Source organism: Neodiprion virginianus, chromosome 2 (assembly GCF_021901495.1).
Source record: "Neodiprion virginianus isolate iyNeoVirg1 chromosome 2, iyNeoVirg1.1, whole genome shotgun sequence".
Classification (NCBI taxonomy): Eukaryota; Metazoa; Arthropoda; class Insecta; order Hymenoptera; family Diprionidae; genus Neodiprion; species Neodiprion virginianus.
The window spans coordinates 18451184-18739541 of record NC_060878.1 but is presented as its reverse complement, the minus strand read 5'-3'; the positions used below and the strand labels follow the sequence as shown (position 1 = coordinate 18739541).

Genomic DNA, 288358 nt, shown 5'->3' with positions numbered 1-288358 from the left:
ATGATTTTTTATTCAATGCCTTGAAACGCTGCCTCAGTAATTCCGTTGCCAAAGAGTACAGTATGGATGGCAAAAAAAAAAAAGAAACCGCTGAGACCGACATATTTTTTGAGAACCATCCTCAGTGAGAATTTGCGCTATATGTTGGAATAATATAATTGTTTCAAAAAAATACAGCTCTTAAGTGAAAATTATTATTTTCTCCAGAAGCTGCAAAGATGCTGTAAGATCTCCTATTTCGAACCGTTGTAAATACAAGTATCAGTGATCCCCTCATTTTGGGAGGGATCACGGTTGACACCCATTTTGAAAATGGAGTGGGGAAGCCGGCGCCCCACTCCAAAATCAAAATCGAGATCCAGTGGTGGAGAATTCAACCCGATCTCGCTCTCTTAACCCCGGGACGTCAACGCAACCGGTTCAAGGCACATCTCCGCGACAACGTCCTCCAAGGGAAAAACTGGCCAGCCCAAAACGAGACGATCGTCGACTCTGCGGAATCCCGTCATCACTAGAAACCTCCGGTCCCGGGGAGAAAGCCACCGAGGGACCGAAAATTAATACGATAAGTGAAATCTGCTCCAAAAATAGTTGAATTGTTAACGTCTATGTGACGTCTCGTCAAAGACGAGAAAAATCGACCGCCAATTATTTACAATAAGTTTTTAGATGATACTAATGGATGGAATGTGCGTGTGTATGTGTGAGATTTATTGTCAATGAATAAGAAAGAAAGAAAGTGAAATTTTACAAATTGGGATTTATTGTCAATAAATAAGAAAGAAAGAAAGTAAAATCTTACAAATGGCGCCCAACAAAGAGGCCTGAATTCCATATTTATTACAGAATGACGGTTAACAACTATTCAGGAAATTGAATCAATAATTTATATTGTCGTATATTGAGAATCGGTGATGGTTATGTGGTTTGAATAAGTTATATTTGACGAGTGACGATAAACTTGCGAAATTTATTGAAATTGTCACAACTGACTAGTAGAACTCTCTAGGAAATATTTTAGTTAATGGGAGATAAAAACGATCAAACGTACGTTACGAAATCGGGTCGTCCTGTAAAACAGAAATTTGAAAGTTTAAATTTTACAGTAAATAAAAAGATGGTGCTCACTCGAGAGGACGAACGTGAGAAAGAGAGCAATACGTCGCGAGCGAGTCAAATAGAGGCAGAGTGGCAGAGATTAAACCAAGAGAGAATAAGACTGGAACAACTAAAAGCGAGTCTCGAAGCCCAGGAAAAACGATTACAACCATCGACACGTGTTGTAAATGAAAATGCAGACCTGGAAAATGCACGGAACATCATGGAGGGCCTCACCGCGATTGTGAGTAACGTGAATGGTATTAAATTTGACATATCGATTCCAAAATTTAGCAATGAGGTTGAAACTCATCCCATTAAATTCGTGGATGAGGTGGAAAAGTTTTTTAAGATTAAGAATGTCCCGGAAGAGAAAAAATTAATAGTAATCGAACACGCTCTCGAAGGGAAGGCGAATTCATGGTTTAAATTAAGAGGAAATATAGAAAATTTTCAACAATTCAAGAATCAGTTTGTAGAGGAATTTTATTCAATACCCATTCGCGTTCGATATAAAAAGAATTGGGCAAAAAAGCGATGTGAGAGCGGCGTAAAATCACTGCAAGCTTATTTTTATGAGCAACTGGCCGAAGCTCGTTATTTTATACCCAAACTCTCGGAATTCGAAATTAATTACAACATCATTCAACAATATTCTCCGTGGGTAAAAGAAACTCTTTCAACGCTAAACTTTGCGGATACAGATCTAATCGTACAAACATTGGGAAACCTTGACGTTATTAGACTAGAGCGCGAGAGACAAAATAAAAAATCAGGCAATAGTTATTATCCCAGAAATAACGGAGTCAAAGTAAATAGTATGAGTTCAAATCATCACTCTAACGGGTTACCAGAGAGGAAAACAAAGCAAGAAAGGCTTAATCGTCGAGGCCGTAAACAGACAAGTTATCATAACAATACGGGGAGATCAGGCTAGCAATATCATAGCGGACACAGGTTCGCGATGCCTGACACTCGCTTTCCCCCACCGTCACAAGATGTAAATAATCAACCTTGGGAAACTGCTAATTCAAATAATTCAAATCATTTAAACTGAACATGGGCGCGTTGTATTCCGGTCCGACATCGTGCCAACAACATTATGATTTTATAGAAGAATTAGATGATGGAATCGAGAAAGGAATAGAACATGCGTGTAGAAAAAGAACTCGTATCGCCAAAAGCCCACATGCCCGTACGAAAATATTAGAAATGGATGTGATTGTTATGTTTGATACAGGGAGCCAAATTTCCGCGATTTCCAAACGGTTGTACAATCGATTAATAAAAAAACATAAAGTTGAAGAATTGCCTGTTTCAAATATTGTAGTGTCCACGGCGATTCGGAAAAAGGCGACAGTCATACAGCGACAAATTTTCGTTCCAATAAAAATAGAGAATATAGTAATTGAAACGCTGCTTTTGGTAATCCCCTTTTTAACCTCAGACGTTATACTCGGTCATGATTGGATGTCGCGGAACGGAACCGTTATCAATTACAGAACGATAGAAATCGAGGTTCAAGGAATTTGCCTGTCGGAATCAACTGCGATATTTGACAGGGGGGCGCCAGAGGCCTTAGTGTGTTCGCGAGAAAAGGAAAGAACGCATATTTATATAATTAGCGTCGAAGAATCGAGTTATAATGAAAATTCTTTAACGATTAAAAGTGCCCAAGCAAATAATCCAGAAAAAATGTACGAACGCAGCGTCTTTCCCGTGAACATCCCCGATGCTTCTGTCACCCCCCTCTCATTCGCGTGTAAACTTTTATCGCTAGGGGATAGTGATAGGCGGAATCTCGCGAATCTTTTACAGAGATATAACTTATTATTTTCGGACAAACCGGGTTGTGCTCGTGGGTATGAGCATGAAATTCGATTAAACTGCGAGAACCCGAAAATTCGCTTCACGTATCCAATTCCTCATCAATTACGTCCTGCGGTAGCTCAAGAAATCGAACAAATGTTGAAAAATAATGTGATTGAAAGGACCGTTAGTAAATTTTGTAATCCGCTTAGAATAGTAAGAAAAGAAAATGGCTCCGTAAGATTGTGTCTAGACGCGAGACATTTGAACCAAGTCATTGACGATGATCAAGAGTCTCCACCTCTTGTGTCAGATTTACTCCAAAAGTTTCATGGAGCCAAATACTTCTCGAAAATTGATTTAACACACGGGCATTGGCAAGTACCCTTGCGCAAAGAATCTCGCCCGTACACTGCATTTTTATTTGATTCAAATTTGTACCAATTTCGTCGTATTCCTTTCGGCTTGAAGACCGCGGGTAGCGGCTTTATTAGGTCATTAAGTTTCGCCATAGGGAAGGATTTGGACAAATTCATCTCGTGCTATATAGATGACATATTAATCGGAACAAAAAATACAGAGGAACATATTTATGTATTGGGAGAAATTTTTCGACGTCTCTTGCAATTCAATTTTACCTTAAAAATATCAAAATGTTTGTTCTTTCAAGAGTCGATTCCCTTCTTAGGGTTTATGCTATCTGAGCGTGGAGCGGTGCCTGACCCAGCGCGCTTGTCAGTTATTATTCAGTTTTCGGAGCCGAACGATAAGCGTCAATTGCAACAATTCTTAGGCGTATGCAACTATTATCGACAGTTTAATCCTCGCCATAGCGAATCCTTGGCCCCGTTGAGGAAACTGTTGAGAAAGGATGCAGTTTGGGAATGGACTCCCGTACACGCGAGAGCGTTCGCGAATTTGAAACAAGATTTCGTAAAATGTATTTCTTTGAAACACATCATTCCTAATGCGCCTTATCGAGTACAGACCGATGTAAGCGATCGAGGAATAAGCGGTATTCTTTATCAAATGACGGAGACGGGAGACCATAACGTTGTGGGTGTGGTTTCACGTTGCTTAACCAAATGCGAGGTGAACTACACTACAACAGAGAAGGAACTCCTGGCCATCGTCTATTCGGTGAAAAAATTCCGTGTTTATCTCGTAGGAACGCATTTTGAAATAATCACCGATCATAAATGTTTAACTTTCTTGAATTCAATTTCTTTCGGTAATTCTCGCATAGCTCGGTGGTGTCTCTTTCTTCAACAGTTCTCCTTTTCTGTTTCTCATTGTCGCGGCGCAGATAATTTAGTTGCCGATTTTTTTAGCTGAAACCCGGATAATCGTTTTCACGAGGATGATGAACGGCGGTTAATGGTTGCAACGCTGTCTCAAAATCTATTGCCAGAGAAGAGCAAAGAGCTCCCATCGTTAATTACAGTCGCCATGCTTGATTACGATGCGAGCCTCCTTCGTATCTTTAAGAAGATGGGCGAATGGCAGGTCCAGGACCAAGCCCTTGCAAAGATTATTGAGAATTGTTCTTCAACCAATCCTCCTAATGATTTTTTCATGCATAATCAGGTTCTTTTTCATCGTGAAAAGGCTTCGTTGTCATGGAAAGTCGTGATTCCCAAAGAGGTGCAACGTCCCCTTATCGAAGACATTCATGTTGAATTAGGACATCCTGGGGTTTTTAAGACGGTATCATATCTAAAGCAATTTTACTACTGGAAAAAGATGGGCGTTCAGGTAAAGAAATTTGTTCTTGAATGCGATATTTGTCAGCGTGTAAAATACCTAACTTTTTCCATGGAAGGAGCGCATAAACCCGTAACCTCGAAGGGTGTGCTCGAGTTGATTAGCGTGGATCTTTATGGCCCCCTTCCAACTGGACGAGGGGGTTTACAATATATTTTTGTGGCTCTTGACGTTTTCTCCAAATATGTCCGACTTTACCCCATCGGAAAGGCAACTGCGGGAGCCTGTGTTAACAAGATTCTCAAGGACTTCGTCCCAAGTCTCGGTACTCCGAAACGCATTTTAGCAGATCATGGGACACAATTTACGTCGGAAATTTGGCGGAGAGAACTTGAACAAGCAGGAATTCAGACTTTATACAGTTCGATACGTCATCCCCAGTCTAACCCCACTGAGAGAGTGATGAGGGAGTTAGGCAGGCTATTTCGCACTTGGTGCTCGGACCGGCACACAAAGTGGGTTCAAGTTATCCCGAAAATGGAGGAAATTCTTAATATAACGGTTCATCAAAGTACGGGAGTTTCTCCTCACGAATTGCATTTTGGTAAATCGATTCAGGATAAGATTTTGAAAGTCCTGAATTTTCCGGAACCTCAAGGGCGCTCTCACGATTACCTAATTACGCTCGCCCGTGAGAATATGACACGGTCGTTTAAGAATAGACTTAAACAACAGGGCCAAGTTTCGGTCATAAAACTTGACATCGGAGATCTTGTTTTGCTCCGAGTTCGACATCTGTCTAACGCATTGGATAGAGTAACGAAAAAATTTTTCCACCTCTACGAGGGTCCCTACAAAATAGTCCGTAAGATTGGCGACAACGCCTTCATTTTGGCCGATCCAAACAGGAATTATGACGAAGTAGGGACTTATAATCCATGGAATTTACGAAAGTACCATGAACGTTCCTCATAGTTTCCGGTGACGGAAATCAAACTCGTGAATATATGTGCTTGTTATGAAATGTAATAATCTTTATGTATTTTCTTTTGTTACATGTCTTATTCTGCCTTGGTAAATTGTTTATCGAGAAGGGCCTTGGTGTCCATTGTTGAAAATATTGTATATGCATCTAAGCAAAACTGATGATTGTCTGATGCGTGTTCTGAAGGAATAGAACGAAGAATCACCCTTTGAAATTTGCTGATTCTGTGTACAAATATGTTTTTATACGTCGAGAATGTTTTATATGAATCTACATTTGATTCGCCATGTTGTGCTTAATATATTGTTCTTCAATATGTTGGAAAATGTCCTTGCGAATGAATTTGAGTGAATTGTATGATAGTGTGTGTATGGATGTATCAAAGAACCACGAGAGGCAATGGCCGATTTAAAAAGAATTGTGATGTTTGGAGTTTTAATGCATCGAGTTTTACCGATCGTTGAGTAGTACAGCAAGGCCGGTTCTGCGTCCAAACACCTTCTTTACCGACCGAGCCGCTCCGCGCAGCCCAGACTCAAACCCTTTGACGTGTAACATCAACCACCTCACATTCCTTTCCCACGGTAGGACTGCTGACGTGTAACGTCAACCACCTCACATTCCTTTCCCACCTTATCAACCACGTGACATTCCAAAATTAATGGTTTCGAGAATTGTTTGTCTCAACGTCGCACCGAAATCCTTTGACCGCATACCGCTCGCCGTCGAAACTTGTCGAACGCATTGTTTTGTCTAACCACCTTATCAACCACGTGACATTCCAAAATTAATGGTTCCGAGAATTTGCTGATGTGTAACATGAACCACCCTACATTCCTTTCCCACGGTAGGACTGCTGACGTGTGACGTCAACCACCTCACATTCCTTTCCCACCTTATCAACCACGTGACATTCCAAAATTAATGGTTCCGAGAATTGTTTGTCTCAACGTCGCACCGAAATCCTTTGACCGCATACCGCTCGCCGTCGAAACTTGTCGAACGCATTGTTTTGTCTAACCACCTTATCAACCACGTGACATTCCAAAATTAATGGTTCCGAGAATTTGCTGATGTGTAACATGAACCACTCCGAATTCCTTTCCCACGGTAGGACTGCTGACGTGTGACGTCAACCACCTCACATTCCTTTCCCACCTTATCAACCACGTGACATTCCAAAATTAATGGTTCCGAGAATTGTTTGTCTCAACGTCGCACCGAAATCCTTTGACCGCATACCGCTCGCCGTCGAAACTTGTCGAACGCATTGTTTTGTCTAACCACCTTATCAACCACGTGACATTTCAAAATTAATGGTTCTGAGAATTTGCTGATGTGTAACATGAACCACCTCACATTCCTTTCCCACGTTATCAACCACGTGACATTCCAAAATTAATAGTTCCGAGAATCGTGTTTCACTTACTCGGTTTAATATCCAAGGTCGACCGATAGTCGCGGTACAGAGCCTGCGGTGTCGGGTTACTATCGCTCTTGGAATGCCAAAAGGTGCGCGCGCATCCGTACAGCTGCCCTATAAAAAGACGTCTATCGTGATCGTCACTCTGTTCTCATCGTATTCTCATTGTGAACTGTTCTCACTCGTGAAATAACCTCGAAACGCGATGGATCTAGCAAAAGTTAACCACGTCAGCCGCCTGGAGAATCTGCCAACCAAGAAGATGTCGGAACTCGAAATTGGGGGAGTGTATGACGTCAACGGGTTACGACTGGTCAAAACAAAATTCGGGGTACGTGTTCTGGCGACAATCGATGGAGAATACAACGTCTTCTTACCACCGAGAATCGCAAGAGTTCTACAAGAAGATTCCAGTCAGCTGACTGAAATGTGTAGCATGGCCGGGGAAAATCGTCTGCAAATGAAATACCTTGGTGGAGAATTCAACAAGTTCGAATTTTCATGCAGTTATGCGCCTTAAATGAACTATGCGATCCCCCTCTACTTCCACAAAATTCATCCACGGTTCAAACAATGTTCTGTGTGTAAGTCTTACGTATAATAAACAAAAAAGATTGAAATTATGAATATTTTTTCATTTATCCATCCTGTATACCTTTAATCCTACGTACGTTTTGTATCTAGAATTAAGTCTCAAAATCTAAGAAAATGTCCGAACACCACTAAGCAAAGACGGAGGGTTTCGAGCTGCAACTCTACGATGAGTATTTGGACGGGTTCAGACCGGAGTGCAAGGTCGGCCGATAGCGGCGGTCAGAGCCTGCGGTGTTGGGTTACTATCGCTCTAGGAATGCAAAACTCGGTTTGAGTACAGCTCGGTCAAGGATGGAGAGCAAGGTCGAATCTTACATAAGCTTCTGAAAAAAATTCTCTCTCTTAAGAGCTAAGGTGAAGGTATAAAATTATTTCATGAATATTCTTTAAAAGTTTTATTGAGTACAATTTTTAGAGTACGGTTGACAATTACTTCACAAAAATTCTATTCAACAGTGTCATGACCAGGGTGATATATTCGCCAGGAATGCGGGACCGTTCTTGTAGACGCTTCTGCGCAGTAACACAAATCGTACAGCCTCGCCATCCGGACAGTACGATGATTTTGTAGCCAATTCTGGAGTATGCAAACGTTTCGTGCTGCACAGATTGCGTTGTGTATTGTGTGAAGGTCGCATCTCAGAGCTGAAGATTTTTGCAGGGTTTCAAGCGACGGGCAGTCAAAGTCCAACATATCGATGATTTCAACTTTCGGAACGATTTTGAGCAACCAATCTCGTTTTTCTTCTCCTTTTACGTACACGGTTTGAGCTTTGCACAGCCTGTCTTGAATGGTCCGCTCAACTTCCTCAAAAGGTACGGTTCCACAGCTCCAACGTAAGCCGTGAAAATCGCGTTCTAACCAAGAATTTTGGCTTTCATATTTGACGTCCAGTAAATTCCATTTGTAAGGTGGTTTGAAGAAAAACACTGAAGGAGATGCTTCCGAGTAGATTGAAATTACAGCCAATTCTTTTAACGTGAAGGTGTTGTTGAGAGGTCTACGAAAGCCTTGTATGTCAACGATGAGCTCCATCTTTGAACTGTGCGAGATGGTGGAAACGGGTCAGCTTTTATACCAACTTTTTCACCCCACCACTGAGCGGGTTGTATTCGACAATACGATCGTGAACGATCAAGCAGTACGCCGATGTTTCAGCGGGAAAGTTGGCTTTAGCTTCAAATTCAAGACGGATGTCGACAGGTCCGTACTTCAAAGATTCGTTTTGTTTCGAACAGTCGATAACGAATAAGGGGACGTCTCGAAGGAATTCACTCTTTGTCAGCAACGGCTCGGGGTTCTTGTCGTAGTAGGTAGCTTGGAAGTTTGCGTACATCTCGTACAGGAGCGCGTAGAGATTACGACTCATGTTGAGGTTCAGGTTACCGTACGGATAAGATTGAGAGTTTAAGAATAGCTTGACGTCCGTGATATTGCAATGATCGAAATGACTTGCGTTCTTGCCGGTCTTGTTCTTTCTACTTGTTTGGAAACTCAAAATGACGTACCGAGGTTTTTCAAGCTGAGTGGAAGTTTTCACAGTCCATACGTGTTTCGATGTCGTGGGAAGTAAGGGATATTCGTACAATTCCCAACTGCGGAAGCTCATCGAAACAGGCGGATCTCTCTGAATGAAATTTAGTAGGTCAACTTTTTTCTGATCCGCGAGTTTCAAATACGGTATTAGCCATTCCACTGCATTGATCGTGATTTTGAATTCCTCCTCCTGAGTCTGCATGATTGCGTTGACGTCAGTTTTTGATCTCGTCAAAATTAACTCATGTTTAGCGTTGACAACGATCTTGCGGTAGTCTTCGGCGAAACCCAATATCATGCTGAGCGGTATCAGTACGTCAAAGTTACCATCGGCATCGGTTAATTTTTTCTTCTCTTCTACATCGAGCCATCCAGCGTTCTCCATCAGCCAAGTCTGACCAGGGTGCAGGGAAGCGTAACCCTTCATGAGACTTGTCAAGCCAACGTTCTTGCTTCTATCAACCTCAACTGCGTTAATTTCGTAGCGAATTTCTTCAAACAGATGACAGATGGCGTTGTTTACGAGCTGTGTGTTCACAGTAGCTGTACCATCAGGTTTGAGGAGTCGTCCGTGGATATGTACCGAACTTTTGCTGGGTAATATGCATAAATCCTGATGCTGAACGGTGATTCGAATTTCACCGCTGTTGTTGAAAGTTGACGAGGCGTAAGGTTTGTGAGCGTGAATCTCGTAATGCGCAACGGATTCGTCAAAGACGACTGGTGTTTGAATGCTCAAGATTTCCTCCTCCATGGCACGTAGCAGATGATAAAAAAGCAAAATCGGATTTTTATTTGTCGGAAATTCCTCTTCCAAAAGGTGTCAGTTTCAGACCCAGAGCTATCAGGAACTCCACGTTTCGAGGTGTTAGCGGTTCGGGAATCGAACGACGACTGACTTGATCGGGGCATGTCGACTTACTGATATACCTACTCTTTGACAGTCTGTTATATACGATTCCCATCGTTTATTGCGATTTGATGTGTAGTCTCACAGTGATAACTTCTCCACGAAAATTAACCAGGTCTCCGTCTTGATCCACTAACCGGAGCTGAACGTGATCTATGGTCTTGACGGTGATCGGAAGGTAAATGACGTGCGACGGTACTTCCACGATCTTATATCCTGGTGGGACGGTCGGGAAAAACTCGTGAATAGTGTGTACTTTGTGTCCATTGACGTAGGCGCCCGTTGTAATGCTACACTCGACTCGCAACGCGTTGACCTTGAGTATAGTTACAGGCACGTCCGATTCGTGAGTTTTGTCAACCTCCAGTACACGTGGTGTAAATCCCAAAAGTTGAGCAATGGAATCATTCGGCTCAAAGTTAATCGTGTGGTTGCATGTGATTTCGCTGCGTAATGTATTATTGTTGGGTTTGATGGCGAGCCTGATGTCTGTATTTCTTAGCACGTTTTGAAGATACTTCTCTATGTCCTCGATCTCGTAGCTGCCGGTAGGTATGGTGATCACTTTGTCAGCTACGTAAATTTTATTGTGACCGACATCAACGTTGGGAATCGAATTAAAGGTTAACAGCTCTACCAAGCCAAGAGCATAACTTTTATCACGAGCAAGTTCGATCGGTGGGAAATATTGTGCCTCGAGTATCGAAGAGGTTCCCGAAATCGTTAACGTTAACGAATCATCCATGACTGCGAGTGGTAGACTGACTTTGACGAATCACGCACCATGTTTATATAGCTCTCCACTCAGAAATTTCAGACACAAGTGTCCGCATTCAAATGTATCGTAATCCTGGTACCTCTCATGATTGTATTTGACGCTACCAACGCCGAGGTATTTTATGAGGTCCGAGGGTGGTTGAAGCTTGCCGAAACTGTCAAAGTAATCGATATTATTGTCGCGTTTCTTGTACGCAACCCAGTGTGTTCCCGGACCGTCTTTGTCGTCAAGGTTGATTATAGCTGACTCGTTTTTTCGTGGACCGTTTTCGGGCATTTCGTTTCGCATGAAAACACCGCGGAAATGCGGAACCCTCAAGATTTTTGCATATTTCAACAAGTCCCAATCAGTCAACGCTCGACGTGGTAGCATCGCATCTAGTTTTTTGAAAGATGGAGACCAAGACCTGTTTTGTACGGTTTCATGTGAAGCCCTTTGCCCAACGCGATAGCTTCCATAGTTTTGTTGTGTCGTTTGCTTTCCTCCAATTCTCGTTTAGCCGCGCTCGCATCGTTCACAGCTTTTGCTATACCGGCCGCACCACCGGCTAACGCACCCGTAGCGCTGAGACCGGCAAAAATAGGAATCAGAAACGGTAGAAAACCACCGACTTTCGAAGGTACCGGTAGGACGCGAGGTGTTCGCACTTTACATTTACCACCCGCTTTTTTAACGGCGTTCTCAGCTCCCTTCAGCGCAGATTCGATAGCTACTTTTGCATCGTTGCTTGGAACCATAGAACGTTTTGCAGCATTTACAATTTTTCTCAAGGTCACTTTTTTTTTTGACTTTCGCATTCCCATTCCGAGTTTTGATTTTACTTTCATTGTATTAGCTACTGCCCAAGCGGCTGCCTTCTCACCCAAATTTGCGTCCTTTGCGAGAACCCGTTTCCAAGCTTTCTCAGCCAACACCCTATCAGCCTCGTTTCTAACCTCAAGGTTCTCACGATTTTTCGAATACGCTATATCGTGTTCCTTACACGCTGCATCGGGAGGGTTGATACCGGAATCGCCTCTCGCGAGTCTTTTCGTCAACTTCGTACCGGGACCGCAGTATTGGTAACCGGGAACATGCAACTCGATCGGAAGTTTGTTGATGATTCTATTCACCAGACCCTTGCCACGATGTTGTCGCCTGCTGCTGCTTCGTTTACCTCTGTACGCGATCATGTTCGTGCGTTGACTGAAGGAAAGTGCTTTAAAACGGGGTATTTATAGCAAATCCGATCAGTCATGTCCGAGATGCGATTTGAGAAACAACCTACCAAGCTTCCCGTGATGAATTTTGACAAACTTTCGGAGCAAAATGTCAAAAAGCACAAACGGCACGGTGAATTACTCCCGAACAGTGTACGTGCGATATTCTGTGGACCGTCGAATTGTGGTAAAACTAATGCGTTGCTCACACTTATAACCCATCCCAACGGACTCAGATTTGAAAATATCTACATCTACTCGAAATCTCTCAACCAACCTAAATACCGATTGTTGAAGCAATTGCTGGACCATGTTGAGAGTACGGAGTATTTTGCGTTTACCGAGCGTGAGCAAGTGATTCCACCGGAAGAAGCACGGCCCAACTCAATAATCATATTCGACAATGTAGCGTGCGAGAAGCAGGACAATATTAGAGCCTACTTTTGCATGGGTAGACATCACGACGTTGACTGTTTCTATCTCTGTCAGACGTACGCGCGTATTCCCAAACATCTCGTGCGCGACAACGTAAACTTACTCGTGTTATTCAAACAAGACGATATGAACCTGAGACACGTATACAACGACCATGTGAACACCGATATGTCTTACACAGAGTTTAAAAGTGTGTGCTCTGCATGCTGGAACGGTGAGAAGTACGGGTTTCTGGTGATCGACAAAGACAGTGAGCTCAACGAAGGACGATACAGGAGGGGATTCGATTCTTTTGTTAGCCTGGAAAAGGAATAAAATTTACCGTTTTCGAGCGAGAGACGCAGTAGCGCTGCAGACTCAGTTGCGTCAACATGCAGAGCTCTGAAATTTCCAAGCAAAAAGATGTCCTACATCAGATCGCTCAAGCAAGTGCTGCTATCCGTCGAAAACACAGATTGCTCAAGTCGGGCAGGGAATCTACGACTCAGAAATTGAGTGACGTTTTCAAACCAGTAGTGACTCCGTTGCAAGAACTGGTGAATGTTACAAAAGACACCAAACCTGTCAAACAAGAGGTGGAAGAAATTAAAGAAGAAATAAAGGAGATGAAAAATGAAACGAAAAATGAAACTGTCTCGGAAATGGACGATTCCTTTGCTTCGGCGGGGGATGAAACAGTCGTAGAAACACCGGTCGAGGACGAGTATTTTGCACTGATGAGAGATGCGAAGACAAAAGGCGAATTGGACAACGTGTACGGTGTACGCAACCTCTCAAACGGACCGATGATCGGTGATTCGTTGATATCTTTTGAGAGTGACTACGTTCGTATTGGCGACACGCGTTACCCGAAAACGAAGGGTTTGCTGGAACTTTTGTTCAAAAAGAAGCCCGACGGTTCTTCTGTGAGCGCCGGAGATCGGGAAAATTTTAAAAACATAATCCTCGCAACGAACGCGCATAAGAAGTATTACTCATCCGACGGGGCTGTTCGAAACGATAACAGTTACAAGTTTAGAAATGTCATTGCCGAATTGATGGATTATTCTCCGTCACCTCGTCGAAAGGGTAAAGGTCTACTTCCGCAAGCTATGATCACTCGACAAGGTGTTGAAACGGAATACGTCTTCTGGGATGATCCAAACGAGTTGGTGGAGCGTCTTCGTTTACTTCTGGCATCTCAGGCAGCGGGAAATCCGAGTCACAATAACGAAATAATCTCCATTATCGAAGAGCTACGCGAAGCAGGAATCATTTATTAAGCAGCTCCCGTCATTTTTGCATTCATTACCGAGATGAGCGTCGACGTGTTTGGACGTCAGCTGAATAAAAACACGACCGCGAACACTCGCGGTCCTCCGGGTGTCGGGTTTCAAATAACAGCGGACGGGCATTACGATATACGGAACAAGAGACTGTGCAACGTCGCGGATCCCGCAGAGCCGAACAATGCAGTAACTTTAAAAACCTTGAGACGAAAATTCAGCGTGCTGCAAAAACGAATCGACAACCTCGATCAAATGATCAAAGCTTTGGAGATCACCACGGAGAAAGCCTTGGATACCTTCTACACAGACTTCAAAACAGGCAGAGACTTGTCGATTCGAAACGCGGAAATCATTTCCAAATTGGACACCAGACTAATAGCGTTGGAATATGAACGAGGAAAAGCAAGCACTGGTGACGGAACTGCATAATCCTGCACGCCGGAATTACCCGCGTCGACGTGTAGACGTGCGCGGCATCGACGAGACCTGGCAGGCGGATCTTGTTGATATGACGTCGTACGCTGGACAAAACAAAGGCTACAAGTACATGCTCACAGTCATTGATATCTTTTCAAAGTATGCGTGGGCTGTACCGATAAAGAGCAAGTCTGAAGATGATGTTACGAAGGCAATGGAATCTGTGCTTGTCCAAGGACGGGTACCGAAAAATTTACACGTCGACAGAGGAACGGAATTTTACAACTCGAAATTCGAATCGCTTATGACACGCTACGGAATCAAACTTTTCTCCACGTACAGTAATTTGAAGGCTTCGATCTGTGAACGTTTCAATCGCACGCTGAAAGGTAAAATGTGGACACGGTTCAGCATGCAAGGAAGCTACAAGTGGCTCGATATCTTATCCGATTTGGTTTCGGCTTACAACAACGTCAAACACCGAACCATAAGAATGAAACCGTCGGATGTCACCGTTGCAAACGAGAGGCTGTTGTTACGTCAGGCGTACGGAGGGCTTCGAGCGATACCTACCGTATCGGCAAAGTTCAAATCCGGCGACAAAGTTCGAATCAGCAAATTCAAAAATGTCTTCGAGAAAGGTTACACTCCCAATTGGACGACTGAAATATTCACGATAAGTCGAGTGGAAAATACTCATCCTGTGACGTACAAGCTCAAAGACTACCGAGATCAACCCATCGCTGGTGGTTTCTACGAACAAGAGCTCCTCAAGGTTAAGCATCCGGATATCTATCTGGTGGAGAAGGTGCTCAAGAAGCGTGGAAGAAAAATATACGTTAAATGGTTAGGTTTTGACAATACACACAACAGTTGGATAAACGAATAAATGAATTTTTTGTAAAAACGTATGTCCCTCTTTATTTTATATCCGATACACAACAAGTATGCGTCTTTTTTTTAGACAATCGACAGACATGGTACAGTTATAAATTACAAAGCTTAGGCTTGTAGCCCCACGGAAGCGTGTCGGTTGTATTTTGAAACACGATCCGCTTGTCGTCATTCCAGCTCAGTGCTACTTTCTGCTGTTCTACGGTGTATACCTCGTGCTTTCGACTCATGATCAAATGCTGATTTGAGGATAGATTTTCACGTTTCAACGCACAGTCCAAATAATCGTTAAAGGTTATTTTTCTTAACGCTGATCCTCTGACTCCTTTGGCACGTTTAGTGTCTGTCTCATCTCCCATGACTCGGAATGCGTACAGTTTAGCTCGTAACCCTACAAATTCGAGCATGATTTTGCCGTTGTTCTCGTCTTTCATCAAACCGAGAACTTTTTTGTTCGCTAGAAGCATTCCATAAGCGTTGTCAAGCGGATAATCAGACGTGTCAAATTTATGCAAGTCCTCCTTCATATGTTCGTATATATCGGGGACGGTGAAATTGTAAATCAAGCTATCGGTATCCGTGTACATTAATTTTGCTCGGTTGCCAAATTTCTGTTTAATGTAATTGTAATGAAAATCGTAGATCTACGTTTTAGCCAGATCCATAATGGAGAAACCTGCGTACAATGGTTTATTCAATATAACTTTCGTCTTATTCATTTCGACGATAACCATCTCTTTGTCGAACACGGTGCAGCTGTGAAAATTGGGTTTGGCTATGATAGCTCTCGCACCGTACCGTCCGTCCCATTTCGTGATCAGTCTGACATCTCTGTACTTTCGCACGTTTTCCATAGTTTTGCCAAAAACTGCGTTGTTCATTAGCTTGTAAAAATTTTTCTCAAATTCGTTGTCAGATTTTTTTCGCAAATCAGTATTTAAATCTATATATTTTTTCAGCCACGGAGTTTGCTTGAATTTGAGAACTCTATGAATTTTGAGTAATTTTAAACCCAATTGTAAACATTGTTTCAAAACGCGGTAGTGAACAACGTAGTTTTTCTTGGAAAATAGCGTGGGCGTCAATTTTGGCTGTTTATTGGTCGAAATCGGAGGTACATAGTGCTCCGGACACAATGGTAAATCCTTATGAGTTTCATGCAGTTCCGCAGGATATTCCAAATCTACCTCCAGCACGTAACCAAACTCTGCATCGTCCGAGATGGTAAGAACGTCGCATTGTCTGAAGTCTGATACCCATTCGAAGGAACCGTATGGCAGAGCAAAGCTCATAGCTGCACCGTACAAATTAATAACGTCAAAGTACATGAGATAAGATTCTTCGATCTCAGGATCGAATTCCTCTCCCATATATCTATTGTTGGCCTTTGCGTATCTGTTCGAACACTGTGACACACCACCACGAATACCCTTTTCGATAAACATAACCATGTCTATGTCGGTGAGAAGCTCGAGTTCGATGTCTGTACATTTTAACATTGCATCAAACGACAGACCGGGCGCTGTGTAGTAATGTAACGGGTCCAGTTTGTACGTCGTCCAACAGCTCTGTCGAAAATTTTGAAAAACGTCGGCCAGTAAAAACACGTCCGTCTGTAAATACAAGTCCGAATACTCTCCCAAAGTTTGGACGTTAAAAGTTTGCCATACGTCGCACGCATGCGCGTAATCGTCGTCTGATATATTCCGGTCGTTCAATTTTGAATAAAACTGTTCTTTGGCTGGTAAATGTTTCTCCTCGAGCTTCTCCCAACTGTCTATGTATTCGTACGGGAAGACACCTTTCCTAGTCAATAACCGAAATTTGTTCAAGCTACTGCAGAATTTACGTGTTATTGTTTTTCGGCAATCGTCCAGATACGATGATAATTTATCGAGACTACTGGGCATGAAACGGTACGAATCTACGAATCTAAACTTTATATCTGTCCCCTTAACGAATTTAGTGAAGGAAATGTACTTTTCTTTGTTTACGGATAGAAGCTCAGTTGTGCCCTCGAACGATGTAGCCAGTGCTTTGATCAGGAAATGGGAATCGTAACCCGACAGATTGTGGAATATCACTGGGATGGTGTGCGAATTTTGGTAATTTAGATTACAGCTGCGGTGAGCAGCACCACGGTACTTTCCTGTGAAATGACAGTGATCTCGATGTTTCACGTCTGTGAGCGTAAACGGTTTTTCACAAATATGACAGACCGCCGACAAATCAAATTCGTTGATCTGATTGAAATTTAGTGGTTCCATCGGTACAACAGTCTTGTAATATGCCTCTAACGAAAGTGCCAATTCCTTTAACTCGTTCACAAACCATTGGATGCAAGTTTCTCCACGATTAATTTTGAATTTTGAAAGCGAATCGTCAAACGCGCAATGTAGATAGTAAGCTATACTATACGGAAGATGCTTCTGATGAATTGTTCTATTTTCCCCAAAACTTTCATGTGTGGGTTGCAGTAAACATTCGAGATCCGCGTAAACGCAGAATGGAACGGTTTCTTTGTGCTTGAAATTTTTGAATTTCAGTATTTTTTCCTCATCTGTAGGTAGAATAACTTTGGTTTTGTTTAAATTCATGCAATCAGCTCGGTGCTTCAACAAACATCTTTCGAAATTGAAATGAGACAGACACCTATCGCACAACCACGTCTGATGTGCGCGTTTGGAAATTTGAGAACTTGTCAATCGAGACAGATTTCGAATACAAGTGAAATGAAAGATTCTATTTTTTTCATAATTTACCATTTCATCATCATCGTCATCGTCAGTGGTTTCAGTTTCTATCGCCAAAAGATGAATTACAGGTTTATCAGACTCGTTCTGACTCAGGTGAATCGGTACTATTTCACTTTTTTTCCGATCACCTTGGTCTATACCATAAACGTTAATTGAAAGACCGTTAAGCTTCTCAAATTTTGAAATGGTGTTTTTGTCTAGAGACATAGGAAACGTTATACCATCATACCGTAGCACTGAGCTGAAATGTGGATACGAAGTAATTTTATTGGGATTTTTGTTGTTGGCTGGGAACAGAGCTGCGGTGACCGACCAGAGAAAGCAATACGCGTCTCTGTTACGGATGTTGACGACAGCCTTCTTATCTTGAATATCTTTGGGTAGTGGTGTGTATGTGAAGACACCGCCTCGTAGTGGCACGTACTTGTTGATATTCACAGTCAAATTGATTATTTCGGTCAGCGACCAGCCTGAATCCTTTTCCTGGAAATCTTCCACCTTTTTCAACAAACGCTCCGTCGCGTTTTCGATGAACCATTCGCTGATATCCGTTGTCTGGAGGATGATTTCATTTCTCGTATTAAAAAATTTGATCTCTTCCACCGTACGATCAACTTTTCTGAGTTCAAATTTACAAGCCAGGATAACGTTGGCTTTCAAGCTCCCGTCTTTCTTCAGAGCGTTTTTCAGTCTCGTCACAGCTAGTACCTTTGCGTCTTCTAGAAATCTCTCCACATCTTTATGCTTCAAATTGACGATGGATCCAGTTCGAATTCTCCTCTCGAAAGCTGATTCCAAATCTTCCCACCGTACTCGATCGCTTCTTCGTCGGCTTCGTAATCCGTCACCCACTTTCTGCAATTGTTGAAATTTGACTGTCAACGATTTCAGAATTCCGATTGTAGTCAAAATTCTTGTCTTCTCCCCGATCGTTGAGGCGTTGTTGCGTAAGATTCTATTCAAAAGCCTGATATTTTGGGTTCCGAGTCGAATCCATTTTGCAATTTCTGTCGGCGACGATTTTTCCGATAAAATCTTGAACGCCGATTCCATAATATCGATCAATCTCAAACACTTCGCGGATTCCATCTTGAGCTCTTTCCTCACGTATGCTTGACAGGTTGTGACGTAATGATCGTTTGCAGTGATGAGCGTCCTTTTTGTAGGGCAGCTGTACGGATGCGCGCGCACCTTTTGGCATTCCAAGAGCGATAGTAACCCGACACCGCAGGCTCTGTACCGCGACTAATTCTCGGAACCATCAATTTTGGAATGTCACGTGGTTGATAAGGTGGGAAAGGAATGTGAGGTGGTTGATATCAAACCGACATCCGAATAAGTGAAACACGATTCTCGGAACCATTAATTTTGGAATGTCACGTGGTTGATAAGGTGGTTAGCCAAAACAATGCGTTCGACAAGTTTCGACGGCGAGCGGCACGCGGTCAAAGGATTCCGGTGCGACGTTGGGACAAACAATTCTCGGAACTATTAATTTTGGAATGTCACGGGGCTGATAAGGTGGGAAAGGAATGTGAGGTGGTTGATAAGGTGGGAAAGGAATGTGAGGTGGTTGATGTTACACGTCAAAGGGTTTGAGTCTGGGCTGCGCGGAGCGGCTCGGTCGGTAAAGAAGGTGTTTGGACGCAGAACCGGCCTTGCTGTACTACTTCGTTGATCTCTCTCACTCTCGGGAAAAGGGGGGAAATTGTAAGATCTCCTATTTCGAACCGTTGTAAATACAAGTATCAGTGATCCCCTCATTTTGGGAGGGATCACGGTTGACACCCATTTTGAAAATGGAGTGGGGAAGCCGGCGCCCCACTCCAAAATCAAAATCGAGATCCAGTGGTGGAGAATTCAACCCGATCTCGCTCTCTTAACCCCGGGACGTCAACGCAACCGGTTCAAGGCACATCTCCGCGACAACGTCCTCCAAGGGAAAAACTGGCCAGCCCAAAACGAGACGATCGTCGACTCTGCGGAATCCCGTCATCACTAGAAACCTCCGGTCCCGGGGAGAGAGCCACCGAGGGACCGAAAATTAATACGATAAGTGAAATCTGCTCCAAAAATAGTTGAATTGTTAACGTCTATGTGACGTCTCGTCAAAGACGAGAAAAATCGACCGCCAATTATTTACAATAAGTTTTTAGATGATACTAATGGATGGAATGTGCGTGTGTATGTGTGAGATTCATTGTCAATGAATAAGAAAGAAAAAAAGTAAAATTTTACAAATTGGGATTTATTGTCAATAAATAAGAAAGAAAGAAAGTAAAATCTTACAATGCATAGGGCTGAATCTGATGAAGATCTCGCCATAAGAATTATAAGCTCCTGGCTCGCTGGAGCCAAATTGAGATTCGACAGAGAAACGTACGACAAATAAAAAATCTTCTTTACTGTGAACGACTACCTAAGCATATGTTGAAGGGTATAATTCAAACCTGGGATTTTTTTGTTTGCACAGCGCCAAACTGGGAGTGATTGAACCAGAACAAGAACAACGTGCGGATTGAGAGTATATGACAAAACGTAACATTTCTTCGTAAATATGGTGTATAGCAAAATACTGCCCTGTATCAGCTTAATTATTATAACCTATATTTTCATATGCATTATTGATTTAAAAATAATTTAATTATTATAATATTATAATAATAAGTTTAAATCGAGAAAAAACTATACTTATTTTCATGTATATTTTAAAAAAAGCGTTCGGTTCACGACTTTACATTTCGTACTATACGTGCTTAACGTATATTCTTCTAAAATAATTAAGCTGATACAGGGCAGTCTTTTGCTATACACCATATTTACTAGTATAGTAGTAACTATACGTAGTAACATTTACTACGTGTATTACGTAACATTTCTTCGTAAATATTGTGTAGAGCAAAAGACTGCCCTATATCAGCTTAATTATTATAGCCTATATTTTCATATGCATTATTGTTTCCAAAATAATATAAATATAATAATATAATAATAAGTTTATATTGAGAAAAAGACTATACTTACTTTCACGTATATTTCGAAAGAAGTCTTTGGTTCACGACTTTACATTTCGTACTACGCACTAGTATAGGATGTGTAGTAACATTTACTACGTGTGTTACGTAACATTTCTTTGTAAATATTGTGTAAAGCAAAAAACTGCCCTATATCAGCTTAATTATTGAAACCTATATTTCCATATGCATTATTGTTCCCAAAATAATATAATTATAATAATATAACGAGAAGTTTATATTGAGAAAAAGACTATACTTACTTTCATGTATATTTCAAAAGAAGCCTTCGATTCACGACTTAATATGGACATGAGTCTGTACGATTTTATAATGTATTTGAAAATAAATAACTTTGTAAGATACCTATATAATTAATCATTTTACTCAGATTCAGGACTTTCTTTATTACCTGAAAGATTTTTGAAATGTATTGTGGAATATATCAGAAATATTTTCACTATATCTTTCGGAAATGTTTCAGCAATATATCAGTCACCATTTTCAGATATATCGCTGAAAAATTTCTGAAATGTATCGCGGAAATATTTCTTACATATGACCGAAATGTTTCTGACATATTTCTGACGTATGTCAGCTATAAAACGTTAGTTATATATGCGGACATGGATATATTTGTGAAATGTTGCAATGGAATATAACATGTTTCTGATAAGACATTTCTGAAATATTTCTGAAACATATTGTGCTGTGTGGGTTGGCAAATTGGATTCAATGTTGACCAACCAAAAATCTTGTACAAATCGATCAACTGCTATATCTGCCCCTCCTGCTCTATTGTCATTAGCTACTACAGGTACATTATTAGTTCTAAATCTATTCATTTCTGCCTTTTGCTGTTCCAACTCTAGTCTCATTCTTTGTAATTCTATTAACTACATCGGCATTAGCTTGATTGTTTTGTATAATTTCATTATTTTGAGATAACAGTCTCTCATTTTCCCTTCGCAATCTTTCAATTTCTTCTTCCATGACTAACCTTTGTTCAATGTTTTGTTTACTTGAGAGACTAATCTCTTTACGTCTTGAAATAACACCCGCCTTATTAACTGATCTGTTTCTCTTTTCTTCAGGCGTAAGTTGGTATGGACTATTTGCAGTACGGGACCTTGTATTTATAGGAGTACGTGGTGTCTTTCCCATTTATAATGTAAACATGACTTCACAAGACAATACAATATAAATTAATACGTACCCAAATAAATGAATAAAAATAATAAATGAAAATGATTTGAATATTAAACTTGATAATTGAAATTTCTAACAAATATCAAGTCGCTGTTCGGGCGCCAAATGTGATGAATTTTAGTTTATTGATTATAAGTCAAATATAAAAGAAAGGGAAATAAATAGACAATTACGAGAAATAGTTATTGACGATCAAAGAGAAAATTATGCATTCATTCGGGTCATTTTGGTTGAAAAAGTCAACTATAATTTAATAGTACACAATATCCAATTTATAGTCCCTGCACGTCGCAACCCAACAAACTTGGTTTAATAGTTTAAAAAATATAAGTGGACGGCACAGGTGCATAAGTTAAAAGATACAAGAGACAATAGTCGAGTAAGAATAAAACAAAATAGTAACAATAACATAAAAACGGACGGTAAAAGTGTATATAGTGTGACGTGGATTTTTCCCGCTCCTCGGTCACTCGGAGAAGATGACCGAGAACTTACCGCGTGCACAATAAATCGGCGTCCACGATGTACCCTGAACCTGAAACACTACCGCGAAATTTGTTGGGCGCCTGGCGTGATCAACACGCCTCGAAATCGGTAATACGATACACCGCGACCATATACTCGGTAACTCAGTAGCGCGGAGGGGTAATTTTTGGGTAGAGAGAGATACGTCGCACGTACGCCAACAAGTTATTTCACAAAGCAATAATAAAATTTGACAATATATTTCCAAATAGCGATAATACAGAAAAAAAAAATAAAAATAATAACAATACTGCGAAAGTTTGTCCTCGCGATTCCAAACGCAAACGCTTATCTTTAGAGAACAAAAAAACGAAAGAGCAAACAAAATAATAAATAAAAAAAAATGAATGGATCCAGAAGACCTCTACGGCCTACGTGCGCTAGTCGCTGTACTAATCATAACCGCTAATTTACACAAGAGAAAACCAAAAACAAAATAGGACCCGACGCGCCGCCCGCGATCGTCCTCTACAGAATGGCGCTAATCGCCAACTTAATACTAAACCCCTTGACGGAAACGGAACCGAATTCTCGGCCGACGCTGTCCGCGATCGGCAATAAATCAAACAAAAGAAAAAGAAATAAAATTGCTTATGCCTACGGGCGCTGATCGCCAACTTATTACTAACGGATTATACCAAAAGCCAAACGGAAACGAGGCTCGTCGCGTCACCTACGACTATCCTCTACAGAAAAATATTCTTGTTAGCAAGCACCCGAGCTCAACTTTCTCCGCGACGGCGGGACGCGTTCGCGAATTCGAATGCTCCTCGTTAGACTGCTCGCGACCTATACGAGAAATGAGGCTGTATCGGACTAAGTTGAAGTGACCCTGTGTAACGGAATTCGGTTACACTCAAACTCGAGACAATAATGTCTCGGCTCAACCCGTGACTCGACTCGACCTCCTCGATCATCCGAAATTAACGCTACTTCCTTACGCGCAACTCAGGTTACGGTCACCAAGCAGAGGTATCGGCTAAAGAATCTCGAGTACTGTCGTTAACGCCAATCTTCACTGGCTATCCGTTCCTCGGCAAACCTTTATTAATTATCCCTCGAGATTCTCTCGCAAGAAGGTTAGCAGCGCTTACCGCTCCACATCCATGCCACGAATTCACCAACTCCCTCGTGAACATGTCCGTCCATCCTTCCTCGCAATCTCTAGCTTCTACAGCGCGACAGAAAAAAAACAAAACTTCACGGACTTTCTCGCGACACACGTGATACCTAGTCGTTCGCCAGAACTCGAGTGATCTCGGATGGCCGCAACGCCGATCTCGTCACGCTAATTCTTCGTGACGTCATCACCCTAAGAATGCGCAACAATCGATCTGTCATCGATTTTGGGGATTGCGCAACTTGCCGCGCACCTGTCGTCGCTACGCGGCGCAGAACTTAAGGCTAGATCGCGATGTCGTCTCCCGCGCAGCTCTACGGAGTCCTGGGGTTGGGCGGGGTGGTGCTCCCTCGTCGCTAGCTGGTCTCTCGCGGTTGCCTTGGTTGGTCGTAGGCGGGGTGAGCGGGGAGGCTGCGGCGCGCCGGCCGCCAGCGGGAATCGCGTCCGCCTTGGATTCCCGCGCTGCAGGGATCTGCGTTGCCTCCCCCTCCGCAGCCTCGGTGTCCTTTCCGCGAGATCTCCGTGGTTTCGCCTTGCCTCGAAAGATCTTCGGCGTCGGAGTTGGTCGCTGGAGGGTAGCCGGTGCACTCAAAAAAAAAATAAAAAAAAACAGAAGCCTGTACTATCTTGTTCGTAATGCGCTATTTCGTCCCTGTCGAAACTCGGGTGCGTGACTCCAGTTCTGGCGCTCTCTAGGATTATTCCGCGACTCGATTTTCGAAACCCTGATTCCTGGATCCCGCCCAGGGTTCAGGGAGTCTCTTGTAACGGGCAGGCCTAACCGAAATGCCACGTTACAATAGATAAAATCGAGCGGAACAATTATTCGAAGAATTTGAAGGGAGAGTGTTTGATGTGTCGTATTTATGATTTTAGAATGGCGTGACTTTCTTTATTGTTTCAGTTCGTCGTTATTTATTGAATTTGTTACCTGATCAGAATTTGAGTTAATTTCACACACTTTATGATTTCCTGACACCTCCATACACAACTCTCTCCTTCTAAAGTCGTAGGCCTACTAATTTGCCGATCTGCTGATCCGCTGATCCGCTAATCCGTCCGAACTTCGGTTCTTACTTTCGTCTATAAAAATATATACATCGTCACAAGGTACAAGCCAAAAACAATGTCACATTGATGATGAAGTACCGACATCTGAGCTGGTAAAAAACAATTCTCAGAACCATTAATTTTTAAATGTCGCGTGATTGATAACGTGGGAAAGAATGTGAGGTGGTCGAGTTTACACATCAGCAATGCTACTGTGGGAAAAGAATGCACGACAGTAACCGACATCCAGGTCTGTGAATGAGTTCACGCCCCCCCCCCCCCCCCCCTGCACGCTCTTCCGTTGGCAGGCGAGCACAACATAGAGACTTTGACCCTCAGTCGGTCAGATTGTCGGTAAAGCAGCACGATTTTGACCTTCGACCGATAAGAATTATCGCTAAAGCAGTGCGATTTTGACCGGCGACCGATAAAATTGTCGGTAAGGTGCGCGTTCTGACCTCAAGTCGGGACGGCAGACTGTGACGTCATCGCGGAGAAGGGGTTGAGTCTGGGGAGGATGTCGGTAAGTGTCGGTAACGAGAATCTGTAAGTAGAATTCTCCTTGTATCGCTACTATCTGTATACAGTCAAAAAATGATACAAACAACCTATCAACGCAAGTTAAAAATTACCAATGAATAATAACGCATCAATTAAAGAGCTTCAAAAAATTTTCCCCTCCAGTCCACGTGGTGCCGAAACTTTGTTTTTCGTTATCTATTTATTAAACACACGAAAAAATCCATATTCGCGTCACTTTACATAGTTTTGTAGTTATTCAATATTTTTCAAGGCGTTCAAGACCATTAACATCTTGGACCTCTAATCGAGAAACTCAGACTTGAAGAACAGTTTTACGAACTTTCATTTTGATTGTATCAAAAGAAAAAAAATGGAAGATATTACCCTGTATTGGGATCCAACATAGGGAGACATGACATCTGGTGGTCGGAAGCGAAAACAGAAAAAGGAGGAATAGTAGTTAGTCAGTTCACGTGTTTTTATGTGGATTTTTATCGATTGCAAAACATTGCAATTGCAATAATGCACCCCGCAAAATATTCGTCACGTGCACCACCAGGGAAAAAAAATTTTCACTGTGTTGTACAAGGGTGTGAAAATTCATCAAAAAAAAACATAGACTTAAGTTTTCACGCCTTTCCAAAAATTGGTGAGCGCTCTCTCTATGTCAAAAATCATTTCGTCACTGTTGAAACGATTGACCGTTTTAAAGCATGGACAAAGGCTTTAAAAATTAAGACAGTGACGGGTCAAATGAGAGTGTGTGCATTACACTTTACAAAGGAGGATTATTTATTGCCTGGTAAGTAAGAAATCTTAGCATAACATAACCTAGAAATTATGAAACTTCAGTGACTGACTTTTTCATGACGCAATTAATTCTTACAGATGTTGCAGCAAAAAAGCGTTTTTTAAGGGAGCTTTCCAGTGTGACAGCCCGAAAAATCGCTAAAAATACTAAACAATTTTTTAAAGATCGATTTATTTATTAATTAATATCTATAAAAATGATGAAACAATTGTTGCAGAAAATGCACTTGGATGTGGTGTCCACGTTGGGGGTCACAATTTTGATCTGAAACAAAAAACACAAAAAGATTATTGATCGGTATATAATTGGCTTTCGTGCTATGGAGGCTTTTTTCTTTTTTTTTTTTTTTTTGCGAAAATGGCGCCGGTTTGAAAAAAAAAGTATCGATTTTAGCATTTTTTTTGGCAGTTTTTTTTACAAAAAAATAGGAAGATGTCAAAAAAAAAAAAAAGCTCCCATAGCACGATAAACAATGACGTTAAGAATATTGTGTAAAAAATTCAACTCGATAGCTTCAAAACTCTGCCCTCCAAGTTGGACACCGTTTTGAAAAATGCTGTTTCGAGAAAAACGCGTTCAAAGTTTCAAGTGAGGAAATTTTAGGTAAATCGTTTACTTACGGTCAATCAGCGATGCCAGGTCCGTACAATATCCCTTCTGCTTCTTCGAAAAGATCGTGCTCAATGGATTGTTCAGTCCGACGAGCTGTTCTCGCCTCTTTGCTATCCAGGGACGCCTGGCGGTTTGCTTGGATGATGCGCGCATTCTTGTACTTAGCGGCGAAATCTGCGGCGCTCGGCCCTATCGTGCATCCCATGGTCTTCAAAATTTTTAAAATTGGGTCGTAACCTTCATTGAAGGTGCACACAGCACACTGCGTAGCGATTTCTACTATCTGCTGGCCGCAGAATACGTGCTTTGGGGCTAGTTGCCACACACAGTGATTGATTGATTTTCAAGAATTTAGCACGCCATCCGCTTTTTTTTTGAAAATTGAGTGCGACAAAAAAATAAGTTGCGTGACTAATTTACGGCTAATTAACGGCAAATTATGCAATAGTCCGAATTCACATTTTCGACAATTGGCGAGCCAAGTTCATGTACGTGCAGGTAGGAACGAGACAATAGAAATAACAGTCGCACGGGCAGACGGCCGACGCGGCAGCTGTAGCGCTCCGTTGCCTTCTTCCAAAAAATGCTTTACAGTAACCGAAATAATCTGAATTTCGGCATGAAAATTTCAGGGAATATTCGGAAGAGTGTATACTATTCGATAAAGCAAAAAAAAAAAATCGATTTTTTGAAAATTTCACACTGGAAAGCTCCCTTAAAGAAAAACGCTATCCCTTCTATTAATTTGCCATCTAGCAGCGGTCTCATGCAATCTGCGAAAAAAAAAAAATTGATCGTCAACGATTTGAGAGACGTTTAAGACGAAATAACGTCGAGAGGCTCGATGCAATTGCACCTCAAGAAGAGACCATTCGACTCGAGAAGTGCGAATCCAGTTTTCACGAAGAGATGGGAGAAGAATTGAAGGTGACAAAGAGTGATGTCTCAGCGCAGCGGTTACCGGCGCTATCCTTTGATGATTCGCTACATCGGTCGCTTGGATACTCAATTCACAATGATATTTCAATTAATGATGTCTTAACGCATTGTAACAAGTCAATTACTCCTGAGTTGACTAAAAATATCGGAGTTCAAGTAAAAACGAGCGATATCATGCCTAATTTTTTGGTTTTGTTCCCCAATGACAGTGCTTTGAGCACTGCCACAGGAATAGAATCATATGCGATATTAGACTGTATTGTTAATCTTGTCGGCATAACGTTGCAAAAACATCGAGATCAATATAATTCAAGAATGAGTTTAAGAAACAAAGTGGTCATGACGTATGTAAAGTTGAAACAAAATATAACATACAGCTTTTTGGCCGGCTTGTTTCAATATTACACAGCACAGCACTGTCAAAGAGTCTTCCTAGAAATGATCCAATTGTTGAGTGAGAGCTTAAAAGTAGCAATAGAGTGGCCTTCAAAAGACGAAATATCGCGAAATTTGCCACAATGTTTTGAGGGATTTGAAAATACTCGAGCAGTTATCGACTGTACTGAAATTTTTATTCAAAGACCGTCAAAGCTCTGCTGTCAAGTGATTTGTTATTCTCATTACAAAAAGTCTGAGACATTTAAAGTTATGACTGCAGTTACACCCGCAGGAAATATTTCGTACATCTCAAACCCTTATGGCGGCAGAGTCTCTGACACCGATATTTTTGAGCAATGCGATTTAAAAGACTTGTTGGAGCCGGGGGATGGCGTTATGGTTGATCGTGGTTTTTTAATTGATAAAATGTGTGCCGAACGTGGTTGGAAGCTGATTAGACCACCGTTTTTAAAGAAAAAAAAAACAATTTTCTAAATCTGAATCTTTACTGACATGCAATATTGCGAAAGCTAGAGTTCATGTTGAAAGATCGAATCAGAGAATAAAAACTTTTAGTATTTTAGGAGATACAATGCCTGTCAGTCTCCTCCCATTCGCTAGAGAAATATTTACAACCATATGTGCCACAATCAATCGCAGTTCTCCTATCTTGGCAAATGATAAATTCATGAAAGATCAATGAAAACACTCATTCAATTACTTGTCAACATATTGATATTGTAAACGTACAAAATGAAATTTTAAATAAAATAAATATTTTGTAAACAGGGAAAAAATCATGTGTGAACAATAAAAGTATTTCAAAACGTAGAAAAATTTATTTTCTTTCTTTGGCTTACAAATAATTTGGTAGTCGTATCACATACAATTAAATTCTTGTATCACAGGAAGCTAACTTTCAGTCATTGCATTATAATTAGACTAATCGCCTAATAGAAGTTACCTACCACTGAAGTTGTTGTTCGTATCAATATTCTCATTATTGATATCGATATCAGCTGACTTCGCACAAATTTTGTGCAACATAATATTATAATAGACTTTTTTCAGCGTTGTCAACATTTTCAACGTAAATATTTTATCAAAATTGACGGTCAAACTGATAAAACTCTTATCGTAATCTGCATAAATAATAAACAGACATTTTTCAATATTCAGCACAGCCATTCCCAATTGTACTTGGCCATAATAACAATGCTTTTTCTTCAAGCTCATTTCTCCTTTGTCATTTCGTGACAGACACTTGCCAAATTGCGATTTCATCGCCTCGTCGATTGGCATCGATTTGCCTGCAAACGGGCATTTAATTTCTACCAATGTATTTGGCTTTCCCCTTTCGAAAATTACACCATCAGGGGAGCATGCTAGCCAAAAATTTTGTTGTGAAACAACGAGCCCAGTTTCCACAACTTTTTGATTCGTCACTTTTTCAAATTGACAACGTGCTTTGGCTTCAGTGACTTCACCATACTCGGTGTATTCGGTTTTGAAATCTTTCGGTTCAAAGAATGTAGAGCACTTTTTATCCCAATTAGGTTGTTTGTTGCTGGAGTAAGTAAACAAACTGTAGCAAGTAGTGCCGGTGATGCGATATTTTCGCTCGTCTAGCCATTTGCCGTACGACAATTTCGTGTCTCTACAGACTTGACGACAATCTGTTTCTAACAACTGCAATGTTTGTTTGAAGCAATCCTTTAACAGCTGTACAGTTGTTTTTTTAATTATTTCCATGAATTCACTTGACTGATTGTCAAAGATTGACTCGATGCTTTTGAGCTCAGTTTCTGTTAAAACTTTGGCATCGTTTGACACCGGAAAAATGGGCTCATGACGGCCTTTCCTGAAAACAATATTTCTTTGGTTACAATTATTGGACCGTACACTCAGTAGAAATTAGTCAAAATTCATAAAGTACTTTTGGTCTTACTTATGTTGCACTTACGCCGAGTTGGGGAGATTTTCCATAATTATTTTTTTGCGGGCGTCATCCAAGCTCTCATTATTCTGGTATTTCTTTTCTGGAGGCTGAAGGCACTGATGTTTGTTTAAAGGAACTGGTTCGTACGATTTCAGTGCAGCATCTTGCAAGTTTCTCCATTTGCACGGTTTGTCGGTGCAAGAGATAGTGCCAATTTTATCTAGGTCATTTCTGAAATCAAATTAGTAAAATTTGAATGGAATTTCTTCTTCAAATTCACTATTTTTTATGCATATTAAACGTATATTTGAGTTGAAGACAAATCTCATGCTGTTGGCGTAAAATTTTTTAAGGCTGTCACATTTTTAGGTTAGCTTATATCTTACCGGTAGCAATAGAGGAGAGTTGCAATGATGTGCTTGCACTTTTCACTTTGCCCTGCTTTGCACGAACACTTCACCGATATTATTTTGCCGTTTTTTTGTACTTTGCCATTTATTTCATGCGGTGGACCACGGATACAACATGTTTGTAAACACAAAGCTGTGAAACATATCTCGTCACTCGATGCACCTTCGTAGCTCAAACCACATTTTAATATGTGATTCGCAGCTAATACCCGTTCTCCTTCTACAAAATTACGTTGAGCAGGATTTGTACCTACCCAATCGCAAATATTTTCTAAATTAAGCAACATTCAGACAACAAAACTCATGCCACACATACCGTCTGTCATGTGACAGCGGAACTTTTCTGCGCCATTTTGGATAGGCCCCGCCCACATGTTGGATCCCAATACAACTTTTGAAATACGGTATTTGAAAAAGATTTATGAAAATAATAAAATTTGGTAAGTACTCTCACATATTCAACAGGTTTTTCTTTCAACTTTCAGAAACTTTTCACACATTTGAAAATCATTAAAAAACTAAGAAGTTAGCAAAATCTATCCAAATTCTTGACATACAGAATTTTTCGAGTGGGGAATCTCTTTGTGCTGAGTACAACCATTCGTTCGGAACGTAGAAAAAAATTTTATGGTGCACGCACGTTATAATAATACATATTGAGGAACACTTTTGCCTTTAATTTTCAAATTTTGTACATCCTATATTTTTGCTAAACAAAATGCTTATTGCAATGGAAGGAAAGACTGAATTGGTCTGTATAATATCAAAATTCGCGGCCGCCAATTGTCGCCAGTTATACAACTTGGTATTGTACATACGGGTTACAGCGAATTGAAGATGGTTGATCGAAAATGAAGCCGGCTGATATCAACTAATTGATTTCAAAACTGAAGACATTCAATGTAACGTGTGCGTAATTGTAGTAATTTTTCTCCTTCATGAAAATAAGACTTATTATCAAATAATTTTTTTTTCAATTATTACTTTTTTCTAGCTTATAAACTTCGTTAGAGTGAAAACTAAGCATCTCGCATGATGGCGTGAATATTCACTCTTTGAGGGGTTACACCACTCGAAGATTTTAGAAATTTCGATTTTTTTCGGCTTAAACAATATTTTCGGGTCATGAAAACAATATCCATCTGGTCCTATAGTGAAAAATTTATTTTAAGAGATTCAATTCTCAATTTTCCCACAGTGTCTCGGAGTAACGCTGCGTACTCGTAAAACTTCAAGCCCCTGTTTCTCGAGACCACTTTTTTTTTAAACTGGGAGGACAGATTACTTGAACACCGTTGCATGGATCGATTTGAAATATTGACAGTAGCTTCACAATTACATTCTCTATGAAAGTACGGAGCCTTTTTTTTATAACCAATTCACTACTTATTTTTGGACCAAAAATCAACTCATTTTTTCAATAGCGCACTATATATACCAAATTATATTTAAAAAAAAAATTCCTCGAACTTACTGTACTACGTATCCATAGGCGATAATATGTTGATTATAAAAATTTTTGGTTTTTTGTGCCAGTTCTTATACTGTACGAGAAATCCGTCCTCCCGTGAAGAAGTTTCAAAAAAAGGCGATTTCAAAGGTTGGCTCTGTCCCCGCCATTTTGCATGAAAATGATATAAATTTTTCTTGTCACACTTCAATATGTATTTTATCAACTCTCTGAAATAAATACTATTCTTTTCTCCATACTCCCAAAATAAATCGTCAATATTGGACCTTTTTCGGCCGTTAGAGTGGTGCAACCCTCAAGACTTAACTTTTCCACTCCAAACGCTTGGAGTGAATAAAATTATTTCAAATTTCACTTGATTGGAGTCAATATTCACTGTATTGGAGTGAAGTATTCACACGATTTGGAGTTGTGCAGTTTTCACTCGGACCTAGTGATTTTTCACTCCATTGGAGTGAAGTCTCACTCCATGATATTATAAGAGAGTGTACATCTGTAAAAATATATATATATGTGACAGAAAATTTGCTGGCTGCCTTCATCATTGTTGATTATAATTATCATGGATTGAACGAATTCCTTCGTCGCAAATTTATCGCAACGAACCTTACACTACACATGAAAAATCTTGATATCGGAATTAGATTATTGAGAACCAGCGTATGTCAAACGATTAAACAAATATAGTAACTAGCGACGATTGGTACAGTTCGTCTATTTGGTTTAGGGGAATCCTTCGCAATGATTCTGCCTAGTGATGCCGTCGAGACGAGACATTTCTCGGCGAGACGAGACGAGATTGAGAAATTTCTTGTCTCGTCTCGAAAAACTCTCGTCTCGAAGTCTCGAGACGAGACGAGAAATTTTTCTCGACTGACGAGATTCTCGATCGAGATTCTCGACATCTCGAGATTTCTCGAATTTCTCGAGATTTCTCGGATTTTTCGAGATTTCTCGGATTTCTCGAGATTTCTCGAGATTTCTCGAGATTTCTTGTCAATTTCGAGATTCCTGGAATCTCTCAGTCTACGTTTGATTTTTGGGGCACCGAATGAGAAAAATGAATAGTAACTAGGCGAGGCCTTGCCTCGTGAGGCCCGCGAGCGTTCTCAATTAATCAGGTTGCAGGGCTTCGCGAGGCTTCGCGAGAACTCGCGAGGCTCCGCGAAGCCGCGAGGTAGCGACAGGGAGCTCGTGAGGACCCCGTAGCGCTTCGCTTCCCCGGCGGACTCGCGAGGCACGCACAGCGTCCCCTAAATTTTCATCGTTTTCGAGGATATTTCTGACGATTTTCGCAATCAAAGTTTTTACGTCGAACTGGCTCCGTGAAGAACGACTCTTGGATGTTTCTGGACCTCGTCGGCACCTTCTTTTCGTGTTGTTGAACACTGAAAAAGCGATCAAGTGAGTCCTTCGTTTTTCACCGGGCGTGCGACGTCATTACCAAGCCAATTATTCCCTTTTCGTCCCAATGATCAAGAAATCCCCGTTTTCTGTCTCTTCTCGAATTAATCATTCGAGAAACAGTTTTTCGTCGGTCAATTCGACGTGACGAGTGTTGAGCCGCGAGTCGTTTCCCCAAAAATCCCTTCGAAGTCATTGAGCTCCTTTTTTTGAGAATTGCCCCCTTGTTTTGGAGCTGATTAGTTATCGAGCCATTAGATCATAGTTTCAACCCCTTTCTTAGTGTTTTTGTTGAGCCCTGTCGTCGATTAACAGCCCTGTGTCTCTTTCCATATCGAAATTGCCCCGGTTTTTGTGTGTTTTACGATGCTGGCGAGCGAGAACTTTGTTTCGTTCGATCAATCGGGTCTCGCCGGGGAAACCCGATTCGAACGTCCGCGTGGTTCGCTCGGCCGCGAGGCTCGCTCACCCAGTGTTCCCTCTTTGTCATCACGAATTAAATTATCGCTGTTAAATTGTTTATTGTTGTTTTCTTTGATCTTTTAAGTACATTTTGAAACGGTTGCTGGACCGTCTGATCGTGGGATTTCTATAATTACTATTTTTTCGATTTTTGAAAATGATTTTTTTTTTCGTAAATCATTATGAATACCCACTTTTGTTACTGTATAGTATTTTTTTGGATACTCAGATTTTATTTTAACACTTTTTGCTTCCTCATAGGGGAAGCTATGTGACGGTGAAAATAGTTTTTTCCAGTTTCCAATGTCAATATGTTTAAAATGTCCTAAAACGTCGAAAAATCATATCTAAAAATATGTCCGGGTGTGTGTGTGTGTGTGTGTGTGTGTGTTTTAAATTATTGATAACAGGTTTTTAAAATTAACGATTATCATTATAGATCTGACTATAAAGTGGTGGACTCTCGTGGAAAATGAAGCGTTCAAACACAGTGGAGATTTGTAGCCACAGCAAAAAGAAAAACAAACGCCAACACGCTTCAATCAGATCCAATGAAAGTGAAGAAGATGATTCGAGGACCGGTGAACTTGAAAAAAATTCTGGCGACGTCGGGCAGCTGGAAATCATAGTCATCACGTCGTCGTCGTCGTCGTCGTCGTCGTCGTCGTCGTCGTCGTCGTCGTCGTCGTCGACGTGTGTTCCGCGTCGTCTCGTTCGTGTCCGCAGTACGTACAGTTGGGCGTCCGTACTGGGTTCAGGTTGTGTAGGTAGCGTCTGAAGTAGCCGTGGCCCGTCAGAAGCTGGGTGACGTAAGAATTCACATCCCCAAACCCCCTCTGGATCCACGGTCTCAGGTCCTTAATAAGTCGTCTCGTCCAGTTTCCCGTTGTTTCTTCCGTCCACCGTTCCTGCCACGTCTGTATCGTCGCGTCTCTTTCCGTCGTTGCCGCGTCCCGTCGGGTCACGTCCGCGTCTCTTCCGTAGACTCTCTTGCGCTTGAACGCGGGAAGGTCTATGGGAATCACGCCTGCCACCACCAGAACGGCCTGTGCTGAGACCGTCCGATAGGAACAAGCGATGCTCAACGCGCTTCGTCTCTGTACCGTCGTCATTGCGTGACAGTATTTCTTAGTCTTCAGGGAGTCTGCCCAGATCTCCGCACTGTAGAGGAGGATCGAGTTCACCGTCGACATCAAAAGTCTCCATTTCCCTGGTCTCGGTCGGTTCGTGTTTGCCATCAGGCGGCTTAGGGATGCTATCCTTTCAGCCGCCTTCTGAGCCGTTCGTCGTATGTGAGGCCAGAAGGTCATCTTCGTATCCAGGGTCACCCCCAGGTACTTGACTTCCCCTCTGGTCTCGATTTCGTCCGTCCCGACCGTCATGCGTAATGTCGTCGGTATTCGTCTCCTGGTGAGAAGCACCAGTTCTGTCTTTTCCGTCGCGAGTTGCAGTCCGTGGTCAGTCATCCACCGTCCGACTCGTCTCATCGTCTGGTTCAGTGCGTATTGTGCCAGATCTGGAGTTCGCTCGACTATCACTGCCGCCACGTCGTCAGCGTAAGCGACCAGGTGAACGCCGAGTGGGAGCTCCAGTCTGAGCAGGCCGTCGTACATCCCGTTCCAAAAGTCGGGTCCTAGTATGGAGCCTTGAGCGACCCCCGCGGTAATCTGTCGCGTCACTTGGCCTTCGGTCGTTTCGTACGTCAGTCGTCTGTTCCGAAGGTAGTCTTCAACAACTCGGAGCAAGTAAGGTGGGACCCCGAAGTCGCCTCTCAGCGACCCTAGGATATCCACCCACCTGGCCGAGTTGAAGGCGTTCTTAACGTCAAGTGTCACCAGCAGCGCGACGGGTCGCGCAGCGTGGCAATGTCTGTCTGTCGACCGGAAGGAGTCAACCACCTCTTGGATCGCTCCAATCGTTGATCGACCCCTCCGGAAGCCGAACTGCTGGTCAGAGAGGCCTCCGCCGTCCCGTATCGCGTCCGTAAGTCGTGGTCGCAGAAGCTGTTCGTACAGTTTCCCTGTCGTGTCCAGTAAGCTCAGCGGCCGGTAGGCCGACGGCGTGCTGGGGTCACCCTTACCCTTTGGGATAAGGACCAACCTCGCAACCTTTCACCGGTTGCTGAATGTCCCTGTCGTAAGGCACGTGTTGTAGAGGTCGAGAAGTATCTCCGGCCTCGGGCTCGCCATCAGCCGAAGAACCTCCGCCGGTACCCCGTCCGGTCCTGGCGCCTTACCCCTCTTCATTGGTTTGGTCGCTCCGACGAGCTCCTCGGCGGTGAAGACGGGGGGCGCCACCGTCTCGTCGTCGTTCGTCGCGTCCGTACGCTTCGGGTGCGTCGGGAACAGTCCGTCGACGATCCGTCTCGCGGCTTCAGCATCCTTGAGTTCTGGCGGGATCCGGGCCCCCAGCCTACCGGTCACAATCTTGTAACCGGCACCCCAGGGGTCGCGGTCCACCTCCTCGCAGAGCTTCTTCCAGCATCGCGTCTCACTGTCTCTGATGGCGGACGTCAGTCGTTTCCGTTCAGTCTTGTACTCGGCCTGAAGGGTTTCTCTCTCGGGTCTCCCTCCAGCCCTCGTAACCCGTCGTCGTTTTGCCAGGCAACTCTTCCGCAGCTCGGCTATCTCTTCCGTCCACCAGTATTGTGGTGGTCCGTTACGTCCGTACCGTCGTTTCGGCATTGTGCTGTCGCATAGCCGCGTCGTCAGTTTGGCCGTCTCGTCCGCCAGTCTTTCCGCCCTTTGCCGGCCAGTCAGCTCTGGGGGGACGTCGGTAGTTGGGGCCGGCGCTGCCGCCAGCTCCGCCGAGAACTTCAGTACGTCGAGTTTGTCTACGTTCCACCGCGGGGGGTGCCGTGTCCTCGTCCGTGTCGTCCTTGTCTCTCCTGCCACTTCGAAGGCGATGTACTGATGATCGCTGGCCGTGTAGCCCTCGAGCACCCGCCACCGCCCTATCCGTGGCAGAGTTCTGTCCGTCGTCATCGTTACGTCCGGGATGGAGTCTCCTAATCCCGGCCGTCTGTACGTTGGTACGTCCCCCGTGTTCGCCACTACTAGGTCCAGCCTTGCGGCCATCTCCAGCAGCAGCCGTCCGCGTCTGTTCGTTGCCGTCATGCCTCACTCGACCGCCCTCGCGTTGAGGTCCCCCGCGACCACGAGGTCCCCGGGCAGGTCCCTGAGTCCGTCCTCGAGGAGCGAAACCTTCGCCCGGAACTCCGCCGCAGCGCAGTTTGGGGTCAGGTAGACGCTGACGTAAGTGACAGCGCCCACCCTAGCCCAGACGTAGTCGTCCCCGACGCCACGAGCGGTTATCCGGGCTCGGGCAGCGCCCCTCACCCAGATAGCCGCTGTCTTGGTCTCGTTCGTAATCCAATCCTGCGTTTGTCGCACCCTGTACGGCTCGCACAGGATCAGAATGTCGGCGTCTTGTTCGTCTGCTATCTGTGGTAGTAGCATGTCTGCTGTCCTACTGCGGTTCAGGTTGCCCTGAACTATCCTGTCCGTCTTCCGGCCCGCTTCTTGCACTCCTTCAGCGCAACCCGGTACACCGCGCACCTCCCGGAGCCCGCGAGATGCGCCGCATCTCCGTGTCCCTCCTCGGCGCACAGTGGGCAGGCCGGTCTGTTCTTACAGTCCGTGGCGTAATGTCCTGTCTCGCCACATTTCCTGCAGCACTTCGTCCGGTCTGTATTTTTACATTTTGCCTTAGTGTGCCCGTATCCCAGGCACTTGTGGCATTTCGTCACCGTCAGTCGTGGTCGGACGCGGCAAGCTACCCATCCAATCCAGATCCGTCCCCGGCCGAGCAGCGCTCTGGCTTTCTGCGACTCTAGGTCGCATACGGCCATAAACTGTTCCGCCCGGTTCGGACCGAAGATATGGACCCCAAAGTCCGCGTCTCGTCCCGTCTCTCGTCGCAGTGCCTGTATGACGTCGTGTCTGGTCGTGACACAGTCAAGATCCGTGATCTCCAGTTGAACCCTGGAGGTCCCGGCCCTGACGTTGCCTGCGTCGCCGACCGCGTCCTGCAGGACGCGTCGGAAGTCGTCTCGTCCGTTGGCGTCTGTCTTTATCTTCAGAAGACACAGACCATTCTTCGTCTTCCTGAGAGTCGTCACTTTAACATGACTCTTCGCAGGGTCGACCGTGGTCCGTATCTTCCTTACGATGTCGGAGTACGTCGTGTCGTTCCCGGGTTTGACGAGCACCGCCGTCCCCCAATGTTTGGGAGCCGCTCCGCGCCCCTCGGCCCCGGCTGTCGTGTCCGTCGTCGCGTTCGTCCCGTCCGTCCGCGTCTTCCGTTTCTTCTTTTCCTTTCTTGTCCTTGTCACTGTCTGCCAGTCAGCGACCGGTTCCGCAACCGTTGCCCTCTTCTGAGAGGTTTCCGGAGTGGTTCCAGTCGCCTCCCGTTTCCGTTTCGTCCGCGGAGTGTTTTGTGTCCGTTGTTCAGTCTCAACGTCCGTCTCCGTCGTCTCGTTGTCCGTCTTGTGGTCCTCCGAGGCTGCTTTAGCGCGCCTGTTAAGCGCAACGTCGGCAGCCTCGAGAATAGTCTTGATGCCCAGTTTAACGGACATACTAATGTTTTTTTGGATGGCCGCTGCCTCGGCCATCCTTGTCGCCGTACTGTGAATCAGTAGCAATACGTCCGTCAGGTACATATCGTCCGTGATTCGTGTCTTTGTGCCGATCGTGGATACAGCGGAAGCGCAACTCGCTCCGCTGCCCGTGCTCGACACGCTGTCCGTCCTGTCTCGTCGTTGGAGTCCCAGTGTCGTCCTGTCCGCTGTTCCAGTTTTCGTGTCCGCTGTCTTTGTTGCCGTCTTTGTCACCTGGTCTTTGCACAATTTGCGGCCCTCAGAATCCATGCCGCTGCCATGAGCCACCGGGGCTTCCACCCGATCGGAACCCAGGGTGGATTTCCCCTGTGCTGGGGCTACCACCTGAGGTATGTCGTTGTTTACCTTGTGCATCTCCATAAAAGTTCCTAAGTGCTACGGGTCTCTCGGGGGCGCGACTCCCCGTACCGCGCCGGAACATAGCACGGCCCCTGAGGTCGCCTCGAGGGCCTTCCGTCGGACTTGTGCCGACTTCCGTCCCCTCCGACTTACTAGAAAACCCCGGGGTCGTCACTTCCCGAGCAGACCAGGTTTTTACGCCCAATCTGCCTCCTGAGGCCGCCTCGGGGGCCATCCGTTGGGCCTGTGCCAACTTCAGTCCCCCTTGACTTACTCGATGTACGCGGGGTCGTCACTTCCCGAACGGGGGATTTAACCCCCCCGCCACCTGCGGCAATTATTTTTTTTTTTTTTTTTTTTTTTTTTTCCGAGGTGTTGCGGAATCCAAGTTACGGATTCACGCCAGTCATACGGGCTAGCGCGGATGTGGGACTCCAGGGTGGCCTACCCACTAAACCGCCACCTCCTGTGCAACGCTCCCAGCCAGGAACTATGGTGATATTACTTCTAGCTGGGAGCTCTGTCGGTGTGTGTCTCGTCAGTCTGTCCGTCCGTCCGTCCCGTGCCGGCAGTCCGTCAGTTGCGTCACGTCAGGCAGCCGTCCGCGTTCTTACGTCGTAGGATTGTCTCTGTGTAGGTTGTTGCCACCTATGCCACCTTGTTGCCACCTTTCTGTACTATGGAGCATCATACCGACAACGTTGTCGGGAGTGATGCCTCCCACGACCGTCTCCAGTCTATGTGTCAGTTCTGTCCAGCGGTCACATTCAAAGAACGTGTGTTCCGCGTCGTCTCGTTCGTGTCCGCAGTACGTACAGTTGGGCGTCCGTACTCGGTTCAAGTTGTATAAGTACCGTCTAAAATAACCGTGGCCCGTCAGAAGCTGGGTGACGTAAAAATTCACATCCCCAAACCCCCTCTGGATCCACGGTCTCAGGTCCTTAATGAGTCGTCTCGTCCAGTTTCCCGTTGTTTCTTCCGTCCACCGTTCCTGCCACGTCTGTATCGTCGCGTCTCTTTCCGTCGTTGCCGCGTCCCGTCGGGTCACGTCCGCGACTCTTCCGTAGACTCTCTTGCGCTCGAACGCGAGAAGGTCTATGGGAATCACGCCTGCCACCACCAGAACGGCCTGTGCTGAGACCGTCCGATAGGAACAAGCGATGCTCAACGCGCTTCGTCTCTGTACCGTCGTCATTGCGTGACAGTGTTTCTTAGTCTTCAGGGAGTCTGCCCAGATCTCCGCACCGTAGAGGAGAATCGAGTTCACCGTCGACATCAAAAGTCTCCGTTTCCCTGGTCTCGGTCCGTTCGTGTTTGCCATCAGGCGGCTTAGGGATGCTATCCTTTCAGCTGCCTTCTGAGCCGTTCGTCGTATGTGAGGCCAGAAGGTCATCTTCGTATCCAGGGTCACCCCCAGGTACTTGACTTCCCCTCTGGTCTCGATTTCGTCCGTCCCGACCGTCATGCGTAATGTCGTCGGTATTCGTCTCCTGGTGAGAAGCACCAGTTCTGTCTTTTCCGTCGCGAGTTGCAGTCCGTGGTCATTATTATTATTATTATCATTATTATTATTTTTGTTATTATCATTATTTTCGTGGTACAGAGTATGGCACATGTGCGTACAAAGGAGATAAAATGTGGAAATATTTGTATATTCAAAATCTTTTATTGTAATTCGGAAAATACATACAAATTATGTTACATGTCTGTTTTATTTTATCCAACTATTGTGCGAATTATCAAAACCTAACCACTTCACATAGAACAGATTCCCCCGTTTGCGTAATACTTTCTCCACAAGGTAGCCGTCGGGATATTTCACTTTGGCGAGCTCTTCCTCGTAGAACCCCCCGTCGATGGGATGATCTTGATAATCGGTAAGCTTGTAGGTGGGTGGATTGGTATTTTTCGCCTCACTCACGGTGAATATTTCTGTCGTCCAATTGGGTGTATAGCCTTTTTCGAATACATTCCTGTACTTGCTGATTCGAACTCGATCGCCCACACTGAATTTCCGCGCTCGATCACTTCGTTTGATTTGACGATGTTTGTACACGCTACGATACAGCTGTTTTTCATTCTCCGTGCTAACATCCTGTAAGTTTTATTCGAATGGTGCGATGCTTGGAGCTATTGCGGGGCTTTATTGAATCAACCCAAAATATTAAACCACTTGTGAAATCCTAGGAGAGTAAACCACATCCACGTTTTATTTTTTCAATTTTCGACTGAAAACGTTCGCATATCGACGCCTTTAAGTTGCTTAGTGTCAAATACATGTTGATATTGTGCTGCATCATGAGGGCTTTCAATTTGCTGTTGTGAAATTCTCTGCATTGATCAACGTATAGATGTGCAGGTATACGGCTCTGGGTCAGTACAGATTTCATGGCAGCAGCCGCATCTTTCCCCCCACCACGGATGAGGATAAAACAAAAATGTGACAACGGTGTTAAAGTGGGTAAGTGTGTCAAGGATGCGAAAACTGCAACGATAAATAACATCACGTTTAATGATTAAAAGAACCGTCTGAGGGGCTTACTAAGAGTTGATGAACCCCACAGTGCTTAATACGTAGTAAAAAAACGCGAGGTTAGCCCCAATGTACTGAAAAATTGATCATGAGTTGACAAGACGGTAATATGTAACCGATACCTGGGCAAACAGGCACCAGAACTTGGAAGGTGTGCTGCAACCCCGCAATAAACTAGCCGTAGGATGGAACTGAGGGCATAGAACCGTTGTAAATATTTGCGTTTGACACCCTGGGCGATACTTCATAAAGCGGAGACGTTTCTCCAGCCATACGATATTGAGCAAATCGGAGTTTTAAAATTCGAATACCATGTAAATTCGTGTATTCATCAATTATTTATATATTTATTATTGATATATTGAACAATTATTCATATTTATTCGTTTACCACGAGAAAAGTTTTCAGAAAATGGAAAAAAGTTTCCAGAAGACGAAAAAAAGTTTTCAGAAAATGGAAAAAAGTTTCCAGAAAACGAAAAAAAGTTTTCAGAAAATGAAAAAAAGTTTCCAGAAAACGAAAAAAAGTTTCCAGAAAACGAAGAAAAATTTCCGAAAATGAAAAAAAGTTCACCAAAAAAATAAAATGAGCATTAATCGTATCGAAAATTTATAGATTATCATTATTATTATCATCATCATTATTATCATTATTCGAAGGCCTTTGATCATGGCAGGCGATGGCGGAGGTGCCCCCTGCCGCCAGGGTCCGGCATTATCGACGTCGAGGCCGCCTGCGGCCCTTCTCAGTCGATCATCAGTACATCGCCTTCGAAGTGGCAGGAGAGACAAGGACGACACGGACGAGGACCCGACACCCCCCGCGGTGGAACGTAGACAAACTCGACATACTGAAGTTCTCGGCGGAGCTGGCGGCAGCGCCGGCCCCAACTACCGACGTCCCCCCAGAGCTGACTGGCCGGCAAAGGGCGGAAAGACTAGCGGACGAGACGGCCAAACTGACGACGCGGCTGTGCGACAGCACAATGCCAAAACGACGGTACGGACGTAACGGACCACCACAATACTGGTGGACGGAAGAGATAGCCGAGCTGCGGAAGAGTTGCCTGGCAAAATGACGACGGGTTACGAGGGCTGGAGGGAGACCCGAAAGGGAAACCCTTCAGGCCGAGTACAAGACTGAACGGAAACGACTGACGTACGCCATCAGAGACAGCAAGACGCGATGCTGGAAGAAGCTCTGCGAGAAGGTGGACCGCGACCCCTTGGGTGCCGGTTACAAGATTGTGACCGGTAGGCTGGGGGCCCGGATCCCGCCAGAACTCAAGGATGCTGAAACCGCACGACGGATCGTCGACGGACTGTTCCCGACGCACCCGACGCGTACGGACGCGACGAACGACGACGAGACGGCGGCGCCCCCCGTCTTCACTGCCGAGGAGCTCGTCGGAGCGACCAAAGCGATGGAGAGGGGTAAGGCCCCAGGACCGGACGGGGTACCGGCGGAGGTTCTTCGGCTGATGGCGAGCCTGAGGCCGGAGATACTTCTCGACCTCTACAATACGTGCCTTACGACAGGGACATTCAGCGACCGGTGGAAGGTGGCGAGGTTGGTCCTTATCCCAAAGGGTAAGGGTGACCCCAGCACGCCGTCGGCCTACCGGCCGCTGAGCTTACTGGACACGACAGGGAAACTGTACGAACAGCTTCTGCGACCACGACTTACGGACGCGATACGGGACGGCGGAGGCCTCTCTGACCAGCAGTTCGGCTTCCGGAGGGGTCGATCAACGATTGGAGCGATCCAAGAGGTGGTTGACTCCTTCCGGTCGACAGACAGACATTGCCACGCTGCGCGACCCGTCGCGCTGCTGGTGACACTTGACGTTAAGAACGCCTTCAACTCGGCCAGGTGGGTGGATATCCTAGGGTCGCTGAGAGGCGACTTCGGGGTCCCGCCTTACTTGCTCCGAGTTGTTGAAGACTACCTTCGGAACAGACGACTGACGTACGAAACGACCGAAGGCCAAGTGACGCGACAGATTACCGCGGGGGTCGCTCAAGGCTCCATACTAGGACCCGACTTTTGGAACGGGATGTACGACGGCCTGCTCAGACTGGAGCTCCCACTCGGCGTTCGCCTGGTCGCTTACGCTGACGACGTGGCGGCAGTGATAGTCGAGCGAACTCCAGATCTGGCACAATACGCACTGAACCAGACGATGAGACGAGTCGAACGGTGGATGACTGACCACGGACTGCAACTCGCGACGGAAAAGACAGAACTGGTGCTTCTCACCAGGAGACGAATACCGACGACATTACGCATGACGGTCGGGACGGACGAGATCGAGACCAGAGGGGAAGTCAAGTACCTGGGGGTGACCCTGGATACGAAGATGACCTTCTGGCCTCACATACGACGAACGGCTCAGAAGGCAGCTGAAAGGATAGCATCCCTAAGCCGCCTGATGGCAAACACGAACGGACCGAGACCAGGGAAACGGAGACTTCTGATGTCGACGGTGAACTCGATCCTCCTCTACGGTGCGGAGATCTGGGCAGACTCCCTGAAGACTAAGAAACACTGTCACGCAATGACGACGATACAGAGACGAAGCGCGTTGAGGATCGCTTGTTCCTATCGGACGGTCTCAGCACAGGCCGTTCTGGTGGTGGCAGGCGTGATTCCCATAGACCTTCTCGCGTTCGAGCGCAAGAGGGTCTACGGAAGAGACGCGGACGTGACCCGACGGGACGCGGCAACGACGGAAAGAGACGCGACGATACAGACGTGGCAGGAACGGTGGACGGAAGAAACAACGGGAAACTGGACGAGACGACTTATTAAGGACCTGAGACCGTGGATCCAGAGGGGGTTTGGGGATGTGAATTCTTACGTCACCCAGCTTCTGACGGGCCACGGCTACTTCAGACGCTACCTACACAACCTGAACCGAGTACGGACGCCCAACTGTACGTACTGCGGACACGAACGAGACGACGCGGAACACACGTTCTTCGAATGTGGCCGCTGGACAGAACTAAGACACAGACTGGAGACGGTCGTGGGAGGCATCACTCCCGACAACGTTGTCGGGGTGATGCTCCATAGTACAGAAAGGTGGCAACTTGTTGCCACCTACACAGAGACAATCCTACGACGTAAGAACGCGGACGGCTGCCTGACGTAACGCAACTGACGGACTGCCGGCACGGGACGGACGGACGGACAGCTGACTGACGAGACACACACCGACAGAGCTTCCAGCTAGAAGTAATATCACCATAGTTCCTGGCTTGGAGCGTTGCACAGGAGGTGGCGGTTCAGTGGGTAGGCCACCCTGGAGTCCCACATCCGCGCTAGCCCGTATGACTGGCGCGAATCCGTAACTTGGATTCCGCAACTCCTCGGAAAAAAAAAAAAAAAAAAATAACGACGACGACGACGACGACGACGACGACGACGGACTAGCCAGCCTCCCACGGACTAGCCAGCATAATACCTCGTTAAAATCCAACCGAGAATTTCTTTTCCGGAAGCTCGTCCGACGCATAGTTTTTGAATTATAAGCGATGGCGCTAGCCCAATCAGAGTGCACCATTTCATCTAGATTTGCCGCCACGGAAATTGCTGTTTTTTTCGTCTGGGTGAATTATTATTATTCGCTTACGAATTAAATATCGGCACCTCCCCTCTCTCGCTGCTGTATCCCTTATTCTTGAGGATGCGCTTCTGTTTACACACACAAGTGTGCGCCCATGGATGTGCGGCCGGCAGCGTGTGCCGCGGCAACAATACCGAGGTCAGCGCCCGAGAAGGGGTACAGCAGCGCGAGAGGGGAGGTGCCGATATTTAATTCGTAAACGAATAATAATAATTCACCCAGACGAACAAAACAGCAATTTCCGTGGCGGCAAATCTAGATGAAATGGTGCACTCTGATTGGCCTAGCGCTATCGCTTATAATTCAAAAACTATGCGTCGGACGAGCTTCCGGAAAAGAAATTCTCGGTTGGATTTTAACGAGGTATCATGCTGGCTAGTCCGTGGGAGGCAATTTAGGGACACCCTGTATATAGGCCGATGGATCGCAAGAATTTGGGGACGGTGCGCACTGCGTTCTGCGCATATCGGAGGGAAAAATGACGTCAGAGATGCGATGCGCACTGCGTTCTGCGCATCTCGGCTTGATCGGCTGGTATCCGTACACACAGTTTTGGGTTTTACGACTCTTTATAGCGAACAAGTCCGAGCCTGCACATCCCCAAATTTTTGGGTTTTATTGCTCGTTTGAAGTGACCCGCTTCCGCAGCTGCATCTTGTCTAAAAGCGTGTTGGAACAGGTTTTCACCCTCTCCCCCGCGAACCCACCACCGCCTACGATGGATGCCCACCTAAGTATAAAAATCTGCGCAAATGCTGTGAGTAAAGTAGCAATGTATAGTTTCCCAAGCATGTATTGGAAATCGGTTAACAAAAAGCAGGCGGTGCAGGTATATAAATTCGGGGCCCCGAATACCTACGTTTATGACGTTCGGCGGAAAACAAGTCTCGACAGGAATTACTTTGTGTGTGTGTGTGTGTGTGTCAAATCCTTTGAGAATAGCCATCTTGCGGCCGCTAAAATGATCAACGGGGGGGGGTGGCGCCGCGGATGGGGGGGGGGGCGCCACGGATTCGCGGGGGGTTGGGCGCGGATTCGCGGGGGGGGGGGGGGCGCCGCGGATTCGGGGGCAGGCACGCCGCGGATTCGCCGGGGGGGTGGAGCGCCGCGGATTCGGGGGGGGTAGCTCCGCGGATTCGCGGGGGGGGGGAGCTCCGCGGATTCACGGGGGGGGGGGGCGCCGCGGATTGGGGGGGGGGCAGCGCCGCGGATTCGCGGGGGGGGGGGGGGGTAGCGCCGCGGATTCGGGGGGGGGGGGGTAGCTCCGCGGATTCGCGGGGGGGGGGGGAGAGCGGTGGGGAGGGGGGAGCGCCGCCATCTTTGATTTAGAACTCTCATATCTATACTACTGACGACTTCATCACCTATAAAGGTGATGAAAAGATCGATATTCAGTAGCAATTGTTTCGTGGAAGCTCGTCGAAGGTTAGGAAATTTTCGCAACTTCGAATCTCATTCATTGAGGAAACATTTCGATCTTCTCATTCGCTCGTCTGAGCTCAGATTGGATTTGAATGTCCATTTGCGAGTTTCCCCAGAAACTTTTTTCACCCGAGTCAGTTCCCGTTCTCGTGAGGAAGAATCAAATATTACTTTAGAGCTACTCAGAACTATTCATGAGATTCGTGAAGATTGGCTAGTAAAACAAACCTTTTCTTCTTTATCGGCTCCTGTTTTGGTTATTAATGCAGAAGCTACCGCTGATCAAGTTTTTAAAGATTTTTGTACTTTCTTGACATGCGAGGGTTAACCTATGCTTGCTTTATTAAAGGATAAACTTAATTAAGTGAAAGATAAAAAAAAAAGAATCAAATAGATTTTCTTTATTGAGAAAACACAAAGATTACGAGAGGTTGTGTTTCAAAATTTGTTTTCTTATAATTAATATTTTTGTGTAGCTGGTCTCCATTTTTTAGGTTCGAGACGGGGTGATGCTTAGACGTAGGCTGGTTTCGGTCGGCTTGATTTTTTGCGTCGTCACAACGTTTACCTCGAGCGTTGCTCTGTAAATAAGAGAGAATGATTTTTAGATGGGTTTGCTCTTTTACGGATCTTTCAAATTAGAATTGAATTATTTCTCATTGATTACCAAATTTTTCAAAGAACTTACCTGCATTGCCATCAAGGCAGAGCGGGATGCGGGCACAGCTCCTCAGATTGAGCCGTGAATACAGAGCTCTGGTCATGTACCTTCTTCGGGCTGCCAGTCGGCTACCGTTTGTAAACAGTAGGGGAGTTATCAGACACTTTGTCGACCAAGTGTCGAGCCAGGGGATCAGGCCGGCGTGTGTGCTGGCCGGAGAATAACTACGAACTGAATTAATGTTTTCAATATTAGAAGTCTTTTGTTTTTCCATGAGTTTTGTTTCTTTCTAGAAACTTCTTCTCTGGAATCAAGTTTTGTGTCGGATAGGCTTTGGTTTCTTTAATAATGCGAATAGAGCCACGATTATTTTTCGAGGTCGATGAACGATTACTTGATTTTCACATTTTATTAACCTCAAGTGTCAGTTTTTGTAAGCACTTTTCAGATTATTTGCCGAACAGTTTTTTCCTTCCGACCTTCGCCGATTCCTACGGATGACTGGTGGCCTTCGTTTTGAAGAATGACACGAAATAAATGAGATAAGATCGATTCTTTTCTTTTCAATAAATATTCAGTTCATCTTATTCGTGCATTTTCCCAAATTCACTTAGTGAATTTGGATTGTTATACCACCACTTACATTTGCCCTCCAAACTCTAGGGTGTGCTGTTTCTGAAGAAGTCTTGGATTCAGTCACCCATTCCTTTGTCCTGTTTCATGTGCCGGTTCTCAGAGGGAATCGACCTTTATCTCGCCTAGGACCCAGAGTTTTCCCGGTTATGGTTTCCCGCCTCGTCGTACTCATCTGTGTTTGATTCACCGGAATATTTTCCCTGAAGAAGAATGGATTTCCTTTTCGACGACGATCCGGATGATTTTGATGTCTTCAAATTCATGAAGATACGTAACACTATACAACACTAACCTTTATGAAAGATGGCACATAAAATTTTGAAATTCAATTTTACCGCTCAACTATTTGCTCAAGGTTTTCTTTCGTTTATCTTGAGACTGTGGGCAAATGCCAGATGATAAGAAAGGGAGTCTTTAAATTTTTAAATCCACAGCTCCAACTCACCTTCGAGCAATGACTGCTAGATCACTTTTACAATTGTTTTATTGTCGGGACGACTCTTTTCCTCAGGGGGGAGTAGTGTTACAAAGGGTGAAATCACCCGTTTTGCCACCTTTTTGATGATCTAGTAGTCATCATAGATAAAAGACGTTTATAAACCTCTTATGTCTTTAAAAAGAATAAAGTTGCTGAGTCAACCAACATTATTGTAAAAACAGTCTTGTTTCAGACTTAAAACCAGAAACACGTACCCTGCAATTAAAGCTTTTTTTCCAACATTTTATTTTCGCCTTTGATTTTGGCTTGATAATTAAACTCACGGATCCATATTTATTTCCGTAACGTCCAAGAACGTTACAATATGTTAAATGGTTAGGTTTTGACAATACACAACAGTTGGATAAACGAATCGGACATGTAACATTTGAATAAATGAATTTTTTGTAAAAACGTATGTGCCTCTTTATTTTATACCCGACACATAACAAGTGTCCAACTTTATTTTTAGACAATCGACAGACATATGCATCATTGTACAATTTTTTATACTTCGGAGCGTTCTTACTCACTATCCTACATAATAATATTTTATACATCATGGTACAGTTATAAATTAGGTCCTACATAGATTACGATACGGTAATTACAAAGCTAAGGTGCAGGCTTGTAACCCCACGGAAGCGTGTCGGTTGTGTTTTGAAACACGATCCGCTTTTCATCATTCCAGCTCAGTGCCACTTTCTGCTGTTCTACAGTGTATACCTCGTGCTTTCGACTTAATATCAAATGCTGATTTGTAAGCAAATTTTCACGTTTCAAAGCACATTCCAAATATTCGTTGGAAGTCATTTTTCTCCACGCTGATCCTTTGACACCTTTGGCACGTTTATTGTCTTTCTCATGTCCCAAGACTCAGAATGCGTACAATTTTGCTCTTAATCCTACAAATTCCAACATTATTTTCCCGTTATTCTCGTCTTTCATCAAGCCGAGAACTTTTTTGTTCGCTCGAGGCATTCCATAAGCGTTGTCAAGCGGATAATCAGACGAATCGAATTTATGCAAGTCCTCCTGCATATGTTCGTCTATGTCCAGGACGGTAAAGTTGTAAATCAAACTGTCGGTATCCGTATACATTAATTTTGCTCGGATGCCAAATTTCCGTTTAATATAATTGTAATGAAAATCGTAGATAAATGTTTTAGACAGATCCAGGATGGAGAAGCCTGCATACAAGGGTTTATTCAACTTGACTTTCGTCTGACTCATTTCGAAGATAATCATCTCTTTGTCGAAAACGGTGCAGCTGTGAAAATTAGGTTCGGCTATCGTAGCTCTAGCACCGTACCGTCCATCCCATTCAATGATCAATCGAACATCTCTGTACTTTGGCACGTTTTCCATTGTTTTGCCAAAAACTGCGTTGTTCATCAGTTTGTAAAAATTTTTCTCGAACTCGTTGAGAGATTTTTTCCGCAAATCGGTATTCAAATCTATGTAGTTTTTGAGCCACGGGGTTTGCCTGAATTTGAGAACTCTGTGAATTTTGAGTAATTTTAAGCCTAATTGTGAGCATTGTTTCAAAACGCTGTAGTGAACAACGTAGTTTTTCTTGCAAAGTAGCGTGGGCATTAATTTCGGCTGTTTATTGTTCAAAATCGGAGGTACATAGTGCTCCGGACACAATGGTAAATCTTTATGAGTTTCATGCACTTCCTCAGGATATTCCAAATCTACCTCCAGCATGTAACCAAACTTCGCATCGTCCGAGATGGCAAGAACGTCGCATTGTCTGAAGTCTGATACCAATTCGAAGGAATTACACGGCAGAGCAAAGCTCATAGCAGCACCGTACAAATTATTAACGTCAAAGTACATGAGATAAGATTCTTCGACCTCAGGATCGAATTCCTCTCCCATATATCTATTGTTGGCCTTTGCGTATCTGTTCGAACACTGTGACACACCACCACGAATACCCTTTTCGATAAACATAACCATGTCTATGTCGGTGAGAAGTTCGAGCTCGATGCCTGTACATTTTAACATTGCATTAAACGACAGACCCGGCGCTGTGTAGTGATGTAATAGGTCCAGTTTGTACGTTGTCCAGCAGTTTCGTCGAAAATTTTGAAAAACGTCGTCTAGTAAAAACACATCCGTCTGTTAATACAAGTCCGAATACTCTCCCAAAGTTTGAACGTTAAAAGTTAGCCATACGTTGCACGCGTGTGCGTAATCGTCGTCTGATATTTTCCGGTCATTCAATTTTGAATCAAACTGTTCTTTGACTGGTAAATGTTGCTCCTCGAGCTTCTGCCAACTGTCTATGTATTCGTACGGGAAGACACCTTTCCTAGTCAATAACCGAAATTTGTTCAAGCTACTGCAGAATTTACGTGTTATTGTTTTTTGACAATCGTCCAGATACGATGATAATTTATCGAGGCTGCTAGGCATGAAACGGTACGACTCTATGAAACGGAACGTTACATCCGTTCCCTTAACTTATTTAGTGAAGGAAATGTACTTTTCTTTATTAACAGGTGATTGTTTAACAGTACCTTCGAATGACGTTGCCAGGGCTTTGATCAGAAAATGCGAATCATAACCCGACAGATTGTGGAATATCACTGGGATAGTGTGCGAATGTTGGTAATTTAGATTACAGCTGCGGTGAGCAGCACCGCGGTACTTTCCCGTGAAATGACAATGATCACGATGTTTCACGTCTGTGGGTGTAAACGGTTTTACACAAATATGACAGACCGTCGATAAATCAAATTCTTTGATCTGATTGAAATTCAGTATTTCCATGGGGATAACAGTCTTGTAATATCCCTCTAGCGAATGTGCCAATTCCTTTAACTCATTCACAAATCATTTGATGCAAGTTTCTCCGCGATTAATTTTGAATTTTAAAAGCGAATCGTCAAACGCACAATGTAGATAGTAGGCTATACTATACGGAAGATGCTTCTGATAAATTGCTCTATTTTCCTCAAAACTTTCATGTGTGGGCTGCAGTAAACATTCTAGATCTGTGTAAACGCAGAACGGAACGGTTTGTTTGTGTTAAAAAATTTTAAATTTGAGAATCTTGTCCTCTTCTGCTGGTAAGATAACTTTGGTTTTGTTCAAATTCGTGCAATCTACATTGTGCTTGAACAAACATCTTTCAGATTGAAAGTGAGTCAAATATCGATCACATAACCATGTACGACATTTATGTTTAAAAATTTGAGAACTTGTCAATCTCGACAAATTTCGAATTTATGCAAAATGATGTGTTACATTCTTTTCAATATTTTCCATACCACCATCATCATCGTCATCGTCGTTTTCAGTCTCTATCACTGAAAGATGGATTGTAGGTTTATCAGACTTGTTTCGGCTTAAATAAATGGGTAAAATTTCACTGTGCTTTTGTTTTTCCGTACTATCTATACCATAAACGTTAATTGAAAGTTTCTTAAGTTTCTAAAATTTTGGAATCTGGTCTAAAAACATTGGAAAATGCAAACCGTCGTATTGTAGCACTGAGCTGAAATGTGGATATGAAGTAATTTCGCTGGCATTGTTGTTGGCTGGAAAGAGGGCTGCGGTGACCGACCATAGAAAGCAATATGAGTCGCTGTTACGGATATTGACGACAGCCTTCTTATCTTGAATATCTTTGGCTAGTGGTGTGTATGTGAACACACCGCCTCTTAGTGGCACGAACTTGTTGATATTAACAGTCAAATTGATTATTTCAGTCAGCGACCAACTAGAGTCTTTCTCTTGAAAATCTTCCACCTTGGTCAACACTTTTTGCTTCACGTTCTCTTCGAACCACCCGTGTATGTGAGCTGGCTGGAAGATGATCTGGTTTCTGGTGTTGAAATATTTCATTTCTTCAACAAGTTCGGCGTTTTTCGTCATATTGAGTTTACAACACAAGACACAGTTTGGTTTCAAACTTCCCATTTTTCGTAGCATTTTCTTCAGTCTTGCAACGATGAAGTGTTTCGCATCTTCCAAAAACCTGTTCAAATCTTTATACCGCAGATTGATAATGGCTCCCGTTCGAATTCGGTTCTCTAAAGCTGTCTCCAAATCTTCCCACCGTACTCGACCGCTTCTTCTTCGGCTTCATAATCCGTCACCCACTTTTTGAAATTGTTGAAATTTGGCTGTCAACGATTTCAGAATTCCAATTGTAGTCAAAATTCTTGTCTTCTCCCCGATCGTTAAGGCGTTGTTGCGTAAGATTTTATCCAAAAGCCTGGTATTTCGAGTTCCGAATCGAATCCATTTTGCAATCTCTGCCGGTGACGATTTTTCAGTTAAAATCTTGAACGCCATTTCCATGATTTGTATTAATTTCAAACACTTTTCGTAATCCATGTTTGTTTCTTCTTCTTTCGATCACGCACTTGGCAAAGATAGAGTTGCAAAGCTTGATCTAGAATGACCGCTCTACGCTGACACGGTTCCTTTTATGGGTAAACAACGACGTGACTCACACATTGTCGAAAATTCGTGAACAGCCGTATGCAATATTATTCAGCGAAAACAATTTCAAAATATTTCTCGAACGAACCTAAAGCGGGGACCATGGCAAGACAGTTCTTAGAACTTGGCGAAGAAGTTCCGCACGCCTCATGTACGAGAGAGAGCTGTGATAGTGAACTAATCGCTAGAGTTATACATGGAACTGTGATAGGCTTAGTAGATATCGTTCGCCGAGAGCGTTACGGGGATGTTTTTACTTTGCCCCACGGTGTCAGTTTCACGATTTCGAGGTCTACGCACTAGTGCAGTAGGACAGAGTGAGAAGGATATATCCTGCAAACGTAACCGACAAGTGTCAACCACTTTATGATTTGGGATTAGTTTAATCGTGAACCTAAAACATATGAAAAAGCTGTACGAAGAGTGGGGTGCTCCGTTCGTCTGATGAATTCATTAGCAGTCGAGCTTGCAAACTGTCAAGGTGGGTGATTGAAATCAGTGCACGTATACAGTTTTTTACCTTGAGTGTACAACAATTTTCGATTTCACTTGAGTGAATAGAAATAAATTAACGTGTATGTGCGTTTTTTCAGATTATTTTTCAAGAAAATAATAAGTTTCGTCGTCACCTCGAGCTTTCATACATCGTGATTTCGATCAGGGAGTTGTACAAGAATATCATTTTTTTCACAACATTATGTGATCAATAATCAAGACTTCAGCCATGTATTAATTTTTTTTCAGAAAATGGAGTACGTATACATTTTATCCAATGTGCGTGTGCCGCAAGAATGGGCCCACTACCTGGCCGAGACTTCTTAGTTAGAGCGGTTCAACTCGCGATCACAGCCTACGGGGATGGGAGTCGGGACGATATTCTCATTTACCAAGCGGGTGTGTCAGCCCGCTTGGTAAGAGAGGAAAACGGCACTTGGTTGTTCCAAAAAATGTAAGATGAAGAGTAATATACAACGAATTTCATGACTTTTATAACAAGTTCGATTGATTGGTTTCTTTACTTATTATTTTTTTTATTTGTTTGCTTTTTTTTGACAACAAAAACCTTGAAACTTTTGTAATACATGAGTGTCTTACGTTTTTAAGATATCATTCCACAACTTTTAGAACAAATTTGATAAATACTTTTGTGTGTGATACATCATATCCTCAATGTCCAAAATTATTGTATGTTTCAGAGAGCTGTCAACAGCATCCAACGTAGTGGCCTGTTAATGTACCGCAGATAAAAAAAATAAAAGCTTTGTGAAAAATTTATACAATTTTCTTAAAGATTATAAAACGTAGAATAATTGGAAACTTTTTCGAAAGTTCTTTTGTTAAGTTTTTGAAAATGGTTCTTGATCACGTTCAGTAGTCGCACGTTCCATGCTGATAAGAAGGAGACATTGCACACGTTGTCCAGGTACGGTGTATAAATTAGGCGAGAGTCGACGCATCTTTGAATTCAATTTGACCGTACTGGCCGCCCAGATACTGCAAGAGCAGCCGCTCCTTCTCTAGCGTCTGCACCAATTTCTGATATTGGGTCTCGTCCTTGTTCAGCAGTCGCACAATCCGTGCCGGTAAGAATACGCTGAATTCGTCGTTCAGATCTGTGACGACACGCTGTCCAAACCTCGTTTGGACTCGTCGAATGTCCGTCAATTTCATCGTCGGTAGAAATTCGTTCATTCTTGCAACTTTGTTCAGTTTTGTGAAATCCATTTTTTTAAATGTTTAGCAATTACGTGTTTCTTGATAAATTTAGATTTGCGAACTTTTTTGTCACTTTGTTGAGTTCTGACTTCTGGTTAATAACGGTTTTCAAATCGCAAATATTTTTTAAGAACAGATCGATTCGCTGTTTTAGTTCTGCTTTGTCTGAAGTTCTCCTCATGAGAGCTGAAGATGCAAGGCTGTCTTTCCGACCTGAAATTCAGACTTTTATAGCCGTATTCCTCCCACCAGGCACACAGAATCCTTGAAAAAGTTCTACAAGCTACCGAATCGATGTGTCTTCGATTGTGTGGGTAACGTTAGATGTGTACGGTTCGGTTTTTTTCTTACTCTTCGTTGATCCGACGATACTGGATCCAATCGGCTTCACGTTCATCGTCATCTGGTTCGATATCCAATAAAATTACAATCACTTCGTTTTGCCATTTCTAAAAAATCAGGATTAACGTTTTGTCCTAAAAATATATCCTGTTTAGTCTGTGCGGTTGCACACGAGCTCTCCGGACACGCTCAACGAGCCACCAAAGATCTTGTAGCGAAAACTGTGACATCGCGTTGCTAAATCCGATAATTATTCCTTTGCCGGTAAATTCGTTATTACGTATCATTACAATTTTAAAGCTTTCGTCTTACAAGAATAGTAGTCTGACTGATGTACAAGTTTCATGTGCTAACTCATTTTATACAGACGGTGGACCTGGTTAGATGCTACAGATTTACGTCAGAACCTTCCAGAATTCGACGTCGCACCTCAATCCGTCGTCGGCAGACCGCTCGCCGTCAAGTTGAAACTCGTCGGACGCATTGTTCGTCGGCCTACGATTCTAAGAATCTTTCAGGGTCAAAGAAGCTCTTTCTCACGGTCCCGGACCGCTCGCTGTCAAGTAGAAACTCGTCGGACGATTCCGAGTATTGTTTTCGTCGGACGATTCCGAGAATTGTCTGTCTGAAACTCGTTCAAGGCCAGAGCGAGTCTTTCAGAATTCAACGTCGCACCGAAATCCTTTGACCGTATGCCGCTCAACGTCGAGTCAAAACACGTCGGACGAATTGTTTGTCAGCCTACATTCGTTCAAGGCCGTGAGAATCTTCTCGAACCGTCTGGAAGCTCTCAAAACCTGACACATGCCAGGATTCTCGGTCGAACGTCAGAGGATCCACGGGGTCCGCTCGAACGCCTGAGGATTCACGGAGTGCGCTCGGTAATGCAGTTATCGATCCCGCTCGATGGCATGATTTTCTTTACCGACAAAGAGCACAATTTATCCCACAAGGGGTTATACGACGGCAATTTGAGGCATTTTTTACCAACGATCATTGTCATTTGGGAGATTTTCTTACGGACGAGCGGTCGGCAGAACACGTTTTATCTTACGAGAGGGGGGATAATCTTCAAGGGTTTGCACCTGGGATGCACGGATAGGCGGCTTGGTCGGCGGATAGGCGGCTTGCTCGGTAAAGAACGTGTTTCTATCCAGAACCCGCCTTGTTATACTACTCTACACATCCAAGCTCCAGTCGTAGTCGCCATTCCCAAAAAGTTCGCAAACCGTCCCGCTATTCCGAGCGTCTACGCACGATGATGCGCGACCTACACGAGAGGTGACACTTTTTACATACGCAGACTCGACGAGACCATGTGCAGCGGAATTTGGCTACACTCAATTTCAAACCGAAAACGACTCAACTCGAAACCGTAACTCGATGCGAGACTTTACAGGAACCAAATTGATTCTACGCGTTATCGTGAAAACTCAGGCTACGGCCATCAACAAGGAGATCGGCAAACAAATTTCGAGTGCGACTCCAACTCAACAAGGAATTGGCCAACCGTTTACCAGTGCGACGATCTAAATTGCACTCGAAATACGTTCGCAAAGAATTAATAGCGCTTACCGCTTCGCAACTACACCAAGAACTCTCCGACACCGGTTTCCGCCGTGTCACACACAACTCTCTAACTTTTCCTTTTAATTTACTCGAACGTGACTACCGCAAAATGTCGCCAGGACTCAAGTGTCGAGCTCCGCAAATCGGAGCCGCAATTCGAACATGCCTCGAACATAGGCGCTATCAGTTATCAAAAATTCTCCCGCTCTAATTGGCGTTCTCGTTACGAAATTCTTACAGCCTAACTTATCGCTATCGTTGACTCCCGCTGTCGCGGGGTGCTGATTGGTGGTCCAGTCTCCGGTATCCCGTAGTTCGACAGTGACGTGCTGACGACTTCGCGAGGTTGCCTGACGTCAATGTGATGAGGAGGGGAGGCTACAGCTCGCCAGTCACCAACGGGAATCTCGTCCGCCTTGGGTTCCCTCGCGGCAGAGCTCTGCGTTGACGCTCTCTCCGTAGCCTCGCGCGAGGCCCTCCTGTCGTCGCGATCCATCGCGACTGTAATTCTGTAATGTTGTTCGAATTTGCCGCCGATCCCGTGTATGATGCTGCATTTACTCGGAACCAAAAAAAAAATAAACAAAAATCCTGAAAAATCGTCCTGCCAAACCGAAGATTGTCCCCGGAGTCTCGGATGCGTGACTTTTGTCTTGGCGCTCTTTTTTTTGGAAATGATTTGCGGTCTGATCCGCGGAAACCCTAATTTCGAGTTCCATCTAGGGTCCGGGGAGCCGTTTGGAACGCGCATCGAAAATGCCACGTGACAATGTGTATATGCGGCGTTCGTGACAGCTGCAGACAATGACTGCAGTTATTGAACTAGCCGCCCGAACTTCCAGCGAGAATTTAAACAGTCGCAAGAGCGGTATGGACGAGCTATTTTAATTTTTTTACCTATAATGTTTTTTACCCGCCAGTCAACCAAAGAAACTGATTTATTTTTATCGTTTGTCTCGCATGATACGTCGCAACAGGCAGATAAAATGAGAACTTCGTTGAAATAAAATGTAATTGTTTTGGTGCTTCTGCGTCACTAGATCACTTTTATTTCTTCAATGGTATACAAGCCGTTCCATGTTAAGTTTCCGATTTCTTCCAATCTTTTGGAAGAAAATAATAAACAAGGTCTTAAATATTTAAAGCATTAGCCATGTTGATTCCAAACTTGTGAGCTCAGAATCGATTCCAGTAACCGCACAAACTAGTAAACTATCGAGCTCCGGAAGATTTCATGATCGTACACAAAACTCTGCCAGAAACCGTTCATCAATTTGTGGGGATGGTTTTAGTTATAAATGCAACCGAAATTTATTGAAACGAAGAAGCTCCTGAATTTTTGTTTAGAAACAGCTTTGTAATGTCAAGTAAGACGAATTAAAGCAAAATAGTGCGATTTTAATGAGAATTCGGCTGCACGATAGTTCGCCCCCCTGAGTGACGTTATTTCGAGAAACGTAAAACACGTATCCCCTACGTTTTTATGCTGTTTTAAATGCAATTAATTTGATTGGAAATCCGAACAATAGTTTTTTAGTTATAAAAATTTTTCAACTTTCAACCCCTATAATTTTCGACTATTCAACCCCGTCGTAACCGGGTAGAATGCATTTTTTATTATTTGTCATAGGAATTATTCTGCAATTGGTTTCATCCAAATATATCAACTGGAAGTATGCCAAACTATACAACAATTACTGAGGATGCCCAACTTTGAGGGTTGATTTCATCCCTTGAAATCGTTTTTCCGCCGATAAAAAAAAATACGTGGCGCTTAGATTTCAATGAAGAATAACATATCCTTAAATGGACGAAATCGGGTGGGAACACCTCAACCAGTTTCCTTGTTATCCTTGTTTCCTCGTTTACCTATTGGAGAAGATGTCAATAGTCTTTTGTCACCTAATCTGAAGAACCATCTCTCTCCTGTTTGAATTTTATGATACTGACCAGTGTTTTATTCTCTTCTTATACAAGGTAAACTTTCTCTTAATTGTTGATATACATTTTTAGTTGTAATAGATATATTGAATGTATTCTCCAATGTACAATAGATAATAATTCTTGATATTATGATATCCATTGATCTTATTGTCTTACTGATGGAATCTATGTTCTTGGCAGTTAAATAAAAAAATTTATCATTCTGCGGAAGGACCCTAGTCGGACCGAAACGTTATTGGAAATTTACGTAACGCATTTACTGACCGCTCACCAAGATTTACCACTACATTATCTACGAGGTCAAGAATTCTAATCCTTCAGTTTCCTTGTTAGTTGCAAGTAAGAAGTTTAGAGCCATATGATAGGCAACCTACGGTACATCTTATAACCCGGGAGATAGGTAAGACTGTAATAGAAAAGATTCATAATCAATATAATGTAGAGTCAATCGTATTGCTGCAATAAACTCTGAAAACTAGGTACTGTGGAATCTCCAGAACCATGAATACAAATTATCCAACATGAATTATAGAATTCTTTACGAAAACGCCGTATTGTAGGCGATGCGCACAATTGTTTGGAAGGGAAAATAGATTTCTAATGTGGAACGCTACAGAATGCCAGGTAGAGAATATATCAGTAACACAATAAAACCACCGAGGGTAAGCCAACTAGCAGGATGATTCTCTAGGGTGAAGCAACCGAATGTCAATCTAGAAACATAATGAGGAATACATTATTATAATAACATTGAACCCTTCAAGCCAATAGCATCCATTCCAGTCGTGGCAATGAAACACAACAATGTACAGACATTAACTCTTTACAAACCCCAGTAATTCTATCAAAGAAGTGACCTAAATTGTATACGTGGCCATGCCGGTTAACAACCGACCGGAAACACAAGAGCAAACTCTAGACACCTTATGCGCTGATCTATCTCGACTAAAAAACACTGCCTGTATAAGAAAATATTACAGAACATGTATGCAAGCATATCCTAAGATAATTAATTATTTGAAATTTCAAGAAACTAATCCCGTGAAGGATAAGCCATACAAATAGTTGGAAGTAATTACAGTTACGCGAACCTAGTTAAACGTATTACAATCATGTTCCATAATTAATTACTATCTGTAATGTATGAGTAGGCAGCGGCAGCACCGGCTGACGTCAAGCGCTGAGCTGCCTGCGCACGGTGCTGGTGAGCGGGATGGCCAGTGAGCCCATAGACTTATAAAGATAGACTGAGCGCTCCTATAAGAGGCACTGACAATTACATATAAAGGATAGAGATATACCGGGAGTACTGCTCTCTCTTTTCAATCGGCGTCATGGTGGGAGACAACAGAGCAGTGGAAGTGGAACAGCTATAGATATAGGCGCATAATTTCGCCTCATTCTCCTCTACCGCCTCAATGCCCGCCACAAATATCGTCAGAGAGAGAAAGGAGTACTCCCGGCATATTTCTGTCCTTTAAATGTTTGCTTCAAGCGGCTCATAAGAGCGCTCGGTCTGTCTTTATAAATCTATGAGTGAGCCACGAGACCACGGTCCTACCATAGACTTATAAAGAGTCTATGGGTCCTACATACAGGTCTTGCAACGAACGTAGTGGGGGGTTGTCAGTTCACGTCCGAAACAAAAGTACAACTTATGGCCACAAGAGTGGCGCTACGAGTTATTAATAAGCTTATTATTATTATTTGGTGGAATCCTGACCAATCTTTTTGATACCCATGCCACGGTATATTTTATCCACTTCCTTCTGATGAATCGCTCCAGAAAATGTGTTTCACAAACAAATTGTGACGACTTTAGGTCAAAAATTCCTGGAATCGCAGCAATCCATTTTTCACGCAGTTCACGATTCGATGGAACTTTGAACGCGGTGCACTTCTCTTTCACTGATTTTCGACCTGTGTTGCAGGTCGGAACCGCACAGGAATTAGTCGTCATTGCATTTATCTCTCGTGTTATTAATTTTAATCACAGCCATATTCTATTCGAATATAACCTCGCGTTGTAATATCACGCATATGTCTATGAATAACTGACAGCGCCGCATAGTGACCAGTAGTGACAAAAAAAAAAAATTGGACAATACGCGGCTACCCCCACCACTCAAATTTCAGTTGCTTGCAAGACCTGTATGTAAGACCGTGCACGAGACATCGGCGTGTGGCATACCCACGGTCTTACATACAGGTCTGGAAACTCCTATGCTGGGAGCCACGATTATTCGCGTCGCTTAAGGGCGTTGCCTATGCCTCGAACAGCGCGCGCAAACAGAGACTCACGATTTTCCTTCTCATTTCCTCATTTTTGAAGATAATTAGGTTCTTAGGGGGTAATTTTGAAGGTAAAGGATAGATCTGTGTCGCCTTTTTTGCCGAATTCTCGATTTCGCTTTCAGATTTGCGTAAAACGTACTTGAAAGTACGTTATGTTTGAAGTGAAACACAGCGGACAGTGAATTTTTTTTCGCAATTCGGCGAAAAAGGCGACATAGATCTATTCTTTATCTTCAAAATGACTCCCTAAGAACCTAAGTATCTTCAAAAATGAGGAAATGAGAAGGAAAATCACGAAGCATAAAACAGCAAATTTTTCGCGCAGAAGGCGGGCGGCTGCTAGCGCCACGACTGCGTTGGCGGGCGACCATGCGAATTACAGGCGAGGAGAGTAGACTCAACACCCCCCACTACAATTCCCCTCCTTCGAATCCTCGTCGCTCAGCACGTGGATAGTGTTCCGCGCTTTTATTTTTGCTTGTGTTTTTCTACAGTGTTTTTTTATTATTTCGAATCAGTATTTATTCCCGCGATGGCTAAGAAGAGAGGGAATGTGTCTTTGAAGAAGAAGAAACGACCCGGCATAAAGATTTTGGCTAAATTTCAGGAAAAAATGAGGTAAATCGAATTATTTATATGATTGATGGTGCACCCTCTCTGACTTCGAGATTCAATCACTTGAGTACGAACAATCGCAGGGCTTTAATTTAAGAAGGTACTTTCAAGAGCCGATAGTGCTGTTCATAATAGCAGTATACATTCATTCTCTAGTTTTTTTATACATACGAAAATATAAACTAGAATGCATTGTGACGTGTGGTACTAGCCCGGTTTGCATTAGTCGCTAAAATATGTCATCAATTTGTTACGTGTTCAGGTTAAATGATCGAAATCGATATTCGGCAATTAGCATGAGTGTTTACACTTTGTCGATCATAAGGAATATTCTTATCACTTATTGTGACTACCTAAGTATCCAAGGTAAAATTACAATGTACCTGGCAGAATTTTCCATACAAAGTAAATACGGCGCGTACGTATTAGGCCACTAAAATACGCGCGTTTTGTTTTTAGAAATAAACTTGACGTAATTCTGGGGTAATCATACATGCACACATTACTTACAAATCAGCCACCTACAAAACTGTCATCAAATCAGATACTACTGCCAAGTATAATTTATTTAGAAACTAATGATGATTTTGATATACTATAACTAATGATGACAAAAAAAAAAAAAATTGTAATCAAAATTGAAATTCTAAAAAAAAAAACATAAATTTTGATAAAAAAAAAAAAAACAATTGGAGTACGTGGTCCTGGCGGGCCCATGCTTATATTGCCATTACAACATTGATATAGCTCGACTTGTATTTTCTTGTGCTTGTTTTGAAAAAGCCCGCCTTTACCACTATCTCCAATTTTTTTTTTTTTCAATAAAAATTATTTTTTTTTTTCAATTTCAATTTTGATTTCAATTTTTTTTTTTTGTCGTTATAGTATATCAAAATCATCATTAGCTTCTAAATAAATTATACTTGGCAGCAGTATCTGATTTGATGACAGTTTTGTAGGTGGCTGTTTTGTGGGTGGCTGTCAAATTAATATACTTGGCGAAAGGTTTTTGCAACAGAGGTGCTTTTTGGGGATATCAGTACTTTTTGTGGGATTTCGCTTGAACATTTAAAAATTTTGATCGCTCGCTGCGCTCGCTCGATAGATTTTTGGGATACAGAATTAATATTTGAGACGAAAATAATCGGTGGAAAAGCCAAGTTAGAGCTTTCTCATAATTACATGTATCAGCTCCAAGGTCTTCTACACATTACGAATAGGAAGTGGTGCTATTTTATAGTTTGGACGTCAAAGGGATTGATTTTTGATAAAATAAAACGTGACGATAAATGCTGGACCGAAAAAATGGAGAATAAATGAGCAGATTTCTTTTACTTTTGTTTGTAACCCGAAATCGTAGATTCTAGACGCGCCCGACAACGCTCAATCCGCGAACCTCCTCAAATCATCGAAGCCCAGATAAGGCCGCGCGTAAGAAACAGTAAATTCACGACCGACAGACGACAAAACACTGTAATCTAAATATATGTACATGTGTACATAAATATAATAGCTTTGTATATAGCTTACGTGCAATATTTCTGTGATTTATGTTTAGTTAGTTATATGTATTATTGTGCTAAAAATTTGCTAGTCATATCGTTATAATTATATATCTGATTATTCATTCCAGGAATACTTTCTACTTTCCGTACTACTTTCCATAGTTTGCGCTTTCTATAGAATTTATTTAGCCATATAATGTATACAATGCTCGATGCTTTGTTATATCAATTTTCTTTATCAAGATTACTGTCATGTTTCACTTATACTGTTTCAATTTAATTTCTATGAGATCCTTCTCATACAGATTTCGTGATTATGTTTATTAAGTTTAAACGAGTTCAATTTTACTTTTACCATTTTATATTATTTTTTATCATTTTGTATTTGTTTGGTGCAAACCCGATCATGGTTGGGAGGTAGGGACGGGTTAGGCGGGTCTCTGTTTGATAGCGACCTCCACGTGGTGAGACCTGGGAGATTGATGATATTTTCGTTGCTATATCATGAACTTGCTCACAGCTATTCGTTGCATTTTCAATTTAAAATGACCTGTGACGACGTCTGGCCGGTATTCGTAAATAGTTACGTATTATTTTTGAGACTGTATTAGGAACAGCTCTCAGCCGATCAAGCTATGCTTTGAGCTGCCTCAAGACAGTCCTGCAAATCGAACCTGACCATGAATACCGGCTATTAGACTATTACCAGTCACGTGATCGCATTGCGTAGAAATACGGACGCCGGTGAATATAATTTTCGTTGAAATATGAAGAATGTATATCTATATCAACATACGTATAAGGAATTCTACGTCACGTCAATCAAAAAATGACCTCGTATTTTTTCAGTCTGTTCATACTTTTTTTCACATGAAATAAAGGTAAAAAGAATCGACACGCATTTTGGTGTTCGTCCGAATTATGTTTGTTTTCGAAAGTTACAAGACAATCATTCAATTTTGATCCAAAAGGAGCTCGGATATATCCGGTTCTATTCGACGTAAAGACATTCGACGTAAAGACACAGTGCATTCGGAAGGTGAACGAATAAGCTTTCATAAAAAAAATGCAATGTTGAACATTATTGAAAATCCCAATTTTTATAAACAATTCAAATATTTGACGATTTTTACCTCATTAATGACAAGTTTTCGAATTATAAAAAAAATAGTTTCGGGTTCCTTATTAAATTCTGTATTACTAGTAAATTTTTCAAGTGGAATCTGAAAGGAGTCTACTTTTTTTTTCTATTATTCATCAGGCGCTGCGTCGTGCCGAGCGCGATACACTGGGCTGTTTAAAAGTATTTGAAACCGAATGCCCGTGAGGGGTGGAAGAGGATAGCCGCGTCACCCGCCCCACTCCGGCGACAGCTCGGCTGCTCCGTCTCACTTGTTTCTTTACCCTCTCTCTCGCCACGGTTAACGCGGGAAGCGGAGTAGCCCGCGCTTTCTAGCTAGGCAACGCCCTTAACAAGGGCAAATTTCGATTCTAGCGGCACCGTCAGTTGTCGCTGTTGTCTAGTTACCAGGATAACAATAACCTCAATAAATACGATAAGTGAGCGTGAGTGAGCGAATACCATGGCTTGTCTGGACCCCCCCGGCCCCGCCACTGCTGTCGAGAAGATCGCAACAAACCTAGTGGCGACTAGTGAACTACCAACATGGCTTCAATAAGCAGCCTTCCCCCTCCAATGAAGTTTCCAGGCCTGTATGTAAGACCGTGGGCATGCCTATGTACTGCATAACCTAATAAAGAATGTATTAAGAATATCCACTCTCTCATCAATCCGTACCACGGTCTTACATACGGGTCCGGAAACTAGCAGGGTGGGGAATGACTCAGATAATGAGGCAAAACCGTGGTTCTCGTCTTCGCCGTCTGCAGCGCTGCCCCCTCGGGGTGAGCCAATCATAATCAGATCCGGACAGCTGATTTTTCGGAATCAACAATCCTGAATAACACTCAAAAATGAAGAAAGATGCGAATAAAAAATGATTGAGATGTTTACTAACATTCCATGGCAGGCGTGGTAATTGTTTTATTTTAACGGAATCCTCAAATGTTTAAGTCAATAAAATCCATAAGCATCAAGCGAGGGCTCACAACTTTTGAGACAGTTTGAGATCTTGTGTAGATGATCCACCGTTTACACACTTTACACTGAGTTATGACCTATCAAAAACTTCGATGAGCAGGTTATCTTATCGGTATATATCTATATCTATCATACCCCGGGCTAATGGCGCCCCTAGCGGATAGATAAGAAACAAGACCGTGTGCCTCACTAACGGTGACACCCCCTACCACTCAAAAGTGCCGGAGTTACCAGACCTGTATGTAAGACCGTGATCCGTACACACCTTTCCACGTGCCTGACGGGATATCAGAACCTAGCACTATCCTACTTTAATAAAACATACAACATATTACTCTATCAAAATAACAACCAAGGGTAACCGCTATTGTATCCCAGTTAACTATTAAGATAAACAATCTAATCCATAGTGCAGTAAAATATTCCAGAACCCAAACTACGCTTATAATATATCGCTCTGTAGCCTCAAGAACGCGGACGCTCTTACGAAATCAGAACCCACATAATGGTATGGGTATAGCTCCGATGTATAACAGTAATTGTAAAGAACAGCGATCTCGAGCATATACTTGTCCTGTGGTTATACAGGCGAAGGCCACCCCTTCTAAAGTCACGTAAGATTCTGAACTCCCGTAGTACTGTTACCAAGGGATTGTGCGCACAGAACACACACACCCACAATAATAGCGCACCTCACCAATACGCGTATACATGAAGCTCATGCCCATAACGCATAATAATTCAATCCCAAAAGATGAACATGGACCTAGTTTTAAATCTTGGAATACGGCGAAGAAGCAAGATGGAATGGAGCAAGAGTTGAAGAAAAGATCCAAAGTCCAACTCTGCACCCGGCACCAACAAATTCCATAGCATAGCATGCTGACTTAGTTGTAACGCTCAGAGTAAGGGGACAAAATATGTCGTTGCGGGGCAATGCTTGAGGTGGAATATTCTCACCTCTACTGTCATAAAGACAAGCACCCAGCGTTAATTCGCTCTCTTGGTTTTAATCTCCAGTTTGCTACTTGTTCTCAGTAGACTCTTGCGATAAAATCCTCTGGCACTTGCATTTCAACGACGTAATACTGCCCGGTTTATTAGTGCATTAATATCATTGTATTAAAATTGTTCATTCCTACTTTGTATTCTTAATCAGAATGTATTCAGCTTAAAACAAATTCTAATTTCAACTCACAATCAGTGTTTCTTTGAAAGAATTCCCTTCCATTGCATCAATCCAACGTTGCCGAGATCCAGTCATCCAATAGGAGGTGACAAAACTCTATTTCAATAAGTTATAATAAACATTCTCTTTTTCCCGGGTTTATCTGAATAGTGCGATAGAACGATCGTTGTCCAGTGTATTTAAATACTTTATCGGTAATTTATGACCCAAACTACTGATGTGAGTCTAATTGTACTTGCCCAATTGATTCTAGTGTCTAGCATTCGGGTATTTTCGTGGAGTGTTGTGCCGACGTCACACGTGAGACGTCACCAAGTGGTGACTTTGGTGAATTAATCAATCAGAGCATGCTGCATCCAGCGTTTGCTGCACGTGCAATTTCAGCCTAATGTGACGTCGGTACGGTACCTCGTAAAAATTTCCAAGTGTTAGACATTGGAATCATCGCACGGTTACAGCTAGACTCACATCAGTAGTTTGGGTCACCAATTACCGATAAAGTATTGAATACCCTGGGCAACGGTTATTCTATCGCTCTAATCAAACAAACTGAGGAAAGAGTAATCGTTAGATAAAAGATTTAAATTGACTTACCTTTGGAAAGTAATCTGGATATGATGAATTGCAGCGCAGATTGGTGAGAGAGTTTGATGGAATGACTGATTTGGATATATTTGGATACTTTGATTAACTTGGATTTATTTTGTAGTTTCAGATTTCTAGTCCCAAACAACGAGGTTCCTAGTGTTAGATTTTAAATTAGTTTAACAAAATGGAGCGGGAAGCTCGCTGGAGTTTAGTCAGAGTAACTTCGTAGAAAAAGTTTGGCGGCAAAAGGCAAAAGGATTTTACCGCGAGATTGTACCGAGGACGAGATACCGAATCTAGTGGTGGAAACCAAGAGGACGATCCGATGATCGGTCGCCGTTCTTATGGGGATCGATTGCTGCGCAAAACGATACCCCGCTTTAATTTTTGGAGTTTACTCCTCAAGAAACGATTTGAGTTATAGGGCCCGGTACGGAAATTATATGAGGAGTCAAATCAAGTGTAACACGAAAACTTGAGGTGTTAAGTAGAAAGAGACAAACATATATATCTGTAGGATTGAACGTACAAAAGAAGATGGAATACATTACACAGCGTATCCTATACTCGGAGCCTCCCTCTTTGTGCGATGCTTCGTAGTCTGACTGTATAGTTCACTACCTCTGGTCTGAGAGTTGAATGTGTGCGTATGTTTGTACGTGTGTGTTGTGTGCCTGCGTATTATAGTAGCATTTATTGTATCGATACAACGTACACAAACAGCAACCTAACCATCAACTTTTAATGTTTTGATTTTAAAGTTTTCTTGTACTTCTATGCATTGATACGTGTATTTTTATGTACTAAGATTTGATTGAAGTAATATAAATAATCCGAATAATTAGAGATATATGTTTGTTTCTCTTATCATTTTGGAAGATGCGTTCATTTACCCTCTTTTTCTATTCGATATATATCATAATTATCGTTCGTAACGAGTAAACTCCAGTCGTGTGTCGGAGCTGACACATACACATTTTTTGTAAAACTACTGCGCACCTTCCCCCTTATTCTAGGTATTAAAACTAGGGCACGATATCCTCGTCGCATGTTCGCCCGTGATCTTTGCTCTTAGCTATTACTGTATTGCGAGCTTTTTATACACGGTATAACACCGTTTTGGTGTGGTAGTGTAGGTGTAGAGTTGTTGCACCATTAGCTTCCTATCCGTGTGAGATTTGGTGCCGGGGGCAGCAGGCCCCCCCTGGCTACAGTGCTTCCTCCCCCCTTTCCGCAGACGTCAAGACCTGGACCAATTGTAACTGCTATTTCCTAATATGGTGATCACAATGCACGTGTGATAGAGGTGACCCATGTTTCGTGATGGTGTCATATGTCGCGGCGAGGTTATGATGCGCTGAGTTCTAGTTGTAGTTTACTTCCTAAATGTTCTTACTATCCTCTTCGTTACAAAGTCTATATATTAAGATTACCATATTGGATACTTATTATTTGGCTAGTTTGACAGCGTGTAAATATATGGAATTGCGTATATGTTATAATTAATTATTATCATTATTCACCTGGAGTACAATAGTAGTTGTTTATGGGACATACTTGCTATTCATTTGGTATTAAAGCTAATACTATGATTGCGCTGCTGCGAATACTCTTAGGAGTTCGTGTTGTAACAATCTTAACAGAATTAGGGTATTTAAGGATGTGATAGTTCGTAGTTTTGGAATAAGTTTACGTATATATTTTTCGTATGATTCCCTTCGGTAATTGTTAATTGTGATATTGATATGGAACGGCTTGAAAGGTATTGGAGCGTTGTTCTTATGTTTGTTGGTTGCCTGTTACTGGGCGTTGCCACGTGTACATCTTTGAGTTTATTCCTTGGTATCGGGCAATACTTGTAAGGAGCTAGGGATATGTTTTCGTACGTTCCAGCTAAGAACTATTATAAGCTTTGTTCATCTTGAAGGATCTATTGTTATTGTATTTATACAATAATTGTAATTCTGTTTGGTTGTTTCGCCTTACAGAATCATCCGGTAAGTTGATTTACCTACAATCGTTTTGTCATTAAGCTTCCTAATATGTTCTCCAGGTAGAGTTCTGTATGGTTCCATATTGAAGATCTACATTACCTCCGAACGCTTGTATGTGTTACCTACAATACGGTGTTACGGAGAAAAGTTTATAATTCATGCTAGATAATTGATTTTTACGATTTTGAAGGTTTCGCAGTCACTGGTTTTATGGATCATTGCAGCAGTGCATATAGCTTTACATTATGTCGGTTCTATATTATATGTATCTATGGTTTTACCATAGACTTATAAAGATAAACTGAGCGCTCTTATGAGCCGCTTGAAGCAAACATTTAAAGGACAGAAATATGTCGGGAGTACTCCTTTCTCTCTCTGACGATATTTGTGGCGGGCATCGAGGCGGTAGAGGAGAATGAGGCGAAATTATGCGCCTATATCTGTTGCTGTTCCACTTCCACTGCTCCATTGTATGCCACCATGACGCCGATTGAAAAGAGAAAGCAGTATTCCCGGTATATCTCTGTCCTTCATATGTAATTGTCAGTGCCTCTTATAGGAGCGCTCAGTCTATCTTTATAAGTCTATAGGTTTTACAGTCCTCTATTCTCCAGGCTATATGGAGCTCTTAGCTCCGAATGCGCGAATGGCATTGTTGAGTGTTATATAATAATTGGATATAATGGTGTCGGTTAATTATGGTGTTAATATAATAATAATATAAAATAGTGTATAATAATATTATAACTTCTTGTAGTCCGAAGATCTCGTAACATGGCTCTAGGCTCTGGTTAGTGAATTTCATAGTTATTTTCATCTAGGGATATTTCAAATAATTAGACAGTTGTTTTGATACCTTCTGGTTACAAGATTCTCGTCCTTCGAGTTCGGTCAGCCCTCTGACACACGCTGCTAAAAGTGGTTCGCAAAATGTCCCGCGATTCTGCCGCTAATCTCCACCACTAGTGGCGCTAGTAGTTGTCTGACAAGCTCGCGCGCGGTCAGCGAGGGCAGCGAGCGTGTCAGAAGTCTACTAGCGCCACGTAGAGGAACTAAAAAACGGGGACAAAACGCGTACAGTTTTTTAGTATACGAGCAGTGGTGAGTTCAGGTGGCTGAGTTCGGTTAGTTGATAAAAGTGACGTATAATAATAATAATAATCGATAAAACATATGTTCCGTTCGGATGTTACAATAAGACCATGATAGAGACTCTAGTAAAGGGTTTGCGAATTTGGCTACTCATCGCAAAATTGGTTATCACGGCTGCTGTTTCGGCGTCAATTTTTTTTTATTTGGCGAGGTGGCGATTTTTGGCTACCTTACTCGTTTTTGTTCTTTTCTTTCTTGTGTTAATGTTACGTTCCGAGAGGAACGTTTCGAGTCGATTCTGATTCGCCGCGTGATTTAAATCGTTCTCCTGACTTACGTAGTTGGTGTATGTAAATCTCGGGAATCCGCTGATCAGCTCCTCAGATCTTCTCGTTCAACTCGCCTACAATTCTGAAAGTTCGTTAGGTAGGGCTCGTGCCAACCATCACTATGCGTGATTGAAATAATTATTTATGACAACACTTGGGTTAATTACACATTTATTAACGGTCTCCTTCCAGTTCTCGATGGTAGGTTTACAATCGTGGTACAGATTGGTGTTAATCACTATCGCAGTGACAAACTGTTACAAGTCTCGAAGATTCTGAATGACTTATAATGATTTTATTCTAGGATTTTGGTAGAGATCTGATCTGTTCTCTATGATGTCTGAAGTTCTTCTGATCTATTCTATTTTCTGGAGAGGTTGAATTAGAGGAAAAGTAGGAGGAGTTCAAAAGGAGTCGCGGTTTCTCGCGGGTCTCGGATGATTGGTTAAGGATGATGAAATAATTGAGGGTAAGATTTCTGATTCGTGCATGAGATCTCGGTGGTGGATTAGCGCGAGGTAGTTGGTTTAGAGAAGCAAGCGGCGAATCGCTGATTGGTCTTGTTATCGTTAAAATAAGGGCGCTATCCTGGATTCTGGGAATAGGGGTTTCTTTATCTGTGAATTATCCGTGATTTCTCTTCCCATGTTTCCGGTGTTTAGTCTACTCGATTATCTTAGTTACTGCAGGTGTTTATTACTTGGGTTGTTACGGTGAGGTCGTAAATCAAAGGTTTTATGTGAAAGCTAATGTTGAAAGGTATAACGGTTAAATGAGAAAAAATATACATACCATGTATGTTATGAATATGACTGATAAAATAACGGTTAATCTAGCGTGTGAGGACTATCGATATAAGAATTTGGACGTTATGATGGTGACTATGTGTGTTAGTATTAATCCACGACTATCGGTAAGAGCACGTAAGGCTCTCTTATGGTAACTGCACGCTGGTCAGGTAGGGCGCAGGGAGGGCGCCGCCGTGGATACCGGCTGGCACGTAACATTAATGATGTTGGTCATTTCGACTAGCAATGCAGTGGTAAAGAGAACTTGCTTAGCACTGACGTTTATTAATACTCGAATTTGCAATAAAATGGAAATTGCCATGCTCGAAGCTCTTCTACGAATACCGCTGCATTTCAGTGTTCGGAAAGTGCTGCAAATCATTCAAGCCAACAACTGCAATGATCAACAGATTCAACTCGTCCTACATGTGTATGCATCCGAAGCTGAAACTTCGATGAATTCGAAAAACAAACATAACGAGACTGACCTCAGCGAAATGTTCGAAATTTTTCGGAAATAATTTGAATTCTTGGAATAGGAAGAAAATGGGATGAGTCGCGTACGTTGTAGACCAAATATACTCATAATGTGATACTAAACGAGCAAGTGTTGAACAATCCAAAGTAATTCTATGACAAACAGCTACTTTATTATCCATACCTTCTAGCTTCCTAATAAATTTATATGGATTACAAGGTATTCGAGACTAGTTAGTCATTTCAAAGTTTTCGATTTTAAAAGATCAGTCAACTCACGCGGAAGTATACTGTTTCTGGCTACATACGAATCTTCCACGGCGACTTTTGGCGCCTTTGAGAAATCTTTGGATTGGCTACTTGCTCGACAGCTTTCGGCGTCTTGAGATATCGAGAGTTTGGCAACCCTGCATTAGTCCGCAGCTGTTCACAGCCGTCAAAACGAAACAGCCACGGGTGCCAGCTGGACATTGGGGTTATATGATACGTAGTAATTATTAGAACGTCCGTAGTCGATTTATTCTTTTGTTTCTAAACAAGCAAATGCTCACACGACATATCACATTCATGCAACAATTTCACCCACCCATACTGTTGTAAACTACGCAGACGAAGAATGGCCAAGTCCATTGAAGAGGTTGAGGATTTATTCAGCACAAGTCATACTAACGAACCAGTCAAAGGTAACAGTGTTATGACTATAACTATTTCTTGGAAAACTCCCCATTATATGAAATAGAATAAATGGTCAAGAAGAAATGTTGTACCTATTCTACTTATGGTTTATTTGTCTGTATTTTCTGTCCCACCCTTTTTTGCGGTTGAATTCTGCAACATGAGCATGAATGTTACTTCTGTCCTTAAAATTTTGCTGTTAATCATATTCAAAAAACAAAAATTGAAAACGAGAAATCAGAAACTGAGTGAAATTCATCAGACAGTCTGATTGAATTTTCTATGCAACATGTCAATGCTACAGAAGATGCATCGCAGCCAGCAAATCCTACAGTATCGTACGACGATATCGCAACCAAGTTACTTAACGAAAGACTATTACTCACCGCATTGGAGATGCACGCTGAATTATGCGAAGCAGGAAGTGAACTGCCTATCCTTAGGGATTATTTTTCAAATCCAGGGAACTTTGAGACTCAAAACATCAAGCCGGAGCCTTACATTGCTTTGCGTGAGTAGACTTTCTTTAAATAATTCTTGCTTGTAAATATTTTACGTGTCACAAGTTTGTCAATCAACTTGTATAATTTCAATGTCATATCCGCTGTACTGCTTTTCAAAACCTTGACTATCTCATAATGCTTCATGGCCATTGTCAGCTGTTTGACCATCTTTTTTCGAATATGAGCCGTACTTCCTCAGCAATTTTCATCACGAGTTGAATCTTTTTTCTTAATTTCCTTGACCAACTGTTTCAGTGAGCACCTCGTATTTATTCATTTAATCCTTAGACATTATTCATAAATCAATCTTACTTCACTAGCTAGGTCACTCAGTCAAGCTACCCTAGACTCGCTCGATATGACAAGATATTCGGAGGACGGTGGCGGAATAGATGAACGTGTCGCTATACTGGAATTTGAACTCAGAAAAGCAAGGGAAAATATTTCGGCACTTAGGGCCAACCTTACCGTCGCCACAGGTGAAGCTGCTCATTGGATATCATGTATTTGTCCTCCTGATAATATGATATCTCATGCTACATTTATTTCTCTTGTTTTAAAGAGTCTGAAGCAATGACGCCAGATACAGGGCTTGACAAACAAATAGTGATTGATTTCCCAATCAAACCTCACGAACAGCGAGCGCTTAATTATCTTGTCAACGAGTACCTCTTAGCTCACTCCTATAAGCTGACGTCTATTACATTCAGTGATGAGAATGAAAACCAAGATTTCGAGGACTGGGATGATGTTGGGTTGAATATTCCAAAACCTGCACAGCTCTTGCAGATATACAGGGAATTCATGAGGGCTAGCGGCCACGACAAACCACACTCAGCAAATGTCAGTGTACAAACAGAATTTGTTCAAGATTTGAATTCGGAAACAGTTGACAAAGATGAAGAGTTGAAAGAAATGGTTAGTACTTCACTATTAGAGTGAAAAAAACGAGGTATGAATAAATATCCTTAATATCTTGTAGTCATTGATTTTTGTGAAACCCAATTTTGTGAAACCTGTCCGCTACACTAAAATAATCATGTAGTTTTAGTTTGAAGAATTTTTCTATAAAATTATGTAGTTATTGCCTTCCAGCACTAGAAAAACGAAGCTTTGTTAATATGGATTAGCGGTGTAACTGGTTCTCTTATGTTTTCTTGTGCAGACTTTTGAAATACAGCAATTGAAAGAACAAAGAGCTGTTTTAGAGCGAGAAAAATCAGAGCTAGAAGGACTTTTAGTTTCGAGTGAAACTGATTTAATACTTGGCGAGACAAAGGTGAGAGCAAATAAATGCTCATTAAAAATATCTTGAAACCTGCTTAATCGAAAATACTGAAACTGAAGATTCAACAAAGTAAGCAAAAAAGTCGAATAATTTTATATATCTAGGATAGCACAGGGACGATACAAACGATAAACTCCAACTCATCAACCCCTGAAAAGTTTGAGATTCTTGATTCGATGCTCCAGGATATTTCTAACATGACTCAAGAATCTTGTGGAGATGATACAACCTCAGTTGTGACTAGCCTGAATGAAACCGATCCGGGAGATCGAGAATGGACAACGCTACAATTGCCTAGACCTGATGTAACGAAACAGCCACGACTGGATTCTTGTGACTCTTCTTTCAGGTGTGATATTTTGAGGAAGATAAGCTGGATCAAAGCAATAGTTGACAAAATTATCCCTAATTTTTCAGAATCTTACCAGCCAATTTTGAGAGAGAAGTAGTAACTCATTGCGTGGTGAACACGTCCAACCCTGCAACAGCATTCATAGAAGATCCACTGAGGAATAGCGTGACTCAGAAAAGTATTATTCACATATTGACGTACTCTTTGCCCAGAATAATACCAAACGTTATACTTAATAAAAGAGAAGAGACAATACCTCTAATTCTTAGCGCAGTACAACTGCACACGAACAGTCGCGAGAGGGAAAAGTTACTGCAGTTACTTTTTAACCTGAAAAAGAGGCCGCAGGAGGAGGAGAGGTTGAAGATATTAGCTGGTAAGCCCTCTAAAATCAAATGCATGTGTGAGGGATCTTGTAAAGTAAACCCGTCACGCTCAAGCCGGGCCAGCTAACAACAAGTAATGTCAGGCATGTAGTCACTTGGGTAGCTTGGAAGGGTCCATTTCACAAAGTTATCTTGGTGTATAAAATTGTGCTGTAAAACAATTATCAACTTATCTTTATCTCATATTTTGTCACTATCACCAGGCTTAGTGGCAATGGCGAAATGTTCGAAGACTTCCATAGAAACTGGTGAAGTTTTGGGCCAGTGTTGGGAACAGAGTCAGCACAAGCATCTGGAACGAAGACTGCTGGCTGCAGAATGCTGCTCAGCCTTGGCTCCACATATTTCAGGCACAACAAGAAATTCTTTAATGCTTTCTATGCTGCAGCAAATGCTTCTAGAAGATACGGAGCCCGTGGTCAGAGCTACTGTTGTCAAGACTCTGGCGCTATTAGTAGCATTAATGGATGATCCGGACAAATATTTCCAGGTGATAAAACTATATGATCATCAGCTTTTCATTTTATAGACTCGTTTGAAAGAATTAATGCAACAGCACCACGATGTAAGATATATAGAATTATTTCTTTCAATTTAATATTCACTTACAATAGCATTTTGTGACAACACATAATTGAATCAATATTAGAGTTCACAAATAGTAACACTACATAAAGCGGTTGTAACTCGTTTTCATCGCATGGAATATGCGGTCCATCTTAGATTGTATGAGTCACTTGCTACTCAATTTTCCAATAAAATACTCTTTTTTTTTTCAATTTATTGAGAGAAACTGGCAGCTAACGACCATGCATTTTGTCTTACTACTCGTTTTTGTAACAATCATTAATATTTCAGTGTGAAGAACTGACTCTTACTGCTCTGGATGATTCCTCATCTACAGTGGTTGAAGCTGCAGCTAAAATTCTTGTACCAGTGATAGCGCAATGGGCGCTTACACTTGGAAGATTTCAGTCCCATCTGCTGCCACGAATACTTAGCAAATTAAGGTGCCAGCTAAAGCCCTCACACCACCAAAATATCCAGAACAAAATTCATTCTGACGGAGATAGAGCTGTTGCATCTATCAATGTGCTGCAGTACCTCCTACCGCATACCGTTGTATGCGTTGCTAACACTGAGAATGTCAAAGCATTTGTTCAAGAATCAAAACCTTCGGACTTACGTAAGTACATATGGCTTTCCATTGTGATCGAGTCATCTTTTCTTCCCCATTCAAATTAATAGACTAGTATCTTGGTCAATACAAAGGAAAAATTGTTTTAAACAGTGTCTCGAGTTATCGAACAATGTGAGATGTCGTAATTAAAATTGTAGAATAATTTTTGACGTAGGAAGCCCCAAACAATAATAAGTTGACTCATTATCTGATCTTACATTAATAATAAAATAATTTTTTTAAGCAGCAGACGAGTTTTCCGCCCTTTGCCAGCTGTCCCTGTTAAATCCGAGAGTATTTTATGAAGGCGATATGGACATTACAGCTGTGCTTCACGCATTCTTCGCAAATACATGGGAAAATGACACTTGGCCAGAATTAGAGTGGCTATCTAATAAATTGTTTGTTCCTCCTATTACTTACTTTATTTTAATAATAACTTTAATTTCTCTGTTTGATTGTACTTGGTTTTTACAGATTACCAGATGTAATTGACGTAGTGAAATCGATTAACGTTACCCAAGAAGCTGTTTTGAATGCTTTCATCACATATATACATTCTCTCTGCTGTGCCTTTGGCAGACACATAACTGTATCAAAGGTCGGTATGAAACAACCATCCTATCCAACGCCTAATAAAAATTGCGAATCAAACCGGTTTATGGAATATTGAAAATAAATCATTTTGTAATGACATTCCATATCGCGCGAAATAGGATGTTGTGTTACTAGCGCGCGAAGTGAGGAATTTCCATTGCGTGTGAAGTTTTCAGCATGAGCCAAGGTGGGCGCTGTAAACACAAGTCAGAGATTGCCCAGCCATATGTGTAACACACACTATTTTTTGCAATACCTGTGAAGGAAAGTTTGATTTGCGAAGCAAACGAGTGTAATAAAAATTTAAAACAAGTCGATCAAAGGAAATCAAGAGGTCCAGAGGCACTGGCCTGACCTGATGAAACCTAACCGAAAGGTGCAAACTTCTGGTTAAATTCAGCACAATGATGTTACGCTAGTGGTGTGAAAAGTCTGTGCGTAAAATTAAGTTATCGGAAAGTGTGCATGAGACGAAAGAAAGCCTTAATGTGTAAAATTCAAAATTTCAGCTAAGCGCATGCGCCAGTGCCTTTTTACTGTACTGTTTAGAAATGGGGTACCTTAGGCACGCTTCATAAGCTTCGAAAATCTTACTTTCCAAATTTGTATTGGACAAAAAATTCATTTGCCTTTATCAGCGTGGTTCGGCTAATTTAATTTGTTCTTTGATCTGCGACTAGTTTCGATATTTTGTTAAAAACTCAAAAGCATGAAGTGAAACATTATGCAGACAAATTAATCGATCTTATTATTTACATACACGATGTTTCTTGGTATCCAAGATCAATAATAAAAAACATCCATAGATGTTTACGATTCAGACCTTTGTATGGGGTTCTTCTCAGAACTGTAACATTTATTACACATACCTAACTTACGTTGTACGTAATTCAATTGACGAAGAACAAAGACACAAGGGAAAAAAGGGAAGAAAATTGGCCATCGAAGAAGTTATTAAAGCAACTGACAAGTGTTAAGAAAAAGATTAAAAAACTAGATAGTATACTTACTTAATTTAACATAGAAAGAATGCTTAAAGTCAATCGCTGAACCAAATCAGGAATTTTAAACAAAAACATCTCTTAACAATCATCTCCGTGTATAAGCTTGGGTCCGTCATCTGTAAAAAGGTTTGAACCATCATCAATCTTACCGTCATCAAGATCCTTTCTCCAAACCATCATCAAAAAACCTTACTACAAGCAAACAGGAGATAATTCACTTATCCAGCTCTTTTGGAAACATTATTTTCCTAATCAATCAACGGAAAATAGTTATGAAGGTGTAAATCAAATTATACCACATGCCCCGGTAAACACGTCAAGAGAGAGCACACAATCACTGTTAATATCAAGAGACAAAGAGTCGCGTTTCATTTTTAAAAAATTAATTTATTAAAGAAGTTTCGCTTTGCAAGAATAACGCTACAAATTTAGTAGATCAGTGTATTGAAACCAGATTAGTAATTCTTAAGAATAGGTGTTTCGGATCAGTAATGAAGTACCTGTATGTGAACGGTTTGTCATAAGCACTCGACAGGGTCCTTAGTAGATTCCAGGTCAGATGTGTTCCGAAAGAAAAATGTTTGAATCTGGTTTACAAAATACTTTGTAATGATTGCAACAAACTTTACATCGGCCAGACTAGTAGATTGCTTAAGACAAGAATTAACGAACATAAACGCAATATTTTTGCTGATTTGGAAAAAGAATTAGTTTTGACAAAACATAGGATAGATTGCGACCATAATTTTAACCTCTTTGATGTCAGTATCCTCTGGGGAAAAGGACTATGGGAAAACGTTGATTTCAGATATGTGTGACATAGTAGGTGATAATAATGTCGTGAATTTGAGATCTGATACTGACAACTTAAATAAGTGGTATTACAACCTGATTTCAAATACATTAGCCTATTCTCAACCGATGATCCAACTTGGAAATTTATATAGTTGGATCTGTTGGCGCCACGATACTTGATGCCGTGTGATCTTTTGTATTTGATTGGGGTCATCGGTCTCTCTTGTTATTGACGTTGATTGTGAGTTCTCTCTTCGGGCGCTTACCAGGGTACCTGGTACAATTCAGCTTACACCGTCATGAGAGTTTTCCATTGATTTATTAAGAAAATAATGTCTCCAAAAGAGAAGGATAAGTGTATTGTCTCATGCTTGCTTACGATAAATCTTTTTCATGATGGTTTAGAGGATGGATATTGATGATTGGGAGATTGATGGGCCTAACCTTCTTACAAATAACGACCTAGGCTTACACACGGAGATGATTGTTAAGAGATGTAGTTTTTGTTTAAAATTCCTGATTTGGTTCAGCGATTGACTTGAAGCGGTCTTTCTTTGTTAAATTAAGTTAATATACCATCTTGTCTTTTAGCATTTTCTTGACACTTGTCGGTTGCTTTGATAACCGTTGTTCTTCGATGGCCAATTTTCGACCCCTTTTTTCCTTGTTTTTTTGTTCATTGTTAATTGAATTATGTATAACGTAAGTAATGTTTAATAAATGTTATAGTTCTGAGGAGGACCTCCACTAAAGGGTTGAAAGTCAAACCTCTATGAATGTTTTTTTTTTATTATTGACCTTGGATATCAAGAACAATCACGTAAGTGAACCTTATTTTCTCAGCCTCTAAAATAAGTCATACTTTGAATAATAATCTGTATTACATATTACTGGTGAATTTTGAAAATTTTTATCTAAACAACTTTTCAGCCACCAATTAAGGTTCGTTTTTACCAATTTTATTTGCACAACGGGTTCTTGCTCAAGTGAACATCAATCATGTCCCGCATCGACATGGCTCGATGATTTCTCATTGTCTATTTGATTTAAAAAATACAATATGACCGGATTCCTCAAATATAATAAAGCGCTTTTTTTTTTCTTTTTTTTTTTTATGTAATGATGTATATTCGAAATTGTCTCGGAATGTCAATTAAATCAGTTGGGCCGTTTTCAAAATATTGTAGTGACTGACTTTGATAACCACGTTTTGAAGAAAACGAGTTCAAAAAATAATGATGTGTAACAAAATGGACAATTTTTTAATTCACCATTACTTATTGTTGGCTATTATTCCAGAGCCATAAAGTAATCCCACAAGTAATTCATGTCCCTCTCATTTGACGATGAGTAGTGATGACCATTTTATCCAACATTATGCCTAAACTTGGAAATACAACATAGCCTCCGAGTCAGATAAACATGCTACAATATTATCATCAATATTGATCATTCCAGTAGAGTGAGAAATATAGTTGAAAACAACAGAAATTTTCAGTCAGGCTCAATCCATTTTATTGATTCCAAAATTACAATCGAAACAACAGCTTGGTTGACCAATTGAATATATTTCTCGACCATTAAGTTGTTAATGGATACTATACATTGGTCAGTATTGTTACGGTTACACCTGTTAGAAGGAAGTAACTATGACTACAGTGTAATTCAATGTATTTACAGACTTGCGTAGTTTCAGCATCTTTTGTTACGGGTTTAACTAGATCTATAGCAATATGAATTATCACAAAAATATTCCAGATGGAAACATGAAAGAAGTTGGTATAAAATTTCCAAACACTTGACACGTTAACTTAAAAGAATTTGGAAGAAAAACCAATCTTCTTGATGTTCTTATTGCACGTACCATTCTAAAAACGCTCACGACTTCATTCAATTTTTTAATATTCATATTCTAAAGCAGCATTTTGCCTAATATTTTCTAACTATCTTAAGCAATTTTATCAAAAAGGCAAAGTTTTTGGAATATATGAAAAGGGGAAGTTTCATTCAATAGTTTGGAGAAAAATAGTTTGTACAAATTTCTTTTTTTCATCTGAAACAAAGTTGAAGCTGATATAACAGGTTGAGAAAAGGTACCGTGTCACCCATGCTAAAGTATATCTTTGTACTTCGTGACCCAGGACTATCAATCCATACGCAACCAGTGTTCCTTGTAATAATCTGCGACTGTAATGTTTTCTCATTATTTATAGGAAATTTGTGGTTTGTGAATTATAGCTGATCAAAATTGGTGAATCAGATCGCAACTGATGACTCAGGATAGCTGATGAGCCCATGACAATCAAAATAGGATTCTCCAGGCTTATTTGGAGCCACGAGATACTACCGGATTAGCCAATTTTGAATGGCTGTATTTCGCAAGTGGCAAATTTTCTATTAGAAACAAAAAACTGTTCGGTCTCGCACTTTTGCGCTGAATACAATGGTATTTTATGGGACGATAGCCTTGAATCACCCTGTATATTGAAAATAGAGAAATTCAATTGCATATGACTTTTGCTATTACTATTTTTAATGGAAATAGAAAATACGACCCAATTATTTTCAAATATTCTACTTGATGTACATATAAAAAGAAGCAATTTTTTTTCCATGAAACATCGCTATGATGTAAATTCAATGAATTTAAAAGCTCAACCTTTAAAATGAATCCTAAAAAGACCTATCAGAAAATAGGCTAACAGAATAAAAACAACAATGCAAAAATCAATTAGTTCCATTCCAATAACGTAATCATTTTTACAGATTCAGCCCATTTTTGCTGCCAAATTGACGGAACTTGAGCAACAACTCATAATGTTGACACCCGACAGAGGAGCTCTGAGCTTAATGTTGATTCCGGCGTACTTGACGATTCTATCGACCCTTGATGTGACTGAAGTAACGAAAGCATTGAATCAATTTATTGTTGCCGTGGCTATAAGCGGCGTCAGCAGTGCAAGTCTACAAATGGCTGTTATCAGACTCTGTAATGAAACTCGACTGCAGGAACACGTTCTTAACGCTCTCTGGGATGGTATATATGAGTGCCTGGAATTTAAACTACTGTAACGATTCAGAAACAATTTCGATAGTCACAATGAATCCTTTTCGTAATCGATATTATGTGATTCTGAATTGTGTTAATGCTTTTGTTTACAGACAACTTTACGCTCCCTTGAACCGCTATAACATAATTAAAGATATAATTCTCTCGTTTTCTGTAACAAGGTTAATTTAAAGTCAGTATCTTGCTAGTTACTAGGAAAAGTTATTAATCCAGTTACTACAAACAGAAATATTTAACTGAACAACCTGATTGAGATAAATCCACCTTCAAAACAAAAATAGCAAATAAATTTAGTCTGAGATTGTTCACTACACCATTCTAAGAAGTGTAAATTTGAACATAATATCTACATGTTAAATATAGGAGTGGTTCATCAAAGATCGACAGTCCGATGTGCGACTGCAGTTTTATTCAGTTCTGTAATATCTCATATTACGGACCATTTAGCCAACACAAGAGTAGCACCAGCCATAGTGACACTGGCCAATGACACTGATTTGTAAGGATGATTTCTATATCAAAGAATTATTTAACAGATCCAAATCTCCAGTAACATTACATTTGTCAACTAATTCAAAAATACCTCATTGCAGAACAGTCAAAGCTGCCGCTATCCCAGCACTAGCTCATCTTGTCACTGAGTGTGGAGCCAAAGAGGCAAGGGATAAAGCGCGGTTGACACTGGAAATGATAGCTCGAGAACCACAGGGCATCCCGTCATCATTGGCAGTTTCTTTGGTCACTGCTCTCTCAAGTATCGCGCCAAACTGTCCCCAAAATTACACAGAAGATGGTAAGTCATTTATCAAACGAAAATTTGACTAACGTTTTTTGCAACACTTCTTTGGAAAGCTCCATGATCCGGTGAATAACTATCCTACCACAGAGAGCCAGCCCTGGGCAATGTTTCCATTAGATTCAGGGTGAAGTGCTAGTCGGTAATGTTCGCAATTTATGAGTATTTTATAGTAAAATAACAAGGTATTAGGTGTTTTGTCAGTAACATTGGGTTTTCTATTTTCCTTTAAAATGACAGGTAAAAATGATATAATGTCTGTATGTCAATTGACCATGCATGCCAGTACATATTACAATACCCATACTTACTGGCTATTTGAACTCTAGCCAACTAACCATTTAATTTTGCTGACATACTGTAGTGTTGCAGGGTGAGGAAGGATCGATCAGGCAACATTAAATAAAAGTAGACCGTTTCACGCTAAACTAAGTATATTATGATGTTACTGATTCGTACACGTGTCACCTTATGAATGAATGCTCATAATTCGGCTGTCTAGCAGTTACCCTGTTCATCGAGCGTCGCGCCCGTCTCGTGCACGCACACATACCTACTTTCATACCCATTCACACAGGCTAACTGCGTGGGTACATTACACATACCAACTCCCATTAAGCTTTAGTGGAATATGATTATTCAATGGATTTTCATACCCCATCAATCGTACATGAAACGCCCCACTTTTGAACACTGCAAAAAAATAACGTTGGCACATGCCTACAATTGAAATTCTTCATTTTCCACGCTAAGGCTTTCTTTGGCACATATGGAATTTCAAATAACTTAACATCTCGCACTGTGTCATTGAGCGCAATGGCGAATCCGATTTACAGAAACAGTGCCCACTTTTTCTGCAAGTCGAATTCGTCATAAGTTAATTAACATGAAATTTATGCGCTGCCAGTAGCAACTCAAATAAAACTTTCCGCACAGAGGTGTTACAAAAACTATGGTGTGTGTGACATGTGCGGATAGGTGATATCTGACTTGTGTGATTACAACATTCCCCTTCTATTCGTGCCACACGCAATAGTCATTCAGATATCGCCTACTTTCGGTTCCCCACATCTTACAAAATATACTAATTGCTGATTTGGTATTATATACAATTTGTACGACCGTCTCTTTAACTTTCAGTGATAGCTACCCAGTTAGCGGGCATAACGGCCTCCGCTCTTCAGCAGGCGCGAAAAATCGAGCTCACAAATTCCCTCGTCGAAGCCTACTCGGTCCTTGTCTACTGTCCACTCAGTAATCAATGCATTACCGGTGTTCTTTTGCCTGGGCTTAGGTACCTTGAAGTGCTCGTCAACCAAACCCAACCTCAGCACATAGAATTAGTGAATTCGTTACTCAAGGAGGCCACGTCCAGGCTGGATTCCGAGAAGCCATTGGAACGGTAAATTGCTTACAATGAAACTGAATTACTGAATTCAAAGCTCACGCCTCCTTTTTGTATCTTACTTTTACTTTCTCATTTGAAAAAAAACCTTCATTATTCTCAATTTAAAATAGAAAACGACTTGAGAATTTCTAATTAGTCACATTTTTTGTAAATGTATCTCAAATAACATTTAATTTTTTTTTTAACATTCTCGCGGGATTACCAATTGAATTTATGTACTTTTTTTCCCCCTGTTTATGTGTATCACAGCTCACGATTCATAGACTTTTCTTGAAAGTCAAATCTTTTTATTAAGAGGATGCTATATCAGTGTTTACCGTCCAAGTGAGGTGTCTCTAATTTTGCCTAGACTCGAAGCCTACACATCATTGATGTCAAAATGCTGCAGTCAGTGCGGATTTACATGCAATTTCAAATAAAACTATCCAAAATCTTTCTTGTTATGTGCGCAAATAACGTGCGGAAATGTATCTGTGCGATAAGTGGTAATTCAATCAGTGGAATTCATTTCTTGGCATTATTGTTATGTAAGATCAAACTTATTTTTCCATATTTGTAGGTAGCATTGCATGTCAAATTGCGCTGACTGCTGTATTTCAACATCATTCATGTGCAGACTTTGATAATAGTCAAAATAAGTGACATTCAATGCGGTCGGTAAAACTTCACGGTTTGAACTTTGTCGATATAGGTCAGAATGAAAGAAAATAATTTTTGACGACGTCAAATTCATGTCCAGCCGAATGGTTGTCACTACATTATTTTCTTTTACTGTGACCTACATCGACGAAGTTCAAATTATTAACTCACCAAGGTCACGAAATCAGCAATCAATCGGTAAAGATTAGAGTATACCATCCTCTTGAACAGAGCACGGGTGCATTTAAGAAAAATGTTTACTTTGAATAAACACATTTGTATGCTTCAAGAATAATCATTAACAGAAGTAGGTAATGTGCGTGATTTTTCAGTGAAATCACTAAAAATGCAATCCAAATTCATCGATGAATCAAGTATACAGATTTCTATTACAGATATTTAGTTGTTGTCATTTTCACAGATCGGCATCATCAAGTTCCGGGCTGTCTCTTGCGATAGCGAACGTGAACGTTGGTCAGGGAGTGGAGGACATGTGTCAGAGGATGAGTAAGATATTTCAACAGAAGTCAAACACGCCTAGTATGGCAAATATATTTCGTAAAAAGTAAACGGTTAATCAGTGAACTGTAATTATTTTTAAAAGAATGTTAGGTCACTTGAGGCACATCAGTTCGACATTGTTTCAGAAGATTGAGTTTTATATCCAAAATAGAAGCCAGTTCGAATTGTTTTTGCGAAAAGATATTCGTATCGTATCTACAAAGTGTGCTATGATTTTAGCAAGATGAAAATTGATTGGGTGTATGTGAGTATATCCATCTGCACCTGTGCAAGGAGAGTTCGATCGGGCTCATATCGGGCTCATGTTTTTGGGGTATCATATTATGCTTTCTCCTAAAACCCTGTCGGACTGATGTACATCCGTAACGTCATTCCTTCCTGCGTCACTTATATTTTATTGTATATAATTAATAATAATAGGAATTGAATTCAATAACAAGGATAGTTTGAAAAAAAAAAAAAATCGAGTCTGAGAGGATAGAATAAATTTTGAATTGATTATTATTTTATATGTTGCAGAGCTCATTTCGTATTTTCTTTTTTATGTAAATGAAGAACGGGAATTGTGGATAAAAGTTTATTCACACATAGCATTATATCACATATACATTAGGGCGGTTCAGGAAAAAAATGTTGTTTTCGCTTTCACCCCCTGAAATGTAGGTGTTTGATAGAAAAAACGGTTGCTGATCCGATTTTTATTTCCATTCATTTAACATGGAAACGTGTCATTTTTCATTGAGACTTAAAATACTCGGAACTATTCAAATTTTTCAAATTCATGCATAGATCTTTCGAGCTGGGTCTTCAAGTTTTTCAAATCTCTATAAGAAAGCATAGTTACAATCAGAAAAGACATTACAGTCATCTGAAAACTACTCATTTATACCGAAACGAAAAAATCGGTAGTGTTCTGATGATGATAATTATGGATTGTTATATAGAGTTGGGAAGCTTGAAGAATCAGCTTCAGGATCTATACATGGATTTGAAAAATACAGAATAGTTTACGAGTATTTTAACTTTGAACGAAAAGTGAAATCTTCCTATGTTAAATAAATGTGAAATCAAAGTCACAAGAGCGACTTCTTAGACTTGAGCTTGAGAGGTTGTTTAAAAAAAATATGTTGGAAAAAAAAAATTCTCGAACCATCCTATTATACATTATACATATTTGTATGTTATTTCGTTATCATTCAGTATACATATACAGGTATGACAGTTTTCTGACCGCACAAAGCATTGAAGAAACGTATCAGTCCAGTCATTGTGTCCGAAAAGAGGCAAAGAAAGAAAAATAAATCGAAAAGTTTCATTTTTAAACATTGTGTGGGCGTGGGGGCTTCGAAAACTCAACCTCAAATTGTCGACCAAGATTCTCTATAAGCCTTCTCCGCCATCTTGAAAAGGGTAATTTTTTTTTCGATAACTCGGCTCTTCGACGTGATACAAAAATTTCGATCATATACTTTATTTTAGCTTTTTTTACGCTCTGCAATTTGAGTTTCATAATTTTTTCACTTATTATTCATAGTTGTTGAAACATCGAACGAAACAGAGAATAATTAAGAGATTGAAACCCAGTTTTTCCATTTTTACAGCAATCCTCTATAGAATTGCTCTAATAAAGTTCTCGACAACTTTTGTACAGAACATTTATTTTTATAATGCAGTTTTTGATTTATAGCACAGCAAACCTTTCCAACCATGGTTATTGCTGAATATACACATAGTTAACGATTGATGAAACTGTAAAATTGGCCAAAATCACATTTGTACAATATAGATTTTATTCCGAACTTTTCTTCCTGTAAAATTGATATCTTAAGAGATATACCTACAGCGTAAACATTGCGTCGCGTGAGTGATCAGTGGAAATGTTAAACGTAACACACGAGTAGAATTTCATAAAATGGCAAAAAGTTTTCAGAACAATGACAATACTGTGTAGTGAATCTGTGAAAATTGTAAATAGTGTCAAAAACTACTAATAATTTATAAATCTTTCTTACCTGCATAGGTAGAACGTCTTATACATCATGAAAAATTTTAAATGCAGTGTGATGCAATTGTTTGTACATCATGTTATTTTATAAAAATGATGATAACGATAGCAATAACAACAACGAGAGTGACAATAATATCAATAATCATGAGAAGTCAAAGACGGGGAAGAGAATAACAGACCTCAATGGATACAAATTAATTAATTGAGGTAAAAAACAGACTGAAAAGTTTATTGTTTTACAAAAAAATGACGTGTCTCATGTATTTCGATGATCTGAAAAGAACGGAATCTCATACAAAATCACCCCAAGAGTTTTGCACTATTTGTAACATGCAGTTCCCAAAAACACTGGGAAAAATTCATTCTGGAGTGCCCGATCTACAACTGCCTTAGGGACCAGTACATACACATATTTCGCATGCACCAGTTGAGTCTCATAGGTGTAATTGAATGCAAGAACACGGCAGCACCCAAAGCACTGTTCTGCTGTATGGTAGGAGTGCTAGCCAGCCCTGCGATCTTATATAGCGAATGAATAGCGAATGCCGGCTTAGACTACTTCAACGTTATCACTATTTTACAAGTGTAATCTATATAGGGGTGAGGGGAGGAAAATAGACCCTAGTGAGCAAAATGGGCTCCCTATATAATCAAATGAGACTTCAAAAAGTGTCGATAAGCTTGAAATATATTTTAAGGCTAAAGAAAAAAAAAAGTGGCGTCAAAATTGGTCTAACGTTATTCCTTTCTTAAGTGACCCATTTTGCCCACCTCTCCCCTAAATCTTGATTATGATTCTACTGTACGATAATATTTCTTTCTTTTATATTTTATGTAGTATTGGGAGTGGGGGGCACGACATTAAATTAGGTATAATTTTGTTTAAAATCATTTTCTGGACAAACAAACGAGAGATTAAAGACAACAGAATTAAATTTCGGTTGGAGTCAGTTTTGTATCGATTCTATCTATATTTATATTCCTGCCAACTGGATCAAAAATTAAATTGTTCTAGTTTTTCAGCTGCAAATTTCGATCACAGTACTACCTCGTTATAAGAGGGCTATTCCGCGTCAACCGGATCAGTCATCTCTCAGATATTTTTTTAATTTGGCATGTGGATTGTGTAGGGGGAGTTAGATTTTTGTGCCAAAGCGCGAATCTCATAATGCAAAATTCGATTTTTTATTAACAATAACAAATTAGACTCCCATTTTTTTCAAAAATTCATAACTTTGGCAAAAAATTAAATACAATATATTTTTTTTTTTCAAATTACGTGGAAAGCTCCATAAAATTAAAAAAAAAATACGAAATGGTAAAAAAAAGTTGTTATCAATTGTTTATTTAACAATTAATTTTTCAAAGATTTTTAAAACAGTGACTGACACGATCAAAAAAATTTTTTAAAATTCTGACATGTTCCTTGAACTTTACTAGAACCTGTGAATTAATTCCAGAGGGGTGTTTTTTTTCGTTTTCGAGTAAAAAATCATTAAAGGTGTCGATGCGCATGAAATTGCGGCGCGCCGAGTCTCTACGTAATGGCGGGCGGCCGGTTGCCGTCCACCGCTACCCCGCGGTGGCGTCGCAGCGTTATTTTAGAGTCATTTTCACAATGTAGGACATGATTGAAGAATCTGAAAAAAATACTGTACCTTCACAAGGCCTGCTCAAAGCGATAAGTGAAGTTTCAGGAATGTGTTTTTATTTCAAAATAAGTAGCAAGTTATGTAATTATTATCATTTATGTGCACTCTCATGGTGTGTAACCGTTATTTTGAATCTCTGTAATAAAAAAACGGTGAAAAACACATTCCTGAAACTTCACTTATCGCTTTGAGCAGGCCTTGTGAAGGTACAGTATTTTTTTCAGATTCTTCAATCATGTCCTACATTGTGAAAATGACTCTAAAATAACGCTGCGACGCCACCGCGGGGTAGCGGTGGACGGCAACCGGCCGCCCGCCATTACGTAGAGACTCGGCGCGCCGCAATTTCATGCGCATCGACACCTTTAATGATTTTTTACTCAAAAACGAAAAAAAACACCCCTCTGGAATTAATTCACAGGTTGTAGTAAAGTTCAAGGAACATGTCAGAATTTTAAAAAAATTTTTTGATCGTGTCAGTCACTGTTTTAAAAATCTTTGAAAAATTAATTGTTAAATAAACAATTGATAACAACTTTTTTTTACCATTTCGTATTTTTTTTTAAATTCTATGGAGCTTTCCGCGTAATTTGAAAAAAAAAAATATATTGTATTTAATTTTTTGCCAAAGTTATGAATTTTTGAAAAAAATGGGAGTCTAATTTGTTATTGTTAATAAAAAATCGAATTTTGCATTATGAGATTCGCGCTTTGGCACAAAAATCTAACTCCCCCTACACAATCCACATGCCAAATTAAAAAAATATCTGAGAGATGACTGATCCGGTTGACGCGGAATAGCCCAAGAGTGTCAGGGCGGTTAGGGGAATAGGATTCTAAGAAATTCGGCGCCTGGACTCGAGAATCGCACACACGTCGATGATCGTCACCACTCCTCGTTATGAGATAATCACAGTTACGTATACGAATGCAGTGCCTTCGTGCATGATTCGACGCAATCGCTCGTTCGCTTATAATGAGGAGTCCTCGCTAAAGTTAGGAGACCTCAGGTAGAAGGATAGAGTGGGGAAAGTTCTAAAACCCGCTCAAGCGGAACGCATGGGAAATCTATACTGCATGTAATATATAAAATTCTTTGTATGTATGTTTGTACGGATTTTACTTAAGGTCTATTTGACGGGTTTTGATGAAACTTTTTTTAAAATGTTCTTCATAATTCCAGAAGTGCTATAAGCTATGTTATATTTAACTTTTTAAATAAAATTTTGAGTTCATAATCAAAGTTTTATGCGTTCTGTACTACTTGAGCTATTGCTGAGACCCACCGTTGCTCCATCACTCCGATCGCCCGTAGTGGGGGTTAAGATTATTGGCCGGGGGAGTATGATTAGAAGTAGGAGACGCAGAGCTAGATCTGTAATGTCGCCGATCTTGCGGGAAAGCTCGCGCGACGGGCGTCCTGTGCAGATCTCTGGAAGCGTCCATAAATTAGGTCACCAGTTTTTTGGGGAGAAGGGGGGTGTCAGATTACGACGAAAAATGACTTGGTGAAGGAGGAGGGTTTAGAAATTATAACGTCCATGCAAAAGGCCAAATTCACAAATAAAAATTTTCGGTCGGTAACAATGAATACTGCGCGTGATGTTTTCTTCCTGGTAACAAGGGGAGTCTAGATTTATTCGCGGGGTGGCGGCAATCTGTGTTATGTCATTTGGAGGGGGGGTCTTTCAATCTGACAGTTGATGACAAAACCGTCCCTCCTCCAGGGAGTCAAAAATATTCAAAATTTGATCACGTAGTTTATGGACGTTCCCTCTTCTGTGAAAGCAATAATTTTTCTTCATGAGAATCTTCCACGAGATCCAATTTTAACGATTAAAGAAAAAACTATCACCCGGGATTCGCTACGCCGGGTATTTCTGTTGAGTTCTCTTATAACGAGGTAGTGCTGTAATTAAATTTCAACAAGAATAAGTTTCTAGCATATCATTCTTCTGGGCGAATTTTATGGTTGTTCGTGGGATATTTTCATAAATCTTATTGTAAAATTATGAATCAGCTCCCCAAATATTTGAGTGCCAAAGTAATCCGCCCTGCTTCCCTATCTGCTGATGTGATCGTACTTAAAGAGGCGATGGGTCTATACCCTCTTTGCTATGGGAAGTCGTAACTCCTGCAGGTAAATAAATCTATTATTATTGTTGTTGTTATTAATATTATTATAATTATTTTTATGATACACCATGATATACAAACAATTGTATCGTGCTGTATTGACAATTTTTGATGAAGTATAAGACGTTCTACCCGTGCAGATAAGAAAGATTATTACTAGTAAGAAATCATTACTAATTATTTACACTATTTATAATTTTTATAGATCTACTACAGAGTATTGTCATTTTTCTGAACACTTTTTACCGTTTTATAAAATTGTCTCCATGTCTCTGTTTAAAATATTGGATGGATGAATCAGATCTTATTGAAACATTATACGGTTTTTGTGTCCGGCCTCTATAATGACTTTATCGTACTATAGAGTTCTTATAGGTGCTTGTAGAGACCGGACACATATTCCATAGTATTTCGATAAGATCTGATTCATCTATCCGACATTCTAAGCAGATACATACGAGCAACATTTTCTCTGATCATTCACGCGACACAATGTTTACAGCGCTATAGCTTTTAAAGTATCAATTTCAGAGCAAAAAGTTCGTAATGAACTTTATTGAAAATATCATATTCTATAAATGTGCTTTTGACCAGTTTTACTGTTCTTTCACCCGTAAAATATATATTTAATAATAACCATATTTGAAAAAGTTTTACCGTGCTATATCTAAAAAACTATGCATTGTACAGGAAAAATTTCCATATGAAAATTGTAAAGAATTTTATTACCTACAAGAAAGATCGTTACTATTTTTGTCGTACAGTGCATGGTTCACGAGAGAAATCTAGGTAGAACATTTCAGGTAAGCCTTTCCAAGCCCCTCCTACCCGATATATAAAAATTAGACTTCTTGGATCATTTTCCCTTTCAAATGCATATAATGACTGAACGATTTATACAATGTAACTGGACACCATTTTACGTCGCAGCATCGCGTCTGCGACTAATGTACAACGTCCATGCTGTTAGGAATTATGTACATACGTATACAGTGTGCCTTCTTGAATTTCTAGTTTTTGAAACTTATATGTATATTTAATAGAAAAGTGAGAAAGTACGACAGAGAGAACCTTATGCATCAGTCTTTTATCTATGGTCTGTTGAATGTGACGTACAATGTAATATTTGCATTATCGGAGTTCGGAATATCAAATATATATTGTAAAAGGGCATAGCCGGATAAGCAGGTCGAATCGGCCCCCGCTGAATTTTTTGTCGGTACTTCAGGGATCAATTTGGACCCAAATGAAAATAATTCAGTGAAAATTTCAGCTATTAATTTTAAACGGTTTCCGAGTAATTGAAAAAAACCTATTTTTTAGTATTTATTTTTTTTTTAATAGTAAAATTAAAAATTTTTTTTTGCTGATTTTTTGTTAATTATTTTATATTTCAACTGCTTAGAAGACTACTTACAACTAATTATAAAATGTATTTATTCATAAAAATATTCATCAAAAACGTAAGTGGTCATCAAAATATTTGTTAATATTTTCATCAATCTTCATCACTGTCTTCATTAATAACTACACAGCGCCCGGTATTATTGAAAATGCGACTTAAAAGGATCATACCAGCTTTCTCAAGCAGTGTCATACTTAGCTGAGATGATGGATGAAGATAATAATATAAGCCTTCAGTACGTAAGATCGGCTGAAAACATTCTTAGATTTCAAGTAAGATCTCGGCATATTAATGCAAAAACATATCGCTGCTTCATTGAGTATCATCGTGGCAAAAATGGAGTTAACGGAATTTCTCGATATTGCTGTGATTGTGCCAACGGTCGGCGTACAGTTGGTTGTTGTTCGCATGTAGCAGCTATTATTTATTACCTATCACATGCTAGATATTTATCGAGAATTGTAAGACCAGCAGAAATTTTAAGTCGCATTTTCAATAATACCGGGCGCTGTGTAGTTATTAATGAAGACAGTGATGAAGATTGACGAAAATATTAACAAATATTTTGATGACCACTTACGTTTTTGATGAATATTTTTATGAATAAATACATTTTATAATTAGTTGTAAGTAGTCTTCTAAGCAGTTGAAATATAAAATAATTAACAAAAAATCAGCAAAAAAAAATTTTTAATTTTACTATTAAAAAAAAAATAAATACTAAAAAATAGGGTTTTTTTCAATTACTCGGAAACCGTTTAAGATTAATAGCTGAAATTTTCACTGAATTATTTTCATTTGGGTCCAAATTGATCCCTGAAGTACCGACAAAAAATTCAGCGGGGGCCGATTCGACCTGCTTATCCGGCTATGCCCAAACGCGGCTAGTTGTGATTATTATTGATTATGTATATATATTATTATCAACCACGATTTTCTGTGTAGAAATGTAACGTATTGAGAGATGTGATGGGATGATCATCAAAGTAGGCAATAAAGTTAAATTTCCTTCATAAAGAGAATAGAGGTCGCTTTGATTAAGTCAAAGCACAACGTGAAAGGTTTTTTTACGGAAGTAAAGTCGACCGAATGCTCATTTTGTCTGAGCGAACCGGTGTCGATCGTCTCTACCTATAAATTATTAACCTGAACATATTTTCTAATTACAGTCTGAGCATTAAGTCACTGATAAACTTATAAAATTTCAAGTAAATGGAATACGTAGATCTGGAAAATTCCAGTTAGATCTGAAAATAATTTTGAGAAGAGCAACAGATGAAAGTATTTTTGAAGGTGACCTAAATGTATGTGTAAGTGTATATATTTGTATTAAAAAACGTCAAATTTATCGAGAGGATACTTATGATGCTGTGGGTTTCAGGCCAAATTTATTGCAAAGAAGTTTTTTTACACAAATCCAATTTATAATGTAAATTTTATTAGCAAGATATATTGTTTCGAAAACTACAATAAATAACCAACATTATGCTTATATTATTATTGTTACTTCATTATCAATATTATTAACATCATTACGAAAATATCAGTGTTTGCACATGGATTTCTGGCTATGAAAATATGAAAGTATTGTATTTGATATTATTTTTACATATTCATTAAATTTAAAAAAATTAGAATCATTTTCTTTTTATCTACGTGACTAATCGTACGTGATGATGTAGTATTAGAGAATCTTAGAATTACATAATATATACATGACTAATACGATTATGGGCGCGAAGACGAAACGAAACTAGAGAAATCGAATCAAAATTAAGTAAAATATATCTCCACAGACTTGAATATGTATAAACAATCCAATATTACGAAGCTCACTTGTGGCATCGCCCGGTATTTTCATAATTTAGTATAGTCTAGTGCTTAAATTTACGTCGAAATGGATATACATCGAAATAAATATAAGTATTAACAAGTATTGTTTAAAGGTTACTTCTGCTATGCAAATGCAATCAGACACTGCTAATCAGCGATTGCTTCTGTTGTTCATATTCAAATTTGTATCAAATATTTCTACGTGTTAATACTGCAATGCCTAGAAGATAATATAGTTATCGATAAATAAGTTTCTATCATTTGGGTGAACAATGTTTTTTACAAAGTGCAATTGATTCAGATGAAAGTTATATTTATCCTAATCATGTAATAAAGGAAATTAACGGAACTCGAAAAAAAAAATAATTAGAACCTGTAATTTGAAAGGACAAGAAAAAAAAGATATAAATGAAATTTTAATTATTGACCATTTCTACAATTTCCACGCTATTTACAGTCGTAGGAAATAAATACGACAAAACAACATGAAGTGAAATGATGATTATAGGCCAGTGCTTCGTTCTTTGATTCATATGTGTTATTGTATGTATGTACATATAACCAACTATTTTCATCGTCATTAATAAACGTATTGACGTCTGGCAAAGGGACGTTTATCTTAGTAGAGGATCCGGCCCTAAATCGACCTTCACCGAGGTGATTAATGAACAAATTATGTTTTAAATTAAATTTTATACACTAAACAATAAATAAAAAATAGGTTGCCTGAAAAAATCCTGGCAAGGCTTTTAAATTAAATTGTTAATTAAAAAATGATTTTTTTTTTTAAATTGTACCGGTGAGATTAATGAAAAAATCTTATACCAACAGAAAGTATGAAACCTGTAGAGTGTGCAATCGATAGGTTGCCGATTTTTAACCTGGCCAGACTACTAGGTTGACAGGTATAAACAGGTGTATTAAAATTAGGTTCTTACACTTTCGTGATTAATGAAAAAATTTTATATCAACATGTGCGCTGTTTTATTCTGAACACGTTGATATAGGGTTGACTGCAAAAATATTGGCCCTAATAACGGTTGCCGAATTTTAAAAATTAAAATTTCGGCCGAACTGGCAATAGAGTGACAGAGAGGTCCAATCTAAATTTCCCATGCAACAGAAGAGGATGCAATACGGCAGCTGCGCGCGACGCGACCTTCGAACGAAAGTGAGTGCGCATGCGATAGAGAAGGAGAGCGATATATTAGTAAACACTTAGTTGCATCCTTTTCTGTTGCATCGGATACTTGGATTAGACCTCTTTGTCACTCTATTGCCAGTTCGGCCGAAATTTTAGTTTTTAAAATTCGGCAACCGTTATTAGGGCCAATATTTTTGCAGTCAACCCTATATCAACGTGTTCAGAATAAAACAGCGCACATGTTGATGTAAAATTTTTTCATTAATCACGAAAGTGTAAGAACCTAATTTTAATACACCTGTTTATACCTGTCAACCTAGTAGTCTGGCCAGGTTAAAAATCGACAACCTATCGATTGCACACTCTACAGGTTTCATACTTTCTGTTGGTATAAGATTTTTTCATTAATCTCACCGGTACAATTTAAAAAAAAAAATCATTTTTTAATTAACAATTTAATATAGCCTTGCCAGGATTTTTTCAGGCAACCTATTTTTTATTTATTGTTTAGTGTATAAAATTTAATTTAAAACATAATTTGTTCATTAATCACCTCGGTGAAGGTCGATTTAGGGCCGGATCTTAGACTATCTGGAGTCCTTTCAAATTCAGAATCCCTCCTGCCTTATCAGATTATTGATACACATTGCAAGACTACGATAAAGTAAAAATTCAAATGTACTGTACTACTACGTAGGCGTTCGATTAATCTAAACGAAAAGAGGCTCGGTGAATTCAGATTCAGCTGGCTGGTTATTACGACTTTGCAAAGTCAAAGTAAGGCATTCTCAAATGACCTTTTTCTGCTTCTCTTCCGAATGCGTGGCGAACAGATGCATGAACTCAGTTTTCTTACTCAGCAGTTCAATTAGATCCTCTGGAATACAAAAGTGCACAACAACAATAACAACAATGCCATTGACGGTGTCAATGAGGTTGACAGTAATAACAGTAATAACAAAATATTGGTGGAAGTCTTGCCTACAACTCTGATACATTGTCTGGAAAACCGTGAACAGAGCCTTTTGCGTCTCCATATACGTGAAATCAATAAATTATCTTACAATTAAATATACGTGTTTGCCAGTTTGCACCAAGTGTAAAAATCGATCGATCAGAATTTAGTGATTTGCTCAGCCATGTAAACTAACTATTTTTTGTATAATTTTACGTATAAGAAACCTTAGAAGGTGTGGTTTCCTATTACCGGGTACAGAAACGTTTTTTATATATTTTTTACAACACATCCCTGGTGCAAAAAAATTTCCGACAATTCCGCTGAAAAATTTTTCAAACCAAAATGTACTAAAGTTCAGAATTCTGCAGAGTTCTAAATTCTACATTTATCTGGAAAATTGTCGGAATTTCACATCGAATAATTTCTGTTCGATAATTTTGCAGAAATTCTGCGGAAGTAGAGAAATATGCGAGAGGGATCAAATTCAGTTTTCCAGAAGAATTTTTGTTTTTTCTTCCACGAATTCTGAAAATTCGTAATTACTGATTTTGTAGTCATTTTTTGAATGTAGAATGTTAACACGGAGAAATGCAAAGTTTTGTACACTATTTCTGATTTTCTATGAAAAATCTTGCAAACATTTTCAAATTTTTGCTTTACAGTATTGTATGAACTCGTGAAATGTGAAGAATTCTACAATCACAGAAAAATGCAGAGTTTTCATAGAAATGTTGAGTATGGACTAAAATATCCTGGAAATTTCAGCCTCTCCAATTTGCAGAAATTTTCAGAATGTATTGTATTTTACGAAAAGGGAGAGATGCAGAGTTGTTCAGAGTAATTGCTATTTTTTAGATGACAAATTCTGAAAATTTCAGGTCACTAATTTGATAGAAATTTTTTTGAAATACACACAGAGAAAACTATCAACGGGAAATAATGTAGAGTTTTTTTAGATTTACTATTTTTCATGAAAATATCCGAGAACCTCGGCTCATCAATTTTCTAAGAAATCTCGGGAAGTTTTAAGAATTTTAGAAATAAAAAGAAATATAGAGTTCTGTAGAAAAAGTTCTAATGGTTTATGAAAATTTCTGAGAATATCAGCGTATCGATTTTCTGAGAAATCTCGGAATACGGAGAATTTTAGAAATAGGCCAAAACACAGATGTCTTTATGAGAATTTAAATTTTTTACTGAAAAATTCTGAAAATTTTTGCTTGTCAAATCTGCACGCATTTTTAGAATATAGAAAATTTCAGGAGCAGGATGAGATCTCAAGTTCGTCAAAGGAATATCTTATTTTCTATGCTGAATTCTAAAAATTTCAGAACATCAATTTTGTAAAAGTATGTAGGAGAATTTCTGCATTCTTATGAAAATTCCTGAGAGTATGAACTCATCAATTTTGTGAGAAATCTTGGACTGCAGAGAGTTTTACAAACATGGCAAAATTTAGAGTATTTCATAGGAATTTCCCATTTTTACTGAAACACTTGAAAAATTTTTATCCATCGAATTGGCGGTAAATCTCAGAATGTATACGTATATGCTTGGAAAGGTAGATCACAGATAACTTAAATGCTTTGATTGGCTGGCACGTTTCCGGCTTGTATTGTGTCTGTGACGGCACACTGCTTACTGCATTTCGTGTGCTCTGAGCTTTGGGCGTCACCAGTGACATCATTGGGCTTGAGTTATACCTGAAGTTATTGGATTTAGGTTATAACCTGTAGGTATCATGAACCCAGGCCTGCGCCTCTGGACTTATTCATTGTCTTTGATCTACTTCTTCCAAATTATATTATATTCGTTTCTTTTACGAATCATAACTTTCCTAGACAAGTTTTTGAAAAAATCGCATGTAACAGACGTGTGCGTTTGACTGCTTCCGCCAACTCACGTGCGGATGGGTGATATCTGACTCACGCGTTTACACGCTCGCCTTTACGGTTCACGCATGGAGACTAGAGGTAAGGAGGCCGAACGCAATGCTGGCAAACCGGACTGTGAAAGTGATGAACGATCCGCGGATTTTACCCGCCTGGCGGCGCTACCAAAACCGATCCTCACGTATGTATCCTATTCGTAACCAGGCGCTGGTATCGCTTGCGGATACGTCCCGAACTACAAGATCTTTCATCACTTTCACGATCCACTTTTCGACGATTCCGCCATATGCGTTCGGCCTCCTTACCTCTAGTCTCCATGGGCTCACGCTTCAAATTTCATACGCTTCGCAAGCCACCCTTTTTTTGTACTTGTAATACAATATAACATTTATTCCCGATAATGTTCACTTTTTTGATTTAGAAAGCGGAACGAACGTGGCACATTATTCCCTCTTTACATTTTCCCTCATCTGTGGGGAAAAAATAGCACTTTTCTTCTGAATTTACGAGAAATATGATCTTATATTTTCCGTAAATGCAAATTCAAATTAGCGGTCCAAATCCAAATATATGAGATCTTTTGTTGGATTAAAATCATTTAGAATTTTTATCACAATTCATATTTTTATTCAATTATAATAAATCACTTTCCTTTTGAATAAATAAATTTTATGTTGTGTTTAAATTAAACTTAAATGAAATTACTCGATCCAATAGCCTGTCAACGTAGATAACTTTTAAAATGAGATTCCAATCCCGTAATCTAAGAAACCATCAGCAAACCCTTGCCAGCAGATTCACCAGGGCCCTCTTTTGCATAGGCGAATTTTTTTAAAATAATCTAGTATATTCACTGAAACCTTATTTGGAGTTGGTAAATTCTTTTCCCTAATTTATCATTTTCGCTCAATTCTTGTATTATTCATTGGTCCAATGGTGCGCTCTTTGGCATTGGTGAATCTTGGATGTACTTGGGGCATTCCATGCCAAATCACCGAGGTTTCGGCCCGACCCCCTTCGATTTCGCTGAAAATTTTTTATCATTTTCTACCCTACCAAAGACATTTTTCTGAATTTTTTCAGATCTTTTTACCCAACCCCAAAAAAAATACGAATTTTTGGAAAAAACCGCTCTTTTTTGTTTAAAATGCTAGAACTTTTTCAAAAATTGACCGTTTGGGACCTTTTTTTTAAAAAAATTTTACTTTTAAATGCAGTTTTCAGAAAAAAATACAAAAAATTTTGCAGATGTCAGGATCTATGAAATATTTCAATATTTAAAAAAAAAACGTTTTTTTTTCGAAGTCCGAAACCTTTGATTCTCAATTTTTTTGTCTCAAAACAAACTTCAACTAAGACAGTATTTAACCCCCCTATTTAGATTTTGTGCCGACTTTTCTTTCTATTTTTTTTTCGATTGAAGTTTTGTAAATTTGCTTTAGTGATTCCTTATGACATGAACTGCATACACGGTCATCAGTTCATAGATGGAAATGAATAGCCAAATACTCAGGCAGACTTCGTAGAGATTTTGTCTTATTATGTTTATCACGATTCATTGGATTACAGCAACGATTAAAAAATTTCGGCATTTTAATTATTGATAATCAAGAAATTGACTTAAAATAATTTTTATTGAATGACAATTAGCTTATTAATACTTGATACACATTAGAGAACTAACTTGTCAACGAGTTGCAAGAAAAACACTGACATCGTTCAGAAAACATAGCCTTAAAATGATTAAGAAAAAATTAGAAGTTACCTTCATTATCGGTGGTGAATTGTTTATTGGCGATATGAGCAGTTGGTAAAAAATTTCTTATTTGAAAATTTGAAATTTTACTCATCATCACGCGGGGAAAACAAAACTGAATAGATAGAGAAAAATTAATAACACTATACATTAATGAAATATTTTCAGCTGTTAAAAATAATTTAATACTTGCGCAGAAACACTTAACGATTGTTTTTGTACAATTTTTTTCAATTTATAAGATTTTAAAAACAATCCAAAAAAATTTTAACGCAAAGTTATGTAAAATAACCTAATTTAAAAATTTTTTTTTTTTAATCGAAAAAAAAAAAAATAGAAAGAAAAGTCGGCACAAAATCTAAATAGGGGGGTTAAATACTGTCTTAGTTGAAGTTTGTTTTGAGACAAAAAAATTGAGAATCAAAGGTTTCGGACTTCGAAAAAAAAACGTTTTTTTTTTAAATATTGAAATATTTCATAGATCCTGACATCTGCAAAATTTTTTATATTTTTTTCTGAAAACTGCATTTAAAAACAAAATTTTTTTAAAAAAAAAGGTCCCAAACGGTCAATTTTTGAAAAAGTTCTAGCATTTTAAAAAAAAAGAGCGGTTTTTTCCAAACATTCGTGATTTTTTTTGGGTTGGGTAAAAAAATCTGAAAAAATTCAGAAAAATGTCTTTGGTAGGGTAGAAAATGATAAAAAATTTTCAGCGAAATCGAAGGGGGTCGGGCCGAAACCTCGGTGATTTGGCATGGAATGCCCCACTTGGATTGTTGATTTGTCGAACTAAATCCCTTTACAGAAATCCGCCGGCGCCTTCTTTGGTTCTCGTGAATTTTCCTTTCATTATATGTTTCTGTATTTCGAATAAGCCCACCGGCCAGCCAATTTAGCATCGATAAACTTCAGAAATGCACATATTCTCCCCAATAAATTCCTTTTCAGAGATGCGAACAAATAAGATTTCTAGAACTTCAAAGAAAGGATCAGCAGCATGAAGAAGAGTTAGATGCAGCAGACAACAGGCTATTAAACGTGAAGCTCATTTCAGGGAGATATAAAATGACTTAGTCTATCCATTAGGAAGTGTTAATAATAAAGAACAGTTTCAAACTGCAAATGGACATTTATTAGAAGATATCTTATTTTATCATTTTGGGGCCGAAACTCGTTTGCCACCAGTAGAACGAATCCAAATTAATATGTCACGCAGTTTTCAAACGGTGTTTTATTAGAAGCCAGCAGGAAAAAGTTTTTTCGCTATAATTTGCGTCACCATAAAACGGGAAGAGTCTGTCGGATTGTACAACAAACTTCCGCAATGATTTCGAAAACAAGCTAGTGAAATCCTAAATGATAGGAACCTGGCAGCAAAATGAAAAAGTTTTATGATAAAAGTTGAAATTTTTTCTTTAAAATACAAGAAATTTACGAATTTTTTCCACAATAAATATACAGACTGGGAAAAATATACTCATTTATTTAGAAAACGTAATAGGAGGAAAAAGTATACGTTTGTCAGTAAGACATTGAAAATCGATTTGTTTTTGGTAGAACTGGAAGTTCAAATTAAACGGAACGTGGCAATTTTTTATGCCCACCTTTTTTTTTCTGCTTATTCCTGTGAGTTTTAGATCTTTTCATTGAGCCGTTTCCGAGATCATCGCGGAAGATTGTCGGACAAACCGATAGACCGACAGGCGATAAAAAAATGTTTCAATAAATTAATTAATTTAAAAAAACATGATTGTTCATTTATAAAAAGTAATGAGGAAGAAAAAGTATACGTTTCTCGGTTAAATATTAAGAATCTATTTATTTACGGTAGAATCACAAGTTAGAATTAAACGGGACATGGCAATTTTTCATGCCCATATCGATTGACTATACAATCCTGAAAGTTTTAATTTTTTCATCAAGTCGTTTCCGAGATCACGATTTTGCTAGCCCGTTTCCGAGATAATTACGGAAAATTTTCGGACAAACCGACAGATACTTCCTTTTTCATGGTGACGAAAAGTATCGCAAAATAGTTTATTATGTAACAAGGAAGAAAACTCGGTCTTTTCGTACAGCGTTTGATGTCTTGTTACAGAATATACTTGCAATAGAGATTCATCTGAGATTGAACGTCCAATTATGTTGCGAAATGGTTTTTTTCGGCTAAACAGTATTTAAATTTATATTACTCAATGTATGCTGAAATGCTATGTGCTAAAATTGAACCACCTCTCATATTTTCCAAAAAGCGAGTTCATTGCTGTCTTGTTTTCGCTGCACGTGACATTTAACGGAAACTTTATTTTAATCTTCACATACTTATATTATGATAATCTTTTTTTTCTTTATATTACGTGAGGCTGTACTTTTTGATTACAGCTTGTCTACCCGAATTAGTCATAGGTGCAATGAAGCATCACGGGCAACCTCAAATGATCAATATAATGTGGAAAACATTAATCTTGATTTCGTTGTTATTGGACGGAAATTTTGGTCGCTAATTTCTTCCCATATTTGATATTTCTTCAGAAAATTAGAATCACGAGTGAACAATACCGTTTTACAAGAATACCAGACCCAAACGTCACAAAAAAGTATGACATCAATTTTGATTGTAACATCGGTTCAAAAATGCATTCGACGTAGTTCTACGACTGAATCAGGTAGATGAGCTGTACTAGAATCAACCACGCGCACTGATATTTAATCTTTAGAAAGATAGAAGAGAGTAACAAAATTCTCAACTAATGCATACATTTATTTAATTCCTCAAACATTACCTTATCATCAATAAGTTTGTTTACTTTCCTTACGATTTGGTAAAATTTTGACCACAAGAAGAATTTAGCGTCCGAAATCGCAATGTCGTAAGAAGAGAAGCGAGACTAATATTTTCGGCATGATATTGATAATGTGAAATTACTTATGATACTTCATTTCACCTACGGCTAAACCAGTGGGCTAAACCGAATAGACAAATCATATAGTAATGTTCGTCAATGCCTTGGGCTTCCGGCTAATTTATTTTAGGTCCGAAACAAAATGCGAGTTCGATTCTCTACGAATTACGTGACAATCATTCTCAATCTTTCAAATCGGCTACATCACCAATCACTGTCACATACTTCGTATAGAATGGAGATGGACCGCATTTTGTTTTGGTCCGAAAACAAGTTAGCTACAAGCCTAATGTATATACATAGTCTGACGATTCGTTACATTATCAGCCTTCAAATTGATACGACTCTTTAGTACAGTGAAGTAGGCTGCAACTGTGAATATCGGCATCTTTCTTTCAATCAGCCACCAATCGGCTCGCGAAGAAAATATATTAGTAAACTAACTAGTAGGCTTAAAACGCACACCTGATCAATCAGCGCGCGATTGAAATCGCAAATCCATGCGAGTTTTAACTTAACACAAACCTTTTCATATTGAATACACGCACATAGGATATGAAAAAGTTTACGTTCGAATGAAATCGTAATCTACCAAAATATGTGAAATAAAGTTTGATAGTATTAAATGGATTGCTAAACTGAAAAGTAGATTAATAATAGAGCAATGGAGACTTACCCAACTTCACTCTCGTTCTATCTATCGTCAGAGCATCTCGGAATATTTTATCAGACTCTTCTGGCGATAGGTGCAAACAGAGGCTCAGAATTCTTCTTAACGTATTAGCGTCAACGGAAGGGGTCTCACTTGGGTTACAAATCTGAAGAAGGATTCATTAACGTGTAATTAATTTCGATTATTTCTAGGAACACATATTTTATTTGTAACCACTTTAGTGTAACGAAAAGTATCGGCTTTGAGAAATAAAATGATTTCGGCTAGTTTAGAGATATTTGAATGTTTCGTGGTTTCTAGAAACGAAAATATGGGGTTGTAGAGAAATAGCGGTCTGTTAATCTGTCGATTTGTCGTATCGCCCACCAAACGGACTCGATTATTTTCGAAACGGTTGTAATTAGAAATTTGAAAATTTAAGGCTATACGTAGTGACTATCAACGACGGAATTTGGCCGGATCCGAATATTCATGTCACGGATAATAATTTTCAGCGGCTTGATGATACAAGATACCGGGCAAGCGTGTTCACCATCTCTCTTACTTCGAAAGCTAGTTTTATCATTTCCTCAATAGTATCCGCCTTCGCTATAACTAAAACTGTGAACACGTATTCCTCTAGGTTGATCTTGTCGCAGTGATCCTGAAATTAATAGAATCGAATCAATAGGTATGATCATATTTTTACATGGCTAACAAGTTGCAGCTTTATGGATAGATTGGTTGTTGCCTTGTGTATTAATTTTATATACTAACCCAATCGTGTATGTGAAACAGTTGTCGAGTCGCCGGGTCCTTCTCATCCACTCTTAGGATCTTGGCAAATTTGTAAAGATCGACGATCTCGTCCAGGCGTTCAGTTTTACTTTTAACCAACGTCTCTTCTATATTTCCTTGCAATAATCTGACGAGTTATAAATAGAAATTAATTTTCATCCCATCTAAACTACTGCACATATGAATATGCTGTATATGTGAATGTATTCGTAATTCGTTGAACGATATGCGATAGTAATAGTTATATGATAGTGATAGTCGCATACAGGTACGTAGGGTTTCGTGTTTCTTCACTTCAAAGGTGAAACTTCAAGGCTCTTGTCAGAGCTAAGGATGTCGACTGAATGCGGATTCCAAGGAGATTTATTATTTTCATACGTGTGCACACATTTTGAACACTAGGGCATGTCGATTTTGAAAATTTTCGCATTTTCGCTTTACCTTAAGGTTATGCAGCAGTCCTACCCTTACCGGCCGAGCAAGATCACCCTTTTTCTACCCATATTAAATAAAAAGTCGAACGGAGAGGTTTCAAATTTCGACGGAGCTTCACTCTTTCGTACAGGAATTCAGGAAAGTTACTCATATCCTGAAAATAGTCAAAAAAATTTGTGGTTTTTTGACACGTGTTACCTACTGTTTCCCACATTTAAGGGGTTAAAAGGTGCATAGTTGAGATATTTTCGTCCATTTCAGAAAGAATGAGGAGAAAAAAGAGCCATCGTGAGAATGTTTTCATGCAATATTGATGTCGCTAAATGAAAACTCGGAATTAGAATAATTTCGTAAATAAAAAATGCTTTCACGTCGTGCTGAGGGGATCTACCAACCAAGTAACACTCGGCCATTTCCTACCTGATCGTGACAGCATCTTTCATCTACGAAATTATTGTAATTAGTTCTAAACAACGAAGATTGAGTCCCATAGAAGCGTACGGCCTGCAGGCTAATTGAAGCAAGAAAAGTTGGGGTGCTCGGACGAGCTATTCCACCAACAGCTAGGTGTCGCTAGTGGCGCCTTTGCTTGTGTGGGTCACGTACAGCGCTCTGTACTAATGCCTACAGTGTCGGTGTGTTGGCTCCGACCGGCGAATTGGCGTGATCGTGCTAACTCTCTACTGTCGACCGACGGTAGAGCCATCTTACGGATTTACGAGTCGCAGAAAGTTTTGCTTCAAGCGGCCCATAAGCCGTACGCTTCTATGTGACTCGATCTTCGTTTTTCTAGACTAGCGATCTCAATATTGAATGATAACAGTCTAAGGATGGCTCATTTTACTCCTCATTCTTTCCGAAATTACACAAAGCATCTCAACTACGTACGTTTTGGCCTCTGAAATGCGGAAAATGTGGGAATAGTAACGAGTGTCGAAAAACCACACATTTTTCGATTCGACGATTTGACGATTTTTGGGATATGAGTAACTCTCCTGAATTCAGCTAGGAAAGAGCGATGTACCGTCGACATTTGGAACCTTTCCGTTCGTTTGATTAATTATTTAATACAGGAGGAAACAGAGTGAGTTTGCTCGGTCGGTAAGGGTGGGAGTACTACATAATCTTAATGTACAGTCAGTATTGTCATAACAACGTATTTGTTGCACACGTAGTGTCACATCTTCATCTTCAACCGCTGCTGAACACCAGCGATATGCCACTGTAAGGTGGATAAAGATTCACGGTAGTTTAGATGGTTAGAGCGTTTCAGGATTGGTCCGTGCGACTCTCACGTGGTTCAAGTCAGAGCCACAGGTCAACCGCGGAATTCCCTAGTCGTGCGGTCATTGTTGGTGCGACAATGATACGACAATGTTGCGGTAATGACTACCCGGCTCGGAAACTTAGCGGTCGACGTGTGGCTCTGGCTTGAACTACGTGACAGTTGTGCCAGGATATCCTGGAACGAACCTACAATCCAAACTATCACGAATCTCTATCCATTTCAACATTGGTTTATTGCTGGTGTTCAGCAACGAATAAATGACCCTGTAGACTAGATTCAATGAGATTAGAATTATTGCAGTATCGAGAAGAAACTTTCAATAAAAATTTGTTACAATCCTTCGACTCGTGTGAATTTCTATGCTTGAAAAACAAATTCACCGAGCTGATCAAAAGATCAAAATAAAAATTCATCTGTTAATTCTAACTGACTCGAAGCAGAAATAGAAATAAACATTTAGACTCTGAGGTTTTTAAATTTCCTATATAACATGTTATATATAGTTCATTTCAACTCACCCAAGTTTATAACGAAGCTTGTGTGCCTCGATAATGGTGGACACGTGTTTTAAGTTTAATTGATGCGCCTTACTGATAATTCGACAATCGTCGTACGTGTAGTCTGAAACTGGGATTTGTAACGCCCTGGGGAACGAAAAATAACGTCGATATACATTATTTTTTCTCACTCTTTTTTTGTTTCTACGTTTTATTAGCGACTTTGGGAACGTGCTTCGCTGCTGCAACAAAATAGTTAATTACCTGGCCATTAGACGTCTGACGTTGTTTGCGTATAGCTTTGGATCAGATTTCTCAGCTTCACTTGGCTTGTAAACTGGAAGAAATTCGATTTCACAGCTACTGTTTAGTTGCGTTAGTGTCAGCCACAGTAGTTTCAATCTAAAACAACCCAAAAATATAGTTAATTGCTTTCCGACCGAACTCACCATTTATTTGTGCTGAAAGAAATGTAGTAACAATTCCCGGAACGTGTTGATAAAATTCTTATCAACTGATCGAAGTTAACAATTACCATAGAAGTACAGTATATAATCACATCAATTTAGAACCTACAGTTTTATGTTAAGGAATTTGGTGCAAACATTTCAATTTCTCTGAATTTTTGTACGGACCAAAATCTGAATTTCCACCATATTTTGTAACTCTATTCTTTTTTTCACAAGAGATTTTTTGAATAATTTGAGAACTCGGAAAATGTTAATTGTCATTGAAATGTGTGCATGTTGAGAGTAAGATTTGCAAGAGAACAACAACTTTTTGACCGAATTTAAACAGTGGGTCAAACAAATAAATTTTTAAGTGAATGAGTAGTATAGACATGAGAGTTGAAAATCAAAAAATGGCGGCGTGCCGGCTCCCTCCCGCCACCCTCCCGGGCAGCCGGTATGTTACGCCCACTATAGCAAGCCTTTCCCAATGACGTCACCAGTATAATCGCCATTTTAATTTAGCCGGATGAGCAGCCATTTTGATTTTTGCTTAGCCGGATGAGAAGCCATTTTGATTTAGCCGGATGAACGGCCATTTTGATTTTTCATCGTCCGACAGTTTGATAATATGATTTTCGCTATGATGTCACCAGTATAATCGCTCGATTTTGCCGTCTGACGAGCAGCCATTCTGACAGCGGCCATTTTGATTTTTTCCTAGTTTTGCCGTGTGACGAGCTGCCATTTTGATGGCGGCCATTTTGATTTTTTATGACATCACCAGTATAATCGACCGATTTTGCCGTCTGACGAGCAGCCATCCAGACAGCGGCCATTTTGATTTTTGCTCAGCTGGATGAGCAGCCATTTTGATTTTTTATCGTCGGACAGTTTGATAATGTGATTTATTTCTTGGTCGGATGAATAGCCATTTTGATTTTTCGCCGTTACCCGTAAACTTTCGCGCTAATAGTTTGCCCCAGGCGAAAAATAATATTTTTCACGTACTTCGAATACATTCTTTGACGTTAATCGACCGGATGGTGACATCGCAATTAAATAGACAGGGAATGCTGATGACGATCCGTAAACTTTCACGCTAATAGTTTACCCCCAGAGCGAAAAATAATATTTTCCATGTACTTCAAATACACTCTTTTGTGTTAATTGACCGGATGGCGATGCTACAATTAGATAGGCTGGGGAAGTTCGCTACAATTAGATAGATCGGGGGTTATTGTAGCTATATATATATTTCGAATTACAGTTGCACTTAATTTTAAGTAAAGCTGGGGAAGTTCGCTACAATTAGATAGATCGGGGGATGTTGATGACGATTCGTAAACTTTCGCGCTAATAGTTTCCCTCCCAGTGCGAAAAATAATATTTTCGACACGCCATTATGATTTTTCACCGTTACCCGTAAACTTCCGCCATCTGTATAAAAAGGGCTGGCACGTGAAACTTGCACATCAGTGAGTCTATAATTCTTGTGAGACGAACGCACTAAAATCATCATGATACGTAATAACCAGTTTACCGGCGAAGAAATAATTATAGGACTCAGCGACGCGACTTCGGAGTTTTCGCTCCAAGATCTTCGGCAACTCGTTGAATGTGTCCGGAGAGCTCGCGCGCAACCGCACAGACGGCACCTGGTATATGTTCAGGACATAACATTAATCCTGCATTTTCAAAAATGGGGAAATGAGGTGATCGCGATCCTTTCGGACATCGAACCAGATGACGGTGGAAGCGAAGCCGATTGGATCGAGTGTCGTCAGATCAACAAGGAATAAGATACGTCCCGATGTATGATTGCGCGCCGGAAAACGTTGAACGACTGCAGCAGTGTTTGCCCTTAGGGCGAAAATAATATTTTCACCATACTTCAAATACATTCCTTTGTGCTAATCGACCGGGTGGCGACACCGCAATTAGATAGGCTGGGAATGTTGATGGCGATCCGTAAACTTTTACGCTAATAGTTTACCCCCAGGCTTATTTCCCACTCGATGGGGTGAGTGGTATATAAACGTAGGCCTATTCCGATGATGGCGCTGTTCTCATCGTCTCTTCGCGTCGTGAACTGCTCTTACTAGTAAAAAACAAGAAGCCGATTGAAACGCGATAGATCTAACAAAAGTTAACCACGTCGGCCGTCTGGAGAATCCGCCAACCAAGAAGATGTCGGAACTTGAAATTGGAGCGGCGTACAACATCACGGGCTTACGGCTGGTCAAAACGAAATTTGGGGTACGTGTTCTGGCGACGATCGATGAGGATTACAACGTCTTCTTACCACCGAGAATCGCAAGGGCCCTGCAAGAAGATTCAAATCAGCTGGCTGAAATGTGCAACATGGCTGGGCAAAATCGCCTGCAAATGAAATATCTTGGTGGGGAATTCAACAAGCTCGAATTTTCATGCAGTTATGTGCCATAAATAAGCTATGCGATCCCCAACCACCACCTCTACAAAAATTCATCCGCGAGGGGATGAAAGCAGGCGTGCTGGAGATCGAACTTTCGCCAACCGGATCCGAACGGGAGTTGTAACGAATCTCGGAAATATCAACCGGTACCAGCCTCTCGCTGCGGGGCTTTCGACATTCTTTGAGCTGCCCAAGGACGTTCAGCGGAAGAGGGCGGTGGTGAACGTGAAAAACAAAGATGATTATTGTGAATATTTACGTTTGACGCCTCTGGTGATCCGCCATCATGCGGAAACGATTTAGACTAGATTTGAAAATGTGAATTCATATACTTAACATTTATTTATTTATTTACTCATTTATTTATTTATTTATTATCAATAGATTGAGAAATTATTCATTTTTATTCGTTTACCGCGAGAAAAGTTTTCGGAAAACGAAAAAAAGTTTTCAGAAAATGGAAAGTTTTCAGAAAATGGAGAAAAATTTTCGGAAAACTTTTTTTCGTTTTCCGAAAACTTTTCTCGCGGTAAACGAATAAAAATGAATAATTTCTCAATCTATTGATAATAAATAAATAAATAAATGAGTAAATAAATAAATAAATGTTAAGTATATGAATTCACATTTTCAAATCTAGTCTAAATCGTTTCCGCATGATGGCGGATCACCAGAGGCGTCAAACGTAAATATTCACAATAATCATCTTTGTTTTTCACGTTCACCACCGCCCTCTTCCGCTGAACGTCCTTGGGCAGCTCAAAGAATGTCGAAAGCCCCGCAGCGAGAGGCTGGTACCGGTTGATATTTCCGAGATTCGTTACAACTCCCGTTCGGATCCGGTTGGCGAAAGTTCGATCTCCAGCACGCCTGCTTTCATCCCCTCGCGGATGAATTTTTGTAGAGGTGGTGGTTGGGGATCGCATAGCTTATTTATGGCACATAACTGCATGAAAATTCGAGCTTGTTGAATTCCCCACCAAGATATTTCATTTGCAGGCGATTTTGCCCAGCCATGTTGCACATTTCAGCCAGCTGATTTGAATCTTCTTGCAGGGCCCTTGCGATTCTCGGTGGTAGGAAGACGTTGTAATCCTCATCGATCGTCGCCAGAACACGTACCCCAAATTTCGTTTTGACCAGCCGTAAGCCCGTGATGTTGTACGCCGCTCCAATTTCAAGTTCCGACATCTTCTTGGTTGGCGGATTCTCCAGACGGCCGACGTGGTTAACTTTTGTTAGATCTATCGCGTTTCAATCGGCTTCTTGTTTTTTACTAGTAAGAGCAGTTCACGACGCGAAGAGACGATGAGAACAGCGCCATCATCGGAATAGGCCTACGTTTATATACCACTCACCCCATCGAGTGGGAAATAAGCCTGGGGGTAAACTATTAGCGTAAAAGTTTACGGATCGCCATCAACATTCCCAGCCTATCTAATTGCGGTGTCGCCACCCGGTCGATTAGCACAAAGGAATGTATTTGAAGTATGGTGAAAATATTATTTTCGCCCTAAGGGCAAACACTGTTGCAGTCGTTCAACGTTTTCCGGCGCGCAATCATACATCGGGACGTATCTTATTCCTTGTTGATCTGACGACACTCGATCCAATCGGCTTCGCTTCCACCGTCATCTGGTTCGATGTCCGAAAGGATCGCGATCACCTCATTTCCCCATTTTTGAAAATGCAGGATTAATGTTATGTCCTGAACATATACCAGGTGCCGTCTGTGCGGTTGCGCGCGAGCTCTCCGGACACATTCAACGAGTTGCCGAAGATCTTGGAGCGAAAACTCCGAAGTCGCGTCGCTGAGGCCTATAATTATTTCTTCGCCGGTAAACTGGTTATTACGTATCATGATGATTTTAGTGCGTTCGTCTCACAAGAATTATAGACTCACTGATGTGCAAGTTTCACGTGCCAGCCCTTTTTATAGAGATGGCGGAAGTTTACGGGTAACGGTGAAAAATCAAAATGGCGTGTCGAAAATATTATTTTTCGCCCTGGGAGGGAAACTATTAGCGCGAAAGTTTACGAATCGTCATCAACATTCCCCGATCTACCTAATTGTAGCGAACTTCCCCAGCTTTACTTAAAATTAAGTGCAACTGTAATTTGAAATATATGTATATATAACTACAATAACCCCCGATCTATCTAATTGTAGCGAACTTCCCCAGCCTATCTAATTGTAGCATCGCCATCCGGTCAATTAACACAAAAGAGTGTATTCGAAGTACATGGAAAATATTATTTTTCGCTCTGGGAGTAAACGATTAGCGTGAAAGTTTACGGATCGTCATCAGCATTCCCTGTCTATTTAATTGCGATGTCACCATCCGGTCGATTAACGTAAAAGAATGTATTCGAAGTACGTGGAAAATATTATTTTTCGCCTGGGGCAAACTATTAGCGCGAAAGTTTACGGGTAACGGCGAAAAATCAAAATGGCTATTCATCCGACCAAGAAATAACTCACATTATCAAACTGTCTGACGATAAAAATCAAAATGGCTGCTGATCCGACTGAGCAAAATTCAAAATGGTCGCCGTCAGACGGTAAAATCGGTCGATTATGCTGATGACGTCATAGCGAAAATCACATTATCAAACTGTCTGACGATGAAAAATCAAAATGGCCGTTCATCCGGCTAAATCAAAATGGATTCTCATCCGGCTAAGCAAAAATCAAAATGGCTGCTCATCCGGCTAAATTAAAATGGCGATTATACTGGTGACGTCATTGGGAAGGGCTTGCTATAGTGGGGGTAACATACCGGCTGCCCGGGAGGGTGGTGGGAGGGAGCCGGCACGCCGCCATTTTTTGATTTTGCACTCTCATATCTATACTATTGGGATGTCTCATCACGTGTTTGATTTATTTGAATTTTCCGAACAAACCCTTTCTTACCATCATCAGTCATATTCTACCACCAGCAAATCCACCTTCGACCACACCGAGAATTCTTCTTGAAGGGATCTGCTCGGTAATTGCAACTTTTCTAGTTTATCAGCGTAACCAACTTCGTAAAAACGTTACCAACATGCGATTCTTAATAGGTGAGAAGTTATGGTTGACTGTCACATGTGATCTAGCCAATTTTAGGGAATTTGCTCGTGTCAACGAAGATTAGTTTCAGGCTGCGAGCACGGATGTCAGCTAATCAAAATTAGGCAAGTTAAATCGCTCGCACTTTAAGCAGGTCCTTCCAAGAACTCTCGGTGTAACCTATGTAAGTATGTCGGAATAAAGCTGTATTTCGTTGGGGTTACGCTGTTTTCTGCAATTGTTTCATTAACGGTTTCAAGTTATCTGTTCAGAGTTAATTTATTGTGAGCTGAGTTATACGCGGAATTGGGCATTATGCAATGAACACCAAACGTAGTCAAAGTCACGGAACTAGATGTCGAGAGTTGATAAACAAGATAGGTAACGATTGAGGCAAGTTGATATGAGAGAGCAGTCTTGTCCGAGTAGTGAGACAGATCGGTCGTGCTCCTCAGACTGTTAATTCGTTAGAATTCTCTGATAAATATTGAAGACCGACAGAACGATGTGACAAGTATAACTTACGCTCCAGGTCCTTCCCAAGTCCAAGTAACAGTGTCTAATTTATTTGGGTACCGGATGCAGACCGGTTGAATCGGTACGCCCGGGTAAAAGGCTCCTGATTTGAAGGTGATGAGGCAAGATCGATTTGTACATGTTCCTTCCGGAAATATCATCACCTGTTATGTGTCCCAAAAAATTATTTAAATTAAAACATGCAACATACAATTTCTGATAATTAAAAATCGGGCAAAATCTTAGGAATTGATTTCATTATTGCTTTTAGATCATATTTTAAGTAGGAATCGCCATAGAAATTAGGATAGATGCACGGTATCTTCTTCAATGGTTTGATGTACACATGGGGGCAGTGATTCTGAGTCGGCTAATTTTTTGGACAAGTCTGTTACGTTGGCAATATACATATTCGACTCACTGGTGAAACATTTTCGTAGTTATTGACCTGGCCAGTAGGATCGTTGTTATCTAAGAAGTCGGTTTGTTTCCCGTGTAGTTTCCTCGTATATATGTATATTAGGGTATTCCAGACAAAATTTTTTTTTTTTTTGTTGAATCTCTCACATTAAAAATCAAACTGGTTTTATGAAATAAGAAGCCTTGACGAAGGAGGGCCCGGAGAAAAAATGCGAAGTGGTGTCTCACTCGACCATAGGCATTAACACCGATGAGACACCTTTTAAATTTTATTATCACCATCCCCCTTTCGGTGGTTGAAATATGACATGATATTCAGCTGTTTTAGCATGTGATACACAAATTCCCGCGGTGGGAAGTGAGGGGGAAAAATAATTTTTTTTCTTAATTTTACTCTCGAAACATTATTTTTCAATAGTCTATTCCCTATACTACCTTGTGATTTTATTCAATTTGCTATGAAATTTTACCTCGCGAAAGGGGGTTTTGGTCAGTTAAGTCTAGCAGGTGTCTCAGAGTATGATTTCTGGTCGACTGAGACACTTTTTAATATTTTTCGTCAGAGCCCCCTTTCGACAACGCTTCTTATAATACATAAAAGCACTCATTTTTTGTATGAAAACGATAAAAAAAAATTTTTTAGCGCACCCTACTATATACAGATATAAGGTTCTAAATCTTCTAGATCGCAACGACTCTGGTGGTCATAACAGCAACTGAATAAACTTGCTTCACCAAAGACTACACCCCCCTCTCCAAAAAAGTGCCCGAGTTTCCAAACCTGTATGTAAGATCGTGGCCTGCAATGCCACTGTCGACCGGCCGCTACGGGCTGGATCTGCATGGCCGACCTAACCAACTTATTCAAAAAAACTAGTCACAGAATCACTGAGACACAATTTGTGTACATGTACGGAAGAAAAACTTGTTCGGTTTATATGCGCAACGGTAATTATATGGATAGTACTTTTTTTAGAGTAATAATAATTTTCATCACGATTCTCAACAAGTTCAAAGAACATTTGTCAGTGTAAGTTCAATATACTAATAACTGATTCTCGCTATAATTCCTGTCATTCTATCTAAAAAAAGTGCTAACCATATAATTATCGTCGCACATGTACATCGAAAAGTTTTTTTTTTCAATGTGTAAACTGAGTTCAAGACAGATTCGCATTGATTTACAGGTTTCAATAAATTTTGAATGTTTAAATGTCAGAGAGCTTACGGGTTTAGAAAATTCATAAAAACGAAGTTTCAAAACATTCTGTGATACTTCACAGAAGTTCGAAATAATTCACAGGCTTTGAAAATGTTTGCTCACGAATTCTATGATAGTGTTTGAACTAACTTAGTAAGAATTCATAAGCTTTGAAAAAATTTTTCAGGATAAAACTGCCTCTGTTTAAAAGGCTGCGAGGAATTTCGCGTACTATACCAAAATTTTTTATTACATTTGTAAAGGCGAAATGGTTGAAACGTGTAGAATTCAGAAAATCTCATACTAAATTAAGAGAGATGTAATTACCCAAAAGTCGAAGATGTAAATAGCAAAAGAATGGATTTTTTTCATTTCAAATGAAATCGTGCGATAACCAAAAATGGACATTTACTCATTGACAATTTCGCTCTTCTTGCGTTACAATATATTTCATCTAATGTTCACTGCGTCGGTGCTATAAAGAATACTATTTTTTTATTTAGTTTCTAATAATTCACATTTTTAACTACCTGAGGCCAATCTTCCTTGGACGTCGCGCGTTCGATGATCTCCTTAATGGTATTCTGCCGTGAATTTGGATCTTCTCTCCAGACGTAGACGGGCTGGGTGTAATTGATGAGCTCTAGTATTAAGTATTGAAGTATTAGTTATAATTCTCTGCACAATTGGACTTTAGTCCAAAAAATCGTACAGTGAACTATTTTTTATCTATTTTTGTTCCGTGGTGATGCAGTAAATTTATTGTGTGATGTATTTATCGTATCCGTTAAATACAACGATACTTGACAATTTGAACCGACAACGCCGTCTGTAGACAAACCACAGAAACAACACACGCCTAGATGCGCATACTGTGACACATTTTTTTCGGAAAATTTTCTTTCTGCGTAGTAGCAAGCTCATAAACCTTTCAATTCACGCCGGAACGCTCAGCATCCTACCTTGTTTTGCAACCTTTTATTTATTTAACTACTTTATTAGTAACAACTGCCAAGGTTTTTGGTTCCACATGATCCCTGAAATATTTTCAAGTTAAAGAAAAATATAATAATTATTTATTTATTTATTGAAAAAATAACACGAGTAAACAAATGCTTGAAATTCCTACTTTTCCACGAAAAACCATATTTCGCTAATCTACCACGAAACTCCGAATGCCAAGCTTCATGTTACGTCCATGGACGTCGTTTATTCCCGAGCGGTAAGTAACAAACGGGTTCGCCTTCGCCTTCACATCCGGGGACAACCAGAACTTGGGATAGGATTGAATAACCGTTCGGATGCTTGAGCTATCAACTGTATATTTGTTTGAAGAATTTGTGGAATATCGGTAAGAAAAGTTATCCGTAAGGTTATTGAGTGTTGAAATAGACTTAAGCGTGTCGAACGTTGGAACAGGAATGATACTGAGGCACGGTCTTACATACAGGTCTTGCGACTCTGAGTTTCGACGTGGGCCTCTTAACGTGTCAAGCCGCTAGCGTCGCTGCGATCGAGGGATGCCCGGTGCGACAAGGATGACGATAGTCGCGCTCGCGCGTCACATGGGCGTGGAATCAGTCGTCAAAGGCTTAGTCAAACATTGTAGGTTATGTTGATGCATCCCTCGATCGCAGCTCCATCTGGATTTTTCTTCAACAGAGGAGCCACTCTCTACCATTGGAATTCTATTGAGTCGCAAGACCTGTATGTAAGACCGTGTACTGAGGTAAAGAGCAGGAGTAGACGAAAGGTGCGCAAATGGTGGGGAATAGAATTAGCAGAGTTGGCAAAAAGCAAGTGGTGTGAGCCAGAATGGAAGTAGGAATGGAAATAGGAATAGGAATACGATGATCAGGTTACTGTAATAGGATCGTAGGAGAGTGACGAGATGGGGGTGACATGTGGCGATACGCCGGACGTAACACACTAACTCAATACACTCCAACAAATTTTAGAGAATCCTCTCAAACTATTTTTTTTTGTTGTTTTTGTTCGTCCGCCATATTGAATCCGACATTTCGAATTTTCGAAATTCGAGTTCAGATTCATAATCAGTGACCCCAAAACCATGGTACATGAAGTTTCATCTAAATTAAATAAATTTTTGAATTTACGTCCACCATATTGGATCCGCTGTTTTGAATTTTAGAATCTTGGATTCAGATTGGTAATCAACGACCTCAAAATCTTATCAGTGCAAAATTTCAAGTGAATCGGATTTAAGGAAAAATATGTGCATGAAAGGGTTATCCTATATATCGAATTTAATTCTTATTATTTGATTAGAATACTATATAATAATTATTCTGGGCTTACCTACAATGTATATCTTATAATTTCGGGTACTTATGTCTGCCACGTGTAACAACGTGTGTTGTTTTACTGGTATGACAAAAAATAACGAAAAATTAGAAAATTTTTGCGAAATGAGTATAATGCAAACTCTTCTTTCATAGTATATCAAATAGTAGTATACTTATGTCATAGCTGATCATTTATGAAGGATTATAAACAAACGTGATGGAATTATTGAAGAAACACCGGTAACAATTTCTCACAACTTTGCGTATTTTTTTTTTTTTTCACTAAAAATGAGTCTTATTGGTTGATCGTCGTATTGAATATTTTATACTTAACCCCCATGATTACGGTAAGCTAAAACATCTGTGGGCAAATAATCGTGTAAAATTTTGAAAATTATAGACTAAAATTTATGAAATTTTGCACAACGTGTACGGGTAGGGATTGCATCGAACAATATGTGAGAGAAAGCCGTGTCACATTCCCATTATCAGTTAACAGCTGTAACTTTCATCTTTTTCTGATAAGCTGGTTCAATCGTGTAGTCATAGAATTAAGGTAATGTAGTACTCCTTCCTGTACCGACCGAACAAACTCACCCTTTTTCTACCTATATTAAATAAACAAACGAACGTAAAGGTTTCAAATTTCGACGATTTCCTGCATTTCAGAAGACAGAAGTGCATAACTGAGATACTTTGCGCAATTCTGGGAAAAATGAGAATGATTTACTTTTGATGATTTTCGGGATATGAGTAACTTTCTTGAATTTCGCTACGAAAGAGGGATGGATTGTTGAAATTCGAACCCTTTCTGTGGTTTGTTTATTTAATATAAGAAGAAAAACAGTGAATTTGCTCGGTCGGTAAAGGTAAGAGTACAACATGACCTTAATCACTTGGAAGGTATAATGTATTACGGCTACTGAAGACAAATATTAAAAATAACAAAATTACCATTACTCCAGTTGTTCGGTAATTCCCCGTATGTGTATAATATATGATTGTTGCATTCTTAGTGGTAATAAGTGACGCAATTAATTTGTCACTTGTACCTTCATATGATTATCATTAAATTATTACAATGTTTAATGATGTCATTTGGAGTCTAATACAGATGTAATTTAGTAATACAAAAGCTTTATCTAAAAATATGAACGAATTCCGTGGAATAATTATCAGTAAAATTTCCGTACGCACCACAAAATTGATTTCTTTATATTTTTGGTAGTTCGGGGGGCATGCTTAGTTATGAATGCCCTTCATATAGCTGTACAGATATTTGGTTTACTTGGCAGATATCCATCTGTGAAACTTTTTTCTCTTCTCCGTCGGATTTCTTGGATCAAATTTTTCTCGGAAAACATTCAATCGTGGAATAAATCAAATTCTTATCAAAACAGTGGCGGTCTTATCATAACCATGAATTTCATTCACCTTTTTTGCTCGTCTACAACTTTGCGAAAAATGCGCTCCGGGATATTAGATTTCGGAAATAGTAATCAGGTTTTCCTGCGCTGTGGGTTGAAGATATTTATAACTTCAAGATGATTACGTAATTCGATATACGTCAATACGGAGATGCGTCAAAAATGCAGCAAGCTTTGTCGTCAGAGCACAAAAGTCGTGTCGATAGTTGGTGCAATTCCGCATTTAACGTATAAGAGATTCCCATTGTTTTTCGTCACTTATTCTTCTAATAACAATTCCGTACGACAAATATATCTGAAAGTATTCGTGAAGCAATACTTCTTATTTTGAAAGAAAAGTGAAAATATGATGCTATCAGCAGGATTCATTATTGATTTGACTGAACAAATGTTTGCGAATACGGTAAATTAGACGCAGAATCATCAGAAGGACTATCTACAATTTTTTTTTTCGTTGATCCCTCATTGATTTTAACAAAAAATAACAGAATACGTCATAGAAGTATATTATAGTCACTGCGCGGATAATCAAATCGAAATTGAGCTAATGGCCATGATTTAATTCCTTTGCATAATGATCAGCATTTATAAACCATGATTTTGTATAACTCTCTTAAAAATACCATGTGGCTGTTCGAAAATTAAGTAAAAGGCTGGAGTAAAAAATGTAAGAAACTCGTCGTTTCTCGCTTATGCCCGAATGCACGCGATCTTCACAGATTATAATCGCAATTCAATAAGAGCTGAATAAAATTGTACGTAAGTGAACATAAATGCAACCGCGGATGACAATTTCCATGTGATTTTATACCATAGCCAATGAACAACAATAAAAAGTCGCCATTCACGCGCACAGCGTTAAAGTCATGTAGGTGTCCTACCTTTACCGACCGAGCAAATTCACCGTTTTTCTTTCTATATTTAATAAACAAACGAACGGAAAGGTTTCGAATTTTGCCGGTGCATTGCTTTTTTGTAATCCCGAAAATTGTAAAAAAAAACACACATTTGTTTTTCCATCACCAATCTGGGTGAATCAAAATTACATAACAACGTGTGCACAGGTGCATTTAATTTTCTTACGCCGTAAGTCTGGTCCTTGTATTGTTTCAAACTTTACTTTCGTCCGTTTTTTGATAACTATACACCGTGCTCATTGGGATTTTGTATCTACCAATTTTTGTACGCTGGTAGTCTGACGATTAAGAAAATCACAAGCAGTAAGGCAATCGCTAGACCAACGACGTGTCGGCAGATACGGGGAACCAAATTTGTTCAAATTTCAGCAAGCATGGCGCCTTAGAAAATTGACAAAAAGCGGGTGTGACAAACGTTGAAGACTGTACGGGACCAGACTTACGGCGTGGAAAGATTTTGATGCACCTGTGCATAAATGGAAGTGTGTTTTTTATTTAAACCATATTGGTACTGGTTGTATTGAATCATAAGCTGAAAATAGTATAGTTTATCACGATTTTCTGACATATTTAATTTGTTCCAATTGGTTTTTAAAATATTTCATTCTTTCAAATTGAATAACTGCTGCAATATTTTTTTCGATCTATGGCCTACGTTATTTGATTGATTTTACAGTTGTAAGAGAAAAATTGGCAAGCTTCTACAGCCATTTGTTCTTGCAAGTACAGTGCAACCTCCGAATAAGACCGGGCTCGGGCGGTTAGGGGAATATAATTCCGAGAAATGAGTTACCCCCACCCGCGGTCCGAATTCGCCACAAAAAATTCTCGGCTCAACCTCCAAATAAGTCCGCTCGCTCACTCGACGAATTTCACGTGCAAAGTCTATAGACCCCTTGCGTGACATACATGCATGCTATTTGTGTGTGTGAAACCTGTATATATATACGCCTGTCAGCCTGTCAAATTCTGTTTCAACTGTAATTCTGCATTATGCACAATGTATGCGCTATAGACTGCATTATGTATTATAAATTGTATTTCTCATTAATAATAAAATAACTGTTCTCTATAACAAAAAGAATTGTCCTCTACTTTAAAATTTCAAATGCTCAAGTACATACGCAGAAAGATATTATTTGATATTAAAGAATGATATTATTTTTTGACAAAAATTGCTGAATATTTTACTTTGTGTTACCTATTTTAAGATAATTACATTTTTTTATTAATATATCTAAATTTTGAAAAAAGTATAAATATTAATAGGTGTTAACAACAGATTAATTCGTACTATACTATTATTCAAAGCATAAATTGAGATCAAAACACAATTTCCACGGGCGGACTTATTCAGAGGTTCGCCCCCGATTCTGCAATGTGCGACGATGCGCGACGATACGTGAATAAGTGGGGGCAACTCTCGAGCGAAGATTAGGGGAAGCGGACTTATTTGGAGAGGGCTTATTCAGAGGTTGCACTGTACATTCGTGGGTGAAAATCATGTTTCAATACGGAATGTGCATTATGGTTTAACTATTATGAATAATATATTTGTATTGAACTTATGACTCGTTTCACAATTAGATACGCGGCTTTAAAGTACTTTTTTCATATACATGTTTTTTAGCTTTTTATTCATATCTTGTGCCAACAGTCTGAGACTTTGATACGAGGAAACGTTGGATTGTTCCACGTGCGGCGGATGGGTCAAGCCAAGAATTCTAGGGAATTTAGTATAACTCCCAAAAAATCTAAGCAAATTGTAACTGAAGTTATTTAAATTCAATTCAATTGAAACAATATGCCTTTAACACAGTAATAGTATATTTTGCAAGATCTGCTTGGTAAGTTCGATTTTATAAGGCCGGTAGAGCGCATGTCTATTTTTTGGGAAGTGCTCCATTCCCATACAGTACAGGAAAACAACGTTGACTCTTACACACAACTGGAATCCTCTATTTTTTACACTAGGGCTTTCTTTGATATATACGCACTTTCGAATAACTAAATTTTCAACGCCATATACTGTTACATTAATTGCGGAAATATTACAAGTGCGAAACGTAGACGATATCTGGACGAGTGTGGCTTGCGATACGAGCCGTTAGGCAATGCTGTAATCACACGAGTTGGATATCGCCTATTCACACGTGTTATCTTATCTTAATATATATAAATCTCGTGTCACGATGTTTGTCCTCAATGGACTCCTAAACCACTTAACCGATTATAATAAATCTTAATATATATAAATCTCGTGTCACGATGTTTGTCCTCAATGGACTCCTAAACCACTTAACCGATTATAATAAAATACGCACACCATGTGCAGTTCGATCCAACTTGAGAGATAGGATAGTTTCAATCTCAAATTATAGTCGCAATTTTAATTTATTGCTAATTATTTGTCTGTTATTATTCGACAGTCACAATTATCTGTTAACTCCAAATGATTCTAACAGATGTCGATACCTTTCGACTGGGTTGAGTAAGTAATCAATAGATGGCGCTGCTATGGTAAATCTACGAACGTGTCATATAAGCTACACTAGCAACCCATCCCGGCTTCGCACGGGCATATAATAATATAATAAAAGAAAATACACAATGTTTACAGTGAGTTTCTAGAAAAATAACATTTATATTATTACTTAATATTATTATATGCCCGTGCGAAGCCGGGATGGGCTGCTAGTAGTGTTATATGTATATCATTGTGTCGCAAGTGCAGAAGGTCGGTGATATCCGACAATTGTGAAGTCTGCAGTGTGTGCTGAAGGCTAGTGCTGCATTCACACGAATACTCGTATAAATTCAGCACGGGCCAAGGCAAACGCTTTAATCACTCAAGTCAGACATCGCCAACTGACACGTGTGACACGCACCATTTTTTGTGATGCCTGTAAGGAAAAGTATGCTTTTGAGAAGCAGACGAATGAGTCGCGCTTACAAGGAATATCCACTTTGGTGTCCCCCTCCGATTTCGTTGCAACTCACATATGTTGTAGAACATTGAACACTAAAAGATACATATCTTTTTCGATCGGCGGAAAAATTATTTGAAGGGGTGAAACAAGCCCCCAAATTGAGGCATGTCAGGAGAGATTTCGTAGTTTTATCTATAAGCAATCGAACGATTTCGATGAATTAAAAATGAAAAGGTTACTCATGTAAATTAATGTAAAAACCGTCATACGTATTAGAAAAAAACTCAGGGGTGAAGTACTCCTTAACTTTTTTTTTCGCGCCCTTGATTCAAAAGTTGTGAATCGAATTGAATGAAATCAGTGCCATTTTAGAAGGGAAACAATATGGAAAAGAAAACTTAGAAGTAAAGGAAATTAGTATTTCTTCTGAAGTTTATCATTCCTAGTTTCTGGCTTTGTTTCTACTCTTTCGTCTGAGGCCTTTCGTTTTCTGAACGTGATTCTTCTGCTTCTATTTTAATTTTTTTGAGCTTTTCACTCCTCTTATTTATTTCCAACTTTCTTTTAATCCGTTTTTCTAATTTTGCACAGTTTTCATCTTCACTTTCATCATTTCTAACCACTTTTCCGATGCTATAACTGATGGCGGCCACTTTTTCTGTACCTATTTTTTTTTGCTGAATATTTTTTAAAATTTCCATCATTTTATTTATTACTAATAGTTGTAACTTCACTCTGCACATCTTAATCCACACAAGAAGATACGACAGAATGGCTATCAGAAATTTCCGTCAGCATTTTTTTTACTTGCAGTCAAAAATAGTAGCTACACTTACAATTAGATGACCAGCTATGGTCAGTCCATGGCCGAAAACGGGAATTCGTTATAAAAGTACCAAATATGGCCACCCGTTATTATTGGTTGAATTGAGATTAAGTTCATATTTCAACGGTCTGACATGGAAGTTCAAGTGTTAAGTAAGATATATTCATCGAAACACAATGCAGTACATTATTTTGTTTTTCAATGGACAAGCTTTACTAAGTCCAGGCAATGGGTAGGTTCTGACTTACAAAAGGTCAAGAAAAGTTCTAATTTGGCAGATTTGTAAAGTTCGGTGTCCTAATTAATATTCCGAGTTTGCGATCTTGAGCGACCGCCGCTCGCGCCGCCATATTGGAAAAATGGTACCAAAAACCAGTTTTTCGAAAATATCTTCTCTCCAGTGCCACCTAGGACACAAACAGTTATCAGAAAAATCATAGAGCATGCAATTTCCTGCAGCTTTTGTGTGAAATATTTTTTAATCAGATAAATAGTTGACGAGTCACAGCGGAGTCAAACTCATCACATTTCTACAATTCGCAAAATCGCTACATTTTTTCTCGAACTTTCAGTAAATACCGATTATTTAATACGTACTATCGTTTTTTTACTCATTTCCGCACCACCATGAGGTAGAGTGAGAGGCGTGTTTTTTTTAATGTGCACTGAGACAAAAATTTGCGCATACAGTTAAAAATCTGTATAGTTAAAATATTATAGTCGGGAAGATAATTTTTATAGCAGAATTTACTCAAATTATCGTTTGGCGCACTATAAACACTATATCAATTTTACCATACACTTATAGTTGAAGCAAGGACGTCAAAGGTACTATAATAATACTACAATTAACTATATTTTTGTTTTTAATGTTCACCATACACAGATGTTCGTCAGGATTATATTCGTATAGTGCGGTGAGCTCTGTTCTGTAGTCTTCGATAGTATAGAGTATGGTTCAATTAACTAATTTATAATCAACTATTTACGGATAAGTATTTAGACCACTCGAGTTGATTCCTGCAACTTTTGTCAGAGTTGAACGCACCATACATAGTTTGACTCGACTTAAATGTGGTTAACGCTAATACAGTAATTATTCAGGCAAGATCATACGAACATAGTTTCAACGACTAAACATACACTGTTGAAAATATTTGAAAATCTACGACACATTTACAACACAAAAGTGTAGTTGAATTACAAATTTCGTGTTATAAAGTGAATTACTAAGCATTCTCAATAAATTTGCATTATAATTTTGTCATTTTGCTTGAATTAGTTGGAAACACGCAAAAGGGTATTTTGAATTTACTTCATTGCGCAGTAAATGTATCAGGTATATTTGAAAATTTCATTTACGGTACTTGGAATTTACTAAAAATTTTGCTGAATTCACTTGATAAATGGAATAATCTTATTGATCAGTTTTCAGTGACTGTACCCATCATGTCCGTATGGACCGTACATTGTATAAAAAATAATGCGCTAGGTTTTAATCGTTTTCGTTTGAGAATAATCTTTCTTGCGAAACGGTTGAAACCATCGACTCATCAAGATGTACGTCAGCGGAAGTTTGTTTATTTGAACGGCGAAGTCTTTCGGCACTCTTTGTACTTTTGGTAGCTGCGTTAATTGGATAACCGTCAAAAACAACGACTGTGTTAGAACCATAATGCCTTTGCACGTACTGTACGTAGTTTAGCTCGTAAAGATTGGGGTCAGAGAGAGAGAATAGCAGACTCTCCAAGGGTCTTTTGTATTGGCCCCAACCGAAAGAATTTCTGACCTGCTGTGTTCTGAAGTCCTCTACGCTAATATTCGTTTAGTCCTGAAAGAAAATCGTAGCAATGTGATCTAAAAGTTTTGTAAATACCGTCAATTTGTTTCAAATTAATAAAAAACGGTAGTACGTATTAAGTAATCGGTATTCACTGAAATTTCGAGAAAAACTGTAGCGATTTCGGGAATTGTAGAAATTTTCTGAGTTTGACTCCGCTGTAACTCGTGAACTATTCATCTGTTTAAAAAATATTTCACACAAAAGTTGCAGGAAATTGCATGCTCTATGATTTTTCTAATAACTGTTTTTGACCTAGGTGGCACTGGAGAGAAGATATTTTCGAAAAACTGGTTTTTGGTACCATTCTGCCAATATGGCGGCGCGAGCGGCGGTCGCCCAAGGTCGCAAACTCGGAATATCAATTAGGACACCAAACTGTACAAATCTACCAAATTACAACTTTCCTTGACGTTTTGTAGTGAAAGCCCCCTTTTATGTTTCCAGTGACTGCACAACCTAAAGCTTAAAAATTCCCTAAAATAGCGCATATAGTTACAAATGTAGCAGTGGCCAGAACCAGTGCATCTATCCTACGAGACCTGAAGCATTTATTGAAAAGTACGGAGCAGAAAATAAATACATTTCAGATCAAACCGAATTTTAACTGGAAATCAACGCGGGGCGAAATTTGGCAATGGAAGGAACAAAGAAAGTTGTATGCGTTTTCCTGTCAGTCTAATCTACAAGCCATAGCTACACGATCCAGTCTGTAATGAACGCTGATGTGAAATTGCTCTTCCTTCTTTCTATAGTTTTGAAAGAAACAAGAGGAGAATTTGAGCAAAGAGTGGAAAAAGAATTATTCATTCCAGAAAATGTCTTTATAACGGCATCAAAATCTGAGGAACTTACTTCCGGTATATATTATAATTGATTGTACATTGTTTTGTAATCATGTGAAATATTTTTCATGTTTAACAGAGCATTTCAAAACTTGGTTGAAAAAAGTATTTTTCCCTAATGTCGATAGTGACATCGTCTTATTAATAGATTCTTAAAGTGGACACTACCTAAAAATTGGTCGAGAAATAACTCCTCATAATAAACATACATATATGAGTGTTTCCAATGATTATACAAAAAGACACGACTGGGTCAACCGGGCTACGATGGATCTCCAAAAAAGCTTTGGCAAAAAAAAAAAAAAATTTTTTTCTCTCAATATCGAGATATTATTAAAGATTTGTTTAGTGCATGTTGAATTCAGGTATGTAACATTTTTCCAGAACAAAAAAAAATTCATTTGAAGATTTTTTAACAATGATATTTTGGATAAAGGTCATTTGCTCCGGAATATAATTTTTTTGGTCACACATATTCATATATTATTAACGATTTATTAATAATACAGGTAGAACTAAACTATTCAGTTATTTAAAAAAGAAAAAATTTTTAAATTTTTGGTGGGGGTGTTATTGGTTGTATAATTGTGATCATAACGAGCGACTATCGATGACCACATTTACACCCAGCCGTGATGTTATTCCGACCTGTTTCGGGTTCGTAACCCGTCGATTACGCAGTCGTATCAAGGATCAGAGGAAATGAAAGGAACCTGCATTGAGGAGTCGAATGTTCAAGTATATGATTGACTTACGGTCAAAGATATGGAGAGTACAATGAGAAGATGTGGAGGAGGTAAAAGGAAAGAGAGATGAATGCTGGCCGAATGGAAGATAACTTGAGAGTGAGTATACGGGGAAAGGATGCAAGGGACTGGCTAGTTGCAGTGCAGGAGTAGAACGAGCATTCTGCTGATGCGGTGTGGAAATTAATGCAGTGAGGTGATGATAAGAAGAAGATATAGCGTATAAAGTAGCTGTAAGGGTGTGGGAAAAGAATCTAAGGTCTGAAGGACGTGACAGGGGTCACCCCTGTTTGGATTCCGGGTATGCAAAAAATTTGTACGACGTTTTTCAGACAGCGTAATTCTATTGGATTCGGAGATGAATTTACATTTAAGGAGTAATATTATTATACTGCAATCTCTTACACATAATCAACTGTCATCTCCACAGTACGTAAATCTTTTCACATATTCATGGTTCAAAAGTAATTTTATTACCGAAAACTATGTTAATTTTGGTTTCGGCTGATCAAAAATTTATCGTGTGATATCCGATTGCAATCATGTAGCTGATGTAAAATGTGAATGGTGCAAAAAATCTTTGTTTTTAAGACATTCTTCCGATGACTACCATTTTTACACCACCTTAGAGCCTTGATTCTTAATAGATGTAATATTAATCATAAGTCTATGCCATAAAAATATGCATAATATAATATAAATTTGATATTTTGTAATGGTTGTGGCATTCGTGTAAGGCGCCAAGTTTGAAGCTGAAATTGAACCACGTCCTCCGTTTTAACTGACCCAAGTTAAAGCAAACAGACGAAGAATGATTTCCGTTTTCTTCGTCAATTCCTTGGCCATTACCATTTATACAAGCCATTTCAGTTATAAAAGCTTAACATTCAATTGCAACGAAACGTACTTTAATAATAATTCGATCACGATTAGGTTTTGTACTATACGTCGCCACGAGTTACGTTGATTATTTAAAATACAACAGCATTGAATCGACGAAAATCTGAGCAACAAACAAAAAAAAAAAAGTGAGAAAACTTAGCATAGTTAAACAATATAAAGAAACTATTAATGTAACGAGACAATTTTAGATGTACGGTACATATGTTTGTCCAACTTTTGTTTTCATTTATAGGTACGCGAAAATACCAAAACGAAAGGAATAAAATTCAATTAAAACGAATATTCGCTTCGCATATATGATAATCTATGTAATTTCTTGCTCGTTGCAATGTTTTTGAAAGTAAAATAAGTCAGACTTGTTTGAGAAGATACAGTCGATTTGCATAAACCAAATAATTGGTCTCATCTAAACTATAACCTTTGTTTGATTTCAGATATCATTTTATCACTTACTTATTGCGAAAAGTCTGTTACATAGTGATCAAACTAGAGTGATTTCCATAATCAGATATATTTCTGAACAAATTGTTGAACGCCTGTTTTGAACATTTTTATCTAGTTACATTCTTTTGAAAAAGATACTAGTTTGATTTAAATCTGTGATTTAAATGTATGAATCGGTCCAGAAATCATACATAATCGTTGCTAAAAATGTTCGACTTTTAACAGAAGCAAGCTGGAACAAAGAATCAATCTTCCCAGTATAAGATATATATAGGACTAATAAAATCGATTGGTGATCGATGCGTATCACTGTTTCACAACAGATTCGCGCGATCACGCTAATATTGAATATATACTCTTACGCAGACGCATGAAATGGCATAGAAATTTTTCCAACATACGAATATAGTCACCCTCATTTGAGAACTAGTTTACTCCTTTTATGGAGGTTTTTTTTCAATATAATGCAAGAGTACACGTACACAACATTCGTATTTTCAATACAACGGCACAACTCATGACAGAATGGATTGGCAAATGTTTGATGCCGAGAGTGAAGAGGAAAATAGAGAGCGTGGTTCACCCTCTCAGAGATGCCTAATAATTTTGTAACGTAATGAAACGTCAGCTACGAGCTGACAGATATATTTTGAATCAGCAGATACATTCTAAACAAGCGGGACAGAGCTACGATAAGGAAATTCATGTAAGGAGTAATTTACCCACTTGGACTCACATTTTTGTTAAAGTGCAAAAACACGTAAGCTTCCATTTTGTTTCCCCTTTATAATGGCACTGGTTTCATTTTCTTCCTTCTATTCACAACTTTTGAATAAAGGGTGCAAAAAAAGAAAAGTTGAGGGGTGGTACCCGTCAATTTTTTCTTCAATACGTATAGTGATATTTACACTGATTTACCTAAGAAATATTTTCGTCGATTCATTGCAATCGGTCGACTGCTTATGGATGAATCTGTTAAATCACCTTTTTGAATCGTTTTTCCGCAGATAAATAAATAGATGTATCTTTTAGTTTTCAATGTTCTACAACGTATATCAGTTGCAATGAAATCGGAGGAGGACTTCAGAGTTACGATACTTGTTAGTACCGCCACTGGCAATGCGGAAAGTTATCTAAAAGGTTAGTTTAAGCATGTACTGGTCATACATTCTCAACCAAAGTGAGTCGTCGAGAATATTGAGTACTTAATGATAAGATAAAAATCGGAAGAAAATTAACCACAATAAAGACGATGAGCAAATTAAATTTGAACAGTAATGATGCTCAAAAGTTATCAACAAATTGTTTATACAAAGGATTGTGTAACAAATTTATAGGGAGTATTTTTTTTGTCATGTGAAATGAATTCGTTAATTTTCTTATTATTTTATATTTCCGTTTTCAAACAATTATTAATTTTAAAAAGTAGAGGAAAAATCAGGAATTTTGCATACATTTTCATCAAAACGTTGGACGTTACAATTAATAAGTTTCCGGGATATTGAACGAATAGTTTCGTAAATACATCATTACAAATTTTTGAAAACGGAAATTTTAAAACAATGAGAAAATTCTCTAAAAATTCACGTGTATTCAGAAAAATCAACGAATTCATTTCACATGACAGAAAAAATGTTCCCTGATAATTTGTTATACAGTGTTTTGTTTAAACGATTTGTTGATAACTCTTGAGCATTATTATTATTTAAATTCAATTGTTTTATCGTCTTTATCATGGTTGATTTTTCCCGATTTTTATTTTATCGTAAAGTCATCAATATTGTCGATGAGACTCACTTATTTGGTTGAGCATGTATAGACAGTACATCCTTGAAGCGCTGTTCGAAAATTTGGCACTTAACGCACGCCCCAAGGACTTCGAGAATCGAACTTCCAAGCAACTGCGGCAAAAAAAAAAAAAAAAAAAAAAAAAAAAAATATTTGGAAATCCATGAATTTTAACTGAAAAATCTCGATTATCAACCATTTTGGAGTAATTACAATATTTCATAATTTTATCTATTCGCGAAATCGTACGTTATTTGTGCAGTTCGTATCAATGAATTATTCGTTTTGTGAACAGATGGCTTCTACGAAAGTTACTAGAGATGAATTTTCTTTTCAGCTCTTCTGCCGTTGATCCCCAAAACGGCGTCATATGCAATATCATTATAATCATCCAAGTTCTAATGGATACAGTTTATGTGTGATTGTAAGATGAATAAATATTATTAAAAATTCATTACAGGTGCATCGTAGGAAATCCTTTCAAGACGAATGTAATGAATAATTACAATCAACAACTTTTTTTCAATATCGTTTATTACAGTGGGACTATGAATTTTTGCAGGAATGACAAATTCACTAGAATTCCGCGCCCAAAAATTTATTGTTCGAGCCATTATGAAGGTTGGGTGCCACATTTGTACACATGGGGTACCCCAATTTGCAAACACAAAACCTGAAAGTTTAAGATCAATATTAAAAAAAAATGTTTGTCCGCTCAAATTTTCGCGCTGGTGTGTGGTAAGTAATTTTCCTACCTCACAAGTAAACCCTATCAAATATATCATCTGTAAATTTCAATAAAATTTGAGAGGCGTTGATTTTCGATAATTTTTTCACAGTACATTGCAACCATTCATCTAGAGGTAAAGAAAGACAGATAATTGAACGTGACTATTTTATACGAACTATATCGTTTAATCGTACACAGTTGAATTCGAAAGAAGTTACGTTTCAAAATTTCGAAACTCTGATCGTCGACTTTAATAAAGAGTTTCTAAGTTAAATTAACTGGTAATGATTTTACAATTGTTTCATGGCGTAGGCTTATAGTTCCCTAACAAATCTAATTCATTTTGTATTTGTATTATTTTTAAATTGTCGTACCAGTCCAAGCAATTTGTACATTGTATTTTTAAATAGATTGTATTAAGGGGATGCAGGACAAAATTCATCTCAATTAATGGTCTCGAAGATGGTTACCTAACGATAGGTAAATTTAGCGACTAGGGTTTCATCTGTTACTTTGTGATAGGGGAATTACATGTCTCACCGGATTTCAACGAAATTAGATTATGAAATTTTGCAGGATTTCCTTGCTAGAAACCGAGTAAGTTATACGAAGGAATAAAGGACGTACTTCCGATGAAGGGATTCAGTCCGGACTCTCTGCGGACGATAATGGACGGGAAACCAGTGACGTAAACAATCCCTCCGTCAATGAAGGTGGAGTGCGGAGCTACGACTAGAATTGGCGCCTCCCCCCTGGTGGCTTGTTTCCCGCGAACGATAATCCGCATCCCTCCAGCCTGGTAGGTCAGCCGACCGAGGAAGCAGAGCCAAGGGATAATCTTGCTGCTGGTTGCAAGGAAATTCACCTCCGTCAGTTTCTTTCACATTTTTATCTACTATTGACTGTAAATTCCTTTCTAGGTCAATGGTTCACGTCAAGTCAACGAAAACAACTTTTTGCAATCATCAGTAATAAAACTAGGCTTCGCTCGCAGGTTTTTCGATGCAAAATCTATCGGATGGGAAAATATTTTTATTTGACGCGATCTTAGTGAATTCAGTTTGAACTAACAAAAACATAGTTTTCCTGACAGTTGACATGTCGCAAACTCAAGTTTTTTTTTCTATTGGTAACCGTACAATATTTTATTACTTTCAGCGAAGAAAAAGTTTAACCTGCTAAACCATATAACTCACCGATTAATTGTCGCATTAAAATATGTATCAGAGGTTCTTAAGAATTCACCATAAAAAAATTTTCATGAGTTTTGCTACATTGCCAAAAATTCTGTCAAATTGAAGGCAATCAGTAAGAGAACATTTTTATAGAAGAGTTCAATAGAGATTTTCAAGGAACATGTGGGGCGTTTCATGCCAACTTCACATGCTATTGGCCTTCATCATTTTCATTGTGTTTTATTTTATTTTTTTTATATTCCAGTCCCATCTGAATTAGCATCCATGATTTTGTTCAGATTTTCATTTCAATCTACATGGAATGCCCCACGTATACCTTCAATTGATGAATTTGCCCTCTAAATTTTAACTAGTGGAAATTATCAGTTACAAGTATAATACCAAAAAAATTCATTGCATATACACTGCAAATCAGTGGAAAATTAGAGAAAATTTACCGAATCGTCTATATGTGTACAATGGTTTATTTCACTGGTATACTTATAACCTCGCTTGTAACTGTGAATTAGTGAATTTTCACTATTTGAAATTGATAGAGTGAGGTAACTTTTACGGCAAAACGGTTGGCAGTGAAATAAAACTTATTTCACATATTTTTAGGAACATCTCTGGAGATTATTTTCCAATCTTAATCACCGTCCTAACTAAATCACGAAGGACTACCACGTCACGTTATGCGAGAAAGCGGACCCATCTTTCATCTGGATAAATTTGGGACTTGCTTGAATTTTCTTCACTGTTATAACCGTCGAATTTCCGGCAGTCGTAACACAGAGTTATGTGGTTTCCAGATGCTCAGAAGTTGTGAACTTGGTATATCACCGTAAAGAAATCAAAATAATTACATGAGTTCCGATAGCATCCAGTATAGGTTTACAGTTTTTGATGGATAGTAACAATTGTTCCGATGATGAGTATCGAGAAATTAATTTGACAAAAATTAACCTACCCACTCCCGACAGCATATCAAATTTGAAAGTTAACAGTTTTTCCAGTGGCATCTAATAGTTCTCGACAAGTTCTATACGTCTTCGTATATTTTAGTTAGAGTTTCAGTTCAAATAATTTTCGACAAATTCTGACAAAAATTAAGTATTATATCCTTGCAACAGTACGGAGTTTGCTAACGAATTTTCTGTTCTCAGGTGACAGTTTTAAAGAGTACGTACCGAGTGAAAATTATTGAAACATGTAACGGATCGAAGCGTACCTTAAGTTAAAAACTATGATTTCATGAAGTGATAGATGAAAAAAAAAAATGAATTTTTTTTGAGGCAGTCTAATCTACAATCTAAATCGTCTTCGTTACAGACTACCATGCTATGCGTCCAGATTTGTCGATGCGAATCTGCGAAATACCATGAATGCTTTATAAGTCTAAGTAATACATTGCGCTTATAACGCGAGTTATCGACCACCAGCTCTACACTATTTTTCATAAGGAACGCTATCGACAAAAAGTCCTAAGACGCGATATGGGCGAAATTAGAATTACCTAGAATATTTCCTCATTGCTATTTGTAAACATGTGTCCCTGCGTCCCGAGCACCCTATCTCTCCAATGAGCGGGCTATCTGAGGTGATGCCCCCACTAGAAGGTGGGCGAGATAGTCACTAGGACACGACCTATACCGTCAGCAGGATGCTGCCACTACCAAACCTGTCATATCCAGCAACGCCTCAACTGGAGTACCTGGGCCTCTGTTTCATCTTTTCCGAAGTACTCTGACACCTACTGCCAATACCGTCATCACCGCGATTGTGTCAACCAGCTGATGGCACGAACCAAAATGGGTCAAGATGTCGTGAAATCGGGTCAGATCCACACCGATTTCGCTACGCTTAGGGAAATTTACGGTCAAAACATCAAACGGCGGATTGCAATCCCATCTACCGAGAACGAGTGTAAACTTTTTTAGAGGGTTGATAACGACCCTAACTATCGACATTACCCGGAACTACTCTAACCCGGAGACGCTAAACCTGGCGGTTCGGCGTTACTTCGAATCTCGGTAGACACCCAGTGAAACAGCTGAGCGCTGCTAGTTCTGCCAGGACTATCGGCGAGAAATTCCTCGCGCCTACGCAACAATGCCATCTCCCGACTGTTTCCCGTTTTTGTTTCGAAGTCTCGTCCGAAAAAGGGGGGAAGAAGGCCCCCTGATCGCGTTATTTCTCGTCCTACTATCGCTACGATTAGACGTATCTTCTCCTGTGTCGCATTTTACCTTTGCACCGTTGTGTTCATACCTTGTTTGTGATCCTTTTCCTACAAGTATTACTAATACCTTTGTCTTGTAAGTAAGCTTTCGTTCACTCACGATTCACCAAGTTATTATTTTTGATTTTACTACGTGAAATAGCTTCGGCTGATTACGACACGATCGGTCGAATACGCCATTGTGGGATCTTCAACCTGTTATTTTTCCCTCAGGTTTTCGTGTGCCCATTACCTTATCTCAAGTGTTTCATTCCTTGTTTCTTATCATGTGTGATTATATCTTGTAATTTCGTCCTTGTATAATTTTATTGTATTATCGCCTGTACCATCCCGATGTATGTGAATGTGTGTGCGCATGCAAATTTTAGTATGAGTAGCGTCTCATTAAATTTCGCCCATATCTAGTTTTTGTGTATCTTATTAACGATCGGTAGAATCCCTTGTCTGTAAAGAGCATCCTTTTGGCGAGAGTCTACCTTTAAGTCATACCGAGTTCCCTGAAGGAGGTGGACTAAATGGGCAGAGTCAAACAAGATCTCAGCTTTTCCGTTTCTTGATCTCAACACAGCTGAGCAGCTGGAAACCAGCCAAGTGAATTCGGCAACAACCAGACGAAAGCATGGAGTTCAAAATGTGACACTAAAAATTGCACAAAATAAATACAGCTACGATCTCGAGGCAATACCGAGTGAGTCCAGTAACAGTTGGAAGGTTGTGTAACGTGAGAAGCTTACAACTCGATGGTGATACTCCGCACGTATAAAAATGCCCCAAAGACGATACGAAGTGAGTACAAATATTTCTCTAATCATTTAGATTGGTAGCTAGTCATAACTCAATACACTACATAAATTGCACATGATTCTTTCTATTGCATTTACCTATTCTATTCTTCACATGAAATATTGGAAAGAAATTCGCGAAATAATTTTTTGTAATTTTACAGATCTTTCGACGTACACGGTCGAGTAATGCACTTACAAACGCGCTTGATGTTGAGAGAGTTATGCGGCCGACGCGCTATGGTACAAGAGGCAAAGCCAATTTTATCATTGTTTTGCATGATTATAGGTGGCATTCTGCAAGGTTTCGATCAAGATCAGAAAAACATGTTTTAAATTCGCTGAAAATTTTTTATATTGTAAGCGCTCTTGTCGAAAAACACCCTAATTTTGCAACAATATCTTTAATCAATCCCATCTGTAATGAGTTTAGATTTGCTATTTTAGAAGCACCTATATGCTAGAATGTGAACTAATTTAGAAAAATCTGGTGAAATGTAAGCAAATTTTGGAGCCATAGTAAAATATGGAGTTTCCATAAAAGCAAAGATTACATTTAAAAATTATGTATGTAAACAAATAAAATAAATAATACATTTTGTAATAGTGCTCTCATAAATCACAACAATATTTTTGGACATTATTAAGAGATGAATTATATTATTAAATTTCCTTGTGTTCCACAGTATTTTTTTGTATTTCTTCAGTTTGAGAAAAATGGGTGCCTTTACCGCGTCATATTCAATTATTTGTTTCGCGGTTTTATTTATTGACTAGACCGGTTGCATGAAACTTTTAAAAGAAGTTTAGGGCCCTATACGCGCTATAAATGATTTAGAGCATATGTACGCTCCTGACGGCGAAAGTTCTTACGTTAACCACCAGTAACGCTGCGGTCGACTGAAAGAATAGCGGATACTGTGGTTGACTCTTAGGGTGTTTATGTCTTCGTCTTACATCGTATTATCTAAGAATGAGTTGAGTGATGGAGCGATGCAATCATCGTGGCTGGACCGGTCACGTCCCAGTCCACACTATGCTGCCGGAATAAGAAAAAAGAAAATATTGCTGTTTTTTTCTATCTGCTTTAGATATCTTCACTGACAATGAATACTCCGTATATATGTTCAAATCCATGCGTGGTAGCGAGATTACGTAAATAGTTGTAACGTTCTTCGGAATTAACTCGAGATGATTGTTGGGATTAGAAAATAATTTCCATAAGTGGCCCTAAACTATGAGGTCAAACAGATATGAATCTTTATCTTTGTATTAACCGTATCTCTGTGCCAATGATTCATATTCAACAATTGAAGGTATAGATATAAGTCCCTTTTCGACTTGTAGAATTTTTTGCAGATCACCTAGCAATGTTCAATTATCGATATATATTCCGACATTCACAAACAACGATTTTACTCGAGTTTCAGAGTCTATGTGCAAAAGAGAAGAACCGCGTAGGTATCTTTTTGCCTCTGAATTTGAATGTATTTGGATACATGGTTTGAAATTTTACGACAGTCACTTTTATTACTGATGATTTTCTGCGATTAGTTGTTGTATTTTACTGTTATTCGTGGTCAAGAATTACAGTCAATGTACAATACATACATTAATACAGCGTACATTAGTGTAAATAAAAATTATATTTTGTTGACTCAATAAATTTGTGTCCATCAAATTTTGCCTTCACGTCTACGATTTTGCTCCAAGTTTTTGAGGTGCGGAAAAAAATGATGACTTTCAACTATGAGTTTACTCCTGAAAAATTATCAGGCGTTCAAAATTGTTATTATTTTGTGAAAAAAATGATCTTATCGTGAGCACGGAATCACAGTTTTCTGTATAAATTGACTTCACATTCAAAGGGAAACAAAATCAACAGTTATAGAAAACGAAATAGTGTACAGGGTGTTTCAGTATGCAGGGATCACCGAGCACTCACGGATTCTTTCCAAACAAAAAATAAAGTAAAACTAAAATTACTCTTGAAAATGTGTTTTTTTTTAAATATCGGTTTCGAGGTTGAGCCGATTACAGTTCACTAATCAGGGCACATGATGGAAGACCGCCGGCCGGGTGCACAAGCCTAGCGCGAGGCTAGCGTATGCCGTGCTGTGGAGGGTATCGTTTCTACAAGTGTCGATGCCTACAAGTTCGTTCCTACCAGTGGCAGACAAATAATTTAAATCAAATTAAACTAGACAAAATTTACGAAATTGACAGTTAAATGCATGAGAACCGAATTTGTAGGATCGGCACTTGTAGAAACGATACCCTCTCTGGCGCAGCGTACGCTAGCCTTGCGTTTTAGGTTCGCGTGCCCGGCCGGCGGTCTTTCATCTGCGCCCTGATTGGTGAGTTCAGATTCTCTAACTGGAAAACCGTTGCTTCAAATAGTATATTGCGTAACAAGGGTGCAAACTCGGTATTTGTGGACCGAGCGTGAGTTTGCAATATGAGTTGCATATGAGCACGTATACGAGCCGAAGATGAATATTGCAAATACGTGAAGCGAACAGACCGTTGCCTCCTTGTTGCACACGATTCTTTATATAAGAAGAGAATGTTATGCGTTTTTTCACTAAGAACGAAATTGAGGTTTGGGTCGCGTAATGTCAGATAAGTTCGCTGTGTTTGTCGTAACAGCGTATGAGCGCAGTACTGAAAAGGCCACTTTCAAGTCCTAGGAGTGAAAAGTGGTGTTCTCAGTACACCGCGCATGCGCATTCGCAGACTCACTCAACCGTCGTAGAAACGGGTACTTTGTGTACAGTAAACACACATGGAATAACGCGTAAAACATGCTCGCGTTATATAGAAAAAATTGTCAAGAGTTAATTTTAGTCTCAGTTTTTTGCAGGGAATTCGTGAGTGCCCGGTGATCACCGCACACTAAAGCATCCTGTATTTGGCAATACCTGCTTGAAAAGTTTGATTTTTGAAACCTGTGAAGCGTGTGCCAAGTGCCAGAGTACCGAACAGTGCGGTAAAACAATGTTGGCGTATGCGTACAATTGACACGCTATATTATATGTAATAAATATGAAAGTGCATGCACACTTTGGAATACTCAATTTTTGGCACTGTGTCATTCAGCATGAGTTGGCTAATCTCAATTTTACGCGCTGTCAGTGGCACCCTGAGCGCTTCTTCACAGGTATTGCAAACAGTAGCGCGTGTCATACGTACGGAAGGGCTATATTTGACTGGTATGATTATAGCGTTAGCCTTGGCCCATACTTTGTTCATATCAGCACTCGAGCAATTGCAGCACTCGCCTCAGCGGCACACGCTATAAACTTCACAGTTATCGTTTGTCCACTTTCCGCACTTGTGCAAATGACTCGATGAGTTTTTTGAAAAATACTGAAGTGAAAGTATCCGAAAATGCTGCTGTTCGAAGTATTAAACTTAAAAACGGCTCGCGTGTTTCAAGAATTCTCCACCAGTGTATTTTAATCTCGTCAAACTTTTCAAAAAGTACTTTTCCGGACGAAAATTGGTTATAGAAGAACCGATAACTATTTATATTACGAGTTGAAAGGACCTTTTTCTTATGCCCAAATTTCGCTTAATGAAAAATATACGAATTCAGTTTGGATATTATTCTTTTTGTCTCCTTTTAACCTGTTCATCAGACGAAAGCCTGAAACTGCATCATTTACAATACAACATTTTTTCATTAGCCTGAAAAATTAAGTATTTAAAAAATTATGTACAGTGGTTCTTTCTTCGTATAATTTTTGTCACCGTAATGAACCAAAGTTAAACAAAGTATGATTATAGTTCAGAGTTGAGACACACTGATACTCACAATCAGTAAGTTTTGTAATTTAGTGTCACAAATACTCAATTGTGAAACTATAAATAAATTTCACAATCTAGCCAGTCAAAAACCGATTTTCGGTCAAGTTCAGGAGGTACTCTGCAGATGTCCTCGAAATATAATGAAATTTAAACAAAGGAAGCAAGAACCAAACTATCAGGAAGCTTCGCTTTCCACCAGCCGTCGGCTTTGCTGTTGACTTAATCAGAGAGGTAACATGTGCCAGAAAACGAGTTGCTAAAAATAAATGACATTAAACATAAACAAATTTTTATCAGGATGCTAAAAGGTTAGAATAATCTGTAAATGAGTTGTAAGCTGTATTTTTTTTACAAAACAGTTCTTTCTCTGCTCCTAAACGAAATTGGAACAAAATCAGAGAGGTGAAGGAAGGTTTCCTGTTGCGTTGACAAGAAATGAACAATGATATACCGACAAATGTATGCGAGAGCGATATAGAAATATGTTTAATGCATACAGTATAGGAAATGAAAGAAAGACAATTTGTCGTTAATTGAATCCATACACCCAATTAATGTTAATTTCACATTGTGTTTGGTATGAGAAGAGAGTTTCATTACCAAATATACCTGCGTACAGGCATGTTTCCCCCGAAGCTTCGTACACCTGATAGTTGCTTATAACATTTAATTCTGTAAGACTGATTTGTTAGTGACAGCGTATAACAGCGTGTAATTCCCATTCACCAATAATATTACACAGTAACTGAAATGTTACAGAGAAAAGTATTTCATTTTCCTTACAGCGAACTGATAATTTCCACAGTATTCAATGTCACAGTGTGACTTATTATTAGTGGTAAAAAATAAAGTGTGGCTAATACGAAAGTCAATCAATAGTTTTTTTCTGTTCTGACCTACCGTTCGTAATATTTAAACCAATGCACATTCAGGTATTTCGAAATATGTTTTTTGTTTGATGATGTTCTACAGAAAAAAAAATAGAAGGAACGAAAATTTTCACTTTTAAATCAGTATAAAATGAATTTTTCTGGATCTCCGTCATAAAAAAAATCTGCGAAACTCTGAAAATTTATGTGAAAAAATTTACTTTACACTCTGCCTTTATTTATTGTTTAGAACACTTTTCAGAGAAAAATCAAAATTTGTCTTTGAAAATTTGTTGAATGCAAGAAGTTTTCAGCTCGAATTTCTGCATTTTTCAGAAAATATGTACGCTTGCAAGTGCAGCAACGGAATCTCTTTCAACAGAGTTTTCCAGAGAACATTTTTTGCATGAAAATTTTCCAATTTCACGTGCTCCAATTAAGAGCGAATACAAAACATTTAACTAAATAAAATTTATTGATTCTCTATAATTTCATCTTTCAAAAATCAAGTCCATCTTCCGAATGCAGTTTTACAAAAAAATTGATTTTCAACGAGTTATTCAGATTCACCAACCATGATATCCTTTCTCGCGGTTGGTGTAATATTTCAAATTTAGTGTATATAGAAGTTTTCAAAAAATATTGATATTATTGTGTAAGATGTACGTGTGTGTTCAATTTGTATGAGAATTGCCGAGAAGTTTTACAGAGAAATATTTTTGCCAGAGATATTGAACTGATTTTCAAAGAAAACCTTTGAATTTTCTTTGCAGAAGACGACATTTTACGATATTTTTCGAAAAATGTAGAAATTTCAAACTGAAAAATTTTTACTTTGAACAGATTTCCCAAAAAAAGAGACGAAGCAGAATTTCCAGTAGTTTTCAGAGAAATTTCTAGAGTTTCACAGAGATTTCCAGAGCGCACTTGAGAGGTTCGCAGTGATTTTCTTTCATCGCAGCCGTTATTGACCTACAAAAGTTAAGTGAACTGTACAAGAGATTCTAGAACTTATTGAACGCAGCTTATATTTACAACGTAGTCTGAATGAAGGGAACCGTTATTGTTTCGTCGTGAAACCTCCCGTTTTATTATTCAAGTATTCTAACTGTACCGCAAAGTGAAGCGTTCATTTTACGAGTATACAGATGGTGAGAAATAGCAAACGCAATAACTGATTATGCTTTCTGGTGTGACGTGAAGAATTTGATCTGCAAATGTGTTCTACCATCTGTATCTTCGACGTTGCATGAACCGTTGCAATGGCTGAGTACAATGCAAAATATGCATGCATTTAATCGCTAGAAAAGTTTTCTCGGTAGCACGGGGGCGAGTATTATCCATTGCATTTTTATTGCAATTCAATCTATAAGTTCCTCTTATAGGAATATATAATTCCAAAGCGTGTAATTATCTCGCACATCCCGACTTTAACGTATATCTGTTGTAACACGATGTTTAGAACAGCCCGTCATCGCCTCATAACAGCAAACAACTGAAGGAAACTCCCGGAACACGCATTCTTGACGGGGTACTCCAAGCGAACTTGATACAAATTAGACGATAAACTGCGAGTTTCTAATTCTTTCTTTGTAAACTTTGTAACCACGCTTCGGCGTAAGCAAACAACAATTTGACTATGACAAGCTATCCAGGGCGACGACGACATTTCTGACCTCCGGGGAACCAACATCAACACCAGTTATTGTCCCGATGACTTTATCTATTCGTTATTTGACATGCACATTCTGCTGTGCCTTGCAAAGCACTTGGACCAGGGTATATCCTCTTCCAGAACCTCCGGTACCGCTTCGGCTACTGGCGTACAAAAATGTGCAACAGGCACAAGGAAATGCTTCTGTCAGCCGAGCGACAAACTTCTCTTGGAGAAAACAGTCGCCCGCTTTCCCGGATACTGCGGAGACGGTGTACCGATTCGCGCTAACAGCGCAACCACGAGTTCCCGTCCCGCAAACTTCTAGCCAGGTACTGGACCGATTCTCAACTACTACCATTCCAGCGGTTATTATCACCGTCGAGAGTATTCAGAAGACTCGATGCCGTGTTCCTGTTATTATATATATATATATATATATATATATATATATATATATATATATATATATAATAGTTATTTCATTAGCCGAAGCGCAATGCCCAGCACAATGACACTGGTGGAACCGACTCTGATTGTAAGTTGCATAATGTCGTCACTCTCCTACCGACAAAACCTTTGACCGGGAGGCATCATGTGTGTCTTCGCCAGAGGACAGACAATGATATGAACTGGTCAGTAAAGTGCTGCGTATGGAGCTTATAGAAGGAGGGCAACTCTCTGATGGACGATGCGGTCAAAATGTGGTCAAACTTTGGATGCAAATAGGGGTCCATAAAACAACCAACGTGGCGCTGGTAGATACTAAGTTGAGTAATGAAATTGAATCTGTTAGTTATACAGTTACACTGATTATATCTTAAACTATAGTTAGATTGGCATCTTACGCTTAACAGCGCCACCACTATTTGCAGCCAAGATCGGCTCACTTCTTACAACCTTAAAATATCCCTTTTTTTATACGCTCTACAGTGCTACGACTGTACAGTACGAGTTGGTGTCAACGACGAAGTCACAGGACGAACATAACCCAACATCTATCGGTAATTTCGGTAAACAGGTGGTTCATATTACCAGGAAGAAGGATCGACATCGAACGACAGCGACAAGGGATGCGTTCTGATATTCGCTCCAAACACTGAAAATGTTGAATACGTAAAGAGCGATCCGACATTCCAAGCGCCGCTCAATGCTATAAATAACGGAGCGACTGATTGCTGACAGCGCTTCAAACCCGGAACGTATCCAAGCGCATAGTCCTACAGGATCATTATAGGATGGTGAGGCATCTGACACATCCCCACTCCTCTCTCGCTTGGCACGTGTAACGTTTTGAGCGAATATCGGAACGCACCCAAGCTCGTCGAACCGAACTCCGACTCCGTCTATTCTACGCTCAACCCACCAGGAGCAGTCGCTAGTCTCCTCTCGTTGTCCTAGATTTTTCGTCTATTACCTTTTTCTCCTTCCTCTATCGCTGCCATTTCTTCTGTCGCTATCGGCTATCGAACATTTGCTCTACTGTTTGCTCTATCATTAACTTCTCTTTTATTTCCTTCCGTTTACCGTTGTATACTTTTTTTATTTTGTATTATGTCTAAGTGTATTTTAAAATAAATTCTGCATCTGCGATCCGAGTCACCGGCTAACGTACGGATTTTACTTTTGCACTGTATTGTTACGAAGCTGCTGATACGTTCCTTCTATTTTGTCTTAATTATCTTTTCGTTTGCATCATGTGATGCCCGTATCTTTGTGAATCATGGTCATGTACTGTATTGTTACGAAGCTGCTGATACGTTCCTTTTCTTTTGTCTTAATTATCTTTTCGGTTGCATCATGTGATACCAGTACCTTTGTGAATCATAGTCATGGAGCTGCTATGAAACACACGTACGCACGTAGAACATCTGTTGGCCCTGCATAATATTGATTATACACTACGGTTCCAAACAATCATACTTGAGGAAGGTTACAGCAGCAAGTTCGAATTATCACGGCTTGTTCCGTATTTTGCCAAAGCCGTGAAAACTCATGCACTTAGTGCATGCAGATGTTCAGCAGATGCACGTTTCTTTCCGCGCAATAGACGGAAGGTCCCACGTTAGTGACACGTTGGGCCCACGGGTTTTTACACGCCTACTTACAAAGAACGGTGGTACCTAGAATTGCCTCTGACGTTACGAACAAGTTCAGTCTCGGCTATAAAGTTTGACCATATTTTTGTGGAGATTTGAAAAATTGTTTATCAGGGAACTGCCATCGTGTGCACTTCACTCCACACTCCTTGGTTACAATTCCAATAGGTCTACTCGAGCCTGTGGTAACAATAACGAATTCTCTTGATTCTAATAATGAATCTTTCGAATTTAAATAGTCAATGATTCCATTTAACCCCGCGAGTCTTATTAGTACCTGTATCGATAAATGTATCGAAACTTGCAGTTTTTAAATAAATACATTTTGTTTGGTAACTAATTTACCAGTCACGATAAGAATCAAGTATTACACCTTAATCGTCCAAGAGTTTGAAGCCAAGAAAAGCATATCAAATGACGAAGACTAGTTTCTCGATATTTGATTACAGTAGTGGTGTACTCATACGCTATGGTCAGTTAAGCCATTATTAGGACTAGTGCCACACATGCGATACCAAACGCGTGGTTAATTTTGGGACCGTAAAATGTATTTTTCGGTCTAATTATTATACATTTTATCACATTTGATAGTTTGTGTGTCTTTTATCTATACCGATTACTAGATCAGAAAAAGGGATAGCATGAGTGTAACCGCAAGAATAACTCATCTCCATGGACGTGATTTTTTATAGTTGACGCCATGTTGAGTAGAGTGTTGGTTTTACAACTCTGGCTATAAATGTTCCTCCTTGATCCCGCCATGATCTCGCCGGTCAGACCGTTACTACTTGTAATAGAAGTTCTACTTTACAATTTTGTAGAAATCTCTTGAAAAACATGGAGTCTAAGGTCTAGACAAGTAGATAATTCATCACTTGCCTCTTTCGTAAGAAAATGGCTTAATAGATTTTATATTTCGGTCGAATTACAGCAAATGTGAAAACCTTATCCTAGATGTTTGTCGTTACAGTTCACGACTTTGACTTGCGTCCATGAACATGAGTTGTTTGTTTCTGCGGTTAGACTCATATTTCATCTTTGTAAAATTCAAAGTAAGTAGCCGCTGAGAGGCGTTCATCTTGATTAGGAGAATGAATGTTTTGATGGTTTCTCACTATTGTATTGATTTATTTTTATTCCTTTCTTTCCTATTCTTAGTTTTATATATATATATATATATATATATATATATTAGGGTGTCCCTTAACATGGGTGTTTTCGAATTTGTATGCTCCCAGAGGCTCAAAAGCTTCCAAATCGATAAAAAAAAATCCTCTAAAAATTTCAGCGCTTAATATTAACTCTAAGATAGTCCGCTTCCCGCCAAAGTTTCTATATATATATATATATATGGGTCATTCCACCAATTATTGAGTAAAGTTGTGCCGATGGGTCTGAACTTTACATAATAAAAATTTGATTGAAAAGTACATAACAAAGAGAGCTTTCATGATTTTTTTCAAATTTTTTCGTCGAACCCTTTCGAAGATAGAGTGGATCGAAAATTGCAAGATTTGCAATTCTTGACTTCAGATATTAAAAATATCAACCCCTTGTAAAATTTCTAAAAATAAATGAAATTATGGTTCTGGTGTAAAAAAGTCTCAGCTTTCTGAAAAAAATATTTTCAATTTCCTCCAATGTCGGGAAAACCCTGAAAAATGAGGTCATAAACTAAAAAACGCTTTTTCTACCAATGTATCATTTTTTATATTTTTTAAAATATTTTTTTCGAAGTTCAAAAAGTTCAGACTTTTTTACATGGAAAATGTATTTTTTTTATTTTGGGGTTATTTAAAAATAAACCATCGCAAAATAAAGTTGAAAGTTCTGTGATGAATTGCCGATCTGTATTGTGCCGCCGTCACGGTCGTCGCACGATAACTATCAACAAAAATTCCAGAATGTTTCAAAGATATATTATTTTTCGGATGTAGCACCACAACAGTTCAAGAACAAATCGGCATTCATCAATTTGTGCTACCACGTAAATGATTTTGGGCTAAAGGCTGAATGGCATTTCATTGTTACATCCCATGGTAAAGGACCATGTGATGGGTTAGCAGGCACGATCAAACGTCTCGCTGCAAGGGTATCTCTTCAAATGGGTACGAGAAACGAAATTTTATCATCCTTGGCATTGTATGACTGGGAACGTGAGTCATTTAAAAACGTTGATTTCACTTTCATTTTAAATGAGAAATACGAAGTACGCGCAGCACAGCTAAATTCAAGATTTGCAAATGCTGTAGCTGTAAAAAAGACGCAATCTATGCATTGTATTATCCCTGATGCCGAGAATCGTGGTTCTGCCACTGTAAGAAATGTTTCTATGTCAACTGTGACAAAAAGAGTTCAAATAATAAAGATTTGACCCTTGTCATAACTCTTTTGTGTAATAATTTTTATTTCTTACCCACTTCATACTTTGAACATATATATTTACTATAAAATCGCTGAATATCATGTTTTGTACAGACATTTTCAAACTTCATTAGATAGTTCGTGCGACGACCGTGACAGCAGCACAATACAAATCGGCAATTCATCACAAAACTTTCAACTTTATTTTGCTATGGTTTATTTTTAAATAATCCCGAAATAAAAAAATACATTTTCCATGTAAAAAAGTCTGAACTTTTCGAAAAAAATATTTTAAAAAATATAAAAAATGATACATTGGTAGAAAAAGCGTTTTTCAGTTTTTGATCTCATTTTTCAGGGTTTTCCCGACACTGGAGGAAATTGGAAATATTTTTTTCAGAAAGCTGCGACCTTGTTACACAAAAACCATAATTTCATTTATTTTTAGAAATTTTACAAGGGGTTGATATTTTTAATATCTAAAGTCAAGAATTGCAAATCTTGCAATTTTCGATCTACTGTATCTTCGAAAGGGTTCGACGAAAAAATTTGAAAAAAATCATGAAAGCTCTCTTTGTTATGTACTTTTCAATAAAATTTTTTGTTATGTAAAGTTTAGACCCCCCGGCACAACTTCACTCAATAATTGGTGGAATGACCCATATATATGATTGTGAGTTCCACCTTTTACGTGGAACTGAAAAAAATTTGTTCATGTCAATAAAACTCCTTCAGTTTGAGGACCCCCCTAAAAGGATTTAAACGTCACGCTCTAACGTGATTTGAAGTTTTCATTGTTTGACTTACGACACCGAAAAAGTTCCGCCATCATGACAAGAAAGGTCGAGAATCCGTTTCTATCTCAAATATTTTATATTTTGTATTCATAAAATTTCTTGCATACTCAAATTTCCTAGTATTTTTTATAATAAACATTCATAAATCTATACTTATCTTTACTTTAAAGTACTCATATCTACTTTTAGGGTCGTTGAAAACATGCGTTTGTTGTGTAGGCGATTGTAGACCCCGACCTCAACTGTGCAACAATTATTCGTTTAACCCCCCCCCCCAATAATGCGTCACATATATATCCCCCCCTTTGCCCCCCTTTTTGGTGTATTGATTCATAATTCGATCTATTGTCCATAAAAACGTATTCAAAGTATTCAAAATGCAAACTTTTAATAAAGGACAGGATTTTGTTGCTTGGCAATGAAAAAAGATAGGCAGCCCTTTATTTCTTTCTCTACGAAATTCTCCTACCAAAATGCGAATTCTATACAAAAAAAACCGAACGTCATACCACCCTGCCCTCCCTCCATCCAAAAAGCGAACGTATTTGTTGAATGACCCCTTATATATTATATATTATTATAAATAATTCAGTCCTATTTTTAACCGCTAGTAAATATATTGTTGCGTGCTCAGTCTAATATCTAATACTCCCCATTTCACCTCACTATCGCTTTCCATTCCCAGAACCGTGATCCTGCACTCTGCTCTCCGCACACGCCAACGCAACGTTTCATTCTCCTCGTCCCAAGAAACTTCTCACCCACCCTCTGAACTGCACACTTCGTTTCTACTGTTCCATCAATTTTATTACAGTAAACACATTAATTGATATTCTAAACATACCTAAAGTTATCCAACCCTCATTCTAACTTCTGGTTCTCCTAAAACGTAAAAGCGAAGCCGAATAATCTATTCCTTACCACTCGGGGATGAATAACAGGTCATGACAATATTATATATTGAATGTCAAAACATAAAAAGATTAAATAAAAATGAAGGTAAGAACGAGTATTTCCCGCTGCGTCAATCACACACGTGATACTTTCACTTGCTAATTATTGATATTTTCACTTGCTGTTTACTGACTTGCAAGCGCTGTCCTATCTGATGATTAACTGTCTATTTTTTTGTATTTCTTATTATATATATACTACCCGAACAAAGATTTTTAGATTTTACAAATCAGTTTTCCTTTTCATATTTTTCATACATATTTAGGGACTGACTGACCACTCCCGTTCTAACGTACATCTGCCTAACTTGATTTTTCATTATATTTAATAATCTTAGGGTGGTTCTTAAAAAGGTCATTTTCGAATGTTGACCGGCTCACCTCCCAAATTAGTGCCAAATAATTCAAAAATAATTCTGCAATTTTTTCAGATTTTCATCTCAATTCTAACCCCTGCCTGTAAGAGGGTGAATTTTTCCATTTAACCCTTTCAGGAGCACATTAAGTCCATCCAAAGGATTTCGATCAAATTTAGCGCAGGGGGGTTCCTTGGGTCGTTCACTACGAATCTGAACTCGAAATTTGAAAATTCAAAATGGCGGATCCAATGTGGTGGACCAAAATCCCAAAAGTCGTTCGATTTCGATAAAACTCGGAGCTCGGGGCTTTTGAGGTCACAGATTTCGAATCTGGACTTCAAATTACAAAATTCAAAATGATGGATCCAATATGGCAATATCGAGTGACTCTTGGGATTTTGGACCACCATATTGGATCAGCCATTTTGAATTTGCAAATATTGAGTTCAGATGCATAATCAGCGACCCAAGAAACCCCCATATACCAAATTTTATCGAAATTCGTTTGCCAGAGTTAATATTCCCCTGAAGGGGCTGAATTGGAGAAATCCACCCTCTTGCCGGCACGGGTTAAAATTGAGATCAAAATCAGAAAAAATGGGGGAACTATTCATTCATCATTTGGAGCCGATCTAGGGATGAGTCGGTCGACATTCAAAAATGACCTTTTTGAGGACCATCCTACTGTCACCCGCATATAAAATTTCCGTCTCTGCAAACTTATTTTACCACCCCAGTATTAACGACTCGTTTGAAAGCGCACCTATTACACCTGTTCTAAGAATGGCTTGACTGCCCATAGCTAACATGTTCATACTAGCTTACTAGTACATAACACTACTATAATCATATGTCGAGAAACTAGCCTTTCTGATTTCGCATCTATCTTCTAGCTCCAAGGCGTCCCTCTATAAAAATTCCAAAGACTGTAGAACTTTTCATTTTGTGGTACTTGACTTTGAAGTGTCACGTTGTATTGCGAGCAACGTGGAATTCTGAAGAATCTGTGGCTCATCCCCCTCTCTCCTGGTCAGAGTTCTCCGTATTCTTAGTAGAGTTCGGTCACATGCAGTGATATGAGAGTTGCCTCTCTATAACCCCCCTGAAAGCCGTTAAGCTGGTAGTGTTTCAAACTGGGTGGTTCTCTTGTAATTATAGGATTTTGACTGCAGAATGTCAAGATTTGGCCCACTTTAATTTGTATATCACTGCCATGGCTCTAAAGTATACTCGATTGTTCTCCGTTATCTCGCTAGATCCGTTGGACGTTTTTCTTTTTTTTTTGCGTTGAAATTTTTGTAGGTAGCTAATACGATGATTCTCACCGATTTCAAAAAGTAAAACGTACTTTTGTTCTGTTCAATTGACTGATGTTGATGTTGATGAACTTCGACGAGCCTACATAGTAGTTATTAATAGGCCACAGAATTCATTTTATTCCCGATTCAACCATGAAGTTAACTTTTTTAAAACGCATCCTTAATCAGCGGAAAATATGAGCCCAATTTAAAAGTCCCAACTTTCGAATAAATTTTGCGGTCAGAGTTGAGTCGGAAATAAAGTCCTCTATGTGACACAGGAATAAAAGTCGACTTTATTCCCTTGTTACATAATGCGGTATTTGAACACTGATGTATGCTATCAAGCATTATATAAATACGTTATAACAGGTATTGAATTTTGATATTTATATGCAACCTAATTGTTATTTTCACTCCAAAACTGAATTTTCTAGTCCATTGTGTTATGAAATACTATTAACCAGTGATTTGCCAATATGACACAAAGAACATGATCACACAGACAATGAATGCGAATCCAATAAAAATCTGTTCTTGAAAATTACTCAATATTATCGCTATCCGACATAGACATATTGAGATGAAAAACTAATGCCAAAAATCAAGAGAAGACCACCGTTTCAAGTTCGAAGATTTTCGAAGAAATACAAGAATCAAGTCCAGAAAGAAAAACTGAAAACATGTGTATGCGTCTTTACGTTTAGGCGAAGATATATAATTGAAAACGCACTGCTCGGATCAGTGACTGTATTTTTGAGACTGTCCCATGTACGTAGATAGAATGAATATCTTATATGGATATAGGTATAGAAATATAATACATAAGAAAGTGCGGTGAGAAATAAAGAGGAAACGTACTTCCGAAAAATGGAAGGCGGCTAGTTTCTGCTTTGGCGACGACACTGGGACCTCCTAGATGGACGACAGTCAGAGCGTCGAAGAAGCTTGAGTGAGGAGCGAGTGCCAGGACAGGTGCGTCCTTGGCAGGAGCTCTGTGACCTTTGACCTTCAGATGGTGAAACCCTCCACAGACGAACGACGCCCGCAACACCCAGCATACCGTCACACGTAGGTCTCTGTTTTTTATACCAGTATGTTCCAGCCTCCATTTTATATATATATATATATATATGTATATATATGTAAATGATATAAAATAAGATGTTTTTGTATTGCAATATAAATTATTCTGTTATGCGTGTACGTACACTGTTAAAAAGTTTGGAAATTTATTACACAAAAGTGTATCTAAGTTACAAATTTCGTATATTCAAGTGCATTACTAAGCATTCTCATTAAATTTGCAATAAAATTTTGTAATTTTGCTTAATTTGGTCGGAGTAGCGCTAAACCGTATTTTTATTTGATTAAATTATGTAGTAAATGTATTACATTTGTAAATTTACTATACATTTGCTATAACGGTATTTGGAATTTACTAAACATTCAGCTGAATTCACGTGATAAATGTACAAAGAAATTCGATTACAGTCTGTTAAAATTGAAAATATATTGTAGCAAAGGGAATTAATCTGCATCTACATTCATTTCACTCCGCGATTTTGAATATCTCATAACTAGGCTCGCAAATATCGCATGCGGTAACCCATTAACGCTCACGCGGACGTAAACGGACACTCGCAAAAAAAAAGTATCTATTCACGTCAAAAAAGGCTGAAAATGCTGTACTCGGGGTAAGATTGTCCGCTCTTTCCGAATTGGACATTATTTTTGAGCTACAATCCCCCTGGGGGGATGGGGGGGTGGGTGAAAACAGGGGTTGAAGGGGTGAAATTCGCGAAAATAAAAAGTCAGCGAACAAAAGCATTTAAAAGGGTCAGAATTGCTGTCAAAAATGGGTAGTCATACCCTACAGAGGGTAAATTTTATGTTTTCAGCACTCCTGGCGAGTTCTGAACCCCTCCCCCCCCACCCCCGGGGGTGGAAATGGGGCAGTCTGGGGATGAAAATTGGACGATCACATAGGAAGGGTTCCAGACGGTGTAAAATAGTACTCGGGGGTTTTCGGGGTCGCTGATTCCGTTCCCGGGTTCAATTTTCACTCATGCACCCCCTCGGGGGGAAAATGGGGGAAGCTGGGGGTGAAATTGACCAATAACAAAGAATGGGGTTTTGGTTGTGGAAAATGGTATCCAGGGGGTTTTGGGGTCGCTGATTCCATTCTTGAGAACAGTTTCCACTTGTGCACACATCTGACGGTGAAAATTCGGGAGGCTAGGGACGAGAATCATGCTCATTCACACAGATGGGTGCACAAGTGGAAACTGACCTCAAGAATGGAATCAGCGACCCTAATAACCCCTGGATACCATTTTCCACAACCAAAACCCCATCCTTCATAATTGGTTAATTTCCACCAGCTGCCCCCATTTTCACCCCCAGGGGGGTGCATGAGTGAAAACTGACCCCGGAAACGGAATCAGCGACCTCGTAAACCCCCGAATGCTATTTTGCACCGTCTAGAACCCTTCCTATGTGATCGTCCAATTTTCACCCCCAGACTGCCCCATTTCCACCACCGGAGGGGAGGGGTTCAGAACTCGCCAGGAGTGCTGAAAACATAAAATTTACCCTCTGTAGGGTATGACTACCCATTTTTGACAGCAATTCTGGCCCTTTTGAATGCTTTTGTTCGCTGACTTTTTATTTTCGCGATTTTCACCCCTTCAACCCCTGTTTTCACCCCCCCCCCCCCCCCCCCCCAGGGGGGTTGTAGCTCAAAACTAATGTCAAATTCGGAAAGAGTGGACAATTTTACCCCGAGTACAGCATTATCAGCATTTTTTGACATGAATAGATACTTTTTTTTTGCGAGTGTCCGTTTACGTCTGCGTGAGCGTTAATAGGATTCCGTAGTCAGATTTCGAATTTCCCCAACCTCAGCTCTAAAATCACCCCGAAGAATTTTAGTCTTACTAAATAGTATGTCATACGTACTGTATTTAAAAAGCTTCTCAACAGTTTTTGAAAAATCCGAAATTTTCTTGTGACTCTACTCAAGTTGTACATGTATAAATTTTATACAAAATACTTAACAATATCAGATTTCAGCAAAGCCCACAGAATTACCATGTTAATTTTGGAATAAATATTAGAATTCTTAATTTCAGATAATTACACGGTAAATTTACTGACTATCTAACAATTTACTAAATTTGGATGTTAAACTCTCATGTAAATTTATTAAAAATTGCATTGTGAGTACGAATTCTGAAACTATGATCTTATTGCTGAGTTTCAGTGACTGTGTTATCTGTCGATTGTATTATCAATCAAACAAAGTCATGGTTTTCCCACAAAGTAGTTTGGCGTAGCTGGTAGGATGTCTGACTAGTAATCCGAATATTGGGAGCGAACGGGATCCGAGCCCCGGTTAGGAGAAAATAATACGCTAGGTTTTCTAATTCATCTGAAATGCTTTTCAATCGATCGTAGCTACTGACAAATTGTTGACATACTGTTTGTGCTCACAGAGAATTGTTATATTAATTATACAGCCGTTTTACATCTATTATTTTCTTCATCTATTAAATTTATAATCCATAATATTGTCAAAATAATACCTTGATTTATTGAAATTACGGCTCCAATACTTAGTAAATTTACGGTAATCTTACAATAAATTCTACAGTTTACAAAGAATACTTAAACAAAATAAAGTAAATTTACTTTTCCATTACAATTTTAGTAGATTTCCAACAAATATTTTTGACAGCGTATGTATGTTATAATAGAATAATGTATATTATCATACAAAAACTTTTTATTTTAGTTTATGATTTAACACTGTCACATTATACAATCTTTAATGTGTTATAATAATTAAACTGAAACATCATTTGATTTGTTTCAATCACGTACAGATTAATCATCCGTAAACCGATATTATTGAAAGAGCAAAGAAGCTTGAAAAATGAATCGTCGTTAGGAACAAGATATATTTGTATTCATTTATTTTTTTAAGGCATTCAATCTTTCTAAGGTTCAAATTATTGTACACCTGTGTTGAAGTCTATTCTAGTTACAAAAAAAAGGTATCAGAACACAGAAATTACGAACCAGAGGTTTGAAAGCCGTATAACTCAGGTCAATTAAGTTAAATTTTACTGAATCAATATCCTCCTAAAAAGCCTAATAATTAACAACTGCGCAGAGAGATCGGAATAGTATTTGTTGCAGTTTCAAGTTTTTTAATTGAAAATGTATATCGTTTATCCATGGTGAACTGATAATATAATTATAGTTGGCAAAACCCATTTTCCCATTAATAAATTTTGCACAGTTCTTCCAAAATTAGTATTCTCTTGAGCTTTTGGATGGAAAGAATAAAAACACAAACATACGTATTGTGTCGAATCGATACGGAGTTGGATATAATAAATTCACACTCCATTAAAAAATACAAACGTCATATTGAAAATATTTTCGCGTGGTCTACAGAGAAATCAATGGTAAAAAAGGTGAGCTATTGCATAGTCAAAATGAAATTAACGATATTTTGCGGAATATTTACAGGTCAGACGAGTAAGAATAACTACCGTCTGATAAAGACGATGTTTAAAAATGATAGGAAAGTATATAAACTATATTTGTAATAATTCTTATCAAATGGCATCTTTTACCCGACATAACTGATTCCTCATTCGAACTTTGCTCATTTGAATTAGACCCAATCCGAATTGATATGGGTAACCGAGGTTCAACTTACTGCAACCATGATATATAAATCGACTCATCTCATATTTTTGTAATTAAGACTGCACAACTACACGGATTTAATCCCTCTGTGTAATTATTCATGATTGTGGGCATGGCATGTTTAATTAAAATTCAAAGTTTGTTAATTTTTCTTACGAATTACCAAGTTGCCATCTTGACCGGATGCGACTCGATTGACTGAGGTAGCTACTCCTCGATTCACATCTTTGCATTATAATTTGAATGTTCACTACTTAGAACCTAATATATTCAATAAAATCTACCGTTACGTGTATACATATATAGTTTATATTACGATATTTTTTCCAACAGAATATGCATAAAATGAAAATGTTATGGGATGGACCTGGGTCATCATTTTAATCATCGATACAACAGTGATATTTCAATGGCCCCTAATAAAATTCACTCAAATTCAGAGAGATTGATCATAAAAAACTTAACTTTGGTGTGACGATTATAAGCTAAGTAACCCAACAAACCCCGATGATAAAACAATTATCTTCTATGCTTGTACACAGGAGGTAACTGTTTTATCATCGGGGTTCGAGGAGTTACTTAGATCATAAGCGTCACGCCAGAGCTAGGTCTTTCATAATCAGACTCTCTAAAGATAAGTGAGTTTTATTACGGCCATCGATTTCGACGCTGCGAATGGGTATATCTCCCCAAAAAATCCGTCATAAAGAATCTAGAATTTTCTACCAGAGCTGTGTGTGCGCGGGAAGGGGGTTCTTCGATTATCTAGTGAATAATTCCACTAAAGCTAGCTATTCGGTTCTTCTAAACAAATATTGTCCTTGGTAGGAGTATTTTGTTCAGTAACTAAAGTGCGTGGCCAAGAACATCGTCGTCAAGAAGCCTTGCGTAAGCCTGATTGTGTGATACTTGAGTTGTACAAGGTTAGAGTATGAAATATGTCAATTCACGGCTTAATAATTCAGATGTTTTGCTGTCCTAGTTCATTCAGTACAGTACTATCCGACTTTGTACACCACCCGTTTAGCCTCTGTAAATATTTGTATATCAGTGCAAATAGCACAGCAGTTAAATCTCTACGATTGTTTCGCAATTTTTGCTCTGACATGTCTACGAAAACATATTCGATTCGGCCGCCACGTGAATTAACCATATTTGCATTATTTCAGTTTTCACGTAGCCGCTGCTAAGGTCATGCAATACTCCTACCCTTACTGACTGAGCAGACTCAACCGTCTTCTTTTTATATTAAATAAACAAGAGTTCCTTGGTTGGCCGTGCGCCCAGCTGATCGTGAGAGCATCTTTAATTTTACAACATTTTTTTTTAATTACACACAATTTTCGGAATATGAGTAGCTTTCCTGAATTCCGCTACAAAAGAGCGATGCACCGTCGAAATTCTAACCCGTACCGTTCGTTTGTTCATTTAATATAGGGAGAAAAAGGGTGAGGTTGCTCGGTCGGTAAGGGTAGGACTACTACATGACCTTAAAGTTCGCTGCATAACTGATTTTCATTACCTGAATATCTGATTATCTCAGTGTATCGTGAGTGTATCTACTACAAGATACTAAGGATTTGGTTTTTCAGACAATTCTCACGCCTGCAATTATTGGAAACATACAGTTACAATATTGGAAATTATTATTGTTTATGATACAGACTCCATGCGGAATTATAGGGTATACTACGGTTAGTAAAAAAAGCGTGTTACGAAAATTGGTCCAAATTTGAACATTTGAGAAAACATCCACCGACGTGTAAGTATACCTATCAACATTCATGGCTATAGTTAATTTGAGGCGTCAAGCGATTAAGTCTGCGCGATATATACTGAAAGAAAATAAATATATAAAAAAGGTCTTGACGTGTTACTATGCAGTTACGTATGTGGCTAATTTGGAACTTCAAGCGATTAGGTCTGTGCGATACATGTTGAAAGAAAATAAAGTAAGTAAAAAGGCCTTGTTACGAACAGAATTGTAGCTACTCGTATCTCTCACGTATCCGCTTGGTTATTATATTCGCTTCTGTACTTCTTTGTATAGAATAATGTAGGAATGCGGCTGGCACAAACTGACACTTACTAATTGTGTTAAGAAGTCTTATGCAATATCCTGATCATTAGCATGTTCGGAAATAGTGTTATGTTATTCGAGCTGCATCGACGGTCTACTTCTGTATCATTTACGTCATGCATAATATTCGCATGCTCATAATTCTTGCAGACGTTGCTAATTCAGGTGCGATGGACAAATTACTTTGTAGATTCATTTTCATTGGTGGAATTTTTTGCAACACAAAATGTTCCTTAAATGTGTGTTACGTTCAATTTAGAAAGGATCTTGACGACGATAAAGTCGTCATTGACATGAACGTCGTCAACGATATTGATATGAGGTACGACAAAATTATTTCATGATTAATGAAAAACTGACATTACCGAATAGCTATAACAGAGAAACGTGATTCGAATCACGAAAGACCAGTTTTTAAAGCTAAATTGTCTATTATAAATGATTTTATACTAACTTATGGAGTTTATGAAAATTTTCTCTGAGATATTAAGAGTGAAGTTCAGAAAGGTATTGCGATTCCATTTGGAGTAAAAAAATATTGTACCCCTCACTAAATGGGTATAGAAATCACAGCTTACGTATCACATGAATAACTATACGAATTGAATAAACTCTTTAGTCTTATTGGAAATATAAAATCAATTATCAAACATAATTGATATTAACAAATTTTTGCACGAAAAGTGAAACAGCAATGTTTCTTTTTTATTTTCTACGATAGTATGTTATACGGGTATTATTTTTTTTCATCGATCTATCGATACTACAAAATCTCATCTTATACGTTTACCTGTACATATATACATAAATATACAGACAGAAAAGCAAAATTCAATAGGCAAGCGGCTGTAAATACAAGCGACATAAAAATAGGTATTTACGTAGTGGAAAGTATAGTTTGAAAATTTCCCAAGTCCATAGATGAAGAAATGCAATTGTTGATGCGTTAAGGAGAGATGAGAAGGAGGAAAAACATCACGCGCTGGCCACATGTTAAACACTTGTATAAGCATAGATAATATAGAACCACTTTTGTTTTCTTTGCCAAACTTCTTCGAAGATGCATGTCATCCACGTCATTCGACTAATAAACATCATCATAGGCATTCATCAGCGAAAATCATCGGGGCATTTTTTTGAATCAGGTTAAAATACTCGAATACCTACTACAAGAAAGTGGTTCATTGAAATTTAAAATTTTATTAGTAAAAAGTTACTACGCTATTTTAAAATTTATGGATTTGCGATTAGGTAAATCAAAGACACAATTGCCCCTTGTATTTTGAAAATTGGTCCGTGGAAACGTCAAGTCTCTGACTTTTTCTTCAGATAAGCCTGACCCCAGTCACGACAAAAATTGATTGTAAACTGATTTCATACCGTGATTTCAAAATGACATGTTCTCGGATATTTCAGCGATAAAATCAATTACGACAGTAAAGAAAATTTTAAGCTCAAGATAAAAAATTTTGAAGGCTACGTTCTCATGTCTGTAAAATTAAAGATCAGATTGTCGATTTGATAAAGAGAAAAAAATATACAACTGAAATTCTCAACAGACGATTTTATTTAGAGATCCACCCTTGGAAGCTTATGTTGGCAAAATATATTATATTGTGTAGTGTAACACGGCTTCTTAGGATCCTTGGCCCTCGCAGGCTCCCACTTACCCGCCGAGTACTGGTTCCGAAAATTGAACGCGAGTTTTTAAATTTTTCCTTCAACGCGATTTATACATTCTAAATTCTGTGACGAATCAAAATACGACAAAAAAAATTATAAGGCCAGTGATTTTACCAAAAAGACATGCAAGACCGAAAGTATTTTTTCTATGATAAAGATGTTGGAATGTCTAGATGTGAATATTCTGTAAAGTCGTACCATACCACAAGGTAAAAATGTTCCACAAAAGTTATTTATGTAAACAATCTATCTTCATGCAAACTTCATCTTGTAATTTTATCATTCATTGATGAACAAACAAGAAAGTATTTTGTATGGCACTTTCAAGAAACCCAAAATATACGGATACGGAGCAAACAATACGGAACTAAGCTTCCTCAGGGATGCATCAGGCTTACAATCTGATTGAAATGAGATTGGAATAATTATAACTGTACAAAGACCCGATTATTGATAACCAATGAGATCATATTGTTGTATCATATGTGTTAATATCAAAAATGTTCTGTTTATTTGATTTTAATAAATATCGGTTGATTTTGTTGCTGAATGATTTTTCAAAACATCACAGTCGAATTTTTTCTTGACTCATTGGTTAATCACACATACATACGTAGTGCAAAATAATGATAAGCTGCCATTGATAAGGTTATGTTTAGTTGAAGAAAGACTTTTTGACATTATTGAAAATTGGTGATAAATCTTACGTACGATTTGCGAATTTGAAAATCTATTCCTAAATAGAATTACCCTGAATCCAATAAAATTGGCCAATCGTGAGCAATATGATATTGGCATAAAAAATGGAAGAATTATGAAATGATATTTGTAAAGTCATTAAGAACTTCAATTACTTCATTTAAATTTACGGTTTACGATTTGTGTCCCAGCTAAGGGGATAACCGACCCTCAACTATACTCGACAAATTGAGAGGACCATATTTTATTCACTTTTCTTGGGAAATGACAGGATTCATAATCGTGCTTTTTTGACTACGACAAAAGTGCAGAAAATTAGGGTGGTGTCCGAAATTCCGAAAGATTAGAACTCCAAACGATCAAATACCCAAAAATTTCAAAGCAAAATATACCCAATTCCGAAACATCATAATTCCGATGTACTAAGATCCGAAATTACAAAATGGCGAAAGTATTCCGAATGTCAGAGTTCCGGAAAGTGATTTAATACAAAAACTTTTTGGAACTTTACTGCATTAGAGTTCTGCTATTCACAGCTACGGTCGTTTAGAAATCTGTACGTTCTAAATTTTGAAAATTTAAGTATTCGGCTGTTGGAATTTTTTGCCATTGATATTGTTGGGGAACTGGGATATTGCACTCTACTTTTAGGGAATCGGCCAATTTCACTTCTTGCTGTTCCAGGGTTTTGAGGTTTCAGTTTCGCTTTTTAGAAGATCACATTTTGGGTATTTGGTCATTCGAAATATTGGACCTCTCCCTAAAATGATGAAAAATTTAGACATCTACTACATTCGGCAATGCAGTAAAATGCCACAGCCTCAATGTGAGTGAAAACTGGCTGGGAGTAAATTTATAGTGTTTCCTAAAATTTTCCAAACGTTCTGTAAAGACCGAATAAGCACAAATTGCAAATGTCATCATTTCTCAAAATTTGAAACGATTTCATTACTTGGTTGGTAAAAAGAGTGTAAGATACGATACGTTTACTCTGATAATTTTGGAAGAAATTTGAGGATCAACAAATTTCAACTCACAATCAGTCAATATCGGTTTCGTCTTTGGAAAGCTTTATTTTTCAATTCTAATAATTTGTTTTTTCTGAACTGTACGTCTATTGCAATCTCAAAAACTTGCCCAGAAGTATAATTGAAGGTCTTCCCTTCATTCGAGTACTGAAAATATTGGCAATTCGCACATGCACAATGCAATCTTCGTAGAAGGTAGCCTCGAAGAACAAGCAGCGCGTGTTACTACGTCTGCACGGAGATGATGGATAGCCATAATGAGTGTACGGTCATGCACGTGTGATTTCTTTCGAAGCCTGGCAAGGTTTAATAAGTATTTTCATGGAATATGTTGTATGCCTGAGTGTGAAGGGGTGATTTTCTATTATACATTTATGAGGGAATATGTTGTCTTAATTATTCTCACCGCCTCCATCCGGTTAGTGGTGCTCGACGGAGATCATCCTCGGTAAGTCCATGGAGTCCCAAGCAAGCGAGAAGCCAGGCCAATATGACGAGTGCCGTAATGGCCACTAGTCGAAAGGGTAAAACTGCAACCGTCAAGAATGCTGTCTGTAACAGAAGAAAAGCAAATTTACTCTTTTTATACGGTTTAATAATGGCCAGGTAATTTTTATCCTTGCATGACAATTTCACACTCATATTACAAGTATACATAAAAGTGGCTTGTCGGGCAGACTAGAACACCATACTTATCCATTTTTGGACATATTGAATCCGAATCCGGTGTCGGAATTGCTCAATCAGCCCCAGATTTAGAGTATGTCTGCCAGAAATTTTTTTTTGTCGACCTCGAACACTGAAAGATTTCACGATGCGCAGGTAGAGTGAAATACCCCATACTAGACTCCCTACAAAACAAAGGCTTGCCAATCAACGCTTTGGTTTGACTGGTTTCTCATTCTTCGTCAGTTAATGGCGGCGACGTGCGATATTCAAATAGTAAAAATGTTGAATATATAATACACAAATGACTTGTCATAGTCAACAGTATTTAGTACAGCAAATTGCAAGGTAATGTGTTTATTTATAGTTCTAAGACTAATGGAACGAATTTTCCACCGTGTGTTATAAAGTTGGCTACCTTCGAAAAATCAAACATAAACGTAAGCTTGTGTACATTACACTGATATATATATATATATATATTTCTGATGTTATATATATATACATATATTGGCCATATGGTTCGTGATATGTAATATATACAATTTATGGACAATAAGTGGAACATCACCCACCACCGGAGCTTCCAGACCTGTATACCGGAAGGAAAAAAAGCGGAGACATATCTCAGTGTTACAAAAGTGGGTTACATTCTGATTGGGAGTTTGTCGTTCCAATAGCGCCGCGTGCAGCGCTGGTTTAATTTCTTGCATTGAAAATTTAAATGCGCTACGTGCGCGTAAATTTTTTATTGTATCTGACTTGCTCAATAATTTACGTGAACGACGTACAGCCTTTTGCCATTGACGTAAGCGCTCCTTCTATGAGATAAATGGTAAAACAAGGCGTTCTCTGATTTCAAAAAATTTTGTGAGCTAGTTGTACAGTTAAGAGTTCTCGTGCTAAACATTGTTCAGGTTAATTGACACGTTGGTTTGGTTACATTACGTACCGTACAGAGTCTAAATACACTAACTTGTTTTTTGCCGTGAATTTTGTTTTCTAAATGCTCGTTAACGTATCCTGTCTGACACCCGGGCATAAAACAATGTGTACTCATTTTCCAGGAGGTAATATTAAAAGTGTGACGCACGTGTAGCGCGTTCCAATTTTCAATGCAACAGATGATATCGGCGCTGCGAGTGGTGCTATTGATACTACAAACCTCTGCTATCGAAAAGAGCAAGGAAGATGGGATAGAGAACCAGCCAACCGTACAGATTTTTAGCAGCGCCATCTGTTGAGCCAGGGAGGAACTACGTGATATATTTGAGAATCAAAAAATAACCAATATCACGTTGCATTCAGCCAAGCAGCGTCAGAACCTATTAAGTTGCTATTAACCTCTTTCGTGGCGGCGTTCCCACGGTGTGCCTAGTATTGTTCAACGCAAGTAGGAGTTCAACATAGTCGTGTATAAAACATACAACATTAGCGATTAATAATGCCGCGTAAGTGTGACGTGGTGAATTGCCGAAATCGTTTGGAGAAACACTTTCATTTCTTCACGCTGCCGAAGAACGAAGAGCAGTGTGTATATTCTCTCATTCGCGCATTTGAATAGTAACGTAGCGTATTCGAATTACTGGAATTTTGTGCTAGCTATGAAGACATCTATTTTTTCAGTGCCGCGGAATGGATAAGATTTTCAGGACGAGAGAAAACCATCAACCGGAAAGATTTTCGTATCTGCAGCAAACATTTTCCGCCAAACAAAATTTGGAAACTGAAACCTCGTCCTCTTTTGACCCGCGATGCTGTGCCATCATTGTACGGCCTAAAAAACGGATCGGCTTCGAAGTCGTCCAGCATCGAAGACAAAACTTCAGGACCGACTGTTGACAGTAATTTAACCATAGTTTTACCATTATACGTATCGCGTTTCTTCAAATGAATTCCCGGTGTTAACCTTTTATAAATTTACAGATTTGCCACAGGAAAATGAAGTGGTTCTTCAGAATTTGGTATGTGGCAGTAGTTTCGGTAAGATTGTAAAACAGCAGTATTAATAACTTCTAAAACAATCGTGAATTTTTAGAGCCATTGGAGGCTGCAATTTGTACATACAGACATCTATTCTCGTGTAGTTAAAAATATCTATTCAATCAGATCAAGTATTTAGCATTATAATGTACAGTATACGAAGCGAAGTACAAAAAAACAAAAAAAATATGAAAAATGACAAAGACTGTGTGGCTTAAAACATTAAATAATAATATTAAGTATTATTTACCCGAAAAATAAGATTATTGTGATATTTTACTAATAAATCTTTGTTGTATGCTACAGAAAAGGAAAAAAATAAAAACAAATGTATAGATACTTTTGTCACATGGCAAAAGTGGTTATCTTTTTATTTCATGCCAATGAATATTACCCTACTACAATAAATTAAAACCTCTATTGCAGCTTCTAACTTTTCTTAACCTCGAGGCATGACTGCTTAATTTGAAACTCATCATATTATGCGGAGGTACCTTAACGTTGGAGAATTGTTCAAATTCGTATATTGCTTTAACTAGTATAGACTATAATGGTGTAACTAATATACGACTTTTAACAATTCTCGAACGTCAAGGTATGTCCGCATAATATGATGAGTTTTAAATTAAACGGTCATGTTTGCTTTCATTAACATGAGATTCAAAATCCGTGCATATCGCAGTGGTGGGAGGTCCTTAGTTCCGCCCTGACTCAACAGAAGCGCTGCAAAACTCTGTACGGAGCTTAACATTGGCGCCTTATGGTGGCTAGTTCTCTATCTCATCCTCATTGAGAAAGAGTACAAAGCACGGTCTTACATACAGTCCTGGAAACTCGGTCAAAATTTCAGTGGTGTGGGTGTCCTCTTATTGAAGCACCGATCGTTTCGCCTAGTGACCACGAGTGTCGCTACGATAGAGGGATTCAGGCTGTGTGAGAGAGATGGAAACAGCTCGGACGGTCAACAACCTGTTTCCATCTCTCTCGCACAGCCTTAACACCTCTATCGCAGCGACACTCATGGTCACTAGGCGAAACGGTCGGTGCTTCAATAAGAGGACACACCCCCACCACCAAAGTTTCCAGACCTGTATGTAAGACGGTGGTACAGAGTTATGTCTTCTCGCGTCTTCTTTTCTACCCGTATATAAGACCCATAGACTTATAAAGATAGACTGAGCGCTTCTATAGGAGGCACTGACAATTACATATAAAGGACAGAGATATACCGGGAGTACTGCTCTCTCTTTTCAATCGGCGTCATGGTGGGAGACAACGGAGCAGTGGAAGTGGAACAGCTATAGATATAGGCGCATAATTTCGCCTCATTCTCCTCTACCGCCTCGATCCCCGCCACAAATATCGACAAAGAGAGAAAGGAGTACTCCCGGCATATTTCTGTCCTTTAAATGTTTGCTTTAAGCGGCTCATAAGAGCGCTCAGTCTATCTTTATAGTTCTATAATAAGACCGTGGACCATGCAAACTATAACAAGGAGCACGAACTGCTATGCCGAGCGTATAGTCAAGTGGGGTCTACGAATTGCCACCCTTAGTTGGCGCTAGTGAGCCATAAAGTCTGCAGTCTTCCTGAGTGCTTGTCACAGTACATAACACGCAATGACGTGTTAACAGCTTCGGGTTGTCGGCGAAGGAGTGAAATGGAGCTGGGGAGGTGCGCCGAGAGCACTTTCGTGCGTTGGTACAATGCACTGAATCTCGCTTGCCCCTGGGCTCATTTGCATTGCGAACGTGAAGTTGACATGACCCATGTAAGTCCGCAACTGCGGTTTTCGTGTCTCACTAGACCAATTAACAGCGATGGTTCTTGGACCGCGTTTCGAATCGTAGTTCGTGTTCCTTGTTATAGTCTTTCTAGTAGGGACTCTACCATAGACTGCGCGGTCTGTGCCCCGAACTGAAGCTGTGATAAGAGAGAAAGAGCCTTCTTACTCTAATCGCTACCTTGGAGGGGGAAACACGTAGCTTATACAAGTATACCTCCCCGCTTGTCTCATTGTTTACCCCATCGAGCAGTTGCTCCCCACTCTCTTGATCATGCAACAAAGATGCCCGGCTCCAGGACTATCTCTGTCCTTTAGCGGTACCGTAACACTGCACAATCTATAGGCTATTGACAAAAAAAAAAGTACAGTGGTCACAGCCAGAATGCAGAAGCCGTAGCGCATGCACGATTGGGAAAAGCCAATCTAGCTGTATGGCTACTGCATTCTGCCTATGGCTTGTGGATTTTCATAAAAATTCATAAAGCATATTCTATGGCATAACAAACCAAAAGCATGCGTACTAAACATTTTTCCTACAATTGAAAAAAATAGGATAATCGCAATAGTAAACTCGTGAAGTTCATGTCATTTCTTTATTTCTGCGACAAATGCAAATGCATTTGACTATTTTTATTGAGAATTGTGTACAGAATCGGGTTGTCAAGCCCTTTTATGCGTTTGAGATACGCGAACTTCGATATTTAGAGATATATGTACATCAATGTCACAATCGACCAGGACACCCTCTTAAAGCTGATTTGTTATGAAGTGCGCGACTGCAATCCCCACTCGAGCGTCGTGGTATCACCCACCACGGTACCACTAGCGTGAGACCTGTAATTACATGAGTCAGATATCACCCGTTAACAGATGTGACACACGCTACTCTTTGCAATACCTGTGAAGGAAAGTTCAATTTAAGAAACACCGAAGGTGCCACTCATAGCCTGCAAAATTGGAATTAAGTCAGTTACGCTCAATGACTCAGTGCGCATTAACTCAAATTATTGAGTTATTCGAAAGTGTACATTAGGGGGGTCTGTATGATTAAAGTTTTCGTTGGTTTTGACAGTCAGTGATGACAAGATGCATTCATGTATAATAACCAATACAGTTACGAACTTCTAACTCATTAGGGGGGTCCTTATTTAAGGTGTTGATGATGTTTTTCTGTCACGCCCCCCAAATCAACTTGAAATAATTTAAAAACAATTCTCAAATTTTTTCACATTATTGTCTCAACTCTAAGCCGTACCTATAAGAGGGTATATTTCCCCATTTAAAATACGCGTGTTTCGGACACATTCTCAACATATATCTTATTGCAAGAGTAATAATGTTCAAAAAAATCTGCAACAGCGAAGTCTTAGTGGGCATTAGTGCTACTATCTGAGAAAAAATGTACATCATCATACTAGGTAATTTCGATAAATTGCACTTTCTCTAAATGGAAAAAGTCAGGTTTCGAGGGTGTGCAATTCATCCAGATTGCATGATATGATGATGTGAATTTTTTCTTACATAGTAGCACTAATGCTCACTAAAACCTCGCAGCTACAGATTTTTTGAGACATTTTCACTCTTACAATAAGATATATGCTGAGAATGTGTCCGAAATATGTGTTTCTCAAGTGTGAAAATCCACTCTCTTATAGGCACGGGTTGAAATTGATATGAAAATCTGGAAAGATTCGCGAATAGGTTCTGAATTATTTAAAGCTATTGTTTGGGGGGTGCTCCAGACAAAAATCGTCAATAACCCAAACAAGGACTACCCTAGTGTACATACGCTGCAGAAAACGTCAGTGCGGAAAATCAAGCATTACAATTGCATGCATATTGTAACGGTCAGCTGTTTGTGACAGACACAAGTGAAAGCTGCCAGCTACATGGTAAAGATGCGACGAACGCCGACGGGCACCGAGATTAGCCGATGCCACCAATACGGAGTCGAAGGCACGGTCATACCAGAGATGAGTAGGGAGATCTCCAACGCTCGGCTTTTCGTGATACCAGCTAAGTTGGAGCGTCGACGTGACCCCTAGGCGGCCACGCACCGAAGGTGGCCCATTTCCGACCCGACACCTAAGCGGCCATGCACCGAAGGTGGCCCACAATCGTGTAGATATAGATATACTCGGTCGCTCGAGCAAGTGGTTGCCAATCGCATTAAAAAACAATACATTTGTTTTTAGTAATCTCTATTTTTAATTACTGTGAAAACTTTTCCTCATTAAAAAAGAGGCGCTAAAAGCGGGGAACAAATCGATTCACTCTCGGAATTTAATTGTTTCAATTATTTGTTCTCTTCTGGGTTACCCCCACTACAAAAAAGATGGGTTCAGTAAAAAAAAAGCAAAAGGAAAGAAGGAAAAAATCGACCGGCTCTGGAAATTTTCTTCCTTTCATTTGTTTGTTCTCTCCGAAAATACAAAAACAAAAGCCGGGATTGAATTTAGAAAAAAAAAGAGTGAACTGCGATCGAACCCGTGTCCCGCATCACTCCATCCTCACGTTTTCTTTTTTTTTTTTTGAGGTGGAAACCATATTCATTTAGATGAACAATAAATGTACAATATTCACAATGTTGCACTTGTAATTATCTTAGTTTATGTAGCTCCGGCTTGAATTTCAAGCTCAATCTAACATTTTGTTTTACATTAAGTGGTTAACTTATTTTTTAGTGTTTTGTTTAAGACTTGAATGCAGTATTATAGCAAACACAGTAGTAATTAACTTAAATACAGGAAAACTTTGCGCAAAAACCTGTGATTGAAAATTCATCCTCATGTGGTATCCACTCAGCCACACCACAGCTACGTCCGTGATCGCGCGTTTGCTCGGTATGTTTATGGAGCTTGCTTGGAATTCACTGATGCTTCTCTGTAAGATTCAGTTCGAGAAAAAAAAAATTTCCCCCAACCACTCTCCCATTGCACATTTTGCATAAATGTTGTCGAGCTGGCTTCGTATATTTTTCCATAGACTGCGTGTACAAATATTCGAGAACACCAGGCGTCACATATATTCATATCAATAAAAAAATAATATATATTAAAAAAAAAAAGTATTTGGACTGGGAATGGTTAATTAATTTGGTTTAACGTCCGCCAATTGAATCCAAGATTTATCAAATCTGGAGATACTTTTATTCGCTGACATTCATAACTGAAACAAAAAAAATCCCAATTCTTGCATTCATGGAAACATCTGTGCGAGCGGGGACAAGGATGCGATTGGCAACCACTTGCTCGAGCGACCGAGTATATCTATATCTACACGATTGTGGGCCACCTTCGGTGCATGGCCGCCTAGGTGTCGGGTCGGAAATGGGCCACCTTCGGTGCGTGGCCGCTTAGGTGTCACGTTGACGCTCCAACTCAGCTGGTATCACGAAAAGCCGAGCGTTGGAGATCTCCCCACTCATCTCTGGTCTTACATACATCACATATTTATCTCACTTTGTGGCCGCCAGGTCGGCGTTGTGTTCGAGGGATGGATAATCAACGCATGCGCAATGCAGCGCCAACGTAATAATAATATTATTATTGGCACATTTTCATCCCTACCATCCCTACCCCACGTACATCCCTAGATAGCAGCGCCGCGACATGGCTATTTCAAACACTAAAAACCACGGACAGCAAGAGAACCACGCCGCTCTGTAGAAAATTGGCTTCGTAATTCGTTGCCAGACCTGTATGTAAGACCGTGGTCGAAGGACACTGCAGGACGCAGGCAAGCTCGTGGAATAGAACACGAATACCGCGCAGAAACGACAAACACCGAAAACAGTCGAGGCTAGTCGATGCCACTAAGCGGAGTTGTAGGACACCGACAGGACGCAGCAGCTCCCGAGATACGGGTACAGAATCGCTAGTCTGATCGCGACGGCGCAATGCAATGGAAGAGCCGCAGGCAGTATAAATAGTGATGCGCCAGAAGCACCAGTCAGCAGATCTCAGGTAGAGCGCCGAGCTATGTCATCCGACGAGACTACGTTTGTCTATAAATCGTTTCCGAACTAGGAGTCAATTTTGCAATATGAATTTTCAATCATAGCGCTTAGATTCATCGTAGAGTCAAATTAACAGCCAAGTTCACGACGATATCACGGGATTTTAAATGATAGATGAGAAAAGGTTAGCATGGACAGTTAAGAAAAATTTTAAACACTTATAAATCGTAGGAGCAGAACCGACGAATTCTGTAGTATTTTATTTTAATTTAATTTACCTTGATTTTGCATGATTTTCTTAGTATCATTTTGCCTGGAGCACAATTCTTCGATTAATTAAATCGTTATTGTAAGAAAGTTCAATGTATTTGCTTCTTTAGTTCGTTATCATTGCAGGCAAATTGATATCGGATAGAGTTAACAGACAGCGTGAACTCATCTGTGATAGTTCGGCGACACTGGAAAAGTTGTTTCCGGGAACTATTATTGTTGAAACGCAGCCTGACAGGGCCATGGTTACAGCCCTGGTCCGTAATTTAGCTGTCGATTTGGTTATTTTAGGAAATATTAGCTTCGGCTTTTATGCCCAAGTCTGTCGAGGGAGGCGGCTCTGGATTTCGCGAGTCCATTGTTAAAAGGAAGCACTGGCTTTTATCCGTGTCTTCGATTAGGTAGCAATAATTTGAAACCCTTGTCTCTAAGAGGAAAGTATCGGCTGAATTGCCCTTGTCTATCTATAGGAGCAACGGTGGAAGATTCTTGTTTACGTCCAAGGCAGCTCCGGTCGTTCCCAAGTCTATGACGGTCTCTAGAGAGATCAGAGTGTTTTCGGGTCGGCGAGACTGGTCCAACTTTTAGCCCACTAGAGGAAGTCCTATTTATTTTACTTATCCTTCTCTAATTACAACCTAATTAGGCAAAGACACTTACGATAACGTGGTGTTCTCACATGCCCAGGTTTCGAAAACAGCCGCATACGTTTCAATGTACTGACGTTGCTTTTCTGTTCAGTTTGGAAATGAGGCACATCACGCATGCTTCATAGGCTTCCAAAACTGAACTTTCCAAGCAGGTATTGCAAAAACTATTTTTTTCCTGGCTCTTCGCCACGTGTGATTGACACGAAAGTGAAGGCGCGGGAAATTCTCAGATTCGATTTTTGACAGGCAATGAAGCTCTATCCCAAAAATCGGTGAAGATGGGTTTATTTCAATGATAAATGCTAACTTCCTTGAGCTTTAAAGTTGTGAAGTAACGCACTTTGGTGAGAAATTTGAAATCAGATGGACTCGTAAGACAGTAAGTTTGAAAGAGGAGAGGTTTCTGTGATTTCCAATTTGAAAACTAGTATAGTTTTTTGAACTCGAAGGGACAAAAATTGTAGTAAAAGTGACATAATTCGAAGAAAGTCAAAGAAAAATTTACTAGTGGTTGACTCAGCGACTCAGTGGCAGCCCTGGAATGCAATAAACACACAGAAAAAGAGTATAGAGAAATATGCAAAGGTGTGGATTTTTCCTGTTTACATTAAAAATCAAACCATTTCAGAATTATTCAAATTGGATTCGATTGCAGAGACGCTCAAGCGAGGGGTAAAGCACTTATAATACATGCCACATCATTTTATTCACTCGTATAATAAAAACGCAATAGTTGTTTCATTCATTTTTATATTTTTAACATTTAATTGAACCTGCAGGAGAAGGAGATTAATTTCGATTTTTTTAATTCAATGACATTTTTGTCCGATTTTGACAAAGTTACGTATTTTTAAATTGTTGGAGATGCTGATTACAACTCTTGCGTTGGGTGTTTTAAAAACGAAATGGCAGGTCAATTTTCGAAAATTTGATCCCATGTACAGAGAAATTTGTGTACCGTGAATTATAGGATTACTGATTTCGAATCTTATGTCACAAATTGGCGGAATAAGTTTCTGATATTTCATCCAATCTGCACGAAATTTGTGTCGTCAGATTTTTACAATCGTTGATTACGAATTTTATATCTGATCTTGCTAAAAAAAAAAAAATGGCGGGCACAAAACATTTTGCAACAATGGTGGACAACTTTTCAGAATATTACATCCGTGATTTGACTTTAAATTTGTGTAGAGGTGTTTTTGGAGTCGGTGATTACGAATCGTACGTTAAAATATTTAAAAAATAAAATGTAGGAAATTTTGTTGATAGTCGCATCAGTTGTATACAAAGATTTTTACCAAAATTGGTGATCGTCTGCGCGGTCAAAATGCTAATTTTAACACTAGAACTACCAGACCAGTCAAAAGGACTGGTTTGCCAATTTCATTTTTAAACTCCTACTGCATGGGGTTAAATCTACTGCATTTATTGGGTTAGTGATTACAAATCTTGTGTTGAATTTTTCAACAATAAAACAGCGGAAGGCCTGACTCGTTCCGATGTTTCCTGACGCCCTACAAGCTGTTATAGACGCGGATAGATTCGAATGCTATCTTACCCTATTTTTCGTTAGTCGCCGTTTATTTTACGTTATTTTAGATTCTTTGATATTTGTGCTGCGTTGCACAGTTATTCGCCGTGATTTTTGTTAGGGATCAATTTGAAACACTTTTATCTAAAATAAATGATTTCTTCTTATCGTACTAAAAAGATACGTGAAATAGAAAGGAAATACATTATAGATCATTAAACGGTACTTGGCAAATAAAAGCCAGACTTATTTCAACTGATTTTGACTTCAACAAATTGTAATTTGAGAGTGCTTCACCCCTCGCACTCGAGTTAAATCAGGTGTTTGCTTTACAAATTTCTAGAGTACTGACCTCCAAAATTAAATTCAATACATTTCCTAAATGAATCAGAACTATCGGACTGCGTCAAAAACGAAATCGATTCTTCAGCAATATCGAAATGGTCAGATCTCTTGGTATCACAACTGACAGGTGGTGATATTCAACAGGGACAGGACTTGAAGCTCCGAGAGCTTATAGCTAATTCTAGTTAATTTTTCAATAAATTAGGTCGGCAATACTACGGTTGTCGAGTAAATGGCAGTGGGCCAAGGAACTCCGTCCTGTCTCGATTGTGACAGTATACAAGTGCCGAGCCTTCCGGAAACCCCGATACACGCTGGCCGAACATTTATGTTAATCATCTGCTCATGGACTTATAGTATGAAGTAGCTGATCGGCTAACGGCCAGGCGATCGCGACCTTCCTTGGAATCTTCAGACAGGTAAAGACGTCTTTCAAACTGAAGTGAACTTCATCTCTTGTTTATTTCTTATAACCTTTCTTGTTTACCTTGGAATGTAACGATTTCAGATGCGAATACATCTATACGGCACGCGTATTGTAATGAACTGGGTTACTAGCCAACTTTTAATATTTTTTATTATGCTGTCACCAAAGTGAAGACTAATTAGCTCTCACATGTTTCTCATAATCTAGGTGAATGTTGTATATCGAAATTTACGCCAGGTTACAAGACACTAAACTAAACATCAGAGGGTCACGTCTAGATTTAGAGATATTCATGATGGATTACCGTTTCATTAAATGAATAAAGATGATATTATTATAAATAAAGTTCATTTTTCTTTGAACCATGTTAATAATCTCGGGCTGTGTGGGCGTACACATGTGTTTAGCGGTATGTACGTTATATGGATGAAGATACGGAGCTGTTTATGATAATGTCTGTTGAGGGATGATCTTTGATAGAAGAGTTAAAATTTCCAACTCGCAATCATAAAGGTTATCACAAAAACTAATTATTCATCAAGCACAAAAAATAAATGTTCATTGAAATGTTTGATTCATTGATAAAGTATAGCAATCGAGGGTAAAATATGATTCCTTTACGTAATAAACAAAATAAACATTTAAATGCAAAAGAGAGGCAAGGTAAGATTGTTTCTTTCGAACCTCCATTTTACTTTGCCAAGATTCACGTCTTGGTTTCTATTATTCACTCGAAAATTTTGACTGTTTTTTATAATCACGTTGATTTTCTGATTATTAAAAGTTACTTGACTCTTCGGTCAGTACCATATATTCAACTTTCTGATTTTTATTCAACTGCTCTTTGATTTTTACTTAACCGTATCACTGACTCCGACTCTACATGACCGATTCTACACTGACCCTTTATTCGTTTGTAAGAATGAGACTTGCTAACACTTCCATTTATTATCTCCAATTAGCTCTCGAAAATGTTCTGGCATCAAGGCCAATAGGCAAACTTTACCCTTAGAATGATTATTTCAAAATCTACCCATTTGTTCTTCGGATTTTACCCTTGAGTCAAAGCTAGTGGGAAAGTAGACCTCCGGCTTATTACAAGAGGACATTAAAATGTCATTCTTTGTCTTCGCATATATTTTAGAGAAGGGATAATTTACGTTACGGTATCTTACAACAGAAACGTCTGATTATGAGGCAGAGTTGTTTCCTGGAAAGGTACTGCTGCAAGTTTGCACTTGATTACACATGTTTGAATATATCATAAAAGATTTGCGTACGTTTTTCTTGGACTCTCAACAGGATGAGAATAATATAAATTAAAAAAGGTTGTAAATATACAGCTGTGACCATTGGCATGCAACAATTTATAGAAATCGGGATCAGTCTGTATAGTTCTACTGATATTCGTAAACTATAAGTTGGAAAGAAATATTCTGTACTGATATGGGTCTGAAACAAGCCAGCTACCTTATTCGAAAACGAAATATATTTTATCTGTAGGAATCCAAGGCCCTTAGCCTGCTAGATTCTGAAAGAACGCGCTGGTAATGCAAGACACACGTGTGATTATTTCTAGAATATATTCGTATGCTATTTTACTTATTATCTAAGTATGGATTGTATACGGGAAACGGTATGAATATGACATAAATTTGAAATGAAATTTAGATTTAATCGGATATCAATCCTGAGTCATTAAAAAGAATAGAAATCAGTTAATTAAAAAGAAAATATTGTATATACTAAGGCCTTGAGTGCCAAGGACATAGCAGGTACAAGAATATTTTATTTACTTAATTAATTTGAGAATAAACTATACACATATTTCTGGATGTAAGATAAACGTAGCACGATTTCTTTTATTTGTGCCTCCATTAGTTAAAACACGTGCCGTCCTTAAGTTTAAGATTCATTCGTTCATCCATTCCATATGTAGATTCTTTAAACAGGCGTATAATGTTAAAATTATAAATGCTAATTGTCTTTTCATTGGTAAACTTGCTTCTCGGATTTCACTCTATTTATCTTGTTTTTTTCTTTTTAAATAGTCTCTCTTTAATTTCGGTATTTTTGTTGAAGTTTTTACTTTTCGTGTTTTAAATGTTTGTCTTGATGGTAACTTAACTTTTAGTTACCTATTAGTGACGATCTTCCGTAGATGACCTTAACCGAAATGTTTGTCCGAATGCTAAATTACTCTTTTTTGCATTATCGAAGATCGATCACTGGGAGACTAGAACTTTCGCACGTTGTACTTCGCAAAGATTTGTTGGCACAGAGACCAGCTTCTCATGAAGATCGGTAAAATTGGTGAAGAAATACATCACGTATCTAACTCCACGAGTCAAATTCTCATCAGTCCTTGTGTTGATTATTTAACGGGTATATTCGAATCGTTACACAGGATATTTATCAACCAGTCGTTGGACCAGCCTTCACGAACCCATAATTCTTCTAGTTATCCATAAGCCGCTGACATTGAACTATGGAAAATGTTGAGTTAAAGGTCCCATATCTGAAGAGATCACCTGCTGTAAATGTATCACTGATTACAATCTGATCGATATGCTCGGGGGCTGGAAGGTTTCTTCTTCTCTTCCTTTTATTAACCAACATTATCGTATTGTTATCCAAAAGGACTAGACAGTGGCCACAAAGGAGGAGGATTGATTCTTCGCCAACTTTTTCTACAATCGATAAGTTCTACAGGTTCGATCCTACATGTGGTTATTCTACCGATCTTTTTCTGGATGTGGCGGTCGTACGTGAGCAAGTTGGGTTGGTTTCTATATGTGGCGGTCTGATAAGAATAATTCAGATTTGTTCCAATACGGACTCATTTCTATAGAACGAGATTTACCTACACAATATGTTCTACAGAGGTATACATAAACCTTCGTTGTGATTCTGCGAGAGGCCATGCTTGTTATTCTGTGCAAATAAGACCGTTGAAACGAACCCAACCTGCTGATGTCGGATCGCTGCACGTTAAAACAAATTTCGGATGAACGGACGTGTAGAAATGCCTCGTGTAGAGATCTTGTATAAATTGACCGACCCTGCTGATGTAGAATCGCCGCGTGCAAAAACGAACTTGTATAACTCCCGCTTGTGGAATACATGTGATGTAGAACCACCTCATGTAGGATTGAATTTCGAGATCTTTTTACTTGTAGACACGATTTGGGTAGATCCGATGCCTTCTCGTTTTGAACATTAAATTTCGGATAAGTTATTTAGTGTGTTTACTCTTCACGCTATACAAATTTTTAATAACAAGAATGGTGTGAAAAAGGCGAAAGATTAATCAGAATATCGTGTGTCAGTTTGACATTTACGGAGGTATCTCTCCACATGGAAATTCACTGGACCTAAGGGCTGTGAGAAAAGACGGTTAGGAGTTGTTGGGTATAAACGGCAGTACGGATCTCGGTATACTCGTTTACTGTTATAAGATTTGACCCACCTATTCTCTATGGTTCGGTGGTTCCCTGGTGAGGGGAAACACCTACGGAGAAGGTTTAGTAAAAAGGTCGGTATCAAGCCACGTGGTCACGGCCAGCGCCAACACAAGTACGTAATAGTCGTGCATGTGTTGGCGCTAGCAGTGACAGAGTGGCTTGGAACTGGCCCTTTCACGAGACCTTCCCTATGTCTTTCTTCAGGCTATACTGCTACAGCAACAGTTTTGTCTTTTTACTAGTCACCCTATTCATCTGCATTAACCATTCTATCTCAAAGTTACGCAGGTCTTCACACTGAGAGAATCTTTCCTTAACTTGACTGTATTATTATTTTGTCCTTTCGTGACATATAGAATTTATTGAGCACGATCGAGTTGAGATTGATTTCGGATTATTCATGTTTTTTCGAGGATAAAATCCACTATGAGGGGGTGAAATTAGATCTGATTAGAGGATTGAGCATCAATAAAGACTGTAGTTCAATTTCAAACAATTGGTCAGTTTCTTTTTTTCAATTATTTTATCACTTCAATTTTCAATACCATGTTTATCATGGCACATCTGAACACTGCGCTGGTAATGTCATATCACAGTTTTAATTTTAATTGACAATTTCAATAGACAGTAGACCATCATTTATGAATACAATGAGCTCTAATTCATTAAAATGACTCGAACGATACGATTTTTTCGATGTAGCAATGATTTGACAACGATATCTCTTCAAAGTTGTGAATATGTGTGTTATTGTCGATGAAATGTATGGCTTTCCAATTATACATATATCAAGGGAGTATTATATTAACCACCGTTACATCATTTTTGTATCTTTACAGTGCTTTGACTGGACTATGCGCTTGATACATTTTGAATGAGATAATTGATATTCGGTTTATGTAAACATTTTGAGCACACAGTAGAAAGTTCAAGGTTGAACTGATTTTTATGAGCTAGGCGATGTCGTTATTGCTGCAATAATGTCGAAAAACGTAAGGTCATATTGTAGGTATACACATTTACAATGCGTAATCTCAAAATATACATATACGTTGAGTTCGAAATTGCATGTTTTTTATTTGTCGCTCTCTTACCCACGGCTTAACTCGATCCTCGTACTTTCTTCCCTTCACGCGACATATATTTTTCTTTTCTTCTCTTCGTTACAAATTCTCGAGTAGCACTGTGGGTTCTAATTGCTCGTGCAAAAGAAGACATGTACATGTACACGTACGAATGAGTGCCTATTGCAATGAGCACCTAGATGAATTACCATGTTTGTTATTCACGGCAGAGGTAGAAAATAATAACTGACGAACCTGTACTGGAAGCGTAATGGGCAGTCTTAAAGTTGTCTGTACCGTAATTATGTCAAGGCAGGATTATACTCGAGGCAGTATCTAGCACTAACAAGTGAATCTCACCAAACGCCAGACCCGAATTTCCTTAAAAAATTTCCTTCGTCTTTCTATCACCTCCGTCAAGCTGGCTATGTCAATGTAGAATAACAAGTGAATACAAATTGGAGAATGAGTCGCTAATTAAACGCTTTTCAATTACGGAAAGAAAATTTTTTCACTCCAGCCGTTACTGAGAAAAAAGGCGGCAGACCCAGCTTACTATTAAGCTTGGATCATCACATAGTGAAAATAGTGCAAATAAAGCTGAATTCGAAAAATTCCAAACGAGATATTTATTCGCTGATTAATTGCTACCGATTGTCATCAGTTTCGTCCTCCTAAAACGGTCCTCACCCCCCTGATATTGTACCCACCAAGCCAATTATTACACAAAACTTTTTGTATGTACCCAAATTTGTTAAGGCAGTATTCTACTTTACAACTTTGAAAAAAACGCTATTTTTGTGAATTGTTTCTGAGAATACTATTGAAGATATGGATATAGGGTTTGAAATGCTTAATAAATACACTCTTGAAGTAGATAAAAAAAAATTTTTTTTTACATTTTTTATACACCTAAAGTATGGTCAAAGCCAACACCTTAAAAAGTAGGTAACGTTGCCGTGGTCGTAAAATCTTGCCGACGGATGGTCTGAAACAAAAAAAAAAAAAACAGATAGTTTCATGTTCAGTATGACTTTAGGAACCGATCTAACTAGAATATTTTATGTATGTGCAAAATCAACAAAATGGCAACTAAAATACGAAAGAAAAAAAAATTGCGTTTTTTTTGTGTCTTTTTTTGCAATAAAAATATAGTTAGAATTAAAATTTTAAGCTGATTCTAGTTAGATCGGTTCCTGGAGTCATACTGAACATAAAACTATCAGATTTTTTTGTTTCAGACCATCCGTCGGCAAGATTTTACGACCACGGCAACGTTACCTACTTTTTGAGGTGTTGGCTTTGACCATACTTTACATGTATAAAAAATGTATATAATAAATAAAAAAATTTTTTTTTATGTACTTCAAGAGTGTATTTATTAAGCATTTCAAAACCTACATCCATATCTTCAATAGTATTCTCAGAAACAATTCACAAAAATAGCATTTTTTTCAAAGTTGTAAAGTAGAATACTGCCTTAATATATCGATGCGTGAATTATTCGCTAAATAATCACTGCTAACAGACGTTTTTTCAAAGTTGTAAAGTAGAATACTGCCTTAATATATCGATGCGTGAATTATTCGCTAAATAATCACTGCTAACAGACGTTAATCCCGTTTTCCCTGAACATCCCTCGCTCATCATCTAAATCTCCTTCACTTCGCATCACTAGCACCACTAAGCCCTATTTCTACCCCGAATCCACCGACGGATGTCTTTAGTGATCCAAGGGGTGGGTACGGAGCGGACAACCCGGGTTGTGAAAGGTGCTACAAGATTCAGAGCACCACGTATGGCTCCGCTTAAGAATCGGTATTTTTCACTGACGTCACTGTACTGGAAGAAACGTTCCCAGTTAAGCTCTAGTAACGTACCACTCGGTCTTTCCTGATCTATAAGATCCAATGCGCGCGATTGTACAATTCTGAGACGTAAAGGAGGAGCAACGTAGGAACAAGTCATGAACACTAGGTCATGTCCAGACAAATGTGGCCCTCCATTTTCCCCCCAGCTTTGAACTTTGCCAATCTCGTAATCGCTAAATGTCCTGCCAGGTATCCATCCCACGCGTGTGAAGGATAGCTCCAAGGTCTACTACACTGAGGATTACTCCGTCGGCGGCGCAAAGAACCTGCCTTGCCCTGGGGGAGTTGCTAAGTAGGTCAGTATTGAAATCTTCCATCACCACGATATTAGTATACCGTTGTAACGCCGTGTAAAGCGCAGTCTCAAGTTCACTCAAGTGCAAGGCCTGGCCTGCGTATAGTGCGGACGGTAAACTACAGCCACCAACAACTTGGCACAGCATACCTTTCACACTACCACAAGTATGAACTCTGGCTTGGCCTTGGTTGCGTCATCAAGGTTGCAAAAAATAGAGGTTCCGATAGGATGAACATAAAGGGGCTCACGAACAATTCACAATCAACTGTGTCGCAACCTTGAGAGTTTTAGGAATATTTTTCGATGAAAGAATAACTTAAAAAAATGGGATGTGGCAATTTTTCATGCCCAACTTTCGTAAAAAAACCTAATTTGCCCCTTTACGAACATGCGATCTACTGTTGTTCGTGTAAAGTACATCGTTGTGAAGCTGTACGCGCCTCGATATACAAGATCCATGACTGTGAATATTATATCAAATAGATCCTAAATAAATAATTCGTCAGAATCATCACCCAACAGGTCAATAGTTATCACTTTGAATAATTTTCCGTCATTGCAATTATTTATTTTATTCGTTCCTTCATAGTTTCGTATCTGTGATATCTACCCAAAGTCACCAAGAACCTACTACGTCAAGTACCTTCCCATAGCCTAATTTCCCATTCCAATGTGTGTTCCCGTCGTCACACTTTCAACTCTTTTCCCAATGCCTTATTTTGATTGACATAATTGAGTCAGTTTTTTGTTTTAAGCTTTCCTCAATTCTAAATCCCTTGCAATTTTCCCATCTTTATCGGTAGCTGAGAAATCCTCAAGAAGGTCAAACGCATATCGTGTGCTGTTATACGTATCTAAAATCAGTCTCACCTTATAATATCAACGGATCTAATCAATCCATAGCCATATCAATCGACTGTATCACATTCCATAATTCATTTCCAATGTTTAGAATTATGGAATAGTATCGTCAATAGCGAAATTCCTCTACAAAAAACTACCTGCAATTCAATGAGTTGAAGTGTAAGCGTTTAAAAAAATACCAAAGTCGGCTAATCGTCTTTAGAGACACATTTGAAGTTAAAAAATAGAAAATTGGGTATGGGGAATATATTAAACAAAGCAAATAAAAAAATACAACCAAACACAATGACGTCCAAATTTTCTTCTCGTGAATGTATAATTCTATTACATGAGTAATGATAATCGATAGATGACTAATATGGACAAACTACACACTGAATTTAGTAATGTATAATTTGATTGCCTTGAATATTAATAATTCATTCATTTTTTTTTATTTTTCGTGACAAACAACATTTAATTAATGTGAAGAATTCAATTTGAGTTACCAATCTGACAGTTTTCTTCCATTACATAGTAGTGGAATGAAGGAAAAAAATTCAGAAGAAAATCGGAATGTAGTGTAAGTTGAGGTTGACTGATAAGGCTGGTCAAGCAACCCCGCAAGATTAATTCCAACGCTAACACACACCACTTGAGCTGACATTTCCGTCTCTTAACTATTTCGATTCTATGTCCTGATTACAACACATCTTTGATGTAAATGAATCACGTATAGTTCGTACTTTAGTTGTTGAATTATAAGAACGAATGCGTTGTTCACAGTGATATACGACTAGGTATATGTTTTTGGTTCAACATTTGAAACGCTGTTTGACAAAAAAAAGCGTTCCACGTGGTGACAAACAAATGAGGAAGTGATGCAATCGCTATCACAAGAAGGTCCCGATGGTGTGAGAAATAATTCTGAATCCTATCAGTGACGTGGGTATCAAATATCATTGAAAGGGATGTGATCGAGTTCAACAGTTACGTTCCTTGATTGATAGACGAATCAATATTACTATTATTTCGTGGAGGATAATGGATCATGATTGGGATGATTTTAAACACTTACATGTCCTAAAGTTAATCAAACAAACACAGCTCATACTAATAATAAGATTCATTTCATGCATTTCAAATAAAACCATTTCACATATTCCCCAACTATCCCAACTGAATTAATCGTTTGATTCTTCCAATTTTGAGGACGCTTTTTAGTTCACCCAACACAAGTTTTCTGTCGAATGCCTCAAATGTGTTTTGTTTTTCAATACTAAGGACTTGACAAAACTTTTTTACAAATAAGGTGTACACATCATTAAAAATCGGAGAATCATCAAATGAGAATTTATACATTGTAAACATACCAAAGAAAATTCAAAACATTTCGCAATCTTCATCTAGTTTAAACTCTGCTTATGGTTTCGATAGCTATATAAAAATCCAGACTCAGGAGGATTTGGTTATTCAAATGACCGAGCTACCGAACACCTGTTCCGTATTTCCTACCCTAAGTAAGAATTTGTGACGGGTGCAGAAGAAGTAGGAAAAAAGTGTGACAGGTATGAAGACTAATCAATTGATAGATCTAGAAAGCAATTTGTAGTTTCCTGAACGGCAATTCAGGGATATGCCACAATATTTTAGAAAAATTGCTTGTTGGGGAGACCAGGGCAAAATGATGCCCCTAAGAGAAACATGACTAAAAAATCTGACTTGTTTGCCTTAAGAATCTAAACATAGAAGCCATGAACTGTACAATTCTTAGGATACATTGCTGAATTTTTTCAAATTTAATAAGTAACTGCGATTGTTACAAATTTTGAAAAAGTGCACCAGCGACCACTGATTATTTTTCCTCACCATAATTTCAATACAGAAAACTATGTGCATGCAGGTTTAAAAGTTCAATATTCAGTACCTAACATTTTTTTCCAACCGACTAATTTTATTTCTTTTGAAAGTACTTATTTTTTACAGTTAGTTTTTAGTTTCATAAAAGTTGTTAGGTGGGTATTATTTCTTAGATCTCTTGACGACTTTTTGAGTGAAACACGTCTTGCGTATGTATTCAATGGTACTCTAATTACTACAAACTTTTCGGACAATATGTCTAAATCTTTTATTTTCCATTTTTTCAACGCACGGAGCAAAATGATCACTACAATAGTGGTGATTATTTTGTCTTAGGCCATAAATGATCATTTTGTCCGAAACGCATATCCTAAACTGATTGCAATTTTTCGGCGCAAGGTAGTCACGAATGAAAAAGTGTTTCCACCGAATTGAAGCTATTGGTGTACCACAATCTTCAGATTATGTCGACATTTTGTTTATAAATAGGATACGAACAATGTTTGCAGAGATCAATATAAGGCACTTACCTTATAATTTTTTAAGCACAGCACGTAATACTTAAGTTCGCGTTCTTCTGCTGACGTGCACTGTTTTTCACAACTACTGCGCATATTAATCACGTAATATTGACTTCCTTAGCAACGCCAATCCGCCCAAAACTTAACATGACCATTTTGTATCACTAAATCATTTTGTCCTGGTCTCCCCTACTGTTCCTCTTCAGAACGATAAAGATATTCTCTTAGGTAGAGGGATACGTGTGTAGTGACCTGGTACGACACGCGACCCACATCTCTCCATACCTGCATGGTATGTACAGCACGTATACATATATATATATATATATGCTAAAAAGAAACCAGATACTACGAGGTAAAGTACCACCATTACTGATCCCCAGTAGCAGGTGCGAGAGAAATTTCTTTCGTTTCGACTAGTAGCTGCGTTAAACTACACTTATATTTGTAGTATATCTATTTGAAGCCAGATTACTTTCGTTAAACTTGTATTCCTTATTCAATACACTACACACTACGCGTAACGTTATAGAAGAGCACACTATACGTAAACATGTGCAAAGTAGAGGCTATATTCGATGTTCGTTACTCGGCACGCGTGTTTCGGTATTGATACCGACTGTTTTAATTGTATCCACTAGTACACAAGCAATGTGCTACAGTTTCTTGGCAATAGCATGCATTTCTTTTTTACTGTAATTTATAAAGATAAATAACTCTCAAATACCACACTATAAAAAAGTTTAACTTTTACCGCATTTGGGCAGCGTAAACCGACACTTTCGGTTCGCATGTATCTCGGGATCTGATGGACCATTTTGGGAATTTTTTCTTTTAATCGATACACCAGACATTCATGAAAACTAGCATTTAGATGAGGAATTTTTGAATTTTCTGATACTAAATATACTAATGATTCTCTACTATATGTACACCTCTGAAGCGATGATCCTTTGCAGAATTGACTGGGTTTGCGTAACCCAATGTGGTATTCGAAGGATAATCTACTAGGTTTAGATGAAGATGCGTCAAGTGGACAGCCTGTGAGAACACGGAAAACGGTCAACTGAAGTCAATTGAGCTGCATTTGCATAAAACAACATTTTAGCAAAGTGTGAGAATTTTGTATGAGAAAACACCATCGCCCGTCTATAAAGTTGTTAATAGCCGCAGGCTTTTTTTGTTCAGATTTGCGGATCGTCAAGTCTTACCGAAATGAAAAGCGTTTGTATTCTTTCAATCGAAATTATTAGCCTCAGACGTTGCGCATCCTAAAACCCTCGTTTCATGGGACATTATTATTTACATGAGTTTTTACAGGACTGTACACTAGACTGGGCCAAAAAAAAAGAAGAATTTTTTTTAATGGTACTGTAAAAACATGGTTCATGACGACAAATAAAAATTATCCTGAAAGTTTGAGCCCTTAATATTAATATTAAGGGGTGTATCGTTACGGCTATTGATTTTTTAACAGAAAAAACAAATCAATGTTTAAGGCACGATTACAAGGAAACGGCACGATCTACGTCAATTTAGTAAGAGAGCTTTTTTGTAGGAAATTTTATTTCCTTGAAAAATATGGATTGATGCAATTTTTCAGATTGATAATTGACGGATTTTGGGTAAAGAAATGCGGTAACTGTTAAAAAATCAATAGCTGTAACGATACACCCCTTAATATTAATATTAAGGGCTCAAACTTTCAGGATAATTTTTATTTGTCGTCATGAACAATGTTTTTACAGTACCATTAAAAAAAAAAATTCTTCGTTTTTTTTTTGGCCCAGTCTACTCTACACCCTCAACATATCGCCTTTTATAATAGGTTGAATTAGCGACTGTCTTCATTTGCTTTTAACACCTGGGAATATATGAGCCACGAGTTACGTGCAACGAGTACGAACAAGTCATACGGATTCCCGCAAAAGCCGTTGGCTTCTTGTCTCGAGCTTTGGCTTTTGCTGTAAATGCGATTCTAGTGGACAGGGCCAGGGTCAAGGAAAATATTTAGCCGCTGTCAGTGAGGAAGTGACCTAGTTCTTCGGCTGTGTACAGGATTTTGAAATATTTTTTAAAAGAAAACTGGTTCACATAATCAACATTGTTATGCTCCGTGTACTTGGAATACACATTGCATATTTCCTTTTGCACGCTACCGTCAAATCGTAGTACTGAGTTTATATCATCTGTCAATTACCTACATATTTTTATAAAGAATAAGCCTACTACCGTAACTATAGTATTTCTATGACGTCGCGAAAGTTATACACGGTGGTCAATTATAATCTACAAAAAATTGAAAGGATGTAAGAAAAAATTTCGGACTACATTTAATAGGTTTTAAAAAGAAATAGGTATAATGCTAATGAGAAATCACATGTGAATTGTGCCATTTCCGAGGCTTCGCAAGTTAACGCTGATGTTAGGAAACGGAATCAGAGTCCTCCGCACTTACATGTTCATGAAAGAAAATTACTTTGTTTTTCTAGAATGCTTAGTATTATATCAACTACCAGTGAAAGTGTGAAATTTTTAATTCTTCACTATTCACTAATAAACTAAATCTTTTTTTCTGTTCTCATGCAATTCCAGTGAGTTGTTCCGATTCTTTTTTGCTCAAATTCTCTGACATGAAAATATGTGCACAGGAGATATTTAGAAAATAGGCTACGGAAGTAATCCTTTAAAATACCAGTATAATTTACTGTTATTTCTTAATATAAAATTCACAATAAGAGCTGGGCGGCAAGTACGAATCAAACAAATTATTTTCAATTTTTACAAAATACTTTCTTCAAATGTATATATAATCTTTATATATATATATAACCTTTAACAATTATATACAACATTTCTTTGGTACGTACAGAGGATCTGTTTAAGTGTTGCCACTAATTTTACTAATTTTCCTTTACCTGACCCTTCTAAAATACTGTATATCTCTAATTTTTCATCAACTAGAGGCAAATTCAAACTTTTTTTCTCTTTTTGTGAAACGTACCGCATGCACAACAGATCATTATTTTTAGTGCATCTTACAATTAGACACATGAGATTCTCACGAATTTTTTTTTATATTCATTGATCATCCTATAATTTACCTTGTTTACGGGGACTAAGAAGGCTTAAATTCTTAAAAAATAAATTTTTTTGATATCGACCTATTCTACTAGTACAATGTGCTAAGCACATTTTGGTGGAAAGACAATTGAAACATCCGCAAAATTGAGCGCACGGGGACTAGGAAGGCTTTGACGACTGAAAATGGAATAAATATTCAATTCACGTTTATGAATGATTATAAAAAATATATGCAACTTTTCCTATTTTCAAGTTGTTTGTTATATTTGTGTCAATGAAAATCAGTGATACACGTAAAAAAAAACATTAATAATTGCGCGAAATATTGAGCGTTGAAAACGACCGCACATCTAAAATCCGGGTATGGTAGCATCTCACAGAATTTATTCTTACATTTTTCAAAAGCACCAAAAAATGGACCGAAAAAATGCAGAGGGGTGATTATTAGTCTTTATTAACGTCCATGGCAATGCTGGACAATTAAGATTTGGCTTTTTACATCAAGTGAAACAATCACAAAATCAAAATATCGAGAAGAAAAAAGCTAAAAATACAACCCCAGATAATAAAAGACAATAAAAAGTCCTTAAACTAGCTGAAACACCCCAAGAAACAGTCAAAGTAAGAGAAATAAAGAAACAATTAATAACCTCGAGTACAGCGAAACAAAATGAGAGTAGAGAGAAGTGAAGTAAAAGTCCAGAGATGAAATTCAAATTACGCGAATCAAAATAAAAACAACTACTTCAATGGAATTGAAACAAAAGTATTAAGTAGTTCGGAAATAAATCAAAAGCAAGAAGGAAGCAAGAAAACAGCACAGTGGAAACAGAGGTAAGGAGGTACAGACAGCAGTCGGGTGAGACCGCACCTCATCGCCCATACTCAGCGGCTAACGGATGATTACAAATAATTTTTGACAGAAAAATATGACCAATTTCAAAACAATTAAACAATATGATTTTGCTCCAACGCGTATTTATTATTTATTTTTTTTTTTAACATTTATAATTCGATGTATCGAATAAAACTTTTTGTAGTCAGCGACGAATTTCAATCAATAATTTAATACGATTTTATGTACAACCCTCGATAGAAATATTATAAGATTGAAAAATTTACCACTCATACCTATGTATACGGTAGACAACGCAACTTTTATTGTTGGAATGCCGTCACCTTTGCCGCTAATTTACGGGTGGTTCAAACGCTGACCTGAAAGTTCTCGCACTTCTGGTTTTTTTTTTGTGCGAAAGTGTTCCCTGAGATCTGAATATTGAGTAATTTTTTTTTTTGGATAACGATCTATTCTTATTGGCGTGTCAAATTTTGAAAATAAATCTAGGGAAGTGAAAAATATGAGAAAACTGGCATCGATCGGTGGAAAATTGAAGCAAACTAGCCCTTTTTTAGGAGCGCTTCCAGCCTGAAACAGCGTCGATATCACTGTTAATACTGCGGATAGCATCCGCCAGACAGCAAAAAGGAGTCTGCGAATAAATTTGCAGATCGTTCACAGAGATGAGATGGTTTGAGAAGCTTAAGACATTGCACAAATCGTTGATAAAAATAAGAAATCAAAGGGAGCCAAGTACCGAGCCTTTGCGGACACCCTAATCTAGGCTTTGCCAAGAGGACAGTTGTCCATTGCCGCCATCCACTGCCTGAGATAACTGGCTATCCATTTCAAAGCAGTCAGAGAAAATTCCATATCATAGAGTTTCCTAAGCAGCACAGAATCAACAGCTTACCGAAAATCAAAAAGAATGACAAAAGTAATCTTACGGCTATCAATGCATCTATGAATGTCTTCGGTGAGCCTCAGCGGCGTCGATCGTCTATTAAGTCAAGGGTGAAAACTTAACTGAGAGAAACTAACGGCTAATGAGAAAAACCATGATCTGATCCAAAACAATACGATAGTAACCACCTTAAAAAGAATGAAGACAATAGAGATTGGCCGGAAATGCTTGAGAGAGGAAGAATTGAGTTTAGCGAACGGCAGAACGCGCCCCTGCTTTCATTGGAAAGAACAAACTGCTGAGGACAGAAACTAATTAAAAAGTTATCAAAATGGACAAGAAAAGCAGAGGAAGAGGATCCTTGATATTTTGCGATGATAGATCATCAACACCTCGTGATTGCGATGTAAAGTGAGTGATCGCTTTCAAGAGCGCTTCAAGTGAGGTATCGCTGAAGTACAAGGAAGTTCACTATAGGCCGGAGGGCAAGGCACGCTTTCGAAGAATGACTAATTCCCGAAGAGTTGGGATACGCTGGCAAAGTAAGAATTTCATTCGTCTAGGGAAAAAAGATCCTGATGATTAGAGTCTGAAGCCAGTAGTCCGAAATGCTTCAGCTCCTTTCAGAGCGCACAGGAATTCCCGATGGCGGACATCCTTCCCACATAAAATTCGTTTGATATGCAAACTCATGAACGTCTCGATAGCGTTAAAGTGAGGCAAGACTTCTGGATCGACGACGGTATTCTCTATAAAGTGTGTCCTTAGTACGAATAAGCTTATGCAATTCCGGTGAAATCTACGCAGGATTCATCCGTTTGGGAGACAAGAACACGTATGGTGCAAGCTGGTCTAATGCAGCAACCAAGTTTTTTGGGAAACAGTCGAGCAATTCATCCACCGTGGTGGAAGAGAAGAAAGAATGCCAGTCCGATCTTTCTAGTTCAACGAGGAACCCCTTCGAGAGAAAATTCTGGTACACGTGTGGGCATTAATTCAGAGACGACAAGTTTTTAAACGGAACGGCCACGGTGCAAAATTCGGGGCTAGTGGAGGACTAATGGGGAAAAGCAGCCAATACTTTTACTCTGAAGTTATCGCTAACATAACAAGCAATGCCCACCACTAACTTTCCCCAACCAATCATTTCGCAAAAATGCGTAGCTCGGAAGGGTTACAGATACTTCTGGAATCTGCACGTCGAATCACGTTACACTGGCAGTGATGACGTTGCATACCTATAAGAGAAGAAGAATGGAAGCGGACATCGTTAATGTGGCCACGGATCAAAGTAGCGTTGAAATGGTACAGGCGAAGAGAACATTGGACATCAGAAGCAGAGTTCGGAACAGGGTAGCCACTACGAGAATACAGACGAGAGTTCAGAGAGAGTCAGTATGACTATGACATCGCGATCATCCGTAGTTTGAATACAGTGTGAGTGCCATCGGTTCTCGTGATAAAAATAACGCCATTTTGATGCCGGACGTACTTGAAACCCAGTCTTTTTGCCTAAGTTTTTGTGGCAGTCTGTAGAGATCCGAAGGCCGAAAGTGCCTCGTTGATGTAAATGATGCTCGCTGACCCAGCGAGTGAAGGAGTAAGAACACTGGAGGAGAGGATATGCCTTCTAGGCCGGAAGATTGTGACAAAAAGTCCCAACTCATTTATTACAAGTATTGCACCCCTTCGGAGATCGAATTACATAACTGATGGAAGGAAAATGATAGTCATAGCGCTAGTCGGTGGTAATCGCAGGACGAAGGATCGAACTTGTTGGATAAACTACGCGTTTTGAACGATTTTTTACACAAAGAATCTTTCATTTTCCGGTGGATTATGAAAAAAAAAAACTTGGACGGAGGGAAATGCCGTACTCGTGAGATGAAGCTTACAGCCCGCCATACTTGTCGAAGCAGGTAAGTTTTTTTTTTTTTTTTAAACCATGTTTTACAGGCTCATTTTTGCTTCAACTGATTCTTTCCAAGTAGACATTCACGAAAGTTACCGTGCCATACCGTTTTGACGGGTCTGAATAGTCACCATACTGCCGTAAATGAGCAGTTTTCTTGAAAGTTGATTAACGATTTTTTACAGTTTGGCAGTTAGATTTGGAAGGTTATGATACAATGTCATGGTTGATATGTTTGCCATACTTCTGGTCAAGTGCAAAAGTAGTACCATACTTGAAAAACTGATTTTTCGTATCGTCTTTAAAATACGAATGAGCAAGATGTAAAATTATTTATTACAGTATGGCAGCATTGTATTTAGTATATTTCCTGAGAGTCCCTCAAGTCTCTGATATGTCAATATTTAAAGTATAATTCATATAAATCATATTTCTTATTCAATAGTGCATCCAAAGTGAATCGTTCTCACATTGCACGGCCCCCTATTACGTTAAAAATGCAAAAAATTGTGTAACGAATATGGCATCAAGATAAATACGAGGATATATAATTTTTTCGTTTCGGCGGGAAATCCGAATGGAGATGGTTTCGAAACATGTTTGTTTCAAGAATTCACTGTGATCTAGTTCTGATAGACGCATTATTTTTTTTTCTCAAAAAGTGCTTCTAAGAATTACACAGCCTCATATTTTTTCAAGTCTTACACAGTGGTATGCTGTTATCAAATAAAATAAACACTTCCATTTACGACTTTTAACGAGGTTCTTCAATTATGGTTTACGTATGTGAGTTTTTTCACTTGTATGCGAATCTATTCAACAGTTGATCAGTCGTCGGTACGTAGTTTTGAATTATTTAGATCAAGATAGTATATTCATCCTTGAGTTAAATATAATTGCACCGGATGATTTTTGATTCTCAGTGACATGCATGATCTGACGGTTTGATGGCTGGGCACTTGTTTCCTTCGTGTATAAGAACCGTGTCCTTCAAACCGGGTAGACACATTCTCTAAAAGAGTATAACTCAAAATCTCCGAGTCTCGTACGACAGAAACAAATTTCACACTCAATTCGTAGGTTTTTAGAAGTACTTTTGGATGATATTTCACAGCGGTTTCTTGATTTTTCCCCCGAATCGATTTTCCCCCCATCATTTATTATGACCTCTGATCCAAATCAGACAGTTATGTTTCTAGTATTAGGCACTTTCGATAAATCTTTACTATTTGAGATCTGAAATTCTGCGGGGAAAAACAAGATTTCAAATTTTAAGCAGGTAACTGTTCAGGTCTGTTCTGAATCAGGTGTTCGGGAGGACAATCTGAAATCTCCTACAAAAGTTGGAGTCAGGTTTGGACACTAGAAAGTATTAAAAATTGAAAATACTCCATTTTGACGTTAGTTTTTTCCCTATGAAGTTTGGAAGAGAAATTTCCAGTTGAAAGTTGCGCGTCATGCTGCTTTCTAATTCTAGATAATATGACCAACGCAAGTTACTTAGAACTGTTAGTTCAACTAGAGATGGAAAAAAATTAAAGTGATCAAGTTTGTTTATTGTAAGTAAGTCAGTGAATTAACGTGTTTCGAGCCTGAGTCACGTGATCGATTCAAGAGTTCTTACGAGAATCCATCTAATTCTTTCATAAAACATTGATTTGATTAAGATTTATTTCTTCTCTTTTTTTTTTTTTGATACATTAATAAATTATCACATGAATTGATAACCGCATAGTTTGAAAAAATACGAAATTTTCTTAGTGTAAAAGGGGCTATACCGTAATAGACCAATAAATAAGCATGACAAATGGTACCTTTTGATATGAATCCAGGAACTTGATCTGAGAGTAATTCAATGACGCTGAATGGAATGGTCATGGTGATTTTGCAATCAACCACCAAGATGATAATAAGAAAAAAAGGTTAAACCATTCAATTCGGAAGCTAATAACTTTATCAAAAAATATGTCAAACACAAGTTGTTCCGGACAAAAAATAAAAAATAAAACGTCAAAAAGTATCCTATGTTCATCTTTGTATCTTCAAAAATAGGGGAAAAAAAAAATAAAAACCATTCAAAGGGGTGGAGGGGGGGGGGGTAAAACCTCAAAGTTTCAAATAATAAAAAAATGTTGCAAAATTTGTTAAAAAATGTTAAAATTTCTTCGAAGAGGAAAAATACAAAAAAATGGTACCACGTACTCTTCGCACGTACCGATCGCACAAGAAACTGTCGAAACGAATCCAAAATATTATATGTGAATAAGAAGTTTCTTCTCTTCAAGCACTGTGTATAAGGAGGACTATAATGTGTAGATGTTGTGTTTACCCTTTTGAATCCTTGCTTTCGATGAGAAGCCACGTAAGACAAGCAATGCCGTCTAATAAATGATATGCGGATGTGCAAATCATTTTTCTACGAGAAGAATATTGTTGAAAGAATCTGAATTCGAAAAATTGGTGATTTCGAAAAATTAACGACGTAGCCAGGAATCGAACCTGGCGTCTAGAGATGCTTGACCGGAGCCTTACTCCACTAGACCACTAGCATCTCTAGTCGTTAATTTTTCGAAATCACCAATTTTTCGAATTTACATTCTTTCAACAAAACATTATACTTTGCGTGACTTACGTACGATGTAAACAAAAACTCCAGATGAAAAATAAAATAAACTCTACATCTAGTTGTAAGCGTCGCATTGAGTGTATGGAGGGAAACAATTGCTCTATATGAATCTGAAGATATTTTGGTTTTTTAATTTGTTTCGGCAGTCCTTAGTGCGAAAAGAACGTACGAACATTTTCAGCGACTTCGTGACACAATTTTTTTTAATGTCTTCTGTTCCGAAACGTTTTAACGTGTAAAATTTACTGGATATGACAAACTTCGTATTAAAAAATGAGGCATAATTATTACTTTACGTAATCAAGACTTGTATCTAATTGTTACGAAAAAATTAATATATCGATAAATATAGGTTGGTTGGCGCAAGCGCGATTTTCTTTTACAACGAAAAATTCGTAGAGATGAGGAGTGACGTATGTAATTGACTATTTTTTATTTATTTATTCATTTTTTTGTATAAAAAAGCAAGTTACTCTAGTGTGAACCTATGCAACTTTTCACCCTCTTGACATTTTCTCTGAACTCTCTAGTTATCGAATTTACAGCTTTTTTCTAAAACATGTCTTTTTTTAGCTAAAAATACAGTATTCGGGCGAAAAAAAATTGCGCAAGACTTTCTTAAAAATTCAAATGTAGCTTTTTATATCCTTCTTACTTTTAATATAGAAAAAACTGAGGGAATTTTTTTCCCCAAGAATCGGAGTTAATTTCCAACAGCTAAAAAATAGCCGAAAAACGGCCATGTTCAAAAATACGTACCAGGGCCAAAAAAAACTTGTAGAGAATTTTACAAAAAATCGAAATGAAGGTAACTTTGTCTTCTTTAAAACGCTGTTTGGAACGTTTGATTATATTTATTTTTGAGATTGCTATCTAACTTTAAGTGCGTCAAGAAATTTCAACTGGCATACCCGAAATTTTGGCCGGCAGTGTGTACGAGACAGACATATTTTGCGTCCCTACGTTCCCGTTGGTGCTTCGACTGAAAAAAAATTCTATTTCAAAATAAATTTCGTTCACCTTTTACTCCCTTATTTTTGAAGATACAAAAATGAAAACAGGATACATTTTTTTGCCCCAACAAGTTTTGTTTGACGTATGTTTTGATAAAGTTATTAGCTTCCAAATTAAACGGTTTAACCTTTTTTTTCATAATGATCTCGGGAGCCGATTGCAAAATAATTATCTCCATTAGATTTGGCGTCATCAAATTATCCTTAGATCGAGTTTCCGAATAAATATTTGATACGTACTACCTTTCGATTCTTGTCCTGGCCTACGAGTATTTAAGGGGACCCGGTGGTCTAGAAATTTCAAAAAATCGATTTTTTTTTTCGATATTTCGAAAGTATAGTATCTTAAGAATATACTGTAAAATTTTCATGCGGAAATTCCCAATATTATAGCTTCTACAGCCCATTCCAGGTAGAGAGCGGTCCGCGCGCTCCTAACGGGTTCAGCACTCGGAGCGCGGCAGCTTCCCGACCCTTCTCCGCATTTTACCTTTACATTTGTAACCGAATACAATATAATCCCTTCGGAATACAAACGTTCCGAAGGGATCCTCTATGGTGCCGGAATCGCGGATTAACTGTAAGTATTCAAAATTTGCTCAATTTTTGAAAATATCTGTACCTCAAACTTTGAACTCATTTATCTCGAAACGACTTTTTTCGGCACTGCGGGGGTGAAAATAAAAAAACTATTCAACCGAATGACTTGAAATTTGGATATGTTGTTCACAACATGTATGGCTAGAAGTAGAATCATAATTTTATTTAAATAATTTCCTATTGTTTACACTAAAAAACTAGTGAAAAAAAACCCGATTTTACGAACTTTTTTTTTCAACGCCCGCCATTTTGTCAATTTTCAATTTTTTCGATTTGTTCTAGTTCCGACCATAACTGCACTCTTTCTGATTAAGAATGTCTTTGAATTTTTTGTTTCTGATGAGTAGAAGTCTCGAAATCACCTCCGCAGTCCGGATCCGATTTTTCGAGAGGGTCATCTTTAGCGGCATTTTTATAATAATAAATATTGTTTTTAAAAGGAAAAAAATTTTTTTTTGTATGATTAATAAACGTAGTAATAAACTCGAAAAGTTAGAACATCGTTTTTTTTATTTTTATTAGCAAAAAAAAAATCGTGAAAATAGGTGTCATTTTCGTGCGCTAGACCACCGGGTCCCCTTAAGGAAGTGAAACAGTCCGAAGCCAGGCACCAACGGCATTAGATGTAGCGCGCGCTCTCGCGTCCGTGAGTTCGGGTATCTTCGACGAGAGAGCGTGAGCTACATAGGCCGTTCGTGCCTGGCTTCGGACTGTTGCATTTACTCTAAGACTCGTGGTACGTTTGATTCTAATAGGAAAGACGTGGAAAAGCAATTTTTTTTCATCCCTCTGGAAAAGATAAATCAGAATCTGGAAGGACAATTTTTGATAATTCGAAAATTGGCCGAGTTACTTTTATTCATTTGTTTTCAATTAAAAGTTTTACTCTGTCTAAATTAGTATACTTATATTTATATTATGTTTCGAGTACACAAACTGGATGTGAAGTACAGTGCGAACCGTACAGGTAAGCACTGTAATCACACGAGTCTCGGATATCACCCATTCTCATGCGTGACACACCCTAGTTTTTTCCAACATCTGTGAAAAGTTTGCTTAGAGAAGAAAAGGAGGTGCCACTAACAGTACGTAAAATTGGGATAAAGTGATTTACGCTCAACGACACAGTGCTTAAAGTTGAGTTTTTTCGAAAATTGGCATCCGGCGCAGAAGGTCCTAGTGTGTAAATTATTACAATTGAGTTGTGCGCACGCGCCAATTTTGTTCTACTGCGCTACTCAAAAATAGGGCACTATACACGTGCTCCACAAAAGTAACTTTTTCCGACGACTGCTTGAAAAATTCGAATTTCAGTAACCTGTGAAGCGTGCCATTGAGGAACCATATTCTATGGAAGAGAGTTGAACTTGGGCAATATTTGTTATTCAGGGAGGCCAAGTGATCTAAGTGTTTGAGTGTAATTCATATAATTCCACGCGTTTGTCGGTAAACGGAGGTGATGCTTTGGTGTTCAGTCGATAACATTACATTCAACGTCTACATCTAACATCAAATCCTACTAGGCCGAAAAATTAACAATCTTGGAATCACTGAGGGCATGTGTGCGCTCAAAACCTTATAGTCTCTCTTAATTCATTGCAAGATAATCAAACGTCCAATGGTTATCAAATAAGTACATTGTTAAGCTACCTTACCCCCTACTAATACGGAAAAAGGAATAAAATTATGAACCAGAGCTTTGATATCGATTTGTTTTATTCCGCACCGCTTTAAAACAGTGAAAAATTTAGTGGACTGATTCAATTTCACTCCACAAGAGTTCATTTTGTTTGATAAACTGTTTGTCACATATTTACCGGAACAGATTTTTTTTTCACCCGATAGCCAATGCAATACTTGTTAGATACAACGACTAACAACGACTGTCTTTGTTCGGGAACCCTGGTGGCAGATAGCGAAACTACCTTAGTGTAATTTTGTTACGAGTCTAGTTTCTCAGATGTTAAATTTCTTAACTCTATGGTACTCACTAAGAAAGAAACAAGAAGCCAGAGATTCTAGTTCTCTTCGCCAATTTGTTATTAAGTATTTTGTGTGAAAGACCAAAGATTATAAATAAAGGATTGTTCTGATAAATATATAGAGACCATCATAACCATTACCAATAACAGGTTATGGGCCCAGGTACGAAGAATCATTAAATTTATCCGGATAATAAAACAGACTCACACAAAAATGGCGGAAAGCTCACGTTTTAAGATAGAGAAGCTGAACGGCGAAAATTACGAAGTATGGTGCTATAAATTAGAATTACTTCTCATAAAGGATAAAGTGTGGAACGTAATAAGGGACGATGCACCATCTCCAGTAACAAACGATTGGACAGAACGTGACGATCAAGCTCGTGCAACAATTGGACTTTTAGTCGAAGACAGCCAATTGCACCACGTCAGGAGCGCTACGACAGCGCGTGCAGCTTGGGACTCGTTAAAGAATTATCACCAAAAGGCAACTTTATCCAGCAAAATTTTTCTATTAAAAAGAATTTGTAGATTAACACTAGCGGAAGGTGGTAATATGGAGGACCACATCACCGAAATGTCAAATTTGGTTAATAAGCTGGCCGCGTTGGGAGAAACACTGAAAGATAACCTAGTAGCCGCTATGCTTCTCGGCAGCTTACCAGACTCATACAGTGCATTGATTACAGGCCTGGAGAGCAGATCGGAAAATGAACTCACAATACAGTTGGTAAAAAGTAAACTCATAGATGAATATAAGAGGCGAAAGCAGACAGATACAGATAAAAACAAAAATGAATCGGCAATGAAGATTGACAGCGAACAGCACAAAAGAAAAACCTGTTTTTTCTGTAAAAAGGATGGACATTATAAGAAGGAATGCAGAAAATATAAAGCCTGGAAAGAAAAAAATGAAAAAGCGAAACAAGTCGATGAAAATGAATCATGCTTCATGATGACTACACCCGAAGATCTGGAGATAAATGAGGAATCATGTTTTGGTGCGAGAGGAAGTCAAAAGAAAAATAATACTTGGTTCGTTGATTCAGGTGCAACTAGTCATATGGCAAATTACAAAGAATGTTTCACCGAGTTTAATCCGGGAAGAAAAGGTCATGTGCGCCTGGCTGATGAACAACAGTTATGCGAAATAAAGGGTATCGGAACGAGTATCATAAGATGCAAAACCAATAACAGTAACACATCAAATATGGAAATAAAAAACGTTTTGTACGTACCAGAACTAACGGCAAGTTTATTGTCAGTTAAAAAGTTAGCAGCTGAAGGATATAAATTACTGTTCGAAGACACCGAATGCAACATAATGAAATATGGAAAAATTCAAGCTACAGCTAGTCTATCACCCGAATTATATGAAATCAAGACTGTAGAAAGAACATGCACAACAACAGAAACTGGACACAACGATGACTGCCAACATACTTGGCATAGGCGTTTCGGACACCGAGAAACACGTGCAATTAAGGAACTTGAATCAAAGGGATTAGCAACAAACATAAAAATCAAGGAATGCGGTATACAAGAGATATGCGAGAGCTGCATAAAAGGTAAAATGACTCGGAAACCCTTCCCAAAGGAATCGTACAGTAAAACTGAACAAATATTGGACCTCATACATACCGACGTTTGCGGCCCAATGCAAACTATGACACCAGGTAACAAACGGTATATACTAACAATAATCGATGATTATTCCAGATACACTGAGATATACCTCATGCAATACAAATCAGAAGTAGCCTCGTACCTGAAAGATTTCATCGAAATGACAAAAACAAGGTACCGAGATAAACCGAAGTTTATACGTTCAGATCGAGGAGGAGAATACCTTAACAAAAATTTACAGAACTACCTGAAAAATGAAGGGATTCAAGTGCAATACACAACAGCTTATTCACCCCAACAAAATGGGGTCGCTGAAAGAAAAAACAGAAGTCTTTTGGAAATGGCAAGATGTATGCTGTTTGATGCGAATTTACCAAAGAAATATTGGGGTGAGGCAATTAATACAGCAAATTATTTACAAAACAAGCTGCCATCAAAAGCAATTCACAAGACACCATATGAGTTATGGCACAAGAAAAAACCAGACGTGGGAAACATACATATTTTTGGATGTAAGGCGTATGCACAAGTACCAAAAGAACACAGACAGAAACTAGACGAGAAAGCAGAAGAACTTACATTTGTCGGATACTCTAAGGAGTCTAAAGGTTTTCGTCTACTGGATACAAGAACAGACTGTATAAAAATCAGTCGAGATGTAATATTCTCTGATCATCAATCAAAGATCACTGAAAACAAAACATCGCAAGAAATAATCTTTGCGCCTAAAATATCATCAAATGAAGAAACCAAAGATGAATACACTGATGGAAGTTCATCAGATTCGACGGACGAATATGAAGATTTTCCTGTTGAAACAAATGATGGAGAAACTCAAGATGAATCACAAATAGAAATCAGAAGATCTCAAAGAACGAATAAAGGAATACCACCAAGTAGATACAGAGATATATCGGGATTAACAACAGAAACAGAAGAACCAACAACTCGAAAGGAAGCAATATCTGGAAAAAATAAAGAACACTGGATAAATGCGATGAATGATGAAATTGAATCGTTAAGAAAACATAATACATGGGAAATAGTACCAGCACCAATAGATAAAGACATCATCACATGTAAGTGGGTATTTAAAACAAAAGAAAACGCCGAAGGTGACACTAAAAAATATAAAGCAAGACTTGTCGCCAGAGGTTTTTCACAAAAGTACGGTATAGACTACGACGAAATATTCGCCCCTGTGGTGCGACAAACTACTTTTAGAATACTTCTAACAATAGCAGGCAGAAGAGGACTAGTGATAAAACATCTTGATGCAAAGACAGCATTTTTAAATGGCCCGCTAAGGGAAACAATTTACATGAAACAACCAGAAGGTTACATCGTCGAAGGATCAGAGGAAATGGTCTGTAAATTAAATAAAAGTATCTACGGCCTGAAACAAGCTGCAAAGGTCTGGAACGATCAACTAAAGAAAATTCTTCTGAGATACGAATTTCAACAGAGCGAAGCTGATCCATGTTTATACATAAAAGGAAAGAATGAAGAAAAAATCTACCTAATAATATATGTGGATGATTTCTTGATCGCAGGAAAAGGGATGAAGGACATCGATAATGTGATTGCTTTCCTGAAGAAGCACTTTATTTTAAAGGACCTCGGATTACCACAAAACTACTTAGGAATTGAGGTAACAAAAAATCCAGACGGATTCTATAACATAAATCAACCAAAATACATACAAAAATTATCAGAAAAATTTGGACTTCAAGACGCGAAGCCATCAAACATACCTTTAGATCCAGGATATCTAAAAACTAAAGAAGACAAAAAGCCAATGAAACAGAGTGAGAAATATCAACAGCTGATCGGAGCCCTATTATATATTGGAGTAAATTCAAGACCCGATATAGCAGCAAGCGTTAGCATACTAAGTCAACACAATCAGCAACCATCAGAAGAAGATTGGACCGAAGCAAAAAGGGTTCTACGCTACCTAAAGGGGACAAGAGACAGAAAATTGACACTAGGAGACAAGAATGGAAAAAACGAATTAATCGGATATGCCGACGCAGATTGGGCAGAGAATAGGTTTGACAGAAAATCTAATAGTGGATATTTATTCAAACTATTCAGTGCAACAGTTAGTTGGGGATGTCGAAAGCAAAGTTGCGTTTCGTTATCATCTACAGAGGCTGAATACATAGCCCTCGCAGAAGCCTGTCAAGAAGCTATCTGGATTCGAAAGTTGCTGACAGATCTGCAGGAGGAACCACACGGAAAAATCATCATAAATGAAGACAATCAGAGTTGCCTAAAGCTGACACAAAATCAAGGCTTTAGTCACCGGACAAAACACGTAGACACTAAATACCATTACGTAAGGGACTTAAAAGAGAAGGGAATGATGGACTACATTTATTGCCCGACAGAACACATGTTGGCAGATATGTTAACAAAGCCGCTGCAAGCTGTAAAATTAAAAAATATATCTGAAAAATGCGGGTTATCGGATTAGCCAAGACTACATGAAGTATTCGTTGAGGGAGGGTGTTAGATACAACGACTAACAACGACTGTCTTTGTTCGGGAACCCTGGTGGCAGATAGCGAAACTACCTTAGTGTAATTTTGTTACGAGTCTAGTTTCTCAGATGTTAAATTTCTTAACTCTATGGTACTCACTAAGAAAGAAACAAGAAGCCAGAGATTCTCGTTCTCTTCGCCAATTTGTTATTAAGTATTTTGTGTGAAAGACCAAAGATTATAAATAAAGGATTGTTCTGATAAATATATAGAGACCATCATAACCATTACCAATAACAATACTGCTATCTGCTTATTAAAGTCAAGATCAGAGCGATCTTCAAAAATGACATAATTAACAATACTTATTTGATAAAAAAAATTGTCATGGCGGATTATGTAGAATTATCTTCTAAATAAAATGATTCATCGTTAAGTGAATTCAAACGAACATATTAAATCTTAAGCTCGGGTATCTATTTTCTATACACAAGAGAAATACCTCATACTCAGTATTAAAAGTTGTTACGCAACTAAGAAAGTAAGACAGCATCAATCATCGTCAAATCGAAAGTTCTTCATTTGAAGAGATTTGTTGATTTTTTACACATTCAACTTACTTTCTAGTTGGAGAATATAATATCGACTATCTGCAGGGTCTTTTCATTTTCGCGTAGAAAATATTACATGGTGATTGATTTGGAAACAAACACGATTACTAATTCTAAGTAGTTATAATGTCTTCATGTTATAATAAAACATCGATTTCATTGGCATTCCTGCTGATAGGACTAATTTTTATGCTAATCTGTTCACACATAGTTGGTAATGTCCCATATTTAACTATGTGATACAATTTAAAAATTGGATTTAAATCCTTGAGAGACGATATGAACCTGCAGGTGACAAATGTGTCACATCCTTAATAACGGAAATTTAAAATCAATCTCATGTATGAAGTTCCGACCAACTAACCTTGATCAACTTTGAATATCCCGTTTTCAAACTTGTTTCGAGCTGAAATGAGAATAATGATAATAATAACGATAATGATTACAACGACGACAACAAAAGTTATTCGATTATCTTATTCGAACTTTTGAAGCACAATGTCAAATTCGAGATCAGTGCCTAAAAAACGGTTAGGTACCGTAGTATATTAAAAGGAGATGAATTTTGGGTTTTGGACTACATACGTACCTCCAGCTATGAGGCTCAGTTTTTTCTGAACTGATTTTCAATTCATGACCAGCGCTCACAAAAACCATTTCCTACCAATTTTCATCGAAATCCAAATGTTTGTGATTTTTTTTAACATATTGATTATGTTACATCCTCCATACCTCACGTTCCTGCAACTCTGTTTCCACACACTTACAGCTACCTATCTTATATCATGCATCCTCTTCTTATCGGTTGGGAGTCATCATTCACTGATGATCAATGATATTCATTGCAATCAGTGACACTTTCGAAAATAAAGATTTCGAAAAATTCATCTCTTGTTATTTTATTTTCGCATGTCTGAAATTTCGATATATCGATCATTCCAAATATTGATCCTTTCAAGTTTTGACCCCGCCCTTCTTATCATCACCTCGCTGCCTTGGTTCACATATCTAGTCAGCAGATTGCTCCCTACACTGCTAAACTGCAGCATGCCGGTCTCGTACACCACTTTGTCCCATATATACTCACTATCAAGTTACCCTTTATTCGGCCAACATCTAAATTCACCTCTCCCCTTTTCCCTGCTGCGGACAATTTCTCTTCCACATCTTCTCATTGTACTCTCCATATTTTTGTTACATCGATTATATGATCAAACATTAAAATTCCTCAATACAAATTTCTTCCATTTTCCCATCACCTTACTTCACGGGTTACGAACCCAAAATAGGCTGTAATACCATCACGGCTAGGCACGGATGCGGTCATTGATAGCCGCTCGTCGTTATCACATTCATCTACCCCGTAACAATTACACCGAATATAAATTTTGCAAATCTGATTTTAGATTCGTGATCACGACCTAAAAACCATATGGTACCAATTTTCATACAAAACCATTCATCCATTACAAAACACCATGATTTATATTTTATCCTTTATAATTTTGTTATTTAAATAATTCAAAAAGTACTGAACCAATCAAAGTAAAAATCTAATAATACATAACATAACATAAGACTATGTTTGAAAATTTCATGTCGATTAAGAACAAAGTTATTGTAATCTGGTGACCTATTCTCGAGATATAGTCAGAGAAAAAAATTGCATGCACATACATAGGCACACAAACATCCATTCAAAAATGATTAGATGTGATTCTTTAAACTTAAGAACGTAGAGCTCAAGTTAAAACTCAGCTTTTTTATTTTCGGGTGATTACTGTAACTTCTTTTTAACTTTCTGTTTCTCTGTTTTCAGAAAAAAAGTAAGTTATTGTAATTACCCTGAAAATTAAAAATTGAGTTATCACTAGATTTCGACTTTTCAAAATCTAGTGAATCTCCTCCGGCCATTTTTGGCTGAATGTATGTATATATGTATGCGTGCGATGAATTTTTTTGTCCGACGATGTCTCGAGAGCGAGTTACCAGATTTCAATGATATTGGTCACAATTTATGCGACCTTTCCAAACTTAGAACCGATGAAATTTTTGGTTTAATACATTCAGCACTTTTTGAATCCTTTAAATAACAAAATTTCAAAAAATAGTATAAAAATCATGATATCTTTCAAATTTGCAGAATTTAAATTAGGCGTCTCAAATAGGTTGAAAAAAAACTAGAAACAGTTGGATTTGGATGAAAATTGGTACTCGAAGGTTTGTTGGCTGGCTTCTACGAATCTGAGGTCAGATTTGCGAAATCCAACATGGCCAATTCAATATGGTGAAAAAAAATCTGAAAATATTTGGATTTTAATAGAAAATAGTAGGCGGAGGTTTTTTGGGTCACTGACAACGAGTCCAAGGTCAGACTTTCAAAATTTGTAACGGTGCATCCATTATAGTGATTCAAAGTTGAAAAGATTGTCATATTTTCGTGTACGGTACCTAAGGGTTTTTAAACTGTCAATTACGAATTTGAATTTGTAGTTCGAAATCCGAATTTAATATTCATATTCTTTTTCCTGTGAACTTGGATCCGGCAGTGTGAAAACGGGGAATTCGGAGGCTGGCTCACGGTCAGCCTAAAGCCGCGTGTTTTCTTTAAAAATGGAGAAATGGGATGTTGAAAGTATCTCGAGAATGGATTTAACGGATTTTGATGATGGTGGTCTCAATTGACGTAACTTTTCTCAGCCTACAACTAACTGCATTTTCGATTATATCTACTACAAGAAAAAAAATCACACAAACACAAAATTTCATTTGTTGATGTTTTATGGGCTCGAATCTCACGCCAATAGAAAGTTCTTATGGCTCCATCAAGGTCAACAAAATTAATCACACGTCTTGACAATCATCTAAACCTACGCATTATTCATGTGAAAATGCCGCAGTCAGCACTAATTCTACGTATAATACCAAATAGAAATAACCGAGAAAAATTTTCGCAACAAATATGCGAGGAAATTTATTTTTGTAGCTGCAAAAATAAACCATATAAATATACATCAATTATGAATAAATTATCGTTAATTGCATAAATGAATTTCTTTATGTTTTATCAATCCCATAAAATAAAAAAGCTCTACGGTATTTTCGTTTAGCATTGCACGTAGAATTTTGCTGACTGCAGTGATATTTTTACATCAGTACTGTAGAGGCTTTGGTAACAGTCGAAATGAGTTCCAATTGACTCGGTCGATAAAGACTGACTATAGCATCGCCTTAACGAATAAAAGTTTGTGTATTGAAATTACCTACCTTCACTTCTCTTTCACTAACCTACTTATTAAGCGTACTAGAATCGAATGCCACAGGCATTGAGACGATGAGTGAAAGAGTGGTCGGATGCCCAGCAACCGGTTATTCTCAAGCACTATTAACAGACGAATATTTTGTCGCACTACTATAACAGTAAATAATTCTCGCCACGGCGCGAGGCACCGTGAGTCTAGCCAAGAATTCACCAATTACAAATTGATAAATGAGAGAAATGGGTACAACTACCTGCCACAGGCGTAAAAGTCTACCTAGTATTACCGGATAGTGAAGCGGAAGTGACTGGCATCTCATTCTATCCTTATTATAGCCAGGTACTTGAGGCGATCATTGTCCTGCAAAGAACGATTAACCCTCTGCCAGCCATGGGGTTTTTTTTACTGACATTGCTGGCGAACATCCGTCCTGGGATCTTTTTCCCCCACTTACGACTTTTCAAAAATTTCCAAAAAATTCAGTCAATCGGTTTCAGGTGCCTACCTGATATTTCAACAGTTTGCATTACGAAATTTTCAATTAGTTGATTAGTAGAAATGGTTGTACAATGAAAAGCTTCCCAGACACCGATAAGTGAGAAAATCAGAGTGGACGATATCGTCCATGTTAGCCGGCAGAGGGTTGATTTCACATTTATATTTGACACTCACGGTATGTATGGTGGAGATCGGGGCATGAGCGACGGACCCCCTGAGCCGTTAATTATTTTTGTAGCGTTTGAGCACCGGGTACGAGTTGTTTTGATCTATCTCGAATAGATTCATCATTATTTTGTCGTAATTGGAAAAAAAAAATTATATTCCGCAGAAAATGGCATTTATCTGAAGTATCATTATTTTTTAAATCTTGGGAACAAATTTTTTTTGTTCTGAAAGAATGTTGCACATTTTGATTCAACACATATCGAACAAACCTCTAATAATATCTCGGTATTGAGACAAAAAATTCTTTTTGTCAATTTTTTTGGGTGGGTCCGTCATGCCCCGGTCTCCCCCATACACACACACACACACATATATATATCCTGTTCATATCATTTCGACCTGGGTCTGACCCTTGACCTCTCGAATTTGGCCCGCGATTTTTTATATAATTTTATTTGCTTTGAAAGGCACTCGGTTTTTTTTAGATTTTTTCTATGCGGTTTTAATTTTCTACAATCTTTCAAAAGTATATTACTGACTGACGCAATTTCAAAATCTGAAAAAAAGTCTGAAAAATCGTGTGCCATGTACCAAAATTTTTAAATTTAGAGCCGGAATGAGGAGATTTTTGCTTCTCACTGTTTTCAAGCTATTTCCGAAAAAACCGTGAAAAAAATTACAAGTGGGAGTCATTTTACCATAGATGGTTGCTTAAACATTTTCACATGTCACACCGGATTTAAAATTTTTTTTTCACATTCGACAGGTCAAGGGTCAGGCCCAGGTTGAAATTGTATGGACTACCCGATGCATACATTCATGCATTAGGTTGTTGAAAAAATTTTTAATTTTTACACGCGCATCAAAATTTCGGTCGAGCATCTCAAATAGAATATCTCAGTTAAATATGAGCTCTCAATATTGATATTCAGAGGTGCTTATTTCATGTTTTCCATTTTCCATTTAAATAACACATAAAGAAAATTCGAAAAAGTTTCTGTAATTGTTTTTTCTCGTCAACGGCTCAACTTATAAACTATCTGTATAGAGATTCGTATAGAGAATTTCACGCTTAATAAAAAAAAAAAAAAACGAGATAGAATTTTCCTAACTGTAACCGATTAAAAGATAATTGCCTTACACATTGAGTCATTTTTACCTAATAGTACAAATCGTATGTTAATCGATTTGGAAAGAGAAGATTACATTAAGAAGGACTTCGTTCGTTATAGTTACTAGAAAATTCTAATGACTATAGCTGTAATAGCGGTTTAAATACTGTTGAAATTAGAAGACAATGTTGGTACACATATCTACAAACTAATCACTCTAACTATTGTTGCCAATACTACAATTTCTGGTTGATGCAGATTGAATCAGTTTGATTAATTTGGTACAGTTTTTCAGTTAAACGAGGTCCGAAAATCAATTTAATAGTTGACTAATATCAAATTATCGCAATAGTTATAATAACAATACGTATAATCTTATTCAAAAAGAATAAGCACAGTACCGCATTTATACTCAATTTCAGGGCTGTACAAAATTCATTTTTATTTTATACCCAGAAATATATTTTTCGGTGACGGTATAAAAATGAAAGTACTTAATGACTTTAAAAATTGATGGGAAGTTTACAGCAATTTAGCGAGACCACAAATAAAAATTTCTCTGGATTTATCTGACGCATTGAGGCTAAGTTCATAAATATCTAATCATGCAAGAGTAGATACGAGTGCGTAGCTAGCGAGTACTTACCAATTAAAAATACAATGTGCTTACATCTACCAGTTGTCACTTGTCGAAAACTTTGATGCGGAAGCTACACAAGACATATGCCAGTTTGAGGACGAAATTGACGACGGCCAGACCTGCCATATTTGCATTATTGTTCCAACTAAAAATTTTATTTTCATTTTGATCTATAGTGAACTCGTCCTGATTTTTCATTTTAGTTTGTATATTCTCGTTGATTCAATATAGTAGATGAATACAAGTAGGTCTAGTTAATTTCATATATCGTCAAAAAGCTACCATTTTTCTGTTGTATACACACAGGAAAAGGATTATTTGAGTCAAGTGATATTTGTTTGATTGTACTAAATGTTATGGACAAATGTGGCGAACACACTACTTACTTGATTCAACAAAACAGTTTTGTCGGATTAAATACTTGTGTCAACTTGATACAGAATTGTATCAAGCCTTTGAATAAATGAATGATCTTGCTGACTATCGATTTATTCAAGATGAGACAGAAAATGTGTAATTAAAATTACTAAAAATGGATTGAATGCACCTCAATCGATTTGTTTTAAGAATATGTAATTATTCTATCAAAACAAATGAAGCTTGTTTCAGTTCATGTTTTGTCAAGTCAAGAGTTCAAAGGTTGAAACAAGCATTTGTTGCTACAAATATGCTTAGCAATGACTGAACATTGGAGTTGTTGAAGCTCACAAAACTTATTTTTCGAATGATATCTTTTATAATTCTGTTGACTCGAAATTTTGTAGGATTTACCCGATATTCAATGAGTAAAACTCGAAAATTTATTGTTGTACACGTAGAAGTATAAATTGAACATTTTGTTGATTCATCGGACTATCAAGTTTTACAACTATCTCCGAAGCCGCTTCCGTAGCGAGAAAGTTCACCGCTTACTGGCCGTTTATAGTACTAGTATACTGCTTACAATGAATATATTCTCTACTTGTTTCTCTCCTTGTTAGATCATCAAAGTGTGACATTCGATCAAAGTAAATTTTTTGCTGGCTAGAATCACGTACTTATTTGATTTGAAGTACGTAATTGTTTCTAGTAATGAACATGCGACATGGAGCAACAATGCATAAACTTCAAATGAAATGATATTTGGTTGACTCAATTTCGCAAACACACGAAAAGGTTCACTCGATTGCGACAAGAAAGGCTTTTGTTGAATCAAGGAATTCGCTTAACAATTTTACAAACTAACTGAATCTAAATTGTTGAATTGAAGTCATCGTATTTGGAACAAACAAGGGATACTAGATTGAAGTGAATGGACTCCAGCAAAATCTAATATGTTGGTTCAAGAATTTCTTTCCCTCCGTGTAGCTTTTACGACAAATTTTTCTCGATACAATGACTTTCACGGGAGGAATCTCAAGACCTAATTGAGTTTAATCATTTTTGTAATTGTCTCGTTTTTAAAAATTAATGATCATGGTAACTTGGAAACGGAAATAACAATAGTATCACGACCCTAATAATATGAATAATATTTCTTCTTCATGAAGCGCTAGATCGGTAGCATTTATTGTCTACACATAGAGGTAGTTGATACTCCCGCACGATGCATCACAGACAAGAAGATCTGTGGTGTGATCCTTCTTTTTTTAAATTTCACGCAATTATCATGCATATTCATTTCGATGTTTCTATTTTCTTCATTTTTTTCTCTTTCATTAGTATTTTTAGTTACATACTGTTCGGTATTCAATTCACCTGTCGTCCAAGTTAGCAACGGTCTCCATGTATAAGTAATACGCAAAATACGCAATCTTCGCGTAATGGAATAGTTAGAATTTTTCATTCTCTAGTATGTAATTCGTCACACTTCTACTTTGTGTATTAGGATCAACTGTATCACAAAAATGCGCACTATTGTATTATTGCTATCACTACATAAATTCTACATTTTGTGTACTTCATGTATCTGATATGTGTCAAATATTAAAAATACATTTTTATTTGTGATACTATGTATGATGGGGGAATTTTTCTCAACTCAACCACCCTCCAGACCTCAACACCTTTGATTTTCGTTTTTTTTCTTGATTTTGTTGTATTACGTGAGAGGACGTCTGCTGATTTTTCGTACAAATTTTCGGGTTCTCGTTTCGGAGTTTAGAACAATCACAATTTGGCAATTCGTAAACTTCAAGAATTTTCTGCCGATGATACCTCAGTCCTGAAGAGTATCAATAAAAACAAAGTCATCATTGGACTCGTCTTGAAAACAGTTGAAAAAAAAAATGTTGAATTTATGAATCATCTTTTGATCGCGAAGAACTTATCAGACAGAGCAAAATCATTATTTCGGCATGTCGGAAATTTTTTGTAAAAATATTTGTTACCGAATTTTTTGAAAAAAACAAAAAATTTTAACTGCTTACCCAGAATAGTATTCTAAAGGGTTTCGAGGAGACAATGTTTTTAAAGAGCAAAACACGGAATTACCTGACCAAGAATTTCAGGCGATGAACGTTTTATCGTTTATTGCATATTGTTTAATTTGCAGGTACAATTTTTTGATCGATGAATGAATTTAATTCCGTTCGTCAAAAATGGAGCTAGTTGAGATGGAAAATGAAAGTTCATACAATCCTATGATTAAAGTGACATACATATTTTTACCTGTGTATCATTCCTCATCGCATAGCCTCATTTTTGGCGAATTATACCGAATAAAAAAATGCAACAAATGGTGAAGTATTTGACGTTTGACTCTTTCATCGAAGAATACAATGTTTTTACTCTCTAAAAAATTTGTAACGAAACCATTGAAGATACCATATTGAGTAAGGACTTAATTAAAATTGTTGGCTTCTTTCAAAGAATTTCGTGAAAAAAGTAAGAATGTCAAGATGAGACGAGATAACGAGTTTTCACTATCAAATCAATTTGTGGTGACCAGAATTGGATTAAGAAATTTCGAGAATTTTTTTTTTCAAATTCGATACAATTCGAATTCAATGATGAGATTTTTATATTTCAAAAGTTGCCAAACTTTCGGTTTGAAAACTCCGAATCAGGAAACGTAAGAACTTGGCAAAAAATTAACAGAGGTACTTTCAGGTAGAACAACAAAATTCCGAAATAGTAGTTTTGGTTCTGAGGCCGAAAGGTTGTACGGCCGTGGTACGAACATTATTTGTTGATAGAAAAGTCGTAAGGTACGCCATAATGGTCACGGTTTTCAGAAGTTCCAATCATAAAGTTGAACTTGTGCTCAGTTGGACACGTGTCCGTAAGGATCAACCTTGGGGCCAGAAAACGCGTTCATACCAGCGTACCATACGGCTGCTATATCGCAAAGAAGAAAATTGATGGCGTTGAGGTCTGCTGGGTGATTGAGCTGAGCGAGATCCTCCCCCAGACAGCTGTATCATTTTCATTACTAACACTGCGCAAATTGTTCGTTTCGTAAACGCCGTGTACCTTATATGCACCAAATATGGAATTTATTTTTATTTTATTTATAATTTATATTTATTTAAATACGTGCTATGATACGTATCATGCTCCTTTTTTCTCCTTATTCCGTTCTTTAATTTTAAATGAGAAGGCCCGATTCACCGCAGATCAATTTGCGCACAAACATGTTGCACACAACTTTATTGCAAACAGACTTATTCTCCATGGGGTTGATTCGACACGGTCTTGCTCTACCACATCCTGACTTGGCGTTCGTCAACTACAAATTTCTAGTAGAGTAGATTCGACGTAAGTATTTTCATTTCAAGTTTTCCACAGGAAATTTATTTCGGTTCGGTTCACATCATCATACCATGCAATCTCGACGGATTGCACTCCCTCGACATCTGACTTTTTTCCATTTAGAGGAAGTGCAATTTGTCCAGATTAGCTGGTATGACGATGTGAACTTTTTCTCACATAGTAGAACCAATATCCGCTAAAATCTCGTAGTGACAGATTACTTTGAACATTATTAATCTTACAGTAAAATATATACTGAGAATGTGTTTGAAACACGTGTATTTTAAATGGAAAAATCCTCCTTCCAGGCAAGAAAATATGTAATAATGTAAAATATGAAAGAAAATATGGTGAAATGCGAAATAATCCGGTGAGATGTTTGAAAGTGATCAGGATATGTAAGAAGATGTGATGAAATGTGGTGCAATGTTGCGAGAACTTATGAGACTTATGAGATTTTTATAAAAAAGAAATTTGGGGTACACATTTTTGTCTCGTGATTAACCCTTCGTTAGGTCTATTGGATAATGACTTCAAGTGAACGGCGTATAAAATAGACTGGTTCAAAGACTACGAATTTTTTAATTGGCAGTACATACGTTGGCTACACATGTCAAATAATAGATCTGTACATTTTTATTTTTAAACTGACAATGAGTTGTCATTTGAACGTCTGCCCAAGATTTTGGGCAAAAGCGAATTGTCGATGGCGTCATTCTATTTTTAATTTTGGAGAGGTTCTTTTCCGTAAGCATCAAATCTGTATTTCAAATTTCACGCACAGAAAACGTGTTTTTTTTTCTTACCATTACTAAAATCTAACGAAATTTAAGTTATCTTTGTTACAGTCAGCAAAGATTGGCACTTGTAGCTAGCGGTAATGTTGTAGACGCACGCGGCATTTTTTGAAGATGACAGAAAACTTGCACTCGCATATATGCACAGCACATGGTTTTTATAGAATTGGCTTATGGTGACATTGAAATCTGAACAAAATATCGTTGTAGTGGATTCCAAAGAATCAATTACAAAAATCAGTCACCAAATTGATAACGTCAGTAGTCAGTAAAATGGAAGCAAATATTGAACTAACAATTTAAATAACATCACCATAAGTTGTAAACTCTCAAAGAGGATATTTTTTCGAATATAGAAATAATTCCATTAGGATCGTTTATAAAACTTGATTAATTGATAATTGGAAAAGTGGTTACTGTAAGAAAAATTAACAGTGAGAATTTCTAAAACTATATGTCTAATTCAAAAATTGTAAGAGCCGCAACGAGTACTTCCAGTATTTTTACAAAATTTGACTGCAACTTTTTGAAGCATGTTACAACTGAGTTTTGATTTCGATTTACTTGCAAGAAAGCCCGCCAATAAATTGTCAAAGTTCCTACCCCGTCGCTTTATATCATAAAAAGTACACAACAGTTTTCTTTCTTAACGCTTCAGTCAATACTGTTCGTGAAGGATCGTATACCTACACTGTTGGAGGTATACGGTGATGAATTTATGTCACTGTGGAGTATTACAGAGGTCCACAACTAGCGGTGTAGTATGGGTATGTACGGTGTCAGTCATTGGCACCAACGCCGAGTGGTGTTAATTTTTACACCGATAGATGTGAAAAATATAGTGCCCGGAGACTTCTATAATAGTGATACTGACATCCCGAAGAGATTCCTATAACTGCATACGCAATCATGCAGTACGTGTCTCCTGCACTGAAATTATTGAAAATGTGTTCTCAAATTCAATTCCGACCGCCAAGACGTCTCTTCGAAACTTCTTGCGACTCTAATGTGTGACAGCACTGGAAACGATTGTAAAAGGCTTTTCCAGAAGTCGCACGTGACTTTTTAATAAACGAGGAAGAGTATACGAGTGATGACAATTCAGCTCGTTTCAAAATTTCCATGGTTTATCATTAAACTGGGGCTCGGTGTGATACAGTGCTAGTGACGCGGTAGAGTTTCCAATTCTTAAAAGAGAATCCGCATGATCTGCACGTAGGTATTAGGGAGAGTAGAAAGCACGCGTGTACGTATCTGCGTTCTTTGTGGTCGTTGGCCGCGCTCTCACAACTCGAATCTAGGAAGCAAAAATTTCTGTACGCTTACAGATAATGCATAACTAAATAGCTTATTTCGAATAACACAGAATTGCGAAGCTTTCCCCCACAAATCTGAGTAGAAATTTCGGTAGGTATTAGGTACGAATTTGTGAAATAAATATTCAAAAAATTCTATCCCATAAATTTTCTGAGAAATTTTATTTCTGCTTCCTTCCAGTAATACACTGGAGTTCACTGCCAATTTCTGTGTTAAATATCTTTATTAATGGTAGTGTTGATATTTACATATTCATCTACTTTCACTAGTTGTTGTTTACGGTGATTTTAAGGAGGTGCCTTGGCCGATTTCGACGTTGTCGTATATATACCAAAATATCGAAGTCCACGTATCTCAAACGCGAAAATGGGCATTATTAGTTAAAGGTGGAATTAAAAGTTATGTTTCGCAGACCTGCGTAATTAACAATCAATCATACTAAATTCGCGTGTATAACTAGTCAATCGAATACTTCCATAGCCTCCAGAGTAATTAGATTGGTTGGGTGGATTGAATGATATATCGTGTACACACGTGTATGTAGCACGGTCAGACGCATTCTTGCCGGTTTTTGGGTACAACGACCGCACGGGCTGCAATTTGCGCACGCTGCACATCTATAACGACCGTTACCAGCAATCCCAATCGGTTCTTCGACATGCAGTTGTTCCGTTTTCCCGTTTCTCCTTTTCTTATTTTTCACCTTTCTCTCACCGTTTTGGAAAATTCTCTTTTCTCACTAGATCTTATCTATCATCTATCAATGGTCTAACCTTGAGCTTGTCGTAGGTTGTGTCAAGTTCAAGGCGATGTACGAAGGGGTTTAGAATGTCGGCTGACACAGATGGTGAATCCGAGGTTTGATGAACCTTCCCGTTCATCCTCTCCATCGTCTCCATCCTGGTGCGTTTCTTTCCGACGACACAGGTTTATCAAGCACTGTTACGTCCGATTCTAAGTATGTATCAAGGAACAGGAAATAGATGTCGAAATGATAATAAGGAAAATTGAGAAAAAACTTGCACTACATCGATGTGTTCCAAATTTGAACGGGAGGATAAAAAGAAAGTAAAGGATCCGAGCACCTCGGTTTAATAACAATTTTTAAACATCGTTTAAGTTCGAATTACAGTTTAAGCACCTAAATTACACCTGTCAAACCGGGTAGGTAAAATGAAGCAGAATTCAATGTATGGTGAAATTCTGCACCTGGCGCGCACTCGCGGCCGATTTGTATCGCCTGTTTCCACTTACTGAAGTATAGCGTAACTACTATGTTACAGCTGAGCGACGCGGCAGCATTGACCGAGTGGTGCAGCCTCAGCGTTTTATTCTGCGCTGAATATAGACGGCGCCACCGTGCAGCGTATGACGATTGTTGATTTTTGCAAGGCCATCGCATCGTGTTGAAGTTAGTAACGTTATCGTAAGATTCACGCCGAAAAAATACCGTAATTTCGCAATTGTGGAACCGTTTTAAATGCACTAAACCGCGATGAATCGAAATATACTCATTCTGTGCAATCCTAGTACCTTCAAAATCATTGTAGAAATAAGAAAATAGTGATTTTTTCCTAAGGTTCCGTTACGATAAGGTTACTTACTTCAACCTCGTCAAATCTTACGTTGTATAATTTCGTTTGCTCGGGTTTCAGTGTTTATTTCTTTGCCACTCAAATATGTACGCTTCGCCGTGCGATACGCCGCCGAATCCACACGCGAATGATTCGAACCCTGCTACTTTTATAGTTCTTCCGAAATATTCGTAAATAAAATATCCACTTGAAAGCATTGAATGCTTGTTGCGGGTTAGTGGTTACATAACCTGTAAAGAAAATATGGAAAAACAATTACACAAATCCGTAGTTGGATATTTTTTACACCTGTCAAAAATCAATGAAAAATGGAACGTCTTAGTTCAAAGTGCCGAACGCCCGTTAAACAATTTGAAAAATCAGGAAGAACAACTCAGGATGGTTTCAGAGTGAGTATACAAATCACGATAGAAAACCGTGAGCATCTTTTGAAACTTAATAATAAATTTTGCCTGCGAACTTAAACTAAATGTGACAGGAGCTGTGAAACTTTTGCGCGTAAAGTAGCGAATTGAGGTTATATTGTTATTTATTTTTATTTAGCGTGAACTGTGTCAGAAAAATAGTACCGTTCAGCAATATCGTGATTGATATCAGAAGATATTCAATCGACGCAATGAAGGATTTGATGGAAAAAAAAATTAAATGCCACACAATTTGGGTTAGTTATTTATTGAAAGAAAAGATCTGAAATTAAATGTGGAACGTCATGATGACTGGGAGCCTGGAAAAATTGAGGCAGGTAAGTAAAAATAATGCTCATTGTAAAAAGATTCTTTATTTATATAAAATTAAAAATGAATGGATTGTTGAAATCCAGTAAAAGGTAGCTCCGGAGTAGATTTGTTACAGCGCAGTGCTCTGGAAGCCAGTAATCAGTGCCAATGAACATGAAATAAATTGATAAAATTAGTAACTAAGAATAAAAAAAAATTATTTTAAACGCGAGGCTTAGTAATGCAAAAAGAGAAAATTTACAGCAGATGTACCAGATGCGATACTCTTAATTGACGTATTGTGGCAATGCATTTCAATAACGATTAATTTATTATGGGATTTGTTGGAAATTAGTTATATTGACAAACATCATAAGCTCCTGTCTGCTAATAATATCCTTTAATATTTTCAGGTAGTGAACAATTCATCGTCGAAGTGGGTTTAGAGCAGTCAGGCATCGAAGCTTATACTAAATTTCTAAATCTGTGATCTTTGAGTATTAAGATATTTTCGCATGTATTCAATGGTGGAATTCGTTTTTTTAGTATGCTCGAGGATCCAACTTTGGTGAATAGAACAAAAATCGTGTCTTACCTGGGTCAAAACATTTTGACAGCAAGGACTCTGGTTTTTTGATCAGCGCATTATTCCAATTATCCAGGCTAGTCGTAGCATCGGACAACATGTATCCAAGTGAATTTCATCAGAAAACCATCAACACCAACTTTACATCCGTTGAGAGAAAATTGAAGAGCGTGATACTTCACAGTTCATGGTGTCTGAATATTCGAGCATTTTACTTTGATTGAGCCAATAGTGATAAGTTTGACACTGAACTGTTCCTGCCAATTCATTCTATCAAGGAATCATTCCGCGCACCATTGTTATCCTTGCGGTATTATTGACCAGCATTATTTTTTGAATTTTATACTATTTAATATTAATATTTTATCTCGAAGTGTAGTTTCACTCTCTTTGTCAATTCAGATAAATAGTGTTTTAAGCCTTGAATTAGATTGTAGGGATAAATTTTGCTGCCAACTCAGGTCATATATATTTAGAAATAGTAGATAACCTCAATTGAAAATGTCTTTGAAGTTAATCTTAGTTTAGGGTGTCATCTGACTAGCTAGTTTCAGTTATCGTGCGTATTCAAGTTTCATTGAACCCCAGCAAAGTCTAAAGAATGCACTTACTTACTAGTACACTTTGCCTTGCAAATAATCACTTGGTCTACGATAGAATTTACTTACTAACTTTTTTTACTCCTAATTTGGATCAGCGAGTTATGCTGGAACTTGTCGATAGCTCAAAACCAAACTTAATTTTACATTCTTGAAGGGGTCCTATGCTGAAACTGAAAATTTGTAAATTTTTATTGATTGCAATTATTTCTATATTTCATGTTAGCACTGTCTAAAACAAAGAAATCTCATCCAGAGATTGGAAATGGAAACTGAAGTTATCCAGTGGGACATGTAAATCAAGATATTCATATTAGTCCCTGCGTCACAAAGAAACTAATACATTATTTGAGAAAATATTTTCAAGAACTTTGTTAAAAATTAGATTTTCATTTGTTTTAAAGGAACAAGGATTACAGTCTTGACTTTGATAAGTCAATATCTTCATATCAATGTCCAGAATATCACTCTGGAACATGGATGGATGTCTTTGAAAGTAATTGTGACACTGGGAAACATTTTTAAATTCTTGATTTGTAACTTGTGTCGCAGGATATGATCTGCGTTTCTAATTTTCTACGCTTAGGATGAGATATTCTTTGTTCCAAACAGCACTAATATGAAATTTAGAAATCATTTTAATAAATAATATATTATTGAATTTTTAATGTTCGTATTGGGTCCCCTTCATTTATTTAATCGAACATTGTCGAAAATTAGTAGAATGAACTGTGGTGATTATTGGGAAATTTCCAATAGTAATAATAATAATTCATCGATCAAGATGAATACATTGATTAGAAAGCATTTGTAAATTTCATTAAACTAAATTCGCCAAAAAAGAGTTGTACTGTTCTGTTACAGATAGTAAGGTATTCAAATTTCTGAAATGGTAAATTCGAAATCTTGCTTTTTCAAAATTCATAAAATCTAATATTACCCTCTGTAATTAGGAGAGAGCCAGAAAGTTATTTAGAAGATACGTCTCACGTAAAGATTTGAAATTGAAAGAAACCCGATAACCTACAACTTCTTTCGCCAACCAGCAAAAATAGCAATCTTTGCACGTGTCATGAAATTGAATAGAAGGAGAAGGTATCAATGAATATCAGAGATGTAATTATTGTGACTGTATTTCCTATTGATGGAAAAAAATAATTTTCTCGTGTTATTTTTTTTTTTTAGATTTTGTGTGCATATAATGTCGCTTCTAATGTAATAAATTAAAATGATCAAATAAACTGTTTTCATTCACCGGTTCGATTTTTTTCCAAGCACTTATCATTTCAATATATTTCTTATTATAATAAAATTAATCAAATTTTCAAAAAGTTTTTCGGATTTTTCGACGGTTCCTTGAAAAATCAACTTCCTGATTCGATAATAAATGCTCCTCAAGCCTTTCCGCGCCACTACCTCAATTATTCGAGATTCTAACCTCGAAAATTCGTATCAACTATATTGCCGCAAAAAACAAAGTTTGACAGCTGAAACTCTGAGGAGAGCCTGTATGAACAGCTGACAAACGTCACCCACGCGTAGTTGAGTTTTAAGTTTCAAGATATGCTGTCGGCATGTAGCTGGGTCATTCCATGTCAATTCAACGACGTTGCGACGGTGACCCTTTTAGATTTTATGATTTTTTAATATGTTTTTATACATATAGAAAAAAGTCCTCAGCTAAATTTTCAGCTCTTTATCTCTTTCCATTCCAGAGTTGTCGATTTTTGATGAAATTAACGAAAAAAAATGTATGTTTCTGACAATTGAAATAACCTAATTCAATACAAAAATTTTTAAGTATTTTTTGATGCTCTTTCTGAAAAAAAAATACAAAAATTGAAAAAAAAAAAATTTCTTCATGCTTTTTTGGCCATTTTTAATCGAAAAATTGGATTTTCGTTCAATGGGACACTTTGATTTTATCCAAAAAAATTTACCGAATTCTACGTTGAAGAACAAAATTTTTGAGCCATAATAGAAGATGGACTTTCAATAACTTCTAGTGAAAATAATTTAAAAAGCTACGTTCTGATAAGGAAAATAAATCAAAATTACCGAAAAAAATTTGTTTTTAAATCATTTTCACTAGAAGTTATTGAAAGCCCATCTTTTATTATGGCTGAAAAAATTTTTTGTTAACGTAGAATTTCGTAAATTTTTTTGGATAAAATCAAAAGTGTCCCATTGAACGAAAATCCAATTTTTCGATTAAAAATGGCCAAAAAAGCATGAAGGAAATTTTGTTTTCAATTTTTGTATTTTTTTTCAGAAAGAGCATTAAAAAATATTTAAAAATTTTTGTATTGAATTAGGTTATTTCAATTGTCAGAAACATAAATTTTTTTTCGTTAATTTCTTCAAAAATCGACAACTCTGGAATGGAAAGAGATAAAGAGCTGAAAATTTAGCTGAGGACTTCTTTCTATATGTATAAAAACATATTAAAAAATCATGAAAATCTAAGAGGGTCACCGTTGCAACGTCGTTGAATTGACATGGAATGACCCAGCTGCATCGGTCAATTAGACCATCGTCGTGTCGGTTGGCAGCCTATCGAATCCCAACATGTGATTACTCTGTTACAGCTGTTCCCTGGACAATGCAGATCTCTTCAGTATCGACAGTACCTTGCGTGGGAAACTCATTTTCAAGATCAATGTTTGCATGGAAGATGAAATTGCGTTAATATCCGAAATCGACTCGCAGTTGAACAACCTTGTTCAGGTACTGAAAGCAAAGGATTAAAAAAATAATAATGATAACTGAAACCAATCTCTTGGAAAAACAAGATAAGAAATTGCGTTTAACGTTCCAAAGGCGTAACCGTGTTCTTACACCGCGAAAACCGATTTGTCAAATCTAAAACATATTGGTTGAATCAAACGCAGATGGCGACCGCGGGTCGCGAAGATAAATTTTGATTGACTTGACTAATCGTAAATCTGGTGATCAAATTTTACTTACACAGAAACGTATCAACAATTTTGCGTTACACTTGAAAAGTTGTCAAGTAACCAAATAATTACTCCAGGGAAACACAACATTGTGAAATTTAAGATCAATGGTTAAAAACACAATGAAGTTTGCATATTAAATATGGTAGTTGCAGCTTTTCAAACACGCCACGTATACACCAACTACTGATAACAGGTCTGCGACGAATAGTTTTCTGTATACTTTTACATGATACATATAGACTTTGGTCTACTGGTTCAAAATACAAACTCAGTTTTTACGTAACACGATGCGATTGTTTTTATTCATACAAACATGCAGATATTTTGTTGAAAATCACTCCATTCAAATAATGAAATATTTTCATTAATTTCAAACGAGTCATCTATAGTAAACTCATGTTTACTTTGTCGGTGTAGTTTATTCTGTAACATCCCCACTATCCCCATTACACATATGCATAATAGTCTGAAGACGGATAATTATTGTAGAACTTTTCAAGCAGCTGCGAGCGCTTTTCAGTAGGAGATGTACACTTGGGGATAGTGAATTTGAGACGGCTAATTTTTTACACTAGACAGTTATGTTGGCAACGGAGAGAAACCTACAGCGCCATAGTGGGCCGAACGCGAAACAAACTCAATCTCAATAAGTATAATATGTATAACCCATGACCGTCATGATAATGTTTTGTTGGATTGACACGTTATTTCCGACGATTCGGCGGTCATGGGTTATGTTATGTTTATTGAAATTCAGATTGTTTCGCGCTCGGCCGACTATGGCTCTGTAGGTTCCACTGTGTTGCCAACATAACAGTCTATAGTAAAAAATTAGCGGTCTCAGATTCATTGTCCCGAAGTGTATATGTATGAGATGAAGGTTGTGTTTTTTTAAAATTAAATTTCAATTAAATAACGAAAACTTTAGATTTAGATAGTTTTATTTCATATAACATATGGTTTTTACTATTTTCCATTCGAAAACTGTGTTATCTGAATCTGCTGAATGTGAAGTGGTGTATATAATATAAATATCCTTTTATATTACGTTCAGGACTACTATCACGAATATTAACACTCCAGTAAAACAAATTTGAAATAGAAAAATTCGCAGACCTGTGTAATTAGTTGTACGCCAAAAAAAATATCTTTAATTTTTTTTTTTTTTTTACAAAAACGCTGCACTCTAAAGGGGCATTCGAACCGTGAACGCTAGCATTCCCTGCCTACTGCAGTCGCACAGTAATAACCACGACGTCAAATTATTGCTTATAAAACTAATGATATTTGTCTCATTCGTTTTCTATCATACACATACCCACTCACAAGTATTTACTATAATATACAAGTTTTGTCGAGATGTGCGAGTTTGTTGTCAATATTTTTATTCTTCCAAAATAAGAATACGCCGGCATCAGAGAATAAAATTGAATTTTTGATTAAAACGAATATCTGATTGATGTAATCAAACAACATAATGTTGAGGCAACATGTTGATTGAATGAGTCAATATTGGAGTTGTATTAACTGATACTCTTGACCGAGTCAATTGCTTAAATGAAATTACTGAATTAGCTGATTTCAACCAATTTTAATTGATTCGAAAGTCAGACAGTTCATTCGACTTCGTTCATTACCTTCGATTCAATATATTTAGTTGATTATACACGAAAATCTTTTTCTCGGTCCAGCATTTATTTGCTTCGCAATAAATTCGAACCCTTACTGAGAAAATTTTGCATACTTAAAAAATATTAGTTCTGCTATATGTAAACAAAAATTCATAACCTTAAAAAAGATCCTTATTTTTGATAAGCCTATCTTGAGAACAACGCACATCAAAGAAAGATATTTGCGATAATAGGTCCATGGCTCAAAGGGGGCAGAACACTGTAAGTTATACTTTTGATGTAAGTTTGTATCGTACTCTTCATTAGGTGGAGGTTTTCAAGGTCATTTAAGAAGTCAAAGTTGTTTTTTCTTCAAACAGGAAAGTGTACTTTTTTTACAGATTCGCATCTTGCATCAGAAATCAATAAACTTTCACGACTAATTGTTTTTACTACGAAATCGATTCTTCAAGATATCTCAAAATGAATAAAATCGGTGTTAGGAAGACCTCGTGACCTAGCATCTTATGACTGAAAAGCTTTTCGGTCTTCACTTCTACGTTAATTACGCATTTGCTTCTCTCATTTCCTCCGTCAGGGGTTGAGGAATAAGTTCACTCTTTTGGAGGCGGCAAGAAGTGAAGTGAATATAAACGCTGAAGAGATGGAAGAACTTGTTTCCGGCTCTCCGTACAGACCTGGCTTGGACTTACTGATGAAATGGGCAATTGATAGCACCAATTACTACAGCGAGTTGTATCCTTTTAGTTGGTTGGCGTTTCTGCCCTATTTGTTGAAAAATAGCCATTTTTACAACGCATTCCCTGAGGTCTGAATCAAGATCGAAAGATCATGTTGCAGATTTGCTGCAAAATTATTTTTATGTGAAGCCACTTGTGGAAAACAAAACTCTACTTCTTGAAATCTTTTTCAGTTATTCCTGTCTGAGATCTAATTAATTTTCCTATTTCAATGGCGCTCACTTTCTGAAATATGAAAAAATTCAGTAGAATGTGGTGTGATATGACAATTTTTCTGAGTCCTAGCTGAAATGGAGGTTGTATAACAGTCAAGGTTATATTTCATAATGATATATACAGTTATATCTCACACTCGGTAAGTACTCAGGGTATAACCTGGACTGCCTAGGAAATTATTCGAAAACTTCCGCTGCAAAACAAAAAAAAAAAAATGTTTTCACAGATAGTTGAAGCACCATTAGGAAATGGATTGATTATATTACTCTTCTGCGTACATTGATAAGTTCATCAATTATTGACACACGATTGGGGGAAAAAATGTCGAGTTTTCTTACGTTTTGATGTGTTGTGGTATGTACTAAGATGCGGAAATCCCCGGTAACTTTTAAACCTCCAGCTCTTTGCCCAGAAAAATTTGGATTTTTCATTGTAATAAATCCTTGATTGATTCTTAATGCACGACTTCATTTTACTGCTAACAAAAATAGGTAAATGTTCCCTGCGTCTTCTCAACCGGTTTCACGTCGATCGCATGCGAAAGAGTCGCAAAAATAATACATTGAGTTACTGGTGCGGAAAGAGGGCGATTTCGGTTGAGTGTGAAGTTTGCAGTGTGAGCCACCAGCGCGGTAAGAGTGAACAAAATTAATCGATTATTTTTCCCGATTAATCGAGTATAATCGATTATTCTTCAAACTCGATTAATCAACCGACTCGATTATTTTTCCTCACAATCGTTTTTTGTTTTTTACTCCTATGAACGACGCAATACAATATCAATTTATGTGATTAGAGTGTCAATTATTATCATTGTGTTACTTATTAAGTACCTATTTGATATCTATAATAAGTGAAAAACGAATAGTTTCCCTTGAAATTGAGAAATCTTTTGAATGAAACTATAAATCATCAGAAAACTTTTCCTCTATTCGGACTACGTACTCAAATATACAAAATGTTTGTTTTATATGCATCGTTTCAAAAAAATACGAAATAATCGATGAATCAAATAATTTTTATCGATTGAATCGAGTCGTGTTCGATTATTTTTAGCTTAGTAGACATCGCTAATGAGGATGTTTAAATTAACGAGTATAATAAAAATGTACCGAGTACCAGATTTTTTCGCAATAAGAAGACGATGACAGTTCCAATATTGAAATCAGTATATTCACTAAATGTAGGAAAGTCAGAACTTCAGCCCCGAATCGTGCGTCAATAATTGGTCAGCTTGCCGATACACTTGTATATTATTTTTAAATGGGGCACTCGCTCTTACAGAATCTTCATCTTTTGACAAAGCACAAAATTTTATCATATCTCACTAAATTTTTATGAAGTTTTCCAAATTTCAGACAATAGGCACGTTTGAAATAGTAAGTTTAACCCTTTGAAGCATACATTTTTCCTATCAGTCAAATTCCTTGAAACTGGGTACATGGGTTCTCGAGGTCGCTGATTTCAAAAACGGGATCAGATCTGAGAAATTTTCAAAATTCAAAAGGGCGGATCTAATATGAGCGTATAGAATTAATTTTTATGTTTTCAGTCCACTGTACTGGATCCGTCATCTTAAGTTTTTAAATTCTGACATCGGATTCGTTTTCAGCGGGCTCGAAAACTCACCAGTAACATATTCGAAGCGAATCGGTTCAATTTTTGTATTTTCAGTCTGCCATATTGGATCCGCTATTTCGAATTGTGAAATTTTGACTTCAGATTCGTTTTTAGCGACCTCAAAAACCCAAGATTGCCGAGCTTTACTTTTCTAGTCATAATGACTTTGTTTATTTATAGCGCTCACTATATTCGCGGAATTATAATAATCCCTGTTAAAACTTCAATATTTACATGTCAGAAGTCCAATCATGCAAAAAAAAAACAGCCATATCCCAAAAATTGAATATAAATCTTAAATAACCGATTCAAAAAAATGTATATGAGGCGCTGTATCGCAAAGGGTTAATCGTATCTCAAATGGGATTGGTTGAAAACAGTGTTCGAAAATGATGGGTTTGTTTTTCGGCAAGTGCTTTTACGTGAAAAATGTTGCAATCAATCGGACTCCAGCCTGGTTCGATACCTCGTGGAATGCCTGCTATAGAAATGTATTTAAAAAATTGTAACTTGGTCCAATTTTTTCGGAAAATATTTTTCCTAATACGGAAAAATTAGGTATAGCTTCATAAATACCTCGTTAAGAAGTTTGGACTGCAAGAAGGAGACAACGATTGTGAATTTGATAAAGGCGTTTCAGCAGCACAAGAATACACAGGCCAAAATCGATGGTAGGTGAAAAATATTTAAAATCATACCTTAATTTCGGAATTTTCTTTCAAGAAAGTGGCGCGTAAATATTTTTCTGGAGATTTTTGTTTATAAAATGACTCTTAACTGCACGTTTCCACGAAGCGTGTTTCGGATCATGATCGTTCATCGTCGAGATGATGGTTAGCTATTTGCGTGAATCGACTCAATTCCTTTCACCGTTGAATTCAGATTTATGACTATTTTTATGATAACAAAGACTATTTTGGCGAGAAAAAAAATTAAAATCCCCAAAAAATGCGTCTGGTGCAAGCATCTCACGCCAATTATATTAGAGTAGATACTATCAACAAAAACATAATTCATAACTTAGAAACCACCAAAATAATAATTCACAAATATCTATTCAGAAAAATATCTATAAAAATAATGTCAAAATTACCTTTAAATATAAAAATATTGAATTCAATCCTTATTGCCAAATACGTGATTTCTTTGCAAAAATAAATAATCAACACGAGTAATGAAGAATGGGGGACGAAGTAAAAATACTAGAGTCTACCACTTGGCGAGCGTTTTCAGTAATAGTCCAAGAGCTGGTGACTAATTTCGACTACGGATTCGATTCAACTAGCAGTAATGCATAATAGTACCGTCTATGATAGTTATATAGGGAATGGCCAGTCTGACTGGCTGTAGCAGGTAGACCAGGTACTGCGCAAGGTGAGAGTTGGGTAAAAATTATGTGTTAAAAAATATTATTGATTCACAATGATATTACAAACATTATAATTTCTAATCAATTATAAACAATTTATTCACCCCATAACCATTTGAGTGGGGTGACGTGGAACCAAACTATCCCAATGAGTATTTTCACCATATGAAAAAAAATATTTTTGATGCGCGCTGAAATTTTAATGGTGTGTTAAGTAAAATTTTTTAATAATAATTCCAAAAAGTCAGCCGTTCTCTTGGTGTTAAAAAACTGCCTGACGCGATAAAAAACATTCCATGAGCTAGAGTGAAAAGGGTTACGGGAAAGAATGAATGTGAGAGAGAGCGTTTATCTGCAGCTTCTTAGGGCCATGATATGCAGCGCTTTCATTGGCTCTGAGCGTTTACGTGGTTTGAGCAAATGTACTAACTGTACTGACGCTCATCTATCAGGCCTGAAAGTTTTGGAGGAAAAAAAAAGCGCTGCATATCATGGCTCTAAGGAGCTGCAGATAAACGCTCTCTCTCACATTCGTTCTTTCCCGTAGCCTTTCTCACTCTAGCCCATGGAATGTTTTATATCGCGTCTGGCAGTTTTTTAACACCACCTAACCGGTCTGGCTTTTGGAATTATTATTAAAATATTTTACTTAACACGCTATTAAAATTTCAGCGCTCATCAAAAATATTTTTTTTTTTCATATTGTGAAAATATTCATTGGGGTAGTCTGGTTCCACGTGATCCCACTCAAATGGTCTGGGGTAAATATATTATGTCTATAATTGATTGTAAATTATAATGTTTGTAATTTCATTGTGAATCAATAATATTTTTTAACACGTATTTTGTACCTGTCACCTTGCGCAGTACCTGGTCCACTTGCGACAGCCAGCCAGACTGGCTATTCCCTATACAAATATCATAGACGGTACTATTACGCATTACTGCTAGTGGTATCAAATCAGTAGTCAGTCACCAACTCTCCGACCATAAATGAAGAATGAACCTCGGCATGCCCAACATGATTAGATGCCGTTTTAGAGCAAGTAAATGTAAGATTTCGCTGCCCTGGGACCTTTGAAGAGTTCCACTCGATTAGGGAACTTAAAACTTGCAATTTTTGCTTCCGTCCATTGCCCCATGAATAAATATTAGTACTAAATGCCTCATAATTAATATTCAGTTTTGTTCTTCGCGGCGACATCCGTTATAATTATACATACATATAAAACATAAGATCTGCACTGAAATCTCAATGCTTTAATGTCTATATTGATATTAGTTTAGTACATGATTCTCGTCAGTGTATTATAGTGATGCATCTCAAAACCTTTCTGTACCACAAGTGCTCTCTCATCATTAATGCGTACTCCAGGTATTTCAACAGTGAACTTGAGGAACTATCAAAACTCATATTTTAGACCCCTAGTACTTTCATTTTCCTAGTTATTGTGAGAATTGAAAAATATACGTTAGTCTCGATTAGAAAACCTGTTTACATTATCAAAGTTATCGAAATGTACAAAGAAAAAAAAAGGAAATTCTTTCACAAGCACCTCAGGTGCAAAAATGTCGCCCCAAGTACAGTGGAGTTGTGAACATCCTTGGCATCCTTGATGTACAAAAATTATTGAAATCGAACTTCATTTCCAAGCATATCATTCAAATGTTGGTATATTGATTATACGTGTTACTCGTGTTCGTGACAATCAAGATGAATGTTAAAAACGAAGATGCAGAGATCAAGTGAAAAATTTGTAGTGATTAGTACCCACTCGGCGGGTCTTTTTGAACTTGTCGGGTTCGTGGAAATACTTGAGGAAAATAAGAAACTAATGTCCCTTCATCCAACCTCATGAACTCCACGTAGAAAATTGTTCTAACAACTTTCGATGTTAACACACTTGAATCCTCACGGTCTCTTATGTCGCGCATCCACGAAATGTTCCGGTATGTCAGTTTCAGAGTCACATCTTAGTACCATCGCGGCAAAGCACTGTGAAAATTTTATGTACTGTTTAAAATCGAGATCGGAGTATTCCATTAAATGGGGAAGAAATGTTTTGAAATTTGCAGTTGTCTTTCATAATAAAAATAATCTGACAATCACTACCAAACACCCGCTGTACCCGATCGGGTATGTCTGTACGAGCGAGCGGTTATCCCTGTGGGATCCCAGACGACTCCATTCTCATTCATTAACCCATCATATTGATTTTAAACCAATGAGAATAAAGAAGAAAAACGTGAAAAATATATTTAAATACACGAAAAAAAATGTCGCTTTCTTTGGAGCTGTTACGTCCAGCGTATCGCCACACGTCTCCCTCATACCGTCACTCTCCCACGATCTTTGTAGTAACCTTATAGTCTCAATACTGTCCGCCTATTTTTATTCTGGCTCACGTAACTTGCTTTATGCCGACTCTACTAATTGTATTCCCCACCATTCTGGATTTGCGCACCTTTCTTCTATTCATGCTCTTTACCTCAGTTTCATTCCTATTCCAACGTTCGTATAATCAACTTACACTCTAACTTCTAAGTTCAACCTCAGTTCCAGTCTAAATAATCATTTCATCTATTTATACTCCAAATCACCTAGCTGCACAATTACATATTTCGCAGTTTTAATGAAGCCTTTATACATCCAAAAGGTACACCTTCTCCATCTCATTATCACTCCTTTCATCATTTCCGGATTGAGAACAGCGACGAGACCGAACCCGAATTATCCAAATAACATCTTGGGTGGGTATAGAGGTGATTCGATAACCGCTCGTCGAATCAAACCTTCGCAAACCCGTAACATTCAGCTTTCAAGTTTGTTTCCACGTCTGACATTTTTCTTCATGTCTAATATTTTCTTTCAATAACCTGTATAAGCTTTTAAAAAACACATTGAAGATTCTCTGGTAATTTGTGCAAATTAAAATAACCAGTAGTTCACCCGTGATACGCATTTTAGCAGTTGGGGTCTCAAACGTTCTAGTCGTGCGATCAATGTTATTGTGGTAAGGTGTGTCAGCTAAGGGTTAAGCTTAAGGTAGTAGCCCGGTGTGGCGACCGAAATTTAGACGTTTTTTCATGATTTTTTTTTACAAAGTAAATAAAATGCTATCGTTTTAAAATTTTTACATGTTTTTATTGGTGTTTTGAAGTATATAAAAAAATTTTTTTAAAGTTAATTTTACATCAATTTGTTTAAAATTTTTGACGTCAATATGGAGTCCTCAAAGAAAAGATGAGTTGGTTCGGGGAAACACACAGCCTTCCAAAGTCATCTGAAATAAAAAATTCAAAGAGATTATTATTCTGTAGACTTCATTCTAGGTCCCGAACCTAAAATATACATAAAAATAAAAAAACAGAAACAAAATGGCGGACTTGTGAAAAAAGTTCTCAAAATCTAATTTTTTTTCTTCATAAATTGTTTAAATAAAATAGTTTATAATTAAAAAATTAAATGTTTTAAAGGTTCGGCATCTAGATATGTGTGTCTAGAATAACGGGTTAAATTTTTAGCTAAATCGGTTGAATAGTTTTGAGTCAGTGATTCCCCGAAGTTTCGAAAACATAGTTTTGAGAAAAACGCTTTTAAAGTTTTGACAACAGATTTTTTTCAATAAAATTATACTTACATTAATCAGCTATGCCTGGTGCATAGAGCAGTCCTTCCGTTTCCTCAAAATTGTCATTTTCAGCAGCTTTTAGAGCTCTACGTAAAGTTCTGGCTTCTTTGGAGTTGGCTTCTGCAGTTTTCTCTGCCCTCAAAATCCGTGCATTGTCAACATCGTCAGCGTAGTCTCTGGCTGTTTGTCCTAATGTAACGCCCATTGTCTCCATAATTTTGAGTACAGGTAGAAAACCCTCATTAAAGATGCAAGCGGCGGTATAGGTAGCAATTTCCAGAACGTTTTTCCCAGTAAAAGTATGCTTCGGAGCAAAATTCCATACACAGTGATTAAAACTTTCGTTGTTATTTTGCGTGTTCCCGCCCAAGCATCTTTTCAATAAATCGTCGGACGCCAAAGTCTCGTACACAGGTTTTATGAGATTTGTAACTTGTTCGTCAAACGTTACTGGGTGTTCATAAGTGCTCTCTTGATTTTCCGCTTTGAGCTGTTGATACTTGCACCAAGAATCTGAGCAGTAAGAGTGCTGAGGGTTTTCGTCTGTTGATGTCATGTGGTAGAATGTAGCCCACACGGCTTTCTTCATTTCTTCGAGAGAATGACAGTTTCTGGTGATTGCCAAACCGTAGTACATAGACATTTTTAACATAATCTTGTTAGTTAATTGCAACGGTTTAGGTTTTGGTGGCTCAGCGCTGGTCGACGAGTCTCTCTTTATCCTACGCTTTTTCGGAGCACTTTCCTCGGTACTCTTCACTTTTACGGCCATCTTCGTGTTCTTAGCTGCATCCAATTGTTTTTTCACTTTTGCGTACTCGGTAAGAGTTTTTTTTACACCTTGAAGTGCTCGGTACATTCTTTTCTTCACATGCAATACGCATTCTTGCTTCTGGCGTGTCACACGCTTTCATACACACTACGGCGCGCTCTCTTATTTTAGCTATAACTTTAAGAATAATTGAAATTTATGTCTGAAATTTTTACAGCATATTTTTAAGATGTTTTTCTTCCGAAAAATGTAAAAAAAAAAAAATCGATTTTTTGAACCCGTCACACCGGGCTACTACCTTAAGCAAGACAAGGGGGAAATCGATTAGTAACAAATAGAATCACCCGCATTTGCACAAGGTATAAGTAAAACTGCCGAAAACCTTTGTTATATCTAGCTGAACCGAACTTAAGCTTTAACTCATCGATTTGGCATCTGAATAACGTGATCGGTCTTTACATTTTTCGCATACTGCCGCTTAGGTCCTCATCGCCACGATTCTACATACAGGTCTGGAAACTCCAGTGGAAGAGGTAGGTCGCTTATTGAAGAACCGTTGGTAGTTCACCAGTCACCACTAGGTTCGTTGTGATCATACCTTCGGTGGTGCGGGCAGGTACGGGCGGGGGGTTTAAACAAAGACAGAACTAGTCGGCCATACTTCTATCTCTCCATCTTTGTCCCACCACCGTCGGTTTAAATCAGTTGAGGTACGCAATGATAAACAATTGGTAGCCGCGCTAGTCCGAAATTTGCCTTTGCTAAAGGACATACATAATCGTGGCTTCCAGCATTGCAGTTTCCAGACCTGTACGTAAGACCGTGTCTTCGACATGCTTAAGATTTGAATTCAAGTGCTACCGTTTTGTAGTCTCGCACGCTAACATGTGAGATAATTTCTAATCGACACCCTTTCACTGTTTCAGGTATTTTAGGATTTACCCAGTTCGTGGCCAAAGAAATTGAATAAATACTTATTCCTATCAGTGTTGTCTTATTAAATACCCCACTTCTTGGATCCTAAGAATCTTACATGCAGTATTGATACCACTGGGAGAACGCTTCTCGTCGTTGAAATGTTCAATGTGTACATCGGGAACTCCGTGCGAAATCGACCAACTTCTACCACTAATCGTCTGTAATTTCAGTTATTTTTTTTGCAACATTTATCTAAGTAAGTGAATCTTAAATTAGTTGTTTCCATTTTTTTTTTTATTTTACGTACTCTTAATTTTATGTATAAGTTTTATCGTAAAAACTGAGTGTATGAACTCGTCTTCAATCGTACTTTGGAATACATTCACCAGCAACATGTTTTGACCCCTTATGAAAATACTTTTTAAACTACAAGGTACAAAAATAAAAACTTCGCAATGTATCGCATTGTATTGTATAAAGTTTATTGTTTGTATTGGGGTTTCAATCTTAACGCTCTATTTGCTCACTTCGGTAATCTTTCGACCTTTATACCTACATCCAAAAAATGTTCAATCAACTTTCAGACAATAACAGCTATAAAATTGTAAATATGACTTAACGAGCACCTCACAACAAAAATTTCATCTGGTTACCTACGTGAAGTTAGCCCCCCATTTTGAGAAATCAGAATTTTCGGAAATTGTTCCAGATTGTTCTAAGTTTGTTTTGCATTGTTCCAAAACTTGATATTGATAACTCGTGTAACACAATTGAAAAATGCTAAAAACCGTTTTTTGACCAAGCCCCCCACTTTTGAAAAATCGAACTTTTTTTTGTTGTTCCAGTTTGTTCTAGTTGTTCTAAACGATGTTCTAAAACGGTAAAGTCGTAAGTTCAACGGCGGGTCTACCAAAAGGAAAAAAGAATTTTTGACTAGCCCCCCACTTTTTGAGAATCCAACTTTTTTCGATTGTTCCAGGTTGTTCTCGTTGTACTGAACATTGTTCCAAAACGGTCAAGTCGTAAGTTCAATAGCGGGCCTACCAAAAGGGAAAAACCATTTTTGACTAGCCCCCCACTTTCCGAGAATCCAACTTTTTCCGATTGTTCCAGGTTGTTCTCGTCGTACTGAATATTGTTCCAGAGGCACGATGTAGTAGGTCGAACCATAGGCTCGTAAAATTCAAAAAACGGGATTTTCAGTCGCCTACATTTTTGGGAGTCAACTTCCCAACGTGTTCCAGGTTGTTCTAGTCGTACTGAATATTGTTCTAGAAGCACGATGTAGTGGGTCGAACCATAGACTCGTAAAATCAAATAAACGGGAGTTTCTTTTATTTTTCTCAATTTTCGTACTTCATTATGATGTTTGATGAGTTTTCAGATTTCATTATATTTGATACTTATTAAATCATAATTGATTGATTTTTCGATTTCAATCATGATGTGGATTTAAAGAAAAAAATTATTATGTATTATGTATTTGGACAAGGTGCTTGAGCTCTGTTACGGCCCGATCCCAGAGCCTCTTGGCTGTTAGTACTCGAATCATTCTTATTCCTCTAATTCTGTTCAACATTCAATTCGGAAGTTGCTGTACTTAGATCACACGAATCTATCTGCTGCTTCTTATTGTGACTCATGGATGCGGATATTGGGCTTGAATGAGAAATACCGATAGAATTGTACATTTAGTTTACTGATAAATTGTGTACGTCGATCGGATTTTCATCAACATCGGTCAATTCATCTGTAGCATTCGTTTGATTCTCAGCAGTATCATCGTAATGTTTTTCACTATTTCCAATCGAATCTATCACTAAGGACTCGACGGCCTCAACGTTGTCTGGATTGAGTGTTACTGTAAATTTTTCAGAAGTGTGGTCAGCATTGTAGGCAGAATCGAGTTCTTTTAGTAAAATTGGGATTTCCGACTTGATTTCAGTTGTTGGAAGTCACGGCTAATTTTGCTCTGCCACTAAAAGATTTTATAAAAAGTACGTCAATTTTTAATAATAAATTCCCTTCAACCGAGTTTTAAATCTTTTTCATAATCTGCTTGATGACTACTGTTCGATTCATACGCGAACAGACTCTACCATTTGATTCGAAAAAAAAAGTCAATTACTTTTTTAATTTGTAATTGCTTTTGTTTTTCATTACAAATTACAGTAAATGTAATTAATTAAAAAACTACTCCCGCTTTTCCGTAATATTTTGCCAAGTTGGTCATGCGAGGAAATGACCTCAAGAAAATTAGTCCCGTTTCTCCCTGATATTTTCTCAAGTTGGTCACGCGAGGGAGACGACCTCATGAAAAACTACTCCCGTTGTGAATTCCGTTCTCTACGCCAAGTCTGGCTCATGTAGCTGAAGCTAGCAGCGAGTACTAACAGCCAAGAGGCTCTGGGATCGGGCCGTAACAGAGCTCAAGCACCCCGTCCAAATACATGATACATACTAATTTTTTTCTTTAAATCCACATCATGATTGAAATCGTAAAATCAATCAATTATGATTTAATAAGTATCAAATATAACGAAATTCGAAAACTCATGAAAAATCATAATGAAGTACGACCCACTACATTGTGCTTCTGGAAAAATATTCAGTACGACTAGAACAAGCTGAAACACGTTGGAAAGTTGACTCCCAAAAATGTAGGCGACTGAAAATCCCGTTTTTTGAATTTTACGAGCCTATGGTTCGACCTACTACATCGTGCTTTTGGAACAATGTTCAGTACAACGAGAACAACCTGGAACAATCGAAAAAAGTTGGATTCTCAAAAAGTGGGGGCTAGTCAAAAATTCTTTTTCCCTTTTGGTAGACCCGCCATTGAACTTACGACTTCACCGTTTTGGAACATCGTTTAGAACAACTAGAACAAACTGGAACAACAAAAAAAAGTTCGATTTTTCAAAAGTGGGGGGCTCGGTCAAAAAACGGTTTTTAGCATTTTTCAATTGTGTTACACGAGTTATCAATATCAAGTTTTGGAACAATGCAAAACAAACTTAGAACAATCTAGAACAATTTCCGAAAATTCTGATTTCTCAAAATGGGGGGCTAACTTTACGTAGGTCATCTGGTTGGCTGAAGAAGAAATATACAGTGTAACCTCCGAATAAAACCAGGCTCGGGCGGTTAGGGGAATATAATTCCGAGAAATGAGTTACCCCCACCCGCGGTCCGAATTCGCCACAAAAAATTGTTCAATATTAATATATCTAAATTTAAAAAAAGCATAAATATTAATAGGTGTTAACAATAGATTAATTCATTACTATACTATTATTCAAAGCATAAATTGAGACCAAAACACAATTTCCACGGGCGTACTTATTCAGAGGTTCGCCCCCGATTCTGCGATGTGCGACGATGCATGACGATGCGTAAAGTAGTGGAGGCAAATCTCGTGCGAAGATTAGGGGAAGTGGACTTATTTGGAGAGGGTTTATTCAGAGGTTCCACTGTATAAGCAAGGAAGCGAATAGATCTATAACCACGTACAATGGCGCAACTCCTAGAGCTTATGGATTACCGAAGATTCATAAAGAAAGTGTGCTTGTTAGACTTATTGTATTCTCTGTTAACAGCCCCATTTACTCACTTGCTAAGAGTTTAAAATTTTTCATAACATCTAATGTAAAACCTCTTACATTGGGGTTAAAGAATGAGGATGAAATTAGTAACGTTAGTGCAACGATTTACGTTTAGAAAAAAAAGTTACTTTGCACCTTTAGTATTGTCTGAAATTGAGTAAACCATAGCAAGCGAAACATACTCATTAGACCTGTCCTTAAGAAGGCCAAAATCGAATTTTAATGGTCTTACCTCCCAAATTGGTTCGTAATAATTCAAAAAAAAATGTCAGAATTTTTTAAAATTTTTCCCTCCATATTTACCCACCGCTAGGAAGCCTTACTTTTTCCCATAAGAAAAGTATTGATTTTTCGTGATTCTTAATCTTTTTTTTACCGCTGCCCTAATTATCAGCTAAAAAATCGTAAATTCTCAGAAAATGTTGACAGTTATGTTACCTTTTTGTCGAATTTTTTGGAATTCGATACTAGCATTTTTCGGCTAGATCAATCACATCTTTATTCTCTGTATGCTGCGAAAAACGCGGACAAAAGATGTGATTGATCTAGCCCAAAAATACTTGTATCGAAGTCCAAAAAATTCGACAAAAAGGTAACATAACTGTCAAATTTTTCTGAGAATTTACGCTTTTTTAGCTAATAATTAGGGCAGCGGTAAAAAAAAGATTAAAAATCACGAAAAATCAATGCTTTTCTTATAGGAAAAAGTAAGGGTTCCTAGCGGTGGGTAAATATGGAGGAAAATTTTTTAAAAATTCTGAAATTTTTTTTGAATTATTACGAACCAATTTGGGGGGTAAGACCATTAAAATTCGATTTTGCCTTTTTTAAAGACAGGTCTAATACTCATATTTTAACAAACCAACTCTTTTAAAGTTATTCTAAAATTGCGCAGCAATGATTTTTACAAATGTTTTGTTATGTTAACGTTACCATCCTCACTTCTTAGTCAGTCTCATGTTAAAAATAGTTTTAATAGAACTTTGTCCTGTTAATATTCAGTTTTACGTACGGATGCTTTGTTTATTCTTGGACATTTTTCCATACAATAATTGGTATATTATAAAAGATGAGTAGCGTTCTGGAAACATAGATAGAGTAAAATAAGGTAAGTTAGGTAAATACTATAAATCTTTTTACCCTCCCAAACCCGTGGTGCCACCTTTTCTATGGTGGAAACAACACCCCCTCTCAACGCGGATTTCTGTTCAGTGTCTGCTAGACTGAATGCGTTAAGACATCTTCGATGGCTAGGCCCAATGAGATCTTTATTCAGGACGGCGGCTATCATCTGGTCAGTGAGAATCGTCTAGTTTTCCATCATTAAATACCTCCCTTACGTAGTGGTGCTTTATATCAAAATGTTTGGTACGTGAGTGGTATATTGGGTTTCTCATCAATTTCTGTTCTCCTTTATTGTCACAGTGAACTATCGTAGGTACTGAGTCTTCGTCCAGGTAGTTAATTTCTTTCAACAGATTTCGCAGATACACGGTTTCTTTGGCGGCTTCAGTTAAAGCCATGTATTCTGCCTCGGTGCTAGACAAGGCAATTGTTTTTTGTTTCTTTGCCTCCCAGGTAGTCGCTACGCCGGCAAGTTTAGAGACAAATCCGGTTTAAGATGCTCTGTCGTCCACGATTCCTCCCCAATCCGCGTCTACAAGACCCGTCAGTAGGTTGTTATCTTTGGAGTAGATTAAGCCATGGTTAATGCTTCCTTGTAGTACGCGTTTCGCTGTACTTCAGGTGCCTTTCCGGGATTCAAATTGAATTGGCTCAACAGGCTAACCGTGTAGGCAATGTACGGCCTTATTGAAATAGCCAGGTACATTAATGATTCGATCAACGATTGATAAGGCAAGTTTGCCACTTCTGCAGCTTCTTTCCTCAGTTGTTGGTCCCAAGTTCTTGCTCAGTTTGGTATTACTGTCGACAGATGTTGACATTGGTTTTGATTCTTCCATTCCATACTCTTTCAATCCACTTTCGGTATATTTTTTCTGAGACATAGCTACTGACTTTGTCGTTTGGTCTTGTTTAAATTCGAATCCCAGGTAGTAATGTCTCCGAAATCTTTCATTTTGACTTTCTTGCTCAAGTCTTCTTTCAGGCTTCGGTATACGTCGTAGCTGTTTGCTGCGACGACGAGATCATCTGCATATGTATATAACTACAATAAGATGAATGTCTTTGGTTTTCGTGGTATATATACATTTTCCTGTTTTCATTGATTTCAGTTCAGAATCTCTAGCTTTGGTCCAATTTCTTGAACCATTAGCGTCCAGATTGTTTTAATCCGTATAGTGTTTTATTCAAGGAATAAACCTTTCGTTTTCAGCTTTTATAAAACCTTCAGGCTGTCCCATTAATATTTCTTCTTCCAGGTCCCCATTGATATATGCCATCACGGCGTTGAGCTGATATAATGTGGGTCCTAGTTGAGCTGAAATGGCACCGATGATTCGTACAGAACTTTATCTTGCGACTGGTGCGAACGATTCTTGGAAGTCTAATCCCGGTCATTGGGAATAGCCTTTCGCTACTAGGCGAGCCTTTCTTCGTTCCACACTTTGATCTGCGTCGCATTTAGTTATTAGAACCCATCGACAGCCGATATTTTTTTTTCTCAGGTCGATCTACCAGAGTCCAGGCGTTGCTCTGTTCCAGAGCGTCGGATTCTGCTTGCAGCACATTTTTCCACTCATTTGCATGTGCTCCGGTTATTGCTTCATTAACTGTTGGATTTGGTGAGTCGTCATAAGTCAGGTTCGCTTCATGCTCCACGTTAGTGTCCGGTTTGGCCTATGATTTTTCCACGTTGGAGAGCTTTCGTGGTCTTTCTCTCGCGCCCGTTTTCAGTACCTTAGGGCGTCTAGGCTCCCTCTTAAGCGGAGTAGGTTGTATTTCTGATTCAAAATTTCAATTGCGACTTGTAATTTTTCCTTTCTCTTGTGTTTGTTCTATCGTGTTCTTTGGATTCTCGATGGCATTTATACTTTCGTCTACTTGATCCCTGATGTCTCTTTCATTGGTTTCTTAGTTTTTATTATCAAGAAAAACGTGGGATTCCATGAAATCTATTGGCTTGTTTACTGCTCCGAGACCGGTAGATTTCCAATGAACTTCACGTCTTTGCTTTTGATGATTTTTCTTGACTCTGGATCCCATAGACGATACACCTTCGACTCACTGGAATAACCGATAAAAACACAAGTCCTGTATGTTGGTTCAAATTTAGCCTTGTTCGGGGTTTTGTCGACTACAAATGCCTTGCAGCCAAAGGTCTTGAGATTGGCGACTTCTGGTGCTGTTTCAAATTTTGCCCCAAAGGGCGTCACTCCGTCTAGACTTCTCGTGGGACATGGATTTCTTATATAAGCCGCAGTGACTATTGCTGCAGACCAAAAGGCTGGCCGCAATTTGGATTGTAGTATTAGGCATCTTGCCATTTCCACCAACGTACGATTCATTCCTTCTGTAATTCCGTTTTGCTGCGGGGTATGAGCTACGGTACGTTCCCTCCTAATTCCTGCTTCTTCGATCTCTTTGGTGAAGTCAGCTCCACAATATTCAAGTCCATTGTCCGTTCACAGGGTCTTTACTTTGCAGTCAGTTTGATTCTCAACCAACGCTCTGTAGTTCAGAAATGCATCCTTGACATCATTTTTCGCCTTCAGGAAGTAAACGTTGACCCACCTTGTTTTATCATCGATGAAGGTTGCGAAATATGCAGATCCCCCTATTGATTTGGTCTTCATGGGCCGATAAAGGTCTGAGTGTACAAGTTCAAGCTGTTTATTGTTCTTTATTTGTGATGCTTTGGAAATGGAGCAGCGCTTTGCTTGCCCTGAATGCAGATCTCGCAAGTTGGCAGTTGTCCTACTGATTTATGCGGAATACCCTGGACCATTTCCTTGCGAACAAGCGTTTTCAAGTATTTTTCTTTGAAACGGCCGTAACGCCTGTGCCATGTTTCCATTTCCTTAGCCGTATCGCTCACAGCTGCTGCTGATTCTATGTCTTCTTCGACGAAGTACAAGTCTTCTCGTTGCCGTGACCACAGATTCTCGATTGCGGTTCCGTATTATAGCATGAGTGTTTTTGAAGCGGATGTCATATCCATTGTTTGTTGTCTTGGAAATAGACATGAGGTTAGTTTTTAATTCAGGTACGTAGAAAGTATTTTTTATCCTGAGTGCCTTTGGTTTGCTGCCGTTATATACAGTTATGCAAATGGTGCCTTTGCTTACGATTTCAGTGGTTTGATCTACCGCTAAACGTACCTTTTGTTGTGTTACAGGTGTTGGATCAGTGAACTGATTTCTATTCCGACACATGTGGGTAAAGCCTTTCTCGCGACTTTGGCTTTCGATACAACGGATAAGAATGCGTCTTTGCTCTCTTCGGTCATTGCAGCACTTAGATTTTTCGTCTTCGATTTTCTTTCATCTTGGCAGCTTTCTTGCAACAGTCCGCTGTCTTTTTTCCTAGTCTTCTGCAGAAATTACATTTGGATGGTTTGTTTTGCCCACCTGAATTGCTCGAACTCTCACTTGTATCGCCAGTCTTTTGTTGATCATTTTTGTGTTAAAGTAGTTGTAGTTTCCTGACGATCTGACATAGAAGGCTTCTTGATTATGATGGTTTGCTTGTACTATTTTTTCTTTTCTTGCATTGGTTTCCTCGAGTATTTTTATTTTCAACGTTTCGGGTGTTGGCAGCTCGTCTCTTGCTTCTATGGCACAGCGAAAGTTTTCGTAACTGTTTGATATGCTGTAGAGTAGGATTATTGCGAGGTGATCTTTAGCTACGATGATTTCCATTTCAGATAGCTTATCTACGTCCCGAAGAAATGGTTTAACTGGTCCATCATGTTCCCGCTGTCTTTCATTTTTGCGAACAGCAATTGTTTTAGCAAAGTTGCTTTACGTGCAGGTCCTCTTGAGTGATAGACTTCTTCGAGTTTTCTCCACACTTCGTTAGCCGTCACACAATGTTTGATGTGTCATAGCTCGGACGGTGAAACAGCCAAGATTAATTATGTCTGCCCTGGCCTTTTGGTCAGCTATGTCCCAGTATTCAATTTCTACGACATTCGTTACGACATTGTTATCTCCTTTTACTGGTTCAGGACGAAGTTTCGTTCTGTTGACAAACGCCTAATGATAATTTTTTAAGAGGATTGCATCCATTTGTAATTTCCAAGTATCGAAATTTTCTTTATTTAATTTTTTAATATTTACCGAATGATCCGTCTTGGTTGGTTTTAGTTTTTGTTATTTCGCATTGGTACAGTCTCTGCATGGTTTGGCGACACCGCTTGGAAGTTTTAGGTTAGGTTTGACTTGCGATGCGATTTTTAACGCTTACATTAATATTTCTTTAAACTATAACTTAATAATCGTGTAGTTTGGGTGCTGGGCCCATAACCTGTTGATATTCGGTTTTACACACAGATGATATATTTATTCTTGGATAATTTTTCATACAATAATTGGTATATTATAAAATATGAGTAGCGTTCTGGAACAGAGACATAGATACAAGAAAACAATGTAAGTTAGATAAGTACTATAAATATTTTCACCCCCCCCCCCCCCCCCCCCCCCCCAACCCGCGATGCCACCTTTTCTATGGCGGAAATAACACTTTGTGATACAAGTTCAAGAAAGTGGCCTCTTGATGAAGGTCACAAAGTTGACTGCACGAGGCGCACTAATCGATGCATCAATTACTTTTAGCTCATCGTTAGTGGCCATCGCTAGTAGAAGTCCACACGTTTCAGCAGGCAAATTCGGGAAAGGTCGCATGGGCCTACGACTAAACACGACGAGCCGTGTAAAACGGGTCCCCAGCTTCGATTCTCGCGGTCGCCCGTTAATTTTTCTCATTTAAAATTTTTTTTTTCTTTCTTGTTTCACATACATAACCTGACTGGTTATAAATTGATAATTGATATCTAAAAAAGACACTCCGACTCTTCGATAAAAACTTATGTCCAGAGATCGCAGTATGCAAGTTTCAAACAATGCTCCGAGTTGGCCAATCTTGACTTCCAAGCAATATGTAAGTTCAAAACTTTCCATCGGTTTTAGCGTTTGAGGTCAGTTGTAAAATAGTTTAAAAGAGTATAAGTATGGTTCGAAGGACAAGCTTGTTCTGCGTTTAGCTACGAGCCATACTAGAGAAATTCGTCGGAGTCGAAACTTTCCAAGGGAGGCCTGGGTTTCCTCCTCGCATGCACTCAGAACATCGAGCAAATTTGCTGCATTGGCAATGAGTGTATCGGGGTGATTGCCCATGGCCAGCTCTTTTGAAAACACTCGACAAAGCTTGTCTGTTGCGCCCCTGGTCAGGATGGTCTTGAACTTTCTTGGCGTTCCTGAGTAACATGAGTAAAAATTTTATAAGGCCAGACTAATATTATAACCGGTCTTGGTCCGGTCCTGCGCGGGTGCCAGTCCGGAAGACTCTACTAGGGCACATCTGATCTGACCCTGACTAAACCTGACATATTCCAAGATAAACGCCTGATCAACAACGCGCGTGAAAGCCGTATCAAGCCATTGTGAAACGCTACGTTACATGGGAAGTCAGGGCCTGATGGTTTCACTTGGGGCGGGGGGGGTAAGGGTTTGCACTTTCGAAAAATAGAATTTTTTTTGTCTTGTCTTGATTTTAAACATTTCATGAATGTATTCCCAAAATTTTGAGTCCATCTGAGCAAAACTCTTGAAGTTATTGTCTAGTTAGTCTCCTGCCCTTTAACACTATAGCTCTAATTGCAGGTATACAGCTTATTCACTTCTATCGTTCTGGTCCATTATCCTGTTTCGAGAATATTTTATTTAGTAAAGACAGATAAGTAAAGCCATAAAGACATATTTCATATTTGTATGTATACTAGACACTGTAGAATATTTTAAAACGAGAGATGAGCGACAGTTTGTCGTTGTACGTTCGATCGGGCGCTTGTGATTTCTTTTTCAAACTACTTTTTCAAAGTCCTTGTTCACTGCCATTTACAAACTACTTGACCGATTCATTTCAAACTTGGTACACATTTTCTACATATAAAATACCTCCCCCCAACGTTTAGTTAAAATTTTTTTTTACATTAAGGGGGTTTCCCACCCACAAAATGGCGGAATTTTTCGTGGAAAATAGCAATTTACACTTTAGATGGCAACCAAAAATTTTTAAATGAAAAAAAAAAAATAATCATAGAACATTGGGGGGAGGATTTGATAATACTTTGACTAAATTTTAATGGTTTTTGATTTTAGATAATTTCTAACCGAGAAATAGTGAACACCGCAAATTGTTTTTTTTTTTCTAAGACGTTCTGGTGCAAGCTCTGGCACCGGCTTGTTTCTCAATATTTCCGCATGAAAAAATTACAGAATATTGTTAAAACTATACTTAATAACGAACAAAAGGTTTGAATAAATTTGATCAATCCATACTTTTAAAAAAATCCACAAAAATATTGTTTTTTGTCACGCTGAAACCCTTACCCCATCCCCCATGTGAGCCTGATCAGATAATAAGGTAACATGGTGTGGGACCTCATCACTGCGTGATTGAAATCTCCATTCAGATGGTTGTGTGTAACCTACCTAGTTATTGTGCTATGTGCCTGTAATTTATTGAGCGGACGAGACACTAGAGTGTTGTGTCGTTGATCGAATTATCAGTCTAGGTGCATCGGTTGCGATACCATATTGTCAGAGAGCTGTCCGAAGCAAGCCGCTTACGGAGAGAGGACTGTACTCACCCCTTCCCGAGAGGTTGGGGCTCTGTAACGCGTGGGGCTTTTGCCATCCGGGAAGCTTCCACTTTCTTGCCTGCGTCCTCACCCACAAGAACGGGTAGTCCGGTTTCACAGCGCACTTTTGTATTATAGCACTATCGCGAGGACTGTTTTCTACACGCACGAGGCGAATCAATCAATCAATCAATCAATCGATATTTAATAATTTCCATGACAATGTTGGACAACGTCGAATTATCTGTCTCAAACAAGTTCAAAAAATACGAAAGTAGGAATGTCAAACAGGAGAAGCCAAAATTATCACTTTAGAAAATCAAATACAATCAACAAACCTTAAATTAATCAAAACAAACCAACAGTATTCATAGCAAGAGAAATACAGAAACAATTCATAAAAATAGTAATAAAAAATAAAAATTACAGTGCTGTAAAGGAGAGAAAAACATGGTAAGAGTATAGAGACGTAGGTCAGGTTACAGAAAAAAAAAAAAAATAAATAAAACTAAAAATCAAATATATTGAAAAACAAAATAAAAAAAAATAATATATAACTACACAACTAAAAATTCAAATTAAGGTTAAGGTCCATTCCCTACATTAAGTAAAAGAGCTCTCTCACAGTCAGATAAGCGAATCATTATTTCAGCTGCGATAGATTAAGTTATAAATTAAATTTCTGACTTCTCATAGTTTATTCACCCTTTTTGCATTTGGATTTTATTTAACTTCGTTCAACAAATTTACTGTTATCTACTAGCCTGCTCAGTCTTTTTACTTTACCTCGTGAGGATCTTTACGCCTCAGAAAGTTATTGTTTGGCTTTCGTTTGGCCGCAAAATTGCCGTGTTTCTTTGAAAACAATTCGATTGGTTATTCGTTTCTGGATTTCCCTTTGTAATATAACAGTTTTCAGCTGGGAATAATTAAGAATTTCACTGCCTCCCTCCATAAATTACGGTGCTGGGAGTTGAAAGAATGCCACCAATAGTAACACACGAATAGATTTTGTATTATTACATATAGTATATCTAGGTACTCTAAATCGTAGAAAAAAGTTGATTCTATTAGTTGCTTCTCAATTCGTGGTTTAATTCGTTTCCATTATTTTCTTTGTTTTTGTTTCTTTGATAAATATAAAAATCATTACAATTTTTGTAACATGCAACTACACTAAATCGTATTGGTAATGGTAACGACATTATATACAGGTTTAACACTGTAAAACGTTATTATAATGTTAGTAATTGTTATATAGGAATAATGATGATATTTGTAATAATAATCACAATGCGAAATATGTTTTATTACATTCTTTATCTTTTTTCTTCAAGTGGTTAGTGAACATAACTTTAATTATGTAGGCCTTTCTCAAAAATAATAAAAGTGTAAGCTTCTGTTGTTACATTTTGTTAACTCTCGCATGCGGTCGCACAGCGCCTGACTGACGTTATACATATATCATATAATCTCGTAAATCTTTTGCCGACATAAACAATTTTAATATTTTAACGTGTATTATAATAATATTTCAATTTATAACTAATTATCACTGGCATTTTTTTTCTCTCTTCCTATTCAATACGTCGATATATTTCTCCAACATTCTTATTTTTATTTTCACATTGTTGCGAAAATTTGTTTGCAATTTTCTATTCGACATTATCATCACACGGACCAGCCATGGTAATAATACGTAATTTACAAATTGAAACTCATTTTTGAATACAGTCAGGGCATAAGTGTAATATTCAGTTTTACTGAACCCATAATTCAATTAAGTTGTTGACTTTTACCAAACTACTGTTTGATAAAAGTAGTTTGTCACTTTGTCACAAATCATCACTCTGCCAGAGTCATATGGAAATCAAATGTAAATGTAAGACAAAAATCGAAACGCGCAGCCAAATAAATTGTACAGTGATGAACGGTTAAAAAAAAGGCACAAATTATATCTGTACGAATGAATAACCGATATCTCAAATAATTAATCTAACAAGATTGTCGAACATAATTATTGCTGGTTCTTCTGACAATATATCTTACAATAAGTAACAGACTTGGTAGACATACAATATTTCTGTAAATCAATATAAAATTATCAAACGTTTATAATTTGTTGTGGTGTTGAATAATAAGAACAATGCTTCTGAGAGTCTTCTCTTCTCAAGATTTTACATTTTCGAATATGTTCATGGTACTCTGACATGCCTGCATTTTTAACAATCTTTTTCATCAGTCCAAAAAGCTTCACCCTTAGAAGCATGTTATACTTATTACAGCACAGTTATAAATTGTATAAATAGAGATACAATGTGATTTATGTTGAATGTTTTTTTCCGAACACCTACATGGAAAGTTCGATTTTCAAACTCTGTGAAGCGTGCATGATTAAGTGTCTCATTTCCACGCAGTGTGGTAAAACGACATTCCCGCATTTTATAGACTACGAGTTCTTTTGACGCATGCTCACTGTTGGATAACTCAATTTTACGCAACGTGTCATCGATCGAGCTATCTGACACTAATTTTACGTGCTGTCAGCGGGACCTTCGTTGTTTCTCAAACCAAATTTTCCTTCTCCGGTGTTAGAAAAAACGCGTGGAAAGGCGATGCCTGACTAGTGTCCTTAAATACTCAAGAACTTGTGCTAAGAAAATTCTACCGAAAATATGCTGAGAATTCAACCTCAAACAGAGCATGTTGAAGAGCACTATGAGGATTCAAAGGAGTTAAAAGTGCGTTGTTATTTCCAAGAGTCGTCGAATATTTGAATGATATTTATATAGTTTTAGATAGTGATGACGGTTTATTAAAAAAAAATGTCTATGAAAGTGTCAACCAAGTCTGAAAAATAAGATGCAACTGAAGGATTACTGTAGTTTTTACGATTTACAAACATCGTATAATTAATACTAACATTAAAATAGAAAATAAATGCATCCAAGCAATCAAACCTATTTCTTCGAAAAGAATTGTTGAAATGTGACTAAGAACGTGAATTAATGAGTACATTTTAAATACTCATAAATCCTCAGTAAATGCTCAGAATGTAAAAGGCTCGAGCAAATTCTCTAGCATATGCTCGTGTTCCAACAAATTCTCCAAGCATTCAAACTTTGTCGAATAGTGTATTCGATTCATGCGATCGCAGCACTCAACTTCGTCTCGTGCCGTCAAATTGCCTGTAAATTCCACATTCATCGGAAATCGCTCACTTTCCATACTTGTAACACAACAATACTATTTTGGTTTTATGATTATCTTTCATTTCACATAGCTTTCCTATGTTTACCACTTGTTTCACAACACACTACAGAATAATGATGTTAGTTAATCTACTGTCAATAGTAAAAATTTGAACACAACTTTGCGTAAAACAACATCTCTAATATAGAGAATAAACTAAATATATTTACACGCACACATCAATATAAATATATACATAATTATATCTTTATACGTGCGTAAAATTGTTGACAAATATATTATATGTATATATATATATATATATATATAACAAAGTTATATAAATAGCAATTTATGTATTACGCAGTTTCGGAGTCGTTCGATCTCATGACATTCGGTCCATGACATCAAATTACTCGAGAGCTGAATATTTTTCATCGTATTACTCTAATCCCTTGCGAATAAAATGACTGGCAAATTCTAGACGAGAATCTTAAAAGCACAAAAGAAAAACTTTTAGTTTATTCCTGAAGTAGAAAAAATATAGCCAATCTTACATCAACTCGTCGTCAGAATAAATTTTTTTTTTTTTTTTTGTATCGTTATAGTTCGAAAATGCGTAAATGCAAACGAACGCTGCTTCGTTATAGCACACAGTAAATATAATACTGCACTACAGCCGGACCCCAAGCATTGATGCATTTTGCTCGAGTCTCTCCTACATCAAACAATCAAGAACCTCAGTAGCGTCTCGAGCTAATCGGTAAATTAATCATCATTCACCTACGTATACCGTAATACGTATACCCTGTACAGGTGCTCGTAGAAGTTACAGATATACGAGGTTGAGCATAATTTGCGTGCATAGGAAAGGTGTCAGCTTCGAATACCATAATTTATTTTTCTCCTCCCGACAGAGGTTAAGCTGGTTCAGTCAAAGACACAGGCGAGTACTCTGACGAGACAATTGCCCAAACTCGCGCATGCCCGCTGCCCCTGACTCGCGCATTCTTTCTTACGATTCTTCCTGTTTTCTTCCCGCTCGCTCTTGCCATATTTCTGCTTTTTTAATTTCCGATGTACAGAGGTGGATGACCCTCTGGGAACACTGCATAGCCTCGACAATGGGTCTGTGGTGGCATCTGGCTGCTGTAATCAAAAAAGAAAACAATGATGCAAAATGAAATTTGAGGAAATTTATCATCACTCGATCGTTAACCTATGCGTGAACATAAACGAATCATCCGTTATACAGGATGCAAATGCTGAAGAAATGCTTGGCGGGTCCGCTTACGGAAAATCCGACACTCTCAACTTTTTCCTCCTTCGAAACTTACAACTTTTGTCTGCAACATTTTTGACTCACACTTTTGGTTTTCGAGATGTTTGACTGGATTGATCAAAATCAGACACGCCGTATAGACCGGAGCTGAATTCTTTCTCCTACTGAAGATTGAAATGAAGACGTGTCCTTTTTTCCAACAACTGGATAATATTTTCAGTATGACATATTGCTCGACAATTTTTGTCTCCATTATTCAATAAATCTAATTTTCTTCCTGGTTAAAATCTACTGAGTTAAGATTTTATTCACCTGTTGCTGTAATCGATCATGGTGGTGGCCCAATATCTTCGACACAATGAAGGCAGATTCCTTGCTGGTTAATACTCCGCTGGCCATCGGACCCTCAATGAATTCCTTATCAGTCATTAGTGTGTATCTAACGCTAAACCAGATCTCGTCAGTTAGCATGGTTCTTTTGCCGCACGGTGTCGGTTCGATGCCGCGTCTTCGGCATTCCGAGGCTGCCCATCGGTCTAGAGCAGTAAAGAGCACCCCTTCCTGTTTCAATTCCAAGCTATCGCGTCCTGCTATGTCCGCAACTTCGTCTCGTGCTAATTCTTCAAAACGTTCCTGACGAAAAACCGTCAATGGGTCCGAGTCTATCAGCGTCATGCAAGCACCAAGGAGGGAAACACAGGCCATGGCTATGAAAGAAGGCACGAAAAAGAAGTTATGAAAACTATGTCCGTTTGAAGCACCAGTAACGTATATTTTTCTGTTTACACGTGTGATATTTGTTTCTTCTTGTATTTTTACGTTCACGTTTTTGTGAAGGAATAATTCCCTGGCGGATTTCGCCCCCCTGATATTACACTGAAGTTACACTGATTGTGAGATGACATTTCGATTACACTCAGATTTCACGGTGTAGTTAAGAATTTTTTACGCTGTATTTTGACTGTCATTGTCTTAAAAGCATACCAAAGACCCATCGAAAAATTACTGAAATAAAAATCTTCTATACATAATAAACAGCATTCGTTTATTTTTAATTATTAAGTATTGATAATTTAAAATAAATTTAAAAAAAAAGTGACGTGACTTGTACCCGGGCCATCAGCGTGCTAGCCGTCGACTTTCCTCACTGCACCACGCTCGCTTGCTCGGCAGGTCATAAATGTCAAAGGCATATCTAATGAAAAAGGAGTCTCCGAAACTAAGGCTTATTGAACGAAATGCCGTTATCTCCCTTCAATAATCAGTATCTGAGACCCATCAAACTTCCTCGTTAGTCAAATTCGTAAGTATTGAAGTTATAATTTGGAGACCGCCAGTGAAAGAAATCAATGATATTTTGGCGATACCAGAGTCCACTGAAGAAACTCTAACTACACGGAGGAGCCGAATCCGCCAGTGTTATGGCAGAATACATGTCAATTACTTACGGCACTCGAATCACACTAAATTGTAATTATGATACGATCTAGCGGGTTGGATCCGCAATTTCAAATGTTAACATTTCAAAGAGCGATCCGAAATTAGAAACCAGAAAACACTCCGTAAATGAATTTTTATTTAATCTGTCTCTTAATATTGCAATTTCGTTCGGCCATATATCTGCTATTAAGGGTTTAAAAAGTTTGGAAATTTGGATCTTTTATAAGCGTCGAATAATAAAAGGTGCCTGAAAATTGGACCGTCAAAACCAAAGTGAGAGACTTACTAGTTACAGGCTTATGTAAAACAAATAAATACAGTACTTTGCAGCGTGCGTTTTGCGTTACTTCGCACTTCGATATAGTTTGAGTACGGAGTTTATCACTCACCGATTTCTCCAGCCTCGTCGCCTGGCGCTGGAGGTGCCGATGGAGTTTCCGGTTTGCTTATGGATGAAGCCATGCTTCCGGCATAGAGGCTCAAGCCCTGGAGAACCTCGAGGACGTTGGAAGAAGTGAGATTAGCTTCCAGATATTTAACTGCCAGTCGGGCTAACTGAGGGCAGAGGTACTGGTGGGCAATGTCAAGAGTAGCTCGAGCTGTCGTCACCGATTGGAAGTTCACTGGCTCATCGTGGAGGTGCCTGTTTTGCAGAAGAAAAATAAATCAGATATTATTAGTCCAAATTCATTCTGCGACACATTTTATTTGGGGTTGTGAAACGTGGTTCCGTAATCAATTCCATGCTAATCCCATGATAGCATCAGATGTGATATAATATCCTACCTTTTCAATGAGTTTGTGGTTAATTGACAAACTCTAACTTCAAATAAATCTGGAATATGTAATTTCCGACCGATATATCAATGTCTCTGCGTTCTAATCTGTTTATTTAATGTTTTTTATACATAACTGTAAGATAACATCTTAAGATGGTGCCTTGAAAATTGAATGACAATATTGTTTCGAAATCTTAAATCTCTTGTATAACAAAAACTGTGCCTTCTTTATTATCCTGTAGTTTCCTAACTGATAACTTTAATTCAACATATATTTGCATAACTTTTGGTATATTGAGTACTGTTTAACTACTTATTTCGCAAAACTTTTTTTGGTTAGAGATAAAGAAATAATTCGATAAGATGTCACGTACAGCCGCAGCGTCATTCTATGGTTAGGTATTACTTAGTCGATCAAGACTTGTCACTGCAATGGAAATGCAAACAACTTGTATGTTTATCGTTGACGATTTATTGATGATATGACATCACTGACAATGCAGTGATCGAAACGATAATATAAAAGTAGGCGATCACGCCTAGTAGTCCAACCAAAAGACCGGTCATTGCTGGTATTAAAAATCTTCCGCAATCATTCAATTTTTTACATGATGCCCGCTTTCGAAAACCATTTTGTAAATTCAAGAAACGCTACGCACTATCAAGCGAACTTAGTAAAGTACACACTCTAACCACTGGCAGTGTCTGTGAAAATCTGATTCCCGGTATACGCGTACGATTTCTCTTCAAAATCAACAACGACGTCGACTTCTTTTCAGTATTATTCGCAACTTCTGTCGAAAAGGATTTTGTGTTTGACGATAGAATAAAAAGTAAATTTGGGTAAATTTAAGTATTTATTTTCTTATTTGTCTTTCTAATAGATGGATCTGGGAAAATGGGGTTATAAAGTCTCACCTGAGAAGGTGATCGAAAGCTCGCTTTTCAACGTGTTCCAGACGCACCGTTGGAGGTGGAGTACTTGGCGGTGGTGCTAAAGGACCGAGCAGCATTGCCCGGAACCACTCTGATCGTTCAGCGAGTCGTTGCCGTTCTACACAGTAACGCCAAGTGTCTCTGTGCGGCCCGACCTTAAAAGATAATAAACACAGGAGCAACGAATTAGAATTAAATAAATCTCCTTTCAGACTTTTTATAAGTATAATTTTTAATTTTCAGAGTGTCCCAATTATTGTCAAAATGTTATCATTTAAGGAGCTCTGGAGACGTTGGATAGGGTAGGAAATATCTGGAAAAAATTGGAATGCTGCCTAGAGTTGAAGCAAAAGTATAAAAAATCGCATTCCAGATCCAAGAGGGTGAGGGTCAGACCCTAATCGAATTAACGTGGAAAGCCCCATAGATATAAGTAGTACCAAATTGCCATGTGACTTTTTCCAGTTTCTTACCTCGAGCATCACCATATTGTCTTGATCATTTGTAGCCATAACTCCCACATCAGAAATCAGCGGAATTTCGGCCATGCTGTCAGATTTGTTGGCAAGACTCTTCGGGAGCTGAATCAAGAGGGGATGCGACTTTCCACTCGTTCTTCGCTGTCGCAAACCCTCCCGAATTTTTTCTCGCGGTCGTTCCGGCCTACTTCGAGCACATTGTCCGTTGTCCCCTGTAAAAAAAAAAGAATCGGAATAGTCATGTTGCTTTAGGGAACAAAAATATTTTCCTTTCCTTCATCGTACAAATTAGTTTCATCATTCGGTCGACATACCATTGGTCGATAAATACAATGAAAAATGGTATATTGTAACTTCGGTCTTTTGTGAAAAGACTGTTGCCTCCTAGTTGCACACGGTTCTTTATATAACAAGAGTATGTTACGCGTTTTTTTACAAAACGCAAATTGAGGTTAGAGTCACGTAATGTCATTTGATCACGACAACGCATGCGCGTAGTACAGAAAAGACCACATTTGACTTCTAGGACTTAAAGAGTGCTATTTCCAGCACTCTGCGCATGCACATGCGCAGACTGACTCGACCTTCATAAAAACGGGTACTTTACCGAAAACATACATGAAAAAATGCTCGGAAAATGCTCACGTTATATATAAAAGATATGAATGGATTTCAGAGTCGCGGCAAGTATCGCTTAGCTTGCTCGGCTGATAGTTCGGTCAACTGATTTACACAGTTGAATGGGAGTTGTCATCGAGGCCTTACGGCTGTATTGGCAATTGGCGGTAGGTGTATCGTTACACACAGGTATGATTGTAACCTTGTGAAATTGTTGTTATCAATCATCAAATCGGTATCAATAAATCAATAGTTTTTCCATATGCACTGTGTATCCTACATGTTCCACAGGTTTTTCAGGTAAATTTATTTGCGATTACAAGGTGCGCAAACTTGTCCGAGTTGATGACATCATATCACATACATTTGGGGCATTGTCGCCGATATCCCGAGCTCTGCATCGATCATGGAGGATTAGTGCCGAGCAAGTAAACGCGAGCTTCGTTTAAAATTTGCGATTTATTTCCGATCGATGACAATGATCGAATGTTCACCAGCTCTGTATCACGCCGGAGAAAAATGAAAATTGTCTGATAATCAATTGGACAAAATTGCTCTCAGATCAGGATTTATACGATTATTAACAAATTGGGTAAACGATTGCTAAAAAATTAGAATTTCCGACTTCAAAATTCTGGTTGATATTCGAAATTCGTGTGATTTTCTGATGTGTGATACGATTTATTTTTCAATTTACTGCGAGTGGTTTGGTTCCATCAAAAAAATAGGCTGCATCTGAGTCAAAAATTTCAGCTTCGTTTAGAAATGGCAATTTAAAAATACGATCTCATAAGTTAATATGTATATACAGCAACGAGTCATTGCAATAATTGGCATTGCAGTAAGAGCGATGTAACGTTCAATATTTTTACACATCAGCTTTTGAGGTCTCTGATTATGAATCTGTACTCGAAATTCGAAAATTCAAAATGCTGATCCCAATATGGTGGACGCAAATCCAAAAAGTTATTTAATTTTGATAAAACTTTATGTTACGTGGTTTTTAAAGTTACTGATAAAAAATCTGAACTCGAAATCCGTAAATTAAAAACGGCAGATCCAAGATGGCGGACAAACAAGAACGACAAGAAAAAAGTTCTGTAAAATGTTTTGGCGTGTATTAAATTGTTGTCATAATTGGCATTCGGATTTTCACAGTTAGAATTGCAGAAAATTCTTGTTTTTTGTGGAAGAAAAAGGATTCTCACCATTTGTTTACATGGGCTATTTTTGCAACGAATAATTAAATTTTATATTTTTTTCAGACTTGGAAATATTTCAGGGACCACGCGTGTCCTACCGAAAAACTTAGCATTCGTTACAACAAAAGTAGTGTAATAAATAAAAAAAACTGCAAAAAAGGTGGAACGCTGTGCGTCCCAGCGTGAATTAAAGGTTTTTATTAGTTTTTTCATCAAACCCTTCCGAGTTAGTGAAAAACATGTATAAAAGGTTAGTGTTTCGTCATCAAAGAAGAGACAGTTTAGAAATACACATACCATCGTCAATCATTGCGAAAGTCATAATGAAGATGAGAATGTATCTTCGGTTTTATAACTTCGTGTCACTATATGTGTACGCACTACAGTTATATATATATACGATATATATGCGACCAGTTTATGTGATGTATACAATTAATTTGCTCGTCTACCGCAGAGATAAAGAAATTAGAAAAAAGATCACAATACTTTTCTCGTTGACGTGGACTCTTTATAGTTTATGCGGACCTTGCACGTGAATTTCACACCGCGTATTAACTGATTGTGAGTTCAATTAACATTGATAAAAAATGCGCGCAATTGCGAATGTATTCGGAGTCCAAGCCAACGGACGAAGCTGACTTCATGTAACACCGCGTGCCTTTGAGTCAAATCCCGACTTCACTTGGTGTTAATGTTGACTCGGTGAAGTTCGCTAGCCAACTAAAACGTTGCGACGCGACGTCGCAATGCGAATCGATCGACTGACGGACGAAGGCGTCATGTCACTGAGAATCCATTGGACGGAATCTCTGATAAATTTCCCGCTTATCCGTTCATTAGGTGTTTATCAACATTTCAACCGGATGCAGCCGTGCAGAGGCTTGCGGTCGCTGCAGGCTAACACTAAGATGGTTCATTTTAAACTTATATATTTTTTTTAATCTCCCAACTAAAAACTCGGTGCCTAATTCAGAAAGAGAATTCTTGCTAAAGCGCAGATCATAAAAAAAAATATTTAGAGGCTGCTACCAATTGTTGAAATATTTGTGAATTATTTTTATGTGTCCACCTTACGGACTTATATATATATTAATATATAGATTAATCATCTCGGACGATTTTGGATAACAGTTTTTGTTATCGAAAGAAGAGTGTTACATCACCTTAAGGTCCCTATTTCGTTTTCAGTACTGAGTTTTATGAACAATGTTTAATTGAACCACGATATGAAAAAGATGAGTACATATATAAATATATATATATATAAGTCCGTAAGGTGGACACATAAAAATAATTCACAAATATTTCAACATATATATATATATGAAAAAGATGTACTCATCTTTTTCATATCGTGGTTCAATTAAACATTGTTCATAAAACTCAGTACTGAAAACGAAATAGGGACCTTAAGGTGATGTAACACTCTTCTTTCGATAACAAAAACTGTTATCCAAATTCTTCCGAGATGATTAATCTTTCGGATAAAAGACGAAAACAGCCAACTGCGGAATTGTTAGGCACAGTTTGCTGTTGATTAGGGAACGATTAATTGGACAACGTTACAAAAAAAAAAAAAATTAACTAACATATATGTAAGTCCGTAAGCTGTACCTACACATAAAAATAAATTAAAAATATTTCCACCTAGTTTTCAGGTGAGGGACAAAAAAAAAAAATAAGTTTCAAATGTATCACCCTACTATACACTGTTAAAAATTTTTGTATGGAACTTCCTACACTGTATTGAAAGTTTTATTCGAATATGGGACAGTGAATTGATCATACGTTCATTGTTTATTCAATTTACAAATTCAATAAAACTACTACACAGTTTAATAATTTCAAATTACTTTTTTGTGTTTTTCTTATAAATTTTAGTAAAGTCAAACATTTTCATCGAAAATTTAAAACAAATACATAGTAATTTACGTCGCTACACGAATTTGTAAATTTGCAACCGGATTTTGTAATTTGACAACTCTTTCGTACAGTAAATGTGTGGTAAATTCGCAATCATTTTTAACCCTTTGAGTCATAGTGGTAAGTATTCTTATCACCCATTTTATATCCATTTTTTGTAAATTTAAAGAACTTTTCAACATTTGTGTTTCCAGTTTTTTGCTATTTCTGATAGTATGCTAATAGGTTTTCATAACGCAAGAAAAATTGTTGCGATATAAGGTAAATTATTATTGGTAGAAACAAATTGATTTAAAAAAATTCTGAAAATTGAAGGGGCAATTAATTTCCGAGAAAGTTATCCCTCTACACATCTATATGTTTTACATAAATTATAAATTTTTGAGATCACTGTTTACGAATCTGAAATCAAATGTAAAAAATTCAAGATGGCGGATCCAATATGGCGGATGAAAATTTCGAATTCGTTCAAATGCGGAGCAACAACTCTGTCCAGAGGTTTTTAGGGTCGCTGATTACGATTCTGAAATCAGATTTTGACAATTAAGTATGACGAATCTACTCAGAGACCTCGAAAATTCCAGCATAGAATTCTTTTAACGGACTCAATTGAATTAAAAAATTTTGTTCGACATATTGGATCCGCTATTTTGAATTTTTGAATTTTGACTTCAGATTTGTAATCAGCAACCCCAAAAACTATGTAATACTAACTTGTTATAAAATGTTGACTCAGTACAATAATTCGTGACTCAAAGGGTTAACAGTGTATACCTACTAGCGCTGCTCAATTAGCAATTTCCTGTTACACATGTGGGAAAATTCAGCCGCATTATTAACTGAAAAAAAAATGTTGATTTTCTCACTTTTTTCTGTCATATCGTACAGTAGGATAAAACATAGTGCAGTAGTACAAATAAACACTTCGTGATAATTTGTGGCATTACATACGTGTAATGTGCTAGTGAACTATAATCAGCAAGTGATTTACTTCGAGTTAGAAGCTGAAATGATAATAAAATTGAAAAATAAAGGCTGCGATTCAACTTGTTTCGATTCGCGAATTGTTACGTATGATGTTATTTGCGCTGAGTAACAAGTTTTTCATGTAATACATATCATTATCATGTAGCGTCAAAGGATGTGGTCAGATATAAGCCTTTATCCAGTACGTTGTCATGTCCAGGGCTTAAATGCGCACAAAGTAAATGAACTCGTTGTTTGTGCTTTCATCTTGTGCAAAGTAATGTTGACTTTTATTGTATTTGCCGAGGTTTCATAATGTGGTTAGATATTGTAGATTCTTGTTCCGTTTTACTTACACTCAGTTGAAAGCTTTTTCAACATTTGATTTGTTACGCACATTTTAATCAATTTGTGGGGAAGGATTTCGAAGTGAAGAGCAACTACTTCAAGTTTTAGTGGTATAGTGTAGAAAATTATCAAAACGTTGATTCGCATACATGTTTACAGCATATGGTGTGAATATAAAAGTGTAGAATCAAAAGTCATAAAAAATAGAGAATCTCTAATCAGTATTTGATTTTGATCAAATGAATGAATTCTGTACAAAAAGTCTAATTGTGTAGGATGTTTTTTTTTTTTTTTCCTCCTGAAAATGAGTATGGCAGAAATGTAGGTATGCGAAGTCATCGATGTCAATGATGATTGGAAAATCTTTGCATCACTTTTTTCTTCTTTTCACGAGCGTGGTGAGATATCTTGTAAATTATAAGACGGATTAACACAGATGAAATTTTGATTATGTATAGAGGTATTCTTATATATTTTTAAACGTATTTTTGGAAGTTCTGATGTATTTTCTGCAGACGTTTTCTAATTTATACTTTCACTTCAAATCAGTCTCGGGCACGTGTTTTATTATTGTTCGATAATTTTTGCATACGAGAAAGCGACTTACTATCACTAAGATCTATTGTCCGCAGCATGTCAAGAGTCCACATAAATAATGAAAATGTGTTGAAAACAAGAGTTGTGAATAACTTCATGCGATGCTTGTTTTGAGCTTAACCATGTTTTCGGTTTTGAAACACCAATCGTTACAACTTACTGACTTGCCATTTGAAACTATGCAACAACCTCTGCGATATAATTCGGCAGTATTGTTCATTAATTGATTGAAAAAAAAATTGTAACTTGTACGATGTATTAAAAACAAAAAGAAACTTTTCTGAAAACTGTACGTGAGTGGAAAATGGAATACTTCGATATTTGTTCACTTCTTCGTCGTTTCACAACACGATTTTCGCGTTGGCACAGATCCTAAAATCATTTAGGCCATAGGTGGATAGGAGTAAAGGATAATGGATAGTAAGGTGGTCCAGGAAAAAGTCATTTTTGAATTTCGACTGTCTCGCTGGGAGGGTGAATTTTGAAATTCAAAATAGTGGATCCAATATGGAGGACAAACATCCCAAAAGTCACTTACTATTGCCATATTGGAATCACCATTGTGAAAATTTCGAGTCCAAATACGTAATCGGGGGCCCAAAAAACTTCCTTATAACAAATTTCATTTAAATCCGTTTCGTAGATTAACTGTTTCCTTGAAAAGGGTTAAATGGGGAATCAACTTTCTAGCGGCACGGGTTAGAGTTGAGATAAAAATCTAAAGAAATTCAGGAATTATTTCTTAATTATTTGGCGTCGATTTGAGAGATGAGACAGGGGAAATCAAAAAAAGGTCTTTTCAAGGACCACCCTAATGGATAGGTAGGTGGTAGGCGATTGGGTATTCTTTGCATCGTACCCTTGAAAGTGAAGAGGCGCAGTAAGACTCCCATGGTTGCAATAAAGGTGGACTATATTGCGGCGAAAGAGATGTCCTTCTCGTTTAAATCCCCATGCCAAATACACTGTAATCTTGTTTGACTTAGGATGAATATAATGTAATATAATGTGATATAATGAGACTCCGGCAGAGCCGGCTCAAGACTATTGAAGGTTCCACCGAATGAAGCGATTATTAAATAGGGGGATCCCCTCTGTGCTGCCGCGACTCTTCCTGGAACCCAGCTCGTGGTCCATCTTCTAATTTGCCGCCTCCACAAAAGGTGAATAGGCCTATAATTGAGTTAAAAATAGTGAACATTTACGATACCAGAAATGCCGTACGAATAATAGTGTTAAATGAGGGGAATCAATGGTGGCTTGGTTCAACTTGGCGAACGGAGGAGGTGATAATTGCTTGCCAGCCGCATAATGACGTCTGTATAGGTAAAAATATGAGCAATCGATCCGTGCGATGTGTAAGAAGCTTCGTGTAACCCCAGTAGTTGGTTACATTTCGACCGATCGACCGACGGACGGACGGACAGATAAACAGACCGACAGACAGAGAGATTTGTCGAGGGATCGTCCTAGTGTAACGAATCGAAGAACAACTGATTTTAACGATTTTTTCAGATCAGTATAATTTTTGTAATATCAAATCACAGCACTCATGAAGAAGACATGATAATAAAAATTTTATCTTTCATTTTTATTCATTTTACACTTTTTGTACACTTTCAAAGGAAGAGATTTCAAGATATCCGTCTCAAAGTTGGACACAACATTCTTTATTTTGCAATGAAAGAATTTTTTGAAATCTTCATATTTTTATTAACGAAAAAGTGTAGAAAAAATAGTCTAAATTGGATACTTTTTTTCAAATGACCTCCAATGTATCGTTTTTAAGTAAAAAATAAACCTCTATATCAAGGCAATGGCTGTCATACTAATTAATAATCTTTTAACAAATTTTGTTTCACATAATATTTAGGGCTTCAACCGTGTACACCTTGAGGACCGTTATATTTATTTTTTTTTTTTTTTTTAAGACATTTTCAACCCTTAAAAAAATGTAAAAAAAATATACAAAATCAAAGTCTAAAAGTTTATTTTCTGTTCTTCATGAGTGCTTTGGTTTGCCATAAAAAATCAGACTGATTAGCGTAGTTTAACCATCGAAAAATAGTCCAGTCAATTTACAAAAATAAGGTACGCAGAATAACAAGTCATTACTTGGAACAATACATGAAAATAATATTAACACGCATATTCGCAAAGTCAAAAATTTAGAATGAAATACACTAAATAAGACAAATACGTAAAATAAAATAGAAATAAATAAGTAAATAATAAATAAACATACAAAACAAGAAACGTAGTTTAACGAGTATTTACAATAATGCGACGAAAGCGACGGTGGCATACAAACGATTGATGATCAAAGCGCAGAGGTTATTTGTAATCGAGGCGCTGATTTAAACCTTGTTAAAGGTACGCTTGAAGATTTTGTCGTAAAATAGCGGTCGAAATTTCGTGCATACATTTTTTGTTGGATGCAATTCATTTGAAATTTTGTTTGTACGGGCTTTTGGGGTAGCTGATTAATAATCTGAACTCTAAATTCGAAAATTCAAAATGATGCTGGACATATGACGGACCCAAATTCTAAAATTTATTTTATATAGATATAACTTTATGCTACATGGCTCTTGGGGTCACTGATTACGAATTTGAATTCAAAATTAAAAAATTAAAAATGGCGGATCCAATATGGCGTACAAACAAAAACAAGAAGAAAAATTTTGAAAAAATTCTGTACAATGCTTTGGTGTGTATTAATTTTCTGTAACAATTGGCACTCAGATTTTGATGGTAGGTTAGCAGAAAATGTTTTTTTCATCGTAGAAAAGTACGAATTTCGACCATTTGTTTACTTGTGATGTTTTCGCAATAAATAAATAAATTTCGTATTTTTAAAAATTTTAAATATTTCAGGAACCATGTGGAACCAACAAACGCACCAGGTGTTACCAAAAAATCAGTTTAATAAATAAAAATTTGAAAAAAAAGAGGTGGGATGCTGAGTGACCCAGCGTGAGTAAAGTGTTAAAAAAGTAGTCTCCTTGTTTTCTATACCCAAGCGTACATCGTCGACAATATTGATTAGCGCAATGTGAGTAGAAACTATAGGGTTTACGAAATCCAGACTGGGAAGAATCAAGTAAATCATTGCGAGAGATGTAGCTAGTCATTCGATTGAAAGCTACCGCTTCGAAAAGTTCAGCAAATGCACAAAGGATGCTGATTGGTCTGACATGGAAGAAAATACAACAGATACAGATATTCAAAGTTGGTTCTTCGTTAATCCTAATCGGTCACTGGGGGTGAATTTCACCCCAGACATTTTTCAAACTCCCTATAGAGTTCAGGGTTAGACTTTGATAGTTTTTTTTTTTTTGCTCGTAATGAATTCTGTAAAAAAAATAAAAAAATTCCCTAAAATTTTCATAAAGATTTTTTCCCCTTTAACTTTACGTGTGCTGATGTTTTACAATGTTTGAATAATCAATACTGGTTAGGAAAACTGGGTGAACTTTTTCTGTGAACCTTAAACAATGTCTAGATATTTTTTTTTAATTTTTGAAACTCATTATTGAGGCAGGATACCATGTTTTTGGAGCTGGGGTGCGATTCTGCTAAGGTGATAAAGTTTCAGAATATCCTCTCGAACCGTAATCAATTCATAATAAATACCGAACTATAATGATAAATTGTTTTATATGTGTAGGTTCTCGGTGTTGAAGATCCAATAAAAAAAAAAACAAACAGTCAAATACTAGATATTTCGGCACTTTGAGGAAGTCCCCCCACAGAAGCTGAATTGAATGTATTTATAAAAATCATAAATTATACACAAAGTAGAAAAATCGACAAACTTATTACCTTCATAAAATATGATATGTTTGGTTTTACTCGACGATGGCTCATTTCATTTGGGAAACTGTTCTTCGCAAATCAACCATACCACATTTTTTTTCTCCTAACAGTCAATTCACAGTTAGTATTACTTACTGTTGATAGAAATAAACATTAGTGCAATCTCGAAGAATCATGTATTCAACAATTCTAATGTGATAAAAAAAAAAATTGTGAGTAAATAGTCTTCCGAGTAAAATGATTTATCGCAGAGTAGATTTTTCACTGTTTTTAAATACTTTGAAATAAATAATCGGTATCAAAGCTTTTGTTCATAATTTGAGTCTGTTTCGTTTTGCATTATTGAGGGAAGCACCGTGGCTTACAAACTACATACTTTGAGAAATACTTGCCATATAACCGTCTTGCAATAAAATTGTCGAACAAGTGTTGATTTTCAACTGTACATCCTTATTAACGAACGGAAGGTTTCAAGTATTCTCATTCGAGTCGTTTTTTCTCTAAGGAGTCCGAATAGATTGAACAATAAGCATTTGATTCGAATTGGAATTAAATGAAAATTTTTGTTTTGGTTACTTAATATTGTAATTGCCCCCCCCCCCCCCCCCCCCGCCATCTCTCTCCTCCACACTTTATAGAATCATAAAAAAAACCTGTACTGCAAACAAAAAAAAAAAAAAAAAAAAACGTCACGGTATCACAAAAATTCCGAAGACAAATTTCAGAAGTATTGTCCGCATATTCTATGCATGAGCTTTGTGTAATAATATTTCAAAGATCGCGAAAAAACGAGAATAATAATATGGAGTAGGATTTAATTTCAGCAATTATAAATAAATAGCTACACTAAATGTATATTTCCTACGGCTTTACTTCGTAATATTCATTAGATGTTCAGGATACATGCTCAGTTGAAGTTCATGTATGAAGTGAAAATTTTTCTCAAGTTGTAATGCAAGGTATAATTAGTTAACATAACGTGAATTAGGGTCAATGAAATCTATCGTAATAATTAAGACATGATGCGGTGCACACCGTTGCAGTATACGTATACAACAGCTAACAAATATACCTCACGGTGATTCACTTTCCGGCAGGCAACGTGCGAAATTGGCCAATTATTAGAAAATCATGTATTTCAATAATGACAAGGTTATACATACAGTGAAACTTTTGACTAGCTGACATCTTCGGGACTAGAAATACTGTTCATTGTTGAGGAGTGTCCGCTATTCAGAACAATTTAACATGTAAATTGTGCTTCGGGAGATTTTTAGACTGTCCGTTGTAAGGACGAATCTGTTGTTGGAAGGTGTCCGTTAAGAGAAGTTTCACTGTATAAGAATTTATTATCATGTACCTATAATTTATAATCAGGTACCTAACTTGACTTCGCACACTGTGAACTTCTGGAAGAACTTATTTCTTATGGGTATGGAACGGTATTTCGGGTTGGACTCTGTCAATTATATTAGTAGTGAATTGACATATCCAAGAGCCGACGATATTTGCGTTTTTATAAATAAATTTGAAATTTATTACAGCGGAGAATTTTTTTTCACTCGTGACACCTATGGAGGTTATTAATTTATTACTATTTTGTCATCAGGTTGTGGTAATACGTGCCTATGCTGCATTTGTATCAGAGGTACAGTTAATTGGTACTACTAATCGTAAGGATTAGAGGGGTGAAAATGATCTCCAAAGATGGGCACCCAATAGGGTGATTTCTTGATGCGCTTGATGGATTTAAGTGAAACCAGCGTTCAAATGTTTCTATTCATTAATAAAATTGTCGTCTAATAACCGATTAAAATTTTAAAAAAACTTAAATAAAAAAGAAAGTTTGTTTTCACGCCTCTAAGCCTTTTATTAGCAGATGAGAAAATATACGGGTTTCTTAGTTTTCGATGCACTACGACATATACGAACCAGGTCAAAATCGGAGGGGTTGACCTACCTAGGGTTCCTTGTTAGTATAATATGCATTTTCCAAATATCATGCAATCATCGGTAATTAATACAACAGAAAAAATTAATGAAATCCATCCACTTCAAAATTAACAATACGTTAATCTGTTCGAAGCTAACCGATCAATTGACTCAATCCGATTATCTTGAATTCTATAAAATATGAACCCAAGCTGTAAGTGGCAGAACAAAACCATTTCAAATTAGATACGTTAGTAATGTTGAATAAGCTGTTATCAATTAGTCATTCTAATGTAAAAATGATTGTGTTTGAAAAAAATACAATTCGTTTATTTGATGATAAGAATCAACCTTAGAGAGACGACATTGTTACATGGGGTCGCACACGACATGAATGAGTATAGTAATTTCAGTAAAGAATAAAAAGTAAATGTGCCCGCGAAGTACGTATAGTTCTTGGACTGATGTTTCGATAGCACTACACGAAATAGCGCGGTTCGACTTCAAGACGTATACCTACTTGTTGAGAGATCCTAGGGCTTGGGTTTTTTTCCTAATTTCACATTGAAAACTGACAATAGCGAAGTTGTTCTTTTATTTTTATTGTGATGTGGTTTAGGTAACTCGGCAGATTTTTTTACATGTCAGATGTTTTTGCTTAGATACAGTAAACCTGCAGTCCATCGGTTCCCACCGAGTAGCGAAAACGATTCTTGGCTCTTGGAGTACACATAACGAAGAGTCTCAGCATGGGCACACATGTGAACAGCACATTACAGAAATACTGTACAGTCAATAATACACTTGGACCAATTATTGGAAGGACAAGCAAAATTGATGCAAGAAACAAGGTAAAAATCATCAGAGCCTGTCTCCGATAAATCTTTGACTACGGAACAGCAAGTTTGATACCCATGCACACAGAAAAGAAACTCAATACGCTTGAAGTGGCATACAAGTAAACGCTGAGAGCAGCAGGAGGCTTTTGAAAGTCCTGGCATGGGTAATCTACATACTATGGGAAATTCTTGATAAACCAGACCTCCAAAGTGAACAGAAGGAAATACAACACAGGACATGTGGAAAGTTCTAGGATTGACAAGGCCAATTCCTCTGTCAATCACCACAGAACAATGAGTACCAAGCACAATTGCTCCGACAAGGAAGGTACCGAAATGTACTTTTTGGTCGAACGGCACAGTGACATCATCAGCTGTATATAACCATGCCCACCATCGTACACACCCACCTACATAGACATAAGAGTAGCCTTAAGAAAGGGCCAAATCCAAAAAATTAATATCCAAGCCAAAAAGCAATGAGAATATTTAAGAACACACAAAGGCAATAGACGTGCAAGTAAGGATCTACGTTAAGCCATACTACACGTACGACACAAAGCATCTCCAAATGTATTATCCAAAGAAAGAAACATGAATAAACAATTCATACAAGAAAAAAAAATGTATCATTGTGGTGCGTCATGTTGGGTATACTTTTGCTAGGTAATGCGACTACTGGACCCAGCACGCACAGCTGCCCACAGTCAGAATCGCTTGGAATATTACATATGAGACTCTCACAGACGGATTTATCATAAACATGTTAAAATGACTACGTATAATCGAAGGTGTTTTTATCATTGGCGGTCTACTGTTTACGCGCCACCAGTCATACATACACAGGCAAATCCATCTCTGAAGGTCTCGTACGTATATCCCAAGCGATTTTGGCCCTGGGCTGCTGCGCCTGCTGGATCAAGTAAGCGTGCTATTTAGCAAAGGATACATGTATGTATTTACATATCTACCAGGATGCGCCACCATGATGCGAGTCAAGAACTGTTTTTGACGATGGAACGCAGGTTTGCTGTACATGCTTTTGTTCGCTTGAAATATGCAAAGACAATTAGGTTGCTCAATTCGTGCCATGTCATAGAATTGACGGAGACAAACCTTTCTACGCTAGAAGAACAACGGAGAGTTTAATAATACATTAAATACGTAGGGGTCGATGCTCAGGTGGCCATTTTTTGCGGGATTTAATACGACTCGAATACAGAACTCCGCAAAGTACGTCAAATCGTCAGGTAAAAATATACATATACTAAATACGGTATTTTCGTTGCGAAATGTCAAGTAAAATTGTCACCCGGCTTCTCAGTCGGTGACATTATATTTTATCATATCCTATTACATTCCGAGTCATATTAAGGTTATGTAGTACTCCTACCTTTACCGATCACTGGCGATGAACAAACTCACCTATTTGTCTTCCTACATTAAATAAACCTAGGAACGCTCGGCCATGCGCCCAGCTGATCGTGAGACCATCTTTTATTGACGAAATTATTGTATTTCCTAGTTTTCAGCTAGCGACATCAATATTCCATGAAAACAGTCCTATGACGGCTCATTTTACTCCTCATTCTTTCGAGACTTGCGCAAAGTATCTCAGCTATTCGCTTTTTAGCCCCTGAAATACGGGAAATGTGGGAATAGTAACACGTGTCAGAAGAACCACACATTTTTTGACGATTTACGGGATATGAGTAACTTTTCTCAATTCCGTTACAAAAGAGCGATGCACCGTCGAAATTTGAACCCTTTCCGTTCATTTGTTTATTTAATGTAGAAAAGACAAGGGTGAGGTTGCTCGGTCGGTAGAGTAGGAATACTAGACGATCTTAAGTCCTCGCTGATCCGGCGAGTGATATATTTCGTGACGTCAGAAGCGGGAAAAATTTCCTTGCTTAATCGTGCGAGAACGGGGGTACGAATCTGACTAGAAATTTTTTTAAGTCGTAGCTTTAATAAAAGTGTAGGTCTGTATCACAGTCATTGGTAATGCAGATCACTGATAATATTTATCATGAATAATGATGAAATAAATAAAATCACGTCACATCAAATATGGCAGATTGGGATTACCGACTTGTTGAACATTCACCGCTTCTACGATTTCAGAATTTCTTTCAATTGCGACAAGGAGATAGAGACGTTGAAATTACACACGTAATCCGGGAGAACCAATTCCATCAGTTATTTTTTCGTAAATATGGCACGATTCGACAAAGAGCGGTCCAGGTGATAGGAGCCCGATCGTGATCTACAAGATGTCTGTCTTGATTTGTAAGTGATTTCATTGGTCGGATCTAACGGAACTAGCCAATAAAATTACCGGCCTTAGGTTGGATGTCCAGAAGCGCTGCAAATACTTATGACGTCACAAAACTGATATTTACAAGCCAGGTCAGCGGCGTCTTAAGATACTATGATCTGTTCAGTTTATTTCGAATTGTGGATCCCAAATTTTTCCAACTTTTCAAAAATGTAAAATTTTCCTAGAGTTGTTCAAAATGCTGCAAAATTGATTGTGTTGATTACAGAACTACGAGTGTGATTAAATTCATACTGCTATATCTAAATGTATGCAAAATGAAAATAAGCATAGAGATCTTTTTACCCGACACTCTGATGAAAATAGCATTCGTTTCTTGTCTATCTGTTTTTATTGAGCCCGTCAAGTGATTGTTAGTAAACATAAGTAAGTACAATGCGTATGTACATATCTATTGTGGCTTGTCGTCAAATGAACATTCAACCAAACATAAACATTTCTTACCAGGATTTCTTTCATTTCTTGTAAATCGAGCATGTCGACAACAATTAGGGTTCACAGACGTTGCTCATTGATCAGTTACACGTTATGGGTATATGTCGAATGCATTAAGAAAAACAATAGTTTTGCCAACTCGAGATAACTAGTTAAGGCGAAAAGGCATTTTTTACTCGAAAAAATTGTTATCGCTGTCGAGCTTTCGCGCTAAAAATATGGTCTGAATATAAAATGACGAACGCAATCACGAACTGCACACACAAGAAAAAAATGTGAAATTCACGAATTTTGGTGAACAAATACGACAACAGAAATGTCTTATTATTATTAATTGAAATAAATTTGGTTACACTCAATAATTAAAAACTCTGGCTATTTTGTTGACGGATGAAATAACATTATTTAGATGCGAAAAATATTTATTCCTCCGTCTATTTGATCGCCGTGTCTGGTGAATAACAACGAATCGTGTTCCTGTATATATAGCGAACTACTTTATTTTATGGAATTCCGGTATGATTTAGGTATAGAATACGTGCGGTATATCTATTTCCATTCAACGCTCTAGACTTTGGCGTAACGTGGGTAAAATAATTGTTACATGACCCGCGAGCACGTGCTGCGACATATCGCGGGCCGTTTAAAGAACGTGCGACTTTAATACGCGGATCGTGGATAAGTGTGCCGAATAATTACGCAACGCCGGTGTCGATTTGCTGCTGTAGGCGGGCTAGACGCAAGAAACGGTCGGCGTGAAAATTGATTTTAATGTGAAACTGATGGATGGACGTGAGTAAAAGTTCGTTCTATTATAATTATAATGTAGATACACAAGTTTGCCGTATGAACTATAGAGTTGTATTTGTTTCAGACGGCTGCACCCTTAGAGCGCAAAAAATTTGTAACTATATTACTTATACATATCGCAATTTCAGACAAAACGGAGATCGTGTTTTTAACCGACCACTCCTTTTCTTCGAGAATAAAAAGAAGGACATTATTATAATCACCCTAAAAATGAAAAGTTGATATTTCACTAGATCTGGACGTTTCAAGGTCTAAATAATCACCTCCAACCACTTTTTGATGGGACTCTGTGTTCGTGTATGAGTGATTAAGTTTTGTCCGACGATATTTGAAGAACGAACGAACAGATTTTTATGATTTTGGTATCAATTGACGGGGCTCGTCTTAAATTGAAACTGGCTAAATTTTTCACTTCAGCGGGCACGTGGTTTTTGAGTTATTTGTCAATAAATTATTCTATGATTGCAAGACATTTTCCAATAATTTGTTCAAAACATCCGAGTTTTTCTTCTTGTAGACGATTTCGATGTTCTTACTGAAAATTATGTCCCATTCGAGAAGGAGAGCACAAAAATAATACGATAATTAGAAGTACCGGTACTTTCTAAAAGTTGATCGACGGTTTGAGAAATTGAATGTCATAATCGTATTCGTAAGTTTTTTGCCGAAAAATTTAAATCGATCGAAAATATTTATTTCTGATTGACTCAAAGAATATTACGCTTGGATTTTTGGTAACAACTGCCTAGTTTTTTGGTTCCACATGGTTCTTGAAATATTTCCCAGTGTAAAAAAAATATTAAATTTATTTATGTATTTACTGCAAAAATAGCATTTGTACACAAATAGTTCAAAGTCGTATTTTCCCACGAAAAAAAGGACTTTCTGCTAATCTACCATGAAAATCCGAACGCCAAGTTTTACGTCAACTTAATACACACCAAAAAATTTTGCAGAATTTTTCAAAATTTTTGATTTTGTTCTTGATAGTCCGCCATATTGGATCCACCATTTCGATTTTTTGAATTTGAATTCAGATTTCTAATCAGTGACTCCAAAAACCATGTAACATAAATTTTGATCAAAATCAAATAACTTTTCAATTTACGTCCGGCATATTGGATCCGACATGTGGAATTTTCGACTTTCGAGTTCAAATTCGTAATCAGTGACCCCAAACGCCCATGAAAGACAGCGTGTAATGGGTAAGACGAAAATTAAGATATTTGCAAGGAAGAACAAAAGGCACCTTTATCCTAGTTTAGCCCTTGATCCACATAGATAATTGAGAGGAGATAAATTTGCGAATTACAAAACAAACGTTTCGAGATTAGAGTGAAGCAGAGAGATATGACTAAAATATCAAACAAAGAGCAGCGGGAACGAGGATCAGGTGCAAAAGCGTAAACCGTAGTAGGTATTGGGTTTACATTTGCAGTGGGGACACACAAAACGATTAACGCTCGACTCAAAGGAGCGCGGCCTTATCTCGCGGTTGATCGTAAAATTTTATTGGATCAAGAAACAGAACCATCATTGCTTACACGGTTATGATGGTGGTGCAATCAACTGATTACGGATATTGTAAAGAGATTTTGGTTAGCAGGCTTGAAACTCATCGTATTTACGTAATGGACGAATGGTTTCTTTGCAGAAGTCCCGCGGTAGCTTCGCATTATACTTGCTGCTGGTTCTGGTAAGTTCAGCGCTGCAAGTATAGGCGTGTTTCACAACTAGAGAACAGACTTAATTGTAAACCACTCCATTCTTACATACTCGGCAGGCACGCGGTGTTTAAACAAGTCGGTTATTCAACACACTCAGTGTTAAATGGAAGACAGAAATGTAATTCTTACGTCCTTTCAAAACATTCCATGTCACTCTAAAATTAAGCATCCTACCTGTACTTCGATAGTCCCTTAAATTTAGTTGTTCAGAAACTTCCTTGGGTATTTTATATATTCTGAGCCGTCACGGAGAACGTTAAATCTCGGTGAAATCTGTCGATATTTCGAAATTCTTAATTAAAAGAATCTATTCATAATTTCATGCCAATTTTGAAAAAAAAAATCTTTGATCTTTTAATTCTGGAGGTAACTTGGAAGTAATTGAAAATACGACGACCGATCTAACGCTACACCAATTTATTACTATTTTCGAAACGCGCACTTTAATCAGACCCTCGATTATCTATTCAAATCTCCCGCGCACTTTAATCAGACCCTCGATTATCTATTCAAATCTCCCGCGCAAGTTGTAGAGCGGCTCCCATTGATCGCAGCACTTCTGACGTCACGCTAAATGGCGCGATGAGCTCCAGAACTCCGTGAGTGAGGTTATTGCGGGGCCATCTCGTGCGATTGACCAAAAGAGATACTCTTTCAGACTTCCCCGAATTTAACTTTGTCGTTAAGATATCTAGCATCTCATTCGCTTTTCGAGGATAAGGCACAATGGCTGAAACGGTGGCATTGTGCGGCTGACAATAATTGAGTTTCATATCACCAATTGTGTTGGCGATTTTTTGAAAAATAATGGTTCGAACAGGGCAATGCTTGACCTCACGACCCAAGCTCGGTTCTTTCTGACTCTTCCGATTGCGAAAATAGATTGCTTATCTTTCCTCTACAAAGAAGTACTTGAGTGTCAAAGTCAGTATGCCTAGGCCGCTAATACAGTATACTCGTTACATATGGTATAGGTATGTACACATTACGCACGTTACATTATACGTTCAGATCTCACCGACAATATTCAAATCTTCAAACAGTGTCTTACTGTTAGTTGTGAAACGAGCATCCCCACATAGCCGGCACGCTTGCGCGATAATATAAATCTGCGCAGGATATAATTTATTTCAATTTACAGATTTACCGAAGGTTATTCATTGAGGAAAAATATGCATTCGACGCGTAAAGTTGCCGTCGAATGCTTTCAGAAGTTGGGCAGATTTTTCACTTAGAAGAACTAGATTTTCAAGCTGTATCAGTAATCGATTAACCAATCGATCAAAACAGAAACTTGTTGAAATCATGTGTTGATCGATTTAATGAATACTTGTTTATTTGGAAATATCAATCAATCGATTGATCACACCACTGTGATGAATAATAGACCAGTCGAGATAAGTAATTCTTTTGAAACTAAAAATAAAGCGACGTGTTTTTTACAGGATTTTTCATATCGAATTTAAATCTATTCATAGAACTCACTAGATGTCTAGAGTTTTTTTCTGTTCAATAAATAGCGTTGTAAATTACGATAAACTGTGGGAGATGATTTATTTAATTCACTTTGCCAAACTTGACTGCGGAATAAAAAATTTTTAGTACTCAATTCAAAACAAAATCACAAAGGAAACACGTTTAAGGGATTTTTGACTAGCTGTAACTCAATAACGAAATATTGTCAAGAGTTGGAACTTAACAGTCAAAATGTCGTCGCGTCGCGTATAAGTTTCGAACTTCACTCGAAATTTGGGCACTTTCCATTGGCGAATTTTTTGACGGTTCAACAAGTCAGATACTAAGAAACCTGATTCTTTTTTTTATCATATTTCATTCATGAAATTCTTACTCCAATGAGAAAAATTTTTAGACAAATTCGGATTCTTCACTGAGAAATCTTAAATAAAGAATATTTTGGTTCATTTGTGATAATTATTTACTTGTGTATGAAAACAAAAAATGTTTTTACTATATGGATTTGTATATCGTAGATTTTGAGGTCGCTGAATGCAAACCTAAAATCAGATTACGAAAATACGAAATAGCGGATCAAATATTATGGGAGAAAATACGAAAAGTAGTTAAACTTCGAAAAACCTTTGTATCTTTAGTGTTTATATTGTTTTTTACATTATGTCAGTTATTTTCTCATATTTAGGCGCTCAAATTTAAAACAACTCAATCAAACCAAAATTGAAATTTGTATCCACTATATTGCACCAATTCTCACATTGCATTCGTCATATTGAATTTTAAAAACATTATTTTAAATTCAAATTCAATCACATCAATAACCGAAATACTGACATCATGGGACAAATCTGTAAAAGAAATGTGTGACACGAAAATGGTTCGAAAATCTCATTTTTACCGCACTGCCAAGGGGTTAAAAAAAATTGAGGGGTTACATGGATTTCGAAGGTGAAAAACACCGTATTTTCTCCATTAGTTTTTTTAATATAATACAAAAAATATTTTATTCAAACTATTAAGTACGTTAAAGAACAATATTTGAACAATATTTTGTCAAATTTTCATTGAAAAATGTTTAAAATTCAGCCGTTGAGACCTGGTTCCTGGATGCCTCGCAGGAAAAAGTATCCCTGCGGTGGCTACGATAATTCGTAATAGATTCATCCGAAATTAAAAAACCAAATATTTTCTGTTAGTAGATGAGTATAGTTCGAGACTGAACGAAAAATTGAAAAGAAAATTGAAATTTGAATTTTTGGCAGAGTTGTATGCAAAAAAGTTGGATTCTCGGTGAAATCTATATCATGTATTTTTTACCTTGTGAAATAAGTTGTGACCGAGGAAGAACAATCCTTCCTTCGATCACTAGCCAATGCTACTTAGAAGAAGTGTGCAAAATGCCAGTAAGATCGATGGAACAGTTTTTGAGAAATCGTGGCCATCGACTTCAGACATACAGTGTTGAGAAAAGAACGATATACCTGCGACGCGAACTTCCCGGTTTGTCAAGCCTCATGAGAGGAATTTTCAAAGGCTTTTTCTCCTAGACTTTTACTCCAGTTGACGTGAAACTTTGAGAAAATATTCTTGACATGTTGTACTATTGGATACAAATCTTAAAAAAATGTCGAAACCCATGCAACCCTTTAATTAAATAATTCCATGCTCTGGAACAACGAATCGAACTACGTTGATTCTGAGTATATCCACTTATTCCGCGAGGCGTCTGCACCGCGGATAAAAGGTGCAAGACTAATCGCAATTCATGTCTCACGATAAAGCAACGACACGTATAAGTTTTTGCTTCTTCACCCATAATTCACATTTATCAAGGTTTTTTTTAGGAAGCCTGTATGAATTATGAGTAATATGGAGTCCAGGTAGGCGTTGACGGATTCTGCTATGGTCTAGGCCACTCTAGGCGAATGCGATTTCAGTGAGAAACACCTATGCTTCCCGCCGAACGGCAATTAGACTATTGGAGCCTATTAGAGCCTGACTTCACAAAAAGCGTACGGCCTCACGCACAACTATGTGCAGACTTTCAAGTCAATTCAATTCTACCTATCACTCTGTTCTTTACGTGTCGAGGACTGGAAAAAAAGTATTAAGTCTGTCTACCATTTTTCTCACTAAAAAAACTCGCACCTGATTAATTCTGTACCCTCGGTCATTATTATTTTTTATTTTTTTTTTATAATTTCCATTGTATCGAATATTCTAGTTTTCAAAAAAAATTTTTTTTATAACTAAGCAATACCGATAGAAGGTGGCCACTATTAAGAAAGGCTCATCGCCAGAGTGACAATATCAACCTTTTAATTCATGATGGGACGCTCAGCGTCCTACCTTTTTTTTTGCAGCATTTTATTTATTAAACTACTTTTTTGGTAACACTGCCGAGTTTTTTGGTTCCACATTGTCTCTAAAATATTTCCAAGTCTAGAAATAATATAAACTTGTTTATTTATTTATTGCAAAAATAGAGCATGTCAACAAATGATCGAAATTCGTACTTTTCCGCAAAAAAAAAAAAGCATTTTCTGCTAATCTACGACGAAAATCTGAAAGCCAATATTTTCACAAACTTAATACACACCAAAAAATTTTTCTCGTTGTTTTTGGTTCTCCGCCATACTAGATCCGTCATTTTGAATTTTCGAATTTCGAGTTCCGATTCGTGATCAATGACTCCAAAAACCATGTGACATATAGTTTTATCAAAATTAAATAACTTTTTGAATTTACGTTCGCCTTGCTGGAACCGCCATTTTAAATTATCAAATTTCGAGTTCAGATTCGTAATCAGTAACCCCAAAATCCAATGCATGTGAAATTTCAAGTGAATTGCATGTAATGAAAAATAGATGCATGAAAGGGCCTATCTGCCATGTATATCATGAAACTTTTTATATTGTCACTCTGGAGATGGGCGTTTCTCAATAGTGACCATCGGGATATCTTCTCCCCCCTCACCCCCCATCCTCCTCTGCCCGTTTTTTGTTGATATATGTCTAATAGAAGAAGTAAATAGAAGTAGATTCTCATCGAAATAAACCGATTCTGATTTACGCACGGAATTATTTTCATACCCGTGCGTCAAATAATTATTTCTGCGACCTATCCAAATAGAACGTTAAGTAAATTCATAGAAATATTTCTCTCCGTACAAAAGCTGTGTGTTATGTTCGCAAGGAGCGTGGAGTCGATGACGAAATTTCGAGGCGATGAAAACGAACGGACTGCATTACTGTGTCTATTTATCGCAATATGTGTGTAGCCTTGACGTAAAAAATTACCAATTTCTACATACGTGTTCAATCTACAGAGATATATGTAATGTGTGTGCATATAATCCAATTCCGCGCCAAGTTAATCTGAGATTCGTATAGAAATCGCATTGATTTTTCGGGTTTTTGTCGCGTTGGCAATTAATGGGAGAAAAAAAATATCCGATCAAGAAAGAGAAAAATATTGTCTGAATAACGAGTCCTATACTCGATTAGAAACATTTTAAGTGTGTACGGACACACTGATTTGCGTATTTAACGTGAAACTTGAAAACTAACAATTTCATTTTAATTATGGACCTTTTCATATCTCCTCACCTGTGGTTAAGAATTTGACCACTAGTACCGATAATGAATCACGTAAAAACGTAGATATCTGCAATAGACCTTACGTAAGTTTATTCGATTTACCAAGGCATGTAACGCTATTGTATTATTGGAGTACATGTAATAATGCATATGCTTTTAATATGTATGTATATTCTATGCAACAATAAATACTCGATGTGCATTTGTATGATGGCAGCTAATAAATTGGGACAAGTTTCTCAACAATGGGGGGTGAGACAAAAGCGGATAAATGGGAAGCACAATAAAGCACCTTGAGATGTGTTTTAAATGATTAATTGAACGTCACATGCGGGTTACTCTAGTGCATTGCTGATACTGCTATTGCAACGATGTTACATCACATGAGTTAGATTCGATCTTCGAAATCCCCGCGAGGTTGGCATTCAAAACCAAGATACCTTGCATTGTGATAAAAAAAAATAATTTCAAATTTCCAAAAAGGAAAGTTTATTTTTGTGAAAATTTGTGTGTTCGTCTAGTGAACAGTTGTACGTCTTAGTGCAACGAAAAAAATGATTTGACGAGTTCAAGAGGTTTGGTCTTTTGGGATTATCACTTTGAGTTATTAACCGTCGGTAATTGAAAAAAAAATTCAAATAGTCACAATACACTGAAATGACGAAATGGTAGGTGAAAGAAAAAAAAAAAAAGTTACTATAAATCTTAACTTTGCGTAGTTTACCGAATAATTTTCCATTCATACGCATTAACTTTAAAACTCTTGCAGTTTTTTTCCGCACGCTTAAGATCATACGACATTTCACTTCAACGTTGTTAGTTTCTATGATTGATTTTATTCCTGAATAAGTTCATTGAAAAATTTCACCAAGTATGAAGAAAAAAAGTAATCATAAGAGAACGAGATGAAAACGAATTTGCTAAACAAATTGATAATTTAAAGATATCGAGGAGAATGGTTCAAGTTGGACTTTTCAGCTTCATCTTCAAGTTATAAATCTTGAAAATTGCATGGTTATTTTCATTTAATAATTACGTGACACGTTTGTTCCCAAACATGAATTTTTCCTCTTCATTTTTACCAAACGAATTCAGCTTTTTATCTATTCTATTTTGGCTGTTAAAAAGCTGTTTATTTCAACCGAACTCGATATTTATAAGTTGACTCAATTCGACGCAATCATTTGCCCGCCTCAGCATTCTCTAATAACAATTGATCACCTACATCTGTTATTATCAAACAAATGGGCAAAGATCTTTAAGAATAATATGTGTACACCTTCTGCACCTTGAAGTACTATTTAGCACATGCCAGATCATTGTTCTAATTGTAAGTATGAATTATTTATAAACCGTTGTGCTAATTGGTGCCAAACGAATGGAATGCTTATTTCCTCTTCACCGCTCAGGCATCCTTTTCTCTCTTCTCCGCCATTCTCAAATTTCGATCGGATATAGGCGTTATTTGTTATAGCGTCATTCAGGGTTTGAAGAGTGTCTTATTAACGCTTTTAGCAAGTCTCTCCTTTTTTTCTACCTTTCGGGCTTTGTGTTCTATTTCATGCTAAACATTCATGAAGAAAAAACAAGAAATAACTGAATGTTTACTACATGCAGCTTTTAATTAGCATCGGGGATCCCAGTTTTTCTTATCTCACAAAAACGATAAATGTCAGATAACGTGCAGAAGCTCGATACTGCAAATGTAAGCCAGGCGTAACGCGTAATCATTGTTACTGTAATCGTGTCGAAAAAATATCCTTTGTACAATTTAAAAAACTAAGTGCCTGTACTTGGAAAAGTAGCACAACTTTTTTCGTCAAATATTCGCTGTTTGTGGTCTTATTGGAGGCCATCCATGAATGATGTCGCGATGAATTCCACATTTTTCACACCCTCCTTTTTCATCAACGTGAGGTTATAATATCCTATTTTATTATTCGTCTCCGTTTGTTTAACACAAAAAGTCTGGAGGAACATTTTTTTTATCACAAAAGTGAATATGGATATATTTTATACATACTTATTGCCTACTGAAGTAACATAACTGGCATATAAATGAAATAAGAATGCCTAACACCGCGTGCCACGTGCAGGCTTTTTAAAATTGAATAGAACAATATACGAACATAGTAGAATTTTTTTAACTCACATGAACATTATTTGGTTAGAAAAGGGGGAAATATTTTCGATTTTTAAATTCTCATCATAATTTTTCGTTCTGAGGATTTACAAAGTATCAAAAATCAAATCCTGCTCAATGGATAGAGAAAATGTTTATGTAATCATTGACATTTGAGTGACATTATTTTTTTGTTAAGACCAAAAACATTCGTTTTCAACTATTGTGAGAAAAAAATTTTCAAATCTGCCAAAATTGTCCTCAAACAACATGGGTAGTAACGTTTTGGACATACTTTTTATCTCGAAGTGGGAAGATGATCAATTCTCAACCCATCGAACGCGGAAAGTGCTCAGTTAAGGTTGAACGCCTTTAACCATTGGTATTATACACCATGTAACAATAATAGACGAAATAGCATTGTTGGAATGACCAATCAAAAAAGCTGCTATATGCTATAGCGAAGATATACTTTTCATAAGCTTGTGACGACCGCAATCGCAATAAATACATTGTAAATTTTTAAAGAATGGTCGAAAATCAAAAATTGGATATTTAATTCTTGTATAGTGATAATCTGCAAAACAGCGGGCAAGATAAATTTTTCACTTCCGATTTATAAATTATGAAATTTTCACTTCAGATTCGTGATCAGCGACGTCGAATCCCCCGGAGTAACAAAGTTCATGCCAAAATATTGAGATGAAAAATGTGCGACTGAAAGGGTCAAAGCTTCTGAAGTATCACTAATGACAGAAAAACCTCTAAAATAGTTTGTCAATTTCGATACTGGAACTCAGTAACGGCTGATTTGATTTCGAACAAATCTATTCGCACAAGAGACTTGAAAACGAGTAAAAAAAAGTTATTACAGCTCATAAATGGTTCCCAAAACGATGGTTTGGAAGCTACAGATCGCTGGATAATTTATACTTGCAGCTTAAATGTATTGCTGCTTTTCTTATGCCTTGGTTCGTGAATATAAGCGGCACTTCATACTTCGTAAGTAAGGCTAACAATAAATGTACCTGTCGCCGGTTCCACAGAAATGATCGGCTGTAACGCGCGCAAGGAAAATGTTTGTTCGCATGTGTGGCAGAAATTTGCGGTTTCAGGGTGTAACATAAGCCGCGGCTGTGTTCACTTAGTACAACAACACTTCACACTCCTGCTTATCGAGAATAGCCTTATACAATTGCGGCACGTACTTAGGTGCGATCTTATTTCTTGCGATGATAACTACGCTCCTTCGTTATAGACCATGAAGCTATTATGCATAAAATGCTAGTATTATACAACGACGGAGTTATTACATGTATTATGAAATTTCAGCCTATGACACAGTTGCAGCATCGCGTAAATAGAAAAAGAATAAAAATATGTCTTCGACTTTGTCTATGTAGCGGTAAAGGATTATAGAATGCAAACGCTTTGTTGAAATTATAGAAGATAAAAACGAAACAATTTAAACACAAGTTGTAGAGTATTGAATACAAATATGGGAAAATGTATCGCTTGGTTCTTGACGTTTATCGCAGTAGCTTTACAATTCTCATCAATCCGAAAAATAAGTTTTCATAATCTATAACCAATAAAGTTTTCCAACAATTATCTGCTTACCGATCATGATGATTTTTTGGAAAAATTTAACAACCATTTATCAACTGCAGAACGTCGGGACGACGAAAAGTTCGACAATATTGTCAACCGGCAATGAAATGTCACGTCTGGTAATAATATCAGCGGAACTATCGTTTTTCGGTTTCTTTGAATACACTCACTACGTCACTTGAGCACAAAAATATTGCAAAGAAAAGTTGGCACTTTTTGACAACTGGGATAATCAGTGGGTATCGGTAGAAAGTGCAGACTGATTTTTAAAATATAAACAAGCGCGTGTGTTGTCTTAATAATTGAAGGATAGAAAGAGAACTTTGCTGAAACTAACGCAATATCGTCCACTCGTCCCTTTGGTTCGTTTGCGAATGCGTCGCCGGGAGCTGGCTAAGCAAACTGATATAGTTCTGACGGTTCCAATTCGACCACGTGCTACGTAATTGTGTATACATACATCACGTGACCGCAAACGGGTACCAACGTGCTGCAGGTCGAATAAACTATGCGTAATGCACACGCGCACGCGCATACCTCACATAATATGTACAGGCAAGCGTGTGTGGTTATATCGTACAACAGAAAACTCACGCCCGCGAAGTAATCCGAAGCAGTTTCAAGTATTAAAACGTAATAACAGGACGGCCAGAAAATCGAGACAAGGTTAACGCATTATACGTACGGATTTTCCAGTAGAAATTATGATTAACCCTTTCATTCACGCTGGGACGCTCAGCGTCACGCCTTTTTATTTATTAAACTATTTTTTTACCAACAGTTGCTGAGTTTTTTGACTCCACATGGTGCCTAAAATGTTATTAAGTCTAAAAAGAAATACAAAATTTATTTATTTATTTATTTATTTATTTATTGTACGAATAGCACATGTAAACAAATGGTCAAAATTCGTACTTTTCCACGAAAAAAAGCATTTTCTGCTAACCTATCACGAAAATCCGAATTTGAATTTTTACACAAGCTTAATACGCACTAAAAAAATGTTCTTTTTTTTTTTGTTTGTCCGCCATATTGGATCCGCGATTTTGGATTTTCGAACTTCGAGTTCAGATTCATAATCAGCGACCCCAAAAGTCCATGAATGCGACATTTCAAGTGAATCGCATTTAAGGAAAAATGCACGAATGAAAGGATTAATAAACTACTCGGCTAACGTGGCCAGCAACATTATAATGAATTTTACAATATTCAACCGATAATGGACATAAACGTTGTTTTTCACGTTTTTTTTTGTGCAATATTTTTCACTGTTGAAAAATCATTAACATTATAAATTCAAGGGCGATACTCGAGATAGGATGATTGTATTTCAGTCAATATTATTAGTACTCTACAATTGGAAAAAAATTCTAATGATTTTCAGGAATAATTGCAAAATCGTGGCATTGTTCTACCTCAAAGTCGATATTTTACATCTAATTTAATTTTATATTTTATATTTTATAACGATTTATATATTTTCCCGGTAATGATTGCCACTATGAAACAAAGCTAATCGATTTCTTTCTATCAAAAACTCTTACTGAAACTTAATGATTGTTACATTGATAAGTTATCTCAATTTTGTGATATTGTCAATTCTTCTTACTCTCCTTATTGACATTCCATGCTTTTTTCAACGTTAGTTTCGGAATACAAGTTTGGAGTTCCTCATCGACCAATACAGCGATTGAGTTGAAAAAATGACACGGTCATCGTTTAAATAGCGCGTGCAAACAAAAACAAGGTCTCAGAGTTTTGTGTATATGTTGGATTTCTGTTAACTATTTTCCAAATAAAGGCTCTGGATTCTTTTATTCAAATTTTGCGAAGTAAAATGTTACTATTTTGGAGTGAAAACTGAGCCACTTCGATGGGAGTGAGATTTGACTCCAGAAAAGTGTGAGAACTTGTTAATTTTCTAAATATTTCTTTTAGGTTCTTTGTAGTAAAATCTCACTCCTGTGATTATAGCACGCACCTTTGCGACTCACGCTGCAAACTTCACGTCCGTCGGAAATCACCCACTTCCCGCACTTGTAACACAATAAACTACTTCAGAAAATTACAAAATACGCAATGTTGCGGAAAAGTGAGCACATCCTCTAACTCGACATTTGATATCTCCGGTTCCATTTATCTTTGATCGATGAACGAAGGCGTACTTTCGAGCGTCAGGAAGTGACCTTCGAGAAAAAACTATAATTGACTGAAGAAGTGGATAATTTAAATTGTTATAAACGATTCAAATGCATCAACATTTTATCCATAAATTTCGGTATTTTTCAAATTATCTTTTTAAAAATAGAAGAAATCTTTACTAAAATCTGTAAGAAATATATATTTTTCAGGATTGTATCTCAACGGATTATATTTAAACTAGTTTTCAGCTGATAAAAAAAATTTGTATTGTCTATAATAATTTGAATTTTTCATGCTTTCAGTAACTTACATTTGTTTTATGGGAGATGCATACTTACGCTTCAGAATTCGTGTTCGTTCATTGCTTTGTGAATGGAATTGGAAATATTTATTGCTATCATATCACTTTCTGACTTGTGAAAAAAATAAAATAGTCTGAATACAAATTTCATTACTCCATAATGAATGAAATCGTAGATATAATCGTTAAGTAAGACGGCTTGCTCACTTTACACATACATTTTCTTGAATAGTGGAATAGTTTATGTACCGGCTTCACTTGGCGACACCTTCACACCAATGAAACAGAACAAGCAAGGTTGTGCTAAATTCTTACAAATTAATTCTCCGAAGCCAAACGTACCAACATCAAATATTTCAAATGTTATATCTGAATTCCCGATAATTTCAATTCACAAAATAGTTCTTTTCATGGCACGTGCGCATAAACTAGGGATTTTTGTCGAGTGTAAAATGCCGCACGAGCCGAAGGCGAGTTAAGAAGTTCCTATTTGCGCAAATGCAGCGGAGTGACACAAGATTTCTCATCTGGTCCGCGGAAGTTTCCGTAGTTCCATAATGAAATACTAGTATAACAAGAAGAAGCGAAACAAGTTCATGTGTACCTATACCCTGCAGTTAGTGGAAGGAAACGACACATCATAGCAGGAAACCGAAGAAAATTTACACACACGCTTACAATCTTATGCGTATAGTTGTAGGGACGCATAATCTGTATCGGTAAATCCAGTGTATGTAGCTAACATTGATTCCAAGATACAAGCAGAGTTATGCGGTTTGTTAATTAACCTTGTATGGACCGTTTTGAGGTCAGATATCGTATGGTCACGGAATTTTATAGCACTGACAGAAATATTCCAACGGAGGAAACTACAATCTGCACTTGCACCGGATTTGTTCTCGGTTTTTTTCCGCTTCGCTCAGAGCTTTGAACATGATATGCCGGGTTTTCCGCGGTCTGTCAGAGGTTTTATGAAGCATCTATTTGTTCATGTATACAAGGCTGCACATGAGTATGAGCATATCTTACACTATGACTAGGTATACTTTGAATAATGAGTTAATTAGGCGAGCGACAGATTTGGACATTATACGTGCATGATATTCATCATCACCGTAGACACCATCATGTGTGAATACAGCGCAGATACCGAGGATTTTTTTCAGGTCGCAGGAATATGCCCAGGAACAAACCCCCATGCCTATAGAGTAAAGTCAATTTTCTTTTGAAATTGTCGATGCATGGTACATACGTAGCTAATATTTTACGCGTGAAAGTCACGTCCAGTTAATTACATTTCTGTCATTATTTTTGATCGTTTGGTTGCAAATATCGTGTGTTTAGCGAGACACGATGTAGTATCACATTGCATGATCAATGTTACTATTCGGTAAAACTGTGAATGTTTATAAATTCTTTGAAAGCTAGGGATGATGATATTTTATCCACACCACGCTCTATAGCTAAAAGAAGATAGCTATTGGCGTTATTTTCTAGCATCATAAATTGGAAATCCATCCAAAGATGAAGGTAACCCGAATTAATTTGAATTTTGCAAATCCGACCTTAGGTTCGTGATTAGCTACCCTAAAAACCTCACGGTAGTAGTTTTCATTCAAATACGTTCATCCATACTCAAGATGTCATAATTTTAAATTGATTTTTTGGATTTCAACACCTGCTTGTAAAGTTTGATTTGTGAAGCTTGTGGAGCATGCGTGAGGTGGTCTATTTTCGAAATGTGTAGTACGTTGACGCATGCGCACAACTAAAATGGTCGATCTGACACACTAAGGCTTCCGTTGGCACGAGCGCATTTTCGAATAACCGAATCTTACACATTGTATCATTGAACGTAAATGAATTTACACGATGTTGGAAAAAATATCGTGTGTCAGACGTGCGGGTGGGTGATATCCGACTCGTACGATTCAGCCCTCGCCTTGGATTATGCTGCGTTCACACTAGTCCTCGTGCGAAAACTTAGCACTTGTATTCGTGTGAGCGCAGTACTCGCTGTTGTGGCAATGTTGCCAACTCGGATTGTCGTAATCCCGGTAGGGTGCTTGTCAAATTCCACCAAAAGCCATTAGACTCGTCTGCACTATTTCTCATCAAAAATCACCGAACTAGCTACATTTTCCACCAAAAAATAACAACACCATACTTCAAAAACCGAATCCTACAAACCAATCAAAAAGCGTACAGAAAACGCAACGAAAATGAGTATGCTAGCAAAACCATTTTTATATGCTTATGTTTTATGATAAGAAATGTTGTATCTGATGTTATATTGGATAACCCGAATGTGAAATTCACACATAATTTTTTTTATGCATATGAGTTTTTATGTCGCCTGTTTGGAGTTTGTTCATTTGCGGTTATATCTTGATGTTGGGTTTGTTTATTTGAGATCATATTTGACTCGATGTTTGGGTTTATGTCCGATTGTAGTTTTAGATTATCTGATTTCCCGATGAACCACTGGTTTGCGGCTGACGCTGCCAACTTCACACTTATCGAAAATCGCCCACTTTCCACACCGGTAACACAATATACTATTTCACTTTTCTTGGCCCCCATCTACAGGAATCCAAAAAAATCTTGTATCTTAGGATGATCTACGTTCACGTGTTCATAAGTATAGAGTCAAGAATATAAATAATACTGCACACGTAGCGTCCACCTACAGCATGTGGAAGATGCAGCCTGGAGGCTATAAATATTTCCAATGAAACAGAAGAAGCTGTTTATTGATGGCTGCAACCGCCTCGGACTCTGTATTGGAGGAAGAGATACGAGTGCTCCAATTCTCGAGAGAAGCTTGGCTAACACGAATATGGATCTGAACAAAGAACTTTTCCGCTTTCGATAACAGACGGTCATCTTGCTATATTTACTCATGCTGCATAGTTGAAATTCCGAGTTTGGTACTTCAGGTAATGGGTCGCTGCACCAGAGGATCTGCCGATTAAACGAAAGTTACCTATAACATGTACTCTATCATTTTCCCATGTAAAGTCCATAATTATAACTCGCCTATCGCATATATACACCATGTATACTGATAAAGAATGGTCATTACGATTCTTTACGGCGTACGAATGCCGGAGTCATTTTTTGTACCTCACAATCATTATCTGCAGCGGTATTGAGTGCCCGGATAAGAAAATATATTTCACAAGTTAAAATGTAACACATATGTAATCGGACATCGATAATTATAGTGTGTAATGGTACAGTTGCAATTATCATGAAGTGAGGACAAAGATAATTAAACAATGAACGCAAAAAGTATGTGAAGTAGTATATATGTAAATGTTTTCTGGAGTTCATTATTTCCGCATGCGTCATAAATATCCCGTGGAACATTTGTATATAATAAAAATTGAAATAACTCCCGAATTCCCAATCATTTGCCTTAAGACGAAACTTAGAATGTAGGTCAATCCGAAACAACATTTCAGTTCTCAGTTATATATTCTCAGATTAACCGCTGAAACTTTGTCATTTTCATGACTCAAGGCTGAAAGTAGGAGAAAAAAAGTTGACGCGTTGAGAACTATTCACTGAGAGAAAAATTTGCGCATATAGCTAAAAATCTGTAAGTATAGTTAAAATATTATAGTCGGGAAGATAATTTTTATAGTAGAATTTACTCAAATTATCGTTTGGCGGACTATAAACACAATGTTAATTTTACCACAAACTTCTAGTAGATCCAAGAACGTTAAAGGGACTATAATAATCGTACAATTAAAGATATTTTTTGTTATAATGTTCACCATACACAGATGTTCATCAGGATTATATTCGTATAGTGCGGTGAACTCTGTTCTGTAGTCTTCGATAGTATAGCGTATGGTTCAATTAACTAACTTATAATGAACTATTTATGGATAAGTATTTAGACCACCCGAGATGATTCCTGCAACTTTTGTCAGAGTTCAATGCACCATACATAGTTTGATTCGACTTAAATGTGGTTAACGCTAATACAGTAATTATTCAGAAAAGATCATACGAACATAGTTTCAACGACTAAACATACACTGTTGAAAATATTTGAAAATCTACGCCACATTTACAACACAAAAGTGTAGTTGAATTAAAAATTTCGTGTTATAAAGTGAATTACTAAGCATTCTCAATAAATGTGCATTATAATTTTGTCATTTTGCTTAACTTAGTTGGAAACACGCAAAAGGGTATTTTGAATTTACTTCATTGTGCAGTAAATGTATCAGGTATATTTGGAAATTTCATTTACGGTACTTGGAATTTACTAAAAATTCTGCTGAATTCACTTGATAAATGGAATAATCTTATTGATCAGTTTTCAGTGACTGTACCCGTCATGTCCGTATGGACCGTACATTGTATTATCGATCAAATAAAGTCGTAGATTCTCATAAGGTAGTTTGGCGTAGTAGGTAGGGTGTCCGATTTTATAATCCGAATATTGCGAGCGAAAGGGGTTCGAGCCCCGGTTAGGAAAACATAATGCGCTAGGTTTTATTCGATCCAAAATGCGTTATCAACGGTGGTAGTTACTGATAAGTTGTCAAAATGGTGTCTGCGCTCACGAAAAATCATTGAGATGACTTATCTACGAGTTCCTCATGTATTTTTTTTTATTCCAGTTTTACTATACATTTACGATGAAGCTACTCAACTCGTATAGTAAAAGTTAACAAACTGCAATCTACAATTTCTGTATTGAATTTCCAAATTATAAATCGAGTAACGATAAGTTTATCACGTTTATCGCACTAATGTTTAAACATGGTCAGGTCTTCATTATTATACCGTTAACCATACAACTTTTGTCAGATGTAACGACAAGTTCATAGTTCGGAACAACATAATGCAATAAGTTCTATTCACTATAAATTCGTATTGCCCCCTAAGCACACTATTTTTTATGGTAACGACAACCACAATTTTCATTGCCAAATTCAAAAACTCGTAACTGCAGACTGTCTAGTTCTATATTTCTAAATTTTTGTTCGCTGACACGTGTGCTTACTAGGAATGATAAAAAATAATCGATTTTCGATTAAATCGACTATTTTTTCCCCGTTAATCGAGTATAATCGATTATTTTATAAATTCGATTACGCGATGCATTGGTTAATTTTAGCTTAGTAACCATCGCTAGTGCTTACACTCCAATGGATCAGTCTTCCCTACATTGAAGAGAGACACAGCCTTAGGAACGCTAACTTATCGCTTTAAGAAGACGCTTCGGAGCAACGAACCGCGTGCGACTCGGTAGTGACAACAATAAAAGACCACTGATCCAGAAATCGGAGTTTCTGAACGGAAGGTGTTTCCGATATTGACATCTGACACCAATTCGCGAATTCTCCCTTAGGTGCATTCCCTTCCTATATGTGTTTTCACATTTGGATTGCCTCCGCGTATTTTGAGCAATGTCGGTTGCACGCAGATATCTTACATCCGACATAGGCATACAGCGATCATTTTATCCCGAGTAGCGAATATGGCCACTAATTCCTGGTTTACACGCTCTGATTATATTTGTGCGATAATAATTCAAGGTACAATTGTTACAGGGCATCATACACTGAGAGGTCGACTACACGATCTGATTGAACTTCGATAAATAGTCGATACTCGACGCAACCGCTCGGAAACATAACCTTTTCACGTCTATTAATTGTCAGTTGCGCGAAGAACTCGATGAAAATATTCGGATATTCTCCCCAGTTTTACAATGGTGACAATCATGGTGTGAAAAAAGATTCTGATTTCGAAAATCTCTGCTCGTACAAAGCGTACTCCTGAATCTAGAAGGATAACTAACCTCTACTAGCTTCTGTTCCGTTCCTACGCTACGCTTTAGATGAAGCGTTATTTGGCGGACACACAACATTCAAAGTTCGATATCAATCGATACGCTCAATTATATGCAGTCATAATCAGGAAATTTCAGAAATACTACAATACTTCCATATTATGGCACGTTGAAGTCAGTTACATGTGCGTATCATCATTGGTCGACATAATTATAACGTGTAGACCAGGCATAAGCTATAAATAATCGAAGCGTTGATTAATCGAGTTCAAAAGAATAAACGAACATGATTCGATTGAAACGGTAAAAAATAATCGATTGTTTCGTATTTTTGTGAAACGGTGCATTTGCAATTAAAATTTCGTAAATTTCAGTATATATAGTCTTAATAACGAAAAAGTTTTTTTAATAATTCATAGTTTCATTCAAAATATTTTTCAATTTGAGGTAAAAATATACATTTATCTTTTACTTATAATTAATGCATCAAATAGATACTTGGTAAGGGAGACAATGATAATAATATAATTGATACTCCAATCGCATATATTGATATTTGTGTTGCGTGGTTCGTGGACGTAAAAAACAAAAACCGATTGTGAGGAAAAATAATCGAATCTGTCGATTAATCGAGTCTGAAAAATAATCGATTATAGACGATTGATCTGAAAAAAATAATGGATTTAATCGAAAATCGATTATTTTTGGTCAATCTCAATCCTGAGGTTCACACCTTCTCCGCACGGTGCTGCATCTCTGCCCTGCGAAGCGTAAATACTTGTGATATCTAAACCTGTAACCCAACACGTTCAGACCTGCGTGCCAATGCCGTCATCCTCACGGTCTCCCACTGCCATGTGATTCATTCACTAAACGAAAACAATAATACACACAGTTATCTCATTACGGTATCCACGCTCCTTTATTAGTGCGGTGCAAAAGATCCCATCCCGTTGCTCTTGAGGGGATGCCATCGGCGCTGCATATGCATTGTTATGTATATTATCAGCAGTATTTACAATCTTATCCGATGTGGCGGAATGTAAACGCCATAGATTTTAATTGAACCATGTGTAGATTGTATATGGCATTCACCGATTATCACGGTTTTTAATTCACAACTAATACAAATTTTATAGAAAGCACCTCCATTTGTGTTCATTCTTAACTTTAATATGTATTGTTTGTAATTAAATATGTATGGTTTGTGAAGGCCAAATTTCTTCTAGGGGAAACTGAATGCATTTACTTTATGTTCGTTATCGCGGATTATGAAAATTCTAGTTTTCTAAAACTATAGTGAAGAGAAAAAAAAACATTGGAAGACTCTGACTGTATAGGTACATATATTATGAAAGGTAATGCCTTACATACACCTATTTTTAATCGGAACGATTGTATTAAGCATGCAATGGAAATGAAAACGCTCGTGTTGCCACATGCTGAGTGACTAACCGATTATTTACCCGTGATTTCTCGTATAGCACAGTACATATAAGTACAATTGATGTACGATCTGTATGTGTGTATCCATTACATGATGAACGATAATTGATCAGCTCTGTCTACTCCGGAAAACTGAATTTCATATCATTTACTTCTAGACGCGATGAGTTTGATAGACACAACAGTCTAGACAAGAAAAAAGTGAAAAAATGTATTAACTAATTTTATCCGAATAACCAGTAAGTATAATAAATTCACCCAATTAGTAAGATAGGTTGATTTATTTGCAATTTTTAATTGATTTTTCAGGTATCAGGCTGAGCTCCTCCCTCTGCGTCTCTCCAATCAAAAAAATACTGACATATATATATGAATAAAAATTATGAATATTAAACATGAATATGAAAAAATATAAAATAACGAACACATAGTTGAATAGGATAAAAACAAACATTGATTTGTAAAAAATTGGGTGATTGTTACATCATTTTATTTGCTATTAAATCATGAAACAATATATAATGAATTAAGAAAAAAAAAAAAAAGAAATGAACCTGAAGCATAATCCGACATAGCTGACATCATGTTTACTACCAGGTGGACGGATAAAGCAGCGAATGAAACTTATCAAATGAGCAAACATTCATTCGCACAACGATTTGAACATCATCACGTTTTTTTGATTCCGTGGAAATGAAACGGACGAAACTATGTCTTCTATTATGTGTCGTGAATATCCTAAGGATATATTGTTGAGGCAATTTTTCATTACATCGTAGTACAGAAACGCAAAAAACTGAATTTTTCATTTTAAGACCACAAGTTGCGAAATCGATTTTCACGCAGACTGTTAGAAAAAAAGATTAGAGATTTATCCACTATCTCTCGGGCTTATTGTACCCGCAATCGATCGACCTCATAACAGGTACTACACCTGCATGGACAAATAACAATCCACGTGTAGATTTTTGGAGTAGATATTTGAAAAACTAAACGATCCCATATTTACGTCTTGCTCCAAGATATTTTGAGGTATTCTGAGTTTTTTCTTAAATTCGAGTCGATTATTCAAGTACAGACTTCTGCAGATTTGAAATGAACGAAGAAATTTTTCATTGAACCCATTTGTCAAACAGGTATAGATCAGTTTATTCTTTTCTATTGTTTTCATTTAAGATGAATATTAGTCAGAATAACTATGCGCAACGTTATTCAAATCGTTGATTGCGACAATTTGCAACTCAGATTCGTAAGAAAGTCTGGAAATCATAAGACCACGATCTAGAGCCGTGTAGCCCAACAATCTCGTAATTTGATTTCCAACTACAGATCCAATGTATGTAGGTACAGTGTAGGGTGGTCCTTAAAAAAGTAATTATTCAATTTGGACTGACTCAGCCCCCTCCCCCCCCCCTCCCCCACCTCACCACCAAATCAGTTCTGAGTAATTCAAAAATAATTCGTTATTTTTTTCCCCACTTGGCCCTTTGAGGGGCACATTAAATTCACCGAACGGATTCGACAAAATTTGGTATAGGGGAGTTTCTTGGGTTGCTGAGGGTGAATCTGAACTCGAAATTTCGAAATTCAAAATAGTGGACCTTATATGGCAACATCAAGTGCTTTTGGGATTTCGGTCCACCATATTGGATCCGCCATTTTGAATTTTGTAATTTTGAGCTCAGATTCGTAATCAGCGACCTCGGTAAACCTTGAGAACTAGGTTTCACCAAATTCCAGTGACTTCTTGAATTTTGATGCAACATATTCGATCCGCCATTTTAAATTCACAAATTTTGTGTCTAGATGAGTAATCAGCTAAGCAGGAAATCCCTGTGTACAAAATTTTATTGAAATCCGTTGGACAAATTTAATATGAAGGAGGGTAACCCCTGACGGGGTTAGATGGGGAAATCCAACCTCTTGCGGGCACGGGTTAGAGTTGAAATAAAAATCTGAAAAAATGAGGGAATGATTTTTGAATTGCTCTGGAACCGATTTGGGGCGTGAGCCGGTTGAAATTCAAAAATAACCTTTTTAAGGACCACCCTAATGCAGGGTATGTGCGAAAATACGTCTAGAATTGGCCTGATTATATTATTACCCGACAGCGTTGTCTGAGGCTGGAGGTTCAGCTCTGGGGAATGTTGCTTGTATAGAACAATGTCGTTGTACAAATTTCACCGAGTGACAAACCATTACAGACATACAAGAAGCGACGTCGTTAATACAATGGCGCAAACACTGCACCGACCACGGAATGGTGCTTCAAGTTTAAGGAAAAAAAGTGTTAATATCCCTAAGAGCAAATACACAAAAATTTCATTTGTTATACAGCGCGACAGCGCTCTGTAATTTCTGCTTTGTGGAAAATTGCCTCCTCTAACTGAAAATGTAGTTTTATCAACTGTTTATTAGTTTCCGAAAATTATTAGACACGTTAGAAAAGGTTAGATTAATGTATATGGGACATTCTCTACCAATTCGATCAACGCCTGATCCTCGCTATTAAAATTTGGACCCATAATTTCTTATATCATTTGGCGTTCAGCCTCTGAAATGCTGTCTCATTTATTATGAATATCTCTTATTGATTCATGTTATAAATTATTCCGAAAACAGTTACATGCTTACACGATGATCTCAAGACTCTGGAAAAATGCTCATTTTACACGTTCTAAAACTAGATCCCTGGATCAGATAACCATACTTTTCTCCTATTTTAGATTGGAAATAATTTTAATTTAATTTATTTAGTCGATTTCTAGAGATATCGTTGAGTAATCGTAATGTTTAATGGCTTGTGGTTTAACATGAGTGTGTTGTGCAGAAAAAATCGTAGTCGTGACGACAAAGGGTCGTAAATTACGCCAATTCGGTAACGACGATCGCTCGAATTAGAAACTTTTCAAATTCTACAATTTTTTGTACCAATTGGCTTTACTGTCATTGTTACTTGTCGTCGTCCTATTAGGTAGCTATTTTATTTTATCTGGGATGACTTCTATATCTTCCTATAATCTTATTACTCGAGCTTCGTTGCTTGTTCGTCAAAAGAAATTTTGTCTTCCTAACTTTTCCGTTCCGTATATTATCTTCTTACCAGTCTTTTTTTTTCTAATTCCATCACATTTGTTTAGCCCAAATCAGTTTTTTCATTTCGCGTATTATATATGTATAATACATTCTAACATAAGTGCGAAAGAATTGAGGTATTCACAGCTGAATTACAAAAAATATGTATCTGAAAAACTACGTTCCCCAATATATGAAATTCTGTAAAATGGAACAATGACATAGACTTTCTTCTTCCTTCTTCTGTTTCGCCTTCCTTCTTTTTACCGAAATTATAACATTGCTTCTTCATGGGAAAGTGTGGATCGATCGGCACGGTATGGTTCTCAGAATTTAGCATACGACTCTTTCTACATTTCAATAAATTCCATTGTCTTCCGATCTTCAGGTATCGCATTTCACACGCGAAAACACTGCGCTTACAATATACTTCACGGAAAAATCTGTTACAGCACACCCTCAGCTCTTATATTATGCATTTGAATAATTGGATCGGGAATCATTGTGAAGAGGGAGTTGAGGGAGGGGGTGTGATGTGTTGGAAAACGGAAAAATAAGCTAGCGAGAAACGAGTAATAACAAGACATACGTGTAATTTACGTAGGTATGTGATTGTATGAGAGAATTTTCACAGCTGAATCGTGAAAATACTATCAATAACGCGAAACATTGACGAATTGCTAAGAGATAACGACGGTGTTGGTTTTAGATGATATATTGTTGTAAAGTAACACTTTAGCAAGATGATGAATTATTGTTAGAGACAGATCACGCGAATGACCGATCGGATCGACGTAACGAATGGTCGATGCAGTGGCACAGATATAACTGTTAAATTTTCAATATTGGAACAAATTTTCGAGCCTCATAAAGACTAGCCCTTTGAAACATACATTTTTCCTTCAAGTCAAATTCCTTGAAACTGGGTATGTAAGGGTTCTCAAGGTCACCGTTTTTAAAAAATGGAATTAGATCTGCGAAATTTTGAAAGTTCCAAATGGCGGATCTAATGTGACCGAATACGATCAGTTTTTATATTTTTAGTCCGCCATATTGGATCCACTATCTTGAATTTTGAAACTTTGAAATTTTTACATTGGATTCATTTTTAACGACCGCAAATACCAGGATTACCGAGTACCACTTTCCTAGTCCTCATAACCTTCCCACAATTACATTTATTCTGTGAAAATAGGCATTTTCAAAACTATGTTTATTTATAGCGTTCACTAAATTCGCGGAATCGTCATAATCCCTCTGAAAATATCAACATTGACATCTAGGAAGTCCAATTATGCAAAAAAATGACAGCGATATCTCTAAAATTGAATATAAATCTTGAATAACCGATATTGGGTAAAAGTAGCAAAATGATTCTTAACGAACGTGTTATTGGGAAAAAGTTGGTGTCTAGAAAATTCGCAATGAAATTGAGGTTGTTTCAACGATTTAAACAAATTAATTATAAAAAAACCAGTTTCCAAAAGAATGATGTTTAGAAAACATGGATTTTCTCAATCAATTGAAATTGGTGCAAATTTTTTCAAACCAAAAATGAAACTATCACACCTTTTTCCACTCTCCGTATTTCCAGGCTATTCTTGCAAGTATGTATGTTGTATTGTTCGCGTTGAATTTCAGCGCTCTGTCCATCCACATATAAATGTTTTCTAGCACCGGCTTGTAGGTGGGGGAACATAATTGGTTTTTAAGCCATACGACTTCGACGCGATATTATATTTTTCGGGAATCATCTATCGACCATTGTCAATTGATTTAATTTTAACGTACGTATAAATGTTAATTGCCCACGTGACACGATTATAATTGATATTATAGTATCTATATGCCATTGACGATATTACCTTATTGTCGATCATTCCGAACACCGAACCTCATCCGTCGTGGCGTGTGATCGATCAGGGTTAACACAATCAAACTTTATAATTTTTATAAAAATATTTAATCTCGTTAAGATTAGAATTTCAGGTCGCGTTTGATCACCGATATGTTTGTTAAAGAAGAGCTTGAATTTCTCATCGTTCACCGTGCAAGAAACGGAAAGGAGAATGAAAGCGCAACGAGAACAGCAGAAAAAATTCTACACCTCAGAATTTAAATTCGTCTCGCGTATTACTTATTCAAACACCTTATAATTCGCACTTCGCATAACAATGATTCAAGTCTTTACGCATCTTTTCGATTCTTGCGGTCTAATCTCTCTCTTGCACACTGATCGATCGACGAAAGTGAATCGAGAATTATTATTTTTTCTCCTTGTTTTTTCTTCGGACTTGAATGTATAATAATCACTAATAATAATGCACGGTATGTATGTAATCTATGATATTGTATTAATATACTATCTTCTGTTGAGCTGCGAATGTAAGTCGAATGTTGGTACAATAAAAAACAATTTGAACCGCTGCAGCGGTTTCTTTTAGTCGTACGTTTAGAATTCGAGTTATTTTTTCAATGTATAATTTTTTATCTCCGACGCGTTTATTCAAATTGCGCGACTTGTAGTTTCAGCGGAGAAAATTCGATAAAAATTATTAATTTCGGAAACTATGAAGTGTACATAACCGTGTCTACTGCATTGGTCGATGACCGAACCTGCAATGAATTTAATTCGCACTATAGGAAGCGTTGCCCAGAACATCGGCTATACATAGCCGACGTCGCGACGCCGGCGCAGACGCCTGGCGTCCGAGCCCTTAGCGTCGGGCCGCGAACGGACAGCCACGCAAATTACAGTTCACCAACATAAGCACGAAAATACGTCAAGCTTGAACGAGAAGTCGGTTGAAGAGGAGGAAGAAAAGAGAGGCAGGAACATATTATCATTCAAATATGTCAACGGAATTTCAACGGTTTGAAAAGAACAATTTTTTTTCGAAAGACTAGGTATACAAATTCATTTCATTTCATATTTCAAGTACGACGAACCCGAAGAAATGGTTTATTCAACTCTAGAACACATGTATCTTTTTTTTCTACCTTACAACTCACGAGTGGGGTCGATAACCCTTTAATTCACATTGGGCCGATCATCGTCTGACCTTTTTTTTTGCAGCTTTTTAATTATTAAACTATTTTTTTGGCAACCACTGCCGAGTTTTTTTTGTCCCACATAAGCCCTGAAATATTTCCAAGTATAAATAAATATAAAACTTATTTGTTTACTTATTGAAAACGTAGTATATGTAAATGGTCGAAATTCCTAAATTTCCACGAAAGAAAGCATTTTCTGGTAATTTGACATGAAAATCCGAATGCCAACTTTTACACAAATTTAATACACACAAAAATATTTCACAGAATTTTTTCGAAATTCTTCTTCTTGTTGTTTTTGTTTGTCCGCCAGGTTCAGATTCATAATCAGCGACCCCGAAAGCCCATGAATGCAAAATTTCAAGCGAATCACGCATGGAAGGAAAAATGTGTGTGTCAAAGGGATAACTACCCCACGCGTTTCTTGTACGTAAAATCGTTCTAAAGCACTTATTGGATCCATCAGTACATAAATCCTTTTGTTTTTTAATGAGGAAACGAATGGTGAAGAGCCAATTTAATTTCTAGCTGATAAAAGCGCAGTTTCAAATTCGACAGTGGTCAATTACGACCCCATACATGTGTTCTACGGTTAATACAAACTTATTTCTATACG

At 37.9% G+C, this 288358-nt stretch overlaps 5 protein-coding genes across 16 annotated transcripts; 3 read left to right on the top strand and 2 right to left on the bottom strand.

Moving 5' to 3' along the window:
* The first annotated feature begins 71415 nt into the window (after positions 1–71415).
* On the top strand, positions 71416–86826 carry LOC124298712 (RAB11-binding protein RELCH homolog). Of its 3 annotated transcripts, XR_006906862.1 has the most exons (18): positions 71416–71677; positions 71974–72180; positions 72493–72651; positions 72735–73090; positions 73338–73451; positions 73565–73809; positions 73878–74188; positions 74402–74688; positions 75057–75384; positions 75626–75779; positions 75856–75979; positions 80541–80811; positions 81208–81343; positions 81438–81637; positions 82781–83042; positions 84109–84194; positions 85423–85619; positions 86230–86826. XR_006906862.1 is itself a non-coding variant. In XM_046751084.1 (17 exons), the coding sequence occupies exons 1-17, from the start codon at positions 71611–71613 to the stop codon at positions 85437–85439; spliced, it is 3324 nt and encodes a 1107-aa protein (XP_046607040.1). In that variant the 5' UTR covers positions 71416–71610; the 3' UTR covers positions 85440–86826. The 3 variants fall into 3 exon arrangements, 2 of the variants coding, with proteins under 2 accessions (XP_046607040.1, XP_046607039.1); XM_046751084.1 differs by having other exon boundaries at positions 85423–86826; XM_046751083.1 differs by lacking the exons at positions 85423–85619; positions 86230–86826 and having other exon boundaries at positions 84109–84452.
* An 8186-nt stretch (positions 86827–95012) lies between these two features.
* LOC124298713 (lysophosphatidylcholine acyltransferase) lies at positions 95013–209964 on the bottom strand. Of its 3 annotated transcripts, none has more exons than XM_046751085.1 (11): positions 209477–209964; positions 158364–158509; positions 148607–148824; positions 114172–114284; positions 112030–112184; positions 105831–105968; positions 105588–105713; positions 103326–103473; positions 103114–103212; positions 102573–102714; positions 95013–95264 (listed from the first exon to the last, which is right to left on the bottom strand). In XM_046751085.1, exons 1-11 carry the CDS (start codon positions 209600–209602, stop codon positions 95176–95178), a joined length of 1500 nt encoding a protein of 499 aa, XP_046607041.1. In that variant the 5' UTR covers positions 209603–209964; the 3' UTR covers positions 95013–95175. The 3 variants fall into 3 exon arrangements, with proteins under 3 accessions (XP_046607041.1, XP_046607042.1, XP_046607043.1); XM_046751086.1 differs by lacking the exon at positions 148607–148824 and adding an exon at positions 129971–130188 and having other exon boundaries at positions 209477–209963; XM_046751087.1 differs by lacking the exon at positions 148607–148824 and adding an exon at positions 129971–130185 and having other exon boundaries at positions 209477–209963.
* LOC124298716 (uncharacterized) lies at positions 154708–160811 on the top strand. 2 transcript variants are annotated; one of them, XM_046751097.1, is made up of 3 exons: positions 154708–154869; positions 160250–160467; positions 160550–160811. In XM_046751097.1, the coding sequence occupies exons 1-3, from the start codon at positions 154718–154720 to the stop codon at positions 160630–160632; spliced, it is 453 nt and encodes a 150-aa protein (XP_046607053.1). In that variant the 5' UTR covers positions 154708–154717; the 3' UTR covers positions 160633–160811. The 2 variants fall into 2 exon arrangements, with proteins under 2 accessions (XP_046607053.1, XP_046607054.1); XM_046751098.1 differs by lacking the exon at positions 154708–154869 and adding an exon at positions 159421–160153.
* Positions 209965–210121: 157 nt separating the features above from the next.
* On the top strand, positions 210122–245048 carry LOC124298715 (uncharacterized). Of its 3 annotated transcripts, none has more exons than XM_046751095.1 (5): positions 210122–210687; positions 214788–214926; positions 217368–217525; positions 219925–220037; positions 245008–245048. In XM_046751095.1, exons 1-5 carry the CDS (start codon positions 210542–210544, stop codon positions 245031–245033), a joined length of 582 nt encoding a protein of 193 aa, XP_046607051.1. In that variant the 5' UTR covers positions 210122–210541; the 3' UTR covers positions 245034–245048. The 3 variants fall into 3 exon arrangements, with proteins under 3 accessions (XP_046607051.1, XP_046607052.1, XP_046607050.1); XM_046751096.1 differs by lacking the exon at positions 245008–245048 and adding an exon at positions 236949–236974 and having other exon boundaries at positions 210123–210687; XM_046751094.1 differs by lacking the exon at positions 245008–245048 and adding an exon at positions 226066–226125 and having other exon boundaries at positions 210123–210687.
* On the bottom strand, positions 238732–287292 carry LOC124298714 (uncharacterized). 5 transcript variants are annotated; one of them, XM_046751093.1, is made up of 6 exons: positions 286554–287292; positions 245533–245750; positions 245042–245214; positions 243734–243987; positions 242217–242611; positions 238732–241771 (listed from the first exon to the last, which is right to left on the bottom strand). In XM_046751093.1, exons 2-6 carry the CDS (start codon positions 245605–245607, stop codon positions 241553–241555), a joined length of 1116 nt encoding a protein of 371 aa, XP_046607049.1. In that variant the 5' UTR covers positions 245608–245750; positions 286554–287292; the 3' UTR covers positions 238732–241552. The 5 variants fall into 5 exon arrangements, with proteins under 5 accessions (XP_046607049.1, XP_046607044.1, XP_046607047.1 ...); XM_046751088.1 differs by lacking the exon at positions 286554–287292 and adding an exon at positions 271913–272273; XM_046751091.1 differs by lacking the exon at positions 286554–287292 and adding an exon at positions 271913–272273 and having other exon boundaries at positions 238732–241768.
* Positions 287293–288358: the final 1066 nt, after the last annotated feature.

Bases quoted from the DNA above. Each gene is read 5' to 3' on its own strand.
- LOC124298712 (XM_046751083.1), top strand. From the start codon at position 71,611: ATGGCCAAGTCCATTGAAGAGGTTGAGGATTTATTCAGCACAAGTCAT. The intron at 72,181-72,492 runs GTGAGTAGACTT...TTACTTCACTAG, and splicing joins GGAGCCTTACATTGCTTTGC to CTAGGTCACTCAGTCAAGCT. The intron at 74,689-75,056 runs GTGATAAAACTA...TTAATATTTCAG, and splicing joins ATCCGGACAAATATTTCCAG to TGTGAAGAACTGACTCTTAC.
- LOC124298716 (XM_046751097.1), top strand. From the start codon at position 154,718: ATGGACAAATTACTTTGTAGATTCATTTTCATTGGTGGAATTTTTTGC. The intron at 154,870-160,249 runs GTACGACAAAAT...CTATTTTTTCAG, and splicing joins GTCAACGATATTGATATGAG to TGCCGCGGAATGGATAAGAT. The intron at 160,468-160,549 runs GTAATTTAACCA...ATAAATTTACAG, and splicing joins TTCAGGACCGACTGTTGACA to ATTTGCCACAGGAAAATGAA.
- LOC124298713 (XM_046751085.1), bottom strand. From the start codon at position 209,602: ATGGAGACGATGGAGAGGATGAACGGGAAGGTTCATCAAACCTCGGAT. The intron at 103,474-105,587 runs GTGAGTTGAAAT...ATAACTCGTCAG, and splicing joins AAGCTTCGTTATAAACTTGG to ATTATTGCAAGGAAATATAG. The intron at 95,265-102,572 runs GTAAGTCTCCAT...TTTGTATTCCAG, and splicing joins TAGAACGAGAGTGAAGTTGG to AGGATCTAATTGAACTGCTG.
- LOC124298715 (XM_046751094.1), top strand. From the start codon at position 210,542: ATGGAAAAACAATTACACAAATCCGTAGTTGGATATTTTTTACACCTG. The intron at 210,688-214,787 runs GTGAGTATACAA...ACTCTGTTACAG, and splicing joins CAACTCAGGATGGTTTCAGA to CTGTTCCCTGGACAATGCAG. The intron at 217,526-219,924 runs GTATCCTTTTAG...CGGAAAAATTAG, and splicing joins ACCAATTACTACAGCGAGTT to GTATAGCTTCATAAATACCT.
- LOC124298714 (XM_046751088.1), bottom strand. From the start codon at position 271,949: ATGGTTGTTAAATTTTTCCAAAAAATCATCATGATCG. The intron at 245,751-271,912 runs GTAAGCAGATAA...TTTTTTTTACAG, and splicing joins CCAAAAAATCATCATGATCG to GGGACAACGGACAATGTGCT. The intron at 241,772-242,216 runs GTGAATAAAATC...TTTTGATTACAG, and splicing joins ATGATCGATTACAGCAACAG to CAGCCAGATGCCACCACAGA.